Source organism: Cydia pomonella, chromosome 1 (genome assembly GCF_033807575.1).
Source record: "Cydia pomonella isolate Wapato2018A chromosome 1, ilCydPomo1, whole genome shotgun sequence".
NCBI classification, from domain to species: Eukaryota; Metazoa; Arthropoda; class Insecta; order Lepidoptera; family Tortricidae; genus Cydia; species Cydia pomonella.
The window spans coordinates 11,360,450-11,603,847 of NC_084703.1; the positions used below are offsets into that span (position 1 = coordinate 11,360,450).

The 243,398-nt window shown below is 36.9% G+C and overlaps 11 protein-coding genes and 1 long non-coding RNA gene across 15 annotated transcripts in view; 4 read left to right on the forward strand and 8 right to left on the reverse strand.

The window, feature by feature from the left end:
• LOC133534662 (uncharacterized) overlaps positions 1 to 2,587 on the forward strand; it is a 10,451-nt gene extending 7,864 nt beyond the window's left edge. The window contains exon 3 of the mRNA XM_061873874.1: positions 21 to 2,587. Coding sequence (XP_061729858.1) covers positions 21 to 2,232 — 2,212 coding nt within the window. The 3' untranslated portion in view covers positions 2,233 to 2,587. The remainder of the gene's footprint in view (positions 1 to 20) is intronic.
• Positions 2,588 to 8,817: 6,230 nt separating this feature from the next.
• On the reverse strand, positions 8,818 to 11,955 carry LOC133534668 (uncharacterized). Its single transcript, XM_061873886.1, has 3 exons — positions 11,792 to 11,955; positions 10,618 to 10,676; positions 8,818 to 10,215 (listed from the first exon to the last, which is right to left on the reverse strand). Exons 1-3 carry the CDS (start codon positions 11,807 to 11,809, stop codon positions 8,964 to 8,966), a joined length of 1,329 nt encoding a protein of 442 aa, XP_061729870.1. The 5' UTR covers positions 11,810 to 11,955; the 3' UTR covers positions 8,818 to 8,963.
• A 27,407-nt stretch (positions 11,956 to 39,362) lies between these two features.
• On the reverse strand, positions 39,363 to 52,237 carry LOC133534714 (protein disulfide-isomerase A5). The gene is made up of 12 exons (XM_061873956.1): positions 51,834 to 52,237; positions 51,299 to 51,543; positions 50,222 to 50,429; positions 46,276 to 46,404; positions 45,862 to 45,962; positions 45,346 to 45,500; positions 43,379 to 43,509; positions 42,662 to 42,823; positions 42,008 to 42,149; positions 40,684 to 40,886; positions 40,390 to 40,561; positions 39,363 to 39,859 (listed from the first exon to the last, which is right to left on the reverse strand). Exons 1-12 carry the CDS (start codon positions 51,855 to 51,857, stop codon positions 39,600 to 39,602), a joined length of 1,932 nt encoding a protein of 643 aa, XP_061729940.1. The 5' UTR covers positions 51,858 to 52,237; the 3' UTR covers positions 39,363 to 39,599.
• Positions 52,238 to 54,134: 1,897 nt separating this feature from the next.
• Positions 54,135 to 57,267, reverse strand: LOC133534744 (uncharacterized). Its single transcript, XM_061874006.1, has 5 exons — positions 56,910 to 57,267; positions 56,669 to 56,781; positions 56,107 to 56,232; positions 55,326 to 55,452; positions 54,135 to 54,329 (listed from the first exon to the last, which is right to left on the reverse strand). Exons 1-5 carry the CDS (start codon positions 56,922 to 56,924, stop codon positions 54,255 to 54,257), a joined length of 456 nt encoding a protein of 151 aa, XP_061729990.1. The 5' UTR covers positions 56,925 to 57,267; the 3' UTR covers positions 54,135 to 54,254.
• A 199-nt stretch (positions 57,268 to 57,466) lies between these two features.
• Positions 57,467 to 64,589, forward strand: LOC133534731 (triosephosphate isomerase). Its single transcript, XM_061873979.1, has 6 exons — positions 57,467 to 57,616; positions 57,910 to 58,032; positions 58,494 to 58,605; positions 60,494 to 60,603; positions 61,015 to 61,221; positions 63,767 to 64,589. Exons 2-6 carry the CDS (start codon positions 57,922 to 57,924, stop codon positions 63,971 to 63,973), a joined length of 747 nt encoding a protein of 248 aa, XP_061729963.1. The 5' UTR covers positions 57,467 to 57,616; positions 57,910 to 57,921; the 3' UTR covers positions 63,974 to 64,589.
• A 388-nt stretch (positions 64,590 to 64,977) lies between these two features.
• Positions 64,978 to 112,223, reverse strand: LOC133534723 (putative fatty acyl-CoA reductase CG5065). Its single transcript, XM_061873968.1, has 8 exons — positions 112,082 to 112,223; positions 74,264 to 74,464; positions 73,380 to 73,688; positions 72,730 to 72,925; positions 70,678 to 70,876; positions 69,807 to 70,046; positions 68,473 to 68,730; positions 64,978 to 68,120 (listed from the first exon to the last, which is right to left on the reverse strand). The coding sequence occupies exons 2-8, from the start codon at positions 74,459 to 74,461 to the stop codon at positions 67,964 to 67,966; spliced, it is 1,557 nt and encodes a 518-aa protein (XP_061729952.1). The 5' UTR covers positions 74,462 to 74,464; positions 112,082 to 112,223; the 3' UTR covers positions 64,978 to 67,963.
• Positions 112,224 to 113,586: 1,363 nt separating this feature from the next.
• Positions 113,587 to 145,322, reverse strand: LOC133534737 (uncharacterized). The gene is made up of 6 exons (XM_061873994.1): positions 145,011 to 145,322; positions 118,205 to 118,384; positions 117,244 to 117,309; positions 115,204 to 115,335; positions 114,896 to 114,969; positions 113,587 to 113,950 (listed from the first exon to the last, which is right to left on the reverse strand). The coding sequence occupies exons 1-6, from the start codon at positions 145,041 to 145,043 to the stop codon at positions 113,857 to 113,859; spliced, it is 579 nt and encodes a 192-aa protein (XP_061729978.1). The 5' UTR covers positions 145,044 to 145,322; the 3' UTR covers positions 113,587 to 113,856.
• LOC133534674 (uncharacterized) lies at positions 118,953 to 210,863 on the forward strand. The gene is made up of 20 exons (XM_061873899.1): positions 118,953 to 119,459; positions 140,922 to 141,026; positions 147,327 to 147,378; positions 153,626 to 153,815; positions 154,193 to 154,317; positions 154,762 to 154,855; positions 155,962 to 156,106; positions 157,524 to 157,689; positions 158,652 to 158,799; positions 162,234 to 162,436; positions 163,119 to 163,304; positions 166,208 to 166,296; positions 169,457 to 169,658; positions 201,027 to 201,154; positions 202,720 to 202,835; positions 207,089 to 207,520; positions 208,068 to 208,226; positions 208,513 to 208,902; positions 209,336 to 209,482; positions 210,482 to 210,863. Exons 1-20 carry the CDS (start codon positions 119,443 to 119,445, stop codon positions 210,718 to 210,720), a joined length of 3,333 nt encoding a protein of 1,110 aa, XP_061729883.1. The 5' UTR covers positions 118,953 to 119,442; the 3' UTR covers positions 210,721 to 210,863.
• LOC133534689 (uncharacterized) lies at positions 181,395 to 191,293 on the reverse strand. Of its 4 annotated transcripts, none has more exons than XM_061873930.1 (4): positions 190,963 to 191,279; positions 185,941 to 185,979; positions 182,965 to 185,028; positions 181,395 to 181,852 (listed from the first exon to the last, which is right to left on the reverse strand). In XM_061873930.1, exons 3-4 carry the CDS (start codon positions 185,018 to 185,020, stop codon positions 181,443 to 181,445), a joined length of 2,466 nt encoding a protein of 821 aa, XP_061729914.1. In that variant the 5' UTR covers positions 185,021 to 185,028; positions 185,941 to 185,979; positions 190,963 to 191,279; the 3' UTR covers positions 181,395 to 181,442. The 4 variants fall into 4 exon arrangements, with proteins under 4 accessions (XP_061729914.1, XP_061729921.1, XP_061729928.1 ...); XM_061873937.1 differs by lacking the exon at positions 190,963 to 191,279 and adding an exon at positions 187,368 to 187,715; XM_061873944.1 differs by lacking the exon at positions 185,941 to 185,979 and having other exon boundaries at positions 183,049 to 185,028; positions 190,963 to 191,293.
• Positions 210,864 to 212,858: 1,995 nt separating the features above from the next.
• LOC133534752 (uncharacterized) lies at positions 212,859 to 214,526 on the reverse strand. Its single transcript, XR_009802083.1, has 2 exons — positions 214,215 to 214,526; positions 212,859 to 213,436 (listed from the first exon to the last, which is right to left on the reverse strand). It is a non-coding gene; the product is annotated as an uncharacterized LOC133534752 (long non-coding RNA).
• Positions 214,527 to 214,726: 200 nt separating this feature from the next.
• On the forward strand, positions 214,727 to 225,797 carry LOC133534768 (probable peptidoglycan muropeptide transporter SLC46). Its single transcript, XM_061874036.1, has 9 exons — positions 214,727 to 214,933; positions 217,696 to 217,887; positions 218,352 to 218,526; positions 220,411 to 220,596; positions 221,633 to 221,923; positions 222,318 to 222,472; positions 223,111 to 223,279; positions 223,965 to 224,124; positions 224,776 to 225,797. Exons 1-9 carry the CDS (start codon positions 214,892 to 214,894, stop codon positions 224,858 to 224,860), a joined length of 1,455 nt encoding a protein of 484 aa, XP_061730020.1. The 5' UTR covers positions 214,727 to 214,891; the 3' UTR covers positions 224,861 to 225,797.
• Positions 225,798 to 227,289: 1,492 nt separating this feature from the next.
• Positions 227,290 to 242,285, reverse strand: LOC133534758 (putative serine protease K12H4.7). The gene is made up of 9 exons (XM_061874024.1): positions 241,970 to 242,285; positions 240,884 to 241,071; positions 234,204 to 234,439; positions 233,161 to 233,296; positions 232,376 to 232,523; positions 231,673 to 231,832; positions 231,079 to 231,211; positions 230,063 to 230,229; positions 227,290 to 228,479 (listed from the first exon to the last, which is right to left on the reverse strand). The coding sequence occupies exons 1-9, from the start codon at positions 242,156 to 242,158 to the stop codon at positions 228,370 to 228,372; spliced, it is 1,467 nt and encodes a 488-aa protein (XP_061730008.1). The 5' UTR covers positions 242,159 to 242,285; the 3' UTR covers positions 227,290 to 228,369.
• Positions 242,286 to 243,398: the final 1,113 nt, after the last annotated feature.

A 243,398-nucleotide genomic window follows, 5' to 3' on the forward strand; every position in this document is an offset into this window, starting at 1 on the left:
TATACTTTGTTTTGTTGCAGAAAAAAGATCCGGATCCATCTACCACAAAAGGTGAAGCATATCCACCATCACAAGAAGATTTATATAACGCAACATCCTGCGCAGTCGCAATATGCTCCCGCTTACTTACCAAACGCAGAAGGAGCAGTAGCGGTCCCGACGAACGTGGCATTGCCATCTGTTGCCAGAATCGTACCACTTGATTCAGAGGAGCTGTTTGAGGAGTCCCATAATAGACTGCCTGGAGTTGCAGCTGCGGCCTCCAAGTTGTTGCCACTATATAGAGCTCGAGGCTACTACGGACCCAACCACTCCGAAGTGGAAGAGCAGGATTACGACCTAGATCCTCCTCCCGAGCCGGAAGATTCCTACCTGCCGTCCGCTTTCTCAGCTCCAGCCGCGACCGCCGCGTCGACCCCGAAAAGGGTAAAGGTTTTAAAGGTTAATGAGACACCGCGAAAGAAGGTCAAAAAAGTTAAGCCTAAACGTATTATAACGGTCCGAAATAGACCTCAACCCGAAGAGGAACACCCGGTGTCCAGTTTTCATGAACAGTTCTATTCGGACGTGGCAGGATCCGGAACTATTAAAAAGATAAGAAAACCGCAACGAGTTGAAAAAATTATCGACGGCGACACCGAACACATTCACACGTATAGCGAAGAGCACATACACAAGGTAGTATTTGACGACAGGCCCAAGTTGACCGGCGTCGTGGGGCTGCACGGAGCACATGGGCCGCGCGACCATCTCGCCAGCATGTCCGCGCTGGCCGCGCACCACCCACTGATTCCTTTAAAAAACTCACAGGCCTTGCTGGCTCTCTCTTCCGACCCCTTCACGGGATTAACAGCTGTCGGGTCGATGGGAACGCCATCGCATTTAGAATACGCTGCTTACAATCCTCGCGACGTAACCCATGATCACATATTTCACGATCATGGCGAGATTACATCAGATATTGACGTAATAAAAGACAGCCTGGGTTCTCCTCCCAAGGGCTCTTACAATAGCCAGGGTTTACGAATCAGCGGAATTGGCCCCAAACGCCACAAATATGGGACACAAAAACACTTAAAGCCAACTAAACCGTCTGCATCGACTGACTTTTCATACTATGAAGGTATATATTCGCCCCAAAGTCGTCCAAAGAAGGCGCCAAAACCTACACCAACGACGCCAACGCCACATTACGAATCTTCATCGGAAGTAAACTATGGCGACTACAGGCGAATTCCATCTTTTAAAGTTAAGGACAAGTCTAAACTGAAAAGTCGTTATGTAACGCCGAATCCATACTATGGCGACGACAAGCTTGCAGACTACCGGCTGCAGCAGGCCAGTGTGCCGGCGCCCTTTTCTTTGTCCAGCACTGTCGTGCACGACTACAAGCCGACGTCCTACGATTCCTCAGCATCCGCGCAGACACAAACTGGTTTCACGAATTTCAAAGATCCGTTTGTTGATTTCAAAGGCTACTCTAACAACTTTGACTACGACACATATGCCTCTCCTTCTAACGTTCAAGCGAAGGAAAACAAAGACAGAGAGGCTGCACGAAACAAGAATAAAAACAAGTCGATATCGACCCAAAATATAAGTTTTGGAGGACACACTCAACATCAATCCGTACTAGACCATCTAGAAGACCCGAACTCGTCTGGGTCGGGTGTAACCCTAGAGGACGATACGCCAACATCTGCGGAAATAAATGCGGCATTAGATAATTTTAAATCGACAGATATGCCAACGGCGTACACCATAAAAGAAACTTCACCGGTACACCAATATTACTCGGCAATGGCTATCAAAGCGTTGCACGGTGACCCTATGTCGGCTCCAGCTGCTTCCAACGACAACTTCCAGTACGCCGAGCCCCCCACACCATCGACAACTTCTCAGCCGTCGTCGGTGGCCACGACCACAGGTTCCACGCTTCGCTTTTACAGGATACAAAGCACAGATACGGCGGCCACGGTTACAACAGACCACCATCCTGGCACCAAGCAAAGCATTCGCACTCGTGAGAAAAAAAGACTACAAAGTGTCGCAGCTTCAAAAGCTGAACCTTCCCATAGGTTTTCAGTGTTAAAGGATTTTACATCAACGGACAAGAGTGCTGGCAGGTCGGTGCTCCCGACGTCGCTCAGACATCTCCACAGATTCACCAACGAGCATCCAACGGATACATCCACTGTGAGAGGGAAGCTCAAATATGGTGATAAAATATAAACAATTCTGAACTGTTTATAGTGCTATTGTTAGGTTTTTACATTATCCGTGATCTTAGTCTACGTTTAAAACACAGGGAAGACCGCGAGTGCGTTGTTTGATACACAACTGTTGCTAAGTGAATAATTTATATTTTAAATTGTTTCATAAGTAGCCGTAATAATCATACTCGATTATTATTTATGTAAATAGAAGCGAAAACGGAATTCATTCATGCATTTTACGAATCTTAGAGAAAGTTGTAATATACATATGAAGAAGTTTAATAATTACAAAATTCATAAATTGCTACTTGACGAGTAATTTTATTTTTATGTTTGTTTATTGATTAATCACGTACCGTAATCGTAGCATAAATATAATATAAATTACCTAATTTCAGCTCTAGATTTTTGTGTATGGTATTAATTATGACTGATGCCGACTGTACATTCTTCCTGTTCTCATTTTTTTGCAAATCATTGCAACCGTTTTTTAGGGTTCCGTAGTCAACTAGGAACCCTTATAGTTTCGCCATGTCCGTCTGTCTGTCTGTCTGTCCGAGGCTTTGCTCCGTGGTCGTTAGTGCTACAAAGCTGAAATTCGGCATGGATATATAAATCAATAAAGCTGACAAAGTCGTACAATAAAATGTAAAAATTTAATTTTTTTGAGGGTACCTCCCCTACACGTAAAGTGGCGGTGATTTTTTTTTTACTTCAACCCTGTAGTGTGGGGTATCGTTGGAAAGGTCTTTCAAAACTAATAGGGGTCTTCAACAAACATTTTTGATAAAGTGAATATATTCGGAGATAATCGCTCCGAAAAAAAAAATGTGTCCCCCCCCTCTAACTTTTGAACCATAGGTCCAAAAAATATGAAAAAAATCGTGGAAGTAGAGCTTAAGAAAAACATTAAATGAAAACTATAGCGGACATGATCAGTTTAGCTGTTTTTGAGTTATCGCAAAAAGTTTCCCCTTAATAGTAAAAAACTTACTTTAATTAGGTACTGATTATGCAAATTTGCCTATTTGTTTAACTCGCGTGAAAGGTACCGTTTCATCCCTTGGTTAACAATTTACTATACTTTAAGCTCCAGTTTAGCTTATTGTGACGGAAGAGTAACTACGGAACCCTACACTAAGCGTGGCCCGACATGCTCTTGGCCGGTTTTTATTAGCTATCTCGGGGTTCCAAGATGAAGTTGCATAGTTTTAGTATAGAGTTCCTTTACTTCTTCTTCCTCGCGTTGTCCCACGCCATATTGCCACGGCTTATGGGAGCCTGGGGTCCGCTTGACAACTAATTCCAGGATTTGGCGTAGGCACTAGTTTTTACGAAAGCGACTGCCATCTGACCTTCCAACCCAGAGGGTAAAACTAGGCCTTGTGGGGATTAGTCCGGTTTCCTCACAATGTTTTCCTTCACCGAAAAGCGATTGGTAAATATCAAATGATATTTCGTACATAAGTTCCGAAAAACTCATTGGTACGAGCCGGGGTTTGAACCCGCGACCTCCGGATTACAAGCTCTTACCGCTAGGCCACCAACGCTGTATCTTATTTATACAAGTCTGGCCACGTGTCCACTCCGCGGTGCCATAACCGTGCAACATACAGGAGACCTTTTGCATGAGAATTTCTGTGTCACTGTGACGAGTGCTGATTGCTGATGACCCCGTGCGGTGGATGCGGACGTGGCCAGACGCATAGAGTACCGACAAAAGGCGCTATTTGGCCAACATATTTTTTTAGACATTTATAATTGCACCATTCTTCACTTTTGCGAAAGCGATAGTCTCCGTTTCAGCTTGATCTTGAAAAAAACCTTTCGTAGATATCGCCGGAAGTTCTCGTCTACAGGTCGCATTTTTCAACCGATTCTCGTGAAATTTGGTGAGCATGTTGGATTTAGTTTTTGAAAACGTTTCAAAATGGCGGAGCCTTAAGGGTTTGCGAGGTCTACATCTCAAGAAGCCACTAGTGATAGTATATAACTAAGTACCTACAGTAGGTAAGTAATAAGTACTAAGGTAACTTATTACTTACAGTAATCAAAACTAAGCTACAGGTAAAAGTAAGGTTACTCTTATTGTTGCTTTCATGTAATAAGCAGGCGTTTCGTTTAATTCGGAAGAGATACAGATAAAAGGCAAAAAAAGACAAACCGTTCACTAAATATTTAGGTAAAAAGTTTTCAATATTAGCCACAATAGGCATATTCTTTTCCATTAACTCTGCATTGATATTGCACTGTCCATATCTGTACGAAAATCAAATGACGCAGTCGTGAAGACAATACTTTTTTATCGTTTGTTCATTAATGTTGTTTAGAGTGCATAAATAATGCAATATTATGCAGTGAACTAACGTGGAAGTGTGCAGCTAATGAATTATTAGGTAATCTTAAACGCATTTAACCATTCCAAGCCAAATTCGGATCCCATCTTGGCTACTTGTAGCCAAAAGCAATTACCGAACAACGACGAGATATACGAGCACATTTTTTATTCTCTGCCTCTAACGGTCTCTGGTCAAATATTTTGTCCTGGCTGAAATTTGTTTATGTAACAATATTGCCTAAAGGTTAGCTGGAAGAGATCCCTTAAAGAGATAAATTCACTTTTGTACACATTTATTTTATTCTCTATTTGTTATGTAAGTACTTGTTTTTTTGCAATAAAGTGTTTTTCTACTACTACTATACTACTAATATATATACTCGTACATATATAAATATTGTTTCGATCCCACATGGATCCCACTTTGACACTGGCCAAATCATCGATATTATCGATGGAGCATATTACTTACCCAAAAATGGATTGATTGAAGATTGTAGGTATTGTATTTCATTGTGTTATAGCCCGGGCAGGTTTCTACAACTAAAAGACTGGCGCCTATTTGCGTGAAGATTGATTGACATTTATTATGAAATCTACACCATTTTTCACGTCAATTCTGTGCAGAGTTGTGCTATACAACAGTCAACATAAATACAATAGTTTTTATACAATCGTGATATAATAGAGACGTTTTAGTCGAGTACCGTGTTGTGGCCTAATGACTCAGGGCAAAGAGAAATAGGACCGGACTTGTCCGGTCGACTCTGTTATCCATGTTAAAAAAAAATAAAAAAAAACGGCCTAATGAAGGTACGAGATTGAAAAGCTTGATTACCTATATCACTCTTGTATACATTTTTTCTACGAGTCATGTAAAATATTTTTTTTTTACTGTAAAACCTAAATAATTAAGAAAATTATGTAAGTATCGGTCCAGTTTGAACTTTAAGATACGTCAAACATTTGCTAAATATACGATACGGATTAGATATGTCAGTGTCAAAAGTAGTCAAATCGGACCGTATCTCAGTAGTGCAAAAGATATCAACGTGTGCATAATATATGAATATTACTCATGAAATAGTCGCGGACCGCGGCGCCACGTGATTGGTTAATTTTATTATAGTTCACTACAGTATTTGGTTATGAATATTATAGTTAAGTTGGGAGCCCATTCATGAAAAGTACGCAACGAAACGCAACTGTCACTCTCGCACTAATATGGAAGAATGATAGAGATGACTACGCTACGATACGGAGCGGTAACGATTGGCATGTTGGCTAAGCACCCAGTTCTGCCTCTTTTGCATAACTGAGTAACAAACATCCTAACATCTAAACATTCAAATCTCCAACCATACCTATTTAAATACGTGGCAAACTGAGGGCCTGCCCTAAAACGTATCAAAATTTCGATATCTGCCTCTCTATTGCTCTTGCATATTCTATCGATAGAGAGGCTGATAAACAAATTTTGATTTTCATATTTCGCGGCCGACTTATCCGGATCCGGGCATCCTGTTTATCACTTTCAATCAAAACAAAATAACAAGACAATTACAAAACGCATAAATATCATGTTTGTGAAGTTTAAAAGAAATAGATAACTCACCGTACATAATCAACCGGTTCACATATTTAACTGTCAGCCTGTCAACTTCATTCTTTGGGTCACTGCTGTTGCCCTGGCACCAGCGTCAACTATAGGTTTAGTTATGTAATTATTATTTAATAGTTAATTAGGTACAAAAAGTTTCGGTTAAATTCTGAACATGCTCTTAGTAGTATTTTAAATTGTTATTATAGTTCAACTCACAAATATGAGCAAATTGGAGCAATTAATTATGGATCAGCAACTGTCACATTGACAACTTATTTCTGTTTTACGTAACTCGAATGGCCAGCTATGTGGTTTTTTCTTAAGGTGTAAGAGGTTTAGGAATTAAACGGAGTTTATTTTCTTAAAACAAGTATTTTATAGTCTGTCACTTCAAACAGGCGCGTAATTCAAATTTCCTATGGGACAATAACCCTTTGCGCCTAGATTTTTTTTAATTTGCCGCTTTTTCTACTGACGGAAATGGCTTGAAAAACTATAGTCTGTCGAGCCATTTCCGTCAGTAGGAAAAAGCGCATATTTTAAAAATGTAGTTGTAATGGGATATCGTCCCATAGATAATTAGAAATTTGTACCTTTTTCTACTGACAAACTTGTTTGACCGACTATAATAATAATTTTCTAGGTATGTACATCGAACATTTCTAGCTTTTCGATTTTCTAAAGAAGGAATGCCCTACATTTTTTATATTGTTATTATTATTAAAGACCTCGTTATAACTATTAACTCTTGATTTTCGAAAAATACCTAACCTCTGTGTTAGGAGTTATGTCGGAGTTAGTAAGTGAAAGTTAATTTTATTATGCGAAAGGAAGAGCCCTAAAGTGTCTATGGGCCATTAATTGCCTGTAATAAAGATTTTCATTCATTCATTTATTAAATCACGTACCGACTTTTATGGGCAATAAGCGCGGTGTATCTAAAGTAAAATACTGTTTTTTCATCTGCAATAGACACAACGTTAGTGTTGCTTATTACTGCCCAATAAATCTTATTAATTTTGATACAATCCTATCCTTTGTTAGTATTGGCAGCGAGCTTGTAACTCGTTGCAAGTCACCACGCGAGCTTACGCGGAAGCTTCCAAGTGAAGGGCGCGCGCGCACATTATGTAATTATCGAGATCCGCCGATACCGATAGTCATGCGCAGTGCCGCGCGCGGTCAGTATTATTCTCATGGCTTCTGAGCTACCTAGTGTTAGGTTCAATAATCCTTGCAACAAAACGCATGCCATTTTAGATAAATACCGCTGATCTGTGAGGTTTGAGATTCCACCGTAGCGATTAATGTACTGTAGCAGTAGGATCACTTTAATTTAGTTGGTTATTGTTTATACCGCCCATCGAACGGTGACGGTATATGCATTTCAGGGTGACAGACTGTTTATGAACCTATGCTTATATACAATGAATCGACGAAACGGTTTCTGTGTCTCTATCACTCTTACATATTAGTGCGATAGAGAGTGTTTCGTTGTTGTAGCGCAAACGATTGACATTTTGGCTAGGCACCCAGTTGCCTAGATATCAGTATACGTTCAAATCAACCTATTGGTTTTGATACAGAACTCAATTACGAGACTTATGCTCGGTAAGCACGGAAAATACTGTACTCTCCCCGCAGTTTACTCAACTTTACTGCCAGAGTTCTCACGTAATATATGCAAAGTGCCTCGAAAGTAAATTCGACTAAAATTAATGGTTTGTTTAATATCCCTTAATTGTCTTGATATAAACATTGTGTTACGTAGTTTTATCGTAAATAAGAAGGTAAATGGCAAAAATGCCTACTTTGTTTATAATGCAGCATCGTAGTAATTATTCTGACAAAAAATACAATGAGATAAAGCGCACAGTGTATTTCGAATAAAACATATATTTTAAAAATCGTTTTTAGGAACACATATAATAATACATCGTCCTCGTCCATTTCTTAGAGAAATGCTGAGCCTACTCTTTCAGATTTTGAAGTAAAATGTGCATTCTGGGAAAATAGTTCAGAAATTAGTGCTTCTCCATACATCGAATCGGCAAGACAACCCCCTTTAAAAAGTCAACATCATTGAAAATATAGATCACTTACGATAGCAGCAAGTGCAAGATACAAGTGTACTTGTAATCCGTTTTATTATATTAGGCGTGTAGAAAAAACATTCAAGCCTAGCCACTCGTAATTATGAAAATGCGCTAACGCAACCAACCTGAATATTTGGGAAGTTTGGCTGTACGTATGTGTTGCTGGCTACCATATAAACTACCACATCGCTATTTAACATAGGGACGATGACAAAACAAAACAGTCAATGAAAAATGGCAAAGGCGACAAGTCGAATTGCAAAATGCCTTGGCTGTGCCACGTATCTATCATGTATCATTATAGAAGCGACATGGTGTGCACGCGTCACCTTGTGTCACTTCTTCGGGTCATATTCTCATGTTGGACCTCGGATGTGTTTATTAATAAAAGAAAGATTTATTTACATCACCTGCCTATCTCTAGTCGTTACTAACACTACTGTAATGCAGCGGCAGATTTCATATTTAAAGAACTTCCACCGCCGGATCAAAACGCTCTGGTGAGATACTATCATACTTAAAATTACCGAATTTCCGATTAAATCAAAATAAAACACAATAATAAACAATTTAAATATTTCTATATTATAACATAGCAACAATAACTTAGAACTACGAGCTATTTACAAAGACAGTTATGTTTGTACTGTTAGGCCCATGAAGACCCGTGGACTATGACTTAGTTGGTTTTCGATAATTATCAGATTAAGTTATTTCTTGTGATAAGGACCACCCCCGTGTCCGGCGAATATAGCGCTTGTGTAGCTGTCGCCTCCGAAACTACTGTGACCTCCGCTACTTCCATGGCCACCACCTCCGTGACCACCTCCATGGCCACCTCCGTGCCCGCCTCCAAAACCACCGCTATAACTATCACCTCCATGGCCTCCTGAACCTCCGCCTAAACTATAACTGTCTCCGCCGCCTCCGTGCCCACCGCTGTGATAAGTATCGTAGCTAGTAATACCCGAATTGTAGCTGTTATGGCCACCTCCTCCACCTGAACTGTAACTATCGTGGCCTCCACCGCTGCCTCCGAAACTTCCCAGTCCGCCCGATCCGTGGCCACCAGATCCATGGCTGCTGCCGCTATAACTGTCTGAGCTTACTAAAGATATTCCTCCGCCGTGGCCTCCGAAGCCACCGCCTCCACCACCGTGATGGTCATCGTGGCCGCCTCCTAATCCACCGCCAATGCTTCCACCAAAATCATGACCGCCACTGCTTCCATGTCCTCCACCGTGGCCGCCACCGAAACTGCCGCCAAGGTCAAAGCTACCGCCGCCATGATCGTGACCACCGCCATGATCGTGACCGCCGCCGCCTCCGTGACCGCCGCCTCCATAGCCACCGAGATCACTGCCATGGCCACCGCCGAAAGATCCACCGAAGTCACTTCCACCACCGTGATCATGGCCGCCACCATGGTCATGGCCGCCTCCAAAGCCGTCGCCGTGACCACCTCCGAAACCACCGCCGAAACCGCCGTGATCACCACCGTGTCCGCTATCGTGGCCCCCTAAATCAAAACTTCCGCCGCCATGTCCGCCTCCAAAATCGTGGCTGTCACCGTGGTCGTGGCCACCTCCAAATCCTCCGCCATGGCCTCCGCCAAATCCTCCGCCGTGACCACCTCCAAATCCTCCGCCGTGACCACCTCCAAATCCTCCGTCGTGGCCACCGCCGTATCCTCCACCATGACCTCCGCCGAATCCTCCGCCATGACCTCCGCCGTGGCCTCCACCACCGTGGCCTTTCAGATGGTCGATAAATCCTCCGTGCAGACTCTGGATGTCGATGCCGTGACCGCCGCCGTGTCCGCCCCCGTGTCCACCTCCATGGCCGCCTCCGTGCCCGCCGCCGTAGCCACCGCCGCCACCATCGTGCTCATCGTGATGCTCATGAACTATTACTTCTTTCGACTCGTGGTGCGGTTCAGGTATATGGATACGAATGTGAACGCTGTGAACAAAATAAAACTCTATGTACCACATGTAACATAATAAAAGTTTGCATTGCATCAAGACGAACTAATAACAATAGAAGTAAAAGATCGCAATGCATCATGAGAATTCAATAAAAACAAAGTGTAACATAGATAGCATCAAAGGGTAAATAATATATCGTTAGCACACAATAGGTCGATTTTCACTGTTAACCGCAGTGAAGAGAGGCGTGAGAATTGCTAGGTAATAGAAATCTCCACCAAATTGCTACATCCACTGTTGTTTTTGCGGTTCCGCCAGTAAATAGCTGCAGTGTCACTAATCGATTTTTAAACGCGCGAAAAACCTACGTCGCGAGCATTTATGGTGAACAATGGATGGAGAAATTAATGTAAAAGCAGAACATGAAGATACTAACTGTTCATGTCCAAAAGTCGCGAAGCAGACGCCAAAGCTAGCCAGTAGAAAGCCGCTTAGCTGAAATATAACAAAACATATAAAGTATAAAGATTCCATCTATACGCGTAGTTGCAATCTACACTCTGGTTGCAATCGAAAGTATTCAGGCCTGCACTTTACTGACATGACTCGTCCGACTGCCCCGAATGACATAACATGTACATAATACTCAGTAAGAGTTACCGTAATTGGATAATTGGAACTTTACGCGAAGATGAGAGCTTTACGTTCACATCTCAGTGGCACAGAAATGTTGAACCCATTGAGAGAAACATATAGTCAAGTTACATAATCGGGTCAGCCAGTAATCTTCGACCAAATCAGACTTCTAAGCTCTGTTAGTTGTGTAACTTGTGTAACACTTGGTTAAATTGCTGTATTGTCTTCCCAGACGGATGCAAATTACGTTATATTCTGCATGTCAGGAAATGATCAAAGATAGGTAGAAGATATTATTAATAATTGAGCTTTGACCTTTTTGTCACTTTAGACAGACAGGATTTTCAAGGATGCTTTTGCATGAGAAACATTTCCGAGCAGGGTGTGATAAGAATAGTGGGGATCTGTTTATTTAAGTGCATATTCGGTATCGTGTTCTGATTAGAAGAAAATAAAAATAAATGTTTTTAACGCGAAAATTTTTTGGCCTTTGTATGGCGGGTTGTCCCACTTAAGACTACCTGCCCCATATAAAAAAATTGTTTCGCGGCAAAAATATTTTTTTTTTCTACATAGAACACGATACCAAATGTGTTCATAAACGGGTCCCCACTATTTTGTTACACCCTGTACATAAAGTGAATTAATGTCCCAGTGAACAATGAAGTAGTTTAATCTTAATTCAAAACAATAGAGATGACCACCGGACTGTAAAGTATTGGAATTAGGTAGTCAAACACTAGGACGTTTAGCTTACAATTGTAGGAATGGTACATCGTTGGATGAGACTAGGCCAATCGCAATTATAAACCATATAAAAACGAAATTATATAATTATTCACCGGCCCTCAGAATGAATTGTTTACCTAATTCGTAATCAATGGATTAATAAAGTAATTTTGAGCCATTTATTTATTACAGTAATTGTTGTTATTGTTTTGATAGGTCCACTGGTATAAATAATGGTTACTCACGCCAAGGCGGGCGGCCATGGTGCGTGGGGTACAAATGATCGGGTTGCTAGGTCACCCCCTCCTCAGAACGCTGTGTCTGTGGTCACTAACTGTATCTGATGAACGCGAGATCTCTAGTAACTCTGCCTTCGCAGCGCTGCCTTTTATATTACAGTGAATGTAAACCACCCTACTCCGACCGCTAAAATATACATCGATAATGTTAATATTATTTTATCATTACAATACATATAATCAGAAAAATACGATTAATCTTAATAACTTACTACTTTAAAACCTTTTAGTTCCGTACTGGAATAGTTTTCATTAGAACCAAAAAAATTAATTCTTAGGGATGTGTAATATGTACACTTAATATAATTCGGTACTATTAAATAATATAATATAATTTGATAATTATATCTGTATATTAAGATTGTTCTTGGTGGTCTTAGTCTCGGTATATTTTAATAATGATCATATTTTTTACAGGTTTACGCAGATCTTATGTTATTGATTAAGTAGGTAATTAAATGTCATGTTACTCACATTATGCATACAATAGATAATATGCCGGATTTATAAGAACCTGTGAGAAACCAGAAATGACCAGGCATCATCAAATTACACATTTCCTGAGCGATATAATGCTCAGGAAATATATCAGACAATTTTATTAATTAATCAAATGATCTATAAGAAATGCACGTATTATAAGTCAGTTTTACTCAAGTATTGAGAGATTAAGTGGCAGTAGGTACCTCAAAATCAGGATACCTAATTACCCCGTTGCTGGAGACTCATACGAGTACGTCGCTAGATAGGAACGTTACCGTCAAAGTTGCTTGCAGCTTTTAAAACTGTCTAATGAGAATAACAGGTAAAATTTACCTCTAAACTTGCACTTTTCTTCATCTAAATATTTAAATTCAACCTTAAACTCAGATACAATCTTAAATATCCCTAAAGTCATACGAACGTGTTATATATTGTTCATCACATCAGCTCGTAAAGCTCCTGATACATCGAAACCGGACGGTAAATCTGCATTTTATCTACAAGAGTAGTAAAGTAATTAGGTGCAAATTTTGAGTTGTTTCCTCATTTTGGCTAATGGAATTTACTCTTAAATGATTATTTTGAATGATAAATATTGAATAGCTTTCATTTGAATTTGATTTGTTATTTATTTAACCTGTATTGCACAACACAAAAAAGTACAAATGGTGGACTCGCAACGCTCATGATTTCATTTTCGTACCACTTGCTAGGCTCTTGGTTCAATTTTGGAATATTTCGCTCGGGTGTCAAAAAACAGCTTTGCCCCCTTTTAAAACAAATAACTATTGTGCACTTCGGTGTAAATAGTAGATTTCGGTCACAACGGAGAAAAATTACTAAAATAACATAATATATGATATAATTGACATAAATCGGTTTAAAAAAATGTTTTTCTAAAATGTTGTGCCCTATCCGCATTTTACTATTTACACTCTTAACAGAATAAGTTAAGTAGTTAGTTAACAGAAAATTTGAGAAGAGTGTGCGGGTTCAAGTCCTGCCGGAACCGCACATTTTAAATTTTTTCCTATAATTTAAAAAAAAAAAAAAACAATTTTCACAAAAAAAAAATGGCATATTAATCCAAAACTTTGTGTCATGTCATACATTGTACGTTACATTTACTCATTATAAACGGATGTGGCAATAATAAAAATTATTTTATTGCATGATTACCAATATATTCATTATATAAATAGTAAATATATGTGCTTAAATGACAAATAAGTTGAATATTTCCTAATTATAAAACTTTTCGAGAAAAGTTTTTGTTTCTGTTCGCTCTCCTGCAAATCAATGTAAGTGGCGTATGGTACAAACGTATTCACGCAACGGTATGTACCTCAACGGAAGCATTTTATCGGGAGTCGGATATCGGATCAGACAACGTGAAAACGCTCTCTTAGCTTAGTCTAACTTTATGTATGTTACTCGTAGTTAGTGTGTGTCGTGGAAGCTAAATTTGACCCACTTCCTCGATTTCCGATTGAGTTGAAATTTTGCATGCATATGTAATCGGTAGACGATGCAATATTATGATGACGTGGAGCTGATCTGATGATGGAGACAGGAGGTGGCTATGGGCACTCTGTGATAATTGTGATAAAACAACGCAAAATAAATGTGCTTGCGGTTGTTAAATTGTCTCGATGAGTATAAGTCGCCTGTGCAAAAATGATTATTTTGCCAGATACTTTGCAGATACAGTGCAGGAATAATGGTTTAATCGATATAAGTAAACTATCGAAATTACAGGTACATAAACGATTATTGTAATATAAAAAACTGTGGGCGGGGTATATTTACGGAGACACTTCATTCGGTTCTTGTCTGCTTGTCTGATTTAATTTCATGTCTTAAAAATATTATTATTAGATTAATCTCTAAAGAATTTTAGTATTTGTCTGATATTTTAATTGTAGGATATAAAAATATACTTTCAATCAACTAACATTATTAATAAATAACTAAACTATAAAACTGAAACCCTAGATTTAAAAATAATACTACGTAATCTTAAAATAACATACTAAAAATTGTCCCCCTGCGGCATGGTGCTGTAGAAGCATTTCCTTACTGTATCGCATGACTAATTTTGTTATTTGATTTTTATATTATAGTTTTTGTATTTCGACATATAGGGACTGTACACATCTATAATCAATTGTCTAATATTTCATTGATTCTATAATTGTAAATATAAAAATAAAATGTTGCCAAGACGAAACCATAAGGCTCGCACTGTCAAAAAGTTATCAGATCTCTTGTAGAGCCAAGCTTCTAACTCTACAAGCCCTAAACTTCACAAACTACACCTAAGTCAAAATATGTGGCTTGGCTGTTTCTGGGGGCCTACCTCGAACACCAAAATTCGCAAATTGCGGGTATGTTTCTCTTTTACTCTCACTAAGACGTTATAATTAGAGTGACAGAGGAAAATGCCCGCAATTGACGATTTTCGCGGTTATAGCCGTGATAATTACTATAATTACGATAGGGTAAAGGCACCAGTAGTCAACCTTTCTACGAAATTTCTATGTTCAAAATCGTTTAATTTGAAGAATTTAATAAAGTTTATTTTTTATATAGAATAAAACGTAATAGAATTTTACTTTCGGAAATATTCCATTAAATATAAAGAAAGGGCCTTTTTGCCAGTAAACAGCCCCCTGTGTACCAATAGACAGCCTTTAAGTACCCAGTGTCCAGCCATCCCATTTTAACGGCTGATTAGTGGGTTCTGAGACTTCTGAGTCCCGTGATCTTAGTGTCCAGAGGTCAGCCACAGGTTGACTACTGGGTATTTGATGTTTTTTTTTCCGAATATTACATAGTATTATGCAAAACTGACATAGCAAATTACGTTAAATTATATTGTAAGAAATTCAGCATTAAATAAGCTTTCAACGCATGTATATGAATAAAAAGGAATATTTACATATAGCTTTTTCATCAGTCAAAACCTTTGTGACAGAACGTATGGTCCGACTAAGTACATGTGGCCCTTTAAATTATTGACATACGAGTTACCGCACTAGGACGGTAAAGTAGCACCATATGTACTGTAATAGTACATTACGATACAAGTGAGAAAAATAGGAAATTTGAATGAAACGAGTGTCCATAAATTAAAACACGACCGAAGGGAGTGTTTTAAACCGACACGAGTTGCGAATTACCTCTATTCTAACATGTATCGTACAACGTACAACTTAGTTACGTAATGTGCTTATTATCGCACAAGTGCAGTAAAGGAGCACCATATGTACTGTAAAATATATTATGTGTCGGATAAGTATCAGTCACACAACCGTTTTTCAAAGAGAGCTTCGCTTATATATGTATATTCCTTCGCTGTCTTTACCAAAGTGAATAAAGTAGGTAAAATACATACGTGTGCCTCAAGTTTATCACATTATTACTTACATAGGTAGGTACCTCTGTACTTATCGGCCCTCCAGCCATACATGTGCCTACCCGGAATAGCTTATTGAATACCTAGTAAAGACAGCAATTGCCGCGGCCGTTGGACTAAGCACATACATACCAAACATGTTTCTTGAGTGTTTTCATTCACTACAGCTTTTACCTTAATCTGGCATTTACCACTGCATTTCATAGGCAACTTCCATACAGCTACTTAGGTCACTATTATTCCCAAAATTTAAGAACATTTTTTTTTTACTACGTATCTACTCACCATTAATTTTTTGTTGTGCTACCGCTCTTTTCAAAGAAGTCGTCACTGCGTCGGTTGTACAAGTGAAAGACCGGGGGGCCTATATATCGTTGACATAAACGAATCGAAACGCTATCATTTCCATACATTATTTTAAACTACGTCGGTTGCAAACAAGCATGTGGCTCACCAGATGGTAAGCAGTCTCCGTAGCCTATGTACGCCTGCAACTCCAAAGGAGTTACATGCGCGTTGCCGACCCTAACACTCCGTACCTTCGTTGAGCTTTGGCAACCTTACTCACCGGCAGGAACACAAAATTATGAGTAGGGTGTAGTGTTATTTGGCATACATTATTTACGTTTATCTTAAACGTTTCGTTTTCTGCAAACAATCGTCATCGTGGCTTCCTAGCCGTGGAGCCTCCCCAGAGCGCAACGCAGCGTGGCATGATATTCAATTAAAATTAGGTTTTAAATGGATTTGTTGTACAATTTCCATTCTGATATTCAACTCCCCATTCCATAAATAATGATACTTTTACCTAAATGTTAATTGAAAGTACTCTCAAGAAATACTCTATAAGTTTTTTACTTGGTCATGTGTTTAGGGTTCCGTACCCTAAGGGTAAAACGGGACCCTATTACTAAGACTCCGCCGTCCGTCCGTCTGTCACCAGGCTATACCTCATAAACCGTGATAGCTAGACAGTTGAAATTTTCACAGTTGATGTATTTCTGTTGCCGCTATAACAACAAATACTAAAAAGTACTTAACCCTCGGTAGGCGCGACCGACTCGCACTTGTCCGATTTTTTTTAAACACGTGTATTTTATATTCCTCGTATTCGTAATGAAAAGTAGTGTCAAAAGGCATAATTTTAGGCTCGGAATATTGGCATGACTACTGCGTTCGAGCGCCAAATCCTCGACAAAAATGAGTGCCTTTTATCCCTTGGTTAAGTTAATCTGCCTACTACGAGTAATAATCTTCACCTAACTTATTCCTAATTGATTGAAGCCATTGCTACGTTATCAAATAAATCTTAACCTCGTATCATTCATTGCTTGGGTTGAGCAATGCCTAATTACTCGTATTCACCACTTTTACTTTTCTTACTAGGTATTATGCAAACTTAACTCTCATAAATCTCGAGATTTTAAAAACAGTTTAATAATAACATTTACGTGGTAGGCAGGGGAAGTGCGCATCTGTAAGCCTTAATTAGTGAGGATTGTAATGAAAACTTTTACCATATAAAGTAAGACGGCTGTAAATAATTAATCTGACCACGGTATATAAACTATTTACGTCATCTCAAGCCGTTAATCAGTAAGTACATACTACTATCTCTACTACTTTGGTAAGAAATTCCATTTCCTGGCGAGAAAGACATAAGATGAACATAAAACACGTACTTTATGCTCTTTATTTAGTTATTTATTTTTTGTATTGAATGAGAAAGTTGCATTTTATCCACATGGGGGGGGCAAAGCAGATGCAAATTTTGAGTTGTTTCTTTATGATAACTGGTAGGATTTACTTTTAAATGGTGATTTGATTTTTTTGGTATTTTTCAGTTAGTATATTCCTCACGTTGATGTGATGAAGATGAAGACCCTCGTGCCTTGAAACCCTCGCAACGTTCAAGATTCAATTTTTCATTTTACTTCGCTACGCTCATGGTTCAATTTTGGAATCTTTCGCTTGTTCGGGTATCAATATTAGCACGAGCGGTTAAACAACAACATTGCACCCTTGTAAAACTAGTAACTATTATGGCGACATAGTCAGGTAAAAACGTAAAATACTTTCATAAGGTAACATCCAACTAACTATTGCAAGTATTGCACAACATCGGACGTCAAGCGTACACGTCAAGTCTATGATCGTCCTTTCGATATGCGCGGGATGAATGTTGCGCACGTCCGCAGGAAGCAGGAAGCACCTATTATGAGGGTGCGTAAAGCCAGGAAATTAGAAGTTAAGAAAAGATATGGCGCGCTGCGCGAATCTTTTGAGTTACGACTGAAGTGTTTTTACCTTTTATCTCTATTTACTCTGAAAATATATCTATTTAAAATTTTGCTCGTCAGATACCTCGGCTATATATGTAACTAGCTATTTTATGCTAAAACTATATTGCTTTGTTATGCAGGGTAACGATATACAACTGAAAATAAATGAAAATTAGACACATTGGTGTTTTTTTTCATCGCGCTAACTTTTAAGGTTTTGATTAGTCTGACCTTGCAAATATAGTATAGTTTCCGTGTGATTTTTTATGTCATTGCCCTTAATAAAAACGTGTAAAAATTCAATATATTTTGCTTTAGTCTCCTCTTAATACCCTACGCGTGTCCCCTGGTTGGTGCTACACGAACCATCATAAATGCGAAATAGGCATAGTATCTAGGAGGTTATATTTAGTACCTTCTGGAGTGCGAAGAGAGAATAAAGGTGTTTCTATTTAAGTTTCTATTTCTGTGGACGAAGTCAGAAAGATATTAAATTTTTGTCATTGCAGTTAACTTATGTAGGTACTCAAATCCAAATAAAACTTGAAACTAGGTAACAAGTTGTCCAGCAGAAAACTACTTAAACAGAAGTTTATCTCAATATTTACAGTAACATCTATGCAGAGACACGCGTGTCCGAGGTATTATCTGAATGTTATGTCACAGTCAAGAGTGTTATAGCACACCTGATGCAATTGCAATTTACTAGATACCACGTATAAAATATCACTTAGGTACTAACGGAGTGTATCTTCCCTCCCGCCTTATATTCTTGTCGAAACGGAACGGAGCCATGTCGGATAAACGTCAATCCGTACAATACATATGACCATTGGCCGAGGTTTTCGACGGAGGGGTAACCTCTTAAAGGTGATTTTGGTTTTTAAAACCTCTAAGGTTGTAACCGCCATGTCTTAACATTTGGATAGCGTTACTGCCACAACGATGCGGCTGCGGAAAATGGAAGATGTCACTGTCAATTTCCTTGAAGTTTGACGAATTGACCATTCTAATCATAACAGCTACGTAATTTAATCGTCGCCCATTTCCCGCTGCAGTATGAAAGATGTTGCAGTCGCCATCCGAATGTCAACTTTAAAGCCCGCCACATTATCGCCAAATCTACATAGGACTTGCCGAATACGGGAATGTGTAATCAGTATTCGTCTATGTTCATATTACCTCGTATATGTTCGCGTTATCTCCGTTTCGTATAATACTGAACGTCGAACAAATTTTATTTAAAATAAGAGTACATAATGGATACAGTGGTGTTACTATAACTAGCTTAAATCTAAAATAGGCTCTTGACCCTGGCATTGTACCAAGAATGGTGGCGGCATTTCCTCGTTGTATCGCAATGCTGATACGTTGCGCGAGGAAGCCGCTAGCTCTTTGGTCACCAGTTACGTCAACCAGACGCTTCGCGATTTCTGCAAAAAACTTGCGCACGCTGGGAGCCCTTTAACCTAGAGTTTCAACGCAAAATGATACAAAATGGTACTCTCTACCGAGGTTCTTATATTTATTACGTTCCAAAATTTTGGCGCTTTCCGCTGCGCCGCTCCGCCTGTTTTTACATTGGTCCGTTGGGGGTGAGACAGTGTCAAGGTGGCATCCCACGCTAACATCCGTCCCAAGCTCCAAGAAATGCTGCTACATTTCGCCGCGCCTGTCATCACTCATCCCGATACATTTTTACTTTTCGTTTGGCATGTTTCGATTTAAGACTGTCATCTTAGCTAGTCTAGTATCAGTTTTGTTAGTCAGTGGGAATCATATTATAGGTACCTACGTACTAATTATCTCTTCTGTACCTATACGCAGGTTTTTCAGTAGTATAATGCTATAATGTGGGTTAGTGTGCCTGAACTCGTGACGCTTGACACGGCTTACACCGCCAGCACCGCCCCGAGAAATGAGTTCGTGGTTACATTTAGAACTATGTTCTAATCTTTTAATTCTTAGATCTATTCCTGATTTACTTAGGTTAGTTAATATTTTATACATTTTAACATTTGTTCTAATGATGTTTTTCTATTGATATAATAAATAAATAAATATTATAATCCATCAGAAGATTCAGAAGCATAAATAAAATACTTATATATGTCTTGTGTCAAAGGATGGTCAGTTCATTTTATGCTCGCGTGTGTAAAAGAAATGGAACATTTATATGTTATAATTAGACTATTCAAGGTAGTTTAAAAAATATGTTAAATCTGGTCTACAGCATAAGGCATATTACACAGTCGGAGAGTATATTAATGACAAAAATGCATGGCCTCCTATAAATAAATGAATTAATTATAAAATGTATATTGGTAGTAAATTATAATTGTTGAATTTTCTATTTTGTAATCTGTTATTTATTTTTCCTACTCCTCTACTGTTATCTGTCATTTATGCATTCATTAACACGAATATAAGAACATACATAAAAGGTTTCAAGAAAAGTCTATATTGTCTATTCCTCATAAAAGCTCTTGTGCTTTTAATCGCTATAACGTTACTGCGATTAATGGCTACCAACCTAACAAAACCAAAACGAATACAGTTTTAAACTAAGTGCATTGCTGCCAACTTACAAAATATTCATTTGGTTGCATAGTAAAAATAATTACTTCATAAGTCAGAAACACGCATGTGACACCCGTAATATAGTAACACCCATAGACTACGAAGACCGCTTAGCGTTGCTTGTTAGTCTCCGTAGGCTACGGTGGCCAAAATTGAGAAAAAACTGTCCAAAAAATTAATTTAGCAAGTAGCAAGTACCAGGGCCTCATGAGTTACGAGGAGGTGTCGCCGACCGGCCGGCCGCGGCCCGGGGCGGGCCGGGCGCGTAACAAGGTATGCTCGCGCGTCTTGGCTATATACTTTTGCTGTAATTTGTTTACCTAAATTAAGATTTATTTTTGTTGACTCGTAGGAAAAATATTGTATGCAACGTTGTATAAGTAGGTCAAAAAATGCTCGTGGCGTATTCCTTTACAATGTTCGCCTACGCCTTCGGCTCCGGCTCACATTGTAACTCACGCCACTCGCCTTTTTTGACCCTTCTTATACAACTGTTGCATAAAATACTATTTAATTAATTTATTTATAATGTGCTTTTGACGATTCAAAAGAGATTGTAAAATCCTACTTGAATAAATGACTTTACAGTACATATGGGGCTACTTTATAGCACTAGTGCGAGAAGTAGCATATTATGTTACTGTGTCGAACATTTAAAGGGCCATATGTACTGTAAAACGTTGTACGATACATGTGCGAATAGGTAATTCGCAACTCGTGTCGATTTAAAACACTCCCTTCGGTCGTGTTTTAATTTATCGCCACTCGTTTCGAATTTCCTATTTTTCGCACTTGTATCGTAATGTATTATTTTACTTTACTTTACTTCATAAACTTAATTTTTATTAATTCATAATAAGGCTAGTAAAGTCAATCAAATATTTGAATGTTGGTTTTGAATTTAAATACCTACTAAAATAAGGAACATATATGTTGTATAAAGAACTCCGACACAAGTTCCGCATATTTTTTTTACAACTTCTATTTACTAACAGAACTAATACATTAGTATGGAGGAAATACCATCTACTATCTGGCCTCCTACATTGAATACGAATTCAGGTCTAACGCAAACCTATTAAAGTGGCCAGCAAGTCGTTTCTCAATTATTATGTACAAGCTCGTAAAAAAATCCCATGAAGGCAGAATTGATCCAATCTCAATTAAACATCAAGAAGATCCGAAACCAATTTTATCGGCAGTGGTGGCACAATAGTTCAAGTAACCGCCGTAAGTTTTGGTAAGTGTACTTACCTACATACAAGCTATTAAGATAGAAAAGTCGGTCAAGCATTGCAATTGCTAGATTCAATGCAAGGTCTAAAAGGGTAATTTCGTAAACGGGATAATTCGCAATTTTCGAAAAATCTCCTAAATTAAGCTAGCTCCGTAACATTTATCTAAACGCTGTGTTTATCCGACCTCTTGCTACCGTTTGTTCCGGTATGTAAACTGTAATCAATTTTCAGAGGCAACTTTTTAGTGGTTTTGTGCCTTGTGTTATCCTACCTCATATTAAACCTTAAGACCTTAACGCATATGACTTAAATCATTGGTAATATTTTTCGGATTCATCCTGTTTTTAGACATAAACACGCGGTGCTTTTATTATTCTCTAAATCCACTGCAACTTTGCAACAGTATCTAACTTTTACTCAAAACTAAAACGGCGACTACATCGTAACTCGTTTTTTATTCCAATCATCAGAATTACTCAAACGTAATAACCCCAAAATATCTCAGTAATGTGACCGCAGCATACAGTGTAACTTTAGAGGTAGAAGTGTCAGGTCAGAACTATCGACGACCTCGTGACCTGGCTCCATAGAAGTCAAACGAGGAAAGGAGCTGTGCAAGCTGCACAAGTGAAGCTTTCAAACAATTAAGAAAACTTAAAATGGCTATATGAAACTCTAATTAACGAAGTTAAACTACTTTTTGTTGGTGTACAGTACGTTTATACAGTGTACTTACGAGTACCTACTATCTGCATACATATTTGTTAGGGTTTTAAATAGTAGTTAAAGTTGAACATTTTTAAGCTAAAATTTTAGGGCTATACGGTCAACTTAAAAAAATTCAACTATAACCTACAATTATCAGATATTTTGATTCGTTTTCTTTAGAATAAAATGATGGAGATATAGCATTATTAACGAACAGACCGGTGCATTCAAATTTCATACTACACTACAAAAAACATATTAAATGATGAATATTTAAAGTCTAGTATTTTTTAAGCGTATAGGGCTAATATTACTCACAAAGAATCTTTATTATATCACACGGCCCAACCTGGTTATAACTTATTAGTCGATCTTTTTCCTTTTTAAATAAAGCTAACAGTTAGTTTTATCTAGTTTTGTGCCCGCCAGAGTCAGCGTCCAATACGTAGAAGTCCACTAAACACTTTTACATAGACATGAGGTGGCGAGACGTAAGTCTGATGGCATCTGTGCGTGCTGACGTAATTCAAGGAACAGGCGGCAGTCGTAAAACATTGTAGTACGTACATTAACTTAGATGACGGCACTACGGCTTGCCCTGTCTTTCTTAGTTAAAATCTACGTAACTAGAGAAGAAATTATCTAAGTAATTAGATAACAATTCTATAAGACGCATTATATGAGCGTGTTGTAGAGTAGGTTCATGTTATACTTTATTGTACATTTTAGCTGACTAGATATCGATGTTTTCTATAGGAGTCTTTTTTCGATATTTCGCGGATGGTCTCATAAACCGTATATTTTTACCTAGCAAAATTTAGCTAAGGGTTGAAAAACGTCCCGTAGATAGAGTTATATTTTTAAGAGTAAAAACGGACAGTAAAAATTAATTACGTTAACTAGTAGTATATTTTCATAATACCCTAGTACCGTAAAGTATGTTGTCTGATAAATGTGCAATACGATTTTGAATAAGTTTTTGGCAAAAAAATCATTTTTGCTACAAGGTTTTATCGCTGACTGTACCTTTCTTTCCACAGGCAACTAATACTCATCGAGACAATCCGTTGTTTTATCACAGAGTTCCTGTGGCTACCTCCTGTCTCCATCATCAGATCAGCTCGATGGTTTGATTGCATTGTCACCCGACTTACATTATGTATGCAAATTTTCAGCTTCTTTGGACACCGGGAAGTGGGTTAAAATTTAACTTGCAATACTTGATTACAGACCGACAGACAACTGGACAGGTGAAACTAAATAAAAGCTTGTAAAATTATTTACTTAATAATTTATATTAGTTTTTTGGAGAAATCGCGAAACGTCTGGTTGACGTAACTGGTGACCGAAGAGCTGGCGGCTTCCTCGCACAACGTATCAGTATTGCGATACAACGAGGAAATGCCGCCAGCATCCTTGGTACAATGCCTCAAGGGCCTATTTTAGATATAAGCTAGTTATAGTAATCATCTGTATATATCCATTATGTATATTGTTATTGTCAATAAATAGAATAGTATTCTTTACTTTCTGAAGAACCTCCGAAGAAGAGAAGACTCCGACAACGCTAAGTTTGTAAAGACTTGGCATTCCTGATACTGCCTACATATGGTCGCGCGGCTTTGCTTGTTTATTTATTAAAATGCCCTATAGTACTCCCTTTTCCAATATGATATGATATACGATTAATGATTATTGATATACGAGTGTCATCGACGTCTAAAAATCGGCATTTTATCACAAATTCCCTGACATTCTTAATTACTAAGATAGACGAAGAACTTAACCAATTGTAAATGTACTAGAAAGTTAAAATTTGGAGTCCAGCAAGTCAATGAGGCTATCAAATAAACTTAAGAGAACATACGTACCTAATCAACTATTTGAAATATAAAATAGGTATAAATGACAATAGACATTTACAGATAAACGAAAAATGTACTTATGTATAGTTGCTGCAAAATCGTTAGTACCTATACTCGTACCAGTACCATGAGTCACTAACAGTGTCAAAATGGAGAACGTCATTTACTTTCTATACATCTCGCTCGCATTTATATGCGAGTACGAGCGAGATGCATAGAAAGTAAGTTACGTTCTCGATAGCGTTTATGTCAGTGCCGAACTGATGGTAGCCACACAATAAATGATGGTACCAAATCGGTTTCATTTGTTGTAAAGTTTGAATTGTAGGGGAATAATGATTATAAACTATAACAGTTACTTGCGTGTAACATACGTTAAATAACCAAACATAAGATAACTCGTGATGTGAAAGTAAAATATTACCTTGCTATAGCGATAAATAATACGATTCGCGAGAAGTAAAATCGAGAGTTTGACACAGATTGTACCAAAGCTTCAAGTGTCGATTAAAGCGCCGGCTTATCCAAACATCTTGCGGTTCATTGCCACTGAACTGGCATTAAGCTGCAAAAAGCGTCACAATCGGGGTACATGACCCGGCAAACGTAAACGTGACCACATACGATTTTCACTCTTACTACCGTCTGACATAATGGGTATCAACGTTCATCAGGTCGAATCAGTAAGGCGGCATTTTATATCACAAATAATTATACATACTGTCGATTACGTTAGCACGTTCACTTTTATTTTTGAGAGGATGTTTCCGGCGTGCCCTGTTATGTTATTGCATAAGGCCGATCGCGGGCCCTGCGCCCACGCGGCGCGCGCTTGCGACCTCTTTCCGGCGACGGGAGGCTGCCCTCTGACATAACTCATGGAAAATACCACCACCATTGTAATCCATACAGTATTTATATTGTGATGTAGGTAATGCCGAAGAAGTTACTACGTTACGCTATGTGATCGATACCGATTAAATATTTGATATTTGTTACAAGAAGGAAATACAATAAAATAACCCCAAAACTATATCGATATATGCTTGAAAGTATTTCTATGTCATCTCATATACGACATATGTTATTAAGTAAGATGACAATGAAAACGCACATGTTTTTTTGCAAATAAACACTCAATGTGAGCACTAGACGCGCAGAATGAATAGAAAGTGTTTTAGTCTCGGGGCAGTGCACTTGTTTCGAGTGAGGAAGTAAGGAAACGCCGATAAACATGGCTTTGACTCCGGTACAACCTGTTTTGCTAGTAGGTACATTCTCCAATAGACCACTGGAAAAATCCAATAGGCGTTGAAAAGTGAGCCCGTTTAAGGATACTAATATAAGTAGATTGTAAATTAGCTTACTCGACCGGTGCTTCAGGCACGTAACTTTTCAACGTCTATGATTGATTGCAGGACGACTGCATTATCGAGCATTGCCTTTAACGGTTGATGGGTAAGACTAATTAGAGATCCATGTACGAGCGCAATGGTGTTGGCGTTTGATTGAATAGGGTCAGCAGTGCACTGAGCTGGCCGCGACTGCACTGCGCGTTACGATGGCTTGCGAAACCGGAATAATATGTAAGCAGAATGCTTGTAATTACAGAACTTTTATTTATTAGAAGCTTACGACATATTCTGCTAGCTTTCTTCCGCGTTTTATCCTACTAAAATAAACAGTTAGTTATTCATTTATGTAAATCATGTGTTAAATTAATATAATTATGTTAAGCGCCATAACACACAAGGATAGGTTACAAACTGAACATTCTAATTTTATGTATGTGACGTACGTATACTGAAGCTGTCTGTTATCTCATTCTGTATTCTTACACAAAAAAACCCCTGCTGTGAACAGTCCCCCAGGTCTGTCCCATGCAGAAGGGTGCCCATAACGCTGGCTACGTTCCCTCGTTGAATGGCGATGCCTATTCATTGGCCTAGGAATGAGCCAGCCCTAGGGTCACCCGCAGTCTCAAGAAGTTTTGAAGGTAGGTTTTAGGTATTTTTAGTTTTGGTTTAAGTTGATTTATTTTTTAAGTACCATCGCCCATATACTGCTAACTGTCCATCAGTGGACATTACAAAAGGTATAATGTCCACCGATGGATAATTGGATAGTTAAGAGTGTTGCTGTTTGTGCCTAGTAATCCTATTAATGTATTTTTTAAATAATTTGACTATGTTATAACTGAAATAAAGTTATCATTTCAAAATTGAAATATGACTTTTCGATTTTAGTTCACAATTTCATAAATAATGTTTTTTTTATACTACGTCGGTGGAAAACAAGCATACGGCCCGCCTGATGGTAAGCAGTATCCGTAGCCTATGTACGCCTGCAACTCCAGAGGAGATACATGCGCGTTGCCGACCCTAACCCCCTCCCGCCCCTCGTTGGGCTCTAGGCTCTCGTTGGTAGTTTCAATTTAAGACAGCCCGGTTTCGAGATGGCATAACCTTAGGTAGTACTTAAAATAAATTGCAACAACTTGAAGTGAATGGTGGGATTCTGAGAATCCATCACACCTGTTTATAGTGGATCACATTTTATGGCTTAAATTCAGGTAAAGCGCATTATGTAAAGCGTATTAAAATTGTCTTATAAATGAAAAATCGGCCAAGATGATGTCGGGCCATGCTCAGTGTAGGGTTCCGTAGTTACCCGTCCGTTACAAAAGGCTGCCTTAAACGAGGACTATTAGGTAAGTAATATAACAACCAAAAGGGAGATCTTAGCAGCACTTTTACTAAGAACAGAAGACTTTATGCAAAAATTAAAAAACTGCTTAATAATAAATATAATATTCGCTATAGTTTTAATTGAAAGTTGGCATTTACTAAGCTTTACGAGCATGGTTTTTTTTTCATATTTTTGGACCCATGGTTGAAAAGTTAGAGGTGGTACCTATATCGTTTGCAGCGCCATCTGAAGATAGGACGCTTAGCACAAGGAAGTTCGTACAATGACCCTGTCTCTATCTCTATCGCTCGCAGTAATTACATATATTGCTATCCCATTCGGAGCATCATATTGCAATGCCATTAATCTGCGTCATCATGGACGGGACAGCAATACGAGCGATAGAGATAGGAACAGGCAGTTCATTGTACGAAATTCCGGTGTGATCCCCGCTCCACGTGATCGCCGCCATTCAAGAGACGGGAGAGATGGGAATGGTTAATATGAATGCACCTGATTCATTTTGGGCCCGGCGGGGAGAAATTCGAATTCACCGATTTTCCTCGCGTGCTAAGCGTCCTTTCTATACCTTATAGAAACCCTTATAGTTTCCCCATGTCCGTCTGTCCGTCCGATTTTTTTGCTTTAACCCAATAGTGTGGAGTGGAGTATTGGATAGGTCTTTCAAAACTATAAATATAATCGCTCGGAAATAAAAAAAATATGTGCCTTCCCCTCCCCCCTCTAATTTTTGAACCATGGGTCCCAAAACTATGAAATAAATTGTGAAACAAAAGCTTTTAATGAAAACTACAGCGAATATGATCGATACAGTCGTTTTTGAGTTATTGCAAAAAATCTTCTCTTCTTAAGTTCTTAGTATAAAGAAGGCACTCGAAGGTACTCCCTTAGTCCCTTATGCTTAATAATAGCCCCTGTTTGACCTGTTCTGAGTATTCTGACAGAATGGTAACTACGAAACCCTACTCTAAGCATGGCCCGACATGCTCTTGGCCGATTTTTATCATATATCCATCGCTAGGGTAGATTAGAAGCAAAGATGGAATACCACTCTTAGGTTGGCTTGCATTTGAGTTTGTTACTCGTATTGCCCGTCTGGGAGAGGTACCATATCTGTAATAATAACCGGAATAATGTATAAATATCATAGTTTATCTTTTTGTCCCTCTTCTTCATATACCTGAATAGTCTGTTCCTATTAAAATTTACTTAAAAATAACACCAAAATGTGAACTTTTTCACTTACGTATACTCCAGCTCAACATGCGTGGAGTATCACGATAAAATGTAAATTGGAAGTGTCTCAACGTTGTTTATGTCTAGGGATATAACTTTCCTTTGAACCATACGACGGAAGCGAGTTTTAACCGAGACTAATATTTAAATGCACTTCATGGGTACCCATATAATACTGAAAGGTTCTATTATGAGCCACTTGGATATCAAGCAAAGAAAGAAAAAGTTTATTGTTTGAAAATTTAGTCTTTAATTTGAGTGTGATACTTACTCGTATGTATTTTAGGATAATTATGGTTTTTAAAATGTTAACTCGAGAAATTTTTCGTCCTAGAATTGTATACGACTCTCAATGTGCCCTCAATCAACAACACAAGTTTATGAGTATAATCTTATAAAAAAGCCCACTTCTCGTGCAATTATTTGTGGTAGGTTTTATAAATTTAGTCGCATTTATGTTAATCCTACGGATGATAATCGAGAAGAACATCTTTCAACTGGGACTCTCTAAACTAAAATCGCAGTTGTGTGCTCAATACCTAATAATAAATTCAACAATTCGGCAGACTGAGACAACCTTAGATATCCAAATGTCCACGTATATACGTCAGAAAGCATTAATCTAAATAGATACTCCACAAACGCCATACAAAATCACTGAGGGCCCTCAGGGCCCAAATTTTCATACATAAAGTGCTTGAGCAAAATGGGTCGATCGTAGGCCAACTTTGGCAACGCAACTATCAATAAGCGTAGGCCTCTGCTCTGTACCCAAGTCAAAGAGAATTAAGAAGACTCTCTTCTCTTTTTTCTTTGAATCTCTTTGACGTAAGTACATACACTTTTCAGAATGATTCTATCGTAGAGAAAATGTGTAAGCGTTGTCAAAAAAGTTAAGAGATACGTACAGTTTTTGACAATATGGGAACTTTCAGTATGACTTACGAGTAAGTACTTACCTCATACCTACTTCGGCCTATTCACTCCATCTTATTAACCAGTTATTCGTTTATCCTATTAAGACCCCGGTGATTTGTGTTCATCTCACTGAGCGTAAACGTGAGCGAGATGTATAGTACTATGTGCGTGCTCGGGACCGCTGATATCATGTTTTGAATTATGATCTGTTGCAAGTTTAAATCAAAGTACTTATTCTACTGGGTATCTACTTACTAGGTATTCGATGATTTCCCCCAAAAATAAAATAGCGCCCTTTTAGAAGCAACTTGTTACAAATTTTAAAGTGTGTTTAGATCTTGGTATGATTCGTGATTTTTTTTCTACCGAGCGAAAGTCAAAAAGTCAGGATTTGAATCGATGAAGTCACTAGAGGAAAACTTCATAATTGCTATTTTTTTGGTAATAAACCTAGTACGATTTTTCAAAATCTCCGGTCTCTGAATCTACGGCACCTTAAGTAGATATGCCGTTAATTAACGTAGTTCGTCACAGTTGTTAACCCTTAAAGGCCAGAGCATACCGGCTGGGTGTGTGTTGACGTGCACACGCGCGTGCGCTATGATGTTGCAGCCATGCACGCATACGTCACGCAGGCGGTGTGCCGCCTGTCATAAGGATCTGTATATTACAACGTTCACCTGCACGTCTACGTATACGCATCCGGTGTGCACTATTTAGAACCGTAAAACCGTAATTACTTTTATAGTAGTATAGTATAGGTACCTTCGTTTTTATTTTACTGTTCTGTAGTTAACTATTATTAGGAACCCTTATAGTCTCGCTATGTCCGCCTGTCTGCCTATTCACCGTCTGTCCGGATTATTCCCACTATTTTTTTTTACACAAATAATTATTTTATAGGGTATCTGGTAATCTGACCTACACGTTAAGTTGAGATACATTTACTTTTTGCTTCAACCCTGTTGCTGGGTGTCGTTAGATAATTAATAGTCCATGGAATTGGTACATTTTACCTAACATCAAATGAGGTAGTTCTGTTGTTTTAATATGTTGATAGTGATAGAGATAGCTCAGTTGATGTAAGGCAACACCTCTTTTTGGTACGATTTCTATGTGTTATAAGATAATGCAGTCAAAACTAGTTACATGAAAAACCAAAGAGAATATAACCAACACACTTACAAACTAAACGACAGTAGTGTTTGACATCTGACAGGTAAATACCGTAACTATGTACCGTAAATACATTCAATCTGACAAAATGCACAAATAAAACCAAATTTATTTAGCCATTGGCTCTGAAACTGGAGTCAATGGCTAACTCAGTACTACAGTTTTCTTATAGACCCAGGAGTGTATCGAGAATATTAACTGAATCTGAATGTACATTAGTAAGACAGCTACTTTTTAGGGCGTTTCTCTTGATCTCGGTATGCATCGTGGCAGTGACAATCAAACCTCGGATACGGGACATACCTCACGGAAAACTATTATGTGACTATAAACAACCTCGCCGAGTCTCCACCTTTTCGAATTGGACAATGGCGCTCCTTACAATTTTCGAGCCACTCGCAATCTTCTTGCTGTTATCGAAAGACTTCAGGGACACCGTAGAACTTTTTCTAATGTGGTCGCTATCCATATCAATCACGGCTGCGATCACAGAGTTTCTAAAGCTAACCGTTGGCAGACCTCGCCCGGATTTCTATTATAGGTGCTTCCCTGACGTAATGACCGAAACAAATCTGCAGTGCACGGGTAAATTGAGAGATATAATGGATGGCAGGAAATCTTTTCCAAGCGGGCATACTGGTCTCTCGTTCGCCTCTCTTGGCATGGTAAGCCTGTTCATGTACCGAAGGAATATAGTGCTATATGACGAGCAGAGCCGGGCTTCACAGCTATTGTGCTACTCAATGCCATTGATGGTGGCGTCCGCTATAGGGGTCAGTCGGTGTCTCGATAACCACCACCACTGGGAGGATGTGCTTGTCGGAGCTATCATCGGTTTCTCAGCGTCGTGTCTCTGCTACCGTTCTGATTACGATTGGTGTGATGTTGAAGTTCCGTATGATCTGTGATATGTTAAATAATTCCACGATTTAAGTAGGTACCGTAAAATGTGCTCCAAAATTCGAAATTAAATTAAACTTTGGTAGGTATTTTGATAAATATTCCGATTTAAAGTAGACCATCACTGGCATCACTAATATCATGTACCACTTAAATGAGGTTGTGATATGTTTTCAGATATAAAAACTGTGGGAGCACAATTACCTAGTGGATACCAAAATAGGCACATTTTACGGTAACCGAATTATCGATTTGGACACGGTTTCGCGCCCCGTAGTTGCCTAAGTATTTGCACGAGTTATGAATAAACATTTATTGTAACATATCTATATCTGTGTAATATACATATACCTATGTGCTTCAAATCTTGTAACTAAAATTTGTAATTTGTACAGTCAGCGTCAGATACTTCGTAGCAGTCAAAGTAGCCAAATAGTTCAGTACACCATATATTTAGTATGGTGTACCGAACTATTTGGCCACTTTGACTGCTACGAAGTATTTGACGCTGACTGTACTACGTAATTCCGATGACAATGCAGTATACTAACATGGAGTTGATCTGTTAATGTAGTCGGAAGGTAACTGAAGGAACTTCTCAATAAGTAGGTACCTATAGTCTGTCAAACCATTTCCATCAGTAGAAAAAAGCGGCAAAAAAAAATTGGCGCTAATTATCGTCTCATAGAAAATTAGAATTTCGTGCTTTTTTCTACTGACAAAGTTGTTTGGCCGGCTATAGTTATTTACTTTTTCAGCAAACGAGAAATTAGTAATCACGATTTGATTCTCAAATAAATAAACTTTGTCTCTCAAATAAGCTAACAAGTGTTATTTCAATATAAAAACTGAAAATTTGAATTATGTACATAATATGTAGTAATATTATTATTTATTACGGTTTTTGAGATGGAGTCAACCGACAGACGGCGTAGGCTCATAATAAGGTTTAGGATTGTCAACCTTCGGGTACGGAACCCAAAGAAATTATACGTTTAAATAGGAGTATGGTTGAATGAATATTTTTTCATTAGGCATTTCGATTGTTTGCCATTGAACGAAGGAATAAACCCTTCGGCCGCGTACGCAACCAGAGCTTCGTAACCAGATGCGATCGAAAACTATTTCTGCCTTGTACGAAACCGGTTGCGATCAAAAACTAATTTCGTCTTACCCGTAACCAGTTACGATCGAACACTTCTCGTTCTTATACGAAACCAATGTCTGGGCCATCTAGCTATAGGTTTTTTTTTTCAAATATTTTGTCATGATACTCATGATAATTTCTTATCCTGAATGTCAGTGCTTCATGTCTCTTAAGCCAGTGTCTTTTAAGGAACAAGGTTACATTGTATTTGCCAACAAAGTATTTGAATATTATCAACTGGTACAATTTTTGTGTTCTGATTTTTGACTAGATATATAACGTGTATAAATATAATCTTAGCTGACTTTATCAACGGTCGAAAGGTTTCGTACAACAAAGAAAAGTGTTCGATCGTAACTGATAACTAGTAAGACGGAATTAGTTTTTGATCGCAACCGGTTTCGTACAAGGCAGAAATAGTTTTCGATCGCATCTGGTTACGAAGCTCTGGTTGCGTACGCGGCCGAAGGGGAAATAAAATGTAAGAAACAGAAACTTTCAGGTTTAGATATTTTGCCTGGGTGCCTAACCAACGCGCCAATCGCTTGCGCGTTGCGAAATAGAGATATGACTGCGCTACACTACGTAAACGATTGGCACGTTGGCTAGGCACCCTGGTCTGTACGAGGCAATAATGTACAGACAGTAGCCAAAGAAGCTAAGCGCGTGCTGTGCGGGTGGGTGCACGCACTCTTGCTCTCTAAACAAGATATGTTTAGCTCATTTTGAACTCCTTGCCGTCTAAGCACATTCTACTGTTAACTATACAGTCAGCGTCAAATACTTTGTAGCAGTCAAAGTGGCCAAATAGTTCGGTACACCATACTAAATATATGGTGACAGCGATCCAGGAACGAACTATGCTGACCCTTTCTAATGTATGGCACTATCCCTTTCGGCCATTTAGGACTGTCAAAATTCAAGACATCTGTGATCGTGCACGTATAGGGACTAGTATTAAAGACTCGAGTCCTTTAAGTCCTCTGCTTTAAGACTTAACTCAGTTTTTCAGACTCTGATAATTAAGAAGAAACTCGAGTTCTTTTTAACTTATTAGAGACCAGAGTCTTTTGTAGAGAAGAAGTCCTTTTCGGAGAACTTGTATTTGTTTTTTTTTATTAAATAACTTCGAAATGCGTTGTCGTTATCAGAGTCTCGTAAAACGGAGTCGAGTTCTTCAATTTAGACTTAAAATACTTGAGTTCCTACCAACACTAATAGGGACATCAAGTTGTGCCAACCCTAATAATTGCTAGGAGCAATGCCGAGCCGATCGGAGCCGGGAAAAGCCGAATGGAGGAGTGTCATCCCACTGACTGTACCTATGCCTAGTCAAGGATTGGTCATGTCACGCTGTCTAGTAACACGCTCAGACTGCTACTTAATGTAGATATATTTACCTATATAATTAAAAATTATATACTATAGATATAATTAAAAACAACATACAATGCTTACATATATATGTTTATTATCGATTTTAGAATATTTATGTTCATAACAACACCAAGGAGCTTTTATATGTGTATCATATATCATATTAATATTATACAATGTAAACGTTAAAAATGTACTTAAAGAAAAATTACAGATCATTAAAGCACCTGTCCGACCGGCAGCGAGATAGCGCACTAACAACTTTATTATTCGCGCAAGAATGTACGTAGTCCCTGTGTCAATATAAGAAATGGATTAGTCGCTGACACTGCTAGCCGAAATTCGAATTTCAAAGAGAAAACGCTCGCAAATAAAAATCTCGATATCGCTAATCTCATAATATCGTTTAACGACAGTGATGCTTTACAAGAATTGGATACGTTTATTATATGTGACGTTATCTATGAAAAGGGACTTTATTGTCGATGGCGCTTCCGCCGTTATAAACGATGCTGCGATACAAATGCAACGCTACGCGACGCAGTGCGACATAAGCGCCATCGACAATAAGGTCCCTTTTCTTAGATAATGCCACATATATCTTCATGCGGGGTTTAATAACTACTTATACTTTTTCTGTTTTCGTAACAGGCTATTATGACGTCACAGCCTAATTAAGCCTTGAAAGCGTATGTAAGCGAGAGATAATTGCTGAACTAATTTCCCACGTAACTATAACGGCACATGCCTAATTTAAAATACGGTGAGATGAAAGCACCTCGAAAACAAATATGCTAGGTAAGTCAGTACAGTGTAAGCATTTCTAAATCATCAGGTATTAATTATTAGCGCTATGCTGAGTATAGTTAACATTAAATCATTACGTCATTGCGATATTAAGGTTCATTCCAATACTTATTAAATCTAATATATTTTTTACACCACAAATACTTATAGTTAGGGATTGACAGATTTTTAAAAAACAATTTTCAGTAGTACCGGTTTTTATTTAACACGTTGGCTGCAATGAACATCACCGGTGGGATCTCGTATTTTTTTCTGTGTGGCCCAGAGCATCACCGGTGGGATCAAGAACGCATTGCCTCTTTATTAACTTCTGTAATTGTCCGATGCTGTAAGCATCGCCAGGGAGATCACTACATTTGTATGGGGCGTAAGGGCAACGCTTTAAGTGACTTAAATGGGTTTCAAACAATAGTGACAGTAATCAAATTTGACACATACAATTACTGGGATCCATGTTAACGTTCCTTAAAATTCGATCTTTGGGAACTACGAGGATCAGGTGCCATCATGAGAAGTATACGTCTTTTTTGTTAGGGTTCCGTAGTCAACTAGGAACCCTTATAGTTTCGCAATGTCCGTCTGTCTGTCCGAGGCTTTGCTCCGTGGTCGTTAGTGCTAGAAAGCTGCAATTTAGCATGGATATATAAATCAATAAAGCCGACAAAATCGTACAATAAAATCTAAATTTTTTTTTTTGTAGGAGGGAGGTACCCTTACACGTAAAGTGAGGGTGATTTTTTTTTTTTGCTTCAGTGTGGGGTATTGTTGGAAAGGTCTTTCAAAACTAATAGGGGTCTTCAACAAACATTTTTTGATAAAGTGGATATATTTGGAGATAATCGCTCTTCTTTTAAAGTGTTGCCCTTACTCGCCATCATAAATGAAGTACTAGCTCCACGCGATGAAGTAATAAAGTGTCATCACCGCCCCGTCAAAAATTGCACGAAACAAACTCGACCAAAACCGCGACTTGATATGAAGTCGTGGCGTATGAGGCACGAAACGTACTGACTTTATATCAAGTCAATGGCGGCGAAAGGTTAATATCTAAAGGGGCCCACTAATTACCAGTTCGCCGGACGATACCGGGTGTGGCCTGTAACACGAGCAATAAATTTAACTGTAGGCTGTACTCTTCAAACTTACCAAAATTTGTTCAGCGATTTTTGAAAATTATGAATTCTTTATACTTCCTATTTTTCATACAAATTAAATATTACCTTTAATGTACGCTGTCATCAGTGTAATTGACGTTGATTGTTACGCTTTAATCAAAACGAAATTCGCAATACACTGCGTCTTAGAATAAACTTTAAAGTGCTCTAAAAATCAAAATAAAAATTATTTTTAAAAAATGCTGAACAAATGTTGGTCAGTTTGAGGAGTACAGCCTACAGTTGAATTTTTTGCTCCTGTTATAGGCCACACCCGGTATATCGGCCTGTCAGTTATTCGCGATTGACAGCTTTGGCAAATAACTGACAGGCCGATATCGTCCGGCGAACTGGTAATCAGTAGGCCCCTCATTATATTAACACATTCACTGCCGGGAACCCACCTGGTGGGCGCTCATGAACTTTGTTCAGATGCCGGACAACCCGCTGGGCGGATTGTTTTGTACGCAGCTATAGACCACCGGTTTCTGGGGTAGTGCGCCGTTTTTTGTCTGGCAGTGAATGTGTTAAAGAAGAAAATAAAGGTATTTCAAATATCTGTCAATCATAAACTAAACCTAAGTGTGGTGCAAAACTAAGTACGTTATTGGAAGCCCAAGCCTGCGAACATCTTGAGATAAGTATTGCCTACCAAATAAATGCAGCACATTCGGGCCGTGGGCTTGCCGGTATAAAAATAATCTTATATGTACGCAAATGCACTTCATTACAATTACTGATATTGTCGGAGATTAGAATCTGTTCCATTAAAGCTAGTAACATTTCCTTTATTCACAACATTAATTCACTTACATTATGATAGAATTTACAATTATTGTACTTTCAAAGATACAGTTAGTACTTGTAACCAACATTTTGATAAGAGATTTTGTGTGAATCTGCTACAACTAAGATATAGTAATTGTTTATAAATATATCAATAATACTAGTATTTACGGAATGCATGCACATAATTTCATAAATGTAAAGAAGGTATCCACGGAGACAACTTATTATGCAGTGTTTCTCTGCAGACTAAAGTCAGTTTAAAGCAACATACACAGTCACAAAAGAGAAGTTGGTTTACTAGAGAGAGATACATAGACGTATACAAGTAAAATACCTATCAAATACTGAAATCATTATGTAATTAGCTATGACAATTTAGACTTCATATTCGTGAGCAGACTATTATAACACGTATAAGTAATACAATAAGCACAAAGATGAAGACTGGGCATGGATTTTTCGTATAATTGCTCTTTTCCATTCATAATCACCTGTCAAGCCTAACAAGCCCTTAATAATCGTTTGTCCTTATCTGTCATTTTGACATTTGAGTATGTTAGAAAGGGAAAGATATTAACAAAGGTTTGCTAAGTTTTATGAATACGGAGGCATATCGTGAGGTGATTACCAAATTCATTAATTACAATTTAAGAGCCATAGTGAACCGTAGTAGTATCAAAATAGTTTTTTTTTCTTATGAGTGAGTTTTGGGTGTTAGCTGACGATATAGCTAGTAGCTATTGGTAGAGACAGAGAATTTACTAGAGAATAAATACATAATCACTTAGATCAGGATCTTTCGATCGCATCTGTGAAAACAATTTACATAAAAACTGTACTGACGCAATTTCGTTATCTATATGTGTGTGTCAATCATTATTAATAAATAGTAAACGGGCAAGATTCATATAAAATCTTTCAAATGATTGGGACATTCTGAGATGGCGGAAACTATGGACCACACTACAGCCCGCGTAGCCAAAAGCTAATCGTTAACGCTCCATAGCGTAGCATAGTCATCTCTCTGACTCTTCCATATTAGTGCGACAGTGACAGTTGCGTTTCATTTGCTAGGAAACGTTAACGATTGGCATGTTGGCTACGCGGGCAGTTATTCAAATTGATGTATGTATGAATGAAACAAACTAACACGTAATATTGTTACAACACCCTGCCTTCTTTAGCAAATGCATTATTTTTCCTTGTCACTTGCCACTAGGGGTCAACTCTTCTCGTTCTAAAGCGCTCGGGCAGTCTGCCCCTGTTTGTCGCGGGCTACAGTAGCCAACTCCGTGGTTTTGGGTCTTCCACTGAATTTTCTTGTGCATTTCAACGTCTTCGGGGCATCTCATCACATGTCCATACAAACTAAGGCAGCTTTCAGCAAGCTTATTTGCGATGGCCGCCACATTATATCACGCCTGCTGCCTATTTTAGCGTCTTTATATCTGCAACATGGATTTTCTGGTCATGTGTCTTTTTTATAGCCCAGTATCTGAAATAGATAATGCTGGTCTGACAGCCAATTTATTAACTTTCCCTTAAAAACGGATCCGCAAGTGTCGCCAAGAACTCCCATGAAGGAGCTCCACCTTTGCCAGGCAGCGTTTTTTATATGGATGGTAAGTTTCGATAATAGCATCAGCTGCCAGATTGCTCCCACATACTTAAGTGAGATACTTTGGGCAGTTAGAGTATCCTTTGATATAAATCCTATTTGAAGCAGAGGGGTTGCTTTCTAAAACTGCACTCAAGACCTTTGGTTCACTTAGCAACTTCAGTACAGCAGATACAACAGCAGAACTATACTGTAATTCCGTCAGGATGGTGGGTCTATAAAGTTAGAACGTCACAAACTCGTCTGCATAAAGGTCCCTGTTTAGTCGGATTCCTGGTGAGCCAATACTGGTATTATGGATCTCTGTAACGAGGTAGCACGGAAGGTAAAATATAGGCGTCTTCAAATACTACAGGTACGTCTTGAACATTAATCATGTTTAAAGCATGATTAAGACTGATATACTTGTTTAACATATTATTGTGATGACTTGTACTATGATAAAACATACCCACTATTAGGTAAACAAACAGCATTTTGATAGATAAAAATAGCTTCTACATATATCAGGGTGCTTAGCCAACGTGCCAATGGTTAGACTCCATAGCGTAGCGTAGTCGTCTTTCTCTATCACTTCCATATTAGTGCGACAGTGGTAGTTGCATTTCGTTCGCTACGGAGTTTTAACGATTGGCGCGTTGGCTACGCACTCTGGCCAGACTACGTACAGGTATTGTGATATACAACTGTTAATTATGATCATACTCAGATATACGGTTCAATATTACATGGATTTCATATAGGTGCTTACTAATACTAAGTAATACTATAAATACTATAAGAAAAAACAACGACAGTAACAGAGTAAAATGATCACGTAAATCGACCCTGTATAATGGGAACTTTGTAATCTCTACCGTACTTATATGCGGGTAATGTACTAACTATTGTTTGTAGACCATAAATACCAACTGATATCATCTAAAATTAATAAGTATATGTCGAAAAGGAAACATTTGAAAAACATCTAAATTCAACACTAGAATAATCAGTTAACAATTACAGTGAATAAAAACTTTTTTTTTCATTTGCAAGTAATATTTACCCACTTCTACAAATAAAATTTACCTCGCTCCAGAACTTCACTTTGAGATGTTTACGAAAAAGACAGGTAAGGGTTCCAACTGGAGTTACTGTAATGTAAAAATTCAATATGCAATTACTGTGTTAAAACTTTTAAAACATAAAACCAGTTACAGGACGTCATCTACAAAGGCAAGTACTAAAATCGTTTCTTCGCTCATTAACGACAAAATGTTATTAAGGATAAATAAGTATAAGGAATAGTATTGATCCAAGTGATACTGCGCCATGATTTGCAGTAAAAAGACTGTGTAATATCACAACGATCACAACTCATCCTTTACTGTGGCATGGGACTTGCAGAATTTCAACATGTCTTCGACGGAGCGGTCTCCGTCGTAGTCGGCTACGAGCTTGCCGTTGGCGAATATTTTGAACGTGGGCAACGTTTGTATGCCGGCCAGGTCGACGGCCTTCGGGTTCTTGTCGGCCTCTACCGCTACTGCTGTTATTGGAGAGTTTTCGGTTTTGAGAGCCGTCGCTAGTTTACTGAAAGCCGGTTTCGCAGCGACGCAGTGATCGCACCCTGGAACAAAAAAATCTGTCAGCGATGAAATTTGCGTTCAGCGATTAACTAGCTTAGTGGTATTTCATCTTGGTCCAATGTGTATTTGTGTCTCAAATTTTACTTAGTGAGACGCAATGCAAATTGGACCAAGAAATTGGACAGGTGGAATACCACCCTTAAACCCGTCGACGTGTTATTTTTTGCTGTGTGTAAGTCTTGCCTTTGGATTTTAGAGCAACAAAGGAAATAACTAATAAGGATTATGCTAAAATTGATTGCTTGCAGACGAATTCGAACGCAAACCTGGCGTTACACTCACGCCGTCTACGCCGATGGCCTGCAAGTCGTCTACCGCGCAATACGAGTCGATGTATAAGATTCCATTAAAGTGGATGGAATAGAGGCGAATGATGTAACGAGCACGGGGTTGCTAGAACCCATCATGGTTTTGGAGTGAGAGTCAAAGGCAAGCGTACCTCTACCGCAAAGCCCTTTTACTCCTCCTACCAAGAATGAGAGTCCGAAAAGTAATGAAATATGTAACTCACATATGGCATGGAACATGACGAACACCGGTTTGCTGGAACCGATCGTGGTCTCGAAGTCCGAGTCGAAGGAGAGCGTGACGCTGCCGCCGAAGCCGGCCGCCTGCGGCGACGCCGCCGCCTTCTGGGCCTTCTCGCCCATCGCGGTGTGTATGTACGAAACGAAGTCCGCCTCCTGCAACGATAGACAAAACAATTCATCGAGTTAAAAGGTCCAAAAGGTTTGTTTGTTTCTTTGAATTTGTCATATCTATTGAGTCAATATTTTACTGCCGTCTCCACGAACATCAGCTGTACCTGTCTGCCGCCGGTGTAGTCCTGCACGCGCCGGTCGAAGTGGCTGAAGTACTTGAGGGTGGGGTAGCCGCGCACGGAGTACTCGCCGCACAGCTTGGCCTCGGCCGTGCAGTCCACCGCGCCGAACAGCACCATCAGCTCGTCCGCGAACCGAGTGGCCGCCTTTACGAACTCGGGCTTCGTGCTCTTACAGTGCCCGCACCCTGCGATATAATGTACTGACATTAGTTACTTTACTACACTGGATTTTTTTATGGCTCACGCATAAGATCCAACGTTTAGCTGATAGCTTGAACGTCATATTATATGAGGGTCAATTCATAATTGTTAAATATGTGAACTTAGGTTATTGTATCACAAAAGAAAAAGAAAAACAGGTTCGCATAATAAATAAAGGTAGCGGTCGTAACGCCATAACACAAAATACAATTTTTAAACCTGATGGGACCTGGTCTATAATGAGTTAATGACAACCAATATCCAGCCAGATTTGTAATTATTAATTTTTTGTGTACAATTTTTCCCTGACAAAGCGCGGCTGGCTGGAGTATCATTTTCGCATTATCGGTAAGCTAAGGAATGTATTTCTACCTTCATTCTAATATATGAAGGAGAGACTCACCTTTCTCTTCCAAAAACTTAATCTCAGAAGTCTAGTCACTATACATTTATGCAAAATGTTAGTGATTCATAAACATCATAGCTGGTAAATCACGACGGTGGTTTTGACGGTGTTGGTGGAGGTTGTGATTTTGTCGACCGGGTCCTGGGTTTGAATCCCGGTAAGGGCATTTATTTGTGTGATGAACACAGATATTTGTTCCCGAGTCATATGGATGTTTTCTATGTATTTAGTATTTGTACGAGTATATTATACAACACAAGCCTTCTTACTTGCTGTGGGGGACTTGGTCAATTTGTGTAAGAATGGCCCTATAATAAGTACATTACGATACAAGTGCGAAAAACAGGAAAGTCGCAACGAGTGGGGATAAATTAAAACACGACCGAAGGGAGTGTTTTAAATCGACACGAGTTGCGAATTGCCTATTCGCACATGTATCGAACATTTTACAGTACATATGACCCTTTCAATTTTCGACATAGTTACGTAATGAGCTAATTATCGCACTAGTGCGGTTAAGTAGCACCATATGAAGTGTAGTAGTTATTTGGTTATAGCATGTAACAGACTGATCTGGCGAGACTATAGCCTAGACTAATATGAGAACTCACCCTAATCTTTTCTTTCGTGAACTACTTGGTTACAAATATATAAAAAAATGTAGTATATCTATATATTTATAAAAGCTGAGATACTAACATGGAGCGTAGAACATGACGATCGCGTGCTTGACCTTCCGAAGCGTGGTCCGGAAGGTGGAGGCGTCGAGGTGGCGCACCGGGGACTCCTCCTCGGCCCACGGCCGCTCCGGCGCCGGCGGCGGCGGCGGCTCCTTCGGCTCCTGCGCATATTGGCCCAATCACCAAATCTCAACTGTATTATAGGTGGCAGATGCGCATTCCGGGGTACAGTACATATGGTGCTGGCTACTTTACCGCACTAGTGCGATAATTAGCATATTACGAAACTGTGTAGAACATTTAAAGGGCCATATGTACTGTAAAACGTTGTACGATACATGTGCGAATAAGCAATGTCGTGTTTTAATTTATCGCCACTCGTTTCGAATTTTATTACTATTACAGTACATATGAAACTTTAAAGAGCCATATTTACTGTAAAACGTTGTACGATGCGAATAGGTAATTCGCAACTCGTGTCGATTTAAAACACTCCCTTTGGTCGTATTTTAATTGCGTTTTAAACTCGTTGCGATTTTCCTATTTTCTGCACTTGTATCGTAAATCTATTTATTACATAGAAATGAGATAAATTCGTTTCAAAATCGTAGCATTTTGCTATTATATAAAGTAAGCACGCGATATGTTCGATAGCTCTGAATCGAATTGTTACCTTAATAAAACTAATAATCTGGTCCTCCTGCCTGGCGTGGCCGGCGTCGTACTTGTACTCGCCGTGGTGGAAGTACTTGAGTGTCGGGTAGCCCTTCACGCCGTAGGCCGACGCCAGCTCAGGCTGCTTCGTCGCGTCCACGGCGGCCAGTATACCGTTTATCTGTAACATATTTGGGAAAGTGAACAATTCTTTAAAAAGAGTACGTGAAAGTGGTACTTTCTATGCCTATATTGTACTACATTTTTTTTCCAAAAATGTGTGTTATAAACACTTGTTTATTGACCGTTGTACTTAACGCTACCAAAGAATTGGAGGCATCAAAAATCAACATATGAGATTGGAATCTCGAAAGAAGCCACCGAAGAGTTCCACTATCCACCTTCTTGCTCCATCGTCAGATCAGTTGGATGGTATCAAATTATTGAATTGACATGTATATTATATATATACTTGCATTAGTTGCAATACAATGTTTCAGTTCGATACGGTTATTAGTTAGAATTAGGTTAAGTCAAGTAAATACATGTAAGTGTAACAAAAATGGAACTTCCTACGCAGAGTGGTAACAAATGGAAATGTTTCCTTACCAGTTGTTCCCAGTGGTAACGATTAGGTATTAATTACGTCCCAAATCGAAACATGTTGGACTTTCACATTTACGGGTTTTTGATAAAGGGAAAAGCTATAAAAGGCCTTAAAGTATATTGGACCTACCTTGTCTGACTTTATCTTAGTGGCAGCTTTCTCGAACTCTGGTTTGATCCGTTTACAGTGACCGCACCAAGGGGCGTAGAACACCACCAGCGCGTGCTCGGCCGCCGACAACACGGACTTGAAGTTGGCCTCTGCAACATACCGAATGTTGAAAATCATCGTAATTAATTCGCGGGTATCAAAATATTTAAATAACACCCAGGACCAATAATAGCACTCAAGCCTGAGGAAGAACCTCCGATGGGTTCAAAACTTGTCACTAATAGTGCAGGGTAACCTGTGTTATTTAGATATATCAAAACCACTCTTCCTGGTGACATAGTGCAAAGGGAGTCTTCTTTTACTGAAGACTTTTAGTAAAATCGAACTGAAGAGGGTTAAAGAGGGAGTAGAACCTGACCATCGAGAGCTATTCTGCTTCCAGATGCCTCTACTTACAATCTACTTACAAAGTCGGAAGACTGAAGTTATAAACAATTATAATACTGGAAAAATGTCCCAGTGATAACCATTGAATTATTAATACCACATATAGAACCGGGACAGGGAACCAGTATTTTGCGCCATGACTTGTTGTTCCTTTGACAACAAACCATAGAAGGGGAGCGTGAATCTCGCGACCTAAACGCGTAAGCGCCATGAATTTTACGGCGCTTACGACGTTCTAGTAGCGTGGTACAGGTTGCGATTGCGACAATTTGTTTGGTATGGCTCTCTATAGTAACAATAACTCAACGGTGATAAAGTGAAAACCTATCATAAAACGACCCGTCTGATTTGCAAAACGACCCTTTCATAAAAAAAATAGTCACTAGCAAAATGTTCCTTATTAGGTACCCTCCTAATGTTTCGTATTTTGATAGCTTTCACAATATTTGTGCCAAGATCTAATTGACCTTTTGCAAGAGGGTTATTGACTTATTGAGCGCTAACCCTTCAGAATAGGATAAACACAAGCAAATTGTACCTATACTTAGTAATACCATTCTTGCTGTTGATGCACACATCTCAGAAACTTAATCGTGAATGTAATTGGTTATTTGTATAAACGCATGCACCACATGTATAATAGCCACAACACGATTTAAATGGATTATTTGAAAGCCTCGTAAACATTTTTACAAAAATCATACACGACCGGCGTTTGTGACAACATGTCAGCTGACAGCAACTCATTGAGAATAACATTTAGCTCGCACCTGCCAGCATTCTTCTAAAAGTTACAAAATCAAGACAATCAAACAAAGATAGTTGTTTCTTGTTTATGAACACCAAGACTCGATAATGAATAATTTGAAAAAAATAACAAAAGAGAAACTAGACCCGGGGACCCCTTTCTCGAACGGTATTAGTTCATGGACTAATAATATTAGTTTGATATTAGTCGAATACCGTTCGAGAAATGGGCCCCAGTTGATGTAAGAAATTCTAGCATGGTTAGTAATCTTATACATTTATCTTACCTTACACCTTGAAACGAGCAATTTTTGTGTGTTTGAAATCTATATTGCACGCCAATAAATGGCTGAATGTAAATGGAAACCCGAATAATCACCCTAACATCTTGTAACCTATGTACCTACATTCTTGCAAATAAACATTTATCTTATCTTATCTTATCTTATAAATTTGCTATATGGTTTTCGGGGACGAAAAATAGTTCTAGCTAGGTCTAATCTCTGGGAAAACGCGCATTTTTGAGTTTTTGTATGTTTTCCAAGCAGAGGTCGATCTCCCAGATATTGAGGATGATTAAATACCTAATCATTTTTCATCATTAATCGCGTTGATCGAAGTTATCGCTCCCATTGATGATTGACTAAAAGTCAATGATAGGGTGACCCATAAATAAGTGATCAACTGATCGTGTTCGAATTGAGTTTTCCCATCTATGTATCCCCCATTACTCTGCTCTACATAATGTACATTACACTTCTCGTTCCTTGATCCGAGTAGATATGACCCACCTGTCAGGTGTACAACATCGGAGTCCTCGGACCAGCTCTCGTCGGCGGCCGCCTCTGGCTTCTTCTGTTTGAGCTGCGATGTTGGGTCTCTCATGAAATCCACTATCGCCTGCCTCTTGTTTTCGCCGTTGTACGGGAATTTCAGCTGCCCTTTCCTAATTATTAGACAACGTACCCTTAATCAATTTCTGTGTAGTGAAGTTGAAAGGAATTGCTAAAAAGTATATTTCTAGAGATATGACCAATTAAGGTTCACTTTAGGTACTAATAATATGTCTCAATTTTTCATTTTAGTCGGCCATTTAAGGAGATCTGCTGATTGTACTTACATGTATCACAAAAATAATAAATTCAAATAATTAGTTTAATAAGTCTGGCTTATATGAAATCACAAGTTTAGTTATTGTGAAGCCAGTTGGTTGATTTATATTTTTGGGCCCATTTATTGAACGTCATCAAAATAAACTGAGTATGATGAAATTGGTAATGGACCGAATGTTGAAATAAAAGGCTTACTCGTAATACAGCAAGGTGGGAAAACCAGTGATGTTGTACAGCTGTCTGATCTTAGCGTTGCCGGGTTTGGCCACGTCGATCGCGGCTAGTAGAGATTCACCCTAAAACACGTATCACATTATCGGAAATGTAGTTAGGAAAATAATAGATCTTAGATACATATAAGGTTTCATAGCGAAGTAAGCGTGGTCGTATGTTAGCAAGTGCACCGCGACAGTGACTCATGCACGAGATAGATTTCTAGCTATAATAATTTTAAAAGGGACGGGTAGTATATCTCGCACACTCGTGCTAAGCCTACAACACGCATTTAGCAAATAGGCCATATATGGTATAACGTTCCAGAAGGTTTTTTTGTAAGGCGTTGGAAGTAACGGTTATACGAGCCTAAGTTTCAACAGTAAAAAAAATTACCCTCAAATCTCCGGCCGCCGCCACGTAGTCTGGTTTCATGCTTTTGCAATAACCACACCAAGGGGCGTAAAACATTATCAAACATTTCTTGTAAGCCGCAGCTCCTTTTTTCAAAAATTTCGTTAATGCCTGTAATAAAATAAAAACACAAAAATAATTACATTGATTTGAAAGTTACAAAGATTTAATTATTTTATTATAAAACAAAGTACCGTGGAGTAAATAAATATAACACCCGTAAGAACCATTGAAAAACCAAATATTTTCCAGTACACATGGTGCTTGCTACTTTCCCGCACACGTGCGAGAATGAGCACTTTCCGTGCATATGTCGAAACTTTGAAGAGCCTTATGTACTGTAAAACATTTTACGATACACGTCCTAATTTCCTATTTTCTGCACTTGTATCGTAAATAACTATTAGAATTTATGGCGCGATAATATAAACATTTCAATGCAATTCCAATGACCTTTACTGCTGTTATACATACTCGTATACAGTGCAGAAAAATTAGCTCAGAGCATTTTTTCGAGCCGCATTAGTAACGCTCTCATTCTAAAACTATGTACTAGGTAAATTGTTCTGAAACTTTGTACTAATAATAGGATAATGTATATCTATGCCTGTAATTAGTTTAATGTAACTTCAGATACAATAGTTAAAAAATATAGCGAATTTAAGTTTTTCATACAAAACTTGGTTTTGCTCTATTTCGTTTGTTTTATAGGCTGGAGCTACATATATAAACAAATAGTTACAGACATATAGATATACCTCATGTCATTGTGTGTGCAAAGTTTCATTGCAATTCAACGCGTAATTTTAAAATGAGAACGAAACTCCGTTTGTAGGGGAAAGTGAAATTCGGTCGAGCTTGCTGCGGACTCTTACGGTCGCAAGGTAACGTCCGGAATGGATTCGGGGTTCTTTCGGAGTCTGGTTTCAATTAATTCTAGGCTCATCAATCGACTCACGTCAAAATATTCATGCACAGCTGCATGAAGTTCCTATAACGAACAGTAAAATGTTTTGATTCGCTAATCAGCGTGAAATAAGGGTTCGCTTCAGCCCAGCTAAAACAATGGCGCTCAATTCGCTACAGCCGTTGCGCATTCTGCATGCTAGTTGTGCAAATCTAAATACAAATACGTTCAGAAATGGGTTTTTCTTTATTTAATAAATAAATAATATATATTTTGGGTACAATCTTACTCAGATCGAGCTAGCCCCAAAACTAATCAAAGCTTGTACTATGGGCTCTAAGCGACGTACATACGTATACAATTGGTTTGTGACTGCACTTGGTTAATGTATCATTATCTGTCCATTTACCTATCGCACATTTAAAAAATAATATTCATTCGATAGCTTATGAATTATGGCATACATTTCAAGCATAAATGTTACAGAGAATTTTCCACAATTACTCGAGAATTAATAACAAAGATAAAAATTTACTTCATAAATTTACTTTTTACCTTTTTTTTCGAAAACATGGTCGTTGACCTCTACTTTTTTTATTGTTAAATAGTACAGGATATTAGCTAAAAGTTGTCATCAAAATGATTTAACAATAAAAAAAGTACAGGTCAACGTAGTTGTTTGCGTATGATAACTAGACGTGAAATTGAATTTGTCTGTTCGCAGTTATACTCACAAAAGTAGATTTATAAGTATTTCGAGCCCAAGAGGTTTAAAAATATTTAAACTAGATGGAGTACTTAAAAAATAATATGCCAAAAATGCTTTAATTGTACTTTTGTACATAAGACAGCAGCCAGGAAGGTCGGATTTTACTTTTAGAAGTCACAAATAGCAGTAGGTGTCACATTTTATACGAAAAAAGCTAAAATGGAAAAACAATTTAAAATACACGCAAGGAACGCGGTGATGTATGGAGGTTGACAGTCTTGAATATTTACTAGTACGAGCATATATATAATGTATGATGAACGAAATTTAAAATGGTAACCCCAACGAATTTTGACAACGTAGATGGGTCAAACACATTTCAGAAAAAGGTCACTTCAGTGGATAATAAAATAAAAGTTAACGACTCTGGTACATACATAGATGTTCCATTTTTCTTATTTGAGTCTCAAGTACTGAAAAAATTTATCCCGTCTGTAAAGGTGCCACATAAAAATTAACTTTATTGCCTTAAATTTGCCATGTCTACAGGAAAGACGCGAACGAGTTTGCTATAAAATGTGTATGACCCAGATACGAATTTTGACAACCAGTGATGACTAGGCCTATAATACACTTGTAAGGCCTAAAAATACACTTGTGAGGGACAAAGCTATTTGTTAGAATGAGATAATGATATTCATTTCTCATTGTGTAGCATAGCTGCGTCCCTACTTACGTAAATTAAACTCACAAGTGTATCTTAGGCCTAAAGCTGCGTTTCCACTATAGATAAGCGAGGATGCGTAGCGAAGGATGTGTTTGTAAAGAACTAATAGTATCATTTCATACTAAGCCAGGATAGGTAAATGAAGAGATTCTATTGGTTCTTAACAAACACATCACTCGCTACGCATCCTCGCACATCTCTGGTGGAAACGAAGTCTAAGCAACGTAAAAACTGTAAAAAGCATCTAGAATCGGACAAAACCCCGAGTTTGCAGTGACAGAGTGCGAAAAAAGAATCATAAACGTCAATGTCCCATGAAAACAATATACCTAGGTATGAAGTCAAAGTGGCACTGGAACACTTTGCTTAGCATTAGAGTTAGCTTAGATAGATTCTAGCTACTTATTGCATTCGGTTGTATCTCTGACTTTTAAAGAAAGAGTACAAAATGAAGAATGCCCTCCATCAGTAAATATTTTAAAATAAATAATAAATAAATATTATAGGACATTATTACACAAATTGACTAAGTCCCACAGTAAGCTCAATAAGGCTTGTGATGAGGGTACTTAGACAACGATATATAATATATGATTATTTATAAATACTTAAATACATAGAAAACACCCATGACTCAGGAACAAATATCCATGCTCATCACACGAATAAATGCCCTTACCAGGATTTGAACCCGGGACCATCAGCTTCGTAGGCAGGGTCACTACCCACTAGGCCAAACCGGTCGTCAAAATCAGTATACATAAATCTACGAGTAGTAGCATAAAACAAAGGTCTTTCAATTTATCTCCACCCAAATGATAGGCGAAAGGGAGAGATTATCCTGCAAAGGCTATCCATAGTTATTCAAGTTGCTAATTGCCGCGAGCATTATGGGTACTTGTACATACATATTACACCTCCGGAGTTACAGGCGTCCATATGCTACACTTACCATCAGGTGGCCAGTATAATTGTTTACTGATTACATATAAAAATATTTATTGCATTAATTACGAAAATGACAACTATAAGCATAGCAAACTTCGCCAAGTATGCAGTTTATTTCAGTAGAAAACTGTTTTTTATAATAATAAATGTATATTGTCAACAACCTATATAGACACCTGCTGTGCAAACTTTATGTTCATGGCTATGCTAAGTTTGCACACCCAGTGCTAGTATGGTGCGCCCATACGATGTCACTGCCCAAGGGCGTCACCAGCTGAGGCCAGCCGCCCCCCCTCTGCCCTCCTTGGCGACTCCAATGTCATTACCAGTGCCAAGTCATTACCGACTTAGCACAGACAGAATCTAGGCTTAATCTAGCCACAGAGCCCAGAAAAGCTTCATCAGGACAGAAACAGGCAATTGCTTAATATTATGCAAAAACTTACAACGAAGCAATGTGGCCAGCCGTCTGGGTGCACTGCCCATCGGTAGCGAACTTGAGGATGTGTTCTATTTATAAAACCCTTATATCATTTAGTTTACTTATATCATTCATTTCAAGTTTATTTATAGTCTATTTTTATTAACAATTCTATAAAATTGTGTAAGATGTGTAAGTTATCTTTTCAAAACTTACCTCTCCATCTTGCAGATGGTAAATGTCAGTGGCCTCTGGGTCTTCTTCCCAGGGTAGGTCCCCAGTAGGGTCCCGGAGAAAATTAGTCATGGAACTAACTGATTCACTCCGGTCATAATCTTTGTGGAACTCTCCGTCTTTGTAGTGTTTTATAGTATATGGTTTGTCAGGTGATATTTTTAATTTTTTACATAATTTCTTGCCTTCACTGAAAACAAAAAATATAGCAAGATGTTGATAATCTGATTATTAAGAAGAATAATTAAAGGACAGGAATTGCAGTTGACAGATGATTTTCATCATCATTCTCCAAGAAAGTCGGCTGAGGTGGTTATAGCATGTCAAAATAAGGCCACCATAATACGTAGGCAACAAAGCCCTTAGCTTTGCCTTACCAGGCCCAAACAGAAGGGGTGAACCAAGGCAATGTTGGTGCAATGTCATCGCCAAAGTTTTAAGCGCTTGTGGGTTAGCGGAAAATGGACACAGTAGAGGACAAACGCTAGGAGCATGGCGATGATGATTTACTTTTTGCAATATAGATAGTGGTATATTGAGGTCCAAATCATTGGTACCTATCATGAATCATACCAAAACAAGATAACAACTGTCTCACTTTGTCTATTCCAGATATTCAATTCTGTTTGGGCCTTTATAATTTGTACGCACATCATATTCTCCATTAAAGTGCTGCTTACAAAAGTAATTCTCTAAAGTAAGTCTTTTGTGATAGAAAAAATTAATTTTGCTCTGATGTTATTTAATAGCTTAGATTAAAATTTATCAGTTTGAAACATAAGCATCCTAGACAAGTTTCAGATAACACCCAAATAAAGAGTCAAAACTAACTTGACTAGAGAAACTAAGGTAGGTCATTAGGTGTTTCAATATTATTAAATTCTAAATGCAGGGTGTAATTTGTGCAGGGTGCAAAGTGTTAAAAGTGTAAATTACGTAAGTTGTGTCCAACTAATACCGGTTTCTTGCCAAAACCAAAGAAAATTTGGCTGATACCGAACCTTATGCCAAAACACTATTTATATACCTGGGACACTAAATCAATTAAGTTAGACTTACCTAGTACTGCAGTCAACAATAACTAGTGTCGCCTGACCCTTCATCATATCTGCAGTCTCCTTGAACACATCCGTAACACTCTGAGACTGCTTAAGTGTATTTACAAACAATATCAGAACATTTGTTTTAGTCCTAAGTAACTTTTTAAATTCTTTTATTTCGTCTATTCCTGTAATTACTGATGTCTTTTGTTTTTTCGCTTGGACTGATATGTGAGCTAATATTATCAGTAATGATACAGAAACCTGTAAAAGTAAATCAATTAATGTACATATACATATTTAATACAATTTATAAATCTGTTCGAACCAAGTATAAAAAATACTTAAATAGATTTTCCATATCTAATCGTAAAATTTAATGAAGCCGGTGATAAACCGGTAGTAATTCTAAAAATCGTTCTAATTAACATAAGAACTATTAGTGAATATAATTAAAAAACTTAAATTTAAAGTACTTTAGTATGTAGGAAGTTTTAAAGTAAATCATAGCATTATAATTTTATTCAACCGGTAACTAATTAAGATATACAGACCTTCCAAAAAAACTGACAGCGCATGATGTTTGGTTTAGAACGACGTGCAATTGTTACTAAAAATTGTCCAACTGTACTATTTTGAATTAAAATATAAATTCCCTAGTCAACTATGTACAGCTGCGGGCTGCATTAGGAGTGACAGCGAGTGCAAATGCAAATAAAGCGGAGCGAATAACAAGAAGCGATGAACTGAATGAACGAACACGTCATAAGTGCGATGCCACAGACAAGACATGTTATCATCTTCAATTTTATCCTCTGTCAATAAGTTTTCTGAGGCTCGAGTGGCCTCAGAAAACTTTAAAAAATCCATAAGTACGACGTGTTACCCATGCTATCACTTCCGTAAGTTTTAGAGTTAAATTTTATGATTTAAATATAATTTCAAATGAGCCGCTAGCTATGTACTTTACTATTTAAAAACAGTAAGCAAATTTCCATTTTGCTGTGAGCGTGAGAGTTAATGTCCGTGAAGAGAGCTTGAATGAATGTTATTTTATTATAGACTTCTCAGGCTTTAGGATTACCTAACACAAAGATTCCAAGATATGAGATTTAGGCCCGAGAGTGTAGAACACTGATTTACCGAGTCATTTATTAATGCGTGTTACCAGGGGGCCTATCGCGAAAACCAAAATTCGCAAATTGCGGGGATCTTTCTTTTTTACTCCCACTAAGATGTAATTAGAGTGACAGAGAAAAATGCCCGCAATTGACGAACTTCGATTTTCTTTTTTAGAAGAAGAATAGATTTTCGAGGATATAGCCATGGATTACAGGGAGCCTACCGCGAAAACTAAAATTCGCAAATTGCGCAAATTTTTCTTTTACTCTCAGTAAGACGTAATTAGAGTGACGGAGAAAAATGCCCGCTATTGCGCAATTGACGAACTTCGATTTTTGCGGTTATAAGGACACAGGTACTTTTTATCAATCATAATTTCAAGCAGAAGCCGCGGGTAGAAGCTAGTATAGGTACATTTAAATATATATTTTCAGTTTCAACAGCCAATAAGTGTTTGGAAAAAATATCATTTTTGGTACAAGCTTTTGTCGCTGACTGTACTTCTCTTTCGAGATAATTCTAAAAATGTATCTCAATATACTTCTTACCTAGGTCCTATGAGGTTATTCCCAGTAGTTACCACCAACTTGTTGCTAACCACTCTTTTTAAATATTCACCCGAATTGAATTTACACACTGTATTGAGGTAAATTTTGCTTGAAATTCAATGAAAATATTGACCATACAAAATAATTCGGCCCGCAATGTAAAGCAACACACTAAGTTACAAGATATGAGCTTTTTAAAGTAAATGTCAACACGTGTTGGCATTGGCAGTTATTATGAAAAGCTCGTATCTCGTAATGTCATGTTCATCTCATGTTACGTCTCGTAATATTTGCAGTAGGTACATTGCTGCTCGGTAAATTTTCATAACTTAATTACAAGGTCTTAATTAAGTGTAATTAAAAAAACCCTTTTTTATGAATGATTACACGGATAAATTATATCTGGTTTAAATCGCCTGCATCGGATTTACACACTGTTTAAATATAAACATAATGCCTTTACCGGAATTCGAACCCAGCACCTCCAGCTTCTTCGTAGGTATAGGGCCACTACAATACCGACGAGTAGGCCGTCGAGTAGGCCGTCGAGATAGAGCCTACCGAACGGCAAATCTTAATAAACATCAAAATCCACGTGTTCTCGACGTGAACGTCTAAAAAGGGGGCCTACCGCGAAAATCGAAATTCGCAAATTGCGGGGATCTTTCTCTTTTACTCTTACTAAGACGTAATTAGCGTGACAGAGAAAAATGCCCGCAATTGACGAACTTCGATCTTCGCGGTAGGCCTCCTGATGTAACGAAAGTGTTAAGGCGCGGTGGCTTATATCTCATAATGTGTAACTGTAACACCTATATGTATAATTTTGATATCAGTGTATAGAGGACAGTAGCCATTACTCGGAACTGCATGTGCCCCTGACATAGACGGCGCTGATTCTGCGTTAGAAACGACGCATACGGTGTGTTTATGTAGTAATCAGTCCAGTGTATTCCAACTGTGCCCGCCCCACGTGACCACCGCCATACAAGAGGCGGGCACAGATGGGAATGATTTGTATGTAGCGCCTTTCCCATCTGTACCCGGCGGAGACAGATGGGAATACACCCTCAACTCCCATACCACCTTAACTTTGCGATGTCTACGGGAAAAACGCGAAACAGTTAAGCAAACAAAAAAATGTGTATGACCCAGCTCAAGGCACCAGTTATCAATAAAACACGATTAGGATAAAAGACAATTTATTCAGACAATATTTATTTATTAATAAGGTACATCAATAAGGCAAATCACAAAATGACAAATTGTAAAAAAAAACACATTAAAATTACTCAGTCTTCGGAATTATTCTGCTTCAGCAGATGTACTTAAATCGCCAACGTCAATGCCGGTATCATCAGCATTATCCTGAACTAAGTCCTGGAAAGATAATAAAATCAGTAGGTACATAAAAGTGACAATTGAGTTTAAATGAAGATACGAAATCCGCAACGAGTGGTGATAAATTAAAGCATGAATTACCTATTCGCAAGTGTATTGTACAACATTTTACAGTACATATGGCTCTTTAAAGTTTCGACATGCACGGATAGTGCTCATTCCCGAATTATAATAGACCAAATCTAAAAAAAAACACATTTTCTCGATTTTAGACAAAATTGCGTTCGTCGCTCGACTCGAGGTTTCAAACTAGGATTATTCATTGGGCCAACATCATAAACAAGCCTGCAAAAAGTCAGAACAACCGGATTTGATCCAAACGCTGTTTAAAGTTACTGGATTAAAAGAAAGTTGTGTAATTTTTGCATATTTGCTATGCTTGTTGTGGTTTAATTTTGGAATTATTTGCTTGCTCTAGTATCAATATTACGAGATGTAACAACTTTGCCCCCCCAGCCTAGTATAACAAATAACTGTATAGTGATAATTTTTGCATATTTGCTATGCTTGTGGTTTAATTTTGGAATTATTTGCTTGCTCTAGTATCAATATTACGAGAGGTAACAACAACTTTGCCCCCTAGCCTAGTATAACAAATAACTATATACTGATTACTGGTCTTTAACAAATTGTACCTAAACTTCTAAGCCCTGTGGAATAATCAACCTTACTATTGATTCTAAGTGTAAGGCCTGAGTGGCCGCTGGAGTTGGGCGTGCAGCGAGGCGGGTCGTGCGGCATACATGTTAAACAAATGCAAACGTATAGGAGCACCCTTAGTGCGCGCTGCTCGCATCACTTGTGTCCACTCAGGCCTTACACTAAGGGGCGTGGCACACTGCATCCGATTCGCACGTCGCTCCAAAGTTTGAGCGAGATAACGCTATGCGCGTAAGCTATAGCGACTTCGAATCGGACGCAATGTGCTATGCTTCATAAATTAAAGAATCCAATTCCATTATTACTGGCACTCACTTTAAAAACTTCTACAAAGCTGTTAGCCTCCTCAAGTAAAGTTTTGTATTGATCATTTTCTATTGACAATGATTCATACAATTTACACAATCTCTCATTTTCGCCTAAAGCCTCTTCTAAGGCCACACTGAAACAATAATGGTAAAAATGTATGATAAAAAATCATAAAAAAACATGGAGCTTCCAGTACTTTTAGGGTGTCCGCTATGCTGGTGCAGCTGGTGTGATTGCACGGAACTACCGATTTTACCTATTCTCTGCTAACTAGTGGATGCTCTTATGTGTACGATGCTTGCCATAAGGACGAGATTGGATTGTATCTTTATATGAATAACCTGTCAAGGCGTCCTTATGGCAAGCAACAAAGTGGGACATTTACCCGGCCTTGGTCACATTTTTTTAATGAGGCCTATGAATGGAAAACTGGTAGATTGCCTGATGGCATTAAGTCTGCCTTTTTGAAGTATTTTTTGTGCAATTAGGGTTAAATTAATAAATGGATGAAGTCATTAATTTCAGCAGACATCAGCAGAAATAAATAATTAATGAAGTTCATTACTTATCTATCAGTTCTGTACCAAACTTCAATGTTTCTTAAATGGACACATTACCTGCAATAATATCTTACACAATGATGGCCACAAAAATATCAGACACAATCTTATTTGTAGAGCCATAAGAGTGTATCACATATTTTTGCAGCCTTCGAAGTTTAACATATTATTGCAGATACTTGATGGAAAACTGTCTGCAACTGTACATATTGATAGAAATTACATACCGCCTCTTCTCTGCTATATTTTGCCAAAAATGTTCACTGGGGACATCACTTGAAATATCTTCTTCTGTAATCCATGTGCTGTTTACTTGAGTTGATTTAGACACCTTTTTTCTATGCTCACTGTCTCTGTAAATATAATGTCAACATGTGAAGTAATTAACCTGCTCCCAATAATAAGTGTTTGAGTTTTGTATCCATTACTCCTACAAAGAAGTTCATCAAAATGACCCTTTCAATATTGTTAATTCCTGTAGAAGAACTTTGAACTTAAAATAGGATGATATGAGGTTCAAATTTCTTTAGTTTTATATGCCAAGTTATCAAGTTCTTCCCGCCTTGTATGAAATGCAATGACTGGTTATTACAAGTTAGAGCTATTACTATTAGGCCAATTTCAGTTTAAAGTGTATAAATACAAGACTTAATAAATTCAGGACGGTGTGTAAAGCTCTTTAAGTGTGTACACAGATGTAGACAATTTTATTTAGTAAGACAATTATTCAGTAATAACTGCAGCTTGGAGCCCTTCGTCGAAAATAGTACCTTAAGTAGACTTGCGTACCTCGGGTGAAAGTAATCCAAAAGGCTGTTTTTGGTCTTGCCGCTTTTCGGTGCTCCGCCAGTACGCCTATTGATATTGTGTAACGCAGTGAGGCCTTGACAGGGCCTTGATTCCTGTAATTTTAGATTTAAATCAAAATTCAACCATTGTAATAGTTATGTGTTATGTGATAAAATAAATGCGCATGATCCCAGTGTTATTTTATTTAGCACAATTAATATGATAATTCACAGACAAATACCTCTGACTCGCTCATCTTAAAGCTCCGTGTTATTTCGTATAGTTAAATAATCTGTGACTTTAACAGAAGTGTAAGTTAAACAATGAAAACTGAATTAACCACTTATCATTATTAATTCAACTGTTTTAGTTTAAATTTTTGTTGCTGAAAGTATTTTGTTATCGTCCGTTACACCTTACAATACACCGGTAGTTTTTTTTTTAATGTTTGATGTTTGGTTGACCAACTATAATTCTGCCAATATATTGGCCCCACTTGTTAAAAAGTAATTTTGTATTATAAAGATGGTATTAACTCGTGCTTTCAGTATGAACTAATATGTAAAAATACTATTCATTGGGAAAATATAAATCATAATTAATAAAAATATAGTTCTTTAAAAAAGTTTACTAGTGTTGGACACAAGATTTTGCGTAACAAGTAACGTATTCATACCTTTTCCAATGTCATAAAGGTCAAAACTGTCATTTACTCCCAGTATGTTATCGTTGCAAAGCTTTATTTGACATTTGATGTGATTGGTCTAAAATTGATCAAGTAAACCAAATAACTGTATTTTGTCCAATCACATGACAGTATAATTTTGTATTTGCCGTTGATTAAAACCTTTGTAACAGAAAACGAAGCAAAAGGTCATCCTAACTTTTGTACGGTACGACACTTGCGGTCAAACCGGAATTGGCGATATTATTTCAGTAGTTTAAATCGTAAGTATTCTTTTTTCATACAAATTTTACAGATATTTTTATCTTAATTACTGCATAACGACATCACAATAAATAGTTTATCGTAAGATAAAATTACAAAATCAGTGGGTTGGTTTACCCACCGCCGTATATTTCAGCCGGAGTCCAATGAAACAAATTGTCTACATTTATGCTAATTTATTATATGTTTAAGGATAATTTTAATTATAGTATCGGTATAGGTTAGGTGGGCTGCATATCCTGTTTTGCATTTGACTGACAACTTTTTTGTAAAGCACTAGCTCTGTTTTTAGATAAACAGCATCATGGGTCGCAAATTCGTTGTCGGCGGAAACTGGAAGATGAATGGCGACAAGAACCAGATCAACGAGATCGTCAACAACCTGAAGAAAGGTCCTCTGGACCCCAATGTTGAGGTAATTCTTAGCACCATATTAGATGACCGCATAGATAATATTGTTGCGCTGCTTAGTTCTGCTGTGATTGAAACAGCAGTAACATAGTAAGGCTCTTATGTGCGAATGCTCAATGGGATTAGATTGTCTGAATATATCTGTAGGATCAAAGTCTTTAATTTCCTGTCAAGGGTGTTGGCAAGGGGGGCCCTAGAGAATTAAATGTTCTAACTAAATGTATGCCCCTCCCACTCCTCTTGGCCATTAGCCATATGAACTGCCCTAGCCTATCAGCTGACGATGCCTTAATTTCCTGTGCATTATAGATTCCAAATAAAATCTTAATAATCCTTTGATCTTACTAGCTTAATATTCCCGTGTGTTTCCCGTGGACCCAAATACCAGGGTCAGAATTGTCCCAATATACTTTGTAATTACACCAAGCTGTTATAAACACTTAAGGGTCTCTTTGGTTCACCTAGGTTGTTATTGGTGTGCCTGCCATCTACCTTGCTTATGTGAAAAGCATCATTCCTGACACCATCAGCGCAGCTGCCCAAAACTGCTGGAAGACTGCTAAAGGAGCATTTACTGGTATTTAATTGTACATCAATCTATGAATTGTAATATATTATTATGCTGTTTGTGAACAATATTTTAGAGAGAGTTACCTTTCAAGTGGCATGCATAATTTCTGAATTGTTAGATTTTTGATTTTATTTTACTTACTAACTACTACTTACTCCGTTGGCCCAGTGACCCTAAATGAGACTTGGCTTCTGACACAAGTCAGCGCCACTTTTCTCGGTCCTGTGGGACGTCTCACCAATTGTTGACTCGAAGTTCGCGCAAATCACTCACTCACTCACACACAGATACATCACTCAGATACAGGCAACTATCAGTTGTTTCAACTGCCTGCCTGATTAATAAATAATAATAATAATAATAATAAATCCACCTCCACCATGCCGCTACAGTGATACCTGGGGCGTTCAATAGGTTTAATTAATCAAATTAAATAGTCTTAATCTACTACTTACTGGCGGTCTGCCACGTAATATCACTATAATGTTGCTATTGTTTAATAACTCCTAAATATGCTAAAAGTCCGTATTTTGGATTGTTACTGTTAGATTATAAAATTATTAAACTGAAATTTGGTTAACATATAGTATTTAATTGAATTGTTATATTATATGTGGGTATGCTATGCAGTAATATGCATTTACCACCAAGTTGTAACTACTGGGATTTTTTTCCCCATCTTTTACCACTGGTAACTACTGGGAAAAAACCCCACTAGTTACCACTAACGTGTTTTTTTTTCCAGTAGTTACCACTGGTAAGTGGTGGGAATATAGTAGTAGCCATTAAAATATCAGTAGTTACCACTAACATTTGGTAGCGTTCAATACTAAAAAAAATAATATATTACTTATTCATACATATCTCCATGCCTGGTCTAAAAACGATGATGAAATAACTGATTATTATCTCATTAAAAACACTTATAGATGAAGTTGATTGTGGCAAATGATACCTACACTAAAAGTATATGCCATTGATAATGGTCGTATGCATTTTCATCACTATATTAAGCCTTTATAAAACAAAGGCGAATCTATCTGCCACCAAGATTTTGAGCTTTATTTCTAGGTGATATAGTTCAACTTTGTGTAGTTTCGGACATTATGTACGTTAACACAATAAATTGAATTTACTTAAAATTACAATATAATAAAAACATTGGCTGATTTCTCTCTCTGATCTGGAACCAATCGTTTTTATGAGTTTTAAAAGTATTATGTATATGCCGTCAAGCTGTCTTTGTCCACGAGCGTTATAAATCTCACTCAGCGAATCAAGAGTAAAATTGAACTGTGTAGTAATCAGATCTTAAGTTAATATCGCAAAAATTACCTTAATATTATTTATGTAGTTTTATAATCGAGGTGAAAAAGGTTTCATGATAGCTACAGTTACCTTCAATAATACGTAAGCACAAAAGATATCTAACACGATTTTATTTCTTTAGCCGTAACAGCGAGTCATATATTTTTTTGCGCTTCCTTGTGCACGTATTATAGCAGGTGACTTTATGTATATGTATTGTTAGTACCAATTGCCATAAACTAGTGTCATGCCACTCAGGCCTGCAGTAAACCGTGTCTCGCATCGGTCTATTCAGCCATTAAAACCGTGAATCAATGATGATTTTTGCTACTCCATACTTTGTTTGGTGGGTGAGATTATTTACGCTCATGGACAAAGACAGTTTGACGGCATAAGTATATAATACTTTGAGGGCTCAAAGTAAAGATGTAGTATAATTATAAAGTGATATAGCTGAATTAACAACAGTTTGAAAGTAATTCAGGATAAGCGTAAAAAACAAGTCAATAATAATAAATACCAAAGACGATTTACGACTACGTTCATTACCCAGAATTAAATTAGAATGTGTTTTCTATTTGCTTAGGTGAAATATCGCCAGCAATGATCAAAGATGTTGGCTGCGAGTGGGTGATCCTCGGCCACTCGGAAAGGAGGACAATCTTTGGCGAAAAGGACGAGTTGGTCGCTGAGAAGGTAAGTGCATCTCACCTCCATTTGATGTTCATAAAATTGTGTTTAAAAACTTAGAGTGAAGTATAATGGTGATGCTTATCATCGTCACTTTCTGAAATCTTGTTAACAATGCGCGTTACTGACCCACTTTATATTTTCAAGTTATCGCTATCCTAATATTCAATAAGTATTAAAGTACCATAGAAGATTAGCTTAGCACACCTGCATACATATTTGTATGGAGAGATTCTAAGCTAATTACTTTACTGACTGTCCTGAAAGGTTTTTCCCTGGTTAAAAGTGAGCGCTGACATTTATTATATCGATGGCAAACACGATGTCCGGTTCGGAATCTCTGACATTTCAGGTATGTACCTACATATTACAAGAAACAAGAAAACTGATGAGGACACTCATAAATCTTTCTCTTAGGTTGCCCACGCATTGGAGTCTGGTCTGAAAGTCATCGCGTGCATTGGCGAGACCCTGGAAGAGAGGGAGGCAGGCAAGACCGAGGAGGTGGTGTTCCGGCAGACGAAGGCGCTGATCCCGGCCATCGGCAGCAACTGGGACCGCGTGGTGCTGGCCTACGAGCCCGTGTGGGCCATCGGCACCGGCAAGACCGCCTCGCCTCAGCAGGTAAATAGCGGGCGTAACTTATTGTTAGATGGCAAACGATTGTCGACAAACGCTAGTCGAAACGTAAAAATTGATAATTTCCATACATTATTTAAGTTTCGAGAAGGTAGCGTCGTAATCGTCGGAAAAGTAACTTTTTCATAACAAAATTTGACTGCATTTTCGTACGGAATTAACAATTAGCATATGCAATCTTTGCACTTATTGACCAGATATATGAACACCGATGTCATTATTTTGAAATTAAAGTGTGACCATACCTAGTTACAAATTGGGGAGCTAATCAGACACATTTTACAGCACTAAGGGTTGGTTGCACCAAACTGTCTGTCGTCATGTCGCCATCCAAAAAACGTTAGCTTGTTTGATTGTATGGGAAATATCACAGATCACAGTTTACTGCTGATTGCGATTAATCAACTGGTCCTAAACAACCGTACGTTTATGCTTACAATAGTGGGTATGTATAGACATATTATTACTTTAAACAAAACAAATATGTATTTCTTATTTGTTATTAGCGGTAGCTTTACAAATTAAATAACAATGTCATTGTTTACAAAATAATCTATCAGTTGTTAAACGGTCAGCTTAAAAGTTACGACTATAGCATAGGTGTCATCCATCAAGAAAATGTGACATGTTGTGACAAGGGGGAGGGAGGAGTCACAAACTTTGTGACGTCACTGTAACTTCACCAGTAATTATTAAAAAAAATATTATTCGCCGTACAGTTAAATAACGAGTTTTAGAACGATAATCGTTTTATGCGATTAATTTTCTTTTCTAGTCGGTTTTGTGTTATAATTACTAATATTTCTATTGTCCAAAATAGTTTGATAAAATATTAATAGCAACAAATTCGATTCGCCGATTTTGTTGAAAAAAAATTGCGAAAAATGTGACGTTACACTAGAGGGGGGAGGGGTATGCCAAGTGTGACAAGGAGGGGGGAGGGGTCAAAAACCTAAAAATTCGTGTGATGTAATTAATCGATGACCCCATAGGTTTATTGTGTAAAGAAAAGATTTAATAAAATTAAAAAAAATGTAAATTATCGTCCAAATAATTGATACTTTGTATGCTCGGGTTATTCCCACTAGTTACCACCAAGTTGTTACCAGTGGTAACTACTGAGAATTTTTTCCCACCGTTTACCACTGGTTACCAGAAACTCGGTTAAGTGGTAACTACTGGGATATTTTTTTCCCAGAGTTCAATACTAATGAAACAGTAGAAAATAGTATAGTATAAATATAGATGCTTTAATTAATGATTATAAGTCGATTAGTGTTTCAGTAAACTGCCTTATGCGGTGCAAGTGCAAAAAATAAAAAGCTAAAAATAAATTAACGTTTGGATTAAATTTATCTTATTAATTGTAAATTGAATTAATTGTGACATTATCTATGAAACCTGGATCTTTTGTCGAGGGCGCTTACGCCGCACTGCTTGCCGCAGCTTTGTATTCATTTAAGGCGCATCCTTGATAATGGCGTAGCCATCGTCAATAATGTCCCTTTCAATAAATAAGTCGCAATTATATGAACAAACAAACAAACAAATCAGTCGTAAATCGCAATTCGCAATCAGAATGTAACCTTTACGAACCTAATAGCTCAACTTTAGAAAAGTTATGCCAAAAGCGACAACTTATAGCAAAAACATGCTCATTGTCTTACTTGTAACTTTTAGAAAATATCAAAACGAGGCATTACGTAATTGGACTGACTGTGAACCCTGGTTAAATCATTGAACCATGTTAAACTGTTTAGATAAACAAATTGTTTTTGTGTCATAACGTGCCTTTTTACATCTACTTAATTATTTACTTGGTACTTATTAAGACATCTTCAACGTGTTACTTTGTTAGGTATTGCTAAATTTTTTTACGTACGTATATCATCATGATTATCATAAATATGAATTACCGTAACGTAAGATACGTACGTCACTCTTTAGGCCGAGGACGACTTCATTATAAACATTTAACATAAGCGGATTGTGCAACCTAACCCCAGTTACTGTTTTTCCTTAGTTTTCTAGAATAAAAACTTTTAAGGGCCACTTGTGCCATCCAGGGTTAGCCACTAACCAGTACAATTTAATCCTTTGTTAACGGTTAACTCCGAGCTAGTGGCTAACCCTGGATGGCGCTAGTGTCCCTAAGAGAAAAAAAGTTAAGGTTAATGTAGTTACGTACCATCGCCCACATTGTCAACTGATCATTTGTAAACCTTAAACTATAAACTCCAGCAGCTATGGTCAAAGTCTTGCTGTTAATAGTTAAAAAAAACTCCATGCTTATTCTTATCTTGTACCTATTGAACCTAATTAACTCACCCCGTATAATATGTAAATTCATTAATATACTTAACCTTTTATTTCCACGACGAAGGGTATTCTTTACATTAAAAAATGCGTGTAAAATCGATTGATTTTAAGAAACTCGCGATTTAATTGCCCCGCGGGCCTATTCACAAATCACTATTATTATTCCAAAGTAGACATTATGAAAATAATCTGTAACATCACCTATTTGTAGGCTCAAGACGTACACGCGTCTCTCCGCAACTGGCTGTCCGCGAACGTGTCGGCGGAGGTGGCGGGCGCCGTGCGCATCCAGTACGGCGGCTCCGTGACGGCCGCCAACGCCAAGGAGCTGGCGTCCTGCGCCGACATCGACGGCTTCCTCGTCGGCGGAGCCAGCCTGAAGCCCGAGTTCGTCGACATCGTTAACGCGACTCAGTAAATCTAACGTAGGTTGGTTCACAAAACGCCCGTCAGCCCATAAGTCCCTAAGCATTCAAGTAACTTCCGAGTGGTATAGAACACAACAATGAAGAAACTTTTTAAAATAGCTGGCAACAATGTACAAATTTAGTCGGTATTTGTTTTTGCTGCTAAACTTGACAACTACTTAAAACTCCGTTTGACAATCTTTATAATATATGTGACAGACAAAAATCAGTAACTCTGTATCTGTCACATCTATTGTAAGTTGCATCTTGTTAAATATTAGTTTTTTATATACGTTGTCGCGTCTATGATTGCCATTGTCGCGGTCGTTTTGTGCGTACCCTGCTATTAGTACTCATTTATACATTATATGCATACGATATATGTAATAGTCATAGTAGTAATAGTTATAGATGTCGTATGCTTGCAATTTGCATTATCCGTTTCATAAGTTAAAATTTATAATAACTTTTCGTTTGTAAGTTTATATTAAATCAAATTTGATATGAGAGTATGTCTACTTGGTTATTGTTGTTGTGTATTTATAGAGCGTTCGAAGTTTTCAAATTGTACATGTTTCTTTACTGTTAACTGGTGTCGTACATGAATAAATTCGCTATATTACCGTTTTCTGGGCATTTTGTTATTATAATCTAATCTTGTAATCACTTTCCTTTTCAGTTAACGAAAAATTTAAACAAAAGTTAATATACCTTCATTGTGGTTTAAGGGTTATTCTGTCCATGTTAGCGAGAGTCAAATAGATACAAACACAAATAAAACTTAACTGGACCGGTCTCGTATAAAAGGGGTGATTTTAAGTTCTTGTTGTACAAATACATCTTAATTCTGAGAAGTAACAAGGTGATTATTTTCACATGAAATAGAAATAATAGAATGGACGTTTTATTTGGAGGATGTGGAAGTTACGAAATATACACTTTTTTAATAATATAGAGGGTAAGAATACTTATAACAAAAGACACTACCTATGTAAATATAATTGAAACAAAAATATAAAATTTCGTAATATTGTTTATTAATAGATCTTCATAACCCCGCGCCATAGCATAATTGTGAAAGGCTGTTTTAATCCTAAACAAGGTTACTAGGGACACGTGCGCTCATGGGGTAATTGCGCCTAATCTACAGTTACCGGAATGATGTATGGTTTACAGCCCCGCGGAAAATGCGGTTACGGCAAAACTTACGCCGTGCGAGTAATCGGCGACAGAGTTGTCCCATGGGCGCACTTGTTCCGACTGGCCTAATAAGATGGCTGGTTAATTAATATATAATGATAAGCCGATTATAGGTGTCTAACTTTAATACCTACACCAAATACACAGAACCTAAAAATGTAGCCTTCTTCATTCATACTTACTAATGTGTAATCGCAAAGTGACTATACTACATATTTATTTATACAGGTGGGGCTGATATTTTTGCTGTTTAGATAACGTGCAGCGAATGGAATAGGTACCCACTTACGTTAATACTCACTTACGTTTAAACTGAGGCTACCGTAATAGGTGTCTACTTTGCATCAAAATTTACTCCAAAATTCTACAATGAAATATTTTTTTCAATTCTTATTGTGTGTTAGGTATGTTGATATATATATGCCGATTTAGCGTAGACCGTCACTTCTCTGTCGTGCTAACAGCACTTGCTGTAATCACATTGGAAAATCATGCAATTGTTTATCTTGTTCTCTTTTCATAAGGTCTTTATTTTAATGATGTTTTTCATGCAAGTACTGCATATACTTATATAATAAAAAAAACTGTTGAAGTACAATTACCCAGTGGGAAGCAAAGTAGGCACATATAACAGTATGTTATATTGTTTATATAAAATAATAAATATCTTATATTACATTATTAAAATGATTTTAGGCGTGGACGAGTCTGGATCATTCTTTATAGAATGGCCGCCCAAGTCTTTCGCATGTTATCATTTGTGCGAGTATGAAATTTTCCGTTAATTATATATGATTTTATGCCACCAAATCGAGGTACCAATTCGGTGTTGCTATTTACAAAGAAAAATAGCCCACACTCGCATATACAACGCGTTTTATCTTTCAAATTCTGATAACCTTGGAAAATAATGCGCTAATTTTAAACCACTTGAATGCATATGGATGGACGTAATTATCGAGCTGACTAGGCAAGATAATTTAGGCAGGTGTCAGACCGGCGTCAAGAAACCGACTGGCAACTAAGTAATCGTCAATTTTTGCGCAAGGCGTGGCTACGGTTAGAGTAAATCCCATGTGAACATCGTGGGATTATGTCCTGGCCAGAACAAAGGTTATGATCATTTCATGAAATGCCATTTTAGAATTAATCATTTCATGATATGGTTAGGTTAGGTTTGGCTTTTTCATGATTTGCATAAAATTTCATGAAATTATTGCCACATAACTAAATGATCAGTTCTAAAGCTCGCGGTTGTTTCATAGGATAAACGCAGCGTCAAACGCGATGTTCTTGCCGCACACCCATTTTAAATAAAGTAGGTATTCCCCATTTCATTTACCATTGCGGAATTCCACTTGAGACGGCCATTAGGATACCCGGCAAACTTTTTTTGCGGCGTCTTGCCATACATGTAATCGTCCAGTCTTGATCCTATTGTATTATTATTTGACCACACGCTGGCTTTGAAAGAGCAGAGGTGGTAAAGCAATTGTTAAACAATAGATCAACATTATGGTTCTCTTTGTGCAGTTTCAAGTGGAATCACGCCATGGTACATGAAATGGGGTCTATACATATGAATTGTTTTACGCGGTAAACGCAGCGGTAAGGGTAAGTGCGTTTTTTCATTTTCCCCACATTCCGTGATCGTATGTGGTCAAGGCTGCGATTATCGCATTAAACAACACATATGTATTTACTAAATCGTAGACGCCGACTGTTGCACTGCTGACGAGTACTTTTTCTAAGAGAAAACACTTCTAAGGAATAACTAGATACTCGCTGTTTGTCGCCTCATGTTTGTATAAAAGCATTTGTTCATTATGTTAATCTCAGTTATAACTTAGACTATGGTTTCAATACCTATCTACTAGTTGTCCTGCCTCCTTAACCATACAACATTACCTAATTTAATTAACATTTAGTCCCATTGTTTTAGTCTCCTGATCTATGTTATTAGCGCCACTTGCACTTCCACTAACCCAGAGTTAACCGGTTAAACCGGAGGACTTATGGTTACCAGGCCGCGTAGCCAACGTGAAAATCATTTGAGCTTCGTAGCCATCGAAACGCAACTGTCACTGTAGCACTAACATGGAAGAGTGATAGAGAGACACAAAGCGTTTCGTTGTCGAAGCGATAGCGATTGTCACCTTGGCTAGGCTGGCTGTAAAATTTGACACTGGGTTAACAGTTTAACCGGTTAACCCCGGGTTAGTGGGATGGTGCAAGTGGCGCTACTCTTAGGTATCGAGTGAAACTAACATTAAAATGAACAAATGGTCACATTTATACGGAGACCAAAGAATTCATTCAGACAATTTTGGTATGTAAACATAAGAACAGTCAGCTGCAGACATAGTCAAAGCTGATACCCTCTACATATTTACGAATATCACAATTATCACAGTTTTATGCTGGGGGGTCAACTATCTCTGCAGCTGACTGTAGTACCTAACTTAAAAAAATATGTAGGCATACATTAACAATGTTCTAAGTCCTAACCTTGATGATAAACATTTTCCTTGTAAACATAATCGAATGCTAGAGTCGTTATAATCCATTACCTTTTTACGTACATAAAATTACATACAAGTCGTTTGCGAGAATCTTATTAAAAAAATATTTTCCTACGAGTATACATTAAGTAATGTGCAGGCAAAATTTAATTTTTTAATAGTTTTGTAGTGTCTAACAGTTTTTCTCGAACCTTATCATCTACGACAATGTCATAAAATTTTTAGCCCCAAAACAAGACTCGTACCATTTTAATATTGTAAACGAGCTTTAGTCGTCGATTAGTCCGATTTGACTAATGGGCCCAGGAAAGGCAAGTGTTTCACCACCGGCTCGCCCAGCGAGAACACGTAGCGGACTGGCTCGAACCAGGCGGCGAAGAATGACAGGACGAAACACCAGAACACTATCTTTAGTATCATGTCCAACACGAACAAGCTGCAAAAAAATCATATGTTATTCGATTGCCAAACACGAATACTTAAGTGTAGGAGACCGGGTACGACAGCTGTTTACTTTCAAACTAGTATCAAATTTTAGATCGATTACGTTTGTGCTGTACAAATGTGTTTCAAGTAATAAGTTTTTATATTTTTTGGATTCTAAGTTGGAAGCAATATTTCGAAACTAATCCCTCATTCTGAGCCCAGCGTAACATTTTACACAAAAACCATGTCAAACGCTGTGTAAATTGTAAACTATCTAAGCATTTTGTTTACTTTCATACCCAACAATCTAAGGCAAAATTAATAGGAAATTAGATTTTAACTAGTTATACACGATTACTCACAAGTTATGGTACATTCTATTGTACTTGATTTTCGTAAAGTCCTCTTTCAGGCAGAATTGGCGTCCGCCTTCCACTGCTTTAATCATGTAGTCATCCCTATCTAAATCATTTACGTAAGTTAAGAATAACTCATTGTCTTCGTCGGACAATTTTGTATGAATGGCGTCATAATTAGGGCAGGGGAAGTACCACTCTCGCGTGGTGAAGTATTGCAGCACTTCCAACCCTTGGGAAATTCTATCTTGTATCCTTATCATGCTGTAAACAAAGTACAATTTATAGTTATTACAAGAAGATAGAGAAAAAATAGCCTTATAATATAACTACTATGTAGGTTATCTAATAGGTACTTATAAATTCTAAACTAGGTATGATACAATAACTGCGTGATAATCTGTCGCTAGTTACATTTTGGCATACAAACTATTAAATGTCAACTACGCCAGAATTCAGAATTGACTTCTTTACGGTTAAACATTGAGTTACCATGGTTACCAGTAAAATTTGACAATGGGATAACGGTTTAACCGGTTAACCGCGGGTTAGTGGGATGGTGCAAGTGGCGCTAAGCGTCAGGTCACATAAAACTACAAAAATTAAGATTAATAAGCCTGAGTGACAATTAAAGCGCTTTGCTCACGATAGTCCTTTGTTTGTAAATCTGTACTTGAACTATAGGTACAGATACCTACGTCACTTGCATCTATTTTTAGCGAAGGTCACTTAAACATATTTCTAATAGGTACTAGCTGTTATGTCTTTAATCGTTCTTGATGTGTTATTAATATTTTTTATGACAAGTTAATGCTTATATGATCAGCAGCATGTTGAAATGTTGTCGCCCGACGACTTTCATGGCGGAAACGTCAAAAGGTACCTATCAACTTAAACAATTTACATGTGCATCTCAGACATAGGTACATATGTAGGTAACTAGATAAGTTTTGCAATAGACAAATATGAAACAAAGGATTGGCCTATCACATATACTTTTTAAAACTATATTACCATAGGCAATGATTGGCTGGAAAAGATTTACTTTATTTTAATTTTATTTACTTATAAAATCTTAACTTTGTATGGAATGAAAATGTTGAATAAAATATGCGTAAATCGTCCTTAGCCCACGCCGACGTTTTCGAAGTTAAAATCTATTTTTTAATAAGTAAATTTAAAAATAAAGTAAATGTTTTCCGGCCAAACATTGTCTATGGAAATATAGTTTTATAAAATATATGCAATAGGCCACCTCATTGTTTCATATTTGTCTATTGCAAAACTTATCTAGTGACCTAAGTACTTGTTACTTTTACAATGTAGTTAGGTATACTTACAATCGTTTCTGCCCAGTAATTAAAAGAAGAAAATCAATAAGATATGCCGGGCCCAAATGGAAGAGGATGCGTTTTGTTTCGTGTAGAAAGTAGTTGGTGGTAATGTCCCCATTGGGGTACCACAACGGCCAAGCCAAGGGGTATTTTCGGGCATACTTCTTCCCTATATCTAATATTTCTCCCCACGTAGTTGGTTTTAGATGTCCCCCATTCAAGTTGTAAATGGGTATGTGTTCGGATCTGAAATAATTTAATGCATCAGTAGTAGAACATACCTAAAGTCTAAATTACTTAAACAAAGGTCTAATGTGCTTTATCCCTAACAAACTAAAGACGGTAATGGGATTAAATTGAAAAAAGCTATAGTTGACAACAAGAGTCTTAAATTTTGTAGTAGGTAAATTATCATTATTAAGCAAAACCAAAGCAATGGTTGTATAAAGGTGCTACTTAATCGACGGATAAATTTGGTTGCGTTCAAAAACCGCATATTACGGCCAGCATTCGATCAATCTGAAAAAACAAACAAATTTGATTTCCTTGTCTACTTAGTATCAGTCGACATGACTTTTTATTGAGCGTGTGATCAAATACTACAATGGCGGTCGTAACATGTTCATAACAGATATGTTCATTATAGAGATATATATGAGAGATACATAATTAGGCATTAAAACATCTGTGATGTTTTTACATGAAACTCGTTATCAGCTCGTTTCTTATTTAAACTCACACTCGTATTTTAATGATTTTCATTATGTACTCGTAGCAGTCATAAAATCTACTATGACTGCGTGAGATAATGTCCAATGATTTGGACTTCAGGGATTCGTGGTTTGAAATCCTACCTATTATAAGTAGGTACACTTACTTTGTTTTGTTCGTCACTTCAATCACTACGAGAGCGATGAGCCCGTTGATGGCAACATCGACGGGGATGACCTGCGCGTTCAAGCTGCCGTCGCACAGCATAGTTCTGATGACGCCCTTGCCGGCGCCCAGCATCACGCCCACCGGTCCGTTGAGGCTGTCCACCCAGCCGGGAATGGGATCCTTGAGTGACGGGCACACTAAAGAGAATTATTTATGAACAGAAACTGTACTTTTTAGATCATTTAGATCTATTTTACTAAACTAAATGGCCAAACCACACTTGGTATTTACGTTAATGTCTTGAAGCTTTATTACAAGGATTTATTTAACTTGCTCTATTTGTATGAATGTATGTTAGTGTGGGTCAAGTCTTTGAACCTAACTTTGACCCCCTTCCCGATTTCCGATTGAGCTGAAATATGCATAAAACAACGGTTATTAGAATTGTCTCGATGATTGATTAGTTGCCTGAGGAAAGAAAAGTACAGCCAGCGATGAAAGATTCAAAAACTTAGTTTTTAATCTTAATCATAAAATTTGTCATGCATAAAAAAAAGTTGAAATTATGATAACTATATTGCGGTTAAAACCTGGTACTTAATATTAAAGTTATTATATTTTTAATATTTAAAACTTTTGCGTTTTGAACACATATGAAAACGAAAAGCAGTTGAAATCAGGAAACACTCCAGAAATGTTAATAGGGAGTATGGTTTTAAGTTATCGCTAACTTGGGGACCATGATCCAGAAGTTAAAGCCAAGAAATCGGACGGATGTAGTGTTGCGTGTCTATTGACAAGAATTAATATGTGGGTGATTTCAATTTGTGATGTCTACATTTTCATAGACTTTTAGTTGGGTAGTTACACAAATCGATGTTTTGACATTTTGCTGGGACATCATTTATCCGCGACCACGGCCAGTGTAACCTGCGTCGAAACGTAAGAAATAAAGGTAAAAACTTAATTCCCGAAAAGGTAAAAACTTAATTGGCTATAAGTAGACCCGATAAAATCTGAGTTAGCCACACAAACCGTGTGGCTCGCGAAGTTGCTGGAACTGGGGATGGTGACGGCGGAGTGCCAGTCCGAGTGCGTGTTTACTTTATACCTACATTAAAAATCTCATGTACTAATTGACATCCAATGAATTACATCTTCGCCACGAGAGTAGGTACACACACTTATTTATCAGCAGTAGTGAGCAAAACTCCCACTATTATATTTGCGAAACTATTTATGTGTTCTACACAGGCTATACATTCTCTCTTCGAATAAAACTTGTAACCTTTCTTCAATAGTTACTGTACACCGCTGAGTACATTTTGATTACAAATAATGCTATTTGGTTGCGTTGCTCTATCAAAATACCATTATCCGAAAGTTTCTGGTTTGTTCAACAATGGAACTTTTTGTAAGAGTTAAGTATACTGCATAAGTGGGTATAATGTATTTAACTAACGTTGAAGTTAGATTAATATCGCCTTTTCATTTTGTAGTTTACATTTGTAGGTTACTAGAAACGCCAATGTTTAGTTAATTAGTCTTGCAATACAGCGAGGAAATGCTGCCAGCATCTACGGCATCATGCTGCAGGGCGATATTTTTTAGTATTTTATTTTAATTTAGTATTATTTATTTTTAGATTTAGGTTATATAGTTTAGTTATATAATTGAATTTGTATCCACATTATTGTAATAAACACAAAATTACTTTACCCATTTCTAATTAAAAGTAAAAACCTGGTGTAACAAAAATATTAGCAGAAAAAAATATTAGCTAATCTGATGGCTATCCTAATCTTTGTGAACAGTGCTCAACTACTCGTATCGTAGAAATCGAATCATATGAATATATGAATATATTTTTATTATTTTTTCCAACCACTTTTATTTCCGTCTTCTGGCTTGTGTCCCTGTACACAAAGACTTATGGCGTTAAACGCTACAAGCCTCTTAACCTATCATTTTGACTTATGCATTTGTGAAAAAGGGATAAGACATAAATTAAGTAATTGTAAAGTTTTATAAGAGGGTTATAGGTACTTACCAATCGTGGGTCTAGCAATAACGCAAGGTAATTCAGGGTACGCATCCATTACCAAGCTCTCGGCGAGTCGTTTGGTGTAGGTGTATGTGTTTGGATGATGGTTTAACAGCGATGGCGTTAGCAGAGCCAGTTGTTTTTCATCTAGGAAGTCGCACAGGCGCATAATGTCGTGGGGGTCCGCGGTTGGAGAATGGAACTGAAATTGAACTCGTGTATTACAGACCCTCCACACTAGCGTATTTTGAGCGTTTGTGGAAAATGGTGTTGCTGCGCAGTTGCGCCCACGTTACATCGAACAGCAGCCATAGAGTTACGAGTAACTAGGCGCCGACGTTCGGGAGATGCTAGTGTGAGGTCTCTCTTAAGAATGACGCGTGCTAGAACGGTCCGAGTCCTGGCCAATGCGTCTGACACTTCGTAGGAACGTAGTTTCGGACGCCTCGGCAAGAGCCCGGACGTTCTAGAGTGAGTTATACTTAAATGACTTATTTGACCTATCTAATAAGTACCTAAACTGATGTGTGCACAGTGCACACTTAGTTACCTTATCTTAACGTTATCTATATTAGTTTAGCTTTATAAATTATCTTCATAATAATTATTTTTCCTTCTAGTAACGACGACGATAGTAACAAATTTTGGAACCATACCTTTTCTTCCAATACTCTGTAATCAGGATAGCAAAAAGCAGTCGATAAATGCACAAACATATCAAGCTTTTTAAACTTCCTGGCAACATTCAGGGCACGCATGGTTCCCGCCGTGTTCATGGCGACACTGTCCTTCAGCGGCGACTCCAACCTTAAGGTCGCTGCGAAATGGAACACCACCGACACCTCCTCAGCCATGGTGTCCAAATCCTTGCTGGAGACACCTAAGTCCTCGTAGAGGACATCTCCTTGGATTGGCACAATTTTCTTAAGGGCACTCTTTTTCTCATTTTTTATTCTCTCGAAAACCTGTAATAAATTAGGTAAATATTATGACATATAAAAATGGCTCTGCATTAGCGAATGTATCTGTTTATAATGTATTTAGTATGTTGCGTGACATTTATAATCTGTTTTTTTTTTTAATATATAGTTTAAATTTCGTTAAGCTTTGACTATCTACTTATAAGCAAAAGAATTGCATAGGCAGTAAGCAACTTCGCAAGCATCAACAGTTTTTTTACTACCTATACTGTAAGAGCCTTAGATTTCAAAATCAGCCACCCCATTCCAAGTCTGCCAAGACCCAATATTTGAATCATTTGGAGCCGACATGACCGACAAATTAGCATATGACTATCATCTCACGTGTTTTATGTGTATGGCATCTAACTTACCCGCGCGAAAGTAGGCACGAGCTTTGGGGACAATTACCTTATACTATACGAGCAATTTAAGTACCTATCTCGAACGAATCAATAATTATACTAAGGGCTTACTTAAGGGCTTACGAGGCAAACAATCGATAATTCTTAGGAAACTTTGTTCTGACGAGATTTTACAATCACTCTAACGAATCAAACAAGAAGCAAACGTTTACTTACCGGGGACCGTTGCATGTCCTCCCAGCGCTGTTTGATAGATTTGCCCCTTTTCGACCGGATTAATACGTATACATTTCCGATGTCGGGGATGGTGAACAGCAGCTTCTCAATAAGCACCTTGCCCATGAAGCCAGAGCCGCCGGTCACCAAGATGCTCCTGCCCTTGTAGAATTCTCTGACTGAAGGCTTGGACTCCATTTTCTGAAAAAAATATATAATAATATACTTATCTAATTATTAGATTAGGAGTTATTTACCAACCACTGGGAAATTAAGCCCCTCATTTAGACGAGAGTAGGTTTTATACTTTTTTATGTAGGACCATTGATAAAGTAGTCTCAAACAAGTCTCTTTATAATCTCGGGATTTGTAAAACTGTGCAATTTCGAAAAACGTATTCCTTAATTATCAAAACGAAACTAACAAGTCTTGGCCATTTTTCATAAAACCTTCAAATCGTCAATGAATACGTTCATTATATAAGTGTAGCGGCAAGGCGTCGACGCACGTTAGAGTCAGCAGTTTTGATAAACAGTTTAAATGAACATTTAGTACGAGCAGTCGCTTAGCGCAGCTCGACAAGTGCGCACATTCTTAATACATACGCGATACCGCGACGCCGCCTGGTCTTGCGCCTTTTCTCTAAACGTTCGTGCTTTCTATTAATGTAACCTTCTGATACCAATTTGGAGTCTGAATAAATAGATGTAATTAAGTGAATCTTTGTTTACCTCCTCACCATAATAGGGTACCCACAACAGTACTCTAAAGTGGTGACCCCGCGTTCGTTTTTGTTTTGAACTCTTAAATAATAATAGGGCAGGCCAGGCGGGCAGTGAAACACCGCGCAAAGACATTAAGTGCGTGTTGTTTGTGAACGTGGACTATACCGGGGGGGTTGTAGTTCAAATGTACGGTAATACCCTGCTCGGAGTACCAGTGCAGCAGCCCGGCGCGGGACAGGGAGCCACCGGGACTACGGAACAACAATCCGCTAAGTTAGCGGGACCCCAGCTCACCGGATCAGCGGGATCACCAAGCACCAGACCTACGGAACCGAGACAAGTAGCAGCTATGGAGAGCGATTTAGCGGCCATTACGGTATCGTCGAGGATAGCTCCATTCTGGAAAGACATGCCCAAGCTTTGGTTTAGTCAGTTTGAGGCAATACTGGCGCCACAGAAATTGGGCCAAGAGGCGAAATTCGATCTGGTGATCAGCAAGTTAGGTAAAGAGGAACTGAGCACCGTGGGCGATTTGCTGGATAATGCCACGGCGAGGAGCTATGAATCCCTCAAGGCCAGATTAATTTCAGCATTCCAAGAGAGCGCGGATCGGCAGTTTAATAGGCTGGTCAAGGAAATGGAGCTCGGGGAGCAGAAGCCTTCACAACTCTACAGGCGAATGGCCGAGGCGGCCAGGAATGCTGATGTGTCGGACGATACAGTGAAAAGGTTGTGGCTACAGCGGCTACCGACGGCGACAAGGGCGATCCTGACGGCGGTCGGGGAAGAGACAAAACCAGAAGATTTGGTATCTATGGCGGACAAGATTGTGGAGTCCATGGGCTCAGGGGTGGTTGCGACGGTAGCAGCCCCGGCGGCCCAGGCTACTGCATCGTTGAGCGCCGTGTCCAGCGACTTGATCTGCGAGTTCAGGAACATGGCCTTGGAAATCAAGCAGCTCAGAGGCGAAGTAAGTGAGCTCAGGTCAAGACCAAGAGGAAGAGATTTCCGGCTGAAGAGGAATCGTTCGCGGTCGAGGTCGCGCGGACCAAACAGGAAACCCGACTGGTTATGCAGGTACCACTATAAATTCAGAGAAAATGCACGAGGATGTATCCAGCCGTGTGCCTGGGGGAGGCCACAGCAGTCGGCAGGCGGGGCGCCGCCGGCAGCGTACGCTTGGCAGCCACCGCAGGGAAACTAGACGCGGTGCACCCTGGAGCGGCTGGGGGGTGCGTGGAGCCGAGAACGGAAAGCCACCGCTTGTGTGTAGTAGACTTTAACAGTGGTATGAGTTTCTTAGTGGATACTGGAGCAGACGTATCTATAGTGCCGGTCAGTAGGTTCAGTGCTACGGTTCGTCGCGAGTGTGATAGTAATAGTTACAAACTGTATGCAGCGAATAACACGGAGATAAGGACTTACGGAATCGTGTCGTTAGAGCTCAATTTAGGGTTGCGCAGAGCTTTTCGGTGGAACTTTATAATGTGCGACGTGACTCGACCAATACTGGGTGCTGATTTTTTAAGGACTCATAAGTTAATGGTAGATTTAGACTGTAAAATATTAGTTGATAAAGTGACGAATTTGAAGTGTATCGGGTCCATTGTACGTTGCGAGTTAGCGTCCATAAAATGCATTCGGGATGATAACCCATACCGTGACATCCTAATGCGTTACGCGGACGTAACAAAGCCTGTGTCATTTAAGGAGCCTGCTAAACATAGTGTAAAGCACTATATAGAGACTTCGGGACCTCCGGTTTATGCGCGCGCTAGGCCGTTACCGCGAGATAGGTACGAACAGGCGAAGCAGGAATTTCGTAACATGCAAGCTTTAGGTATTTGCAGACCGAGCAAGAGTCCCTGGGCAAGCCCACTACACGTAGTGCCGAAGAAGGACGGGCAGATCAGACCGTGCGGCGACTACAGGAGGCTGAACGCTGTCACCAAGCCGGACAGATACCCAATTCCTAGACTACAGGACTTCACGTACGGATTATCGGGTAAGTCAATATTCACAACTCTAGATATCAACCGCGCTTACCATGCCATTGAAATCGCGCCAGAAGATATCGAGAAAAGCGCAGTGATCACACCTTTCGGCTTATTTGAGTTTACAAGACTCTGTTTTGGGCTCAGAAACGCAGCACAGACGTTCCAGCGCTTCATGAATGCACAGCTGCAAGACATAGAAACCATCACTGACGAGCAAGGTGCGAGTTCATCCCTATTTTGCTACATAGATGACGTAATAATAGCATCAGAGAACGAGAACGTGCACAGAGAGCATTTAGGTAAGGTACTTGAGAGTTTTGACAGAGTAGGTTTGACAATTAATTTAGGCAAGTGCCAATTTGGACTGTCACAGGTAGATTTTTTAGGTTATACAGTGTCGGCAGACGGACTGCGACCGCGCAACGATAAAGTTAAGGCAATTGTAGACTATCCGAGACCAGAGACCGTCGAGCAACTTAGACGTTTTTTAGGAATGGTTAACTTTTATAGGGCACATTTAGGCAAAGCGGCGGATGTGCAGAGTCACTTAAATAAGTATTTACATAATTCAAAAAAAAAGGATCAGTCCAAAATCGAGTGGGACGCTGCAGCAGTGACCGCGTTTGAGCAATGTAAAGAGAGCTTAAAAAACGCCATTACATTGTCGTTTCCGGTCCCAGACGTTCCGCTAGCGCTTATGACAGATGCATCGGGAACCTCAGCGGGTAGCGTGTTACAACAAAGAGTAGACAATAGCTGGAGACCGCTAGGTTATTTTTCGAAAGCGTTTTCAGATGCACAAAAAAAGTATAGTACATATGACAGAGAGTTGACTGCAATATACATGTCTATAGCGTATTTTAGGAATATGATAGAGGGCAGGAGATTAATAGTGTACACGGACCATAAGCCTCTCACGGTAGCGCTAACAAAGGTAGGGTCAGCAAAAGAGACGCCACGACGAGCGAGACAGCTAATGTACATCAGCGAATTTACGAGCGAGATAGAACACATTAGCGGTTCGCAGAATATAGTTGCTGACGCGCTTTCACGTGTAGAAACAATAGCTTGCCCTGTAGTCATCGATTTCGAGGAAGTTGCGCAAGCACAGGAAATCGATAGGCAGTTTGCAGAATTGTTTACGGCGGACAAAACGAAATATAAGTTGTTAGGTATGCCCAACTCAAAAGGTAAGGTTTATTGCGAAATATCAGGTGATAATGCTCGACCGTATTTACCAGAGAAATTCAGGAAGATAGCGTTCGAGGCCATTCATCACATTAGTCATCCAGGCATTAGGACCACACGCAAGATGGTAGCCCAGAGGTATTTTTGGCCAGGCATGAATAAAGATGTAGGCACATGGGCAAAGGCATGCGTGCAGTGTCAGAGGGCAAAGGTAAGTAGGCATACAGTTTCTAAATTAGGACAATTTGAAGACGCGGAGAGGTTTAGACATTTACATGTGGACATCGTGGGGCCCTTGCCCACGACAGCTCAAAATTTCAAATATATAGTTTCAATGATAGATCGACGTACCAGGTGGCCAGAGGCCATTCCAATAGTTGACATGACAGCTGAGACAGTAGCGAGAGTGGTTTATGAAAATTGGATCTGCAGATTCGGTTGCCCAAGTTTGATTACATCTGATCAAGGCAGACAGTTTGAGAGTGATTTGTTTAAGAGCTTAATGAAATTTTTAGGGGTACACAAGGTACGTACAACCCCATATCACCCAATTAGCAACGGGATTTTGGAACGTTGGCATAGGACAGTTAAAAGTAGCTTAAAAGCCAGATTAGCAGACAACGCGTCCTGGGCTGATGAGCTACCTACGGTCTTGCTGGGACTTCGAGCAGCATCCAGGTCAGATAACGAAGTAAGTGCAGCAGAAATGCTTTACGGTCATGTTTTGAGATTGCCAGGTGATTTTTACACACATTCCAAAATAAATTGCAATGACCCTTTTTCATATGTAGAGAAACTTAGGTCGATCGTCGATAGCCTACGTCCCGTGTCACGAGCGAATAGCGATTCGCGTAAAATATTTGTCCACAAAGAATTAGAATCATGTTCTCACGTTTTTATAAGGAACGATATGGTAAAAAAACCGCTTACTCCCAATTACGATGGACCATATTTAGTTTTAAATAGGAGACCTAAAACTTTTAAAATTCAGTTACCCAATAGACAGGCAGAAATATCGATTGATAGGCTAAAGCCAGCATTTTTATTAAAAGAGCAACCTGAAAGCAATAATAATTCTGGTAGTAACAGAAGCGTAGGTAATGACGGGTTAACCACAACTACCACAAGTGAGCCTACAAAGCCATTAGTGAGTAAAACGCCAACACCTTTAATTCGTACCACGAGGAGCGGACGCACGGTAAATAGGCCAGTTAGATTTATGCTTGATGAATAAAAATTGTAGCACGTAGGTTGCACAGTTGAAATATAGACAGTACTGAGACTCGTTTCCGCTTAGGTATTTTGCAGGGTTAGGTTGTTTGTACGGAGACGTTGCCTAGGGATGGCACATTGTAAATTTTTGAGATTTTCCTGGAAATTGTGAAATTCGGGTCCAGCTACTTTGTTTTTAATTTAGCATTTCCTGGATGGAGCCTGGACCCCGGGGGTAGATTTTCTATTTCCCGAAAGTAGTGTGGTAGCCATTGCACTGGGTGGATGGCTACATTTCAAATAGTAATTATAAGTACCGGTTTATCAGTTTCAAGTCGGGCTCTGAAAAACGAGACCCGCAACTTAGGTAAGAGTTTTTATACTGTAGTCATAAATGTTTTGTGACATTGTTTGATTTTTTTAAAAAAAACGTATCGAAGCGGTACGTGACAATGTAAGAAAAAATGTAATGATTTGTTATTGTCGATCCATATTTAAGTAAGATGTATTAGATTAGCTGCAATTATATTCAATATACAGTCAGTTCAGCACGTTGTTCCACGTTAAAGAGTAATTTCCTGTCAGTAAAGTTGTTTTGAAATTGTAAAAAATGGGTTTAAGTCAAGGAAAGGAGGAAAACAACTCGCACAATGCCATAGCATTAGCAAAGTGGAAAACTTGTCTAATCAAGTGGAGTCAAAACTAAATTATGTGGGAATTGGACTAATCGCATTGGGAATAATTTTGTTGTTGGCAATATGTTATTTTGTGAGAATGAAATGCAAACAATGTGCTAGATCGTGGGTGCAGAAAACAATCGGAAATTTACCACCCACAGCTATTAAAGTTCATACTGTTGCCAGTCCCCCGCAACAAGTGTATCAATAAGTGTTGTTATGAAGTGCTCAAAGGTGTAATTGTAATCGCTGTTAAGTTCTCAGAACTATGGACCACCACGTTCATTATAAATGAAACAACAATGTTATTATTCAAACGTGTAATGTAATAGGTATAAGTCTTATTTCACAGCTCTTGTTTACATTCGTAGCGCTAGAATACAATGTAAGCATTTTTTTGCATATAAGCATGAGGTATGTGTCACACTCATAGCGAGTAAGATTGTTTTGTTAGCTTTGATTTTTTTTTTTTCTTGTTTCTTGTATTGTTGTACTTTGATTATTCTTTTCCTTTTTTTTTCAAAAAGGGGGGGAATGATGTAGCGGCAAGGCGTCGACGCACGTTAGAGTCAGCAGTTTTGATAAACAGTTTAAATGAACATTTAGTACGAGCAGTCGCTTAGCGCAGCTCGACAAGTGCGCACATTCTTAATACATACGCGATACCGCGACGCCGCCTGGTCTTGCGCCTTTTCTCTAAACGTTCGTGCTTTCTATTAATGTAACCTTCTGATACCAATTTGGAGTCTGAATAAATAGATGTAATTAAGTGAATCTTTGTTTACCTCCTCACCATAATAGGGTACCCACAACAGTACTCTACAAGTACAAAACAGTAGTGTAGTTTAAGTATATTAAACAACAGACTGCGGCAAAATTCTTGAGCAGAAATTTGTAACCTTGAACTTCACTACCAAAGAATAAACCGCGGTCGTCACGTAGTGCTCAGATGATTTTGTGTAAATATGGGGTCAACAGGTGTAATTACTGTCGTGGTTTTGTCAGCCTTCGGCAGTTCACCTTGGCGCTAGCGCTTAAATACTATTGCATAAGAAATTATAACTGCCTGAAAGTATAAGCACCTAAAATCTCATATCTTGGTGGCATATATGTACCTACAGTAAGCTGTAGAGATAACTGCCCCCCCCCCCCCCTACAAACAAGTTCCTATGCAGGTCTGTACATTTCCTCCGACCGGGGGAAGCAAAGAATCCTGAATCTTCATTAAAAAAGTTACATTTCATATCATTTACCAGTTTTTCACGCGTTAGTCTCGACTTAGTAGGAATCATATCAAGAGCTTAAAAAAGCATTATCAATCAATATAATATATATATTAAAAAAAAACACAAATAAAGCAAAGCATCAATGGTTGATCAATTGTGTTACTAATTGTTAGGGTCGGCAACGCGCGTGTAACTCTTCTGGAGTTGCAGGCGTACATAGGCTATGGAGACTGCTTACCATCAGGCGGGTCGTATGGTTCTTTGCCAACGACGTAGTATAAAAAAATACTTTAAGTAAATTTATTTCAGTAATTTTGTGTTGCTTGTTACTTTAAGCGGATATGACAAGCATTTGCTAAAAAAGGAATTCGAATAATATCAATCAATATTATTAATATGTACTTTATATGTAGTAGATTATATATTTTTATTGTAATCAGAAACATTCAGCTCAACATGCATGCAGCAGCTATATGTAGTTTATAATTATATTATAAGTAATTTTCTTTTCTTTTTAATTCATTAAATATATATTTTTCTCTCTGCACCAATTGTATGAATCTCTGTTTGGCCCTATTTTTTTTGGCATCGAGTCTGCCATTTGTACATTGTTGTTGCACTGTTTATATTTTGTGCAATAAACTTTATAAGTAAAATAATTGACCGTAAATTATGAGCTTATATGAGTTTTACGTGAGATATTTCGCACTAAAGTAATTATATTGTCCAATAATATTATAATTTCATGGCAATTGAAAGTGTAATTTTATTTAATGAATATATAAATTAATTTTACAATTAGTCTTAACAAACATATACAATAAAATGTTATATACACTAAGTTAAATTTATAAAAAATAAATACTAACCTATGAAAAGTTCCCTAGGTCTGTGCCCTGAGCAAGCGTGCCCATGAGGCTGGCTGCATTCCCCGCTGGAATGATGCCTATACCTAGGAATGACCCAACCCTAGGGTCACCCGAAATCTCACGTAGTCTTTTTTTTTTACTCCACAAAATGTGCAATTTAAAAACGCCTCTACTGCAAACGCCACAAATATGTGGTTGTTGGAAAGCCTACGCGTAGCATACCTTATTGCGGCGCTAGGGGATCAGCCGCTGACGCCGCCCCGCCAGCCTTCAGTGACGTGGCTGCTAAGTGGGACGGCGCTAGGGTATCCATACATGTGTAATTCTAGATACTTAAGCGGCCAGCCTAAGATAATTATCTATATAATTTGTGTGTATTGACTAACTGACTGAGTGACTCTGACTCATAAATCATCAACGCAGAGCCGAAACTACAGAAGCTAGAAAGTCGAGCACAATAAGAAATAATTTTGAAAAATGTAACCCCCAAGGGCGTTAAAAACGGGATGAAAATTAGTATGGGGTCCAAATTTTATTTTAAACTTGTGTTGTTAATATGTCTGTTAAAATGGTATTTTAACAGACATATTAAATATATTTAAAACAAACGGGTCACTCACATATTTTAAGTCGAAAAACGCTCGACATGTTTCACTCCGTACCGAGTAGTGTCATCAGGAGCTTGTGTTGGCGGACCGGCCCGCAGTCTGCGCCGGAGTGAGAGTGACACATGTCGCGCGTTTTTCGACTTCGTTAGATTTTACATTCGTTGTTATTTTCGTAATCAGTGACCCGATAACCCATGTAAAAAAAATAGAAATAATACCCATGTTGATTTTTAGATTTATTCACCACATTTCCCTCTTTTGAAGTTGAATTCTGAAAAAACCTGAAACACGTGTTTACTCATTTATCGTTAGGAATACTCTTGTAAAGTTTCGAATAAAATAGTCTAACTGATCTTGTTTCCCCATACAAACTTTGGACCCCCATTTCACCCCCTTAGGGGTGTATTTGGAAAAATCCTTTCTTAGTGCACCCTAGAATTTGTAAAGAACATAGGTGCCGAATTTGGAATCTCTAAAACCAGCGGTTTAGGCTGTGCGTTAATATGTCAGTCAATCAGTCAGTCAGTCAGTTTCTTCTTTTATAGCAAAAATACTTTCAACATTTTTCATGTCCACAATATAAAAATTTTAAATCATTCAATGCCGTTTTCGTAAATAACGTCCCAAAAAATCATAAAAACGACACCCATATTTATATTTAGTAATTTCAACCCCATCGCATCCCAACAGGGGATTTGTATTTCACGTCCACCTCGCTAGATTTTAAAATCGTTGTTATTTTCGTAATCAGCGACCCGATAAACCACAGAAAACCCATGTTGGTTTTTAGACTTCGTCACCATATTTCCCCCTTTTAGGGGTTGAATTTCAAAAAACCTGAAACACGTGTTTACTCATTTATCGTTAGGATTACTCTTGTAAAGTTTCGAATAAAATAGTATAACTAATTTTGTTTCCCCATACAAACTATGGACCCCCATTTCACCCCATTTGGGGGTGAATTTTGAAAAATCCTTCCTTAATGCACCCCTAGACCTTCTACAGAACCTATCTAATTTGGCACAATTTGGAATCTCTAGAACCAGCGGTTTAGGTTGTGCGTTGATATGTCAGTCAGTCAGTCAGTTTCTTCTTTTATACAGTGTGTGTCTTTCATGACGACACTAATTTCAAGGGCTGAAAGTATAAGACCTAATGAACTGAAATTAGCATTTTTAGTTAAAAAATAAAAAATAAAAAATTTCATACAAATTAATTGGGCACGCAATGTATCAGTAATAAATTAAACTTAACAATTGTCATGTGATTTCATTGAAATTTCGCTCTTAGTGACATCCTGACACCTATTACAATTACCTACATCGTACATGTCGGTGACACTTTTGATTGACAAGACCGTCAAAGATCATGACAAGTGACCTTGTTCGTAAGAAAAGGACTTAACCGCCCTGCTATCGCGAAACACTTTGCGAAGTTTCTCCTCTCTTTCTCACTCACAAAAGTTGCTTGAGGAGAAACTACGCAAGTGTTTCTTGGTCAAAGTTCGATTAAAAATAAAAAAAAGATTAAAAAGTTTTTATTTATTCAAAAAATAAAATCAATCTCTGCGATTCACTCGTCGAAGATAACGATGTTCGATGTGACGTCCTTGCATTTCGATGCAAGTGTTGCATCGGCGTATGAGAGACTGATGTACGCTTTCAAAATTAGTGTTATGCTGAAGTTTTTGAAACGCGTCAGTTATTCTGTTTCGAAGATCTTCAACAGATATTTGTGGTTTCGAATACACTTCGTTTTTTATGGCCCCCCATAAAAAAAAATCTAACATCGTGAGGTCCGGTGAACGGGCCGGCCAACGTCGAGGCCCAAATCTACCGAGCCAGTGGTTTCCAAACATTAAGTTCAAATGATTACGCACGCGAACTGATGAATGTGCCGGAGCTCCGTCCATTTGCAACCAAGTCAGCTCCCGTGCTTCTTCTGGCAACGAATTGAAATAATTAGTCAATGGACCACTAAGCAATTCCAGGAATTTTTCGCCATTGAGATTTCCGTCGATAAATACTGGACCTATTATACGGTCACCATGAATGGCTGCCCAGACGTTTACAGCCCATCGGTATTGATGACCGGTCTCTCTTAGCACACGAGGATTTACTCTTGCCCAATAGTGTGTATTTCTCTGATTCCACACGCCGTTCCGAGTAAAAGTACTCTCATCAGTCCATATTACTCTTGAGGTAAATTGGTGGTCGGTATTGTGTTTGTTCAATAGCCAGCGACTAAATGTTAAACGTGGCAGCAAATCCCTAGGCAATATTGCGTGTGCCTTTAAAAATTTGTAAAGATGCTGCAAGTTTTTTTTGAGAATCCTGTGAACTGTTTTGTGCTTCATTTGGAAATGTCGCCCGGCATTTCTTGTACTGCATTCTGGATTTTCAGCAAAATGTTCCAGTATAATTTCTTCATTACGAACATGAAGACGGGGTCCATTTGCCAACGGTTGGATTCTCCCAGTAATAGGCATGTCTTCCCGGACACGCTGCAATGCACCGACTATGACTCTGGGGTTTTGCGGAATTCGACGATTTGGAAATTGCTCCCGATATAATGTTAACGCTAGTCTAGCATCTTGCATAGCTTCGCCATACTTTATAATCATATCCGCTAATTCTTGCGAGGTATAAGGCGATGGTCGTGGCATTTTGGCAAGAAAATTATGACATGACAATTAGAACGTAGTGATTATATGCTCTTTGATGACAATTTCATGAAAAAGTCACCTAAATATTTTACGTCAACCTACCTGCATCCTGTCATACCAGCCAGTGCAGTCAAAAGATTGGTGTAAGTAGGTAACTTTGTGTTAACTAAGAAGGCGGAATCAGATGATTGTTTCGTTTAAGTACCGATTGATAACTTCACATTGATTGGGTTGAAATGTCAAGATAACATCGAGTTTGTTGATCAACACAGACATTCCTAATAAATTTAATAAGCATGTTTGAAGTAGGTAATGTGATTTCTAAGAAGTGATAATAAATGTATGTGCAGTGATTTTTAGTATTACTCTAGCTCGGTGAATAATGCGATTCATAAATGTGGTGGCTGAAGATTTGTTGATGTAAATTTGTTGTGCTAGTGTGGTCAAAATCGCGTATGTTTTAAATTGCAGTGTTTTCTAGTAGTGAATAATTCAGTAAATAAGTTAACGTCGGCAACAGTTCCGAGTTACTTTAATGTTTTAATCGAATTTAAATGGAAACGAAACTAGCTCTTCCTCTCTGAAACGTCAAATAAATGTTTGCATTACATTGCTGCTCGAGATTTTTTTTTTAATTAATTACGCTTAACTATTAAAGGCAATCGTTATATTCTTTTGATAAAACTGTTAACAGCACTTTAAACTATCGTTACTTAAAACCAATGTCGTTATGAAAGACACACACTGTATATTTAGACGAGTATAATGAATAAAGTTAGTCAGCTGTCAACCGGCCTTTGATTCAAAATAGAACGAGATATGGTTATGTGCGAGTAATTAATACTATGATAGTCTCTTTGGAGGTCAAGCTGGAGTTTATGCAAGAAAGCGAACGTTGGAGGATAGTGTGCATACAGGTCGGAGGTTGCGGCGTCAACGCCGGTGGATCCAGTTCCAGTACAATGATGCACGAAGCTGAATTGAGGAGCCAGTTTTGAACCTAGCGGCAGAGCGGTGCGTCCCACAATCACTGTATGGACTTATCAGCTTTATCTAAATTTCCGCTCACCAAAACAGGTATTACCTACTACATTTACCAGACTCAATGATAGACTCTTGATTTGTTAGACCTGTACCCCAAAAGCATAAAATTGTTGTAGTAATTCACCGAATCGCATTTCACCTCGATCTCATATTTAATTTTCGCATTGTGTCTCAATAGTATTTTTTTTCTAGTGGCTATAAGTTTTAGTCGCATTTCACCTCGACCGTACATTTAAACATCGCGTTGTGACTCAATCGTTTATTACTTTAGTCGCATTTCACCTCGATATTGTATTGGCGACGTGATTCAACGCAACGTCAACGTCACATACCTACATAAAATTTTAATGAGTTTGATAGCACTTGAGGCTTAATCCTACAAGTACAAAACGTGTTTAAAAAAAAACACTTAATTTTAGTGCAAGCATCAAATTAACGTATCAAGTTAAATAGAGTCCCAAACAAACGTCGATCGCGGCGAAATGCCTCTTCGGTAACATACTACACGAAAAATTAAATACTACAAATTAATTATACTAATGTCAAAGGCTACGGGAAAAAGTGCGTCAAGTAAAAAAATCCAGTGATATCTTTTTCATTCAAGGTGAAATGCGATTCGGTGAATTACTACAACAATTTTATGCTTTTGGGGTACAGGTCTAACAAATCAGACTCTTGATGGCACCATTATTGGCCCCTATTTTTGTAGGAAAGTTTGACCACATCGGTCAAAATAAGGTACCAAGGTCGAATGGGGTCAATCGTTGCATGAGAAAATATTGCTATCATAATTTATTATGTGGTGAATTCCAATTAATTCTTGTGGTGTTGAGGCATCAGAATAATTCGTTCACGGAATTAAAATATTACATTAGGTATTCATTTAATACAACACTAAATTTGGATTTCTGTCGATGGGTCAATGACTTGCAGCAGCTAAAGTCGGCTGTACAGGTTTATATATAACATAGCTAATTTATACAAAAGCCTATACTTGGCCAGACTATAATCAAACCGGACGCCGAATTAATAAAATGGGTATGCATATTTATTTCCGGCAGACGGTAAGTCGCCCCCACTAGATGGGCCCCCATGGGCTGAGGGCAGAAAGGAGTCACTAGACTTCAAACATATAGGCAACTCCCGATTTAAGTTTTCACATTTACTCTCGAGAACTCGGCTCTCGCGACTCCACTCTGGACATCCAGCTAAGGCAAGCCAGAGGCAGAGGATTCTGTTACACCCACCCACATTTCAGGTGACAGAGCTCCTCCAGGACCACTCGGGTAAATACCATCATTTCATTTCATTATATAACGGTCTATGGATTGAAGTTTGGGTGGACAACAAGACTGGATTATTGCAAAGACGTACCAGCACCTGCCATAACAATGTTTTCATTAGTTATCGAAACAGGCAGTGCCTTACCACCTACTAGATGGGCCCCTGAAACTGCCGCCGTGAAGACGACCAGGAGCAACACCGGTGAGAGCCGCTCAGAGGTGTTGAGAGGTGTACGCCGTTTTTTGTGCTTTGACCCAATAGTGTGGGGTATCGTTGGATAGATCTTTCAAAACGAATAAGGGTTTCCAAAAACATTTTTTGATAATGTTAATACTTTCGGAAATAATCATAACCAATGGGTCCAAAAATATGAAAAAAATCGTGAAACAAAAGCTTAATGAATACTTTCAATGAAAACTATAGCGAACATGATTGGTTTAGTCGTTTTTGAGTTATTGCAAAAACTCTTAGTAAAAAGACGTACAAAACGCTGCAACGGTACTCCCTTATGCTTGTAATGTACATGATAGCCCCCGTTTGACCTATCTTGACAGAATGAATACGAAACCCTAAACTGAGCATGGCCCGACATTCTTTTGGCCGCTTGATTTTTAAAGTTTTGTCTGCAACAGTATTACACAGACACTCTAAGTTATTAACTGTCTGTCTGTATGTTATTTAATTGTTTTGTCGAAGGTCCTTATAATATACCTAGCTAATTTGATTTTGTGTTTATATTTATTATTTGATGTTACGTATAGCGGCATAAGAAAAACACATTGCCTAAATAGGTATACTGTTTTTGAGATAGAACCCAATTGTCCTATTGATTTCGTTTGTCACCTTTCGAGTACGGAACCCTATAAACTACTCAAGGGAGTTTTATTACATGCATAAGCGAAGAAATGGTGTGCTACTCTGCAGTGGCGTCACCATAATGAAAAACAATTAATTATATGGTGAAATGATACACAAGTCTTGCCTGACCACAATTATGGGAATTATTTTATTTAGGTATCCGGTTCCGGTGCAAATATTCATTATGCCTCTGTGTCGCATTACTCTTACCGTACCGACTTGTAAAATATCTGTAGGTATATATGTATAAGACAAGTTCTCTCGTATCGGATGAGTTCTCTAGACCGGGTCGGGGACCAGCCGCTCCCGGTTTATATTTTATGCCAACTTATGGCATTCATAAGCCTCGCAATAACCCAAACCCTGATGTCACGTGCATATTTTGTTACTCTGCGGCATTTGATCTAGGTATCTAATACATACCTACTTATCAAATTTGTTGCAACTCACACAGATAAAAAAGATATCTTAATTCAAAACGTAAAACTCTCTTGCGCACGGTTGCTTGGATAATAGTTATTTGTACAACAAGAGAGCAAAGTTTGATATTTCTTCGAGTGCTTGTTTTGAGTCCCGTGCAAGCGAAAGATTCTATAATAGATTCACGAGCGTAGCGAGTGAATCTAATTTAGAATCTTGAGCGCAGTAAGGGACTCAAAAGCGCACGAGATGTAAATAACTTTGATCTCGTGTAGTACACAAAAATTTTCACATCAGTCAGCCATCAAAAAATACAACCTGAAAAAATGTAATCCGTCTTCATCACTATTTCACTCATGTTTTCTGAAGGTATTCTAACAATTAACTTTAATTACCGCAACAAAACCAAAGAAATTTCAATAAAATGATACGAAAATAATGAATTAACGAACATCAATTGACAGTTCAATCGTCAACTTTTTTTTGTTAAAAAAACTTTGTAAGATACGGTCCGAATTGCGGATACTACTATTTGTCAACTATAGTAGAGATCGTTAAAAATCGTTAAGTAGAATTATTTACTGCGTAACAATTGCGTAGATTTGTATAAGTATATTGTTTTGATTGTGTAATAAAATACGTAAAATATGGTATTTTTATTAAATTTTAAACTTTTATTTCATTAATTAATTATTACGAATGAAGACTCGTAGGGTGTTTTGGAACGATGCGGTCTGACTTATTTCGGGGGTCTATTATAAACCGTCAATGTATCGTTGAATTACCTATGCACTTTTTTTGTCTCTTTCTTTTTGCTAATGACGTGAAGGGGACAAAGACAATAGAATCCAAATACTTCGAACTTGCCCCGAACGTTGAAATGACATTCGAATATGAAAGTCACTTGAATGTCATTTTGTCTCACTCAGTGAGCAAAATGCGATTTTGCTCACTGTTTTTAAGCAGCAAATTACCCTTGTTCCAGCTGCTGACGTGAAAAATAATAAATTGCTTAGTCCAATAAATATGTCTTGGGTTAAAAACAACATAATTTTTAAAAGAAGAACAAAAATTATTTAGTTTTATCTTTACACATTTTTAAAGCGAATGGTAGTGATTTGAGTTAAGATATTAATTATTCGCCGCAAGAAAAAAAAGTCTTAGCAAAAGATATAGCACGCTCTTAAAAAACGGTTTTATCTTGAGTAACTCTTCCTCAAACCAAAAATATTACCCAATTCCAAAGAAGAACCACCAAAATTTTCCTTTGAGACTTTTAAGTTTTTAGGCAAGAGCGATTAATTCTTGGTTTGATGTTTTCAATATACAGTCAAGAGCTAAAGCTATTTAAAAAAAGAAGCACCAAAACTTTGGTTTGAGACTTTTAAGTTTTTATACAAGAGCCATTAATTCTTGGTTTGATGTTTTCAACCTACAGTCAAGAGCCAAAGCTATTTCAAAGAAGAAGCACCAAAATTTTCCTTTGAGACTTTAAAGTTTTTAGACAAGAGCGATAAATTCTTGGTTTGATGTTTTCAACCTACAATCAAGAGCCAAAGCTATTTCAAAGAAGAATCACCAAAATGTTGCTTTGAGACTTAAGTTTTTATGCAAGAGCGATTAATTATTGGTTTGATGTTGTCAATATACAGTCAAGAGCCAAAGCTATTTGAAAGAAAGAGCACCAAAACTTTGGTTTGAGACATTTACATAAAATAGTATCAATAAATTTGACGAAGAGGACAAAAGCGCTGGTGGCCTAGCGGTAAGAGCGTATGACTTGCAATTAGGGATTGCAAACCGGATTGATTTTCAATCCGGCCGGATCCGGACGGATTTTGGCCATAATCCGGCCGGATCCGGCCGGACCGGATCCGGTTTGGTATAGGGATATTAAAGTTAATTAAATGACATATTTTTCTAGTTTTTTGCGTAATACGTATTCCTTAATCTATAATTTGAAGTTAATAAATAACTTCTTAACAATAAAATTGAACTTAGTAGTAAAAAGTGTGACACTGTGAATATCACTTTAAAAACAAAATATGAAATCGGTCGTTTATTATATTTAACCATTTACAAGTGCTCAAATTTTCGTTTACAATTATAAATTTGATTAGTTTCCAAAGCCCGGTAATGGGATGTAGGGTGGGAATTGGAACTCCTTGAAAGGACAAGTTTTCGTAACTATTCTTTGATTGAATTCTTTGTAACGTTAATATCCATTATAGTAAGAAAATAAGCCAAAATGATATTCAATTTGACTGTATGATTTAACAAAAATAACTTTTTCTTAATTTACAGAAAATTATATTGGTCAAATTATAGGGAATGGAACACGACACGACGATCTCATGCAAAAAATAATAGAGTGCAGGATTGAAATCCATCGCGGAAAAGGACTCCCTAAGAAAAGTTACATGGATCAAATAAAGAATTGGCTAGACGTAGAGTTGCATGTACCAGGAGATGAAGGAAATTGCATAAGATTGGTTGAAATTGTAAATACAAAAGATTCTCTTTTAAATTGGAATAGAAAATAAACAATATTTTATCATATATATGTATATATATATATATATATATATATATATAAAAGCGGAGTAAATTAAAGATCATCAATGTTATCATATATTCATTCACACATGTAACACATATTGATTAGCCCAGCCCCAACTCTAGTCGGTTGAGTACCGACGACTACCTGACAGGATTACCTGCTAATTTGTTTACTTTTAATCTCATATCACATCATTATGACACATTAACCTTCTCTTTAGCATATAATGTATGTATGTATGTATGTATGTATATACTTTATTGTACATAGAAATAAAACACAGTTACAGAGTAAATTAAATACAACAAAGGCGAACTTATCCCTGGATGGGATCTCTTCCAGTTAACCTTTGAGGAAATGAGTTAAACAGAAGTAACGGTGAATGAATGAATGACAAACACAAACAAAAGTGTACAATCACTGAAATTAATGAAATGCACGTTTTGAATACACATTGATACAAATATACATAGATAGAAAAATAACCATAAAATAATGCATACATATATATTTAAATAAAAATAAATAAATATTCAATATATAATATAAATAAATATGAATTCGAACCAGAAAAGTAAAGGAAATTAAAAAAGTAGAAGTACTCAATGGAACTAGGAAGTCGTAACCAAAGTATCGGAAAGCCACAATTTTTTAAGCTTCTCCTTGAGTGATGCTACAGATTGGGATTGCCTCACGGACACCGGAATCTCATTCCATAACTTAACGGCATGGACAGTAAAGGATTTCTTGTATGTGCGCGTCGTATAATGCATTCCATGGCATCTCCATCCTTTAATTTTTCCTTCTATTATAGTATTTATGTAATCGTCATATCGTGCCACCAACATGAAAGGCATCTTCTGTTCCCAGTCATCGACATAATAAATATATTTTTATTTAACTAAATTTAAACTTTTTCATTCGTTTTATGCTCTGTTCAACTTCATACCTCTCATCCGTCGCCTTTTCCTCATCTAAAACGCACAGTGCGTGCTGTATTTAGGCGTTTTTTTATTTTACCGGGTCCGGTCCGGATCCGGCGATTTTTACCGGATCCGGTAGCTCCTGAAAAGTGCCGGATCCGGCCGGATTACCGGATCCGCCGGACCGGATTGCAATCCCTACTTGCAATCCGGAGGTCGCGGGTTCAAACCCCGGCTCGTACCAATGAGTATTTCGGAACTTATGTACGAACATTTGTCGCTTTTCGGTGAAGGAAAACATCGTGAGGTAAACGAGCTAAACTCAATAAGGCCTCTAGTTTAACCCTATGGGTTGAAAGGTCAGATGACAGTCGCTTTCGCAGAAACTAGTGCCTACGCCAATTCTTGGGATTAGTTTCCAAGCGGACCCCAGGCTCCCATGAGCCGTGGCAAAATGCCGGGACAGCGCCGCGAGGAAGAAGAAGATGAAGAGGATTATTGAAAACTACAAAGATTTCAACGAATGACGAAAAACATGTTGGTTTAAGAAAATTTATTCTTTATTCAAGACATACTAAACTTGGCGCTAAGAGATTTCAGCTCTAGATATAAATAATATCATATTTCACATTGAGAAACGTACTCTTGAACCAATGCTTTTTCTTGTTTTTATGGATAAATATAATTCTCAATTCAATTATGAATATCTAACCCCAAGAAACAAAGTTTCTTGGCACAAGTTCTTTAAGTATTGCACTAAGACAGGTTCAATTTAACAAATACAATACTTGAAACAAAACGTAAACGCTCTTGGTTAGAATAATGAGCTTTTTAAAAAAAAAACTTTTTATAGCTCTAATAGAGAATATAATTTTTTAGCTTTTTTTATGGTTTTTTTAGCTTAAATAATAAACTTTGAAATATTTTATATCTTGACGCAAGAATTTTATTGTTTCCTTATATAGGAAACACAAAATGTCTTGACACAAGAGTATTTACTTGGCTGGAGAACTATTTTTTTTCTGTGCAGTAGATGCTAATTTATCTATCCCTCAATCCCATCCCATGTATAGTTGACGAGATATAATGCGCACCGATTGGTCAATAAAACTTTACCTTGACCAATACAAAAGGAGTGGCTAAACACGTCCCATCCATATAATAGGAATAACTAGTTTCGAAAAATCAACAAATAATTGGGACATGCAAAATGAAACATTCTTTACAGCCTGAATACATTAGAATTTTATAACGTTATGTTAAAATGCTACATCATCACCTAATGATTATTTTCCCTTGTTTATTTGACGCAACAAGCTTTAAACAATTACAACGTGTGGCATCGGCTTTTAATGTACCTACCTTCTTGGTTAACCTACCACATAGATAGGTACATTAAATGCCGACGAGAAGCAAACGCAACGTAATATCTACTTATCATAAACATTGCTGTACGTACAAGTCAAACATTACTTTATTAAGTCATTTATTAATACACTCATTTGGACCAGTTGATCACTGTACCGTCGTTTTCTATTATTATGGTCCATTTACATATTACGTTGATGAAAAAAATTTACATATTACGTTTTAATCTTAATTCATTTTTTTATGTAACATAGGTGTAGCATGGCATGGTTGTTGCAATTTGAAGCAACAATCCAGTATTAAATTTGACGAAGATCTCTAACTTATTCTTAACCATAATTTTTATTTTTACTTTTTACCACAAACTTTTTTCTCGTTCCACGTGTATTTTGTGCTATGAATTTTCGATTTTCCGTTTGTTTGGAATGTTCATTGGCAGTTTTGTTGTTGTAACTTTTTATAAATGCACGATAAACTGAAAATCAGGGGGGAAGTTCAAAATGTCCGACATGTTATATTTCTTATTTAGTTTTTTAACAACTTCAATATATTAATGAGATGATGGGTTTTATAGTAAAACGCTGTTTACTTTAATTCTCGATATATTTACACTCGAGAACCACGGAAACGGGTCACTATTGTATATGCATGCGATACACAAGAGTGGATAATATCTATATAATACCTATCTATAAAATAACAAGATGAGCACTAGTTCACAAGACAAGACAGATTGAAATATCCGTGTTAATCAAGTTTCATACGTATACGTACGGAAATCTTAGTCATCGTACTTAAGTAAACAAGAACTTGAAAAAACATTACCCAAACTAAGGAACTGTTACGTTACTTAACTGGTACCTGACCGATTGCCAGCGCAAAGCGACATTTTTTTCACACAAGAAATAAATGTTAATAAATAAATATAGATAGTGTCATTTCACGAAGACGCGCGCCTTGACTCGTAATGTCAATTGCCCAATCTGCGCGTTATCGTGGTTGACACGAACTATAAAGGATGACTCAGCTAGATCGGGCCGGAGCCGAGCCGAGGCTTCCAACACGTCATTTTCTATGACGGCTGATCGGTGGTCATGTGGTGGTGGAAAAACGAAGCGTCGGAAGCTCCGGGCCGGACCCGGCACGGTCTAGCGTGAGTCATCCTTGAAGGCGCCTTATAACATTCCGTATTCCTTGACAGTTAACCTGGCGAATAGGTATTTAAGAAGATCGCTCATTAGCTGCTAAGATTTCCCTAATAGTTGGCAGGTAGTCAACAATTTTAAGTACTTATAAATAACGAAATAGACCATAGACCGCGGGCCACGAGCATGTTTCGTCAGTTATCTTCGATGATAGTTTAGATGCAGTTTTAAATAAAAAAAACCGTCTGCCGCTTGTATCGCGGTGGAGAGACAGTCAGGTGTAAAATGAACATGTTAAAAATATGCGCCTTACCACTTTATGTCCGCAAATTATGCGTAATGTGTAAATTGCGTAACCCGTTTATGGCGTTTCAGGCGTTTCACCTGATGAAATGCTACATGCAAAGTTTCATCATTTCTTATTGCTATCATAAAAAGGTAAAGCGCTTATTTTTTACATGTTCATGCGACTAGCTGACGTTCTTACCACCGCAATATAACCAGCTGACGATTTTGTTAACTAACAATAGCATCTGTACCCCTAGTGTAAGTTTTATCGACATCATAACGTGGCGAACGCGTTTGCGTTAAGTGTCATTTTGTATAGGATTTTGAGTTTCCAAAACGTCCCGCTTGGCGCGCTCTTTCTAAATCACATACAAAATGAGACTAAACGCAAACGCGTACGTCACGTTTCGAAATAGAATTTATTTACACTAGGGGTACTGAACTATCTTCTGACAAAGTATCAAACGGGAGGCGATGAATTTTTATTTTATTTTACGTGTTTCGGTGGCTGCCATTCCTCAACCCACCAACAGAGCGGCAGCTGATGTCGACGACGGTTCATCATACATAGCCGTTAACCAATATATGAGTTTTCACCCGGCAGGCGATTGGTCATATAAAAAAGTGGAATTTAAAAAGCCCAAAAATGCCCATATTTTGCCACGTATGTTAGTACTTTTAAATTTGTTTTAAGATCTACCTCTATCTATGTTATACCTATATGTTATGCTAGCATAACCAGTAATTCAGATTTTCAATTGAATTTAATTTAACACTAAAAATAAATCTTTAATAGGTAAGTACTAAAACCCACAAAATAAACATTATACGATCTTTAAGTAATCTGTCCGTATAAAAGATAAACGTTTGTATGAACAGCACATTTTAGGATAGGTATTGGGGGCCTAGCCAGAAAACGGAACGAAACGCTATCGTCTCTCTATCACTCTTCCCCATTAGTGCGATAAAGATAGCTAGCTTTTCGTTTCGTTCATTAAAGATGAAATATTATTTAAACGTTAAGTTAACAGTGTCCTGCTAAGGCAATAGGCGGGGTCTTGGTGACCTTAGCCATTGGATATGACGCAATGTGGAGCGATGCAGAGATTTTCAAGGTGGAGGTACTTACAACTGACCTTTGTGGTAATAATTAATGATTGGATCGCTTTCACCACCTTATGGAAACTTTCCGAATCCGAAAGTTAGAGAAATATACCTCCTCATGTATTAAGGTAAGGGCTCCTATTAAGGGACCCACTGATTCCCAGTTCGCCGGACGATATTGGTCTGTCAGTTATTTTCAAAAGCTGAAAATCGCGAATAACTGACAGGCCGATATCGTCCGGCGAACTGGTATTCAGTGGGCCCCTTTAGAGAGACCCCCATTCCGAGTAAAGTAGGGAATATTATTATGTAATAATAGCCTATTTAAGTAATGTTTAAACTACTCTTGGCCCCAAAATAATAAGCTACCAACTACTTAAAGGAACACCCGCACAACTACCTTTCCATCACACTTGCTCGAAAAAGATCTTATTCTGGATGGTGTACTGAAGGACAAATGCCTATATTGTGAAAAAAAAGCTTAATTTAGTATTTTTATTCATGTTATAAATATTTAATTTGATTAATTTAATTAGTTTATATGTATTTAAGTAGTTTATAATTAATTTATGTGTATTAGGACTCTAATTCTTTCAATAACAATTTCTTTTAGTTTTAAACGCGCCGCCTACAATCTTTTCTGCTTTGCCCTAAGGTTGACTGGTAGAGAATGCCTCATGGCATTAAGTTCGCCTTTTGTACATTAAGTTTGTCTTTTGTGCAATAAAGTTTTAAATAAATAAATAAAATAAATAAATTTAATAGCCGTTTAAAATATTTTCACAATTTTCAATTGTGGCTGAACTTCGGATAGATCTGTGCCTTCAATGCCTAAACTGTCAAAACATGACAATATGGCGACAAATGTTTGAAATGTCACCATATTTAAATATTTATCTTAAAATTTTGTATTTTCTTCGCAAGTGTGATGAAAAACATTTTGTGTAACTCCGGGTTATTAAATAATATTAGAATATTGATACTCGAGTCTAGTCGAATATAGACTAGTTTCGTACAATATTTCACTTACCCCAATCGTTGCACAATGTACTATTGCGTATGTATCCCACTAATTAATTAATAAAAATGTACTTACTGGTAAACAATGAAAAAAATATCCTTGACCTCTAATGTTAAGAATAAATGCTACCTTCACCAGCGTAGGTATATAAGAAGTTGATGATTTAAATTATCTTTCGAAGCAAAGACATGTCTGTCAGTGAAAAATGAAAAAACAATATCTGCTTCGGGCAAAATTTTTATGTGTCGGACCTTCGCATCGTCACTTGATCTGTTAAAACGAATGAATAGTGTGTATTGAAATTCCTTTGGTTTCAAATAAGTTGATGATATGGATTTTGTAAGGTACACGTTATGCTACAAGAGCAAAAACACACAAATGAATGATGAATTACCTATTAGAGATTTTATTCTTTGTTGTTATATTTTGTCAACTTATGTGGGACGTTAACCATTTTGCCTTCATAAAACAACATCGCAAATTTGACCTTGAGTTCTTGATCAAAAACTTGAACCAAAGAAACTGGTGAAATATATAGTTAAACTTAAACTACCTTTTGTACGCGACTTCGTCTGTGTGGAATTAGTAATTCGGGTAGGTATCTTTTTTATATCCAATCTGATAATTATTGATTCCCCATACACACTTCCAGCCCCTTTCCACCCCTAAATGGATGGCTAATTGGTCAAAAATGCATAAACATTATTTTTTCTACTCCAAATTTCATCTAAATCGGTTCGGCGGTTATTGATTCCACATACAAACCTCCACTCCCCTTTTCACCCCCTTAAGGATGATTTCTGGGATAAAAACTATCCTATGTCCTTCGAACTTCAATTAAAGCGGTTCAGCGGTTTAACAGACAGACACACTTTAGCATTTACAAGTATAATATTAGAAATTTGAGAAAAATCGTGAAAGTAGAGCCTAATAAAGTATTCAACGAAAACTATAGCGAAAATGAGATCAATTATTGCAAAAAGTTTTCCCTTAATAAAAAGACGAAGACACTCCCGTTTACTTGTCAGCTGCAGCTGCAGAGTTAAGTGTCCCTGCAATCTAAGGGGGGAGTCTGCAAACAAATTTCTGATACTAATGGCCCCCGTTCAAGGCAGCCTATTGTGACGGACAGTTAACTAGGGAACCCTACACCGATCATGGCCCGACATGCTGTTGGCCGGTTTTTGTTATTAAAAAAATAGTTAGTTCATTATTCAAGTAGGTAAAGCTACACCGGCTCTAACCCATAGTCATTTATTCCAGACAACATCGATCCATAGTTATAGATTTGCATTAAAAATTATAAAATAAATAAAATTAGGTATAATAAATAAAATAACTTATGGAGTTAATATTATACTGCTATGCGAATATTATTTGATATAACTTAATGGATCGACAACCTTCAGTAGGAAGAATGTCAGGGCCTTGAGGGCCTTACTTAACCGTACAAGTATTGCGACAGTATGAAAATTATAACTATTTACAAAAATACAGTAGGTACTCGTAGTTTACCACAAACTTATGTAGGTCACTACTGCAAAAAAGTGTCCGTTTTCGCGACATACTCGTACCTACTTAGATATTTAAATATCTAAGTAGGTATATGTTATTGGTCGGGCTACTTTTTTCAATGAATGTCTGTTGGCTGCTACAAAAGTAAGTGTGGGTTACTCTAATGTAACACTAACTATTTATACACACATTGCACACCGGACTGGTCGTAGGTGCGTATAGTTCGACAAAAGTTTCACAGTAGCATCGGAATGATTTAAGAGAATGAAATATCACGTCATGTAATAGAGAGGTGTAAAATTATTAACATTAGATAGGAGAAACAATGAACAATATTAAAGAAGTAATCCTGAGTTTGCCAAATAAATATAATTATTTGGAACAAATTGGATCATTTCAAATGTCTTTACCCATCACGGAACGATGGTATTCCGGAAATTTGGGAGGCGTGCGCGGAGCTGAAGCCAACAGATAGATGCCCTTTGGATATTTTAATGATATTTAAGGGGTATATTGAGTGGGTGCTGCCCTTGCCCAAGTAATGGGACGCACACAGAGGCAGGACGCGCCAGCGGACTGTTGAGAGTTGAGGGAATCAAAAATGAACTAGGCTATTGAGACAAGGTGATGGACTAAATACTGGGGATAAAAAAAAAAATCAGACGCCTGCCTAATAAAACAGTATGCAATTTTATTTCCGGCAGACGGTGACCCGCCCCAACAAGACGGGCCTCCACAAAAAGCGACATCTAGGATGGCTCAAGGGCAACACTGTTATGAGGGCTGACGGTAGAGAGGTGGCACTGGACTTAAAACATATAAGTAGCCAACTCGCAATTTGTTTCCGCATCTACCACCTGAATGCAGCTCTCGCGACTCCACTGTGGACGGCCGGTTAAGGCAAGCCAGAGGCAGAAAATCCTGTCCCACCCACCCATCTTCGGGTGACAGAACTCCCCAGGAGCACTCGTGTACGCAGGGTCGCTACTCCCCAATAACTCGCCTCAAGCTGCCCTGCGTTGACTGATTGCATTGCAGCACTGTGATAAAACCATGATCCATGGCACCTTCGTGCACAAGACCTAAATGAGAATATGCTTCGCCGACCCCGCGAAATGCATATCGAGGATCTTGACACCCCTGTTGATGTCTACATCGGACACGGACAGTACAACCCCCTAATAACGAACACTAGACTAGGTGAAATAAGCTATGTACCAAAAAAAGATCATCGGTCGGCTACTCAGTAAGCGAACAAACGCTCCACGTCCCCATAGGTTGTAATTAGTTTTAAGTAGGATATGGCAACATTCAACAACATTTACATTCATATATATATTTACTCTGTAAGTCTGTTACACTAACAAACATACAGCACACATTACTTGATACTTATACAGTTATCATAGTAAGACAAACATTCAAAACACAAGAACTAGAGAAATAAACATCTTTCTTTATTATATTCTATTCTAGTAAAACCAGCGGGCGATGGGGTTGTCAGTGTTGTCACATCCCTACTCCTTCCATTTCAAATTATTATGAATTAACCTATTTACCTTAAATACTAAGTTCTTTCTTGGTTGCACGGTTGGCATTTGTAAATAAACAAAACCACGTGACACAGTCTCCGCCGAGCCTTTCCTGCCGGTGTTATCTGTCAAGGATCTTCGTTGGTAACGGATCGCAATTTGCGCGAAATAAGAGCGAAATATGTAAATATTTAGCCCCAATGACATCCATACTTCCCGAAATCAGTCCCGATTTCGGACCTGATAAAAAAATGCTAATGACCTCACACCGTCAACAATATTTGAAATATAAAAAATACTTTGTCTCTAATTTCCAAAAATGTTAAATGTTTGATATTTTTGCATATGAACCATTTTTTTTACGTTTCAAATATTGTAAACGATGTGCTGATATTCGGTGAAACGGAAAACTACTCTTTCTCGGGCCCGAAATCGGGTCTGATAAAGTGTATATGTAATCGGCACTTTAGGTACGCGACCTTACCTTACTATGTTTGGCTGAATAGTGTTTTGGATATTATATCAAGTTGTATGGTTTTCAATACTTTACTATCCCGTTAGTACCTAAACGAGATTTAATTGTGTAATTTCTTCACTAAAACCATAATCGAAGTTTAAAGACCCATGTGCAAAAAAAAAAACATCTAAGTAAACCGGTCTAGTTACTTTTTGGGAACTTGGGCAATGACCATTTAATCCGGGGTCAAGCCAACTGACGTTCACCAGTTGCATAAGTGGAAATATTAAGTACTCGTAGTATTCAAATTAGGCATCCACCTATGCGTTTTATTAGCAAGTCAACTTGTAGCCCTTAGTAGTTTAAGTTATGTTATGAAGCTAAGTCCCAATTCAATGTAGAGGCCTAAAACCAAATATCTTCGTTAAATTCTCTTGTCGTTAAATTTTCAACATGTTGACTCCCAACATAAATTTATATCTAAAGTTGATTGTTCTTGAGACGCGGTCAAATCTATCTTCGCTAAACTAAATTCACAATGAACCGATTATTAATTAGCCGTATTTACCTAGGCAAAATGTAGAAGATACATTTAAATTAATAAATTATATATTCCTTTAATAAAACAACTAACTTTTAACCGAAACTAATCTGCAGTTTAATTTATTTTACAGGTTAGCTTATAGTAGTTTCAACAATAACTTAGGTATCGAGTACCCTGCATATGCATTCGACCTATGTACTTAGCGACAGCTACTTATGGCAATTTTGTTATTTATATATTTTAGTAAATTTAGGGTAAGTTTTACTAAATTATATTTTTACTTGTATCTAGCTTTTATCAAATAAATGCAGGTACTTCAATACCCTAAAGTACAACATCATCATCATCATCATGATTTACAATCTAAACTTTTTAAAGCTTAATTTCACCGGAGTACTTGTAAACAAAGTTGTGCTTAACGGATCTTGAGGTCACACTGCTTCTGGTGCGAGGTGACCGCTCGGTAGGCGTTGTAAAATACCCGATCTGTCCAGCGACCCTGATACTGGGACACTGTGGCAGTGAGTAGGTCGCGAGCAGTCACATATGAAAAGTAATACGAATTTCGTAACACCCCGCATTTTAGCGATATACATTGGATAATATACCAATCTCGGTAGCTATAAATAGCGTTTAACTTCATAACATGTTGTAAACAAACTTGACTAAGAAATGCCTTGAATTGACCTCTGAATTCGTGACGTCTATACTACAGCCAATTAAGATGCACGCTTGTCAAAATTTATAGTCAGAGTTGAGTGATACAACAACATGTTGTCTCTATTATTGAAGAATATCAAGTGTACAGTAAATTTCCAATGCTACTTGTTTCCAAAAAGTTATCTTTCATTTGAATATGGATTCGTGACGACTATAATACTGTCTGGCCTAGTGGGTAGTGACTCTGCATATGAAGCCGATGGTCCCGGGTTCAAATCCTGGTAAGGGCATGTATTTGTGTGATGAGCACAGAAATTTAAGTATTTGTATATTATATATATCGTTGTCTGAGTACCCACAACACAAGCCTTCTAGAGATTACCGTGGGACTTAGTCAATTTGTGTAAGAATGTCCCAATAATAATATTTAAAAAACTACCAGCGGCCAATTAACCCTTTACCAGGCCCCGAAGAACCAGCGTGTCTTAATACGTACTTTATATGCTGTTGCAACCGTATTGAACGCCTTGTAAAAAATGTATTTATGAAAGTCGGAGATCTTCCTTTAAACCAGAAATAAAAATGTGGGTTACGGTTATCCCATCGCCTGTCTAAGTAATGAACTGTCATACTAGATTTTGTCTTATTATATTCTTGATCAGGCCAAGGGATATATTCCACCCACATCTTATATCGGTTATAATAGTCAAGGTTTAACTCCAAATCTCCTACGAAACATTATATCAATCACTACTTACTTACGTGAGTTTTTATGACATGACAAGACAATTTACCGGGCCATGGGAAAAATAGCTCCCACACAGTTAAACTCTAATAAGGCCATGGGATAATGTCAACCCACATCCTAATTCTGGTCATACACAATAATGCATGAATATTTAGCAATGTTTACGATTATATTAGCTTTCAACACTCAAAATCTACAAAATATCAAAAAATTGTTCGACCTATGTACTTCTGTTTCATAGAAATTATGGAAAGTGTTCGAATTTCTCCGTAGTTTACTGAAATTAGCGTTCAAGTGAATTTAAACGGCTGCCGAAGATATATTACGCGATTTAGAAGCGTGTTCTGAATGAAGATCATAAAATAATATTTTCAGGGATTGACAAAATATTTTGTAGGTGGTTTGGAGTTAAAACCTGACTACGGTAACCGATATAAGATGTGGGTGGAATATATCCCTTGGCCTGGTAAAGGGTTAAGATGCACGCTTATCAAAATGTATAATCAAAGTTAAATGTTACAACAACATAGGTAATCTCTAAATTCAAAGAATATCAAGTTACGCAGTAGGCAAAAAGTTTGCACACCTTTGTGAAATAGCATTGCTGTCAAAAATGGCTAAAAGGCTAGGACATGTAACTTCTATAATACCTTTTATGTAAACCCTTTTTATGAGCATATGATGTTTTACTATAGTCGATTGTTAACCAAGGCAGATAACGATACGTCGATTACAGATTTTTGCGGTAGATCTATCAAGGGTCCAGGGGGCCTACCGCGAAAACCGAAATTCATAAACTGCGGGGATCTTTCTCTTTTACTCTAAGATCTAATTAGAGTGACAGAAAAATTACAGATTTTTGCGGTAGATCTATCAAGGGACCAGGGGGGCTATCGCGAAAACCGAAATTCGTAAATTGCGGGGATCTTTCTCTTTTACTGTAAGATGTAATTAGAGTGACAGAGAAAAATGCTCGCAATTGACGAACTTCGATTTTCGCGGTTATAGCCCTGGACTTCTAGTCCAAAGGGCACGGGCAAAACCGACGCTTTCGCATTTATACCCATTAACCCCGAACCACGATTTCGTCACAGACTCACTCACTGATGATCATCAAAACCCTTAGGGTACTTCCTGAAGTCCTAGGAAGCTGAAAGTTGGTATGTATGATATTAGTAGGTACACAAACAACAGAAAAATTCAAAAACTTGTTTTTTTCCCCTAAGGGGGTGAAATATTGTAGATAAATAGATAGATAGATAAAGCGTTTATTTGAGGCAAACAGAGAAATACACAATTAACAAAGTACACAGTCAATTAAAACAAATATTATAAATAAACAGGAATAGTGGAATAGTAGTAGTTACAATGGGTGCATTTCAGCAACAACAAAAGGGTGCCGACTCAGCAATACATTTCACTCTTTGGAGCAAAGCACTGGTATTCTGCTGGAACCCAGATCACGTGGTGAGTGTGATGTAAAAGTGTAGATGAAGTGGTAATAAAATACTAAATATGATCAGATTTTAAAAGTGATAATTGTATGGGGCATCAATAGCCGCTGAACCGATTTAAGTGATTTTTTTTTTGATTGAGTTATCACCCCGTAAAGGTCGTTAGGGAGAAAAAGGGGTTGAAGTTTGCATAAAAAAGGAGATTTTTATATAAAAGATGTCCCCAGATACGTATTTCAGATTTTCTATACTAAATCACCACCAACCCTTTAAATTAGGGGATGGAAGATAATCAACTTACAAAAAGCAGCGAAATCCCATCAAAAACATTTTCATGTAAAATGTTGCCAAGACGAAATTTGTAGAGCAAACCTTTAAATCTACAAGCCCTAACTTAACAAACTCTATACCATAGTCAAAATGCTGCGGCCACAGCTTGGCCGTTTCGTTACTACAACAAGTGTTGTATAATAAAAAATAATAGTGGATACATTTTTCAACTTACGCCCATGACACGGTAGCGAAACGGTTAAGGCATATATTTTGACTAAGGTGTAGAGTTAGTGAAGTTAGGGCTTGTAGAGTTAGAAGCTTGGCTCTACAAAGATCTGATAACTTTTTGACAGTGCGAGCCTTATGGTTTCGTCTTGGCAACATTTTACAGGAAAATGTTTTAGATGGGATTGCATTTTAAATATTAAATTTACCAAAATTTATTAATAAATCAAAACTACTGAAGGTAACTTTACCCTTTTATTAAACCCCACCCTTTTCTATCCAATAACAGCCTTGCACAATTTTATTTTCTGTTCCATTCTACAGTTATAAGTATGTGAAATCGGCATAGCCACTGGGGTTTAAACAAGTTACCTATCAAAATGGGAAATGAATGAAAAAAATGGGAATATGAGAGTGATGGATACTCCGTGGACTACTCAATAAAATACTATCTTAATTTTCCAAAAATACCTATATTGTGCTTGCGCACATGCAAACGATTATAACCGAATGACATGTAGAAAACTTAATTCTATACAGCCAGTTTCTACTGGTACTGGTACATATACGAACTCTATGCTTGTGTTTTATGTATATCTTCTTCTTCTTCCTCGCGTTGTTCCGGCATTTTGCCACGGCTCATGGGAGCCTGGGGTCCGCTTGGCAACTACGCTTGTGTTTTAATGTATATAATTATGTATGAATATAAAGGGTAAGCTCCAGAAGAGAGCGCCAAAAGAAGGAGACGGAAATATTGTTTTACATCACAGTTATATTAGTTAAATGCCAGGAAACGAAATAAAAAAGGCACATTAGTTTAGTTTATTTTAGATTTACTTATTATGTTATTTGTTATTAATAAAGCCAGTCTTTACACACAAAAATATCTGTTAGTTAGACATTGTGATGTTAGTGACTACTTGACAAGACACGAGATGTGAAAAAATTACCCCTCGCACGTTAATTACACTACGTTTTCTACTAATTTTGCAATAATCAACAAAACAAAATGTAATAAATAGTTATATTAGTTACAGAACCACGTCCATAAATTCTTCCTTTAACATAATTGAAATTTGAGACGTCTAACTTAATTTTGTTACCCTAGCATTGAAGCGTATCCATGCAAATGCGACCCCTGCTTCTCAAATTAACAATGACCTCCTTTCAAAGTATCGAATGTAAATATTAATTAAACTTAACCCAGAGAATATTTATTTTTACAAGTAGGTACACTTTCATCAATATTGTCACCTCGGTTCCAGCCTTTTTCTTTCTCAATTTATGTGGATCAAATGTGGGCCAAATGTCGATAGAGTAAAAGCAAGTAAAAGTATAACAGTCAAAAACAAAACAAAATCGCATTGCATATAAACTTTCGCTTTGCACCTATTGTTATTATCGTGGAAAGTCAACGGTTGGCTACATCGGAACTAAAATATTCCTTTCTGAAGAGCAAAAGAACAAGTGCGCGTCGGACTCGCGCATGAAGGGTTCCGTACCATTTAAGACGTATTAAAAAAAATCTACTTACTAGATCTTGTTCAACATTTTACCACTTTGGACACACATTTTACCACTTTGGAAGTGTCTCTCGCGCAAACTAAAAAAATGATATTTGGAACCTAAATATCATTTTTGAATACCTATCCATAGATACCGCACACGTATGGATTTGATGAAAAAAAAAATGTTTTTAATTTTATCACGTATAAAAAAAAACTACTCACTAGATCTCGTTCAAACCAATTTTCGGTGGAAGTTTGCATGGTAATGTATATCATATATTTTTTTTAGATTTTTCATTCTGTTATTTTAGAAGTTACAGGGGGGGACACACATTTTTTCACTTTGGAAACTTTGGAAAGACCTATCCATAGATACCCCACACGTATGGATTTGATGAAAAAAATTTTTTTTTTAATTTTATGACGTATTAAAAAAAAACTACTTACTAGATCTCGTTCAAACCAATTTTCGGTGGAAGTTTGCATGACAATGTACATCATATATTTTTTTTAGTTTTTTCATTCTGTTATTTTAGAAGTTACGGGGGGGGGGGGGGGACACACATTTTACCACTTTGGAAGTGTCTCTCGCACAAACTATTCATTTTAGAAAAAAGTGGCTGTGACATAATCGGACAGACAGACGGACATGACGAATCTATAAGGGTTCCGTTTTTTGCCATTTGGCTACGGAACCCTAAAAAATGATATTAGAAACCTCAACATCATTTTTGAAGACCTATCCATAGATAGATACCCCACACGTATGGGTTTGATGAAAAAAGATTTTTTGAGTTTTAGTTCTAAGTATGGGGAACCCCCAAAATTTATTGTTTTTTTTCTATTTTTGTGTGAACATCTTAATGCGGTTCATAGAATACATCCTCTTACTAAGTTTGAACAGTATAGCTCTTATAGTTTCGGAAAAAAGTGGCTGTGACATAATCGGACAGACAGACGGATATGACGAATCTATAAGGGTTCCGTTTTATGCCATTTGGCTACGGAACCCTAAAAAATAACAGCTATAAGGTGTTAACAAGTTAGCTACCGATAATTTGTGAGATGTCACTTTACAATAAAACAATTAACTTTAAATAAAAATTAAAAAAACTTTCATATCACTTTTGTTTTCTTTTACCGAACAAAAAAAAAACTATCAAAAAATAATCAGTAGGTATGCATTTAACAGACAAGTTGTAACGTGTTTAACACCTTCTGTCATGTCCACAATTGTTTGGCTTAAATGTCATAATCAAAGTGACGTGGCCTGTTAAGAGTTAGGTAAAAGAGGTTCTAGAATCTGTTCAAGGAGGCTTCATTCAATTATCTCATTAACGGGGTGTTTTTACGTAGCAAATATGTTTTCCAATTTTCTCCCAAAAAAAAAACATATAACCTATAATGTTTCGTACTTAAATATGTATACTCCAGGAGATTATCTACAAGATGTAATTGACAATGTAGTTGGGTTACTTACATGGTAACAGAGGAAGGTTTAATATTACATTTCTTTACAATAATGTAGGCATGTTATTGTCGCGCTTATCGGACTTGACACGATATTATGATACAATTTTATTATTGAAGAAAATGATCATATAATTGTTGCGTCTGCAGAGATTAAAAACCTTTTTTCGAATTAATATTAATATTAGCAACGGCCATTTTCAATGCACTCAGATATGCTAATTTGTATATTGAGTTTTAAGGATGAGTCACGTTAGACCGGCCCGGCTGTCGGGGCGTCCGACGCTTCGTTTTCTATGAGGGGTGATCGGTGATCATGTGATGCTTTTTAGGGTTCCGTACCCAAAGGGTCAAACGGGACCCTATTACTGAGACTTCACTGTCCGTCCGTTCCTCTGTCACCAGGCTGTATCTCATGAACCGTGATAGTTAGCCAGTTGATATTTCTACAGATTATGTATTTCTGTTGCCGCTATAACAACAAATACTAAAAATTAAATAAAATAAATATTTACGGGGGCTCCCATACAACAAACAATTTTTTTGCCGTTTTTATAAATAATGGTACGGAACCCTTCGTGCGCAAGTGTCGGAACGGACGCCCCGGGCCGGTCTAACGTGAGTCATCCTTTAGACAGTCAAAAAGATTGGACTCCGATGGGCTCACTGCACTTACCAGACGCGTAGTAAAATACTGCTAACTGCAGTTTATGTCAATGGGGTTGGCCGGTCGAAGTATTAAACAGATGGCGCCATCATAGCTTGCCCTGTCAATCCCTAGAATTGTGTCAAATTCTTGTTTTTTTTTGGAATTTTGTGACCTGGATTCCAGTACTTTAAGCCAAATCTCATAGAACAAAACTAGAGACAGGGGCAAGCTATGATGGCGCCATCTATGCAAACCTTTGACAGTTGCCAACCCCATTGTAATGACTGAGAAGAGTCTACTCTAACTAGAGAGCTTTCCTACCTAATTGATTAACGAGGCTATAAACCAAATAAAAAATGTTGCCGTGAAATAATTAAATGTACCATTTTGTGCTTAAAACAATTAATATAAACCTAATGCCATAAATAGAATACCTACGTTATTTAATTATTACAACATTAGAAGTAAGTATTACAAACGTTGGATCATAAGATTACGGTGATGACTGCCGTGGTTCTTATAATCGGATTAAAAATTCACATACATGAACACAGAAAATATATCTTTTTTGAAGTAATAGGTAACTCACGAATTGCTTTCTTAATCTTAATTTACTGATATGTACAGTCAAGGTATTAAATATCGACACGGACAAAGTGCCAAAAATATGTATACACGAACTTATTGCCCATACATTAACGTAGTGTATAATACCATATGATATAAACCTCAGACGGCAACATGAGTGATTTATTGGTTATGTTGCTTCATTGATTGTTATTCATTAAATAAATTAATTATTTACGCTGAACTAGCTGTCGATGACTCCTCATCAGACAGGAGTTGTTGCGGGATAAAACAACTACCTACTTTTAACAAAAAGGACACCGACTTGGCCTTGTAGCTACTATGATCGTCAATCTTTTAATCTCTCTTATCCCGGGAATATGGCTTCTTCCTTTGTATTTTGTTTGAAAAGCAACTGGTCTATTTTGGACGAATTGATAGACGGGTAATTAAAGGATATAAGGTTCAGACAGCAATAAAAGGTTGTATAAAAAATTAAGCGTATCTTGTACTAACGATAATGTAAAACATGATGAAAAAATTAATTTTGACTGAAGCGAGAACAATCTGTTGCTTTCTAGAAGTAGCGACTCAATAAAGTATAGTATTTTATGCAACAGTTGTATAAGAAGGGTCAAAAAAGGCGAGTGGCGTGAGTTACAATGTGAGCCGGAGCCGAAGGCGTAGGCGAACATTGTAAAGGAATACGCCACGAGCATTTTTTGACCTACTTATACAACGTTGCATACAATATTTTTCCTACGAGTCAACAAAAATAAATCTTAATTTAGGTAAACAAAGCAAAAGTATATAGCCAAGACGCGCGAGCATACCTTGTTACGCGCCCGGCCCGCCGCGGCCCGGCCGGTCGACGACACCTCGTAACTCATGAGGCCCTGGTACTTGCTACTTGCTAAATAAAATTTTTGGACAGTTTTTTCTCAATTTTGGCCACCGTAGCCTACGGAGACTAACAAGCAACGCTAAGCGATCTTCGTAGTCTATGGGTGTTGCTATATTACGGGTGTCACATGCGTGTTTCTGACTTATGAAGTAATTATTTTTACTATGCAACCAAATGAATATTGTGTAAGTTGGCAGCAACTTAGTTTAAAACTGTATTCGTTTTGGTTTTGTTAGGTTGGTAGCCATTAATAATCGCAGTAACGTTATAGCGATTAAAAGCACAAGAGCTTTTATGAGGAATAGACAATATAGACTTTTCTTGAAACCTTTTATGTATGTTCTTATATTCGTGTTAATAAATGCATAAATGACAGATAACAGTAGAGGAGTAGGAAAACATAATTATATTACTAGTACTTTATAGGTGCATTATTAGCCTCACGAATCCCTTTGAAGTCTTAAATAGCCTTCATCTTCTTGGGACTGTACGGAAATTTCCGCGTTTTCATTGTATTCGAGTGTAGTTTTCAAATTGTAAAATTGCAGACGATTATTTTTTGTGTTACATAACTTGTTGTTGTTACGAAAAACAATTTGGGGGCAAATCGCTATTTCGCGTTGCTAGAGAAAGTTAATTGGGCCGTTTCGGCGGGCATGGTACAGTTACCATCAACAAATTGCTACTCAATACAAGTTACGCATTCGGATTTCTGGGCATTTGTGTTATGTTTTGATTCTCGTAATGCATGTAAAATAAGAGTCATTATAGCAGATGGGTACAGTCAGCATCAATGATAATGTATGAAACAGCACGCCAAAAGGATTAGCCACCCTCGACATGGTAGGTATGTATGTGTCTTGACTATTTGTGTTCAAAGGTATCCGAAACAGTTTAATTGATTTACTTTATTGAAACTCATCTTTTTTTGTAAAGGTGTAATAGAATAGTAGATAATTTTAACGCATAGCCTGATACGTTATTTACTATTGACGCTTCCTGTACCAATGCTTTATCAGTCATTTTTAAAGTAGAGGCCTTTTTGTTTTTTAATCAGAACCCTTTTGGTTTCGTCCCGTCCGTCCGTCTATACACCGTGTTTTTATTGAATTCCGTTAACTTCGGAGTATCAATAAGAACATTAAGAGAAACTAAATGGCATAGTTAATTAAAAAAAAAAAACACTTTTTAATTTTTTTTTAATTATTATTATTTTTATAAAATGTAATCAAATGTTGCATATAGAGTTGTTGTAACACGGGCATTACATTTAACTCAACCAAACAAAAACTGTGACATATCACTGTCATTTCGAACATCAATCGTCCGAAATAGTATTTACGTTTAGTAGCAAATTTAATGTGTTAGCTCATACTAAACACTAATCAATATGTAAACAGGCCCTAAGGCAAGTGTACACGCTCGTAAGGGCCTTATAAGATGAAAATTAAATTTTGATCATCTCCGAAATGGAGTTAATTAGAATACCGGTGTCTTTGAGAAAGTTACTTAATTAAAGCTCAGGGATGCACCCTTGAAATTAACGGAAATAAAAAAAAAACACGGTGTATGTAGATCCGTATGTCACAGATTTTTTTTTTGTTTTAAGCCGGATTTTGCATTGTTTGCTTGTAATTGTTTATTGTTTTAATAAACGGTACGTATAAAAACTATTAGGTACAATCACAATGCGTAACACTTCATTTCGTACCTTCGCATGCGAGTATGACAACTCGTCCTACAGCAAGTTATAATGAGTAACTTCTGTGAAGTTATGTTATAATAATAGTGACCTTACTCTAACGATTATTATCATTGTTTAGATACCTACGATGTACATGAATGAATGTATAAATAGTAATTTATCCCATCATAATAGAATAGTTTTAAAACAATGAGAGAGGCAATGTTATTTATTAATATTCTTACTTATACAAAACTCTGAACAATTAAAACATAATCTGAAAAAACTGTACTTGCATTTTGAAAACACGATGAAAAGAGAATCATTGATACATATAATAAATATCACTTTTATTAAATTCGTGTTCGCGATACACGAAAGAGAAATCATCAAGTTTTCGGCTTTATTGGGGCAGAGCATTGTTGCATAAGTAAAAAAAAACTCACCGTATCTTTTCGTGCGGTAAAGTATAGCGGTCACTAGAGCCTTTATGCAGCCTTCTCTCGCGCGCTGTCAAAACGGACTGACGATGACGCAGGCGCAGCCTCCGCTATTATTTAATGTCGCTTCCGAAACAACTTCAAAATAGTGGCTGGCGCGCTTTTTACGGGTCTGTAAAGCGCGTGTGTGAAGAGCAAAACAGTCTAGTTTTTATTGATTTTGAACTCTAATTCACATTCATATAAAGACATAGGGGTGTTATGAGTTTAATTTGTCCAGCTTCTAGCTTACCTAGGTTACCTACAGAGCCCGTACATTTCATGCCGTTGAAAGAAAAATGACGTCACGCTACATAGAGTATGATTCCAATTAGTATTTTCGTAATAATTAATCATTTGTCAACCTCTTTAGGTAACTGATACATATACTTGACAATCAGTATAGAAACGTCTAACTGACTTTCATTTTATTGTCACAAAAATAAATAATAGATTATTAATTTATGAAATAATACTAATTTTTGGTTTTTAACAGCGTAACAAGCTTTTCTTCACGTAACAAGTATTTATTATGATACCCATCAATAAGTAAGTTATCTAAATTTGTAGTACCTCCCTGTATGTTAAATTACGTCATTTTTGCGTCAACGGCATGAAAAGTGCCCTTACCTATGTCTCTCTGCGGACCGGTTTATTTCATGGTCTTGGATGTTACAAGCTTTAATTTATTAATTTTATTGTCACTTGTCTCGTATCTATCTGTACCTAATGACTTTCTGATCTTGTTATTACTGGTTGAGACATAATTTCGCATCCTACATAGTTTCCAAAATAATCTTTTTTTTTCGAAACTATATAGGATGCGAAATTATGTCTCAACGAAAAGAATGCATTCTTGTTTTAATTTGTACTTTTTCGCATTTAATGCTTTATTTGTTGGTCAGAGCGTTAGCGAAGGTCTTCGTTTAAAGTAAACTCGGACATTTTGCATTTGTACCTATGTATGCCCGGATGTTCTCCTCTACAGGTCGCAATTTGTAACCGATTTTTTTCGACCAGATTCTATGATTAATATTAAATTTGATTTGTATCCGTATTCATTGATTGATTTGTATTAAAATAATTACGTTTTTATTTATGAAAATTGGTAACGCTTTTTTACAAAACAAATAATTAGGTATATCAAGTTCAAGTAATTTAAAACAAGACGCTTTCAATGAAAACCCGGCCAAGTGCGAGTTAAACTCTCGTCCTGAGAGTTCCGTAGCCCGAACTACAACGCAATTTTTAGAGTCTGTGCGGAAACAAAAGAGTAGTGGAATGTATGAGGCCCAATGCATTCCACGACACTTTTCTTTCCGAGAAGACTTTACAATGTTTTTCTTCTGGAGATAAACTCACGCTTGTCATATTTTTATTAATGTCCTGTTATAATACAGTATATATAATAAAATAAACAACAAACTAAAGTTATTTATCAGCTGTTTGAAATTACAAAAACTAACACCATTTGCACTGAGCGCTCTCGTTGATGTTGTCAACATCATGTTGATGATAAGGCCATACATTACCATTACATGATGATCACTACGTTATTGCAGTTTTCTATAAACGATTGCCTCTTGGCTAGGCCCAGGGCCTACTAAGTTAGATACCTACGTGTAAAGTAAGTATATATTAGAAGTAAAAGCAACTTTCTGTTTAAACTTATTTATTTTTTAATTAATTGGCTTGATTGCTTAGTTCAACGTTGACAGATCCGAAGAAGCAAGTTGTAATTTTCAAATGTGTAGCGATATGTCACCGAGCTTCTGATTGGACCACAGACATTCGCACCCTGCCGGGATGATAAGAGTTCTCGTCTCCCAACATTCACTGAAATAAATAAATAGTTTAAAAAATACTACAATAACAAAATGCACGTAAAACCAAAAACTGATCGTGTTCAATGACCATTACGTGACCTTTCTCACAAGTGCAAACACGACTATGATACGATATTCCATCATGCCAGTGCCTATCTTCCGGCTTCATCATCAGACCTTGAAATCTAATCGTGTTCAAAGTTCATTACAAGACTTTTCTAACAAATCCAAACAAAGCTATGATATGATGTTCCATCATAAAGTTCCAGTTCATATCTTCCGGCTCCATCATCAGATCAGTTCGACAATACCATATTATTGTATTGTCATCAGAACTACATACAGCTGGCAATTTCATGACGCTACGATCCTTGGAAGATGGTTAAATTAGTTACCTTAGATTCCTTTACATAGTTACATAAAAGCGTGTTAAAAAGATGTATTTGCAAGGGCAGACTCCAAGCAAAACCTTAAAGGGTTAAATTTGGCTTCATAGAAAAAAAACCTCAAAAACATGTCTGATTTTCATTTATTCCCAGTTATAAGTATATCGTTACCCTGCATCATAATTTTAGTATAATATAACTAGTGACATAGCCGAGGGATCTGACGAGCAAAATTATATCTTTGCAAGTTTCCTAATTTTGCGACTGGCCTTAGAGTTAGTATTTTAGCTGTTCAATTGCTCATTATTTTTTTTTTATTGCTCGTTTTATTATTGTAGATTTGTAATTTATAAGTTATAACCTTTGACCTCAAAGTTTACTATCGTAGTTACTTCCTACTTTCGCTTTAGCCATGTTTTCTATTGACCTATGGATTGGTTACTTATTGCCCTAAACGGATTCGATAATGTCCACCGATACTTGTACCTATTTTTGAATAAATTTACTATAGTTTGGTCTACTGAAGCCATATTCGTAATAATCAGATCAGAATACATGAAAATAGTCACCTTGTGTATCGTCTCCTGGTCAAATGAATAGTTTTATTCCATTGCACACAAGAAAATCCCAGACTAGAACATATCTGAAACAATTAATACAATTTTAAATATCCCTCGTCGTCCCTCATCTAAAGCCAGCACCAACACAACCTCGTTTAAGTACACCACATACAATACATTCATCATAACCAAAATGAACAAAAGTAGGTATTCTTTTATTTTCAACCAAAAAAGGACAACAGAGCAAAGTATGATTTATTGGGCACATTTTCTGTCTATTATTGGTAAAAATAGATGATAGAAAAGGAAAATCTTACTTCATTGGAGGCGCTACCGCTGTCTCCCGACGAAACACACCGAACCTCCTCGTAGTAAGCGGGCCGGTATTCGTACTCGGTGGTACTGAGTTTCCGGATTTTTCTTTCCAAATGGCACAGAGGTGAATGTTTCTATAACAAAAAGTTACAAAAATATATATGAACCTGCTGGCGCAACTACGGCGCTATTTATTATGCCTTGACGGATCAGTAGTAGGAACTATTTAATATATTTTAACATTCTTCTATTAAGAATTTAAATATTTAATTATTTTAACCTGCTAGGTACATACTTTATGATATTTGTACGGTAACTTAAATAATTAATAATTAATAATATACTCTGGCAAGCCAACTTTGTCAGTACAATTTTTTCGTTCGCTGGTACAATGATAATATAACTAAAGATATAGGGGCGTTCCAAAATTGAAGCGCTTACCTTGTACGAATTGTACAAGTTGCCTTTAGTCTTGCCTAGGCAAATTAGGAATGTGCACGTGCTAACGTGCTCCCGCACACCGAAAGACAAAGAGACACGCTTATGTTTAACAACGATTATGGAAAAGATGAATGGTATGCGAAAAAAACTAAAAAGTGGCTTTCCATCACAAAAGGGTCCTTATCTGATCAGGGTCTGTACATTTCATGCCGTTGACGCAAAAATGACTTAATTTAACATACAGGGAGTTTTTGTTTACAACTCAACTCACTCAACCCTCGTATTATTTAAATGAGTGACGATAAAATGAAAGCCAGTAAGACGTTTCAGTTCATTTAATTAAAGAGGTTGGCAAATGATTAGTTATTATGAAAATAACGACTGCAGCGGCAGCATTGTCATTTTTATCACCTGTCATGCCATGTGTCACTTTCGCACTTGCATACTTCTTAGAACGTGACAGGCATGGCGACAAATGATAAAGAGCCGACCATCTTAGCCCTACCCATCTTAGCCCTACTGTAGGGCTAAGATGGTCGGCTCTTTATCATTTGTCGCCATGCCTGTCACGTTCTAACAAGTATGTAAGCGCGAAAGTGACGGGCATAGTGACAAGTGATAAAAATCGAACCATGATGCCACCGCTGGAATCATACTCTATGTAACGTGACGTAATTTTTCCGTCAACGGCATGAAATGTACGAGCCCTGGTCTTTATGATTCATGTTAGTTGAAATTCCAACAGAAATTCTGAAAGAAAGATCCTTATTGCACATAAAGCATAAGGACCCTTCTTTATGGAAAACCACAAATAAATCTGAAGGTATTTTTTGTGTTCCTTCGCGCCTACATTTTTTAAATATGCCGCCTTTCCCTACTGACAAAGCTGGCTTTTCAAAGTCTAAGTACCTATACTAATCGGTAAACGCAGGACATTTTGGTTTCGGTAGCGGCGTAGTTGAGTTACTATACTAGACTTAGTTACTAGGGTACTACCTACAACTACTAGTAAATGATTCATTCAATTTGCTAACGTTTACATCTTTTGACCGTAACCCTTGTTAATCTACACATTGCCTGTGTCGTTTTTAGGGGTTCCGTAGTCAACTGTGCCTATGCCTAATTGTCTGTCTGCCCGCATGTCAGTCTGCGGAATTGCTCCGTGAATCTTTAGTGCTAGAAAGCTGCAGTTTGGCACGCATATACAGGGCCGTCCCAAGACTATCAACCCAAGGCCGTTACAAGGACATCAAGGGAAAGTACCTTAAATATTTTTTTAGATCTATGCTTATGCTTAAATAAATATCGTAGATAGGATATTTTGCTGAAAAAAGACTATGTTATTTTTAATAGTAAGTAATTCTGCATTTTAAGATTTTCTAAGAATTACTTGGTTCGTCAGGGAATCTATCCCGACTTAAATGTGAAAAATAATCTCCTCTATTTTTATGATGCCAATCGAAAGAATGGACAAGAAATAATAATTTTCGAGTAATAAGTCTGAACTTTTTAGTAAAAAGTACAAAAAAAGTGCTGCGAAAGTTTGTTATGTACACGATACTTACTCATATACATATCTAACTATATGTATAAGTACATACTTGAAAGAGTTGGCGCGAGTTTCGTTCGTGGTCATCCTGTATGAACTCGGTGTACTCCGGCAGGACCTGTAAACACGATTAACTGTTAACTGATCAGGTAACTGAAATAATCCTAGCTTTATAATTAAGAAAATTGTTTTACTAAATAATGATAACTCGGAGTTAACCGTTTATACTTACAGAAGAGTTTTAAATAAATAAATATTATAGGACATTATTACACAAATTGACTAAGTCCCACAGCAAGCTCAATAAGGCTTGTGTTGTAGGTACCTAGACAACGATATATATAATTATAAATACTGAAATACATAGAAAACACCCATGACTCAGAAACAAATATCCGTATTCATCACACAAATATATGCTCTTACCAGGATTTGATCCCGGGACCATCAGCTTCATAGGCAGGGTCACTACCCACTAGGCCAGACCGGTCGCCCGACCGGCCGGTTTTACCATGCATAAACGGTTAACTCCGAGTTAGTTGGCTAACCCTGGAACGCGCTAGAGGTCCTAAGCATAGAAAATTATGTAAGCTCACTCTAAACATCAGTTTTGCTACCAAAACGCTTATTATTTTCGTAGTCGACATGTAGCATCGAGTAGAGAAATTATCAGTTCTCCTACTTGACAATATGATGAACTGCGATGAAGGAAAAGTCTAATGCTCCACAATTTTCAGCTAATATTATAACCGGATTAACCGGAATTCTTTTTTTAACTCCTTCTGCTTGTAGTTTTAGTTGTAAATTGTTGAGCAATACAATTTTTGTTAATCGCAACACTTAAGACATAGCGGTACTGATAATTCCGCTACTCGAAGCTAGAAGTCGACTACGAAAATAATAAGCATTTTGATACCAAAACTTTATGCTTACGAGTACTTAGTTCTCTATGATCTAAGGGATTATAATAAAATAATTAATAATAATTACTAAGTAAAAGCAATTATTTTAACCTCCCCACATTCCGTGTCCTGCAGGTATCGCTGTTCTGCCATATGCCGATTGTACTTCAGTTGGCCTAGCACCGAGTTGAGCACCTTTTCGGCGTTGGGAATGGCAAGGATATGCTCGGCCAGGCCCCGTGCTTCTTCGGGACCCGTGAGTGACGATGCCCAACATAACGTCCAGACTGCCTGTAGCAAATAATAGTTTTCTCATTTAGATATCAGTCGCAATTCCGAAAAAAATTAGGCACCTAAGGCGTACCTAAACTTCTCAAAGATTTAATTTATATCATTTTGTTATAACAATAATTTCGATATTTCTAGGTTTCGATATTTTATTACACAATTTAATAAACTGCAGACGAATGGAATCTTGTCATAACTATGGCGAAATATAATTTGCACCGATCTCTCGAACTTGTATGGCGAATACCTACAGTTTATTTTTTAAATCTATTTAACTGTTACGTAGGTAATTAGATCCAGTGTTGAAACAGAACTACATTTCAGATGCAATTCAGCAGACAACTGAAGCAATCAGTCTGTATTCGATCTTAATTTAAAATCTCAACTCATTTAAATGGGTATGGTACCGTAGTGTTTTAGGACATATCATCAAAATAGAGTCTTAGGGTAGGGAATTTACTTAAATAATGGGTACAAAGGGTCCGCCCACGTTAAGTCGCCCGCCGAGTTTAAGGTAGGGTTATAGGTACGTGAAGTATGGCACGGGCAGAACATTGCCCCACTTTGACTTCGTATAGTCGGAGTGTTCATAAGTATCTGTTTTCTTTTGGTTTTGTTTGTACTGGCTGTAAGGCATATATGTACCCCGATACAAACAAAAAAATTATTCCCACCCTACTGACCATTTCTTACTTATTTTTCTACGTCTATGTATTTAGCAATGGTAATAAATAATTAGAATAAATGTCATCATCCTAATAATCATTAAATTACAATCCTTTAATCCACATAAATATGTACAGAGCAATTTAAATCTTGATATGAGAGGTCTGGACGATATCAGGAGTTAAACTAACATTCGCTGCATTATGACGCTCAATTGACGCTAACGAATCGTGATTGCCAATCCTTGTAGATCCCTGCTAGTCGGTTTGCATAGGTGAACGTGAAATAATACGTGTCTTTATCCTCTGGGAAATTCATATTATAAAATAATGAATCGGATTGAATATATTAACAATATAGTGTGCAAGGAAGCGTGAACAAAGGGAACATCAACAATGCTTTCGGATCTTAGGTAAATATTTATATTTTATTTTACTCGTGACTTGTTCATGTTTATACGGCAGATTGCAAAGATTGGGCAAATTTTATATAGAGAGGACTTTTGCGGATGAATAAGTCAATACGAGTAGATTAATGTTTGCATTATTTACTTTATCTCTTTCATGGAATTCATAACAGTAGGTAATGATAGTACACATGAAGTCATTAAACTATGTCGATATTATTATTTTTTGCCAAAATATAAGCTCCAGGATGCTTAGTCAACGTGATAATCGTTAACGCTCCGTAGCGTAGCCATCTCTCTCTATCACTCTTCCATATTAGTGTGACAGTGACAGTTGAATTTCGTTCGTTACGGAGCGTCAACGATTGGCACGTTGTCTACGCACCCAGGTTAGGTAATAATCGTATAAAAATCATAATCATCAAATCAGCTACTTACTAAGTTAAAAAATCGTAATACAGAATATCCCACCATCAATGTGCCTGCTCTTCTTGAGCCGACTGGCATTATCAGGGATGATGGAAAGAGGCCTGATGGGGTGTCCTTGGTTCCTCGGAGCTTGGGACGGATGATAGTGTAGGATGCTACCTGCGTAGATGCACTGGCACCGTCCCACCTCCAACGGAAAAATGTAAAATCGGGCTGAGCGGCGAAAAAAAGCCGAAATTATGAAACGTAATAAATATAAGAGCCCCGGTAGAGAGTACCATGTTGTACCATATGGCGTTGAAACTCTAGGTCCATGGAGTCCCAGCGCGCACAAGTTTTTTTGCCGAAATTGCAAAGCTGACGGCTTCCTCACACAACGTATCAGCAATGCGATACAACGAGAAAGTGCCGCCAGCATCCTTGGTACAATGCCTATTGTAGATTTAAGCTACTTATTAATATAATAATACCTATATATATAATGTATATACTAGACGTGCCCGCGGCTCCGCTCGCGTAAGTGGGATAAAGAGTTTGTCTTATGTAACCTAATTATGTAAAGTACAATTGAAGGGATACCTTACTTCTACTATACAATTTAGTATATTAATCCAGCTGGGCCATTTTATTCTAAGTCGTACACAGCGTTTTCGGGTTGTCCCATACTTTTTTTTTTTAATTATACATTATGTTTATTTCATTAATAATAAAAATTACATTATAGGGAAACATACAGCACATAATAAAACAAAATGGTAAAAACTAATCTAAATTAAAATATATCTAAATAAGGCCCCCGCGGCATTGTGCCAAAGATGCTGGCAGCATTCCCTCGCTGAATGGCAATACTTATGCGCTGCGAGAGAAAGCTGCCAGCTCTCTGGTCACCGGTAGAGTCTATGAGCCTTTTACTCATTTCAAATACTTTTGATATAATGTTTTGCAGATTTATAGGGCTTAATTTAATGAAGTTTTTTTTAAATTAAATACACATTTCGTTTTCAGTAATTTAGTGTATTATTTAGCCATGTCTCATGTACTCTAAATACATAAAAAATGTTTAGAATAAAAACGTCATGTTTTTGCTGTCCCGACTCGATTGTTGGACCTTTAGTATTTTTTCAAAAACTATTTTGTATAAAAACTTAACGACGGCAAAATAGCATTATATGCGCTATTATGTTATTAAAACATTTTATGTTAAAAAAAAGCACACTATTTGAAAATAATTAAAATTTGAATTTGAACGTATCGGAATTCTCCATTCCGAAACCACTATTTAATTGTGTAACTTAATAGTACATTGTGCAACGAGGGGGGTAAGTGCATTAAAGACTCGAGTTTGCAATATTCTTACGCCTGGAGTTACACACAATGTTTTTCATCACTCTTGCGAAGAAAAAACCAAATGTTAGGCGAAATAATTCTTAAATACGGTGGTACTCGTACATTTCAAACATTCGTCCGCTATATTGTCATTCTTTAGGCATTCAGCCATTATTAAAAATCCTGTAAAAATATTTTAAACGGCTATTAAATAATGAAATTGAATATTTTTAAATAAAGACAATAAAAATAAAATATAAACGTCAGTATTTTAAAAGCTTAACTCATTTATACCTAGTTGATTCATATGAATTAGTGACACAATAAAAAAAGCTATAACTCATTCCGGAACAATGCAGGCCTTAGTTCTTCAGTAAGATCTTTTTCGAGCAAGTGTAATGAAAAATATGACTTCTACTATTTGGTATCATTTTACTCAGCCTGGCAAAATTAATCTAAAACTACATATATCTGCAATTTTTCTTTGAATAGTTGCCCGAGTCGGGCAGCCCGACAAACGTTAGCACTGGCTTAGCTAGCGCTGGTGGTCTAGCGGTAAAAGCGTGCGACTTTCAATCCGGAGGTCGTGGGTTCAAACCCCGGCTCGTACCAATGAGTTTTTCGGAAATTATGTACGAAATATCATTTGATATTTACCAGTCGCTTTTCGGTGAAGGAAAACATCGAGAGGAAACCGGACTAATTCCAATTAGGCCTAGTTTACCGTCTGGGTTTAAAGGTCAGATGGCAGTTGCTTTCGTAAAAATTTGTGCCTACGCCGATTCTCGAGATTGGTTGCCAAGGGGACCCCAGGCTCCCATGAGCCGTGGCAATAAGCCGAGATAAACGCCCGGAAGAAAGAGGAGTTTCCCGACAAACACTCATCGAAAGTGCATGCACGCAGTGGTAACATTTTGTGGTCCCACCATTCGAAATCAAATTTGCTGGTACCTAATTACGTAATGTTTCTATTTTTAACATATTTAACTTATACAAATAACGTATACAAAATTTAATTTATCTTACTAAAAACGATATTTAAGATTATTTAATGAAATATTTAGTAAAATATTGCCGGAGGTAGTAACCGGATCGTCCGTTTCGTTTAAGCGGAACGAAGAAAGTAACGGAATGGATGTATAAAACGGAATACATATATTTTAATGTGGTGCTGCTTTAGTTTATATGAGGAATAAGTTAAGCAGTAAAACGTATTTTTCAGGAATTCTAAAATAATAATTTACGCATATGTGGATTAGTGAAGTAAAATATTGTCACGTGGCGCCCTCAACGTGGTCATGGATTACAACCGATTTCCTGTTGTACGAGAATGTATTGGATGTGGACTTGATACGATAATAGCTTAGTAGCATTGAAGACTTAGGTAACTAATATTGTATTACACACCGAAATAAGCTGATTTTAAGAATGTAAAATTTAGAGAGAAATGTCTGTTCCAAAAGAGAAGAGTCGTGGAATGTGATGGGCCCCATACATTCAACGACTCTTAACTCTTAATTGTCTTTCCGCACAGACTCTATTAGCTAGTTTAATATTCTACAATTAAAATAAAAAATAAATGAAATCAAAACAATTTAATGTTAAAATTTATTTCTAGTTGTTGTTGCGTTTTTTGCATAAAGGTTTAATAATGTTGCGATTCTTTTAATAATGGCCGTAGATTTTTTATATCTGTGAAAAATAAACATACGGCCCGCGTGATGGTAAGTAGTATCCGTAAAATATGGACACCTTCAACTCGTGTTATATTGAGTTAAAAAATTGATATGTACTATTACTTGTAGACGCGACTTTATAAATTATTCCGAAACCATTATATTCCGTTCCGTAACTGTCTCGTGCTAAAAATAAAATATTATGTAATTCGTTTATAGTTACGTATTCATTATTTTATATACAATATCCTCAAGAGTCACGGAATTAAATTATGTGAGTGTCTCTAAAAAAAATTGGCTACATTTCCGTTAAAATGAAAGTGTGATTTCTGAATTTACTTACTATTTTAGAAATAATATTACAAAACAAAACAAACTGCAATCCTTTACAATTACACATAACAAAATTGCAATCCTATTATTTTTTTATTGTAAAGTAAACGTTCATACAAGTTGGTTCCGGAATGAAAATGGAACGATCGCTTTGCCCCTACTAATAATAAACTATTTTCTTTATTGATTACTTAATAATCGAGTAAACCACTTATAGTAAACACGCCTATAATGGAACAGGCACCAGAAATGAGATGGTATACACAAATCCCGTAAAAATAAGTATTTGCCATCAGTTTTTAATTGCTGGCAACATTTTACCATAAACAAGAGCCAAAGAACTGCTTAAGTTTAATTTTTCATTGATATTTGTTAATTTCAAAATTAATTGCGCCATACATCTCATGACTGGAGCAAAAAATCGTAGTTTTAATTGGTTAATAATATTGAAACCAATTGAAATAGCTTTCATTAAATACATAGAAAACCAAGGACGAATTGGACATTCAACTTTTAAAGCATAAAGGTTGACTCACGCTACACAGGGGCAGGGCCGGGCCGGAGCTTCCGGCGCTTCGTTTTCTATGGAAAGCATTACGTCATCACCGGAGCTCTGTAGTGGCCCGGTGCGGGCTCGGAGCGGAGACTAGCCGGTCATGCTATGAGCAAAAATCGGACTTCCCGGAGCCTCCGGGCCACCCGGTGACTCAATTCTTCCTTTCGGGTGATATTCCACTAGTCTAAGATCTTTGTCCAATGTGCATTGCGTCTCACTCTCTCATTAAGCAAAATGTCAGACGCAAATACACATTGGACCAAGATATTGGAAAGATGAAAAACCAGAATACCACCCTTCGCAATGTGCATGCTCGGATGTGTCGGTATATATTTGCCAAAATAAGAAGGTTACAAAATGTCATAAATTTGTTTGTTAAATATGGATGGTATAGCCAATACATTACTTGGTCGGGTTATATTTTACTCGGCGCAGAGAGAAGTTAATTAACAATGACTGTCAATCTCTATATGAAACCAAATTTCTGTAAATAAAGCTACACAATTCTACATATTGCCGGTTTTATGGAAAGCAATAAAAAAATAGTACTTATATTTATTTTAGTCACGCTGGCTCCACATTTTACTTGAGATAGTTGATAGCGCCAGACAAGTTGCCTAAGAATTTGTTACCAATTTTAATAGTTCCTAGATATTAACCAGTGTGTTAATTTTGTGGGCTTAAATGAAGTGGAATAAAAAAATGTTCAGAAGAAGCAGAGCTTTAAGAACTAAATACTGCCGTTTCGTACATATTGTTGGATTATCATATTATTGACAATGAAATACATTATATAACAAAAGAATAACGTACTATAAGTATATATAAGTCGTTACGTAGCCGCCTGTTGTCTGCCTCTACATTTAATCAATTGTTTGTTTTGTCTTTTCTTTTGTATCTTTTTACTGAGGTGTTCCAATAAAGAGTATTCTATCTATACATCTATCTATCTACGCAAGGTTTATTACAAGGGACTTAGTTAAGTATTTATTTGACCTATATATATTTCCCGAACAACGCGGTCTCCGTGAAGATTCAGTCTCTATTATTTACTTTTCCATGTTAGGTGTTACTACATGAAAGTCGCAACGGTCGCAACACGGGCGACTCGGATATATACGTCAAAATTATATAAGTTGCATAATGTCTTGATTTATTTTGTGAAATACGGAGGTGTTGCGGAAATGTAATTAAGTCGGATTATATTAAATGAGACATTTAGTAATGTTACTGCTTGTAAAAATTATTCATTAATGAGCATGTAGGTTATAATTAATATAAATATACTATTTTTTTCTCATATTCCCACGTATTACTTTTCATTTCGTACGAAGTTATATATAATAAAATATCTCGTTAATAAATTTGTAGATTACGGGAAACCATTTCTTTTACTTAATTTAGAGTCCAACTGATCTTCTGTAAATCTGCCTGCAGAGAGTACGAACATCATATTTCAGTGCAGTTATTGAATTACTCATAAAGGTGCCTATATTTCATTTGCAATCTGTCGTTGGCGATATTATTGCTAACTGCTCGCGTACGATGCATTCTCCTGAAATAGATAGGCCATACATTTTTTCAGGCTGTAGAGAGCAGCACTAGCATGTATTATAAACCTGACAGTAACTTATGCATACTATGCCTTAAACAGTTTTTTGACAAGTTTTCACTATGGCATTGATGCATCAAGGCGTTTTGGTTACAGATGGTCTAACGCGAAACGCGAAAATCGAAATTTCGTTACCTATCTGCCTCTCTGTCTATCGAATATGCAAGAATGATGGAGGCAGAAACCACAATTTAGATTTTTCCATTTCGCGGTAGGCCCCGTGTGTGTTAGTATCGCCCTCTACGCAGAGTTTTGCGTAATATTCCCTATTTTATGCCCATTATTACTGTAACTACTGAAATAATACAATAATACTCTTCGTATGTTTTATTGTTCTTAAATTAATGATTAAGACGTGGAACGCATAATTTCGTCAGGGGGAAGCCTATGTGCCTCTCTTTCGCACAAAGATAGATCGCGCAGTGATAGAGAGGCGAATAGATGAACTAATGAAGTGTATTGTAGTATCGTAAGTGTCAGGATGTCAGGACGATGATAGCTATTTATAAGTTTTATAACGATATAAATAGCTATCATGGTCCTGACATCCTGACGCTTACTCCAAGTTTTAGTACCTTTTTTGTACTATTTGGTACATGATATCAAAAAAATTGTACCTCGCTAAAAATCGAGAAAAAATATTGAAAATAATGTGGTCAGCTATTCTGACGTCAGGTCGACAGGGCCAAGTCCAGTTCTCCTAGCTGTAGGCGTTGTATTGAATTCATCTTTTGGCAAAGATTTAGTACCTAATTTGTACCTTTCATGGTGATTTATTTTACTTTGACTTACCAAAAAAAAGTTACAGTTAGAATAAACTTTGTATGCGCACAGCGGTGTAGCCACTCAATGTGAACCGGGCCTTCAATATAGTTCAACAGTTAATATTTTTGGCTAAAACAGTTATCTATTTTACGAGGGGTCCATAGTAGTTGTTTAACCAATACAAAAATGAGAAGTGGAAATCTTGAGCGTTTCGAGGGCTTTAATTTTTTTCTAACGAGACAGACAACATTTATTTTAGTACATATGGTGCTACTTTACCGCACTAGGGCGGTAATTAGCACTTTACGCGCCTATGTCGAAAATTTAAAGTGCCATATGTACTGTAAAACGTTGTATATGTGCGAATAGATAATTGGCAACTCGTTTCGATTTAAAACACTCCTTTCGGTCGTGTTTTAATTTACTGCCACTAGTTGTGAATTATTGAACTCGTTATGAATTAATGTATAATTACCACACCAACGCGAAAAAATACTTAAACTTCAAAATCATCACAAGTCGTCGTCGTCGTTAATTTTACATTCCTAGGTGATAAAATATTTCAGATTTGAACGAAATTACTTTGCAACTCTTGTGAATAAAATGTAACTTTCCCATCCGTTTTTAAAGAATAAAGAATGACGGCAATACATGCGAAAGACCGACTATGACTGTTATCCACCTAATCCCAGCGCCATGCTTAAAACAATCCACCATTTTGAGAATAATATGGTTAGCTATAATGTTTTTCCGCCTCTCATTTCTTGAAAATATAAGTAATTATGTTGAAACTCAGTAAGAGTTGCTGGAGAGATGCTATCTAGCAACCCTTACGGACTTGTACTCCCTATGTAGCTATTTTTTAATACTCGTAAGTACAAATAAATGCAAAAAAGCAGTTACTTCTTTTACAGTGAAATATCCATTAACTATTATAACTTTTTAATATTTTGTGTTCTACGTTATATCGATATATGTGTACCAGAAGTCGATAAATGAGAACTCTCTATGACAGTTCAAGAATGCCACAATAATTCCGGTCTCTGTTAATAATAGTTTGCCACCTTATTGACGTGCATTTTTACATATCAAACAAATAGAATAAACATTTATTGAAATTATCCCCCTTAGACGTGGCTGCTACAGTCTTCAGGATTTTGTTTGCCGTGTGATCATCGCTTTCCGGTTGCAGCTTGGTGCCATCGAGGAATGTCCATGGTATATGAAAAAATAAAAATGTTTATAAAACCATTCTATAGAGGGCATATAATTACTACTAGAGGGCACCTTTAACCTTATTTTGGCAATGTTAAATATCCTTACAATTAATTATAGTTTTCAGTAGCTCATAATTGGGTAGTTTCTCCACTTGTATCCCCCCTGCAAAGAAACTTGTTTGCAAGCCCTCCTGGTCAGTTATCTGGGTAGCTTACTGTTAGGGTATATACCTGTAGCTTGAACCTTAAAAAAATTAAAACATTTATAACAGGAGATACGATAAATACACCAATTATTTTACACTATTGAAAACTGCAACTAATTCGTTCGATACGTTTTGGAGATATTTGGGTACATTCATTTGTAAGTTCAAACATGCCTCCCATTACCCTACACCCTAAATTCATCCAACGAAATAAAATGTTCCGTAGGGTATACACGGTGGCCCACTTAGATCGTTACGAAGATCTGTTCCTAGGAATCATGCCATTGATTTTCATAACAAGAAAAACTGCATTCATACATTTGTAATATATAAAGACGGGACAATACGAGTAACACCTGCTTTGTATCTATTGTTTTATTTTTGAAGATTCTATACCTATGTTATAATTATCACCTACTAAGTGTTGAAATTAACAAAATTAAAGCAATCTTAGTCAAACAAGCATATTGTTATACTTTCTCTTTCACACATGTAAACTATTGAATGAAAAACAACAGCCCATATGTAAGCCCATATAATACCTAAGCCCTAACTCGTAAAATACTTGTCAAGGAGAAGTTATATTCTGATCTTTATGAACACGTTCCATTTCAACAAATAGCACTGTTTAAATGCAAATATAAAAACCGGCCAAGAGCATGTCGGGCCACGCTCAGTGTAGGGTTCCGTAGTTACTCTTCCGTCACAATAAGCTAAACTGGAGCTTAAAGTATAGTAAATTGTTAACCAAGGGATGAAACGGTACCTTTCACCCGAGTTAAACAAATAGGCAAATTTGCATAATCAGTACCTAATTAAAGTAAGTCTTTTTTACTATGAAGGGGAAACTTTTTGCGATAACTCAAAAACAGCTAAACTGATCATATCCGCTATAGTTTTCATTTAATGTCTTTCTTAAGCTCTACTTCCAAGATTTTTCTCATATTTTTTGGACCTATGGTTCAAAAGTTAGAGGGGGGGGGACACATTTATTTTTTCTTTCGCAGCGATTATCTCCGAATATATTCACTTTATCAAAACATGTTTCTTAAAAACCCCTATTAGTTTTGAAAGACCTTTCCAACGATACCCCAAACTCTAGGGTTGAAGCGAAAAAAAATTTCACCCCCACTTTACGTGTAGGGGAGGTACCCTAAAAAAAATTAAATTTTTAATTTTTATTGTACGACTTTGTCGGCTTTATTGATTTATATATTCATGCCAAATTTCAGCTTTCTAGCACTAACGACCACGGAGCAAAGCCTCGGACAAACAGACAGACGGACATGGCGAAACTATAAGGGTTCCTAGTTGACTACGGAACCCTAAAAAGACACTATATGTAAACTATTTGAAGAGTTTCATCCATTCTTCCTGGAATCCATTATCAGAAATAGATCTTGACTAAAATGAAGCTTAAAAAATAACTTGCAGAACAATCGCAACGAAGAAGATATCGCCAAACGTGAAATACGCGTACACCTATATTAAAAAAAAATAACTTCCACTTAACATACCGCCGTTTCTTTGTACATATCTACTCGTACTAATCCTAATATACGAGTACGACCTCTGTTCATGGGCTCTGCTCGTTTGCCTCCTATATTTAAAAAAAGACTTCTACTTAACATAGCGCCATTTATATGTACATATCTACAAATCTTATGATACGACCTCTGTTCATGGGCTCTAATCGTTTGCCTCCTATATTTAAAAAAAATAACTTCTACTTAACATAACCCCATTTCATTGTACGTCTCTACAAATCTTATGATACGAGCTCTGTTCGTGGGCTCTGCTCGTTTGCCTCCTATATTTAAAAAAATACTTCTACTTAACATAACACCATTCCTTTGTACATCTCTACAAATCTTATGATACGACCTCTGTTCATGGGCTCTATTCGTTTGCCTCCTATATTAAAAAAAATACTTCTACTTAACATAGCGCCATTCCTTTGTACATCTCTACAAATCTTATGATACGAGCTCTGTTCATGGGCTCTGCTGGTTTGCCTCCTATATTTAAAAAAATACTTCTACTTAACATAACGCCATTCCTTTGTACATCTCTACAAATCTTATGATACGAGCTCTGTTCATGGGCTCTGCTCGTTTGCCTCCTACATTTAAAAAAAAATACTTCTACTTAACATAGCGCCATTTCTATGTACATATCTACAAATCTTATGATACGACCTCTGTTCATGGGCTCTATTCGTTTGCCTCCTATATTAAAAAAATACTTCTACTTAACATAGCGCCATTCCTTTGTACATCTCTACAAATCTTATGATACGAGCTCTGTTCATGGGCTCTGCTGGTTTGCCTCTTATATTTTAAAAAATACTTCTACTTAACATAACGCCATTCCTTTGTACATCTCTACAAATCTTCTGTGACGAGCTCTGTTCATGGGCTTTGCTCGTTTGCCTCCTATATTTAAAAAAATACTTCTACTTAACATAGCGCCATTTCTATGTACATCTCTACAAATCTTATCATACGAGCTGTGTTCGTAGGCTCTGCTCATTTGCCTCCTATATTTAAAAAACTAAATTCTACTTAACATAGCGCCATTTCTATGTACATATCTACAAATCTTATGATACGACCTCTGTTCGTGGGCTCTGCTCATTTGCCTCCTATATAAAAAAAATAACTTCCACTTAACATAGCGCCATTTCTTTGTAAATATCTACTTATCCTATGATAAGACCTCTGTTCATGAGCTCTGCTCGTTTGCCTCCTATATAAAAAAAATAACTTCTACTTAACATAGCGCCATTTCTATGTACAACTCTACAAATCTTCTGATACGAGCTCTGTTCATGGGCTTTGCTCCTTTGCCTCCTATATTTAAAAAAATATTTCTACTTAACATAGCGCCATTCCTTTGTACATCTCTACAAATCTTCTGATACGAGCTCTGTTCATGGGCTCTGCTGGTTTGCCTCTTATATTTTAAAAAATACTTCTACTTAACATAACGCCATTCCTTTGTACATCTCTACAAATCTTCTGATACGAGCTCTGTTCATGGGCTTTGCTCGTTTGCCTCCTATATTTAAAAAAATACTTCTACTTAACATAGCGCCATTTCTATGTACATCTCTACAAATCTTATCATACGAGCTGTGTTCGTAGGCTCTGCTCATTTGCCTCCTATATTTAAAAAACTAAATTCTACTTAACATAGCGCCATTTCTATGTACATATCTACAAATCTTATGATACGACCTCTGTTCGTGGGCTCTGCTCGTTTGCCTCCTATATAAAAAAATAACTTCCACTTAACATAGCGCCATTTCTTTGTAAATATCTACTTATCCTATGATAAGACCTCTGTTCATGGGCTCTGCTCGTTTGCCTCCTATATAAAAAAAATAACTTCTACTTAACATAGCGCCATTTCTATGTACATCTCTACAAATCTTCTGATACGAGCTCTGTTCATGGGCTTTGCTCCTTTGCCTCCTATATTTAAAAAAATACTTCTACTTAACATAGCGCCATTTCTTTGTACATATCTAAAAATCTTATGATAAGACCTCTGTTCATGGGCTCTGCTCATTTGCCTCCTATATAAAAAAAAATACATAGCGCCATTTCTATGTACATCTCTACAAATCTTATGATACGACCTCTGTTCGTGGGCTCTGCTCGTTTGCCTCCTACATTCAAAAAAATTACTTCTACTTAACATAGCGCCATTTCTTTGTACATCTCTACAAATCTTATGATACGACCTCTGTTCATGGGTTCTGCTCGTTTGGTTCCTACATTTAAAAAAATTACTCCGACTTAACATAGCGCTGTTTCTTTGTACATGTCTACTAATTCTATGATAGGAGTACGACCTCTGTTCATGGGCTCTGCTCGTATGCCTCCTATATTTAAATAATACCGGACAAATGTGAGTCGGACTCGCCCATCTAGTGTGCCGTAGTTTTTAGTATTTGTTGTTATAGCGGCTACAGTAATACATCATCTGTGAAAATTTCAACTAACTATCACGGTTCATGAGATACAGCCTGGTGACAGACGGATAGACGTACGGACAGCGGAGTCTTAGTTATAGGCTCCCGTTTTACCTTTGGGTACGGAACCCTAAAAAGTAACTTCTACTTATCATAGCGCTTTTTTTGGATATACTGTATAGTAATATTGAATTTACTTCTCTTCTGACCTATTTCGGTATTACCTTTTACGCACTTAGTACTTACATACATATTAGGGTTATACAACTCTTATTTCTAGAATCAAAAAATCAACATACAAATAAACCTACGTAATATACACGTATGTTAAAAACATAATCCTTCTAAACTCGAAAGCTCCTCATTTTATAAATGCAATGCAAATAAAACGGATTAAACTTAATCATGAAGTCACGATCAAGTATCATTTAATAAGGGGCGTTTCGTGCGTAGATAACGATTGTCAGATTTGACTCTCATTTCTGACTTTTGTATTGCTTCAATGTTATGGGTCCCATAAAGACATTTGTTTCTTTTATAAAAACTTATTATCTAGCCTAGCCTTTTGGCAGTATTTTCTTGAGCTTTACGCAGTTGATTGAGGAAGCTGCCATACAAGACAAAAGCATTTTGAAAGCGACGTTCTCATAGAACACCCCATCTATCCGCCTATCTATCATAATTTATTTATACCTTTATTTCAGGCAACTAGCGGCCCATAAATAAATACCTTAAGATTATTAGCATACACAGTATAAAAATATATTTTAAGACTAAATACTACAAATCACATTATTTTACTGCGACATGAAACTAATTATCATAAGACATACCGTTTGAGACTGTCTACCCATTGTTTTTTGTATATGACAGCTACACATCCTTTCAGCAGTGGCTTTTAGGAACTGCAAACTAATAATCTATGGCCCGCTGATTTTACCAGTGCAATCAGTCAACTTAGGGCAGCTTGTGGCGAGCTGTTGGGGAGTAACGACCTCATGTACCCGAGTGTTCCTAGGGAGTTCTGTCATTCGAAGGGGGGTGGGTGGTACAGGATTCTCTGCTTCTGGGTACCCTTGGCCGGCCGGCCAGAGTGGAGTCGTTAGAGCTATAAGTTCCAGGGGTGGAAGTGCAAGACGCGAGTTGGCACAGTGGCTGTTACAGCCACTGGGTTGAAAGCGGTGCACGCCTCTCGATACCCCTGAGCCGCTCACACCAGTGTTACTCTTGAGCCATCCCAGATATCGCTTTTTGTGTCGTCTGCCGGAAACAAAATTGTATACCGTTTTATTAGGCAGGCGTCTGGTTTTTTATCCCATAGCTCAGTATTTAGCCCATCGCTTTCACACAATAACCTAGTTTATTTTAGATTCCAACAACTCTCAATAGTCCTTACACCCTGTCGGTCCTGCGTCTGCGTGCGTCCTATGACATGGGCAAGGGCAGCATCAGCTCGGTGTACATCTTACATTTCATGAACGTGTCAAAAGGGCCTCTACGTTAGGTTAGGGCTCGGCGCACGCTTCTCAAAGGTCCGGAATACCATTGTTCCGTGATGGGAAAGACATACGTACAAATTAAAATAATAATAATCGTTAATGCAATGCAGTGCTCTATTTGTCAAAGAAAATAAAATTGTTTCACACTCACAAAACATTCATTCTTATTTTTGCTTATTTTTCATACATTAAGTATCTTTCTGTAAATAAGATCACTATTTTCTCTCTTGTCATATTTATCTTACTATTTGAATAACATGACAGCGTCAAATGTCGTAAAAAGTATACAAGTAAAAAGGTTTAAGAAAAGAGTCCGCAACATATTATTTATTAGACCTATTAGCAAAGAATATCCTATTAGTACTTACAAGCTAAGCCTAAAGTGCCATGGCAATTAATGCAAGCTTACGAATAAATACAAAAACCGGACAAGGGCCAGTCGGACTCGCCCAACGTGATTCCGTACTTTTTAGTATTTGTTTTTTTATATACTACGTTGGTGGCAAACAAGCATACGGCCCACCTGATGGTAAGCAGTCTCCATAGCCTATGTACGCCTGCAACTCCTATGCGCGTTGCCGACCCTAACAACCCTCCCTCCCCTCGTTGATCTCTGGCAACCTTACTCACCGGCAGGAACACAACACTATGTTGTTATAGTGGCAACAGAAATACGTCATCTGTGAAAATTTCAACTGTCTATCACGGTTCATGAGATACAGCCTGGTGACAGACGGACGGACGGACGGACGGACGGACAGCGGAGTCTTAGTAATAGGGTCCCGTTTGGGTACGGAACCCTAAAGATGAAAACTGCTGCCATGTTACTATACATTTAAGAAACACAGGAAATCTGGAATTGACATATTGAAAAAATTATATTGTTATCTTCTTCTGCACGACTTTTTAGTGAGAGGAAGCTACTTAGGTACGTAAGGCTACCCCCGATTCATTTGTTATGAGGGGGCCCTCGGCCTTAGAGTACGCATAGCATAAGGGCTACGCCCGACTTTCTCAATATGAGGCCGCCGCTGTAGCCCGCCGTCAGAGCGTTTATATCATTTCGGGCTAGCAGGTCGGGCTACGCAAGACTTCCTTTGCCATCTCACTTACTTAAAAAAAAAATCTTAAATTTAATACTCTACTACTTTTACTTGAGTAACCTTTTCACTTTTAGTTACATGTATGGCGTGCCTAAAAATTATATTTTTATACATTTGAACTTTTAAACTAAGTAGTAGCTTACCATCAGGCGGGCCACCAACGTAGTATAAAAAAATACCTACTTTCCACTTTTCTCTTTTGGTTATCTTATAGTTTTTGAGTAAAATAACTGTGACATACGGACAGACAGATAGACAGACAGATGGACATGACGAAACTGTAAGGGTTTTTGCCATTTTGGCTACGGAACCATAAAATGCACACTGTAAATTTCAACTACCTAAGCCACTCGTATTATAGATCAAAAATTCCTTTTTCGCAAGAAGTAAGTAGTTTATTTTTTGTACTTGTTAGACAATTCTATCTTAGTGTACCGAACTTAACAGTTATTTTTTTTACTTTGAGAGCGCACCACCGACATTCTTAGTGGTGTACGCGTATTTCTCTGTAGCTGAATGTTTGTAGATGATTATCTTATATCGATGCTTTAAAATGTTGTGGTATTCCTACAGCCATTTTAAATATCTTCTCTTTTAAACTTAAGTTTTTCATGCATTCCTGAAATGGAACAAGTCTATGATAGGATTGATGGGAGAAAATAATGCAAAAACGCGGCATTAAGCAAAATGATCATTTGTGATTCAGGGTTAATATCTATCGGGTATCACTGAACCCAACGGATATATTTTTGCAATACAACACAAATGCACACCTCAATAGAAGAAAATAATACTGAAAAACAATAGGCTTGTCTACTCGCTAAGAAGCACTTAGGGCAGCTTGTGATGAGTCAATCTCTAAGTAATCTGCCTACCTACCTCAAAACGAGACCGCTTTTCCATACAAACGTAGTCCCCATTACGGAAAATATTTTAACAGTACATATGTTGCTACTTTACCGCACTAGTGCGAAAATTAGCATATTACGTTACTGTGTCGAACATTTAAAGAGCCATGTACTGTAAAACGTTGTACGATACATGTGCGAATAAGTAATTCGCAACTCGTGTCGATATAAAACACTCCCTTCGGCTGTGTTTTAATTTATCGCCACTTGTTTCGAATTTCCTATTTTTCGCACTTGTATCGTAATGTACTATTACAAAATTGGATGTAGAACGAAGGGAATATCAATATCCAGAGAGGAAAATGGGGACTATGTTTGTATGGAGAACCGGTCATCCCCTTTCCTTTTAATAGTTTAATATGCTTCGGCACATGATTATTTGAGACAATATACACGCATTGTATTTCCATTACCTTAAGCAGAGAACACGGTGGCTTCGAAAGAGTCTCGGGTCATGTGGAAATAAAGCTCTTCACATAATGTTGTGTAATTCTCCTTTTTCCGAAAGTGTCCGCGAAATGTCCAAATGCACAATTGCCCAGAGTATGCAGTATTCTCTTCATCAGCTATTATGGCAGCCAGGGCCAATATTTTGATTTTATTATTTATTTCTATATCGACTTGCTTCCCATCGAACCAATTTTTTCAATATGATTGATTTTTGTGACATTTGTCATGAACAGTCCGTTGCTTGGACGGCTCGGTGAGCTCGGACAGCCCGGCCCGGCCTGTCTCGCGCTCGGAGACTCAACGATAGTGTCAACGCATAGAGATACTATAATGTAGAGATGATGGCCCGGTCGCCACGGCCCCGGAACGGTCCGGCGACGGTGGCGCTCCTGAAAGTCCGTGTGACGGCTTGCTCCGGTCCGCCCCGGCCCGGCCCTGGCACTGTGTAGCGTGAGTCATCCTTAAAGCGGTCGAAATTTTAGAGATGTCGGTGAAAATCAAAAAACTCTCAATTTTCTCTTTAATGTCCCATGATTGGTGCCGTTAACATACATTTTATATAACTTTACTCACAAAAGTATCCCTAAAATAGCCGTCAAAAATGATTATTTAGGTATTTTTAACAGTGTTTAGTACCTACTTAGGGTATAACTTTAGGACGGTACTTTATTAACGGTAAAATTGTAAGTTCATTCCTTTTGACTAAATGCCGTGCGAGTATAAAATTACAAATAATACAAAAAACGTGACTACTAAGATCGGTACGTCTTTTAACTAAGAAGGAAAGACTTTGCGATTACTCCAAATACGGCTTAACCAATTTTTGCTAGGTATAACTTTCATTGAAAGTCTTTATTAAGCTTTACTGTCACGATTTGGTCCATATGTTTAGACCGATGGTTCAAATATTAGAGAGAAGGGATTATTTTGGAGTGTTATTTCTGAAACTATTTGCTTTATTTAAAAAAATCTTTTTGAAAACCCATATACGTTTTGAAATACCTGTTTATCCTATTACACCCCACTCCATAGGGGTAAAACAAAAAAAAATGCATTTCCTTTATCGAGAAATAAAAAATTCAGAGTTTAATATTTTTATTTCATTCCTCTTCGAATGCCTTAATAGTGAATGATTTATTATATAGTTGTTCTCGTCGTATTTCCCTATAATTAACAATAGCTGTGATATATTTATTTCCCCATCAATACTGAGGATAAATGTGAAATATATTATTGATCTTTGCAGATTATATAAGCACTATTTTCACAACCCTATAGTTCGTTTTTTTCAGCATTACAAAAAAGGTAAGCGATCTTGACGTGTTTTTTTTATTAAAAAACACTTAATGAGAAGTAAGTCACTGAAAATATGTAAAAATTATAAATCGAATACTATTATTTACATTCTTTGGCATTCATAAGTAATGTAAACTAATTTTTATAAAGTGTTTCTCGATAATTTTCAATAAAAAGACACAGCACGATTGTTAAGCTTTAGCCTAATGCTAAAAAAACGCACTATAAACTTTACAATCAAATTTCTCTACCTGTACATTTTGACAGTTTCAGATTCAACAAATTGTTTAAAATATTAGTTGCAACTAGAAATATGATTTCTATTTCTTTGAATAGATTTTTTTATGTTCTTTTAGGATTTTTTTAGGATCCATACATACTTCGAAAGTTGTACCTTTTACTGTACTTCATCACATACAATAATACCTATTTAAAACAGAGAAACGACAAACTTTATCGTAACCAAAGATTACCAAATCTAGGTGTTTAGTTTTTATTAACATAGCTACGATATACATATACATATATAGCATTCTTATGCAAGACCTAAGCTAAGACCTAGCCTTGTTTTTAAACTAATGCATTTAACATTTGGCTAAGTCAGGTTTCTTTTCGACACTACATTGCAAACTCTTTCGTTCAGAGCGATTATAATTTTGATGCATAGGTTATGGGACAAGGTCTTTAGAAATAATATTTGAAATAGTAGGATGTCCACAGACTTTATTTAATATACCTAACTTAGAATTGCGTAGGTAGGTACTCTGAAACAAATTACCTAATAGAGTTAAAACTCTCAAACTGTTAAAAATATGTATTAAATCTTATGAAAATGTGTAAATGCTTTTTTGGACTCTACATGTTTTTGGACCAACAGTTCAAAAATTAGAGAGGGATACCTTTATTTCTAGAGTCTACAAGCTATTTTTAACCATATGTATTTTAATTCATTATATGAGCGTTGTTTGTTGGAAGTGTATCCAATTTCTGGGTTCTTTCAAAAATTTGGAGTCATGAGTGGATCTCTGAAATATTTAATCGTGATATATTACGTGTACAATGAAAAAAAAACGTGTATTGCTTAGGGTAATAAATATTGAGCTGTGAATCAGATCGGACGTAATTGTCGTCGCCTTGGCGCATCCTGTGGTTAGTACTAAGGTCCTGCGTGTGCTAAATATAGAACACATTGACGCATGCAAAACGTGGCTTCGTAGGGTTCTTTGCACAATCAGACGTAAGAATTAAAAATTTGAGTTGACAATAGCTCGAGTGTAAGTATAAATAAGTCTAAACATGAACAATTTTGGCATAGTGATCTGAGATACGTTACGAAAATCAATCGTAACGAAATGGAAACCAAGAGGTTGCACACGGAGCCAGAGGAGACCTCGAACAAGATGGGAGAATGAACTCAAACTCACAGCGGGCCCGAACGGGAGAAGAGTGGCCCACGACAGACCCCAATGGAAAGAGCTGGAGGAAGCCTTTGCCAAGCGGTACACTGAGTTAAGTTAAGAGACATAAATCGCAATAATAACTCACAAGAAAAGAGCTTAATAGATAGATAGATAGATCTGAGATACGAGAATCATTTTGAATGGGATTTTGAGTTTCCAAAACGTCCCGCTTGGCGCGCTGTTTCTACCGCCACGCTACCGTTTAAATTTACAACTAGGGGTTCTGAAATAAATGAATCCCGCCTGGAAGAAAGCAGCGTAAAAAAATAGCTTTAGAATCCCTTTGTGATGTCTACAGAAAAGACGTACTCATCCTATTAATTCGTCTTATACGTCCGGATTCTTCAAATGGTTGAAAACTTATTGCTTCTTCCAAAGTACTTAAGTACCAATATACCTACTGTAGCCTCTACCCAGCATGACCCTACAATCACTACGTCTCTCAATAAGTATCTAGTTTAAAATTACTCAAGCTTCAATTTAGGCAATGATACCTAAATTGTGATCTAGTAGTGTTAAATATTATCTCAAATTTGAACTAATAACAATATATTCTTTATTGTATTTCAGTCATGCTCATTATACATTAGGTGTTACAATTTTTGAAGATGGTAGGTACATGACACCCTGTAAGGGCACTCAATATTTCTTAAGTCTAGGTAGGTAGGTACTAATACTTATGGCAACGAAATCTATATTTATAATGTTATATTTTATCGACGTTTATGCAATATAAGATATAAAATGTCAAGTTCGTTTATGAAATTAATAAAATAATGATGGTAAATATTAAATGTTAAGGTTATTTTATTAATAGATTAAAATAATAAGCAACATGGTTAATATTAATTAACTATAGCGTGATTTTAGAATGTCGATGAATGCTTACAATAATATTATAATATATTTTTTTTTAATTAATATAAAATTTAATTAATGGCAAGTACATAGCATTATTCCAGTGTTTGGTCATTTAGAAATTCGTCTCTAAAAGGAACTTTTTAAGAGTATTTTTAAATTTTTTGTCGTTCGTTTTATACTGTCGGGGAGTTTATTTCTAATTTGAATACATTGGTAATAGGGCCCCTTTCTGCACATAGCCAACTTGGTATTTGGTACGGCTAGCTGATTTTTAGACCTTGAATTGGTAACCTGAACCTTGAATATCCTTTGGTTTTTTAACTATTCCAATGATTTCTTACAAAAAGTGCAGATTCCAGTATATATACAGGGCGTCCCAAGACTATGGGACATCTAGGGAAAGTACCTTAAATATCGTAGATAGGATATTTTGCTGAAAGAATACTTTATTTTATTTTTAAAAGTAAGTAATATTGCATTCAAAGAATGTCTAAAAAAAATTGAAAATTGCTTACTTTTTCTGGGAATTAAACCGAATCATGAAATTTTAATTAAAAATTTTAGTCTTTTCATTTCGTTTGCGATATCATATTTTTGAGATGATTTATTTTTTATGCATTCTTTCGATTGGCATCATAAAATACAGGATGTTTTTTTTTACATTTGAGTCGGTTCGATTTCTAGACAAAGTAACTTTTTTTTTTAATCTTTGAATGCAGTATTACTCAGCGGCGGTATCATGGTCGCATTTTTATCACTTGTAATATCATGTGTCACTTTCGCACTTACATACTTGTTAGAACGTGACAGGCATGATGACAGATGATAAAAAACCGACCATCTTAGCCAGGCAGTTTTGAAAATAAAATAAAGTCTCCTTTTAGCAAAATATCCTATGTCTTATATTTAAGGTACTTTCCCTTGATGTCCCATAGTCTTGGGACGCCCTGTATACATGGTAACGTAAGTAATCTATGTTTTACGAAATGCGGACGACAGCTGTTTGGTATTCGCGTGTTTGTCAGAATACGGACGCATTTATTTTGCATTATAAAATTTATAAACAAATCATTGGCGTCAGTACTAAAGCACCAGAAAACCATAGCGGAGCAACGCATACGCATATGCATTATGCATTATATGCTGTTAGAGCAGTTTCAAAACTTGTGTTTCTTTTTAGAATCTACTGTTATCCCCAAGAGTTTGAACTCACTAACTTCTTCAATAGACTGATCATTTATTTCCAGTTTAATATCCAAGGGTTATTTCTGAATTGGTTTAAATTGGATGATTTTTGTTTTATTAAGATTTATCTGTAAGTTGTGGTCTGTAAGCCAATTTGTGACATCTCATCTTCAAGAGTTTTCCGTAGACGGTCGGTACATTCCGTGCTACTTGTGGTATTTAACATGTTAGTATTTATGTATAAGTATAAGTACCTATGTACGCCTGTATGTTTTTCTTTTTTTGGAAATACTTATAAAATACTTAAATTAGATGGGCTGAGAGTTACGTTTTAATCGATCAAATTTTCGCACTACTCTTCATAACCTTAAAAAAATTGTTTCTCAGTTTGACCCGTATGTCTATGTACCATCAAGTACCATGTATGTAATGTTTGGCTGAACCGATTTTGATGCGGTTTCATTTAATATTTTCAACATTAGCGTGGTAATTAAGAATAAATATATAGTGAATGTTTAAATAAAGATCGTTCACTATCTTCTGGGTGTTGTCATTACATGGGTAGAAAGCTTTACTTTAAATTAAATATTTGATGTTTTTTTTTCAGCAGGGCACGAGGGGTGGAGGTGCGCAGGCGTCACCGCGGCTACTTCAAAATGGAGCCCGTCTTGGAGAACGAGCAACTTTTTAAAAACACTCACTTTGGTGACAGGTAAATTAACTGCTGCATAGTAATAAAGAAAAATATTTCCAAAAATCTCACAACATGAATAATAAACTAAATCTAACTACAATTAAAATAACTAAAGCTAAAAATTAAAAATACCTATCAAAATTTTGCGCCCTTGGTAGGGTGCCCATCACGCAGGCAGCGTTCCCGCGCTGGATTGCGATTGCAATTCTCTGCGCGAAAAAGCTGCCCGCGCGGGAGTCGCCCGTTGCCTCATTCAGCCGCTTGCCTAGCGCCTTGGGGAGTATCTGTGCCCCTCTGCCCCACGAACCAAGTGTCTCGACGCCAAACGCAACGAATTCGTATTGAGCGCCAAGACAGCTATATTTAGCTACCTTTTGACGCTCCCGAGTGTCCGCCGCCGCACCAGCATGCCTGCTGGTCGATGGGAGGTAGGACGCCGCTAGCGTATCAGCGCAAGTGGCATCCTATACCAACGCGTGGCCCATCTTCCAGGGAATTAAAGCATAGTTAGTTCTTCAATTATCTCTTTCTTATGGTACCACTGGGACCACACCACAGGCACCCACAGGTATCTATTAAAGTTTTTCAGAGCTATCTCTGCGCAGGCATACAAGTGACAAAGTATGGAAAGCTATTGTAAACCTCGCCTTATATTATTACCTAACACGAAATAGTGGCTTCTCGCCCGACGAGAGTACGATATACCTAACAACATTTCTACTTTTCTCGTATTCGAAAAGTAAAGTGCTTAACTCGGCTGAAAGGTACCCATTTTCACTCGAACTCTTGTCATAAAGTAGTAACTTGCATCCCTTGGTTGAAAATTTACTATTTTCGTGTTTCGTTAGGAAGTCTGCATATTGGCGCCAGCATCCTAGGTGCTTTCTGGCTTGCTTACCATCAACGCCACCGCCATTGAAAACTTACATGCGACTGATGATGCTGATGTGACTTTATGAACAAATCTAATTATTTTATCAAGTATTCTACTATCCACTTCACCCGAGAGCTACGTAAATTTTTCTTTAGTATATGACATCTCCTTGAGCTTATAACTTGCACGCAATTTTTGCTTATTACCGATAAGTAAGAAGAAGTGACTAAGAAGTCTTTTAGTTTGCGTTCCAATAACAATTAACCATTTTTTTAATAAACGAAATCATATAACGGTTTTTGGAACGATATTGACGATTGCCATAACAGTGTCAAACGCACATATTTGCTAAAGTCTGCGTAACCTACTTTCTGTATCATATAGGTATGTCAGTGTCAAACTGACAGGTTCTCATCGGAGCCAATGGCGTGGTTTGAATCGTACCTGTCCGGTCGCACCCAAGCTGTCCGTAGAGATAGGTGTCAGTCTGATTGGTGTGATCTGAACACTGGAGTACCACAAGGTGGTATTCTCTCTCCATTGTTATTTTCGGTGTTTATTAATTTCATCACGCACGGACTCAAATGCGACCATCACCTGTATGCAGACGATCTGCAATTATACGCCCAAGCCGAGGTAGCGGATGTTAATTCCGCAATTATGGCTATCAATGATGATCTGGATCACATAAGTGACTGGTCTAGTTATTTTGGCATCTCTGTCAACCCCTCTAAGTGCCAGGCCATCATTCTGGGTAGTCGGCGCATCCAACTTTAAGAGTTGCCTCTTAAAGTTGGATGCACTTTCTGTGGCACCGATAGCAATGCACCGACGAGAAGTTTCCATAGTTGCGAAACTTTCCACGTGAGAACTTCCCGGTAACTTCTGAGAATGTTCTCGAGAACGAGAATTTATCGGAATACTTAATGATTTCATAATATACACCATTTGGATTTTTAGATATTTAGGTTTTACTCGAGAATAAGTAGGCTAATTTCACCCTGCATCATATACCCTCTCGTGGCTCAGTTGGATTACACGCGATTTGTAATGACGCGGTCCCGGGTTCCATCCCCGAACGATGAAATATTTTTATTTCATTTTTTGCACTTTTATTTCCTATTTTTGATTAACTAAGCTTTGTAGCAGGGAGAGGGAGGTCCCTGGATCTATACTCTGCACTGTAACTTTTGTATTTTTTTGTAACTTTTTGAATTTTTATTTTAGAGCAATTAAACATCATTTAGAGGTTGCAACAATATCTTGACACAACGAAAGACACGCATTAGGAAATTGTTCGGTACTTAGACCAAAAGTGGTAATGTTCTCTGAATTATAACGATAATTTAAACAACTTATTGGTAACTTATCACTTATTAACAAAATAACGAACTGTAAAAGACAGTAAAATATACATTATAACATGTTATTTAATATTATGACAATTCAAACTTTATTCTAAAAACATTTTCTTTTTTATACAATAAGTTCCATGTTGCAGCAATGTTCTGCGAACATTCTCGAGAATATTTCCGCGATTTGGGAATGTTCTGCAATTTGTACATTGCTAGGCACCATTTGACGGCTCGGTCTACCCTATTTCGAGTCAAGTGAAGGACCTCGGTTTAGTCATTGACAGGCATCTCTCATGGGACGGGCAACTTTCGGAGGTGAGCCGGAAGGTCACTTGTTCCTTACGCACACCTTACCGTTTCAAAAAATTTCTTCCAGTATGCACAAAGAAATTGCTCGTTCAAGCACTTATCTACCCGCTCATTGATTATGCTGATGTGTTTACAACGAACATGTGTCAAAATTCTCTCAACAAACTCGATCGACTAGTAAAGAATGGAATACGCTTCATTTTTGGAATTCGAAAGTTTGATCATATATCCAGCTACCGTCGCCAGCTCAAGTGGCTTCCCATACGTCAGCGCCGTTCCTTTCGAATACTCTCCTCACTCTTCTCTATCCTTTTCGAGCCCTCCACTCCAGAATATCTCAAATGTAACTTCAACTTTATTACCCCGGGGTCCAGGCTGCGAGCTGCGCTCTGCCTGTTCTCTTAAATTCTCTGTTCTCCCTCACCATACTGGTTTTCTTACGTATTCTTTCGCTGTTCAAGCAATGCGTCTTTGGAATGCGCTTCCTCTAACGGTTAGACAAGCCCCAAAAAAGCTGAATTTCAAACGAATTCTCTGCAAGCACCAGATATTGTCTAGTGGGGCCCCCCTCCCTCCAACCCTTGCCCGTGCAAATGCAGAAGTATATTTACTTATGTATATTGTATAGTTATAATTAATTTATACATGTATTAATAACGTTAATTTGTGTTGTTTATAATCTTAATTCCTAAGCCTAAGGCCTATTAGTATTAGACTTAAGGCCTATTACTATTAAATTTTGGAACATTTTCTTTTCACATTGCACCCACCTTAGCTAATTTCTGTTTGACCCAGTGGTTGACTGGTAGAGAATGCCTCAAGTCATTAAGTCCGCCTATTGTACGGTAAAACTTGTATTTGTGCAATAAAGTTTAAAATAATTATAATAATAAAACTGGTGATAGAAGTAGGTACCTACTTGTATTTCAATACCGGTTCCGCGCCCTGCAAGGCTAAGATGGTCGGTTTTGTATCACCTGTCACCATGCCTGCCACGTTCTATCAAGTATATAAGTGCGAAACTGACGTATGACATGACAAGTGATAAATATGCGACCATGATACCGCATTGGGAATCAAGAGCTCCTGATTGTGTCAGGTCTCAGTCTCATGAGTATTTTGATTTTTCTGTAGGTAATTAGTCGAACAAGCTACCATATAAGTATCGTTCCCGGCGCAAATGTGTACGAGTATACTGTATAGGTATGGTATGTAGGCTAGTTACATTTTATGGTAAAATACATGTACTAAGTACTTAATAAATAATACAACCCAACCATATTCTTAGCTAAAGCTACAAAACATCAAATCTGACTAAAACCCCCCTGATATTATATATGGTTATGTTTATGTAGGTTTAGTTTCATCGAGTTAGTATTATTTTTAAGTGGTTATAAAATACGAAAATGGATAATTACAAATAAACAGAAAGATTTTTCGATATAAGAAATCATTTGAACTTACTTTCAACAACAAAACGTAAACTGCTGTAGACATCGCGAAGTTAAACTTAAAAATAATAAAACTTTCAGTGTGGACTATCCTAGGATGACGTTATGAATGGTCGGGACCCGCCGGGACGCCTTTTTATATAACCAAGCATTATCGAAGATCAGTACCACAGTCCGAGTGTTTTCATTAATATTGGAATTAATCCATGCGTTGGACATAGTATGGATAAGTATACAGTATTCAGGTAGACCACCGATCTAATGTAGAAAATTATTTCAATTTATTTTTAGACAGATACAACAGCCATCAATTTTTTTTTTTTAATTTTTGTTAGGTTTAGTTTAGTTGTCTTATTTTATAAGTATCTTACTAATAGTATGTTACTTTTAATTTGTATAGTATATTATATTGCTTACAGCCATCATACACAAATTCTATTGTTAGATAGACTGGGTTCCCTAAGTTAACTTTCGCGGCTATAATAATATAATCAAATAATAAATTGCGTCAATTATTCAATTCAATTCAATTTATTTTCAGAACACTTGTACGTTCCATAGCATGGTTAGTAACATAAATAATCAAGATACTTATAAGCTAATGTTAGTATTATTAAAATCATAATAACAAATAATAATAAGTAAATCTACAAATAAAAACTTATAAACCACCTACGTGGAGCGTGAGACATGGAGCTGCGTCCATCGACGCATCAACGCAGAATCCCAGAGGTCCGCGAACGCCTTATTATAAGGCCTAAGTAGTTATTTTTGTAATGTAAATTACCTCCACCTCAAATAGACTCTCTTAAATTAATAAAGTTTCGTGAAGTTGAATTTTGTTCTCAAGAGAGGCAAAGTATTTAACATAATTAAAATTTTGAGTTGTTTATTTGCTTTACCGTAGAATTAACTTTTACAAGCTTTTATTGCTTGTCCTGTTAGTTTGTATGGGACAAATCTTGCAAGTTAAATTTGACCCACTTCCCGGTTTCCGATGAAGCTGAAAATTTGCATACATATGTAAGTCGGGTGACAATGCAATATTATGGTACTATCAAGCTGATCTGATGATGGAGACAGGAGGTAGCCATAAGAACTCTGTGATAAAATAACGCAACCTTATTGTGTTTGGGGTTTTTAGAATTGTCTCGATGAGTATTAGTTGCCTGTGGAAAAAAAAGTACAGTCAGCGATAAACGCTTGTACCAAAAATTAAATTTTTGCCAAAAACTTATTACTGCTAGGTTTTTATTTGTGTAAAATGTTAGTATACCTACCTCTTTAGATTTTGGAATGTTTTGTTTGCTGCGGCCTCATTATTTTGCTGTATACTCCGCCCTCTATGACATTAGTTATTAATATTTGTCATTTGTTAAAAAATATTAAAAATGTTGTCCTATGATTGATGTTTGACGTTTTAACCATGCGGTGCATTGTGGTACGTGTGGACCCTAAGCAGGTATCGTTCCTCCGAAAACTAAAAAAATATGATTACTAAAATGCACGCACGTCCCCGTTTTTACCATCTGTTACACTTGCATTACTTTCTTGCCCTGCCTACCTACCTACGCCGAAGCAAATAAATAGAAACAAGTGATTTTAAAGATTACCTAGAATAAAAAAAAGGCATATCCACACCATGTTAACGTCGAGCAACAAGTTTAATTTCGCTTATTAGTCAACAGATTTAACAACACCGGGATTAGCTCAGCGTTATCATGATAATTGTTTCCGACAATTCCGCTATCAAATGCCAACTCTTTAGATGCTATAATAAAATGTATTATGGTGATGCTATATACTATGTATAAATGTAATGCTGCGTTAATTAGAATGAAAAGAAAAAGCAAAATGAGGCAATCACTTACAATTTAATTAAACTGTTAATCCAGCTTGGCAGGCTTGTCAATGGTATTGGTTTGCTCTGCCCACGTAGTATTATCAAGGATTATGTGGTAAGCATCTCCTCCCCCAAAGAACGGAGTTCCAAAAATAAAGTCGGCTCTCAATATTAATTCAAAATCCAAAGATGCCACATTTCATTCTTTGTTCAAGTGGTTTAACAGTGAAAAGGTAAAAAATAAATAGAGTTACTCGTACTTTTGCAGTTATAATATGCTATGTATAAGATAGCATGTCTATCTTCAGGATTTCAGTTTTGTACATCCCAAATTTTACCAAATTTTAATTAATTAGGTTCATTAATTTAGCCGTGAAGATGTATTAATTAACGTGGTTGAAAAACCTGATGGACTCGTTCTGTCTAAGGCGCCTCTATGTCATATTCACTTGAAGTTATTGTATTGACTATCTTCTTTTATTTCAGGAGCGTCTGCGGAGAAGTAGTAACATCAGGGGTATATGGAGTATTCAGACAGGTGATTTGAGATTAGAGTAACACCGATTCACGTATTCATACATTTCAGTAAACTTATTTATAAGACAACGTTGGATTATAGGTACTACTCAGGAATATAACCACATAACGAAGTGGACAAATCGCCAAACGTGAAATACGCGTCGTCGAAGAGTTCCGTCCTGGTCATCATAAGTTCTACTTTATCAAATGGCACTTTTTGAATGAAAACCCTCGGTTTGTGAATGAAATTACAAAGCTGCAGTATTTCCGAACCGATACAACCTTGAAAAAAAAGCGCGTACTCCCATCTTAAATGCCGGCAACGCACTTCTAACCCCTCTGGCGTTGCGGGTGTCCATGGGCGACGGCAATTGCTTACCACCAGGACATTTGTCTGCTCGTTTGCCTTCTATATCATAAAAAAAACAGTCGTTATCGTAAAAAGTCTTTGTCTTTTCATGTTCATAAAAATGAGAAAAAAAAAATTTTTCTTTGCGAAATTCAAACAAACTCATTTTTTTTTCCTTCTTTAGGCATCATAAGTGCTTGGTTAAAATCTTTCGGGTTCTTCGTGTTACACTGTGTATAAATCATAGTTCATATAGAATTGGTACGCACTAGAAGATTGTTATTTTTTAAAGTTAATAAAATAAGAAAGTCATGAATGGTGAATTTTAAATAGTAATGTATTTAGCTTTCAAATATGTATAAATTAAAAAAAAAATCTCTGTTATGTAAATAATTACGATCGTTTTCATGATGGACCCCCGTCATTTTCTGCACAACACTTTCGACATTTTTGGCGTGTTGATTTCTTGTAGATCGTAATAAATTGATACCCTGGACAATTTGACCAGTCTTATTTAATTTTTTTTCATGATTGCCGAGTAGTTTTTCATAGATTGAAATTGGGGATAATTCGAAGGATTCATCTCGCGGGGTATGTAATTGGCCTGATTATTAACATACCATCCCAAAACTTTTTTTGAGTAGTGGCAGCTGGCTAAATCTAGCCAACATTTCACAGGACCGTTATGGGTTCTAATAAATGCCAATACTCATTTCTCTAAGCACTCTTTAATATAAAGGTCCGACTTCATTGTTGACTATGTTATAATACTTTTCGTCTTACAGCCGCAATTATAAATTCCTTGCCATATCATATATTGTTTTTTTGCGAACTTGTCAAGTTTCTCGAACTTATATTTTTCGGGTAAATTACCTCTATTATTGGCCATATAAAACTTCGAACCGAGTAGTTGATTAAAATCGAGTTTTACATACGTCTTGTCGTCCAACAACAAGCAACCTTCGAAATTTGACAATACTGGGTCGTACATAGGGAATGCAAAAACCGGAGGTTATTCAAACCGGTTTTTTCTTCGGTTTTACCAAAAAAAAGACCGAATAGGTTAAAACCGGTTTCAGTTTAGAATCAACAATTCTTAACTATATCAATTAAGTAAAATAAAACCAGCCAAGAGCATGTCGGGCCATGCTCAGAGTAGGGTTCCGTAGTTACTCTTCCGTCACAATAAGCTAAACTGGAGCTTAAAGTATGGTAGAGTGTTAACCAAGGGATGAACTGTGGGTGTACGTCTTTTTACTATGAAGGGGAAACTTTTTGCGATAACTCAAAAACAGCTAAATTGATCATATCCGCTATAATTTTCATTTAATGTCTTTCTTAAGCTCTACTTCCAAGATTTTTCTCATATTTTTTAGACCTATGGTTCAAAAGTTAGAGGGGGGGACACATTTTTTTTTTCTTTCGGAGCAATTATCTCCAAATATATTCACTTTATCAAGAAATGTTTGTTGAAGACCCCTATTAGTTTTGAAAGACCTTTCCAACAATTTCCCACACTGTAGGGTTGAAGCGAAAAAAAAATTCACCCCCACTTTACGTGTAGGGGAGGTACACTAAAAAAAATTAAATTTTTAGATTTATTGTACGACTTTGTCGGCTTTATTGATTTATATATCCATGCCAAATTTCAGCTTTCTAGCACTAACGACCACGGAGCAAAGCCTCGGACAGACAGACAGACAGACGGACATGGCGAAACTATAAGGGTTCCTAGTTGACTACGGAACCCTAAAACCTCAGTTGAGAAAAAAATGATATTAGAAACCTCAATATCATTTTTGAAGACCTATCTATATATACTTAGCCCACACGTATGGGTTTTATGAAAAAAAAAATTAAGTTTCAGTTCTAAGTATGGGGAACCCCCAAAATTTATTGTTTTTATTTTCTATTTTTGTGTGAAAATCTTAATGCGGTTCACAGAATACATCTACTTACCAAGTTTCAACAATATATTTCTACTAGTTTCGAAAAAAAGTGGCTGTGACATACGGACGGACATACAGACATGACGAATCCATAAGGGTTCCGTTTTTTGCCAATTGGTGCCACGGAACCCTAATAAAAATACGATAGCACCTACTTTTTTGAATTATTTTTAAAATTAGGTCTATCCAAAAGTTATTTGGAGCGACTGTCACACAGATCATCATTCGCCGCGTCAGGTATAGATTCCGACCAAGGGGAATTGAAGATGGCGCTACAATAATTTTTAAGAAAAAAAACCGACATCACAGAGGGTCACCGGTAAAAGAAATGTATTGTTGATTTTGGATTTCATACAATGAAATTAAAAAGACTGGTAAAATAACCGCTATAGGATATTCGACTATATTTAAAATAAATTATTTCACACGATGCATGAAATAAAAAGCGGCCAAGTGCGAAGCGGACTCGCCCATGAAGGGTTCCGTACCATTTAAGACGTATTAAAAAAAACTACTTACTAGATCTCGTTCAAAACAATTTTCGGTGGAAGTATGCATGGTAATGTATATCATATATTTTTTTTAGATTTTTCATTCTGTTATTTTAGAAGTTACAGGGGGGGGGGGGGGACACATTTGTTTACTTTGGAAGTGTCTCTCGCGCAAACTATTCAGTTTAGAAAAAAATGATATTAGGAACCTAAATATCATTTTTGAAGATCTATCCATAGATACCCCACACGTATGGGTTTGATGAAAAAATTTTTTTTTTAATTTTATGACGTATTAAAAAAAACTACTTCCTCGATCTCGTTCAAACCAATTTTCGGTGGAAGTTTGCATGGCGATGTATATCATATATTTTTATTAGATTTTTCATTCTGTTATTTTAGAAGTTACGGGGGGGGGGGGGGGGGGGACACACACATTTTACCACTTTGGAAGTGTCTCTCGCGCAAACTATTCAGTTTAGAAAAAAATGATATTAGAAGCCTCAATATCATTTTTAAAGACCTATCCATAGATATCCCACACGTATGGGTTTGATGAAAAATGATTTTTTGAGTTTCAGTTCTAAGTATGGGGAACCCCAAAATTTATTGTTTTTTTTTTCTATTTTTGTGTAAACATCATAATGCGGTTCATAGAATACATCTACTTACCAAGTTTGAACAGTATAGCCCTTATTAGTTTCGGAAAAAAGTGGCGGTGACATAATCGGACAGACAGACGGACATGACGAATCTATAAGGGTTCCGTTTTTTGCCATTTGGCTACGGAACCCTAATAATAAAAATGGCTATAAGTTTGCTTAAAAGAGTTGAGAAGTAGATATAACCCTCAAATCCTCATCTAATACATCATCAAAACTTAAGCTTGACAAAATGTACCTTGAAAACCTAACTGCTTCACAAACATACGAAGAGAACAAATTGCCAAACGTGAATTATGCGGCGTCGAAGAGTTCCATTCTGTTCATCATCAGCAGTTACGCTTCATCAAATGTCACTTCTACAAATGTAAATGCTTGATTTGCTGATGAAAATACTAAGATCATTATATGTATGCCTTTAACGTTTGAGGAGTTCCCTCGATTCCTCATGGACCCCATCGTCAGAACTAAAACTTGATAAAAAATAATCTTATAAATCTAATTTGTTTCACAAACACAGCGAAGAGGACAAATCTCCAAACGTGAACTATGCGTCGCTGAAGAGTTCTATTCTGATCATCATCAGCAGTTCCACTTCATCAAATGTCACTTTTTAGGGTTCCGTAGCCAAATGGCATAAAACGGAACCCTTATAGTTTCGCCATGTCCGTCTGTCTGTCTGTCTGTCTGTCTGTCTGTCTGTCTGTCCGAGGCTTTGCTCCGTGGTCGTTAGTGCTAGAAAGCTGAAATTTGGCATGGATATATAAATCAATAAAGCCGACAAAGTCGTACAATAAAATCTAAAAATTAATTTTTTTTTAGGGTACCTCCCCTACACGTAAAGTGGGGGTGAATTTTTTTTTCGCTTCAACCCTAGAGTGTGGGGTATCGTTGGAAAGGTTTTTCATAACTAATACGGGTTTTAAAGAAACATTTCTTGATAAAGTGAATATATTCGGAGATAATCGCTCCGAAAGAAAAAAAAAATGTGTCCCCCCCCTCTAACTTTTGAACCATAGGTCCAAAAAATATGAAAAAAATCGTGGAAGTAGAGCTTAAGAAAGACATTAAATGAAAACTATAGCGCACATGATCAGTTTAGCTGTTTTTGAGTTATCGCAAAAAGTTTTCCCTTCATAGTAAAAAGACTTACTTTAATTAGGTACTGATTATGCAAATTTGCCTATTTGTTTAACTCGGGTCAAAGGTACCGTTTCATCCCTTGGTTAACAATTTACTATACTTTAAGCTCCAGTTTAGCTTATAGTGACGGAAGAGTAACTACGGAACCCTACACTGAGCGTGGCCCGACATGCTCTTGGCCGGTTTTTAAATGTAAATGCTTGATTTGTTGATGGAAATACAAAAATCACTATATGTATGCTCTTCACATTTGAAGAGTTAACTCGATTCCTCATGGATCCTATCATCAGAACTGAGTTTTGACAAAAACGGGACCAATCTGATAATATATAGATTTAAGCAAAAAAATAATTTTCAATAACTGTTCAGAAATGACGGAGTTCTGAAGTAACAAATTATATATATATATAAATATAACAAACATTAATAATAAAAAATATACACACCGAATTGATAACCTCCTCCTTTTGAAATCTTGAAGTCGGTTAAACAGAAGAAAATAATTTTGCCGTCAAAACAAAGTTCTGTACGGAGCTCTAAAAATACACGACTTCCCATGAAAAATTTGAATTTTGCGCCTTTTTCTACTGACAAACTGTATTTGCCAGAGCATGTACATCCCGCAATACAAATTTGACTCTTTTAAGGCCAGTCCAGATGGTACAATCAAATTGACAATTTAATCAGAAATTCAATAGGAGTCAATTGGCTACTTGACAATTTTTTGTAAATAATGTAAAACGATCTTGATTTTCCTGAGGATCAAATGTCTATATGGGACTCATGGCATTTAAACAACACAAAGGTCAGAAATTAGAGTTAAAGTCTGACGCTCGCACTCGACGATTGAAACGCCTCTAACAAAATGATAACATGATGTGACGTCACATTATATAAGTCTGTCCTAAATTTATGGAAGATCAAGGAAATTGCCATTTTGACCCTGAAATATTGCATTCATGTGTATAGTTGTCATACAATTTATTTTTCAATAAAATATATGGAATCGAATGGTACCATTTTTTTTCTATTTTTGAAGGACAAAAAAAAAAATTTTTTTTGAGACTGGAGCCTTGTATTTTTTTATAATCTCAGTATATTTTTACAAATTCCACTTGTTTATAATAGATGGCTCATTTTCTATCCATTTAACTAAATTTTGTTATAATATTCAACATGTGTCAAGTACCCAATTTTATCTTGCGTTAAATTCATCAATTTTAAATTTATGGTGTCAATCGAGCGCTTTAAAAAAATGTCACCAAACACGTATACTAGCATCGAAAATTTGTGTTTTGCGTTTACACCTCCTGAGGGCCTACCGCAAACCACGTTCGACGCGTTGCCTCTCTGTCGCTCTTGTAAATTCGTGCGTAAGTGTGACAGGAAGACAACATGTGGAACGTTGTTCGCGGTAGGCCTTCTGATTTGATCGGTCACAATCTACAGTCGAATCAAGTCAAGCCAAATGAATATTTTACGGCCACACCACACAGTTAAATTGACAATTTCATCAGATTGTGCGAAAAATTGTCCCGTCTAGATTGATCTTTAATGTTAAGCGGAACGTTTTCAAAACCCTAAAGATGCTTATAAAACGTAATCATATGATTTCCTGAATTATATTGAATATTTTGAATAAAACTCATAATAATTATTATATGTATTTCAGAAATCATTTGGATCGTGCGATCAGCACAATTCGTCGCTGTCACGCACACTGTCATCGTATGCGCGAGTTGCACGGCGCCTTTCTTCAACGAAATTTGGCACATTATTCAATCGCAAAATGGCGGCTAGTGCAAATAGCTCAAGTTTGTGGCCGAATAGTCAGGCTGACTATGAATTGCGAGACGTTATTGGTAAGCATCAATCAAAGAACCTGAATAATAATGATAATTTAAGATCTTTCAATTATCATATTGTTTCATAAATGCACAATTCTCTGTTGTCGGCAAGTGTTCTCTCGAGCTGTCAAATGAGTCGAGTCCCATATGATTTAGAAACTTTTTTGCTATTGTTACAATAGATTTCAATTACTACATAATGTTTTAGTTATAAGCTAACTATGAAATCAATATAACAAAAAGTAATTGAGCTGGAATGTTACTTTTCCCATAATCCTCATATTCTTAACCTAGTTAATTCTTGCCAAATTGCAGTTGTTTGACAGATGTTTTATTATGCAGCTATTAAATTCATAAATTGAAAATTAATTACTATGTTGTTAATTCAAAAGGTGTCGGTGCTACTGCCGTTGTGTATGGAGCCTTTTGCATACCACGTCAAGAAAAATGTGCCATCAAGAGAATCAATTTAGAGAAATGGAATACGTCAATGGATGAACTGCTTAAAGAAATACAGGTCCTTAATTACCATACATCGGGGATTTTGGTGCGGGAATGATTAGAGAGTAGAGATAAACAGATAGGTTAGTCTGTGAAAACATCATATTATGCTTAATGAATAATAACCTCTCTGTGATACACACTATGATACAACTTTATTTTCATTACACACACTTGTATAATGATTTTCAATTGTGGATATTAAATAACATTCATTTGGATTTTATTTGTAATGTTTTACCATTACTATTTTTCTAGCATTAGTGTGGTGAAAAACATTTTTTTACTTGGTATGAAAGTTAGTTTAAATATATATAAAAAAAATCTGTTTAATTAATTATTCATTAGGTAAAAACACTGATATCTTTTCAAACATTCCCGCACTGAAAGCTATTTTTTATACACTGTGCTGAAAAAAAATGATTTTGAATGTATAAATGTACACTTGGTATGGTTTTAGGCAATGTCAAGCTGCAATCATGAAAATGTAGTCACATACTATACTAGTTTTGTTGTCAATGATGAACTGTGGCTTGTGCTGAGACTCCTTGAAGGTAAGACCATCTGCAATAATATGTAGGTAATTATATTACTACCTGATCAAAACCCTACACATTAACTTAGTCCCAAACAAAAAAAAAGGTTATTTAATTAATAAAATATTTAGATACAAACAAAACACCTATATATAGGCGGGTCCACACAGAACGCGTAACCTCACGCGTATGCTCGCTCTGTGTGGACGTGCCTAATCAGGAATAAATATTCTACTTGTCACTCAAATAGTAGGATTCCAATCCAGGATCACAAATTTTTATAGTCAACTAAGTTATTTATTTTAAAATTTGAGTCAGGAAACAAGGCTCCAGCAGCTGAGGCTGATGAGCACAGATATTTGTTCCTGACTCATGATTGTTTTCTATGTATTTAAGTATTTGTATATTATGTACATTGTTGTCTGAGTACCCACAACACAAGCCTTCATGAGCTTACTATGGGGCTTAGTCAATTTGTGTAAGGATGTCCTTTAATAATTAATTAATAAGAAGATAATAATTCAGCCTATATATGTCCCACTGCTGGGCATAGGCCTCCTCTCATGTTCGAGAGGGCTTGGGCTGTAGTCCCCACGCTAGCCCAATGCGGGTTGGGGACTTTACATACACCTTTTAATTTCTTAGCAGACATATGCAGGTTTCCTCACAATTTTTTCCTTCACCAAATAGCTAGTGATGAATATTGAATGATATTCCATACATAAGTTCCGAAAAACTGATTGGTACAGTCAAGACAAAAGATTTAATTTGTGACCCATTTCATACCTTGTCACAGTGACAAAAGTATGAGGTCTCTAGTGACTTTCATGTTGTTTGTCACTGTGACAAGGTATGAAATGGGTCACAAATGAAATCTTTTGACTGTACAAGCCAGTAGGAACCCGCGACCTCCTGATTGAAAGTTGGACGTCATATCTACTAGGTGGTGGCACCGCTTCAATTAATCATTAATTTATATGCATAAATTAATTGATTAATATATATCAATTTCATAAACTAAACCTTACTTTGGCGACAGAACGGGGTGGCTCCGTTGAATCTGCCGTCTTCTGTCGGATTCGATTATACACATTTACATTAATTATAAATGTAAAAATTTGTAGGAGGAAGTCTTTTGGATGTAATAAAGCATAAGATGAAAGTGACAAACTGTAAACATGGAGTATTTGATGAGGCAACCATTGCTACTGTGCTCAAGGAAGTGTTGAAGGGCTTGGAGTACTTCCATAGCAACGGACAGATTCATAGGTAATTGCCATTTCTGATAATTTTATTTGAACTAGTGTTGTGATTACAACTACCATAACAAAAAGAGTTAGTTACACACTGTAGCTATTTTATGCTTACATAGAGCACTGATAGTTTAGCAGGAATGTGTGCTGCTTCTAAAAGTTCCTGGGTTTACCAGTGACTTATAGTGAAAGAAATAATTTACTGAGCAAAAGCGAAGGTATCTATAATCCAAAAATTGCATTTTATTAACTTTATTTTATTATTTTATTTGAAATGCTTGGCGAGTACTTATTTCTGTAATATTTTTCGTTGTTGCTTGATGTTCGGTTTACAGTTTAGCAAAAAGTATTACCTACACAGCGCAAAAGTATAACAGAGCTCTAATGAGCTGCAATTATTGAAAATTTTGGAGGATTTGGAAACCAGTTAAATAGTGTTAGTAACTTCAAAGATTATATAGCGCATAAATAAAAATGATGTCAAGAAGTTGCTTTATAAGATTTAATAATATTGTGATTTTAATCATGTATTGAAATATGCTGTTATATCAGCATCTCTAGTATTTATTACTTATCACCTTTGATCTTGAATTGAGGTTAAAATTGGTAAATGAAAGGCCAAGCGAAAGAAACTATTTTGACTAGCAACTTTTTTCTTTTTTTTATGGCTTTCCCCTGTTGTGAGTTTTGGCAGGAGAGATTTTGCCAATGACGACGTATTAAGACGTACATATCACGCACGATAAGCATGTTCGGTGTATGATAAATTTTGGTTTGGTAAAAGGACTTGTGGTGGGTACCTAAAACAAAAAACTAGCAACTTATTGCCAACTTAAAAACATTACAAGCTCAGCTGCTTACGCGACTTTATTCTATTAATATTATTTATATGCCCTGCTATTCTAAATGTTGAGTATTCTAGCTTGCATTTATTTTATGTTAGAGATTTGCTCGCATTGTGTGTTAGGTATGTTGTTAAAAATAGCAGTACATAAAACATACAGCCAGCCAGCAATACTCGTTATTAACATTTACTACAAATAAATGGTACAACATTGGTCGAGCTATACAGTGTACGTTGTTATATCTTAATATGTACATAATTGCATTGAAGCAATTATAAAATCAGGGCTCAGGAAACTCAAACAAAAAATCGTAACAGTGTGACGTCACATGTATAGGAAAAATACTGAAAATGAGAAAAATATATCTGTCTTTCCATCAGAGAAGAGTCCTTATGCACATGGAGCATAAGAACTCTTTAGGTATGAAACGCTACTTACAAGTTTTGCTATGCAAATAAGACTTATAACAAGAATGAACCTTTCACAAGAACTTATTTATTTAAATAGACTAAGAAAAAAGTAGCTAAGTTATTCAATTTAATCAAGACATTTATAATGATACTACGAAATATTTACCTGAATTTGCAGGGATATAAAAGCTGGTAACATTTTACTAGGCGAGGATGGGACAGTGCAAATTGCAGACTTCGGTGTTTCAGCCTGGCTGGCCACTGACAGAGACCTCTCAAGGCAGCCAGTGAGGCACACTTTCGTGGGAACACCATGCTGGATGGCCCCTGAAGTTATGGAGCAAGTGAGTATCACCAGAGTCAGGTAAATAGAGTTCAGTTTGCAAATAGATTTATAAAAATAAAGTTACTGCCAATTAAAAGTGCAGTAAAGATTTGGTGTCCCGTTACCAAATTGATACTCTAATCCAGGAGCCACCAATTAGTTTCTTTAGGGGTTCAGTTTTTTAAATAAATCGACAACTGCGGTCCGTTTCTACTTGAGTTTAGTAAATAACCAAATGTAATGTACAGCACAAATTGGTGGTCCGAATCCGAACCGCAGTCCGCCATTTTATGACCGCTGCTCGAATCTATAACAAAATGACAAAAACGCTGAATATCGCCAAATTGCATTATTTTACTTAATGGAGCACTAGACTGGCTGGTTGAAAATCTATTTATGTAGTTTTTTTAATCTCTAAAATTGGTTACAAAAACCTTATTGGCCTCACTGCCTTATTGAATTTGACAGCCTGTATATTTTTGTATAATTTTTTCTAAAACTGCTCTAACGATTTCATTAAAATATACTATCTTTAAGACACGGCAAAGAAAAAAACCTATTAAAAATCCTACCTATTGGTGTTGATGATGATGATACCTACTTATGAATATATATACTTTGTATCTTTAGGTATTTAAATAAATGTAAACAAACAGTTAGTAAATTTTCGGGTGGTTTTAACATTTATTGATTAACCAACCAAATAAAAAAAAACCGCTAGGATTTGTCACTGAACGAGCTGACTTTAACCTACATTATTTGATCATGTAATGTTTTCAACTACCCTCGACTGGCTTAAGGAGCCATTTGAGGTTTTGTTTACTTTTATTTAAATACCTAAAGATACAGAGGATCATGTCATTCACGACGACGCGTACCTCGACTCGTATTGTCATGTTATTAAAGGTTAGATTTGTCAAATCTGCGCGTCATCGTGGATGGCACAAACTATATAGTAGCTTGAAGAGGTATATTTTTTAGGATCATGGATATGATTTCAAAGCTGACATTTGGTCATTCGGAATAACGGCCATAGAGATGGCTACTGGCACTGCTCCGTACCATAAGTATCCTCCGATGAAAGTACTAATGCTTACTCTACAGAATGATCCGCCCAACATTGACACAGGTACGTTACATGTTATTTTAAGATTTTTGAAAATGATATTAATTAGTAGAATAAGGCACGAAATTAAAATTTAGTTAAGATGAGAGATTCTTATTTTTTTTCTTACTAAATAGGTTATACTATAATATTAACCCTTTGGACCTGGTTGGTGATATTATTTCATGGCACGGATTAAAAATTTAAAAACCACTCGAATGCTAGGAGCAATGTTGCATAAACAATAAATTTGTCCTTAGTCGGGGTCTCGATATTATACAGCCAAATGACATCTTTTTAGACAACTGACCTAAGCCGCGGACCGAAAGACAGACGGTCATGGCATTATGAAATTTTACTCATAATTAACAACTGAACCCTAACGCCGATATGATCTACTGCGCTTAATATCTGTACTTTCCCGCATTTTTGGATTTTTACTTTTTTTTCGACTTTATTGTTCCATATTGTATTACTTGTTCACACGTTGACATACTTTTCTTTGTGTGAGTGAGAAAACTACAGTAAAATTAACTTTAGTTCTTACTCTAAAAACTTGATCTGTATAATGCGGTCCAAAAAGATCGAGATTGTCCACACTACTTGCCTACATTTTCTTAACTTTATGATTATCAACTCTGAAAATATGTATAGTATTGTAAGTGCTTTAAGTGTAGGTAATATTTCACCTCCAAAGTTATGTGGGCATAATCGTAAAAAAATATGAATCCTTCATATAACATCGTAAATATGGTAGAGTGCTCAATATGTCTGTGACTTAATAAAATAAAATTAATTGTTTTTTTTTTTAATTAGTACAATATTGACTCGAGGGAAAGCATTCTCCATACAACGTTATAATAATAATAAGCAAAATATCTTTAAAAAACGTTGTATGTATATACACCTTCCTTCAAGTTAATTGTAACATACGAGAGATAGCCACGGGTAGAATTGTACTGGGCAAAGTCGTAAAAGGTTGTAACTAAATATCTTTATGACATTATTCACTGCATAGTAAAAGTGCAAAAAAAATACAAATAAGGTCTTGACATTTCGTCTAAACTCCCGAGTCTCCGACCCACCCCTCTTTTCATCCTTTTAACGGTTGATTTTTGGGATAAAAACTATTCTCTCCTTTCCTGGGACTCAAACTTTCTCTATACCAAATTTCAACCAAATCGGTTCAGTGGATTGAGCGTTGAGGTTTTTTTTGTATGTAATGGAAGTGTTATTTATACATCGTAATTTTATATATGATTGAAGTTTAAAGTAACACTTGCCCTGCATGTGCTATCAAAATCGTTACAAACTTGTCTGGCTTGACTCTTTTCATTTGTTTATTTCGGAATGGTGTTAATGTGATACCATAAATGAATTCGGCATCCCCGATTTATACGAAAACGATGCTAAACTCGGCCTAGTAGTTAAAATATTGTAGATATCAAGATAAAGATGAGAGCCCCTCCCCCTAAAAATTTACATCAATAATCTTGATGGCTCCGCTTCTTAAATCAATCCTTGGGTCCTAAGGACCAATCCTGCCAAAGGAAATATTCGATTCGTGAAACGCCGAATTTCATCAGCTGCAACGGCCACTATTAGTGACAAATTTTCGAACGAAATATTTGTATCCACCATATTGGCTTATTTATCTAACCCTGGAAGTGCATTACACTTTGGAAGTCGAGTAATTTAAAATCAATGTTAGGAACGTACTCAAATGGCTACTTGACAGTTTTTTTGTAAATCATGCCAATCGATCTGGATTTTTCTAGAGCTCATGGCGTTTAAGCAACACAAAGGTCAGAAATAAAAGTCAAAGTCTGACGCTCGCACTCGACGTTTGAAATGCCTCTAACAATATGATACTGTAATATGACGTCACATTACATTAGTCTGTCCTAAATGTATGGAAGATCAAGAAAATTGTTATTTAGACCCTGAAATATTGCGTTTATGTATATAGTTGTCATACAATTAATTTTTCAATAAAATGTAAGGACACCAATGGTATCACAAATGTGGTACCATTTTCTTTTGGAAAGTTAAATATAACTTTTGAGACTGGAGCTTTGTATTTTTTTCATAAACGTGTATGAATAAGGGGGTAAATGTCTTTTTAAATTCCAGTTTTTATAATGGATGGCTCATTTTCTATCCATTCAGCTAAATTTTGTTATAATATTCAACGTGTGTCAAGTACCCAATTTGAATCATATTAGTATTGTTATATCAGCATTCACATTTTCCGCCATTGCCAGTAAATATGATATTTTTCATTGTTCTCCATATAATAACATCAAAATCGAAAAGGTCTATCTCTTAACCTATTTGCTTGAAAATGAACAGTAGGGCTAAGATGGTCAGCTCTTTATCATTTGTCACCATGCCTGTCACATTCTAACAAGTATGTAAGTGCGAAAGTGACGGGCATAGTGACAGGTGATAAAAATGGAATCATGCTGCCATCGCTGGTGTACATTCGATACTGTCGCGACGACAATTGGTTAATAAATAATTGACGTCAATGCTGTCAATGAGATGCCGCCCGGTAAAATCAATAGAACCGTCATGCCTTGGTGATTAACACAAAGTGGAATGCCTAATTATTTGTGGCAATTTAAATTCCCGTCGAACGCGCGCTAGCCGCAGCAGTGGCACCGTGTATAGCAGATTTTGGAATTAATTGATAAGTCAAATAGTCAATGAGGCTCGCAATAGATGATTTTACTTTATGCTCTAGACCATATAAAGCCAATTTATGCCGTTTACATGCGACTTAAAAAAAACTTTACAAGCATGAGAAGAGAAAAAAATCATTTTGCATACGTGTCTATACTATATCATTCAATAGTTCATGCGCGCCCAGTCAACGATCGCTCCTAGCAATGGTGAAGGCACAATAAGCTAGAAAGAGAAAGTTTGATACATTACTTAGGGAAAACATTATTCTTGACCAGCTGCGGTCAAACATCGGTTTTGTTAGACAGTGTGAATTCTGTACTTAGTACTATTATCTATTTTGTGCCTATTTCGTTAAGTCGAATGATAATATTACTTGATTTGAACGAAATTATTTTGTTTACAGTCAGGAAAGTCCTGAAGTAGTAAATAGTAGTGTATATCTATATACATTTTTATTAAAATTAAGAGTCTGTGAGGACGCCCTTAAAATTCTCATAGCAAAAAAATATCTTTATTAATATAATAGGGTTGCTTTCTCTTGCTTTGTGTTATGTACCAGAATAATAACTTTTGAAGGGCTGTTGCGTAACCCATAACTTTCGGTCATTGACCTTTGTATGCATATCTTTGTTGTTAATTCATAATTATACTGCTATCGCAATCGCGCATCTTCATGGCCTGCGAGCCACAGCAATATTTCGTGCTCTTTTTAGCAGAGAGTAAATTGACCTATTCTTTCGTTTTTTTTTTTAATTATTACTTCTTTTTAGGAGCCGATGAAAAGGACCAGTACAAGGCCTACGGAAAAACATTCAGAAAAATGATTGTGGATTGTTTACAAAAGGATCCGTCCAAACGCCCCACTGCCACGGAGCTGCTTAAACACCCTTTCTTCAAGAAAGCCAAAGATAGGAAGTATCTGACCCAGACACTAGTTGCGATTGGTCCTAGTATGGAAACAAGAGTCCATAAGGTAATTGGATGCCTCCTGTGGTATCCCAGTTTTTAATCTACTTCACAAAAGGTTCTCAATTCGTAGGTTTTTAGGGTTCCGTAGCCAATGGCAAAAAACGGAACCCTTATAGATTCGTCATGTCCGTCTGTCTGTCCGTTTATGTCACAGCGACTTTATTCCGAAACTATAAGAGCTATACTGTCCAAACTTGGTAAGTAGATGTATTCTATGAACCGCATGAAGATTTTTATACAAAAATAGAAAATGGTACCGAACCCTTCATGGGCGAGTCCGAATCGCACTTGGCCGCTTTTTTTTAAATTAATGTTCATCGATTACTCAAAGAGGCCTAAACCAAATTGAAAAAAAAATGTTTTGTTTCAAAGGTTTATACTTCCCAAGTGGTCCCATGTAAATTTTAACAAAACTGGTAGGGCTGGTCGGGCAACAAAAATCGAATTTTTTTATAAATCGATGATGTTTTTTTTACTACTAAACCTCGCTGTCTCATTGGAACAATGCGTTTAACTGGCCTACCCATATTATGCTCGTATTTAAAAAAAATGCATCTAATGCCACTAAAAAAATATAAATATGATTCAAAAACTAACCTTCAATAAAAACACCCAGGAACCAATGAGCAAAAAAGAATTGGTACGACTTCCTGTGCCTACAGACATGTTTTTGTTACGGCTTTCAGGCCAGCAAAAGGCAGCCGGGAACGTCGGGCCGGTTGCACCGCACCGTCACCGGCGAGTGGGTATGGAGCGAGGAGGAGGACGAGAGCGAGCCGCACGAGTCCGAGGACGAGTCGTCGCCCACGCCGGACCGGCGGCCCATGAACCGGCTCCAGCCGGCGGACTCCAGCGGCAGCGACTCCGAGGAGGTGAGGCCTCGTCTGTCTCGCACAGGGGATGAACACGGACCGCACGAGTCAGGGCGAGTGGTCGACGACGCCGGACCGGCGGCCCATGAACCGGTTCCAGCCGGTGGACCCCAGTGGCAGCGACTCCGAGGGGGTGAGGCCTCGTCTGTCTCGCACAAGGGACGAACACGGACCGCACGAGTCAGGCCGAGTGGTCGCCGACGCTGACGCGCGGCCCATCAACCGGCTTCAGCCGGTGGCCTCCACCGAGGCTTCGTCTGTCTATAAAATCGTGACTTAAAATTATTATACTATGGAATTATATGTTTGACTGAACGACCTAGTGTCGTAGCTTACTTTGTTAACATTATTTTAAAGGTAAAAAGTACTTTGCCTTCTTCCTAAGAACACTGATGACATCGTGTTATAAGGACCATTATACAATGTGTAACAATTTTTTTTTTATACTACGTCGGTGGCAAACAAGCATACGGCCCGCCTGATGGTAAGCAGACTCCGTAGCCTATGTACGCCTGCAACTCCAGAGGAGTTACATGCGCGTTGCCGACCCTAAACCCGCCCCCCCCCTCATTGAGCTCTGGCAACCTTACTCACCGGCAGGAACACAACACTATGAGTTAGGGTCTAGTGTTATTTGGCTGCTGTTTTCTGTAAGGTGGAGGTACTTCTCCAGTTGGGCTCTGCTCTAGATCTGGAATGACATCCACTGGCTGTGCCCTACCACACAAAGCAAGATGACATTCACAATGCCCATACCTCTCTTTTGGACGTAGTTTAAGGACGTACCCGGGTCCAAAAAATAGTGGGGATCCGTTTAAGCGCATATTCGGTATCGTGATCTGATCGGGAAAAAGTACAAGAAATATTTTTGGCGCTGTTCCGTGGAGCAAGAGATGAGTGTATTGGGGATGGGGCGGGAGGAGGTTACCCAAGCTGCCCAGGACCGGAGTCAGTGGAAGAAAATGGTTCGAGCCCTACACCCTAGCAGGGGGGTAACAGGATGGAAAGAAGAAGATGGATCATGTTGTGACGAATGTTGACGCCATTCGTCACAACATGACAAAACTTGAGAAAACTTGACAGGTTGGAAGTATAGTTTAATAATGAAATATAATCTTTAACTTACGGAATATATGGGTCACTCCATGCCAAATCGACAAAAATTTTAACCGGATCCCCTTCGATTTCGCAAAATAATTCTAATTCTCCAAACAGTCAGAAATTAATGACGCAGATAGTATCAGCAGGGAGTAATTTTTAAACTCTCCTTTCTTTTGATGTCATCACTTTTCAACTAAACACGAGTAAGAAAACGGTCATGAAACGAAAAAACAACATTTTTTCTTACTATTTCAATAAAAATAACATTTTTATTTACGATAGCCACTTAAAATTTTCAAATAATTTATTTATTTATTTGTACACAAGGTCAAGGGTACGCAACGCTTTTACATACATGGTCGGCCGACCTTACGATAATTATTTATTAATTTGCTCAGGATACAAGGATATTTATTTTTTACGCGCGCACATACATATATTATTTATTCACTCATTCCGTGTGTCCAAGGGCCTCCAAGATTGATTCTCGATCGAATCATGGTAAGACGCCAAGGATTCCGTGCCTGCCTGAGATCCTGGCGTATCCTTGCTAACCTAATCGCTCAAAGCCCTTTCATAAACACTCACAACGCAACCACATAACTCAAACTCCATGAAAACTTCAACATATAAGATTTTCAGCAACTCTTAGTTGATCAGGCTAATCGTCCTTTGAATATAGGTATATAGACAGATTATGTGAAGGTGTGTGTAACGTACAGTGCACACCACAAGGTCGTTCTAGTCGGCCAAGCCTTAATACAAAGGCCAACAATTTTTCACGTTTTTTTTTTTCTTTTACATTTTCCTAATCAGTACACGATACCGAATATGCGCTTAAACGGAACCCCACTATATTTGTTACACCTTGTATAACACTAAATTGTTATATAGTACATTACGATACAAGTGCGAAAAATAGGAAATTCGAAACGAGTGGCGATAAATTAAAACACGACCGAAGGGAGTGTTTTAAATCGACACGAGTTGCGAATTACCTATTCGCACATGTATCGTACAACGTTTTACAGTACATATGGCCCTTTAAATGTTCGACACAGTAACATAATATGCTACTTCTCGCACTAGTGCTATAAAGTAGCCCCATATGTACTGTAAAATAGCATTTTATAACTTTAATGTGTGTCACAAAATGTAAGGAGTATTCTCATTACACTTTGACTCGTACCCATAAACATTTCGGTAAGACTTAAATAAAACGATTCGATAGAATCAAAATTATGGACTGATTGGCTTGTCACTGCCCAATATTGTTTAAATATTGTGACGAAATGTCACATTGTACGTTTTGTGTTTCGTAAACATCCAAGAAGGAAGTATAAAACAAGCAATAAATACTACTTTGACATTACGTAATGGAATACGTATGTAATATTTTTCGGGGTTTTAACGGTAAAATCAAATCACTAATAATCTAAAATATGATAAGTAACCCGCATAACTGCTGGAAATTAAAAATGGTTAAATATGGCGAATACCGGCATTTTATATTGATAATTCTACCGCAATAGATGACAAGTTGCTGACATAGCGATCATGCTTTCTGATCAAATCGATCAGGAATTAAAGACACGCTCTTTTGTCTAATCACTACTTCTATTTACTTGTATATTTCTATGCTACAGTTTAACGCCACAGTTCGTGACAAAAAAGTTAGATTAATGTAATCAAAATTATTAAGGGCTCTAAAACCAAGTTCAAATAGAGCTGTAGTGCTTTATATGAAATAATATACATATAAAAAATAACAGTAGTTATTTAATGTATTATATCACTTCCAGGAGCCCACGACGAAAGGGGTCACTTCGCCAGACACGGCCTCGGTCGCTACTGATGAGCCACCTACTATTAACCTGGTTTTAAGGCTAAGGTAAGCTTCAATTATATATTTTATCGTTTTAAGGTCCAAAGTCTTTTTACCGCTATTTTTTTTCTCGTAATCAGTATAGTTTATAGTACAAAATAGAATTTCTGTAAAATTATACATTTTATGGAAATATATTTAGGAAAATAAATGATGTTAAGGTAAGGGTAAAGGAAGTATTTAAGTGTTTTTATGTAAATTGATAATTTATATATAGTATTGTGACTACTTACCTAAAAATACAAACATATTATATTAAAAGCGATTACCAAGGTAAAAAAAATATGCAAATGTGGTGTCATTATGTACTCAATAACATAATTTATCGATCATACTCATTGAACGGTGGGAACCTGCTAAGTGCTAAATGTATGCGTGAGCGTGGCACATCTTTTGACACTGAAAATCATTAATTAGGTCAACATAGAATTTAAATCTGCAATAGGTCACCTAAAAAACTAGTCACCTAGCTTTGTTGTGCGCCAGTAATTTCTTTTAAATATTTATTACTTCATTACATTATTTTATAATGCATTTGTACGTAGCCTACTGGAAACTAACCGCATCGTACTGAACCCGCACGAAAAAAAAAACCCGATTGCAATAAATTGTTCAGCAGCAATGTAATGCAGTACATGTGGAGTGGAAATTAAATCACTACGATGTGTGGAGGTAACTATTGCACAACTTGGCATTTTGGATAAAAACGGAATATTCTCATTGTCTTAGCATTCGTGCACACTCGGTAACAACGGCAGTGTATGCCCATTGAGCTAACAACTGCGATGCGGCCACCGGCGGCTTGCCCTCTAGTATTCTATGCTCTGAGGCACTATCCTTATATATATCACACGCCGTTTGTATTGGGAATGGTCTCATATCAAAACCTTGGAAGTACGTAGGCCGCTAGTAACAGTAAAATGTTTTTTTGGATTATTACGTGGATCGATAACTAATCCATTACTACTGCATTATATTAATTTTAAGGTACAGTCAGCGTCAAATACTTCGTAGCAGTCAAAGTGGCCAAATAGTTCGGTACACCATACTAAATATATGGTGTACCGAACTATTTCGCTACTTTGACTGCTACGAAGTATTTGACGCTGACTGTACCATTACCATTCGTTAGAGCAAGTCTCCGCCCTCGCATTACACCTATGTTCGTAATTTCCAATACCAGCACAATTTGACCGCGAGCCAGGAACAGATTCCCATGACCAATCGCCTCCCGGCCAAAAACTCGTGTAGTAGTTAACGGCTAGGTATGATGAACCCTCGCGGACGTCAGCTGCCGCTCCGTTGGTGGGTTGAGGAATAACAGCCACCCAAACACGTAAAACAAAAAAAATGTCATCGACTCCCGTTTGATACTTTGTCAAATGATAGTTCAGATGCTATTGTAATTTAAAAAAAATCATCGCATGAACATGTAAAAAATAAGCGTTATACCTTTTTATGATAGCAATAACAAATCATGAAAGTTTACATGTAGTATTTCATCAGGCGTTTACGCCTGAAAAGCCATCAACGGATTACGCAATTTACACATTACGCATACATGTTAATTTTACAGCTGTCGGTCTTTCCACCGCGATACAACCGACTGACAGTTTTTAAAATTTAAAAAAGCATCTAAACTACAAACAAAGATGACAAAGTATCAAATGGGAGGCGATGACTTAGGAAATATGCTCCTGGCCCGCGGTCTAAATGACACTAGTCACTACCCTCTTTATGTTGCACTTTACCATATTAGTAACATTATTCTGCGTAATCCCACTATTGACATACTCATACAAATATAACCGAAATTCCTAGCCACAGCAGCCCCCTACTTAGAGTCAATGGGGATGTTTACTGTATTTCCTGTATCACACCATGCACGAAATAAAACACCAGAAAGTATTAGAAAAAATCTAGACCGCAGTTTTCTTCAGATTCAAATTCTATTTAATTAATCCGAAAGAACTATAAAGAGTAGGTAACTTAACCATGCCGTCATTGTTATGTAGTTCATAGAGATTCCATAGTGGTTAAACGTTTTGATAGTTCGAAAAAAGAAACTAATTTGACTAAGCAGTGAACTACATTGACATACATAGACACATGGACTACTATACTAGGGCTCCCGATATCCGTGCTACACGCCGACCCGTGTATCCGTGATCTTAGCCCCGGCAGTGCTAAGCGTCCAAACTACACGAACCCGTCAAAGTCCGTTTAGTGAGTTCGGCTCCGGAGCCGCGGACCTTGGCTGCGTCGGGGTATTGAATACACGGCGCCTGTGGATCGACCCACCCGGGCCGGTTTGACTTGAAACAAAATAAATATGTAGTAGGTACCATTATTAAATTAACTTTTCGTAAAAAATAAAGAATAATTATGCATTTTTGACCATTTAGCCATCCCTTTAGATGTTGAATAGGGGTGGAAGTTTATACTGGGGATAAATAAAAACAAGATTGAATTAAAGACACGAAAAGACAAGACAGGATAGGAGAGGACAGGACACGAGACAAGACAAGAAACGTCAATATAAGACTACTATTGATGCTGACTGTACACGGACCTTAATTACACGTTCCAAACGATAGGCGTTCTTATGTTAACATTGGATTTGAAATTTCCATATCCAATTAACACCTACGTATAAAGATACTAGTTTCTGCCTTCGACTTCTTCCGCGTGGAATGATGAATTGATGATTCCTTTCCTGGGCCTCAAACTAACTCCATACCCAATTTCACATTAATCGGTTCAGCCGTTTTAGCGTGAAAAGGCAACAGACACAGTCAATGCCTTAGAATTATAATATTAGTAGGAAAAAAATAAAATCTAATTAAATGTTCCAATCTCAACTTATGTACGATTCCCGCCGACCGGGCGGCGTCGGAGCGCATTTCACATTTGTACGGCCGCAAGCCGGTCGGCTCCTTGCGGACGTGGATGGCTCCCGACGGAATCTATCGCGTCTGTATAATATATACAACATTGTGGAATGCGCTCCAGCGAGGCGTGGCCCGGCTCCAGCCGGTCGGTGGGAACCATACATTAACTGTACCTAAATTTGTAAAGTCGGCGCTAATGATTGAACGTTAATTAACATAGTAACAACAATGAATGGCGAGTTTCACTTGAAAATAACATTATGATAAATACGCAGAAATTCCCATCGTGAGCTGAACGACATACGGTTCGAGTTCGTGATGGGCAAAGACTCTGCGGAGGGTATCGCGGCGGAGCTGATCGGCGCCGGGCTGGTGGACCCGCGCGACTCCGTGCCCATCTCCACGCACCTGGAGAGCCTGCTCGACTCGCAGACGCCGCTCGCGCCCGCCGCCCCCAAGACGGTCACATTCCACTTGGTGAGCGAACCCTTTCATACCAAATATCTAAACATTGCAAAGTACAATTGCAGTTTAAATAAACCAGTGTTTTTCAGTGACTCAATTCATTAAAATATAAAATCATTTATTTCCAAGCCTAAGACGAAATAAGTGCTCAAATTATAGATTGACGTGTTATCGCTATTTGGACTTGTTAGTTGTTTATAACTTGATTTTTAGCGTATTTAGCTTAAACCCACAGACTACACAGACACCGAATTATGAAGCGTTTACAAAGAGTGCGAGGTCACCATACATAGGTGAAGTTTGACTTGTAAAATGTGATGATTTAAGTTGTATTCTACACTATTTTATACCATAACAGCTCAAGTACACCCCTGAATCTTGATTTTGTAAATATTTTTAATTCACACAGTGATTGCGCAACTAAATTTAGCGATAGCGCTCCCATACTACACCCCATACAGCTGCTCCCATACAGGAGCCCGTATGTCTGGTGATCTCGATTGTCTTTTGTGCTCCGTCTAGTAGTTTAAGTGTTGCTTGAACTTGACAGGCAACTCAAGTATGTTACGATGTCCCGATCACGATATGATGAGTAAGGCCCCGTTGCACCGACCACATTTAAAAGATTGTTTAACATAACGCAGCAGAGATCTATGAAACTTCCCAAACAATAAAATATAGCGAACGCTTTAACGGTGACAGACGGTTTGGTGCAACAGACCCTAAGCCTAACATTCCATTGTTATTCTTGAACTGCTGGCCTAAATAGGGTTTAAAATATCACTTCAGCAAACAACCAGTTGCAGTTATGATATTAATCGAGTTTTACCTTATAGAGTCTTTAGGCATGCGTACACGTCGATTCACAGGAGCTGACACCAATGCAATGAATGAGTGAATGTAAATATCTATCTGTATATCACAATATCCAACAAAATAGTGGCTCTAACTGTATACCGATAGAAGTGTCATTCATACCAGTCTTGCCAGTTTTTGTAAATCAACCTTTACGCTTATCAAAACCATTAGTTGATTTTTTTTCTTTTTTTTCAGAATTCAGCCGTACCTAATGAACAATTCGATGACAAAACATTAATAGGATTCGCGCAGATATCGATAGTTGATTAGGATTGGTACAACAGGTTTGTAGTCGTCGTAAATGCGCCACTAGTAGGAATTTAAAAATATATATGTTTTTAGTATGTATTTTAGTTTAGCTACGTAAAGACGAGGTCATTTACATCGGAGCAAGAATCAAGTCAAAAACATCCGGATGAGTCTTTATGTCTGTATCAAAATAGATAATGTAATTCCCAGATAAAATGTATACCACTTTGTTATTTGCCTATAACACATAAAGATGCGATTATTTTTTTACTGATTCACAAGCTCCTTTTGTCCAATAATTCCTCATTTATTTGTTACGCTTGCTTCGGTGCTAGTGATCTTGACTGCATTGTATTGGTTTAAAAATAATGGTGCTAAGGGTTTGGAGGACATAAATGCCTCGCGGTCTTTGTATAGTGTACGTGTGATAGGGTATAGATTTAATTATTAAAAGTTCCAATCATGTATTATAATTTAGTAAGTATTATTAAATTATTTATATGACAAACACCAATGTCTTGGTATTTAGCCAAAGATAAGAAAATAGTCGCCCAGAAGTTCAAACTTAAATTACATAATGCCTTATTGGTTGCGCTGGTTGCCTTATAATATATTATGTAACTGAAGGCATACATTGGTGAAGTCAGATAAGCAGCGTGAACTTACAGCCTGGCAACGGCTTTCAGCTTAGCAGAGTTCATACAGGACGCTTTCCAAGTAGCACAGAGCATTCTGTCGTTGAATCGAATGCGCACGTAAATATCCTTAAGGTGGATGTCTAGGGATATCCTGCCGACTAGCCACCAAAAGATGACGTGATTGTGCACAATTTGCGGATTATCAATATTTTTTCCAAAACCCAAACATTTTCCTAAGACGTGTTGATACTTGCGTAAACAATAAACAAAAATATTACGTCTAAATCGAAACATATTTAAACTCAACAGTGTCAGATTTCATCAAACATCCCTCAAAACTGCAAAATAGTGCAATTTCTTGCATTCACGCACACTACCATATCTACTGGTTAGTCTTATGACTATTACGCCAAAATAGACTAGAGGTCGCCAGTACAGAAAATGACTTTTCTTACTACTCTCATTAGCTCACTAGGGACAAAAGTGTAAACTAGATGGCGCGGTGTAGGAGATGAATTTTTTAGCAAGATAATTTATGCTAAAAGCGCTTCTAGACGAACTGAATTTAACACCGGAATGGGCGGATTGTCTCTGGTCACGGAAATCGGTGAGATTGTAGGGTTCCATACAATAAATTCGTGATTGTACGCAGACCTTAGTCTCGTATAGCCTTTTATAAACGCGTTACTGGCCTGAATTAGCTACGAATCGTTTGTCTTTATCTGTGAAAGGGATAAAACATAATTTAACCAAATCAGGCCCGTAAAGTTTTATGAATAAGGGGGTTAGGCTTTTAATTATTCCTTTTTGTTCGACGCTGTCGTCGGCTGCAATGTTTGGCGGCGTACACGCTCGTAGCGTGTGTTAGCTTGATCTGATTCTAGCTACCTACATTCCAAATTGTAAAATTTCAAAGATCACGTATAGGTGCATACTTTCTACATGCGTTTCTTCACGCCACAAAGGAGCTTGCGTCAAAATGGATCATAAGAGCCTTTAAAAAAAATTGAAGACCTGAGTCTCACAGATTCTAATCTTTTTGGGTTCTTCCAGCTCAGAATCACTTGCATATTAAAACATGATGCCAAAAAAATGTCTTAATAATATGTAGCTTTCCATCACAGAAAGGTCCTTATGCTTCAAGTGCAATAAGGTCCGTTCCATCTGAAATTCCAACAGAAATTCTGGTAAAAACTCCTTATTGCACATGAAGCATAAGGACCCTTCTTTAATGGAAAACCAAATTTGTATGGAAATTGTACCTAGTTTTCACTACATCACGCACGTACAAGTAAACACAATTTACTTACTCACTCAAACATGATGTAATGGAACTGACTTTTTGGAACATTTTTTAAATTTACGATTAGAATGAGCCCAAGAAAGTGCAGACTTGTAAGAATCAGGTTTTCACTATATAATTTAGAATATGCTCAAAAACCAACAGCGCTGGGAGATATTTTTCAGCAGGTATTTTTATCTACCATAATAAATTTCGTTACATGGGCAAAAAGATGAATTTCAATGCAGAACTGAAATATTCATATTTTAAAGGAAAGTCCCTAATGCAAGCTTTAAAGCTATTGTTCCATCCGCTTAGCGATCTCCAGAGGGCCTAGCCAAGATGTCAATCGTTTGCACCGTAGCGAACGAAACAGTAATATATCTAGTGTGACAGAGAGACAAGGGGTCATCCATGATTACGTCACACGTATTTCTAGGTTTTTTTGGATGTATTACCAATCGACAAACCGCTCTCTCGACCTGGTTGGGTGGTTAGTATTTTTTTTCTTAAGTGTCAAATGAGTTGGTCAGTTGATATATATTTATTTTTCAAGCAACAACCTGGTTAGTCAGTTCTTTTTTTTTCTTTTGCTCGCTATTACACTATTGCAGGCGTTATAATTTTTCAAGTTATCGATCTCATTTTTAAGAAAAAACGCTAAGGTACAATTATTTGTTATTAAGCCAGGATTTAGTACCTTTAATGTTTAATCTGTCAAGTTCAAATAACTCAGAAAATCATGTCTAAGAAAATGGTCAAAAAAGCAGCATCACAAAATTAACAAGATGGTAGGAAGCCGTTGGATACGGCATACGGACAGCGCAAGGCTAGACGTGCAGTAGTGCACATTTTTGTAGGATTATGCATTTTTTATGATGATGGTATCATATAGAGCCTAAGTAGTATGATTTGATATTGAAAGTGAAATACATACGAATTAGGACTTAATAGTGTTGTATTGTAAGGCAGCTTTAACTTTGACGCCGTTTTCTTTTTCCACCGGACCACCGATGTTTTTTTATACTCTCCTTGTTAGTTTTCCCCATAACGACATTCCGTGTATGAACTAATGCTTTTCACCAGTTGACCCCCGAAGGGCTCCTGACATTCTCACATTGTCAGCGAAAACAAATCGCCTGATTGAAAACCGAATGCAGAAAAACGCACAGGTTATCTATGGCATAAGTACCCTTCACACTCTCGCGGGCTTAATGATAATTTAGGTAATATAAATGTTGTAATCTTATAAGTTTGGTAAAACAATAATGATGCATTAATAATTTATAAATATTTAATTTTAAATTTTAAATTATTTTAAAAATATTACCTACCAATCCATGTTTTGAACTGTCACCTAACTGATTAACGAAGATTCCTGGAAACCCTTTAGAAAGCAAATCTGGTCTGACCTCCGATTAGGTAGTTACATGTATGAATCTAGGGATCAATTATACCGTAAATGGTTACTAAGCTAAACCAGTATAACATATTTTGTGAATTGAAAGGGTATGTACCCTTACCTTATTTCCACCTATCGAAAAAATTTGGTACTACTCAGTTTGGTTACCTGTGTCAAAGTGACATCTTCGTTGGCTATGATTAAACTTAACCTCGCCATCTTGGTTTACATGGATAGTGTAAAGATCATTCACACAAGCAAACTTAACCAAAATCTTCTCAATTTTTAAATGGATTTTTCAATAATATTCCGCAATAACTAGTTATTATTTTTAATCTTGCGCAGACAAACGAATATGTTCTACTTAAATATTAAGGTTTAAAGTGCAGAAAATCAACGTATGAAGAGAATAACGATGAAAAAAAATTCCACCACCAGAGAACCACCTTAACTCTGTTTTATATCTAAGAGACTAAAATAACAGGTCGAAAGCTAAAATAGTGTGGACAGCTGCAGAAAAATAGTGTTTTCAAGTTATCATATAATACCAGTTTTACAAACTAAATGCATCGGGTTAAGTACCTCGTGTGAAACTCCATTTGATTTCGCAATTTTCTTTTCACTTTTTTTTCATGCCTGTCGCTTGTTACGTATTACAAACTATTCTGATACGCTACGTACTAAAAGCCGTTAATGTCGAAGTCAAATGATAGTTTATACATTTTCGTCCGTGCATGTAGATATACTGGTATCTTTTGACTTTCCCACCTATATTAAATTTACAACATATACGATTATACGCTGCATGTCGTATGTCTCATTGTTTTTTATAATGCCGATTTCATTTTAATACCTCATTCGTTTTTGTCAACTACTGTATTTGTATTGATATGAAAACCACTGTAATTTCGCTATCAACTGTTACGAAGTAATTCGTTCCTGATGTTCCAATATGTATACACTGATATCCAGAATCAGGAAGAGTGAATTAACAGCAATTCGATTTTATTTTCATATATGTATATGTAAAAAGACTTCAGCGTCTAAAAGTATATGTATATGATAACGCGGTAATGTCATAAAATACACGCCTTAAACTGTCAGTTTCCTCTTTATAATAAGTAATAAGTTTTAATTATGATTATAATGAATGTCAGACAATGTTAGGTAGCATAAAAATTCAAACAGATTTATAGTTTAGCTAAGTTTATAATGAAAGATTTACGTTTTCTTCCGAATTCGGTAGGAATTAAAAACAGGGATATATATTTTGTAATCATTAGGTAACCGATATACATATGAACACTAGTGACAGTGCCAACTGGACCGTCGGCCATTAACAATAAAATCGGAAAGCCTCTGCAACAAAACCCAAGGAAATGAGTGGAATACATACTACCGGACAAGACCACCCTAGCTTTAACCAAAGAGAATTTGAAATAGAGGTGGATTGTCATAGAAAACTTTATAGCCACAGTAAATTTACTGCCATCTTTATCATATCAGTGAAAGTTCTAAAAGTTTTGATCATGTGTCGAAAGCTAGCAGTAAATATACTATGGCTACAAAATTTTCTTTGACAATCCACATCTATTTAAAATTCTCTTTGCTTTAACTAATACTAATAGAAGTATCGGTAACACACAGACTAAAAACTATTCTACATTCAAAATCTTGCTGCAATGTGACCGGGCAAGGTAGCAAACTGCCCAGCTTGGCCATCATGATATTTTTGTTCGCAGACATAGTTTACACTAATTACGTTTAAATGCATATACATTATGATTTGAAATCTCGAAACAAAGTTATTTGAATAGTTAAAGGTGGTCATGCCAGGTTGTATTTACTCCAAAATTTGTTGGCAAGGGCGTATAGTTTATTATCTGCCGGCTAGTTTACCTAGTATCTCTAACCGGTCCACACGGCCTGCATTAAGTTGCGTAGATCTGACGTGGCGTGATGTTTAAATGTCACACCTGCCACTATGAACAAATGGTTGTATGATGCTAATTGCAACACAACTATTTATACTGATGGTAACTTTTGTTCACCAGTCTTTTATAAAACCAGGACATGAGTAAAGTTCTGTTTTGTCGAGTGACGGTTTTTTCGTCTGTACCACAATGTGAAAGTCTGGACGCCCCGATTCGATCCATGCCATGCTAGACCTCGTACTCTCGATCTGCAGGGGGAGGCGTGAGGGTTTTATTGTGTGGAAACAGAAACTCTAATTAAAAAACTTTTCACCCTCGTTGGTCGCAGTAGCACGCTGATGGCTGTTACAGTACATAAAGCTTCGCTCCTCGAGACCAAAAACATCTCAGGAGGCAAATCACGATGCAATCGAAACACTTTCTAATCAAGCAATTACCATGCCCAGGTTTTTTAAAAGGCTGCGTGCACTCATCTAAGTTTTATACAAGTCATTAGGTAGATAACAACATAAAACAGGAATAGTTTTTGTTAACATGGTAGTGTAGTTAAGTAATGAATCTAGTCTGCTTTTAGCAGTGACGATATATATGTATTATATGTTTTTTTATTATTGTCAGTGCAAAAAACAAGGGAAAATTACCGATCACACTTCCACGATCACTAAACAAACGTTAATTATAATTGATATTGCAATGGCAGATGATTATTAACATAGTCATCAATGTTTTATTGGATCTGGTTCATTATATATTTTATTACCTTTCCTAGAAATATTATTTAGAAAATTATATGAAAACTGTATTTCTTCTTTTAACTATTTTGTTGTAGCTTGATGCGAGAAATAAAAGTCCTTCTATCTATCATTTCTGTTTAATTTTACATTTTAAGATTATATCCTTTTTTATATAAATTCGTGCTATCTAAAAGCCGAAAGACTACGTTACATACAATGTATGTATTTTAGTAACACGTTGGATAATCTACTCTATTTACATCACAAATAAACTATTCGTCACTAGACAATCCAAGAAAGAAAAAGAGATTTACTAAAATTAGAGCTCTGTAAACTGCACCAAGCTACGAAGATAGTTGATCGATTAGTTGAGTAGTTACGTGAATATTCTTGTGAGCTGAGAATAATGATATCTTTAGAGGTAACCTTTTTATATAAAACCAGAATTCTTATATCAACTGTAAAGTTGCAGTCTCGCGCACTTGAAGAAATAAGCCTCAGGCAGGCCTACACCTAAGATATGTGTATGTTAAATGTAGTAACTGAAGCCTAAATCTGAAAAAAAAATATCTAGGGATGTAACTCTGTGATTGATAGCAACACCAACCGCAGTGAAAGTGATAAAACTGAAAATACGAAACTGCAATAACGTGTTAACATTTAAAGCGGTAAAGTTATTTATTCACCCCTTGTAGGTAAATGTACAGTTCGTAAATTCGTAGACTAAACTTATTTTCGATTCAGTTGTGAAAGAATTCTATTGAATTTGTTGTTAATATTCTACGTGGCGGATAACGCAATTGCTAGAGCAAATTTGTTCAAATATGGCCGGAGTCTGAATTCCTGGTGTTTAGCTTAAACATTTATAATTTTAAAATTTATTTAACAATCAGATCCATACAGCGTTATTTAAAAAAGTTCAGTTATGTTGAAAAAGAAAATTCTAAAGTATTTGCTCCTTTTGCGCAAGGTACCAGTGTGCATTCCATTTCACGGACTGTATGTTTACCTACTTCTCAGAAAGTCAATTTTACATACGTAATGTAGTTAAGTTTATTGTATTATTAGTTAACAGATCTATCTTTAATAATAATAAAATTGTATTATGCCATAGTTAAAGCATAGCCTACTTTTGTACTGCTTTTTTGCTAGATCCGCTTATTCTGTGGAACGATAATGGTGCCCTTTAATTTAATCCGAAATACAGGTTTGTGAAACAAAATGAATACACTTGTTTTTTTTTTCAATCTTGAAGCGAAGCGAACTTCTCAATGTGACAATTTTTGGATTTTGCTAGAGATAAACCATTTTTAAAGTATGCACATCTTCCCAGGACACCAACGCCCACATCTTAAGTAGGTAAACTTGTAGACGCAATGCTCACAAACACGGCAACTTGGAATAATATTCATGATTTCATAGTGATAGTGTCTGGACCGTATTAGTAAAATTGAGTAAAGCCAATTGTTTTTAAACTGCGCGCCTCATTCCAGAGCACCTACGCCCACATCTAAAGTAATCCCATAGAACAGCCAGGTGCTTGTGAGAGGTGACATTGTAAAATGGTTTATCTCTACGCAACATAAGTTATTTCTATCCTGTAGCGCACAGGCATCTTCAAATTAATAGTGACGGCTAAAGTGGCTAAAGATAACGAAATATTTTTATGACAGCAAAAGTATGTTGCATCATATTTGGTCACGTTTGTCATTAGGGGAGTATTACTGCAATGTTCTGCCGCCAGAGTTCAGCAGTAGCACAACCCATAAACCATAGAGTAAATTATAAACCGTGTTATTTTTATTTTCGTTAATTTCAAGCAAGGGTGCAATCCTGAGTTTAAATTAAGTAATAACTTTCTCAAAGACACCGGTATTCTAATTAACTCCATTCTCGATATCTGATAAGGCCCTGAACCTGTAGGTCGGCTCTTTATCATTTGTCACCATGCCTGTCACGTTCTAACAAGTATTTAAGCGCGAAAGTGACGGGCATGGTGACAAAAATGGTGCCATGATGCTACCGCTGTACACTTACGGCCTGTTTGCATATTGTTTAGTACGCGTTTATACATTTGCTACTAAACGTAAGTACTATTCGGATGATCACAGTTTTCAATTGTTTGGTTCAGGTAAATGTAATGCCCGTGTTACAAAAACGCTATATGCAAAATTGAATTACATTTTATAAAAAAAAAAAAATTAGCTATGTCATTCAATTTCCTTTAAAAAAACTTATCCATACCCCGAACTTAACGAAATTCAATAAAAACGTGGTGCCGTAAACAGTTTTTTCACAAGTTTTACACAGATTATTAGTAACGAATAAATATGAAATAGAAGCATCAAGGCGGGTTATTTTGTGATACCCCCTACGCAGAGTTTTGCATAATTTATACGAGGGTTGGTAAATTTCGCCAAAAACTTCTTTTTTCGATTTTTCTGATTTAATTATACACAAAAAGTAAATATTATTGGTATAACTGTCACTTCTAATGATTTTTTTCCGTAGAATTTTTGCTTTTATTTTCATAAAACCTATTTTTTGCAGTGTTACTTGTCACTTTTTGACATTTATCAATAAGGATACTACTACGTCGTATAGTGACAACTTCGCCATCATAAAGGCGTTTTGCGCTAAGTAACAAAGAGGTTTTGTTTTTTAACTGGTATTAACTCTGAAATTAGGCAAATTCCAGAAAAGTTTATAGGCCTTTTTAGTAATCTTTAAATATGATCAGGAATACACCGTTAAAATCGTTCTGGTTCCTCTTGAGCAACGTGAACATTACTGTTGGAAATTAAATGCAAAACTACAGACTTTCAGGAGCGGATATGAGCACGCGCTGGCTTTGAGCACCATGAACATTACTGTTGGAAATTAAATGCAAAATTACAGACTTTCAGGAGCGGATATGAGCACGCGCTGGCTTTGAGCACCGTGAACATTACTGTTGGAAATTAAATGCAAAACTACAGACTTTCAGGAGCGGATATGAGCACGCGCTGGCTTTGAGCACCGTGAACATTACTGTTGGAAATTAAATGCAAAATTACAGACTTTCAGGAGCGGATATGAGCACGCGCTGGCTTTGAGCACCGTGAACATTACTGTTGGAAATTAAATGCAAAATTACAGACTTTCAGGAGCGGATATGAGCACGCGCTGCCTTTGAGCACCGTGAACATTATTGTTGGAAATTAAATGTAAAATTACAGACTTTCAGGAGCGGATATCTCGAAAACTATACAAGATATCGAAAAGCAAAATTTTGTATACATCGATACCTCCTAAGTTTACTAAGGCAAGTGATAATGTTTTTATTTTACGTTTTTTACATATTTCTGATTAAAATATGAATATTTACCTTGCACTGAAATTTCTCGCTGTATTTCGTATTAGTTTAGGAAATAGAGTGATGTATATGAATGCAACTAACGTCATTTTATTTACTCCAGCATTGTATACTGAGGCAAGTCACTTGCTCCACAGTACGCGGTACAGTTAATGCAGAGGTGGGTATAAAAAGTGTGGCATACTGATCAAAATCAAATCCCCTCTCCCCCGGATCAAGGGCTGCGGCCGGCGACTTTACCTACACCTAACTGTACCAAACAAAATTAAGAATGCGAAGATTGTGTTCCAAGCACTTCCCTGTATACCTTTTCCTTGCTTGACCTATAGATTATGTTGTAGGATTTTGTTTTGGTCAGTGAATAAATGAATTTTAATTTTAAATGACATGAAATATGTGCTTAGTCATTACTTAGTACTTTGATCTATAGTCATTTTCAAAGTTAATGGGTAGGATGACAGGTGTCATCTCCATAAGTACAAGGTATGACCTAAAAACGTATGCTACTCTGCAACGGCGCCACCTCAATGAAAATTAATGAATTATATGATGAAATGTTGTACCTAAAACGTACATTATGAACCTATAACGATTATGGCTGTATCTGTACTAGGGAGCGAAATAATACACATTGAAAGTGGTGCTGCTAGGGAGCATACTCTGTAGCGACGCCACTTAGTACACATAGATAGAAATGATATTAGCTATTTTTTTCCTTATGGAAATTGATGTACTACTGCTGTTTATTACGTACGTATTGAAAATATATAAACAAATTGTAACTTACGAAAATTAAGGCTCAGTAAGTTCGTGTTCTCTCCCTCTCACTGAGCGTAAGCGTGAGCGAGATTGAAGTGCGTGCCCGTGACTAGGTATATCATGTTTATCAATTTTATTTTTTTTGTACGTTAATAAAAAAAGGAATCGGTTACTTGATATATATAAAGCAATTTTCATTGTTTTAACTTTTTTTCATAAATTGTTACTTACATATTTTTAAAGTACATTTTAGACCTGCGTTCGTGTTTTTTTTTTTGGATCGAGCGAAATTCAATGAGCGTGAGGGAATAACACAAACCTAGGCCTTAAATGTACCCAATAGCAGTTACGATTTTTATGCTTGGTGGGTGGTGGGCTAGAATAATGGTAATTGCATCAACTTGGATTCATAAGTTAGAAGAATGAAATTAGTTTCTGTAGCTTTCAAGCATACGAGTACATTGAATGTGACCATACTAAATACCGAATACTACTACTGTAACTGCTCAAAGACGAGAGAGACAAATAAAACTGGAATCAAAACAATAACTCACGCAATTTATTAAAAAACAAGGGACAGTTTTGTTAGGACACACACATGTTACACGCCACTACCTTGAGACATTCAGCGCAGAGGATGCACGGACTCCACACTATAATCGCAACGAAGAACAGCAAAAGATCGGACACTTGCCTCCAAGTGTTCAGCAGTTGCAAGCAGTAGGGATAGCACACTGGACACATGTAATACACCCACAAACAAGGTTTTGTTCTTAAAGACATCAAGTAGAAATCGCATGCATATTGACCCTTTTGCTCTTCGGCAAGTTTTTTATTACGATAGTATCTCTCTCTAATTCTTCTAGTAATTCTTCTATATCCACGTCTAGTTGTTGCTAAAGTTTTCTTTGCTTTTTCTTCAAGTTCTGAAGTCGCCCCCTCTTTTCCTTTACCGTCCTTTTCCTTGTCCCCATTTTTGCGATACTTTTTTTTTCCTAAAAACAATAAAAATATAGTTGTGTTGCGGTTATTATATTACGGATGCCTTATTTACGCAAGTTTTAAAAAAAGGCCCCATTTGGCAGAAACTTTGAGACTTCGCGTGTAGCTTTTATACTGTAAACATATTTAGTTCAACCAGTTTATCTCTCTGCCTCTATCCTATGAAATCTAGAAGAACGCCATTCACGATCACTTTTTTCACCGACATTACCACGTTTTTCTTGTAAGTGTTACTTATAATAAGAACGATTAAAGCAGCAACAAAACTGTCAATGAACAATCTATTCTAATCAACCTCTTGATGCTTATTAGAGGTTTTCTGAAAAAATCCAAATAGATTTTGGTGATGAAAAATGACGATCGAATGAAAAATGTGACTTGGTAAAATCCAATTTAATTTGTACGCTTAATTTCTTCTTTTCAAACGTAGACTAACGGTGATTTTATTATTGTTTAGGTAAGAGTGACACTGATAAAACACTCATTATATCAACATTGAATTTTACGAGTATACCATCGTACGTAATATATCTGCAATCATCTTTATTCATAGTATATAACAAGTGAATGATAAAGGATACTTACTACAAGTATATATATATATATATATATATATATATATATATATATATATATATATATATATATATACATAATTTGCTGCTTTAACCGTTCAATGTTATAAAACAATATAAAAACAAATCGAGGTGTGCAGAGGAAGAGGAGAAAAAAAACACTTTACTGAGAACCTGGTAAAACTTATTGGGATGGGCCGCATCCGCATAGTTTCAAGTTTTCTACCGTATGGGATAGGATTAAAAAAGTATACTAATTATTGTGCCAATACAAAGAGAAGAGTAACCTTTTTCAACTTTTTAACCTTTATCATTATGAATGACACAGACAGCACACACATGCGTTATAAACATAAAGTAAGCTTTTTAAATTGAAACGTTGTTTCCCTATCGAATCGAATTTGTAAGGATAACTATGTAATAAGACACTCGTAAATATGACCTTGGTAGACGTACTCTAAATATGTCTTGTTTACATATATTTTAGGTATTTCAAAGCACGTTTTAGTGCAACGGATTAAAAAGCTTACCTTCATCGGGCAACAACTTTTGTCTATCGTCATCTTCTTCTGGGTTCTTAAATACTGAAGTAATAAAACTCGAACGGCTTGTACCTTTGAGTTTCTCGCGCTTTCTTTTTTCCTGAATCTTCTTTTTCTCTTTGGTCTTTCTTTGTTTCAGCTTTGCTTTTTTTGCCTTTTCCTTAGCCTTTTTTTTATCAACGGGTTTGGGTTCTTTTTTCTTACATAGCTTTTTCAAGCAGCCCAAGAAATCCTTTTTTTCAACACATGTGCCTGGTTCACACTCGTACGTTTTTAAAGGGCGGTATTTCGTCCCAACTCTCTTTTCTTCAGTGCATACTACACACTTATTGTTGAAAATCAACTGGCCAAAACACCGCTTGAGAAGTGAACATTCAGGATTAACATTCCCTTCTTGAACAGTAAATTGCTCGGTCTCAATAAACGGACTGCAGGTACAACTCCCCACACTTTTTGTTTGTTCTTCCACCTTATTGCATATGTATTTATCATAACATTTTTTGAGAAAGACGAGTGGTGAAAAGATCATCGAGCGGCCATAGGAAGGGTCGGTCCCGACCCGATCAATAATTCGTTGTCTGGTTCGTTGAAGCGCGTTTGCCTGGTAGCATGTTTCGCATACCGGTGAGTCTGATTGTTGTGTGTCCAACATACTGCTACGGCCACTGTTAGCACAATCACATACACGTGAAAATTCATCTGTTTCATATGGGCTCTCTGACTGCGGATCGCTTCTACGTAATGAAAAAGATTGTTGCATGGAAGTCGATCCACTATCAAGATTGACTTTATTGTTGTAGAGAACTTGGCGGTTGCCTGCTAATCTACCAGATGGAGGTGCAGTCAATGGGCGCCCTTCGTCCGCATACATGCGTCCTTGGGGGGTGCCCGGTGACCCGCCGATATTAACGTTGAAAGATATATGCGACCTAATGCCCTTCATCTTACCAGTAGGTTGCTGATATGGAGCAACATCATATACTTGATACACAGCTTGCGTTTTTGCATATGGTTTCAGGAATCGTATTTCTCGGTTCTTTGATGTCTGCGCCGAGGGAGTTTGTACCGACCGCTCAGTTAACAATGAGCTTGAAAAATTGGTCGATAGTTTGTTGACTGCATTGCTGACAGATGAGTTACATTGAAAAGGCAAATGGAAATTAATTGCGTCCGAATTACTTATCGCCGACCCGCACGTCCCTTGCCTTGATTTGATTAATAAATTCATGGTATTCGAATTTGGGTTTAGTCGTATCTTTAATTCTAATGACGGTTTTGAGTCAGCCGATTTTATGACCTGTCTTTTACCGACTCCATCGGCTTTATCCTTCTTGTTGGTCTTTTGTTTCATACATGCTTTGTTAAATAGAAGTGTGTCAGAAAAAGAGGTAAAGCTCTTCCAAGTATGTAAGCGACACTTTGAGTAATCTGTTTTCGGCAATAGAGCAATGGACGTTTTTCCAGAGTTTACGTGGCTTGATAAATCTTTTAAAAGGTACTGCATACACTTGTCTATGTTTTTTGCGTTTAGTTGTCTTTTTATTTGTCTCTCTTTTACTTTAGTGGGTACATTTTTATCCTTTTCAGAACATGGTGGTAAACTTTGTCTTTTACGTGAAAATTTCTTTGGTTCCCGTTTTAAACGGTTACTATCTTTATGCACCTCTGAAAGTTGAGATTGAAGTTTGCATAAGGATTTTTTATTCAAATCAAATGTTTCGCAAGGTCGCGCTTCATTGGTTTTTCTTATACCTTTAGCAGCGCGCGAGTAGCTTAAGGTGGGTCGGGTTCGGCGAGGTACTTGATGCCGAGCTTCCGTCTTTAGCCACGCGGCGAAGGCACGTTCGTCAGCAGACTCTCGACCCGCCTTCTTACATGTAGCAATATTATCATTACAAATGCAAGGTTCACAAAGTTTCAAGTGTCCCAGTCTGAAACTCTCCACAATATTACCAAGTTCTATCAAAGTGCAGGCTTCCTCGAGAAACTTTTTTGTCTGATTTTGATGTTTACAGTACCTTCCAGCCATTGGATTCCCGGACATTATTATTACTGAAAAAGATAAATATCATTATTTGTCCTATTCATTAGTTTCTTTACTAGCCTTTGTAATCGAAATGCAAGTAACACCTATCATAAATTTATATACCTAATTGGTAAATGAAATGAACGCAACATTTAGTCTTTCCACTGAAATGTTATGACCGCATGAAAGTATAGGTAAATATAGAAATGAAACTAATCAAATTTATTTTTGCATTTTCTAAAGAGAAATTAAATTGCAATACATGCAGGTTAAAATTAGGTATCTGTAACATCTCGTATCCAGTGTAGTGCGTAGTTAACTACTTCCTATTTTATAATTATTTGTCCATCGGTGGACCTTATTACAAAAGACATAAGTTCCACCGGTGGACAGTTAAAAGTTTTGCTGTTTGTGCAATACCTATGCTTTTGTTCATATTTAAGTTAAAAATTGATTCAAACCTAAACTATGCTTAACGCATATACTTAAAAAAGGATAATATTTTGTTTCATTCTTTCTGAAGTCAGTTTTTTGAAAAAAGAATTTAATTTCGAAAGTAACGATGTATAAAATGCGAAACGTGATCGACTAAACATTCCTTAAACGAAAAGATTACTCTGCCAAATGAAAATAGTCCAATAATAGTTCTGCTAATTTACACAGAAGCGAACTGAACTGTATGTGAACCAAGAGTCTGCGTAACGTTAGTCGACCAAAAGTTACATCAACAAATGAATCACCCTGCGAAACGACGTTCGGCGAGTCGTTGTCTGCGAATCGATAATCTGCGAATTAATTGTCGGATAATCATTAGGTACCTCACCCGTCGCAGAATCACTTAACTACTGCTGTTGTGCTGAACGCAAGTATAGGTCGGGGAAATAGACATCTAACTAAAAGAGAGTTCTTATTAGGAACAAATATATATTTATATTTACCTATATTTAACGTGACTCCATATGACGATGATTAGCAACCTACGAGAACATAATAATAATTAATTACTTATGTCACAAAAACTTACCGCCGAGTCGAAATACGTTAAAACTACGTGCTCAAATAACATGATCATTAATATCTATGTGGCTGGTATTAGTTGTCTATGTCCTTCGATTTATGTTCGACGACCGGTTTGGCCTAGTGGGTAGTAACCCTGCCTACGAAGCTGATGGTCCCGGGTTCAAATCCTGGTAAGGGCATTTATTCATGTGATGAGCATGGATATTTGTTCCTGAGTCATGGGTGTTTTCTATGTATTTAAGTACTTATTTATGAATATTTATATTTTATATATATCGTTGTCTAAGTACCCTCAACACAAGCCTTATTGAGCTTACTGTGGGACTTAGTCAATTTGTGTAATAATGTCTTATAATATTTATTTATTTATTTATTTATTTATTTCATTTCGGCGGCTAAGTTATTGAACAACGATAAATCATAAATTTGTGGACACAAGATAAACCAGTGGGTTATTGTAAGAATCAAGTGCCTTGTTCCAGTGGCTATGTCCAAGTAACACCGAATTAGAATGACATTTAATGATATTTAAAAGCGAAGCCATCACGTATATCAACATTACTTGAGTGCGTTAAACGCCTAAAAATTAAAAAACGTGATCTCTTTTGGACTTAATTAGCGACCGCTCAAATGTATGAAAACGTTAGGCTAGCAGACACGACAATGCGAAAAGCTGAAGGTGGACGTAAGTTTAGGGGACTAGACAATACGAAAAGTTCAAGGAATGCGTTGGTTGGTTAATACCTTTGAATATACTTTTACAAAAGCAAAGAATTTACAAAATCCTACAAAATTTAAGAATTCAATACTTCCAATAATTTATACTTCCATTGACACGATTTTGGTTGCACTTTTGATATCTTACAGCAAATCTTGTACAGGGTATTTACCACGGATCTACGCAAATACCCTTTTAAGGATATTTATTTTACTGAAGTTAAGTTTTTAGAATAAGAAGCGCTGGTGGCCTAGCGGTAAGAGCGTGCGACTTGCAATCCGGAGGTCGCGGGTTCAAACCCCGGCTCGTACCAATGAGTTTTTCGGAACTTATGTACGAAATATCATTCGATATTTACCAGTCGCTTTTCGGTGAAGGAAAACATCGTGAGGAAACCGGACTAATCCCAACAAGGCCTAGTTTACCCTCTGGGTTGGAAGGTCAGATGGCAGTCGCTTTCGTAAAAACTAGTGCCTACGCCAAATCTTGGGATTAGTTGTCAAGCGGACCCCAGGCTCCCATGAGCCGTGGCAAAATGCCGGGACAACGCGAGGAAGAAGAAGAAGTTTTTAGAATAACTTCCACTAATTTTATTTTAATACATTATTAATACCTATTAATTCTTACCGGACAAGTCGGACAACACAAAACAATTTGCACCCTCTAAACCGTACATCCACAAAACAGTGAATTTATTTGTCATAAATACAGGAGGACATTTTAAAAACTGGCGTATTACACCATTAGTACTGAAAATTATAACAATTACATGTTACAGAAAATGAACTGTATAAATTTTCGACTTCCGACGTGTTCAAACCATCAGATAGTTCAATAAAAAAATATGATTAAGACATTAATTTGAAATAAACTGATTTATGTCGGCTCTATGACTAATAAAGGAAATATTGACAGCCAGCCATAATACTACTCTTTGCAGCCAGCTGCCTATCTTCTTAGACCTACACGCAGAGTGGATTGGACCAAGCCAAGACCAAGCTAACTGCATGTCATCAGTCATCATCATCACTAATCTCAAATTGTATGAAAATACGACGTTTATAATGACAGTGCCTCACTCTGTTCTGTTCAATGCAAAGAAAAGAGTAAAGTAAGTATATTAGGTACAGAGTGTGCGCTTGAAGTATTTTTTGGAAACTCATTTCAAAGCGCTATCTCTGATTTGCATCCAAATCTAAGTGTGTATGTGTGCGTGTACATCTACATACTTATACATCCGTATGTGTACTTTCGTTCTACATAATATTAGGTCTACTTGGGCGGTTTACAAGTTAATTTTTTGTTTGATTTCTTTTAACTTATAACAATTTTTATTTACAAGATTCCAAACAAAATATTCACTTGTAAACCACCCGTTTTTTTTTATACTACGTCGGCGCCCATCGGACATTTTTGTCGTACAGAAAATTTTGAATGCGCTTTTAATTTTCAAAATTTTAAAGGTCTTTGCAATGAGCGCCAAGGTTGGTGTTTTCTTCTTACCTTGGAGATTATCTAAACCTCCAACATTGCCTTGAGCACTATTAAAATTATTGAAATTCTTTCCCTATTTGAATTTAACTCGTTTAATGCTTCCTCCAATTTTACCCTATTCTGCTCTGTACTTCAAAATCAATAAAGAAAGAATAAGTTCATATAAATCATATCTCTATTTACATTTTCTGTTTGACAGTTAACAACAGTAGGCATTGTGAAAATAGGTCTTTTGACATCCGAGATATATGTTAAGCCCGACCAGTAATATATGATCACGCGCCATATTGCGGAATTCCATTGGAACTAAATTTTTCATACTAAACTGAACTGTCACCCTATACATAAGAATAACAGAGCCCTCTTGACAATGATCATATATTTCTGGTTGTGCTTTAACCATCTTAATGTTGTATTCATGCCTTTATGTTCCAATTTTATAGTGACATCTGGTGATGTAGTGTGCATAATCGGTATTCAACTTAACGCAAAAGTAGGTTGTCTGGATCCAATTAATATAAATCGCCTCCATCTTTCCTAGTGTTGACTACATTTCTAAGTGAGGGAGGCTACCAAGTGCAAATATAACTTAGTCATCAAAAAAGGATAGATAGTATGTACAAATGTACAGATTTTAGAATGTATCGATTTGTGCTATAAGAAATTTATTTTTGTCGAATTTCATGGGTTTAAGTCAGTGAAAAGTAGGAGAACAATTTCAGTTTAGGTACAGTCAGCATCAAAAGTAACGGATCAAACAACGCGTCAAAAGTGTAGATACTTTAAAAAAAAAAACAGCTTGACAAAAAATTATGGTTCTACATATAGAACAATTAAGACGGTATAATATATACTTGTGAACGTAAATTTTACAGATTAACCTATCTTTATTTGGAAAAGTTATCCCGAATATCAGATACTTGAGGCTCGTTGTTTCATCCGCTACTATTGATGCTAACTGTACTACCGAAAAAAAAAATTCTCTCGGAAAGCATTCTCTCATTCTTTGAGATTAGTGCCTCAACGGCCATTTTGCCCTCTAGACTGGGCACCGTAATTTCACCGAATTCAACACACATATTGAGTTGTAGGTACTCCAATGCCAGCTGGTGTTACATTTGACTTTAGTATACTGATTTTGAATGACATTTAATTCCTTAAAAACATGAATTTGGATTACTTAAAACTAATTTAAAGTTTCTTCTTGGAGACCTGTATCCCTAGTGTAAATATTTTCGACAGCGAAACGTGACGTACGCGTTTGCGTTAAGTGTCATTTTGTATGAGATTTTTGACTTTCCAAAACGTCCCGCTTGGCGCGCTGTTCAAAAACCCATACAAAATAAGACTTAACGCAAACGCGTACGTCACGTTTCGCTATCGACTGAAATTACACTAGGGGTACTGATTTAATTTTTCTCGCAACTCTGTTGTTTTCTGTGTGAAAATTTATGAAACGTAAATAGTCTATACCTAGGTAACTACGTATAAGAAACTTGAAATGAACATTGAAAAACTCTCTCTTCTCTTTTCTTCTTCTTATCTCTTATCTTTTAAATATTCCGCGGATACGAATATTCGTATTCGTTGCATTAATGTGTGTAGTCCGACCAAGTATGGAGGGAAGCTTATAGGGATATTAGGCCAAGACAAGTCTGCAACGGTCATAACACGGGCAGTGCTAGTGTTATTTATAGGTCATAATTTCATGGAAATTTGACGTTTAAAATAACATTGGCGCTGCGTGTGCTATCAAAATCGTTGAAGACTTATCTTGGTCTGACTATATATAAGTATCCACTTTATTGCAAAGTTTGTGCGAAGTTAGCTTGGACAGTAGATTATCTATTTACCCTTACCACCATAAACGTATATGAAGTAGAAGTTTTGTTTTATCGATTTCCTACAAAATCACCGAAGAGAAGTCTTGTTTTTTGTGTAAATATCCTGTCATAAAGTACTTAGTCATATTCAAAATTACCTTATCAGAGCAAAAAAAATTCAGTCTTAAGAGGGTATTGAATATCCGCTTCTTCATGCAAATGTAGTTCCCATTTTACAAGCTTTTATTTAACTTGCATTGTATGTATGTAAATTGTACCTGTGTAACTATGTTTGTACCTACGTAGGGGCCAAATCTTGTAAGTTAAATTCGACTCACTTCCCAGTTTTAGAGAAGTTGAACATTTGCACACATGTAAGTTGAGTGACAATGCAATATTATGGTACCATTGAGCGGATATGATGATGGTGACAGGCTGACAGGAGGTAGCCAATGGAACTGTGATAAATCAACGCAGCCTACTTAATTGTGTTTGAGGTTGTTAGAATTGTTTCGATGAGTATTAGTTTCCTGTGGAAAGAAAAGTACAGTCGGCAATAAAACGTTATATAAAAAAAATACCAAAACTTATTTCAACTCTGGATAGGTATTAACATTATGGAAAATACTTTCACAGAATTTGATGTCTATAAACCTTAATTTTTTTAAGAGTTATACGCATTTAAAAATATTATGTGCAACTTTTCTTTCGCTCGCAACTCTTGCAATAATTAAATAGGTAAAAAATCGAATGAAGCCAACGGAAGGGCATAGCTATAGATAATAAACATCATTTTGTGTAAAAAAGATTTTCATTATAAATATCCAAAGAGGAAAATAGTGACTACTTTAATACTTTCCTCTCTATCCGGTGCAAAACAGTAAGTACAACCATTAACAACTCACACCAAGGTCTGCATATTTCTATCATTTATTCTTCCCTCTAGTTACGTCAGCTTTGTCAGCAGTAACATCACTCAGACCTGTAACTAGTCTTTCCAATGCAGACTACCTAGATAACAGAGTTATTAATGTCATTACAGTCCTGAATTATGTGGAACACTAATCTATGAGGACCTGAGTAACCCTGAGTATCACTGAATGTGAATCACGCCTACCAGCAAAGGGAAGCCAATGACAATCGCCGCAATGGGGTAAGTGGATGCCCCGCCCACTACCCCGACCACCCACTTTGAGTCTCTATTCGGCTAACGGTACATTCGTGTGGAATTCCACCTTCATAGAAGACACCTAATTGGTAAGTTTTATAAATCATTAATTTCCTATATCCAGTTAATTGCTTATAATAATTCATTAAGAGCAGAATTCGAGTTTAAGTATATATGTAATTTCGTGTATTTTTAACTACCTATCTTTGGTAATTTAGTCATCAAATAAAAGTATTTAAAAGTGTTATTTCGCATATAACTATTTTAACATACAGGGTAGACCTAGTGGTCACGACTGCTGTGATATTGTTTTATACCATTGTGTCGTTTTATATATATTTAAATTATTTTATATGTACATTGCTTCCTCTGCTTATCGTGACGTTTTCGGCTTCCCCCTGTAAAATCCCTTCCCTTTGTAAAACGACGTGCTTTGACGCATGTCGTTGGTTCAGTTCAGTTCAGTTATTTATTCAGTAACACCATTAAGTGTGTATGAAACATAATTATACAATCAATCAATAATCAATATACACATTACTTAACATTACAAAAAAACTTAATAATGAACAGAAAAAATATATTAACAACAATCATTAATATTATACAACATGTCAAAAACCTTGAATAAAATATGTATAAGTGCCTACTGGAATAATTAAAATTAACGGAAATACAATAAAGAAATGTGAAAAAAAAATGGCAATTTATACCTATTATTTACTTAAATTAAAAAAATCCTCTACCTTGTAGTAACACTTCTCTGCCAAAAAAGCATTCAATTTATTGTTAAATGTCAAAGTGTTGCATATTATCTTAAGTTCAGCAGGCAACTTATTAAATAATAAGACAGCTTGGTAACTAAATAGCACAGTGGTTAGCCACTTTAAGTTTAGTAATTCCTTGTAGTGGCAAGTCTTTCCGCCTTGTTGCAAAGCGTTTTACTCTTTGTTCTTGCGTTTCAATGTCATCTATGTGTTTGATCAAATCTTTGAGCACCACTAAGATATATAGACAAGGGACGGTAAGAATTTTAAACTCTAAAAAGTATGGCCTGCAAGATGTCTGCTGAGGAATTCTTGCCATAATTCTAATTGCTCTCTTTTGCGCAACAAATGCAACCTGGACATTATATTGGTAACCAATATTGTTTCTATGAATTGTAATGTATTGTTTCTATTAATAATTTATTATCATGTTTAAATCACAAAATTATGCAGTTTATATAGGGGAAGTCTTGGTAAGTTTAATTATTTTAAAATGTATATGTAGTTTTTTTACGATAAATGAAAATGTGCTTTTGTATAGTAATTAACAAACTTAAAAACTAAATCTAAAAAATTAACAATATTATATACTAGGGTTTGACAGGTACCCGGGTAAATGTGCCTAGACGCTGCTGGCGTTACCTCTTTGGACGGCCAACGAAATATGCTGGACCAAATATGCGCCGGACCTGGGGTCGCCACTTTTTTCTCGGAGGCGTTGACCCAACTTTCTTATAAATCTTTTAGCATCCGCGCACCAAGGGTCACTGGTCTCAACGGCTACTGGTACAAAATCGAAGGTTGGCTCCAGAATTGAGTATTTAGCCCCTTTCAATTTGGCGGCGTTTTCGGCAGCGGCTCCAGCTTTGTGTATCGCGTGGCTGAGATGCGAAGGGGCAAATGTGCTTACACAAATCCCAAATAAGGCTACGTCCTCGCGTATATTACATTATATTATACTATTAGTTTATATTATATTATACTATTTATATTTTAATGTATATTTTTGTGCATATTAGTCACCATTATTAATTATTACTGAGACGACTACCTAATATCAAATCTTAAACATGTGATTTATGCAACTGTGTCGTAACGGCTTCTTTGTCAGCCCACTTTGATAACATATTTCAGCTATAAGCTAGATAGGTAATTGGCTTGCATTTTTGTCAAAAATATTATATTTAAAAAAAATATTTATTTACAATAACAATATACATAATGGATATATACAGATGATTACTATAACTAGCTTATACTCGTATCTAAAATAGGCCCTTGAGGCATTGTACCAAGGATGCTGGCGGCATTTCCTCATTGTATCGCAATACTGATACGTTGTGCGAGGAAGCCGCCAGCTCTTCGGTCACCAGTTATGTCAACCAGACGTTTCGCGATTTCTCCAAAAAACTTATTCGCGCTGGGACCCCATGGACCTAGAGTTTCAACGCCAAATATTATATTAATTAGTAGGCACAACCTACATGAAATAGAATAACAGCTTATTTTTCACCACACCAGCTGGTGAGAGCTCGCTTAATTGTTCTAAAACTGTTGAGAAAGTTGCATTTCATTCACATGTGCGGCAAAGTAATCTAATGCCATAATATATATAATAAACCGATATGTGTCCACCGATAGGCGTGAGGGGACTGAGAACCATAAGTTCGCTAGCAGATCAGCAGTCTACATGGTTCTGAGCAAATTTCATAATATAAATTACATCAGATACCTATATTCCGCCAGATGTAAAGATGTAGCAGGTGGAGTTTGGTACAATGCTGTTTTGGAATTTTGAATTTAAATCTCAGAAAAAGAATAAACATTTTTTGGATTGGAAGGGTTGCAAACCTGAGAGGTGTATACCTACGGAAGACTTTCATATCATCAGCAAATAAAATAATATTTGCGTGTTGCGTGTTTAAAGCATTGAATATCGTGTGTAAAAATGATGTATAATAATGTTTTTTTTTGTTTCTGTTTGTGTTTTTATATTATTATTAGTGTAGTTTTTTTTATTTTGTAATTCGACATTTAGAGACTTTATACATCTCTAAGTAGTAATAATACTTTACTTACCTACTTTAACTTTAAACAATAATACTTTCGTTTGCATTAATATTTTCAATTAACTAATTGTATTTTATAATTGTATGTAATATATAAGTGTATGTATATAAATTCCATGTTGACGTGTAAAAATGCCCTTGTGGCCTATTTGCTGAATAAATATTGAAGTTGAAGGCCCAAGTAGAGATCCTTGGGGCACTCCTGAAGGGATTTCCACCCATGATGATGAATATCCGTTCAGGACGACCGCTTAGGACAAAGATAAAGTGTATTAATGTAATCTCATAGAAATTTCAAGTGTTATAAACACACGTAAATTTGGTTAAATTGCAAACTGAATTCCGAAATGTTTTTTGTTAATCAAAAAAAGTTACCGAAATAGATTTTTTTTTAAATGTATAATTTGAGCTCTTTCAACCGATACCCCACTTGACCTAGTGAGTAGTTTAAAAAAAACAATACTTTCTATGTGTCTGGGTTAGCGTTGTTCATAACTATTTGAAATCGATAGCTTAAGTGGTTCTCGAGATATTTAGCGAAGTGACAGACAGACGGACGGACAGAGTCGCACCATAAGGGTTCCTTGTGTACCTTTTTGGTACGGAACCCTAAAAACATTTTGTATGGGAGGTAGCCTATAATATTTTTTTACTATTTATTTACACAAACGACAGACGGACATCGCGTAACTATAAGGGTTCCTAATTGACTGCGGAACCCGAAAAACTGAACCCTAAAACTCCCTAACGTTTTATTTTATTTTAAATGTGGTAACAAAACATATAGAGGAAATATAAAAAAAAGCGGTCAAGTGCGAGTCGGATTCGCGCATGAAGGGTTCCGTACCATTTAAGACGTATTAAAAAAAAATCTACTTGCTAGATCTTGTTCAACATTTTACCACTTTGGACACACATTTTACCACTTTGGAAGTGTCTCTCGCGCAAACTATTCAGTTTAGAAAAAAATGATATTAGGAACCTAAATATCATTTTTGAAGACCCATCCATAGATAACCCACACGTATGGGTTTGATGAAAATTTTTTTTTTTTTAATTTTATGACGTATTTAAAAAAACTGCTCACTAGATCTCGTTCAAACCAATTTTCGGTGGAAGTTTGCATGGTAATGTATATCATATATTTTTTTTAGATTTTTCATTCTGTTATTTTAGAAGTTACGGGGGGGGGGGGGGGGGGGGGACACACACATTTTTTCACTTTAGAAGTGTCTCTCACGCAAACTATTCAGTTTAGAAAAAAATGATATTAGGAACCTAAATATCATTTTTGAAGACCTATCCATAGATACCCCACATGTATGGATTTGATGATTTTTTTTTTAATTTTATGACGTATTAAAAAAAACTACTCACTAGATCTCGTTCAAACCAATTTTCTGTGGAAGTTTGCATGGTAATGTATATCATATATTTTTTTTTGATTTTTCATTCTGTTATTTTAGAAGTTACAGGGGGGGGGGGGGCACATTTTTTCACTTTGGAAGTGTCCCTCGCGCAAACTTTTCAGTTTAGAAGAAAATTATATTAGAAACCTCAATATCATTTTTAAAGACCTATCCATAGATACCCCACACGTATGGGTTTGATGAAAAAAGATTTTTTGAGTTTCAGTTCTAAGTATGGGGAACCCCCAAAATTTATTGTTTTTTTTCTATTCTTGTGTGAACATCTTAATGCGGTTCATAGAATACATCCACTTACTAAGTTTGAACAGTATAGCTCTTATAGTTTCGGAAAAAAGTGGCTGTGACATAATCGGACAGACAGGCGGATATGACGAATCTATAAGGGTTCCGTTTTTTGTCATTTGGCTACGGAACCCTAAAAAGACGGCCGTTTGGCCAAAAGCAGGTCGGGCAATGTTCAATGTAGGGTTCCGTATCCGTAGTTACCCGATACAATAGGCTGCCTTGAGTAGAAAGCTATTAGTGGATCCATGTACTTAACAAGCAAAAGGGACTACCCTGGCAGCACTTGTACGTCTTCCAAAAGCCAGCCAGCCATTACCTAACGATTTCCATGTACTAAAATTTCTTCAAAACAGATTTTTTGATAAAAAAAGCGACTGTACTTTTCTTTCAACAATTGTTCTTACTTTTAGTAGTAAGAGCGATCATCGATCAAATAGTCGGGTCTCTAAAACTAACCTACCTTTATTTTAAAGGAGCTCGAATCACAATCGCATACTTAAGTAGACAAACTGAAAATCACACAGAATGTCTCTTGCTATAAAGTCGTTAAAAAATGATCCCAGAAAGCTACGAGTATGTGCAGTCTGATGTATTTAGTTCACCTCTCCATAAGCTTACGGCGTTAGGGTCGGGGTTCAACTTTAATGTCACAGCCGCACGTTCGCCCTTTGACTTCGCCCCGCACGCAACGGAGACCCTTCCCATAATAATAGGTGCAGCGATTTAATAACTCCTACAATATGTTTGCTAGAGGAGCCCTAATTGTGGTTGTTACGTTACTAATTGTTGACAAGTGTTCGCTGTTTTAATTGACGCGTTTTGTCAGTTATATAAATACTAGGCATTATTAATTTACTAGCATCCCAAGGCCCAGTGTTGTTCATTTTGCAGTTTGTAATTCGGAACCTTTTTTTATTCCATAAGAGTTTAAAAGAAAGTTTGTTTTTATCGCTGCTCTTCAGTTTACCTTTGAGCGTACCTGTTGTCTCTGTACACTGCTATTAAATTTTTATTATTTCCAGGCTCGAGTACAACTTACTTTCAACTCTGAAAATCACACGACACTAGTCATATTAGGTATTAGTATATTAGACCATACGGGAATCCAACAATCCATTGTTTCCTTTATTTTCCGTCATTCACCTGATATTCGGTCCGCCACGCGTCACATGAATAGATAATTATCTTGAACCACGTATACTGAACCACGTATCTCTGTCCTAGATCAACCGGTAATCGACTTTATGTCAATGGGGTTAGAACTTCGACACGGCTTTGATAAGATATAGGGTTGTATTTTACCGCAATTCATCACATACGGCGTAATTGTGGGCCAAAGTCACGCTACGCTTACGAAACATGTTAACATTTTGCTGACAATTAGTTACGAACGATATTCCGATATCGATACGATTATGACACTAAATACTAACGCATGACTCGCGCACGCCATATGATATTCCCAAAACCATTGTTATTAAAATGCCATGACACAAAAACGGTATTTAATGCACCTTTTACATTTATGGGTCTAAATATATTAGGGCTTATAAAAAGTAGAGAACAATAGTTTCTTAACTTGTCATTGGAAGGTAGCAAAAATAGCAAAAACTGAACAATAGACTTCTCATGTCTGCCCACCGGTATCTATAAGTCGTTGTATTTTAGATGAATTAATAATTATTGGGTATGACCGCTATGAGCTTTGTGTAAAAGTAAACGTAAAACATTTTTTACCAATCTACAAATGGCACACATTGGAAAGGACTTAAAAAACTTTTCTTAATGAGTTTTTTGACGATGTGAATATTTTTAATGTTTGAAGGACATCAGCGAAACAATTCCGAATTTCCCAACACAATGCGTTATCTTGCGAATAAATGAAAATGTCTAATGTATACGCACACTTGGCTCGAAAGCGTAATTGGTAAATAATGGCTCAGGCACGTTCCCTCAGGAACTTCGTGGGAAAGTCGCCATACGATGCTGGAACTTTAACGCGGAAAGCACTTCAGGGGGAGGAGAAAATACGGGAATATACTGAAAAAACAATATGAAAAACAACATTATTAATCAATATTTCTTGATCGAAAATTTACAACATTTTATTAAATAAGTATGGTAAATTTGTCATGCATAAATAAGTAATGTCTATAAGTACGTTAAAGGGTAGGTAGGTAAAGTGTAATTAGGGTCCGTCTAAACTAACTTTGCACCGACTTGGAAATAACAAAGAGTGTCAATGTTGTCAACCAACAAAAACATTATTTACTGCCAAGCAAAAAAAAACGAGAAGTTAGTAGTGCAAGAACTAAATGAGTAAATTATGTCTTTTTTTATTCAAGTAAGTGCAGCGTTCCTTCTTTCTTAAAATATCGGTTTTCTAAGATTTTGGTTTGGCACCGACTTCAAAAACGAAGTTACTACCTCTAGTCATTAATTTTCTTATTAGCAGGCATTAATTACTTTTTGGCAGAAATTTACTTTACGACGGGATAGGGACTGGACATGGATATAGGTGGGGGGTTTATGTATAAAATATATTTTGTGCTCTTCAGTAGGTTAGTTTATTGAAGGCTGTTCCCTTTTTAGGGTTCCATACTCAACTAGAAACCCTTATAGTTTCGTCATGTCAATCTATCTGTCCGTCTCTTAACAAGCACTTTCAATGAAAACTACAGCGATCATGATCGGTTCAGCCGTTTTTGAATTATTTCAAAAAGTCGAAAAAGACGTACAAAGCCCTGCGAAGGTACTCCCTTATGCTTTTCATGTACATGAGTACATGACTTACTAATCGCCCCCGTTTAGCTTATTCTGACAGAATGGTAACTAGGGAAGCTTACACTGAGCATGGCACGACATGCTCTTGGCCAATTTGTTTTTTTAAAGAAATGACTATATTGTTTTTTAGATTTCTATTTTTTATCTTTTTTTATTTATTTTAAACGGCATATTTTCTTACAAATTGGACATTAATAATGACATTTCCACACTTGTCATTGCAAAGGTGATGCAGAGTTAACTTGGTACGACTCTATCTAGTTAGTCTCCCCTGATAACAATTAAAACAAAATCTTTTTTATACCTACATTTTTAAATAGGTACAGTCACCAGGGCAATAAAGTCGTGTATACATATTTATGGCACTTTTTTCGTATCGATATTTTCAGACGTGACCGTACCTTAAAACCATGAGTAGGTATACCATGCACGTTGACATATCAAATTCTCGTTTGCCGTATTAAACAACGAGCACACGTAAGCACTTTTTAATATTTTAGCTCCTAATGTCGCATCTGACGGCATATTTGAATAATCAATCGACTATCAATACCCCGTGTGACGAGGCAATATCTTTTCAAAATTATCCTTTCTTTGCCGTATCACGTTTGCGGATAATTTGATTGAGCTATTGTGCTGAAAATGTGGTGTTAGGTATGCGCATAATTTTGGGGTTTTTAATATTGGGTGATTATACCATTACATGCAAATAGGCAAACAATATTGACTAAAATATTTTATGCACATTTTTTCCATGTACATAGTTCGTCGAAATTAACTTCTACGGTTACCTTTCTATCAATATACAACTTGTAAAAGATCCGACGGATGGTCAACGTATATACGTATATAACGCTAGAATCGGCTACGCGTGTAGCGCTACGAAAACGTTAGCAGCATTAACCCGGGGTTAACCGGTTAAACCTGAAGCTACGAGTACCATGGTTACCAATACAATGTAACACTGGGTTAACGGTTAACCCCGGGTAAGTGGCTAGCGCAAGTGGCCCTAAGACGGCGTAAGTTAACGATTATCCTTTATAGGGCAACGATCTCAAAAAAAACCACATGCAACATCATCTTGATCTTCTCAATTGAGGATTTTTTTCAGTCTTTTCCGTTAAAGGGTTATACCTGTTATGGCGTACGCTGTCAAATTACTATCCTTTATACGCCAAACGTCTTGTAAAGTTTACATTTTTTGTTAGCTCGTACCAATGCAATGTCTATTGTAACATTTTTAATCGACTTAAAAAAACCGGACAAGTGCGAGTCGGATGTTTTTTTTGGAAATGAAGCGTGAGTGAAACGTCTTGAAAACCCGAAAGGGTCAGAGGCGGATCAAAAACCAGATGTAACAGAAAGTGTTATGGCACGGTGGCTTATATCTTGACAACTAGATAATAGCTATCAGTATGCATTGATTTTACATCGACGGTTAGAAAAGAAGCTATTACTTGAAGTTGAATGTACTGCTGACAGAGATGGCGCTGATTTTGTGCTAGAAAACTCGCATTCGGAGCTAAAATAGGCCTTATGCGCGTTGTTTACGCTGTAGTAGTGATCGCATCAGTTTATGGACGCATTTTGAAAAAACGTAGTGTCATTTTATAGCTTATACTTAATTAGGTACAACAACAATAAAATACGTGAGATTGTTAACAAGCCGTAAAAAAATATTTTTTTTGGATTTTTCAGAGCTTTATTATTACGATTGTTCTTGTTTGATTGATCAGAAGAATAGTACAAGTGCCTAAAAGCGAAAGCCGAAGACAGAGGTGCTTGAATGTAGTGCTCAAACACGGAACAATATGGTACAAATACCTATAGATAATAGAGTAAAAATAATTAATTCAAAAGCACAAAAACAAAATAGAAAATTATACAAGACAAAGAGACATAAAAAATTGAAAGTGCCACGAAATCAATCAATAGTACAAGTATCATTGCGGCTGTATGCCAAGCCTGTAGCTGCATTTAAAGTCCAAGTTACGCTTGAACACTTAAGGCGTGCCTTTTTGGTGTATTTATTTCAAACTTTGAGACCCAGTAATTTCGGAGTTAAAGGGGGAATGGTATTTTTTGTCAATTTCTTTGATAAACTTATAAATTGTTTATAAAAAAAAATATATATTTGATATCCTCACAATAAGCTCTTTCATTCGATAGGTCACACAATTTAGTTTGCAAAACTTTGTTTTTTATTTTTCTCATTTACCCCCCAAAAGTGCCTTCTGTGTTTTAAATTCATTTGTGTACATTACATATCCATCTTTCGGTCACAGACTTATATGTACCAAATTTCAACTTAATTAGTCTAGTAGTTTCAGAGCAAATAGGCTGTGACAGTATAAAAACATATTTGTGTTAATGTACTATTCTTTTATATCTTTTTTGTATAGGTATAACAAATGGCAGTCATGTTCTTACGCTATGCTTGTTTTGAAGTGCGATTGACATTGACAGGTGAAGATGGACGGGGGCAGCAAGCCTGAAGCGATGTGCCGCGTGTGTGGTGACAAGGCTTCAGGAAAGCACTACGGTGTACCGTCCTGCGACGGGTGCAGGGGCTTCTTCAAACGAAGCATACGACGGTATACAATCATTTACTTTCATGTCCGGTTAACGCCGTACCTACAATAAAATATTGACTTAAAGTAAGGGTTCCTTTCGTACCTTTTTAGTAGGGAACCCTAAAAAAGGACGTAGGATTGCGTAGCATTCCAATAAACGATTTTTTGAAATTGATCATTGACATGCCTGGTGACATTTTATTTAGAATAGAATATATATAATTTTTTATTCGTAAGCACACAGGCAATCAATAAACATAAGATAACATAGGAAGAGTAAAGTGCCACGAAATGGCCACATCTCGGCAGGTTGCTGGCGAATTCCAGCGCTGATATTCCGATGAGATCATATCTATTCATTGCGAAATAGAATCTTGTGTAGCTTTATATCAGAACCCTATTTGGTTGATTGAGCCCACGTTAAAAAATTGTAACAACTTAAAATTGCCAGCAATCCTGAAAAATAATAGCTAAATAGTTTCTTAATTTTTTTTTTATAAAACACATGCCTCTTTTTTCTGACTGTACATGAACTCTAAGTGACCCATTCTAAGAACTTTCAGTACAATGAATTTACCGCAATGGGTAAATACGGATAAATTGTAATTTTTATTACTTTGAAATAAATAAATAAATGTATTTTTTATACTAGAAATTAACTGTTGGCATGTAAGTAAGTGTAGTACATTACTATAGACGCCAGGGAACGAAGGGTTGCAGGCCAAATAGATAGGTATACGCGGCTGGCAACACTGTTTCTTGGCGAGATATGTATACGTATTTCTTTTCTCAAACATGCAATGAAATAAAATAAAAATAATAATAATTGTAGTCAGTAGGTATGTTTTATTCGTAGGTTTACACAGCTAAAAACCATTTACGAAACTACTACTATTTGATGGTTGAATGCCAAGACATTGTGTCACAATATGAGGTTTAAAAAAACCGGACAATTGCGACCGGACCCATCCACCAAGGGTTCCGTACTTTCTAGTATTTTTTATTATAGCGGCAACAGAAATACATCTGTGAAAATTTCAACTGTCTAGCTATCACGGTTCATGAGATACAGCCTGATGACAGACGGACGGACAGACGGACAGCGGAGTCATAGTAATAGGGTCCTGTTTTACCCTTTGGGTACGGAACCCTTACAAAAGAAGGTTGCTTTTCAGCCTAGGTGTGTATAAGGCTATATGAAATACCTTTACATATCATCTTCACTCATCGCACTGGATACGTACATAGTATTTCCGGATCTAATCTGAAGCAAATCATGTCAACATTTCATTGCAGGTTTGAGATTTTTTTTTTTACCAAAAAACCCTATCTATCGACGAACTATCTGGCCTAGTGCGTGTGACCCTGCTTATGAAGCCGATGGTCCTGGGCTCAAATCCCGGTAAGGGCATTTATTTGGGCGATGAGCACAGATATTTGTTCCTGAGTCATGGATGTTTTCTATCTATTTAAGTATATTTGTATATATTACATATGTCGTGGGACTTCGTCAGTTTGTGTAAGAATGTCCCTATAATATTTATTTATTTATCTATCTAATGTACATTTTCCATTGTCGCCTGCAGAAACTTAGACTACGTGTGTAAGGAGAGCGGGCGCTGTATCGTGGACGTTACCCGTCGGAACCAGTGCCAGGCCTGCCGCTTCTCCAAGTGCCTGCGAGTCAACATGAAAAAAGACGGTAAGTCGGTAATTTCCTACTTTTAGGCTTTCTGAATTTTCCCTTCACATCCAGGCTACGCTGTTCGAAAAAGTTTTCGCGAAAATCGTGCACCGCCGCGGTTACCAGTACAAATATAGCCAGTTATTTGTTTTACAAGTTTCACCCCTCGCGCTAATATTGATATCTGAGCAAGTGAAAGATTCCAAAATTAAAGCGTAGCCAGTAGTTCGAAAAGTGGAATCAAGGATTACAAGGCACGAGAGTTAACAAACTTTGCTCCCGAGTGAAACACAATATTTTTCACCACACAACGCGAGGAAAATACTATCTGTAAAACATTACAAATCAAATATAACGTTAAAAACGTTATTAAATATTTATCTTTAAAAATCATCACTTAAAATTCAGTTCTATCAGCTAACATGAGTAAACAACTCAAACTGTGGATCAGATTACCTACTTTGCCACACATGTGGATAAAATGCTAGTTTCTTATTCGTTTTTAAAGTTCAATGAGAGCTTTTAAAGGGATCAAAGATACCCATTTCCGACGAGGTATTTTATATAGTTCGAGTCAGAATGGATGCCTTTCAGAAGAGTTAAACACTCTACTTTTCATTACGAATACGAGAAAAATAAATACATGTGTGTTTTACAAAACATGACTAAGTTTAGGCTTGTACAATCGAGTTCATAAATATATATTTTTTTAACCATATTGCAAAATAGATTAAGGTGAAGAAACGTACAGGTACATATTTATGGTCACGAGTGTCTCGACTGTACTTTCACTGAAAAATTAGGTAAAACGATCGTTATTAATATCAAAATGAAAATTATACAACAAATCCATTTAAAAGCGAACAACATACTTGGAAAGTTAAACTCCTTAGGGCGGTACGTACGGTTACTTCCTTGCATGCTTTTATCGCGGCCGACGGAAGGAAGACCTTCAAGACGATTTTCTTAATTAAAATGCGTTAGGTATGAAGTTGTCCGCCTTTCGCAAAGTACGTCTAAGTATTGTCTGAGCATTCTTTTTCGGCTACCCGTACGCCTCCTGAAAATTATAAATACAAATATCTTGGGAAAAGGGTGCCAATGATCATCAAAAGGAGCTCGCGCCTAAATAAAGAAATATAAATGGAAATGTATAGCCTCGTAGACAATAAAACAACTACCTGTGTGAGACAAATGAACTTTTCCTCGGTGCACGCGCGCAGAAGACAAAACTCGATTTGGTTCATGTTTTCTAACTTGAAATAACTATTAACTTAAAAATTAAAAAAAGACTCACGCATTATGCAAAAAAGTCCATTTTATGCCAAAAAAGCCTTACATAATTTTGGAAAAAGCTGATACTCTTCAAGCTGGATCGATTTTTATGAAACATAGCTAAGAACAACCGCAAGGAAATTGGCTTTTAAGTAAAAAAAACCGCATCTATTTGAAAGCTACGATGCCACAGACAGACACACAGACAGACAGACGGACAGACATTAGGGTCAAACATTTAAAAAAAAAATTGCGTCGGGGTTAAAAAAAAACGACATTTAAACTGGTGCCCAATTTCCCCGTTTCATTTGACGGATGCTTGTTCCCGATGAACATTCGGTCGCCCATGAAAGCATCAATAGTGAACATGGCCGAGCCCTTGTCTCAATAAAGTATTTATCCAGCGCCTCCTCCGAGCATGTCTTTTCCATTAGGAAACATTCGAGTATTTGCGGTACACGAGAGGCGATAAGTGGCGAGGAAAAAACGCGAGGGCATTTCGCCGTTCCCTTCTGAAACGCTCAATCAATTCCATAACAGATGCTCATAACTATGAGAAAATATGCCGATGACATGTTGGTCATGTAGGCACATACTTACTCGTTATTCCTACTTAGTTCCATAGAAAAATGGGGTCTTGTCAGTAGAATTGTTTTAGGCGAGTTCGTAAATGTTTCGAACGTCATTAGGTGGGTTGGGATTTGGTTGGGATAGTGTGGGTGGGGATGATGTTGGATTTTTTTTCTCGGCTTGTGGATAGGGTACGTACTTGGTTCAAATGCACAATTGATAATAATGACATTCTCGATATAATTTTATTTTATTATCTTTCGAGCGGGTAATGAGTGTTGAAATATAGGAAACAAAATAAATAGACTGCGTTATGTTTTTCCTGACGGTGTAAGAACGGACAAGCCTATAAGTTCGGCCCCATTGCCGGTACTATAATGTTTACTATAGCAAAATAACCGGATTTATCCCCTAATTAATATATTGAAGAATTGGCCTAACAGTAATATGAGCTATCATATCATATCCAACAAGATTTTTATATTTTTGCATTTTTTTCCGATTATTGAGTGCATGTTCTCAATTTTCAAATAATTACTCGTATGGTTTTCTAATTTTTAGGTATAAGGTCAATGAACCCATGTGGGGTGAATGAACCCACGTGGGCTCATTGACACCATAAGCCCGGTAGATTGATAGAAGGTAATAAAAAAGGACATAAGGATAAAATAATATGAAAGTGGAGGAATGAATACGACCATTTTTAAGCAGTCGGCGTTTTAATACCTACCATTAATCACATTTAATACCTAATTTAATCGCAAATAGTGGAGACGCGAATAAAGTTTGAGCATGCCTGAGAGTTTAAGATCGGATAATTAGGATCCGATCGGGGATAAGACCGGATCTTGGCCTACAGGCATCGTATCAAAGTTCCAAATATACAGCTTTGTTACAAATTTAATAAAAATAATATGCGATCTCTAAAAGAAACAAAAAAGCTTAAACCTACTAGTTATAATAAAAAAAAACTAGCGGAGGGTATTCCCGGATAAAAAATTAAACCACATTTTTTTTTGCACTTAACGGCACACATATCACGCGAATTGTTAGGCGGAGCATCAAGTGCGGACTGAAGGGGGGTGCGGGACAAAATGCGCATGCACCACCTTGCCAGCATTAAAAAACCCGCAACAGGCGGAAATTTTAATCATACGATATTGACCGGTGCCCGATCTTAGTCGTACTCACCTTAATTTGTTATTTACTAAGACCGGTAAATTGAGTTAGTAACATTACCTACAACACCTACCTACCCAATACAAGCAAGCCTAAGTACAGTCAGACCATGATAAGTTGGCAACGATTTTGACAACCCAGCCAGTGCAAGTGTTATTTTAAACGTCAAACTTCTATGAAATTATGACGTTTACTTAACACTTGCACAGGATGGGCTATTAATTTCGCTGCCAACTTAGCTTGGTCTGACTATGGTATATGCTTTAGAACGGAATACATACATAAATATTTTTTTTGAATCGTAGAACGGAGTTATTACCAACTAAAGATTTAGACAGTTTTAGCCATATACCCAGAAATGGATTTTATTACAAGATTTGCCTAAACAATTGAATTAAACTACGGATTAAATCGCGCCTATGAGACCATAATATAACCCCAAGGTACGGATGACGTGCCAAAATAACAAATAGCGCAAATCTTGACCTGTTATGAGGGTTCATAAATATTTACTTACCGTCGCCCGCAGCCGCCATTCGCACCCATATTTATTTACATATCGAATCGAACCCCTCGCTGCCGCTTCTAGCCCGCCATTTTAACTTTTCTTCCCTAATGTGCTGCTGTTTGCCAACCACTTGTAACGTTATACGTTTATTCAAACGTTAATAAGATTGGTTTCGTCACTTCCGTGGGCTGTTAGTGGCGAAAAGCAATTATCCCTTTTAATTCATTCGTAAAAGCCTGCCGTTGTTTAACACGGGTCTCTTTTGTTTCCCATACAGTTTTGAGTCATAATGTATTGTTTGTCCGCATTTTCGTTAGCCATAATTTGGATTTTCTCAGAAACGCGTAAGTTTTCAGGATTGCCATAACACAAACCAAACATAACCTTACCTATCTATAGGATAACCTAATGAAATTCCTGAAAAGTTAACGGTTTCAGAGTTATGACTAATGATAATATGAGTATCATTACATTATGACTTTCGATAATTATGCGAGGATCCGGTTTAACACAAACCGTTTTGTGTTTTTGGGGAGATTTAAGTAATAAGAATAAATTATTAATCGTATGGCATGCACAGTTGAAAGCCAATCAAAGTATGGCCTTGAGGTTGTCAAGCCAGGTAATAAGAATAAATGTAAGCTTAACAACAAATTAGACAAAACACATTACTGCACTTACAACTCATCTATCTTTAACATACAGATGATGTACTAGACACCATTTGTTTTTGTAACAGCTGTGCAGCACGAGCGCGCGCCTCGGCCAGTCACCACCCAACACCAGCTGACCCTACATAAGCTAGGATACAACTTCGGTCGCCAGACGAACTTCTTTCCCCCTTCCACCCCCCTAACTCTCGCTTCCTTACCGCAACTGAACACTTATAGCAGCGTTACCCCTGCGCCGCCCGACCTTGCCATGCCCACCTCGTTCTTAGACACATCCTTTCAAGATTTTTCGAGACTTCCTGAAGCGATTCCGTCCGAACTTCCGCAGTTGAGTCCATTCTTTAGCACTCAACCCAGTTCACTGAGCTCTTTAAATCCGTTTAAAATCCCGCTTTTCCCAAGTCAGTTGCATTACCCTATCCCACATAGTGGTTATTTCCCTGCAAACATCTTCTATCCACCGGTAATTTCAACTGAGAGATCGATGACACCGACCAATAGTAAGTGTTACCTAATAAAAATACAATTATCTATTTATAAGGCGACTGCTATAGTTATATTATACTCGTATAGCCACTCATAGTAATTGGTCACTCTTAACAATAAGACTTCTATTGGCTTGTTTCTTTCTTATTTGTTAAGAGAGGACAATAACTATGTAGTAGCTATAATAACTATATAGCACAATCGGAATAAGGCCAACCTCGAAATCTCTGGAACAGTCCTGAAATTTGGTATGTATATAGATTAAAGGCCCCCTTTTCCGGCCCACACCATTTGACATTTGGGGACCTTGAGGAATCGCAGCCATCATGGAAAATGTGTACCATCCTGGAGAAATTGCGTTTTACTGTAAATGTCAAATGGTGTGGGCATGAATAAGGGTCCTTTAATACATACGAAATTTCAGGACTGTTCCAGATTTTCGAGGTTGGTTCTATTCCGATTGTGCTATATAGCAGTCACCCTATAAACTTTAATTCAGACGACTTTGAATGATGACAAGGGGTAGGTAGGTTTAAACCTCGTTTTGTATAATTTTTGCAGACCATGAGATGAATTCTCCTAAATTTAAAACATCCTTACCGAATCCAACTTCAGAAAAGCCGGACTCACAACTACCGGACAAAATCAAGGAAGATGAAGTTTCGAGTTCGGAGGAAGCATTTAAATCAAATCGATTCTTAGCAAATGTCGACAAAGAAGGTAGATATTGTAATATATTATGTTGTTTTATTATTCAGTTTTATTGACTAAATTCATGTTTTAACCCAAATTGCCTAGCCTATGAGATGCTTACTTCAACTTTTTATTGATAAGTGCATTGCGAATGGGATCCCATACCCTATAAGCTCTGCGAATGGATGTTTAATAAATAGGTATATATTACATAAAACGTATGCGTTACTTGCGTGTCTTTGTATAAGTATATAGCTATATTCTCATATTAGATGAACACTATTTGTCTATACTAAATATCTATCTATCCTAGATACCAGGAACCCGGGCCCATGCTCCCCGAACAACTGCGAGCCTCCGTTGATTCACGTTGTATCTAAACTAGGAGAAACCCGCGTGCACCTAGACTCCACTAGAGCAGAGAACATTTCTGTGGAATGTATTATAAAAGAACAAGAGAAATGTGCACGGCAAGAAAGTAAAGTTCAAAAGTCGAGGATCCACTTCGATAGTAGCCTAACATTGTCAGGAGAACAAATCCACGATCCGGCGGCGAAGCTGCTTGTGGCCTCAATCAAATGGCTCCATGGAGTGCCATCGTTTACGCAACTTAAGACTTCAGAGCAAATTCCTCTGTTACACCATAACTGGCGAGAACTTTTTCTTATAGCAGCTGCACAATACTCCTACTATTTTGATGAAGGTATGAGACATATTGCACTGTGCTATTTTATACTTGTTCTCCTTATATAGGTATAAAAAAACTATTAATAAGGGTATCTGTACCCCTAGTGTAAATTTAGTCGATAGCGAAACGTGACGTACGCGTTTGCGTTAAGTCTCATTTTGTATGGGTTTTTAAACAGCGCGCCAAGCGGGACGTTTTGGAAAGCCAAAAATCTCATACAAAATGACACTTAACGCAAACGCGTACGTCACGTTTCGCTGTCGAAAATATTTACACTAGGGGTACAGATCTCCAATTCAGGGATATCTACTAACTACTAATTTTATTAAAGCTAGGAATTGAACTGTAACAATCAGTAAAATTTGCTGCTATATAAAAATGCTAAGTTCGCCTTACATTACAACATAAAAAGAAAAATATTGTAATTTAGCCACACTATTTCTTACAGAAGATATGCATTTAGCAACGGCTACAAGAACAACAAATCCGAAAGCAGAGTTCAAAAAACTAACAGCCCTTATAAAAAGGATAGCCCAATGCAGATTAGATAAATCAGAATACGACTGGTTAAAATCAGCGCTGCTATACAGAAATGGTAAGTACCTTCAAATAAGAAGACGGAGTTCGAGGAATTTCCAAGCATTACGATTTTACAGTGGATTATATAAGGTGCAGCGGGACAACTTTGACTAAGTACCTGTACCTACCGAAAACGTCTAGAGGTATCTACAGTACTTTTACTGACAATTGATTGCCTTCATATTGTAGGTTATCTAGGTTTTATTGGCAGACTCACATCCAAAAATGTTGAGCTCTGTATTTGGTCTGAATACTTTATAATGCCATGGTTAGTCATGGCGTAAGGAACCTAAATTGAACCCGTATTAATGTAGATACGTAAATGTAAAAAATAGACACTAGATTTCAGGGGGTACAACTTCTCCATACTAAATAGTGATAGGATTCGTGTCTATTTAAAGTCAGTCGATAATGAGCCTACAGGCTTAAAATTTTCTGCTATAAAAAAACTTATATTACTATAGCACAGTAGGTACATTCGATCAAAGATTTACATAACTTTGATTTAATGTAAAATTTGACTAGTTATAAAATAAAAATATTGTCAATTACAGAGTTAGTATTTTTAAATGAGGTAAATATTATACATCGATAAAACCTGTAATCGCACCAGTATTTGTTCAATTTCATATAAAATATGGAGGAGTAATTTCAACTACCAAAAAGTCGAAATTAGCCGACATCTCAACTTTAGTGGGGTTATTTATAGTATCACCAAAATAATATTAAACGTAACTAGATACATAAGATTAAGTGACATAAAAAACATAAAATAGGCTATAAATATGCGACTCATCTTTGAAACCTTATAAAAATACATAGGAACCACTATTTTTCTAAAATATTTGAGGCGCCAACTCGCACACCATGTACACAACAAGGAATTTTGTCGAAAACAAAATACCTACTTAGCCGCGCAGATGAGAGAGCATTGGGTCTAACAAAGCCATCTGTGGTGAAATTATGAACAAGCTTTCAAGGAGGATGGAAGAATTCAATGCAGTCATGTTTCCAGATTGCTTTGAGGGCTCCACCTCGTCGCAGCTCGAGCTTCTGCAAGACCACACGTTGCTGCTACTGCAAGGCCACTGCTCAAGGAAAGACCCCGCTCGCTTCGGTCGCCTGATGCTACTGCTGCCCAGCATATGTTGCCTGTCCAACCATGGGTTCCTTGAAGACTTACTCTTCCCTGACACGTCCAATGACGCTATTCATTCTACTCTTACTCGTATTCTCATGTACACATCAATATAATAGTGGTATGCAACCACTTTGATGTACTGTAAATAACTATAGGCTTTATATATTTTTTTTTTCGCAATCTAAGGGTAATTTTGTAAATCTATATGTTGGTATGAAAATTAAAAGGCCCTACAAGTAAAAGTTTAGCACACAGATTCATTGTTTTCGAATTTAAGTAAATAACTAAGTCTACTTGCTAAGTAAACCTCATCTTGCTAAGTAATCCTTTTTTGACTAAGTAGACTCTAGGGGTATTTTTTACAACCAGAAACTTGAAATAGGTTATGGTCTGTGTAGGGACAGTACCTATTAGGTGGACGGTATATACTCGTATTACCTGTGTGTGACCTTTTGTCCCGCTGTTCATCTTATTCCGCCTGACCTTAATACAGTATTTACCTACCTTCAGTACAATATACTAAAGATCTATAATAATAAAAAATCTAAATAACATATAAGAGAAGAAGGCAATAGCGCGGTAATATAAATAAACAATAAATGTATATATAAACACGCCTAAATAAACATATTAAAAAAACAAGGAGCGAGGTTTTCCCGAGGGTATACAGTATGGGGTTCTTCAAAAAAGGAGTGTACAGGTTTTTAATGGGTCGGCAACGCGCATGTAACACGGTGAGTGCTTACCATCAGGCGGGCCGTATGCCTGTTTGCCACCGACGTGGTATTAAAAAAAATGAGTGTAAATAGCATTTCAATAAACATTGGCCGATTAGGGCTAATAGGGGACTGTGTTTTTATATTTATTTTGCAGTATGCTCAATCAAAATACGTTTTATTTCTAGTCAATTTAAAAATAAAACTCATTCTAGTTATGTAATACATAAGAACTATAGCCTGTGAAACAACTTAGTCAGTAGAAAAGAGCACGAAATTCAAATTTTCTATGGGCCAATAACACGTCGGGCATACATTTTTTTAATTTGGCCTTGTCTACTGACGGAAATGACTTGACAGGCTATATCTATTACTTCAATAAATTTATTAAAACATTACACTAAGTCATACTTTAACTACCCCTTTAAAATCAATAACCTACAATTATATTTGTCAAATTAATAGACATAACAGACATAAAAATAATAGACATATTATTAAAATGGTACCTAGATTTCTCTGAAGTATCTAAGTTTAAGTGTTATAAAATTAAATTATAGGTATGTTTTTATTACTCATTTAGCTTCACTGAAAGGTCTCGAGAAAAATACGATTTGTTAGACCTGTACCCCAAAAGCATAAAATTGTTGTAGTAATTCACCGAATCGTATTTCACCTCGATCTCATATTTAATTTTCGCATTGTGTCTCAATAGTTTTTTTTTTCTAGTGGCTATAAGTTTTAGTCGCATTTCACCTCGACCGTGCATTTAAACATCGCGTTGTGACTCAATCGTTTATTACTTTAGTCGCATTTCACCTCGATCATGTATTGTATTGGCGACGTGATTCAACGCAACGTCAACGTCACATAGATAAAATTTTAATGAGTTTGATAGCACTTGAGGCTTAATCCTACAAGTACAAAACGTGTTTAAAAAAACACTTAATTTTAGTGCAAGCATCAAATTAACGTATCAAGTTAAAATGTTAAATAGAGTCCCAAACAAACGTCGATCGCGGCGAAATGCCTCTTCGGTAACATACTACACGAAAAATTAAATACTACAAATTAATTATACTAATGTCTAAGGCTACGGGAAAAAGTGCGTCAAGTAAAAAAATCCAGTGATATCTTTTTCATTCAAGGTGAAATGCGATTCGGTGAATTACTACAACAATTTTATGCTTTTGGGGTACAGGTCTAACAAATCAAAAATACTTGATAGACATGCAAATGGGAAGAGGTACAGTCAGCAAGAAAAGTGTGAGACACAAAAATATTTCCACAAACTAGTTTTAATCATGAATTCATGACAGTAGTAGTGTACAAGATTGGTATTGTAGCCCTGAAATGGCATGTTTATATGGATTCACGGTATCCACATAGGTACATAGGCACATAGGTGAGTACCTCTTTTTCGGATTCGTTAAGAAACATACTTAAGGCCTGCCCGCATGCCACAAATCTTTACGTATCACATTGACTGAGCAGTGTGCATGGATAAACTGGGTGGATATTATAAAAAACTAAAATTAACAATACAATTTTAATTGCACTAAACATTTTCACATGTACTTAAATTATTGTCCTTGTTATCCGAAGACCTATTTTTTAAACTTCCAGTGTTCAAGTTGCGTCTGTAACCATTTACAACTGGTAAAACGATTAGACCCACAATCAGCCAAGTAATAATTTCGTAAACTCCAAGCGTCATCGCAAAAAAAAGATAACCTTTTTGCGTAGATATTAGCCCTATTATACATATGAGAATAACATCGAAAAATAAATATGTTATTATAAACCATTGATACATCAAAACGAGTGTTTCAAAAGGAAAGATAAAAGAAGCAAATAGTAATACATGCATAAGTAGACATACAATTCCTAGAGCTTTGAAAATATAAACAATTGCCATAGCTGTATGCTCTGGCACGCCGTACATTGTCAAGTGGCGGGATCCATCCGAGCAAAATAGCGTATAGCAGACACAAGGTACAACCCCCAGAATGGAAATCATGAACGCGCCGATCCGAGGACTCAAGCAGAAACAGAAGGTCTTGGCAGTGAGACATCTGTCCAATATGCTTTCCATTGTGTTGGAGAAAATATCCTGAAAATATGCTTTTTGTTCTTAACATAGTGTAATGTTGGTGAAACGTATTAGGTATTTACTAAAACGTATTACGTATTAGGTACTTGTAGACCGCGGCCCAGGAGCATATTTCGCCAGTCATCGCCTCCCGGCTGATACTTTGTCAGATGATAGTGTAGATGCTATTTTAAATTAAAAAACTGTCAGCCAGTTGTATCGCGGTGGAAAGACCGTCAGCTGTTAAATTAACATGTAAAAAATACGCGTCTTAACACTTTAAGTATGTCCGCAAAGTATGCGTAATATGTACATTGCGTAATACGTTCATGGCGTTTCAGGCGTATTACCTGATGAAATGCTACATGCAAAAATTCATGACTTGTTATTGATATCATAAAAAGGTTAAGTGCTTATTGTTTAAATGTTCATGCGGCCAGCTGCCGTTCTTACCACCGCGATATAACCGGCTGACGATTTTTTTAACTAACAATAGCATCTGAACTCTCATCTGACAAAGTATCAAACGAGAGGCGATGACAATTTTTTTTTACGTGTTTCGGTGGCTGCCATTCCTCAACCCACCAACGGAGCGGCAGCTGACGTCCACGAGGGTTCATCATACATAGCCGTTAACCACTAGACGAGTTTTCGCCCGAGAGGCGATTGGTCATAGAAATCTGTTCCTGGCTCGCGGTCAATTGCTGATGGAATCCAAGCAAAGCAATGGCTACGAAGTTATAACTGAACCCGACCACTAGTTAATTCCTAAGTACCCGATAAAAATATATGTACCTACCTACTGCCGCCAGTACAAATCAATGTGTTTGTGTGAATCGTCTTAAATCTTCGGTAAAGTATAATGGGCGACACTAGTATATATTGCTGAAAATAGTGTTTCTGTACATCGTTCCTCGGTATTATTTATCATTACTTCAATATTATGACACCACCATATAAGTTACGGTTTAATTATTAAAACACGTTATATGAGTAATACTTAAAAATTTGGGATTATTTTGGGATAATACGTACCTAAATTATATTAAATTTGAAAATTCGCGTCAACATGAGGGCTGCCATATCACAGAAATTGGATCGCTTTTTAAAAAGTTTGTCACCGTTTGCCTCACAGTTAAATTCAGTTATTAGAAAACGAAGCAGACAATGTTGACAGGTTCTACAGTTTTTTTATAAAACTTTATCCTGGGCTACAATCATGCGATACACTGTATTTTAGAAACGTATTGCAGGAAATATACAGGTAACGTAGCAACACTGGCTACGCCGTCAATGTCACAATGACACTTTCCATTCGGTTTCCACTGCCGCTCTCACTCTGCCACTGCCACTCTGCCTGCTCACTGTTGGCGGCATCGGTAGAGAAAAGAATAACGTTAATATGGTTTCTGATTCTATTATTCTGTTAATGAATTAAACTATCTTTATATAGAGTACTCGGTGTTGTATGTGATAATGGATCAAAGAAAGGATGAAAACGTTAGTGAAATCGAAATGGTAAGTGTTAATATTTACTTTTCTATTTTATTCGGAGTGGTATCTAAACAAGTCAAAGTATTTATGCAAGTATGCGAAGTTGTACGAAGTCTTCCCTATATTAATATTTTACGTAAGAGCATTTGATTCGTTTTTTTGTAAGTGATAGGGTTGTTTTTATAACCAAGACAATCACTGAATATTGTGATATATACATATATATTGTTAGGCTTATACAATTTCTTAGTTGTACACCTCAAACAGAAAGATAAATAACAGGTGCTCTTTTTGCTGGGTCTCTTAAAAATAAGACAACCTGGAATGATAGAAGAATATTTTGGGTCAACCTTGAATCATTGAAATACATAACTGAAAATGTTGAAACTAATTTTCTTATATTTATTTTAAGAAAAACAAAAGCACTCCCAGATTTTTGAGATATTTATATTTTTGTAGGGTACCTGTAATAAGACATTTTAAATTCATTTATTTATTTAATTGTATGGCATGCATGGCATGCCATTTTAAATTCATTCATATGGATTGAACAAAAGGAAGCCTATTTTTAGGGTTCTGCACCCAAAGGTTAAAAGGGTCCCGTTTTTATTTTACTAAGACTGTCCATCTGTTTGTCTGTCACCAGATCTCCTATATACCTATCTCATGGATTGTGAAAGAACCGTGAAATTTTCACAGATGATGTATAACTGTTGCCACTATAATAACGAATACTAAAAACTATAAAATAAATGTTTAAGTGCGGCTCCCATGCAACAAACGTGATTTTTTTGCCGTTTTTTGTGCAATGGTACCCTTTGTGCGCGAGGCCGACTCGCATTTGGCCGTTTTTTTTAAATTCAATTTCTGAACTGCTTTAATTGAACTTGAACAATTCAATTGCTGAGTCTACGTTTATCACTAATTTGCTAAAAACACTGTTCTTTTTAGAAAAATTAAATAATGTAATATTACGATCTACCAGATCTTACGATCGCGTGCTGACATATACATTGTAAGTACCTAAAAAATTTGGAATAACCAATGTCATATAGAAGCCCCTACATCCCTAAGTAAATTGTATTCAAAAGTTCTACGCCTAATTCATAACTGTTTCATACTCGTAACATCCAGCATCATTTTAATAAGTATTCCATATCTTTGTATCTTAAAATGATAAGAGCTATAATTTCTTATCACATAGCTGTCAATAACACTTGTGTTTATTACTGTTAGTTACAAGTTAAACATTATCTCAATTTAGTTTAAAATAAGTATCTTGTTATTAAAGTTTTCTGTGTTTGGTTATAGGTTTTTTCTTTTCACAATGTAATTTTATATATTGCTTACAGCAGGTTCTCGCTAAGAGAAAAAGCATGTGAAAATTCCTACTTTTTCCATGCAAGTATGAAACAGAGTTTTCTAAATGGAAAGCGTCTCTTCTTTAGCATAATTTGTAGCTTTTCTAGGGACCATGGTATGTTGTTCTGTAAGAAACTTTAATCCTGCATCAAAAAAGTTCGAAGTAACGATTTTGTCACTGACTACATTTTTTCTAAATCTTGTCCATTTTCACGTAACTATTAGCGGAACGGGATACATAAATAATCGGGCAAGAGCATGTCGGTGCTCAGTGTAGGGTTCCGTAGTTACCATTTTGTCAGAATAGGCTAAACGTGGGCTATTAGTACCTAAGTATCATGTACATTACAAGTGGGAGTACTTTCGGAGCGATATGTATGAACGTCTTTAACATCTTTTTACTAAGAAGAGAGGACTATTTGAAAAACTCAAAATTGTCTCGACCTAAACCTATCATGTTCTCTATAGCAAAGAGAATTTGAAATAGAGGTGTATTGTCAAAGAAGTTGTATCGACTTAAATTTACTGCCATCTTTCGACATATAATTAAAACTTTTAGAACGCCATTTGACTTTGATCCTAATTCTTTCACTGATATGTGTTCAAAAAGTGGCGCCATCTTACCGGGCACTACTATAGGTTATGCCGCCATCCCTCGAAACGATCGTGCTATATCTTTATCCTTTGATCTATTATAGATGGCGCCACTTATTGATATTTAACAAATTGAACACATATCAGTGAAAGACGCAAAGCTGCGTTCGGGCAGACAGACGAACGTGGCGAAACTATAAGGGTTCTTAGTTGACTGCGGAACCCTAAAAACGGGACTATAAAAAATCCACCGAGTAGGTATATTGCACGTGCACAAAGTGAAATGTGATAAACACGCTACCAGCCCAGTCAAGGTTCCTGCATCCTCACATAAATCACCAAAGATTAAATAATCATGTGATATGAAATATTTCATATCTTTTTACACAGTCATTCCTCTTAAATCATGAGGTTGATACCTATAGGTAAATTTTAGACACTCTGATCTTCTATCACTATCATATCCAAAATTAGAAGGAGTAAATTGAGACCAAAAAAATGTGTGGATGAACAGAGTCGCACCAATACGGGCATTGTAGGTAAAATCCGACGCACGCGTCCGCACACTGCCCGCCAGTTAGCGTAATTACTATTTTTCGTTAACTCGCTCACCACAACAACGCCATCTAGCGGACGCCCTAAGCGTTCATTTTTACCTACTTTGTACGGAACCCTATAAATTATTCATAAGCGAGTACTGAGTAGTATAGTATAGTATAGTACAGTCTACAGCTTGGACTAGGTATGTCTTATACATGGATATCTAAAACGACATATGTGAACAAGATCGAACTTAATACGATTCTTCCTTATTAAATTTTTTGCCACAGCCCATAAGAAAACCATGGTACAAATACGTGACAGTGGAACCGACCATGTTCTTATACATGATGGCCTACATGATCACCAATGTTGTCGAACAAACATTCTACGTGTTCCGCGCGTGCAACGTCGATCATGGATACAGTGAAGAGATCTGCTACAACATAACAAGTTACAAAGAAATCAACGAAGAAGTACAGGTAATTTGTTTTTTTTTTTACAATAGCAACTCGCGACTTACCCGATGACGAAGTACTTAGTCGAATTGTCGCCCATCCTTAACCGTTTTAACCAGCTTAAAATTTTTAAAGAATATTCTCACGGGTTTGTTATTACTTATTTACTCGTATTTACTTATCAATTTTTTATATACATACCGTTGTTTACCGATTTCTCGAAAACTGCTAAATAGAACGATTTGAAAATTTATTTCTTGTTTGAAAAGTCGCATAACTACTACACAGTTGGTCCCAGTGTCATTAGGTCGCAGGTCAGGAACCTGGAGACATAGAGAAAAATGTTCAAACATTACAGGTACACCTTTACTGATTTGGGTATTTTGAAAAGCGTTAATTGATTAAGTGGTGATTCTGTTAAAAACCTAAAAATGTTGAAGGCAGTATTTTTTTAACAAAGGTTATATGCTATAATGATTTGATTATAGGTGACAGTGTCCACCTTTCACCAATGGAACGGCGTGGCCTGGCACATAGTGCCGTTCGTCCTCGCGTTATTCCTTGGCTCCTATAGTGATAAGAGAGGAAGAAAGTGCATCCTGCTGGCCGGGATGCTCGGGAAACTCTATTTTTCCATAATGGCTACTGTTAATACTATGAATGGTAAGTGCAGTTCGTAATTTGTTAGAAACATGTCCCTCGGGTTTTAGAAACATACAGCCGACCATTCCGTGTTCCTCGGGTTTTAGAAACATATATGCAGCCGACCATTTTCATTACTAGTTTTTAACCGAACTCAGATAGATATAAATTGTAGAAGGCAGTCCTCTATGCACTCTAGAAGCTGGAATGACTCTATGATTTATGTATATACAAGTATTGCGTGGCGTACGTCAGACTGATATCAACCTGCCCGCGACGATATTTGTTTCTTATCTTAGTAATCCTGAAGCTGCGTCTCAGATATATACCTATATATGTAAAATATGAGACACATATGTATACATATCTGAGATATGACCTCGATAACAAATGCACTAAGGATGATAATAAAACAGCCATTGAAAAACCAGTTTAAATTTGGAAATTATTTTGCGAAAATACGGTAATAGTAGTTTACAGTACATATGGTGCTACTTTATAGCACTAGTGCGAAAATTAGCATATTACGTTACTGTGTCGAACATTTAAAGGGCCATATGTACTGTAAAACGTGGTACGATACATGTGCGAATAGGTAATTCGCAACTCGTGTCGATTTAAAACACTCCCTTCGGTCGTGTTTTAATTTATCGCCACTCGTTTCGAATTTCCTATTTTTCGCACTTGTATCATAATGTACTATTATGTGACTACTACATAATGAAAGGCATTAAAATACGAGTGTGAGTTAAAAAAAAACGAACGTAGTGAGTTTCTTAAAAGGGCCACACGAGTGTTTTAGTTCCTTATTATGTACATCCAGTATTTTATCTACCTACACACATATTATAAACTCTAACTCACTAATCACGTGTTAGAGTGTCACTCTCGAATATGAGGTGGCGTCTCCGAAATATCGTTATCGCTAATTTTACACGAAGATTTTGCTATACTAGTTTAAACACAACAAATCAAATTAATGTTGTAATTAAAAGATATACTGTACGTGAAATAACGGTAAATGACACCGTAAATAACGGTAAATGATTTTTTTCAGGCATCCATCATAATTTTTAGGGTTCCGTACCAAAAAGGTACAAAAGGAACCCTGTTTTAATTCAGAGACTATATATACTATACCTTCCATATCAGAGACGAACAAACATGCGAGATTTGTCAAAATTGTTTGCTATGACATTCCATTTGGAATTGAACGTCATGTCGACTGATATTAAAATAGAGGTCCAATCAACTTGCCTTTTTACAGAAATGTTCGTAATTTGAATAGCATTATCAAATCGAATTTGATATGGTAATGAAGCAATAGAGTCAGATCAAATCAAGTCTGCAACGGTTTTTATAGCACACACGCCGTGCGAGTGTTATTTATACGTCATAATGTCATAGAAGTTTGACGTTTAAAATAACACTGCGTGTGTTATGTAAATCGTTGCAGACTTGTCTTGGTCTGACTCTAATAACATTTTCACAGATAAGAAATTTGTAGTATCAAAACAGATCTTAATACTGACCATTATTTGTGGATTTTGAAAGCATCATAGAGGGTTTATGATTTATGAATTTTATGATATGTGTGTAGATAAACAATTGAATGTGTTCAGTTCTAATAGCTGTTAGAGTCAGATGATATACTTACTTTACTCTTTGGTCAGATGTGTAATTTTAAACGTCAATCTTCTATGAAATTATGACGTCTACTTATACTTGAAACTTGCACCGTCTGGGCTATCAAAATCGCTGCTAACTTACCTTGGTCTGACTACCTACTGTTATTATGCGTGTTGGGGGATAGTTGAACCTACTCAAGTAATGAAATTATAGCAGCAGCAAATAAAGAAATCTACTTAAGTTTCCAGATTAGGATTTAATTAATTTTATTTTCAGCATGGCCGTTAAATTATGTGATATATACGGCTACTTTTCCTAGTGCCTTAACCGGTTCAGACTTGGCAATATTCGCGGGTGTCTTCGCGTACATAGCCGACGTCACTAACCCCGATAATAGAACCCTAAGAGTTGGGATTTTAGATGCTGTTTACTTAAGCACTATGCCTTTGGGTGTTTTTATTGGTAAGTAATGCTAATATGATACTAATTTTTTCGTATGAAGATAATTAATTCGATTTAATCACGCTATGTCAATATATATTCTACCTGCACTTATACAGTTAATCAAGGACTGTTCATCCCACGTTAATCCGAATTCTCTCTTAGAACTCAATCATAATCGTGACATACAAAATTCAGTCTGTGAACTAATCACCTTTTAGAAATTCTTATTATTATTATTCTTTCTAAAGTTCCTAGACCACCCTGTGGATGTAGTATAGCTCTATAACGTTGAGGAGAAAGGTGACCTGAAGTCGAAGATTGTCAGCGCATTTTAACTAAATATAAAAACTTATTTGTTAAAACCTACATTTCCTCTCGTTGACATTTTCTTCTCAGTTAATTATTAATTCTAACCTACTTTAACTGTACGTATTTGCTGTATCAACATTTTGAATATCAGTAACAGTTTCACTATCAGATTTGTACGCTTTGTTGAATCTTGCGATTCTTGCGTCAGTGCATATTATGAAACAATCGTCATTGTAATGCAACTCCTGCTTACATTTAATGCTGTAAAGTGCAAAACCTTATAGCACCTACTAAGAGGCACAGTATAGTTAGTTTTTAAATATAAAGTTGCTGAAGACATATTTAGATTTTTTTGGTATCTCATTTCATGATATGTATGGTATGTAATTATATTATGTTCCGAGCCTAAGCGTACCCTAGGCTCCCATGAGCCGTGGCAAAAATGCCGGGACGAAGTGAGGAACAAGAAGAATTTAATTATGTTCCGACTCCGTCCGTCCTGGCGTTACATTTTAATGTCGAAATGATGTCATTCGCCCGTGCATTTCGCTCGTACAGTGTATGGCGGGTGAATGATAAAATATGACATCATTTAGATCTTAAAATAATATCATTTAGATATCAAAATGTAAGTTTGAATTGGTCTCAGGGACGGACTTGCATTTAAAAGATCTGTTTACTTTCTAAAGTTAGTAACATTATAACAATCAATTATAATATAAGTGTTGCGCATGTGTTGTTGCAGGTAACATTTTATACGTGCACGTTGTGAACAGATCGTTCACAATAATGTTCGTAATCAACAGTATCCTCATGGTACTGGCGACTCTTCACTGTCTGTTGTTTCTCAAATGGCAGACCAGGCCCGAGCAGTCGTCCCTGCGGGACGCCGGCGTCACCAATCCGGTGGGTGACTTCTTTGACCTCAAAAATGTGAAGCAAACGATGCTCACTCTGTTTAAAAAAAGGAGTAACCACCGCACAGTATTTTTGTGGTTCTTACTTATATCGATGGCGCTGTATACGTTTCAAAGAGGTAATTATAGAGCAAGTTACATTTTATACTGTAAATATACTGGATTTTATCGCTTGAATCGCATAAATATAAATGTAATTAGAATGCAATACTTATTTGCAATAAATGCTTTTGACGCATATTCTGATACGCTGCTTTTGATGCTGACTGTACACTGGAATAAATAAATTATGGACTAAATTAAGTAGCAAGTAGGTTTATTTGCAGGTTTCGGTTGGAGTTATTTCCTCTATGTCCTCAGCGTGTTTGATTTCAAAAACAATGCTAGCATACGTCCATTGGTTTCGTAGTTTAGCCGTAAATAGGCAACGGACATTGTACGTTACTTTGAATTTAAAATACAGGGATATAGAGATTTGTAGTTTAATTATAGTTAAGTACCTATATGTTACAGACGAGAGGCCGTTTATGTACCTGTACGTCCAGAACGTGTTCAAATGGGACACAACTGCCTACAGCAACTTCAGAACATATACCAGCACAGCGTACGTGCTGCTCATGTTCATAGGGATCCCACTGATGACTAAATTGTTCCACTGGAGAGATACGGTCAGTACCAACATTATAGTTAATCTATCCGAATTATTGATATAGAGATATAATAATACAATACAAGGCGATTGCAGCATGCGGCATATTGACATTTTAAGTCTTTGTCCGTCACTATAACTGGGCCGTAATTGGAGTAAAAAATAACGATGTCCGCAATTTACAACTTCGGTGTTCGCGGTAGGCACTCGGAACTTAGGTTAGAACCGTGACCCTCACAGAAACGAACGAACTGGTGCCAAAAAAAATGGGTAAATATAGGTAAGAAACTTCCTTCAAAATAACATTATGAGTACATATACAAAATTAATAATGATATTTGAGTAAAAGGCAATCGAATGTCATACACCGCTCACTGTCAATTAATATTTTCTTATTTTGTAACATAGTTATATTGTTAATAATTATTTGCGGAGTAAAAAGTTTGTAAAATGTTTAAGAATTTTTTTAACAGTTGTTTATGAAAATTTTTATGAATCGTTTTTTGTGAAATACCTAATAGTCAACCACATAGTACCTAGACCTACGCATGAGTTGTCCAGTGAGCCACTACGCCAAGTCTGTATCTTGGAACTCAATAAAACCTACAAACTTTGATGTGATAAATAAGTAATAACCCATCGTTTATACGTTCATAGGTGATAGTGATGCTAGGAGCCACGTCACACATGGCCGGGCACTTCTTGTACGCGCAAGCGACCGCTCCTAAAACCCTATACATTGGTGGAGCAGTGGCTGCTCTAGGGCCCTGTGTCGCGCCGCTCGTCCGCTCTATGACATCCAAGGTTCTGCCGTCTTCTGAAAGAGGTACTGATAACTAACTGTACGAGTAGATGAACCCTATGTCGACGTAATAAGGTTGCTTGTACGCACGAGCGACGCCTCTTAAGACGCTGTACATCGGTACAGGGGCCGGGCTGGGGCCGTGTCGCGCCGCTCGTCCGCTCTGAAAACAGAACAACTGAATAACTAGAACGGAGCACATAACAATTGAGGTCACCAAACATAAGCGCTCTTGTAATAATTTAGTACAATTACGACCGATCTACGATTAATTAAAATATTTACAAAAGTTAAGTTTCAGGAGTGAGCCTGGGGTACTACACGGTGTTTTTATAAAACTCCGTTAACTTCGACGTAAGATCAATGCGGCCAAATCCGTCATAGGGTCAATTCCGTATGAGCGTATATTTCTTATATCGTCTTTTATTGTGTTGTGTGTTTGTATTGTAATGGACATTACAAGTAAGATATTACTCAGGTCATAGTATAGAACTACAGACCAATGTTGACCGAACATTAATTAGAAGTGACCATGACAAATTGAATTGAACCGTAAACCGTAACGGATACACAGATCCAGAGGGGAGGCAAGTCTTATTCCGGTCTCCTCACGATGTTTTCCTTTACCGAAAAACAATTGGCAAATCCTGGAATAATTTCCATAAACTTATTTATGTTATGTACCTAATTACTTGTACTCTATTTCCAGGTGTGGCATACACATTTTTGTCGGTTATGGAGAACGCCGTCGCGATGTTCGCCTCTATTATATACTCGCAAGTGTACAATGCCACGCTCGGCACCAGTTTCCTGAATGCCATCTTTTATCTTACCATCGGGACGCAAGCCGTTGTATTTTTCTTGTCACTGTAAGTATCTACTTTTATAAAAAGATTTTTATTTAATACAGTTATATACCGTAAACAAATAACAAATTTTATTGCTAAGCTATGTATACGCTTACCTAATACCTACGACTATGACCTGACTCTGATTATGATACTTAACGTGCCGTGGCCGATACTTGACGTGCCGTGGCCGCGCCATACTTGACATAATGCTTAGCGTACACGGACTGAAGCTGAACTTAACGTTGTTGTATATTTTGCGGTAGAGTCTGTGCTGAAAGAGAAGAGTCGTGGAATGTATGGGGCCCAATACTTTTCACCACTCTTCTATTTCCGAACAGACTAACTAGATTGTCAGGCCAATTAATAACTTCTGACAATCTAATAAATAAAATATTCGAATCCGTGTAGCGCCATCTAGTCAACTTGTCAAAACCGTTCCACGATAATCTTCAGCGATGTGCGCACTTATAGGTACTTCATTTGATTACGGTTCTAACAAAATTAAGAAGGTAAATTCTGAATTTCTGACTGAATGACGCATTAGTTGTCTAACAGTTTACAGCTGTCAAATAGTATGAGGATGTCATCCTATGATAGTTCACATTTTTCTCCCGTGCGTTGATTTTTGAATACCAAGCATATATGTATAAACCAGAATGTTATTTTCAGCTGTATGGAGCTAACTTTAAGGGGCCGGCGGCTTGAATCACTATTACCGGAGGACGAAGAAGAGATATCAGCGCGGACTCCTTAGGCCACTATCAACAGTATCAACTGTCCTATTAGAGGTGCGGAATTTAATAAGCATTCGGACAACAATCTTTTTCATTGACGCTGCTACCCGAACATACGAAACTTGTTCACAAAGACTGGTCTGGAACACACAATACCAGAAAATATTTGGCGCTGTGTCCGCGCTATCTAGGGAGGGTATGATTAGGACGCCACGCACGAATCCTTGTCTATACATACAATATTTTTTTATACTATTTGCCTTGTTCGATTCTCTCGTCCAGATTGTTCGTTTCGAATGGTACACATTTTGGCATATAGGCATTTATTTAGGCATTTTAGGTTGCTTACACTAATGTGTTAACAAACTGTATGTAATAAACTCGAATTATATTTTTATTAAGGCATTGGGTGTCATCTACGCTACGTACAGACGCAGTAAATGTTGAAGGACCTCCTAGCCTCCTTGGTAGTCACCCTGCCGACAAAGCGAGAAGTGCCAGGTTCGAATCCTGGTAAGAGCATTTATTTGTGTCTGTTCCTAAGTTATAAATGTTTTCTATCCTTATGTTTTCAATTTGAAATTGACCGTTTTTTCTTGGTTTTTATAGAACGGTTCCATGTATGACTATTTTAGCGTATTTAGATTAAGTTAAATATATTGTTAATGTGATGAACCCTCCTCTAAAACTTATCCTTCGGATTAGGTAAATTGTAAAAAAAAATGAACGTAGTATTAATAATGGATTGTTCCACATATTGCCCAAGCGACGTAGTACCATCATTTATTATGATTAATTTTAAGGATAGACACTATGTTTAATTAAATACGATGAATTATCGAAGTTATATGAATGACTAGTTTTGTAGACATTCAGAACAATTACACAATTTATTGTTATACAAGGTGGTATATTCCCTATTGTGATTTATGGTATTATTAAACTCCACTGTTACAATTTATTGTATTTTTATTTCAAATAGGTACACACGTAACACGAGAAATAAAGATAGGTGTTTCTTTAAATTTTTTATGAAAATAGCTATATGAAATCGACTAAGAAAATTTCTAAAAAGTTTTAACACTACCTCTGTATGCGCTATTTTAAATTCACTTTCCATTAAAACCTATATCCCCTATTAAACTACTATGAAACTAGATACGTTTTCACTAGTTAAAAACTAGTTTTCCGTTACGCCCCGCTGAAAATTAGTATTAACTGGGTTTTTCAGTTAAACTTAGCCTTGGTCAAAAAGTAATTTCAGTTAAAACTAGTTTAAAACAAAAAAAAACACAATATGTAACTTTTTGTGCTAATTAATAATCAGGGGTCGGACAAAAAGTGCGGATGACGTAAAAATGACGTAATCTTGCACACAGGATGATGTTTGAGTTTGTATTTAAACTTCCGTGTGACATGTAGTAACAAAGTAGTATTAATGAAGTAACAAAATAATCGTAAATAAATCCATGGAATTAATAATACAGGTGGTAGGGTGATGTAGTGAATAAAATAATTTTCACGAAACTTGTTACCATAAGGTATAATTATTTGAAATTAGTTAGAACAAGTCTGGGGGATTGCCACAATATTCGAGTAAAGATGACATTTTAGAGCGTTTTCTTATACATTAGTAAATATAAATTTTAGCTAAATATAATCGTGAAGATACAATAGCTAAACAATAACGAAGTCAATTTATTGTTCATCTGATTGACAATGTGTCAGTCAAAAACGTACTTACTCATTTCAAGTGGCGATATCGTTTAATAAAGAGGTTGATAAATGATAAGTGATAATTGTTTATGAAAATCAAAAATACTATTTGAAATCACCTATAAGTGGTTTGACGTCATCCGCACTTTTTGTCCGACCCCTGTTAATAATTAGCACAAAGTTTCCTTTCTGTCACCTGTGATCTAGCGATAGCACCGCTCGTGGCTAATAACAGAAATAACCCAATTCTTGAACGGCATAATCGTCACATTTCTGACAAGTAAATTAAGGGTCCGCAACGAGGCGAGCCTCATCGTGCATGTCGTATTGGCAGGACCTATCATGGTTTTCGCGGCCTCTTAAAAGGCTGTTCTTCCACTCATCGCGGTTTGTGGCTAGCGGCCCGATTCGAAGAATGAAATACGATAACGATAAGTTCTGGTTTAGAAAAGTTCTCATTTAGATATCGTTTGTATGTCGTATAATTGACAGAAGCAGCTCGATTCGGGCAACCAATGTAACGTTGACGTTAGAAATATCGTAGATAGATCTTATTGGGATCACAGCGGAATCGAAATAAACGTCATTTTTGACATGTCGTTTAGTTATCGATCTTTTAAAGATCTTTCCAAGATCTTAAACATGTCTTAATCATTCTTCGAATCGGGCCGTAGGTCTTCCCATGAGTTGCATAATAAATATTTAATGACGTGAAGTCAAGAAAGAAAAAACATTTTGTGCCAGATAAGTATAACATTTATTTAGATATAGCCATTACTTATTATCTATTTAACAAAAATTGTTAATAGGAATCATATCAACAAACAATAAGAGACTGCTTCTGTAGATACTTCTAATATCTTGCGAAAGTCAATAATCATTTAGGGATGCTGCAGCGAAAGAGTAGCTAGCACAGTCAGCAGCAATAGTAGCTGATGAAACAACGCGCCAAAAGCATCTGACATCCCAGATAACTTTCCAAATATAGATTCTAAAATTCACGTTCCAAAGTATATATTTTGCAGTCTTAGTTGTTCTATATTAAAAACATCACTTTTTGTTAAGCTGTTACAGAATGGTAGACACTTATGAAGCGTTATTTGATCCGCTACTTTTGATGCTGACTGTACTACTATTTAGAAATATATACGTATATTTTTAACATGTCGGTGTAAAACATGTTTCCCGATAAATTATTTTCCTGTAGGCCTGATATGGTTGAGCTTTTAGCGCTGGCCAAAGTTTCATACACTTTCCATGAAATGTGTGCGAGAGTAAGGGCTCATTTAGACGGCACGCAAACTCGCATGCGATTTTAGTTTCATTGCGGACTATTGAGGTTACATCCAATTCAGCAGACCGATCAAATACCGCAATGTAATTAAACTCGCATGCGAGTTCTCGCACCGTCTAAATGAGCCCTAACGCTTGACACGATAGACGATTAAAATGCAACCATTATATAACGTACTGGTTTTTTATAAATTTCATATTAAGTGTGTTTCTATGGAGACTACAGATGTGCAAGTAGCGAAAAGTTACAAAAAAAATTGGCAAAGTTCTTGGAAATTTCACAGGAAACCAAGGTAACGTTCATTTTGGAAACTTTTCGACGGCACATCAGTAACGCTGGCTCAAATTCTAGGCTTCTGGTCTGGCTTAACATTGAGGCCATATATATAATAAACGTAATTGACATATACATATCAGATCGTACCACATCTCACATATACGACAAAAGCAATACTGTCGATAACAATGTAATCAAATATGAGCATTCAGTAAATAGAGAGCGGATTGGTTGGTTGACCGATCACGAAGCTATCCACTCGGAGAGGAGTTGTTCGATTTTGACTCTTGCGGCCTTTAGCTCCGGCAGATCTTTTTCGCTGGGAGGGTACATGTTCGCGCAATGCGCTGTGCCTGTAATTAAATGGATTATTTTTGTAAGAAGTGTATCTAACACTAAACTGAAATCGTACAATTATCATGAGAAACATACAATTGGGTACTTGACGTATGTTGAATATTATAACAGGACCGGGGCAAGTGGCGTACTAGAAGAGAGGCCTATGCTCAGCAGTGGGCGATAAAAAAAAGTGGAATTTAAAAAGACATATTATGATTATAAAAAAATGCAAGGCTTCAAAATCTTTTTGAGTTTCAAATATAAATAAGAAAATTATACCATTCGATTCCTTAAATATTATTGAAAAATAAATTGTATTACAACTATATACATAAACTCAATATTTCACGGTCAAAATAGCAATTTTCTTGATCTTCCATACATTTAGGACAGACTAATGTAACGTGATGTCACATTATATTATCATTTTGTTAGAGGCGTTTCAATCGTCGAGTGCGAGCGTCAGACTTTAACTCTCTTTTCTGACATTTGTGTTGCTTAAATGTTATGAGTCCTATAGGGAGCGTGCATGAACTGTAGGAGGCAGCTCAGGAGCTGTCAGATTTTTGGTGCATAAATGTGATGTTTATTGTTCCGATGTAGCCTACAAGATGGCAGAACCTACTATGCACAAGAAAACACCTGACGTGTAAATGTACATGTTTATGGTTCCGATTCAGGCCACAAGATAGCAGACCCTCCAACGCGCACGGTCCCTATATAGACATTTGATCCTCAGGAAAATCAAGATCGATTGTGTTTTACAAAAAACTGTCAAGTAGCCAATTGCATATTATGGCTTAGAAACTAGCACGAGATCCAAAACAAGTGTACACAGCATGCTTTACAAGTAAGCGCAAATGTTACAAATTAATTTAAGACCATATCATAGCTCCAGTGAAAAATATCAGAGAACAAATAACTATCTAAACTTTACAATAATCGCAAATGAGACAAAGAGTCGAAGCAGATGTCATCGGTTAGGAGAGAGGAGGAGAAAACGATGTCATATATTTGATACCACGACGGTGGTTGGTATAGGTAAGGATACCTTGGTAAATAACCTGTTAGGCCTGCGAACACTTGTCTTGCCTTTCAATGGTTATGCATTGTTTTGATGTCAATAGTCCAGACGAAAACACAACAGGAATCAATTTCCCATATTAACCCGCTAGCTTGCTTCCAGAAAGTGTTTAGAGAGAAGGGGTACTCAACATCAATTGGGGTCGAATGCTAAAAAGGTTAGGGAGAAGATCGAATCTAGATAGTCAAATCGCCCTTCTTGCGGGACCGACGTGTGTCCTGACTGAAAAGTGACTCAAACCGCTCTCCCAACAAAACACATGGCCAGCCCATTGCCATATCAACTTATCACTTGGGAATATATCACATACAGGACCCCTACCGGTAAAATCGAAGTTCTTCAATTGCGGACATTTTTCTCTCTCACTCTAATTACGTCTTAATGAGAATAAAAGAGAAAGATCCCCGCAATTTGCGAATTTCGGTTTTCGCGGTAGGCCCCCAGATACCCGGGCTATGTCGCTTACATTGATGTCGAGTCGTAATAGTTGTTCATCAACAGACATATACCGACCGTGTATATAGATAGCCGGCGCGTTGTCCCGCGGCGTGGTGACGCCGAGCGCGTGCCACGGGTCCACGGAGCCGTGCACGAACACCACGCGGCTTACATTGATGTCCAGCGAGCCATAGTAGTTGTTCGTCCAGGCGGCGGCGTCGTTTACAAATTTTTTGTTGAACCTGTGAATTAATTAGCTGTTATAAAATTTTCCTTTGTGCATCACCGACGCAGCCCTAAACGTTATGACATGTCAGTCAGAAAATGTCGCCCCAGTTCATATTTTTCCCACGCCGTATGTTGTCGTCGCTTGTATTTTCCCCATCACGCACTTGGCGCATTAATATTATAAATTCAAACATTTCTCGAATTACAGATTTAGTTTTTTAAATGCAATTTGTCTAGAAATTCGCTTCCAACAATGGAATCCTGCAGAATCTAAGGTGTAAACTATTGATGAGAACCAGGGGTCGGACAAAAAGTGCGGATGACGTCAAACCACTTATAGGTGATTTCAAATAGTATTTTTGATTTTCATAAACAATTATCACTTATCATTTATCAACCTCTTTATTAAACGATATCGCCACTTGAAATGAGTAAGTACGTTTTTGACTGACACATTGTCAATCAGATGAACAATAAATTGACTTCGTTATTGTTTAGCTATTGTATCTTCACGATTATATTTAGCTAAAATTTATATTTACTAATGTATAAGAAAACGCTCTAAAATGTCATCTTTACTCGAATATTGTGGCAATCCCCCAGACTTGTTCTAACTAATTTCAAATAATTATACCTTATGGTAACAAGTTTCGTGAAATTTATTTTATTCACTACATCACCCTACCACCTGTATTATTAATTCCATGGATTTATTTACGATTATTTTGTTACTTCATTAATACTACTTTGTTACTACATGTCACACGGAAGTTTAAATACAAACTCAAACATCATCCTGTGTGCAAGATTACGTCATTTTTACGTCATCCGCACTTTTTGTCCGACCCCTGATGAGAACTAACTTCTTCCCGAATATATCCTGGCACTGCTGAATATAGAAGTCCACAGGGAACTTGTCACCGAAAAATGGCGTGGTGCCCGTAGACGTTTGGTAGAAACCAAACTCGGTGCACGTTTGATACATCCACTGGCGGGCTGGAACATACACAGCAAGCATTTGTATTGTATCAACTGTCAAGGATCTTAGTTTAAAATTAAATTAGAATTAATGTTATGAAATATATCGTTGTTAAACATGACTAAACAAAATAAAATACACAGATCTAGAACACACCTATAGATCACACACAGTTACCTAGAGTATTATTTACAAAAAGGTAGTTAGTCGATAAACGAATGAGTGATTTTTCATCAATATAAACAATCTATGTGTAGGTATTTGAGCTAAATATCTTGAAGAAACTTTTTAGTCAGTCTTTCAGTTAGTTGTTGAACTTGCTATGCGTACGGAATAAAATCTATAAATCATTTCAAAATCCCTTTCCATGACATATTAGTGACATACAGTACCAATACCTCTTTGAGATATTCTGTATAGCATTGCCTTTAGGCCTAACAACCAAATTTTAGATGTCTTCTGTTGACTGTACGTGTACCTCCTTCGTTGCTCCACGAAATGTTCCTGAGCTCCTGTATCATGTTGTCGTAACTGTAGTCCAGGCAGGTTTGGTTCTCCACTGCCAGTATTACGGAGTTGAAGTCTGCCAGCTTCATGTGGGACGGCCGGGCGGTTTGCTCAGTAAGCATGTTACATATCTGGAATAAACAATTAACTATTTAAAAAATTAATGGCAATCGAGCTCTATGGAACCATTTGAGGAATCAATCCCCACTAAAAACGCTTTTTGTTTTGTTTAAATGCATAAGTTTGAAATGTTTGGTTTGATACTGTGCATGCAATACAGCGTGGGTTTTTCCTTATTAGCAATAAATAGGTACATTGAATTTTTTTTTTTTATATAGGTTAAACACATTAACAAATAAATAACAAAATATATAAACCAATATACATTCGAATAAGGTAGTCGATGACCGCCGTTTGAGAACTGTCACTAGATCGATTAACGTTTTAGTAGTGCAACTTCTACTCACAAGTAGCTCTCTACCAGTCGACTTTTATTGTTATCGAATAGATCGTATTATCCTTAAAACGTTGGACACCAAATGAAGAAAAGTGTACACTCCAGGCATTTTACGGGCCGCGAGTATGGCAACGAATAGCAAACTAACTAGAAATTAAAATGTGCGGCAGTTACAGAACTTAAAGTTAATGTTATTGAATAAATAGGCGTTTCTTACAGTGTTAATAGTGACGTTCCTGTACTTGGGATTGCTGCCGATGCGGTTGTCTTCGTTGTACTGCACGACGCCCGCGAAGTTGTTCGCCAGCGTGTCGTAGAAGTTGTTCAAGTCGTTCGCTGTTGCTCTGTCGAAGGGCTGGCAGACTCTACAAATACAAAAGCATGTATTCTTCAGAGGCCTACCGTGTATTCATTTTGAATTTAGAACCTTCTATTACATGATCCGTTATATAATTAAATCAAATTAAATTGCATTTATTTAAGACCAACTAAGGATCAAAATTGTTAGTAAGACATTAAATCTTACAACTTACTGATATGTATGTATATACATATATGTTGGCAGAGCTCCGTCGTCTCTGGGAACGAGATAATGATTTTCTCGTTTCACAATATGCCTAGGAATTTCATGGATTGGTGGATATTACGATCGGCCGACATATATAATCATATCATGATAGATAAGTTTAAATATATTTTCGAATATGTGCAAAATAATGTACGTGGGGACGGGGACTCACGAGCACAGGTCTTTATACTCGTACTTGCTAGTAAGGGAAATTGTAGGGAAGACTGTTTGTTGCAAATCGGTGTGAGTAATTGTGGCAATTGTAGGTGTACATTTCATTTGTTTCATTATAGGATTACTTCGTACATAAAAATACACCAATTCTCCCAAAATTGATATGTGACAAACCCGATCAAAACGTAGGTGGCCACCATGCGTTAACAGAATTTTATTTTAAGACATTATTATTTAGTAGGTATAGAAGACATATTTACTTGAATTCGTGTTGAATAAGAGTAGGGTTGGTTTCCATCAGTTTAATGATTTCCGCGTGGCCCTGTTTAACTTCGTAGGCGCAGTCTTCCTTCCCAGTTTTCTCTCGTAACGCATCTATGACAACTTCGAAGTATTCTGGAACAAACAATTATTAAATTACTCAAGGAACTAATAATTGAAGTGAAGTAGAATAGTGTAATTGGCGCAAATAGAGAATCCCCAACTACGGTTAGCAAAAGTATTGAACTTGACGAAATGTTGAAATGTTATAGATCATGGTGTTATCACTTATCAGCCCTAAAACAATGTTCGAGTATTTCGAGTTCCTTTCGTGTTCCTAACTATAGGCGCTGAATCTTTAACATACTTTATCGTTTTATCAGATAGGTATCTATTCATTTTTTCTACTCGTCGACTGTAATGGTTGAATTAAGATTTCGTATACCAAACTATAATTGCGTACTTTTCATGTAAGGACTCCCACTAAACTATAAGATCCATTTCGATACGCTGCACGCTGTAGCCACCTATAAAAAAATTAAACAATCACGTGCCGCCACGCTCTCATAGAAGATTCAACAGGCGCGGGGCGGGAGTCGCTCGTTTATGTCTACATTTTTATCTTCTGAGATACTTACCAATTTTCATTAAATATTTAGGTTTTATAGTAAATTAAGTACTATTTTAGATGACTCGTAGAAAAAGTATTGCATACAATAGTGATATAATCAAGCTTCTCAATTTCATACCTTACTTAGGCAACTCAGCAATCTTCGTTGCCTAAACACGGTACTCAACTGAAAAGCTCTCTACGATTGTATAAAATACTATTTCTGCTCATTCCTACCATTGCTAATCGCTCATTTTTTTAACTCATTTCGCTCGTCGCTGTATCGCTGTTACGTCGTCGCTCGTTTGGTGCTTGTTATGGTAGTGTAAAGTGTGAGGTAGCTATTAAATCGACTTTACAGCGGGCTCCTACGTGCCGCCGAATCCGTCTTGCTCCAATATTTCTATTGTACCAGCTGTGGTAGTGACGTACCTACAAAGTCGACTTTAGCCAGCAGCGGGCCGCTTGAAGAGACCGCGGCGTGCACCAGATGCGGGTACTTCAGCCGCAGCCAGGCGGCCAGCGAGCCGGGGTAGGAACCGCCGAACGCTATCCATTTCACTCCTTTAGCCAACTTGTACTTGTTGTTCATCGCGTGTATGAAGTAAGCCAAGTCTGCCAGTGCTTGCGACGATGATAAGTACTGCAGGTTCTTTACTGACATATCTCTGGAATACATAGAACAGCTCGTCAGTTAGGTCCTCTAAATGGGCCTAGTAAAATAAATAATTAGAATGTTGTTTAAAGGAAAGTTGAATGAATGTCAACTTTCCTCGATTTCCAAGTTGCATCCTAAAGGAGTCCAGGGTCACACTGTGTGACGCGGACCCCAAGTAACCATGGAACAAAAGTGAAGCTACATTTTGGCCAACTGGAATGAGATGACAAGGTACCTACGATTCCACTTGCTACGATTAGGGACGGCTGGTAATAAATAAATCTGTCCTCAGTTGCTGCCACGACCTTTTTAAATCATGCTTAAGCATGCGGTTTTTAAATATCGATATTAATTTGGAATACATCAATAGGTTGTGGCGACTCATTCCCAGTAGTATCTAGTAAAAATAACTGGGAATGATTCCTTCTTAGTCGTAAGAAGTGGAAATTATTTCTTAATTGTCCCCATTAGTAAAAGGTGGGAAATTATGTACAATTTAATGCGACTGAAAGGCCAAGCAATAAGATTTGACGACCGGTCTGGCCTAGTGGATAGTGCCCCTGTCTATGAAGCTGATGGTCCCGGGTTCAAATCCTGGTAAGAGCATATATTTGTGTGATGAACACGGATATTTGTTTCTGAGTCATGGGTGTTTTCTATGTATTTAAGTATTTATAATTATATGTTATATACATGGTTGTCTAGGTACCTAAAACACAAGCCTTATTGAGCTTACTGTGGGACTAAGTCAATTTGTGTAATAATGTCCTATATTACTTATTATATTTATTTATAATAAGAACATATAGAGGGAAATGCTTAGAACACAATTTTGACCCGACTGCCAAAGCGAGGAGGGTAATGTTTTTCGAGTGTATGTATGTATGTATGTCTGTTTCTTTGTGGCCTCCTGTAGCCTAAACGGCTTGATGGATTTTGATGTATGAGGTATCTTTAGTTTCGTCTTGATCACGGGAGTGTCATTTTTTTGGGGGTAACAAAAAGTTATAAATAAAAAAATTGATTATTATAAAAAAAAAAAAAAACAAAAAACCCGACTGCACACTACAAAAGAGGAAAACACCCCACAAGAATATTGTTGTTGATGGTAAGTATCGCAGGCGGGGACCAACAACCAAAATGACTATAAGTAACCCTCTGTTGGAAGTTAGAAATTAAACATATCAAGTCCTCAGTCGTATAGGATCTTCAAACCCTCTTCTCGCCCCCAGCTCAAGGGCTAGGGCCGGAGACTTTTGATATGTTCATCTCCTAACTAGTCCAAACAAAGTTACGAAGTCATCAATAATTATGTTCCAAGCATTTCCCTCTATACCCTTTTTTGAGCATTTGTTGCCTGACCTATGATGACTATAGGGTGTAGACGAATGGGAATAGGCCTGGAAACAGTGGCAACCTGGTCCAATATATTGGCGCAAGTAGTTTTTAGGAATGCGATCCATCTGAATCATTTAACCTACTAACCCAGATCAGAACATGAATCGTTTATTATGCTTGTGCGGTCGAGTTCACAAACAAGCCAATGTTTCAGAAAATACCTTTATTTACACGCATCCAAGACACTGACAATAAGGAAGTGTAAATATATTATTGGAACGTTAACGGTGTTTGTGAACTCGACCATACGGCCATTATTGTTTCAAGTATGTACTGAAATAACATACGGGTACATATGTATTTTAATTATTCATGTTCGAAACAGTGTTGTTTACTCATGTTACGGTAGGTATTTATGATATGATAACCCTTGTTCTTGTTAGGTAACTACTTTAACTAGGCATATATGGTTGATTCCTACCATGTTGGAACAAAAGCAGATTTTTGGTTATTCGCCTTTTTATATATCGGTTTTTTAGCATTAGAAAGAACTCCACAGAAGTAAACATGCAGTTTTTACCAGGCTCTTTAATTGTTAATCTAGCATGGTTTACTTATTATTTACATCAAAAAAATTCCGCAAAAAGTTACTAGATACTTGTACTTGCTTCTGCGAAGTTCTTCTAATGCTACGAAGTATAGGTTTAGCATGCAAGGTTATATGATCCGAGCTAGTGGTCAGTAAAGTATGTACAGTCACGTTCACAAACATCTTTACAAGCCAACTCTAAGGCTCTGATAATAAAATTGAATGTTGGCTTGTAAAGATGTTTGTGTAGTCGATCATACCTAATAGCAAAGAATTTTGAAATATAGATGGATTTTCAAAGATAATTTTGTAGCCACAGTAAATTGACTGCCATCCTGAGACACATGATTAAAACTTTTAAAACGCCATTTGACTTTGATCCTTATTCTTTCACTGTGTATGTTGAATTTGTTAAAATCATCCAGCCATCTTACCGGGCGTTGGTCAAAGGTTGTGGCGCCATCGCTCGCATCGATGCCGTTATACTTTTTGCATTTGATATATTGGATGGCGCCAGCGCCACTTTATCATATTTAACAAATATAACATATATCGGTGAAAGAATAAAGATCAAAGTCAAATGGTGTCCTAAAAGTTTTAATCATGTGTCAATCCACCACTTTCACATTCTCTTTGCTAGTAGGTCACAGACTATTGTCCAAATTATTATCTGACAATCTGGAAACCATATTGCAAAGACATATTAAAGGTCCACCAATGATCAAGAAGTGTTGCTTTTATTTTAGCAAAATCGACTTTTGTTCCCTTCGGCAATTAAATAATTCTAATATTTACATATGTGACTAGTATGGCATTACGTCCTAGGTACATACGGTATTATCTTCAGCACATGGCACATATGTATGTATACATGATAAGAAAGCATTTAACTGTTCTTTTGTTATAAATTATTGTTAACTATGAAACAGATATGCAACATGCCTCAGCAATAAGGAATTCCAATGGCATATTTAAACATTTTGCGTATTTATTATAATAAATGTAAATCATAAATATGTACAAGTAATATAAGACAATTTTACACAGATCAACCTAGTAGGGGCGTAGCTACCGCCGTATCTGCCGTATCAATTATACGGGGCCCTCAAGCCATGGGGGCCCCCAATGTGCGTTTTTGTGAGAAATCTTTACCCTTCCTAAGGGCCCCCAAACAAATTTTTATACGGGGCCCCGGCAAGGCACGCTACGCCACTGCTGAACCTAGTCCCACATTAAGCTTGTGTTGTGAGTACTAGATGACGATATATGTACCAAAGTCTAGTATAAGGTCCCACTTTGACGCTTACCATAAAGACGAAAGGGTGTAGCAGGATAGCCTAGGAAAAATTGCCCCCAGCGATTTTGGGCCGAAACTGTAATCAAACGATGCCTTTTGGGGAGGTTATACTCTGCACAAAGTTTCATCCCTCTGTTACCCCCTGGGGGTGAAAAAATCCCGATTAACCCCAAAACTGTTTTAATTATTTTTTCCTAAACTATGAAAGTGACGAATTTCAAATTTCGTACAAATATTAATAAGACTAAAAGCTATGTGCTAAAAAAATATTAACCCCCTAACCACTGAAATTCTTGTAAAAAAAAACAAAAATAAAAAAAGAATCAACCTGTATATCAAGTTTGGCTCATGGTACCACACCATTTTTTTTTTTCAAAAATGAACCAGTTTATATTCTACATGATACAAAAGTTTCATGGACCTACTCCAGAAGGAACATTGCGAAATTAATATGTATTGGCTCTTTGGTGCGTACTATTCATTGAACTCCCACTAAGAGCCTTGCATTATTAATAAACAATGGCTTGCGATCGGACCGCTGCTCGTGCCCGATTTGAAAAAGGTGGGGATAAAGAAGTATGAATCAAACTCATTTGTACATGGATCTCAAGTTTGGCTCATGGTACACAGACCATTTTTTTTTTTTTCAAAAATGTACCAATTTATATTCTATATTATATAAAAGTTTCATGGACCTACTCCAGAAGGAACATTGCGAAATTAAAATAAACGTACTATTTCGTAGCTACTAATCATTATACTCGTATCATGCTTAATACGCAACGTCTCGGACCCGAAAACAAAATAATTTAAAAAAACCGGCCAAGAGCATGTCGGGCCACGCTCAGTGTAGGGTTCCGTAGTTACTCTTCCGTCACAATAAGCTAAACTGGAGCTTAAAGTATAGTAAATTGTTAACCAAGGGATGAAACAGTACCTTTCACGTGAGTTAAACAAATAGGCAAATTTGCATAATCAGTACCTACTAATTAAAGTATGTCTTTTTACTATGAAGGGGAAACTTTTTGCGATAACTCATAAACAGCTAAACTGATCATGTCCGCTATAGTTTTCATTTAATGTCTTTCTTAAGCTCTACTTCCACGATTTTTTAAATATTTTTTGGACCTATGGTTCAAAAGTTAGAGGGGGGGGGGGACACATTTTTTTTTCTTTCGGAGCGATTATCTCCGAATATATTCACTTAATCAAAAAATGTTTGTTGAAGACCCCTATTAGTTTTGAAATACCTTTCCAACGATACCCTACACTGTAGGAATGAAGCAAAAAACAAAAATTCACCCCCACTTTACGTGTAGGGGAGGTACCCTAAAAAAATTAAATTTTTAGATTTTATTGAACGACTTTGTCGGCTTTATTGGTTTATCCATGCCAAATTTCAGCATTCTAGCACTTACGATCACGGAGCAAAGCCTCGGACAGACAGACAGACAGACAGGCAGGCGGACATGGCGAAACTATAAGGGTTCCTAGTTGACTACGGAACCCTAAAAATGTTTTTATAAATACAAATGAGTTTGATTCATACTTCTTTATCCCCACCTTTTTCAAATCGGGCACGAGCAGCGCCAGCGGTCCGATCGCAAGACATTGTTTATTAATAATGCAAGGCTCTTAGTGGGAGTTAAATGAATAGTACGCACCAAAGAGCCAATACATATTAATTTCGCAATGTTCCTTCTGGAGTAGATCCATGAAACTTTTGTATCATGTAGAATATAAACTGGTTCATTTTTGAAAAAAAAAATGGTGTGGTACCATGAGCCAAACTTGATATACAGGTTGATTCTTTTTTTATTTTTGTTTTTTTTTACAAGAATTTCAATGGTTAGGGGGTTAATATTTTTTTAGCACATAGCTTTTAGGCTTATTAATATTTGTACGAAATTTGAAATTCGTCACTTTCATAGTTTAGGAAAAAATAATTAAAACAGTTTTGGGGTTAATCGGGTGTTTTTCACCCCCAGGGGGTAACAGAGGGATGAAACTTTGTGCAGAGTATAACCTTCCCAAAAGGCATCGTTTGATTACAGTTTCGGCCCAAAATCGCTGGGGGCAATTTTTCCTAGGCTATCCTGCTACACCCTTTGCTTCTATATATTTTATATGAATAACCTCCTTTATCAAAGCATCCTTATGAGAAGCGATAAAGTGAGACCTTTTGCTTGGAAATGACAAATATATATATATTATAGTTATATATCAACACTTATATCTACACATAGAAAACATCCATAACTAAGGAACAAATATTTATGATAAACACAAATAAATGCCCTTACCAGGATTCGAACTGGGGACCTCCCGCTTAGTAGGAAGGGTCACAACTGACGTGAGAGTCAGAATCGCGGGTGTACCTAAATAAAATTAAATGAAAACCATACCATATTTTTGTACCTAATTTGTACTATTTAGTACCTCGTTTAAAAATTTTTGTACCTCACGGTACGTAAAGTTATCATCAAAAAACAGGTCACCCGCCATCCTGACAGTCAGAATGGCGGGTGTACTTTATTACGCTATGTTCCCGTGGTTATTGATAAATTCTATAAAAGCCAAATTTTTGTACCTTTTTTGTACCTTCATATTCAATTATAATATGAGTCATTTTATTTGTGCTTTCCCAGTTTTACTCATTTTATATTTTGCTTGCTATTACAATTTTGCAGGCGTTATAATTTTTCAAGTTATCGATTTAATTTTTAAGAAAAAACGCTAAGGTACAATTATTTTTATTACACCAGGATTTAGTACCTTTAATGTTTAATCTGTTAAGTTCAAATAACTCAGTAAATCATGTCTAAAAAAAGTCAGGATGGCGGGTGACCTGTTTTTTTATGATAACTTTACGTACCGTGAGGTACAAATTTTTTTAAACAAGGTACTAAATAGTACAAATTAGGTACAAAAATATGGTATGCTTTTCATTTGATTTTATTTAGGTACACCCGCCATTCTGACTCTCACCAACTGACTAGGCCTCAAATAATTAGATTGTAGTAAAACTGTAGTCAAAATGGTGATCTGTAATTTGGCACACATATTTGTTTCATAACATATTGTATCATCAAAATAATATATTAATAATTATTATATTAATTTTTAAGAGTCAGGAGAGTTTAATTTCTGTACTATCTTATATTTCACCTTGTATTTTTAATCCATTGCTAGAAGGTCTAATGCAATAAAAAATAAATGTAAGTTCTTACTCTGTAGGATGACTTTCTCCATAATATCTATGTTCCAAATTGATGCACAGAGCATTAAATTTCGTGGCATAATCTATCCAAGCTCCTTGAACCATCCATTTGGGGTCGGCAGGGCCCTCACCCCCTATCATCAGGAACACGGGACCAGGGTTGGAGAAGTCATAGAAAGTGTCATTTACAAAGTAGCGCTGAAAATGTACAACATCTAGAAATAATCAATAATAATTGAACCACATAACTATTTTTATAAAAAAAAGCAGGGGTCCCAAAACTTATTGAGCACATGGTCACAGCCAGGCTTCTTTGTCTTCCTTTTTGCAAGCTTTTATTTAACTTGCCCTGTTAGTATGTATGAGACAAATCTTGCAAGCTAAATTTGACCCAGTTTCCAATGAAGCTGAAAATGTCCATACATATGTAAGTCGGGTGACAATGCCATATTATGGTACCATCAAGCTGATCTGATGATGGCAATAGGAGGTAGCCATAGGAACTCTGTGATAAAACAATGCAACCTAATTGTGTTTGGGGTTTTTAGAATTGTCTTGATGAGTATTAGTTGCCTGTGGAAAAAAAAAGTACAGTCAGCTTGTACTAAAAATGAAATTTTTGCCAAGAACTTTGTTGAGGGATCAAATTGGCAGGCTAGTAGGCAGTTAACCCCCCAACTCAAAAAGAAGGGTACTAAAGTATATTTAATCATTGTGTATCTATGCCTGTCTGTGGCTCATTTCTCTCAGAAAGGTGAGAACTAGTGAAATTAGTGGTAACTAGTGAGAATAAGCCCAAACTATGTGAAAAAGGTTTTTAAATGGATAGTTTTGTCTTTTAAGATGTTTCATAGCTGCTAGTTTAGTTTAGTTTTTGTTTTTTATTGTCAGGGAATGATGATTTTTAAAAATTTCAGACTACAAATGTGCAATAGAGTGCTTAAAGGCAATTTCGAAAAAAGTATCGTAGTTTATAAGACAGTATTACAAGGCCAATAGGCCCGGGGAAGGGCATATGATACTTTTTTATCAAGGAAATTATCATCAAACAATATTATCCACAATTCTTAATAAATAAATGAAACATGAAATTCACCTGCTTCCAAGTCGTCTGATCGGCTGGACTGAAATGGTCAAGCTTTTGCTTAAACCACTGCGCTTTGGGTAATTCCACATTTTCAACATGAGGTGCGCCCAAGTTACCGCCTTTGTCACGTCCAAGGCGAAATCGCAGGGCACACGCCGCTTGGACAATAAGTATACTTGTAAAGTAAATGAAACGCATGGCGTAAAAATTATGAATATTCCATGCGATACGATCCTCAGTTCAGTGTGTGTCTGTTCAGTGTTCTGTTGATACGAAAATTACGAAAACATGAAACCGGTAACCGCTTTTATTATGTTATGAGACAGTTGACATTTTACGTGGGTTGCCAGTTTTTTTTCACAAAACCCTCGAAATTTAAAAATAATATACAATAATGATTTCGGTGTCGTGGAGCAAGAGAACAAGACATCATACAGAATTCAATGATGAGCCTAATGATGTTGCTAATTATTTATTTTCACCAATAATTCCTACTTAATGTGACGTCTTGTCGCTTTCTGTACAGCGTATGTCAAAAGCCATACTGACCATAACCTTAATTACCTTGTATAAGATTATTTTTACTTGAAAAATAAGAAAAATTAAACTAATTATCTTTAAAGAAAATACTACCATATGATAATGTGGATCATTTAGAGTCAGAAAAAGTGGTACTCGATCACAACCCAGAAGTCACTCTGTATAGTCTGTCAAGCCATTTCTGCCAATAGAAAGAGCGGCAAATTTGAAAATATGTATGCGCAAAGGAAAAAGTAAAGCTTGATATACTATACTAAGTAAGTAAACATCAACAGTACCTCATTGTAAATAAAATAAGTAACTATTTTTGACAGTAACATCACACGTAGAGCTGGAACACGCTAAGTTTTCATATCAAGTGCTAAGTTTGCTTGAATGCGTTCTTAGCCTGGTCAGAGTTAAGAAGATATATAATATTTAATAATATATTGTAAACACTCCGAATGCTAAGTTTTCAAACACATTTTTGAACTACATACGTGTAATTGATATATTTACAATACAACGTATAATAGATTGTTATTCTAATAACCCGCTTAAACCGCTGGTATCTGCAACACATACTCTCTTTAAGGCCATAACCGGCATGCATACCTAAATATCTAGCTAATTTAAATAACCTATTTATAGTAATAAGTATTCTAATTAAAGATGCAACGGATACTTATTTGGATATCGGGACTGGATATTAGGCCAGACCGTTGGCTGAATATTCGGCCAGCTGAATTTTTTGAGATTCGCAGGTGCGCGGCGTGCAGATTTTGACCTGTTTCGTAGTGAACGTTCTTGCGGATACGCGCGTTCGTCTATAGTACAAACCATTATTCCGTAAAATAAATATGATGAAAAAATGGAAAAGTTGTTAGTGCTGGCAGCACTCAACAAATGACAGTGACAG

Excerpts from the sequence above, each read along its gene's own strand:
- LOC133534668 (XM_061873886.1), bottom strand. Across the intron at positions 10,216-10,617 it reads GCGACTTTTGGACATGAACA|CGTTCACATTCGTATCCATA; the intron begins GTTAGTATCTTC and ends TTTTGTTCACAG.
- LOC133534714 (XM_061873956.1), bottom strand. The coding sequence starts at position 51,857 with ATGCGCTGTCAGTTTTTTTGGAAG. Across the intron at positions 42,824-43,378 it reads CTAAGATAAAGTCAGACAAG|ATAAACGGTATACTGGCCGC; the intron begins GTAGGTCCAATA and ends AATATGTTACAG. Across the intron at positions 40,887-42,007 it reads CGTCATGTTCTACGCTCCAT|GGTGCGGGCACTGTAAGAGC; the intron begins GTTAGTATCTCA and ends ATTATATCGCAG.
- LOC133534744 (XM_061874006.1), bottom strand. Across the intron at positions 56,233-56,668 it reads TTGGATTACTTTCACCCGAG|AGACAGTGAGCATAGAAAAA; the intron begins GTACGCAAGTCT and ends TTATATTTACAG. Across the intron at positions 54,330-55,325 it reads GCTTTGTAGAAGTTTTTAAA|GACTTAGTTCAGGATAATGC; the intron begins GTGAGTGCCAGT and ends TTATCTTTCCAG.
- LOC133534731 (XM_061873979.1), top strand. The coding sequence starts at position 57,922 with ATGGGTCGCAAATTCGTTGTCGGCGGAAACTGGAAGATGAATGGCGAC. Across the intron at positions 60,604-61,014 it reads ACGAGTTGGTCGCTGAGAAG|GTTGCCCACGCATTGGAGTC; the intron begins GTAAGTGCATCT and ends TCTTTCTCTTAG. Across the intron at positions 61,222-63,766 it reads AGACCGCCTCGCCTCAGCAG|GCTCAAGACGTACACGCGTC; the intron begins GTAAATAGCGGG and ends ACCTATTTGTAG.
- LOC133534723 (XM_061873968.1), bottom strand. The coding sequence starts at position 74,461 with ATGGAGTCCAAGCCTTCAGTCAGAGAATTCTACAAGGGCAGGAGCATC. Across the intron at positions 72,926-73,379 it reads ACAGAGTATTGGAAGAAAAG|TTCCATTCTCCAACCGCGGA; the intron begins GTATGGTTCCAA and ends GTTCAATTTCAG. Across the intron at positions 70,877-72,729 it reads TATTGCTAGACCCACGATTG|TGTGCCCGTCACTCAAGGAT; the intron begins GTAAGTACCTAT and ends AATTCTCTTTAG.
- LOC133534674 (XM_061873899.1), top strand. Across the intron at positions 141,027-147,326 it reads AACACTCACTTTGGTGACAG|GAGCGTCTGCGGAGAAGTAG; the intron begins GTAAATTAACTG and ends CTTTTATTTCAG. Across the intron at positions 158,800-162,233 it reads TCCGCCCAACATTGACACAG|GAGCCGATGAAAAGGACCAG; the intron begins GTACGTTACATG and ends ACTTCTTTTTAG.
- LOC133534737 (XM_061873994.1), bottom strand. The coding sequence starts at position 145,043 with ATGTCTACAGCAGTTTACGTTTTGTTGTTGAAA. Across the intron at positions 118,385-145,010 it reads TTTACGTTTTGTTGTTGAAA|GCAGTCTGGACGTTATGTTG; the intron begins GTAAGTTCAAAT and ends TATTTGCTACAG. Across the intron at positions 114,970-115,203 it reads GCGGTAGCGCCTCCAATGAA|ATATGTTCTAGTCTGGGATT; the intron begins GTAAGATTTTCC and ends TAATTGTTTCAG.
- LOC133534689 (XM_061873921.1), bottom strand. The coding sequence starts at position 190,987 with ATGATAGAAATATGCAGACCTTGGT. Across the intron at positions 185,029-190,962 it reads AGAAATATGCAGACCTTGGT|TAATAATAATGTCCGGGAAT; the intron begins GTGAGTTGTTAA and ends TATCTTTTTCAG. Across the intron at positions 181,853-182,964 it reads AAAGTTGTTGCCCGATGAAG|GAAAAAAAAAGTATCGCAAA; the intron begins GTAAGCTTTTTA and ends TATTGTTTTTAG.
- LOC133534768 (XM_061874036.1), top strand. The coding sequence starts at position 214,892 with ATGGATCAAAGAAAGGATGAAAACGTTAGTGAAATCGAAATG. Across the intron at positions 220,597-221,632 it reads GCCTTTGGGTGTTTTTATTG|GTAACATTTTATACGTGCAC; the intron begins GTAAGTAATGCT and ends GTGTTGTTGCAG. Across the intron at positions 221,924-222,317 it reads GCTGTATACGTTTCAAAGAG|ACGAGAGGCCGTTTATGTAC; the intron begins GTAATTATAGAG and ends TATATGTTACAG.
- LOC133534758 (XM_061874024.1), bottom strand. The coding sequence starts at position 242,158 with ATGCGTTTCATTTACTTTACAAGTATACTTATTGTCCAAGCGGCGTGT. Across the intron at positions 241,072-241,969 it reads ATCAGACGACTTGGAAGCAG|CGCTACTTTGTAAATGACAC; the intron begins GTGAATTTCATG and ends GTACATTTTCAG. Across the intron at positions 233,297-234,203 it reads GGCTAAAGTCGACTTTGTAG|AATACTTCGAAGTTGTCATA; the intron begins GTACGTCACTAC and ends TGTTTGTTCCAG.